Source organism: Pseudophryne corroboree (genome assembly GCF_028390025.1).
Source record: "Pseudophryne corroboree isolate aPseCor3 chromosome 3 unlocalized genomic scaffold, aPseCor3.hap2 SUPER_3_unloc_12, whole genome shotgun sequence".
Classification (NCBI taxonomy): Eukaryota; Metazoa; Chordata; class Amphibia; order Anura; family Myobatrachidae; genus Pseudophryne; species Pseudophryne corroboree.
Genome location: NW_026967500.1, coordinates 2,582,286 through 2,870,643, shown reverse-complemented (window position 1 = coordinate 2,870,643; position 288,358 = coordinate 2,582,286). Strand labels below are relative to the sequence as shown.

The following is a 288,358-nucleotide window of genomic DNA, read 5'->3' as shown; positions in this document are numbered from 1 at the left end:
GTAGTTTTTCACATTTTTTTTATCTTCTTAAAATTACTTTTTGGGTCATGCTTTTGCATTGGTGTGCCTCCAGAGTGTGCAGGAATGATTTTTGGCTAGTTTGGGCTGATTTTAGTGTGTGTCGGTATCAATGCGGTCGACATGTGGTGTCGGTTGTTTGCCAAACATGTTTTTTCCCTCCTATTTTAGCACTGGTGTACCTCTAGAGTGTGCAGGGATGCTTTTTGGCTAGTTTGGGGTGTTTTGGAGCAAGTTTGTGTCTTACATGTGGTCGACATGTGGTGTTGGTTGTTTGCCAAACATGTTTTTTCCCTCCTATTTTAGCACTGGTGTACCTCTAGAGTGTGCAGGGATGCTTTTTGGCTAGTTTGGGGTGTTTTGGAGCAAGTTTGTGTCTTACATGTGGTCGACATGTGGTGTCGGTTGTTTGCCAAACATGTTTTTTCCCTCCTATTTTAGCACTGGTGTACCTCTAGAGTGTGCAGGGATGCTTTTTGGCTAGTTTGGGGTGTTTTGGATCAAGTTTGTGTCTTACATGTGGTCGACATGTGGTGTCGGTTGTTTGCCAAACATGTTTTTTCCCTCCTATTTTAGCACTGGTGTGCCTCCAGAGTGTGCAGGGATGCTTTTTGGCTAGTTTGGGGTGATTTTCAGCCAGTTTGTGTGTGTCAGCCATATTGTGTGTCAGCCATTTTGTGTGTGTCAGCCATTTTGTGTGTGTCAGCCATGGTTAATTTCCAGTATGTGCAGGGATGCTTGAACGGGTTTTTTTTTTAAATTTATTTATTTTTTTTGTTTTTTTTGTTTTGTGTTTGGTCCTGCTTGAGAACTGGGGTCCCAGCAGCATGACATGTGATTGCATGTAATTATGTAATGTGTGTTAAATTTGTAAATATATACAGGTTGAGTATCCCTTATCCAAAATGCTTGGGACCAGAGGCATTTTGGATATCGGATTTTTCCGTATTTTGGAATAACTGCATACCATAATGAGATATCATGGCAATGGGACCTAAATCTAAGCACATAATGCATTTATGTTTTATATGCACCTTATACACACAGCCTGAAGGTAATTTTAGCCAATATTTTTTATAACTTTGTGCATTAAACAAAGTGTGTCTACATTCACACAATTCATTTATGTTTCATATACACCTTATATACACAGTCTGAAGGTCATTTAATACAATATTTTTAATAAATGTGTGTATTAAACAAAGTTTGTGTACATTGAGCCATCAGAAAACAAAGGTTTCACTATCTCACTCTCGCTCAAAATAGTCCGTATTTCGGAATATTCCGTATTTCGGATATTTGGATATGGGATACTCAACCTGTATTTATATTTTTTTTTGTTCTTTTTAAACAGAGATGTCCAGGGACAAGCGGACCCAATCCCCCCCTTCCCCCACCCACTCAGAACTATCCCTGCGTAACAACGAGGAGTGGGAGCCGACCCAGGAGGAGGATACGACCGACCAGGCATGCAGTGACCAGCCGCGGTCGTCAAGGGCCCATGAGAAGTCTAAGAAAAAGCCTAGTAGAAAGGTACTGACAACACCTGCAGACACAAATAGAATCCAACTTGACACACCCTAGTTTGCGCACTGCCATGCACACCTACAGGTATATGTGCGCAATGCCAGGAATACTGACACTCACAGGTACATACCGATCTTATTAAATGCATGTTTTTTTTAAAATCCCTAAAGGCAAGAAGCCAGCCAGAGGAGCAGTCGGAGGAGGAAGCCTCTGGTGAAGATGCAGGACAGAAAAGGCTGCGTGGACCCAGATACACTGAAGCGGAAAACTGTACCCTAGCCTAGTGGATGGCGTCGACAGGTCCTACGACATTCTGTATGGACCAAGGGCACAGAGCACAGCAGCTAGGACAAAGCGAAGCATCTGGGATGCCATCGCGAGCCAAGTCACTGCAGTATCTGGAAACCGCCGGAGCACCAGAAACTACATGAAGCGGTACAGTGATTGCCGCAGACAGACCAAAAAGAAGATGGGGATTCAGCGCCGACATGAGACAGCTACAGGAGGTGGCCCGGCTCTCAATATGAAGTGTCTACCCTGGGAGAACGTTATTAGAAGGCGCATGAACCCTGCCATGGTCGAAGGAGTTCGCGGAGGTGTGGACTCCAGCCATCCGATGGCTTTCCCGAGGAGGAAGAACCGCCCAGATGACGGAAGAAGGCGGGAGACAAGCAGTCCAAAAGGAGGCCTGATGGTAAGAATACATTCACATGAGCTGTACTAACGAAAAAATTTTTTGTATTTGCTAATGTGATTTTTTTTTTCAGACAGGCCTGCCCAGAGGACATCACCTGTGCGCAGGACATCGCCAGCGTGCGGACCAACACCTGTGCAGCAGGCATCGACAGAAACGCGCAGACTGTCACCTGCGCAGCAAGCATCAGGAGCACGCAGATCGTCACCTGTGCGCCACAGATCGTCATCGCGCAGTTTGTCACCTGTGCACCAGACGACATCAGCGTGCAGACTATCACCTGTGCGCTAGACATCAGCGCACAGAACTTCACCTGTGCACCAGACACCGTCGGCGACCACACCACAAGATGGGCGCCAAACTACAGCTCCTGTGCGCAGGCCATCACCAGATCGTCGTCTCTCCAGGAGCTCTGGGACTGTGACTGAAGAGCCACAAGACACTACCCTTGTGGACCCATCACCCGATCTGTTTGAGTCTACAGGGTTAATGGACAAGACTTTTCTTGGGCAGTTTTGTATAGTTTATTAACTTAATTTTTTTTTCTTTTGCAAACAGTGGTGCCACAGACCAGCAGCGGACTAGCTTCGGGGATTGGTTCCTACTACAGGCCGGATCTCCTCCTACAGGAGTCGTCAGAGGATGACGAGGTGCAAGTGCAGCAGCCTGCAGTTGCTACATCCCTGTGTGAGTAAATATAGAATTGTGAGCCTTCAAACAAATGTATGATGAATGTGTATAATATTTTCTAATTTTCCTTTCAGCTGCCCAAATGCAAGTGGTGGCAGACGTCCAGGAAGGGCAGAATCCCTCAAATGTTCAGAGGGTTCACACCCTGGCATCCGAGATTACTTCCCGCCAGGATACTTACACAAATGTTGTTGGAAGCAGACTGGACGCCATTGAGAGGACAATGGATAAGATGTTAAACAGTCTGCTTGAAATGCAGAAGGCTCATGCCGACAGCACGGCCACAATACTACAGGCCAGAATAGACAATCATAGGGAGACGATGGACATCCTTCACATTCTGGCCCAATCTATGAACCGGCTCGTGGAGAACACATCATGCCTGGCATACAGCAATAACAACATGTCTGAGAGCCATCGACAATCCTCATCCAGCCAACAGCTCATCGCAACAACACTGCAGATGATCTATGATAAGCTCCCAGAACCAGCTCATCAACACGCTGGTGATCCACTATTTCCGCCATCACAAGCCACAAGGACGCCTCATTCCCTTCCTCCACTACCATCCCGGTATAGACAGTCACAGATGTACCAGGGATATACAGGGATGTACCCCACCCACCAGATGCCTCCACCACCGGCCGCAACATCTACAGCCGCACGGGCACAGAGGCCCAGTCAACACACTACCCAGCCTCCCAGGACATCGACGTCCCATCAGGAGGAAGCAGAGGATCCGGACAGACTTCCACCATAAGCCAGGTCGTATTGTTTTATTTACTATATATGTTTTTCATGTATCCCTTTCTTCCCCTCCCATTAGTTTTTTTTCTTCTTACTATTGTTTTATCTGTGTTGGGCTTCCCCACCCATGACCGGGTACTACCAAGAAGCTTTGTGTAGGCATACATGCGCGGGCATGTATGCGGGCGCGTGTGGTAACGGATGAAAGCTCCTTGTGGCTACATGTGTGATGGGCCAAAGAGCTATTCTGATACCACTTTTTTACCCAAAAAATCCTTTTTGTAATGGTGTACAATAGGCTTTCACTGTGTGAATTTACTATTCACTAGTGTGTGTTTTTGGCTTATTCATAGGATTGGGTGGAAAATTGAAGTGGACGGCATAAGTTCGTGTTGTGCGTACCAAGGTGAGTAGAGCCATGTTTCAATGTATATATTCAAGAAACTTTGGACCTCCAGCCTTTGTGGAACCATACAGCCCAGCAATGGATCATGCTGGGCTGTGTGGTTCCACAAATGTTAGCGTGTCAAAGTGCTGACCACTGACACCACTATTCCACTTTGGACCGCCAGCCTTTGTGGAACCACACAGTCCAGCAATGGATCATGCTGGGCTGTGTGGTTCCACAAATGTTAGTGTGTCAAAGTGCTGACCACTGACACCACTATTCCACTTTGGACCGCCAGCCTTTGTGGAACTGCACAGCCCAGCAATGGGTCATGCTGGGCTGTGTGGTTCCACAAATGTTCTTGGGAAAGAAATTAACATGACTTTAGTGTCTTTACTTAATATAGTTTTCTTTTCCCCACAGATATCTATCTACACAAGAAAAGAATGTAAAGAAGAACAAACTACTTTTTTGTTTTATTAACTTTCAATTTTTATTTAAAAAATAAAATACAATTTTTCTTCAATAAATTTTTAAAAATAGAAGTTTTCTGTGGTTTTTATTAAAATTATTTGATATGCAGTTGAATTGTACACAAGTAGGTCGCCCATGGAACATCAGGAGAAATGGCGTGTCTCTTCACATCCACGCCACTTGGGAAGGATACACCGCAAGACTCGTGGAAGAGAACAGTATGAGGTTCCAGCTATTGGTAAAGTGTCACCCTGGTACTGAAAAGAAGAGGTACAATCAACACGACACAAGCAGGTTACAGTGGGCCCAAATGCAACCCTCCGGCACTTGCGTAACTATACATCCAAACATTCCCTGACAAGCATTGGTGTATCAGGGAATGATTGGATGTGCAGTTTTGCAAATGCCGGAGGGCTGCACTTTGGGCATGCCGGGGTGACTTGGACAAAAGGGAGTTTTGGGCAATACATCTCACCTGAGGGGGGTTGTCTGCTACATGGCGGAGGGTCAGGTCCACATCACAAGTAGGTCGCCCATGGTAGAGTTGGATAAAAGGGTCCAATATTTGCGGAAACCCAACAGGAGAAAACGGGGTAACGAGTCGTCAACTGGACTAAACTTTAAAAACAGGCCTGGGAAGGTACATCAACAGGACGTAAAACTGTGAAATACATGAAAAATATATATTTTTTTGAATATTACAATGTCTGTTTACACGATAATACAAATGTTATAAGTATACTCACAGGCAACAGAAAAAAAGTTTTGGATCACTGTCCGCCGGGAATCATCTCCTTCGTCCATACCCACTGGTAGAGCAGAAGAACAGTTCCCGCATCGGAAAGCTCTGCAACAAAGAGTCACCGGCAAATGGTTTGCAATACATATGTTGTGTAAAATACAACATGCATTTACCATGCCGCAAACCTTTGCCGGGTGACCTCACCGCTAACCGTAAAGTTCCCACCATTGAATATAATGGAGAGGCTTTGTGATGCGCTGTCTGACAGCTCAGAAGCGCAGCAAATCAGCAGGACATTGTGCTCGCTGATTGGCTTTAGAGACCTTTCAGTGACAGCAGTCACGAAGGGGTCTCTCTGCATTCGGGGAAAGGGGTCCCATGTGTAAACATGGGTCCCCTTTCAGTCTGCTAGTCCGGGTTTGTCGTGTTATTTTTTTGCCAAGTACGTGGATTTATCTCTGGACACTGGATCAGGTGAGTGTAATTTTTTTCACAGGTACCCTGGATCGACGGCGGGTCAACATAGGTAAGTATGTGTGTGTTGGCAGTTGTGTAATAAAGTTTTACTATCAAGGTGTGTGTCTCCTGTTTTTATTTGGGTATTTTTTTTCCAGTAGAACTACAGGTACCAGCAGGCCCGTTTTTCTCCCACATGCTGGTACTTGTGGTTCTCCAAGTACCAGCTTGCGGGGGATGCTTGCTGGGACTTGTAGTACTACTGGAAAAAACAATATTCTTTCCAATTTCTCAAGGCTATCAGCCTCCCATCTGCAGCCCTTGGATGGGGGGGACAGCCTCGGGCTTCACCCCTGGCCCTTGGGTGGTTGTGGCGGGGGACCCTTGATTGAAGGGGTCCCCACTCCCCCAGGGTACCCCGGCCAGGGGTGACTAGTTGGATATTTAATGCCACGGCCGCAGGGCACTGTATAAAAGTGACCCCCGGCTGTGGCATTATCTGTCCAGCTAGTGGAGCCCGATGCTGGTGTTAAAAAGACGGGGGACCCCTACTCTTTTTGTCCCCGTATTTTGTGCACCAGCACCAGGCGCAGAGCCCGGTGCAGGTTTTAAAAATACGGGGGATCCCCTGTCCAATTTTCCCCCGGATTTTTAGAACCAGGACCAGCTCGAAGAGCCCGAGGCTGGTTATGCTTTGGAGGGGGGACCCCACGCCATTTTTTTTTTCATTTTACCATTCCATCTAAAAATATATAAATAAATATTATTTTAAAAAATATATAAATAATACTTGTGCCTCAAAAACAGACAAACCAAGTACCTAATCCCTTCTAATATAAATAGATATGCTATTACCCAAAAAAAAAAAACACCAAAAAAAACATGTTTTAATTTTTTTTTATTAGTTTCACCCACAAAAGTGTGGCGGATTGAAAATGACGAATTTACTGTCTAAAATCACTGTTGTCGAATTTCCAAACTTGAATTGAATATACTTTTGTCAAATTGCAGCATTTGTACTATTGCAGAAAAGTCGAATTTGACAAAAGTCGAATTTCAAAAAGTCGAATTTTGAATGTCCGTTTTTTTGACGGAAAGTACTGTATTGCATTGACGATTTTTTTTTTGGGGGGGCGAAAAAGTCCCAAAATTTGACAATTTCGGGAATTCAACCGCAATTGCATATACCCCATAAAGTACCGTGGTGCAAAAATCATTCAGTTCTTGTGAAAGTTCTGTGCACTCAACATCTAATGCGGAGATGAATGAGATATCCAATGATCACTATCGGTGATAGAGACTGGCGTCCCGTATCTCTACAGTGGCTACAAGTCTGTGTAGTTTTGAGCGCTACCGTTGCGGCCATTCATCTCAGACGGTGAGACTCGGGCATTGTTCAGGATGAACACAGGGGCTCCGGGCTGAATCCGCTCTGGCTGCCGTGCCTGCATCCTTGGTTGGTCTTATTCCAGACTTCCCTGGGAGCTTGTGTCCTACACCTGGCTCGTCATTGCCTGGGGAGGGAATGTCCTGGTTCAGGCTCTGCAGAACCTTTTGCCGGACACCCCCCCCCCTCACTTGCAGAGACTCACCTTTTGTTCTCCTTTGGATGCCACCCATCTGTCCTTTCCGCTTGAGATGTTCCTTGCTGTCCTGGTACCATTTTTATGCACCTGGCACCAGGGCTTCTTGGGCGTATCAGTGTCCTTAATATCTGTTCTTCTGGGTGACTTTGTGTCTGTATCCCCAACGTGTTTCAGCTTGCTGGCCTTTCTCTGGGAGTCTGTGTGAGTCATTGATCTCTGGCATAAGTGAGGTTAAGTAGCCATCTTGTGGGTGGGAGAATTTATTGTTGGTAGTTCATACTTAGATTGTGATTGGTTTTTCTAGGTGTCAATCAATGGTTCAAACTGTTTGCTACTAGATGTCACATGTTATACATAAATCCCTGGTGTTCTTGCAGTCTGGGTTGAACATTGCATGTGACTATGTAACAGAAGACTATATTATGTTCCTCCAATAAATGTGAATTGAATAAAATAGTCTCATCTTGTGCCTGTATTCTGTATAAATGTATTATTCCTATCAGAAAGGTGTTACCTGGTTGTTATAAATATATTTACTTGCATACTAGTGGGCTTAGAGAGAGTGTTTGATCCCAGGATGTAAATATATTATCTTCATATACAAATTATGGATCGTACTTCATTGTCCTGGTTGAGGCCTTTGGGTGTTCGAGTCACCATGTGGATTATCATAAGCAGTTCCTCCCTGTTGATGGTGTATATGTAGTCACCCTCTCCAGTGGCAAACGCAGGATTTGCAAGGGGGGGTTTCCAGAACTGGGCGGAGCCACTCACGGGGTTGGGGACTGAGGTGACCCAGCATATGCTGGGTCCGTAAAACTAGTGTGTCTGTGTGTGTGTATATATATATATATATATATATACATACATATATCTACACATATATATATATATATATATATATACATACACACACACATACATATACATGGGTGGTCTTCAGTATGCCGGTGGTCGGGCTCCCGGCGACCAGCATACCGGCGCCGGGAGCCTGACCGCCGGCATACCGACACTTATTCTCCCTCGTGGGGGTCCACGACCCCCTTGGAGGGAGAATAGAATAGTGTAGCGCGTAGCGTGCCACCGTGCCCATAGCTCATTTGCGCTCGCCACACTGTCGGTAAGCCGACGGCCGGCCTCCCGGCGCAGGTATGCTGGTCGCCGGGAGATCGTAGTGAACCCATATACACATATACATAGCATATTAAACATGCATACATATATATATATATATATATCACTGACTGTGATCACCTGACTGTAAATTCCTCACATCAACTAAAAATGTCTATGTATAAGATTGTTAAATTGTTTTATTGAATTTTTAGATATTTGTACCTAGGACAAACTTTTAGGTTATAAATACCTTTCGTTTGTGTATGAATAAAATTTTTTTTATAATATTGTTATTCTGAAGGCTGATTGGCTCCCACAAGATTCTTTTCCCTATTCCATATCTATTTTTGATACCTTATCTGACAGAGGGTATTTCTTGGTGGTTTGAGACTAGTGGTACAGCGCATAAAAAAGGGTTACCTTCTGTTTTGTTATATATATATATATATATATATATACACACACATACAGTACACATATATACACATGTATATATATGTATATATGTATATCATGTGTGTTTATATGTATGTATGTATGTATGTGTATATATGTATGCACATGGATATATATGTACTATAATTAAAATAAAGTAAACTTTTATTGCACTTGCAAGTGCCACCAGGAAGACAGCAGGCTGCAGAGGATGCTAGACAGTTATTAATAATACTCATGCAGGGGGTTTCTGGGTACTCGGAAACCCCCCCTGGGTGCGCTACTGCTCTCTCAACTTTTTCTTAACCTTCTTCAGCCCTGTGACCTTGAGTAGTGTGGGATCTGATTCATGATGTTCTTTGTAATGTAAGGAGGGTGGATGTTCTTCTGAACCTTTTTTTTATATTCCGTATGTGTTCATTTATTCTCATTTTGAGTGGCTGTATAGTCCTTCCTACGTATTGTTGCGGACAGGGACATTCTAACATATATATGATGCCCTTGCTGTGGCATGGTAAGTTGTCCTGTGTGTTACATGTTGTGGAATGTGAAACAGACATTACTGTTTGGGTAGGTGTGGTGCTTCTAGCTTTTGTTGTGTTGCAGCCCATGTAGGTCCCATAGTGGTAGAAGTCCCCTTCTTATGTGTTCCGTCTATAGTAGTTTGTGTTTTGGTGGTACGTGGCTGTGTACCAGCTTCTTCTTAATGTCTGGTGCTTTCAGGAACACTACTTTTAGTTTTGGAGGTATGATATCTGCTAGTGTGTCATCTTGAAGTATCGGCAAGTGTTTATCTTTTTAATCTGATTTGCTTGTTTTGTGTATTGTGTTATGAAAAGGATCTCTTCTTTGTCTGTTTTCTGTTCTGGTCTCTTTTTGTATTGTAGGGGGGGAGGTCTATCATTTCCCTTACCCATGGTATATGCTGTCTGTACCTTTTCTGTATCGTACTGTTTCTCTCTAAATTTTATACTTAGTTCTTGTCCTTGTGTCTCATAATCGCTGACTCGGGAGCAGTTCCTCCTGAGTCTTTTGAATTGGCCTACTGGGATACTGTTCAACCAGTTTGGGTGGTGGCAGATGGAGGTTAGCATGAAGGTATTGACGTCCACTGGTTTGTTGAACGTGTTAGTATGTATTTCGTTATCTGTGATGAATATGTAAATATGTCATTAGTACCAGTGTTGGTTTCTTGACCTCATTGTCCCAGACTTCTGATCATTGTGATCTATGCACTTATGTTCCTTCTAAAAGCACTGTTGAGAAATCTGCACTTTATCTGCTAAAAAGGCTCTTGTTCTCGTGATAGAGTCAATGAGTCCAGACCAGAATTGGTGATTTTCTTCTATTTTTTTTATATATAGGTTTTTTTGTAAAAAAAAAAAAATGTCTTGTTTAATTAATGGTTGTTAATGCAAACGTCATTTTGTGTAAGATGTTTGTAAAAATCAGAGGGTCAGCGAGACGTTATGGAGCCAATGTATAATTTACTATTTGCTGCTAATTCCCCCAAAACAACCGTACCTCCCAAATGTAAGTAGAAGGGACTGCAGCAGGTATCTCCCATACCTTCATACATGGACGTTTCCAGGCAAGGGTCAGGTAAGTTTATTTATTTTTTTCAAATACAACAACCCTAATTCACCTACAAGTGAAAAAAACATTTGAACAGACATCATTTATTTAAAACCAACAAATAATAACACAGAAAGAGACCCCCCCTCCCAGTAATATCATACCACCATTCAAATGCGCTGTCAAAATCAGACATAGCCAAAATCACACCAGAAATCTTTTGCTTTTAAACTGCTTTATTTCATATCTTTAATACACATATTTTATCTATATTTTAAACTTAAAAAATACTTTACTCAGCACAACAGCCTATGGGGGTCATTCAGACCCAGCCGCAATAGCGGCTTGCAGCAGTTTGCTGGTGGTGACAAAATGCACATGCGCAGCGGCAGCCTGGACACACATTTCGGCGGCATCCCTGAGGGAGAACGCGGGCGGGCCAGGACCATTTTCCAGAGGCTGTGTAATGTAACATCTGCATTTTTCTGATTAACCCCCTATAAGCTTCATATCTCATCTTTTCCAAGTTACTACAAATGATGAGATCGGTAGCAGCACTACTTTCAGGAGTATTACACAGAACACACATAAAGGCTGACACAGCAAATAACAGTAACATATACAAGGGATTAATTAGAAATAAGGAAGCATAATCATCAATAAGTCTAATTAACAACTGGTTCTGTGCGGTACCCATACACCTCTTTACTGTCTCCAGCAGCCCCTGGTACTGCACTGCGGCCATCCACCCTGTCTCCCACCCCACTACTGCCACCCACCCTGTCTCTCCCCACTGCTGTCACCCACCCTGTCTCCTCCCAGTACTGCCACCGCCATCTCCCCCTACTACTGCCATCCACCCTGTCTCCCCCACTACTGCCACCTGCCCTGTCTCTCCCCACTACTGCATCTCACACTGTCCCCCCAACCTCTTTCCCCCACTACTGCCACCGCCCTGTCTCCTTCCACTACTGCCACCACCCTGTCTCCCCCCACTGCCCCCAGCCGCCTCCTTCCACTACTGCCACCCACCCTGTCTCCCCGCACTACTGCCACCACCCTGTCTCCCCCCACTACTGCATCTCACACTGTCCCCCCAACCTCTTTCCCCCACTACTGCCACCGCCCTGTCTCCTTCCACTACTGCCACCACCCTGTCTCCCCCCACTGCCCCCAGCCGCCTCCTTCCACTACTGCCACCCACCCTGTCTCCCCGCACTACTGCCACCACCCTGTCTCTTTACACTACTGCCACCGCCCTGACTCTCCCCACTGCCACCCACCTGTCTCCCGACATCCAAGCACTAGTTGGGGATTTATGGTACTATGAACAGTCCTTAATCTGCAGATGGAAGTAACCAGAGCAGTAAGGAGGCAGAAGCTGCTTCTGGTACATGGACCCTGGTCATGTAGGGCTGGGGGAGTAAGATTCTGTAATAGGGGCCTACAGTAAGTCAGTAAGGAGGCAGAAGCTGCTTCTGGTACATGGACCCTGGTCATGTAGGGCTGGGGGAGTAAGTAAGATTCTGTAATAGGGGCCTACAGTAAGTCAGTAAGGAGGCAGAAGCTGCTTCTGGTACATGGACCCTGGTCATGTAGGGCTGGGAGAGTCAGTAAGATTATGTAATAGGGGCCTACAGTAAGTCAGTAAGGAGGCAGAAGCTGCTTCTGGTACATGGACCCTGGTCATGTAGGGCTGGGAGAGTCAGTAAGATTATGTAATAGGGGCCTACAGTAAGTCAGTAAGGAGGCAGCTTCTGGTACATGGACCATGGTCATGTAGGGCTGGGAGAGTCAGTAAGATTATGTAATAGGGGCCTACAGTAAGTCAGTAAGGAGGCAGAAGCTGTTTCTGGTACATGGACCCTGGTCATGTAGGGCTGGGAGAGTCAGTAAGATTATGTAATAGGGGCCTACAGTAAGTCAGTAAGGAGGCAGAAGCTGCATCTGGTACATGGACCCTGGTCATGTAGGGCTGGGAGAGTCAGTAAGATTATGTAATAGGGGCCTACAGTAAGTCAGTAGAGGCAGAAGCTGCTTCTGGTACATGGACCCTGGTCATGTAGGGCTGGGAGAGTCAGTAAGATTATGTAATAGGGGCCTACAGTAAGTCAGTAAGGAGGCAGAAGCTGCTTCTGGTACATGGACCCTGGTCATGTAGGGCTGGGAGAGTCAGTAAGATTATGTAATAGGGGCCTACAGTAAGTCAGTAAGGAGGCAGAGCTGCTTCTGGTACATGGACCCTGGTCATGTAGGGCTGGGAGAGTCAGTAAGATTCTGTAATAGGGGCCTACAGTAAGTCAGTAAAGAGGCAGAAGCTGCTTCTGGTACATGGACCCTGGTCATGTAGGGCTGGGAGAGTCAGTAAGATTATGTAATAGGGGCCTACAGTAAGTCAGTAAGGAGGCAGAGCTGCTTCTGGTACATGGACCCTGGTCATGTAGGGCTGGGAGAGTCAGTAAGATTCTGTAATAGGGGCCTACAGTAAGTCAGTAAGGAGGCAGAAGCTGCTTCTGGTACATGGACCCTGGTCACGTAGGGCTGGGAGAGTCAGTAAGATTATGTAATAGGGGCCTACAGTAAATCAGTAAGGAGGCAGAAGCTGCTTCTGGTACATGGACTCTGGTCATGTAGGGCTGGGAGAGTCAGTAAGATTCTGTAATAGTGGCCTACAGTAAGTCAGTAAGGAGGCAGAAGCTGCTTCTGGTACATGGACCCTGGTCATGTAGGGCTGGGAGTCAGTAAGATTATGTAATAGGGGCCTACAGTAAGTCAGTAAGGAGGCAGAGCTGCTTCTGGTACATGGACCCTGGTTATGTAGGGCTGGGAGAGTCAGTAAGATTCTGTAATAGGGGCCTACAGTAAGTCAGTAAGGAGGCAGAAGCTGCTTCTGGTACATGGACCCTGGTCACGTAGGGCTGGGAGAGTCAGTAAGATTATGTAATAGGGGCCTACAGTAAATCAGTAAGGAGGCAGAAGCTGCTTCTGGTACATGGACCCTGGTCATGTAGGGCTGGGAGAGTCAGTAAGATTCTGTAATAGGGGCCTACAGTAAGTCAGTAAGGAGGCAGAAGCTGCTTCTGGTACATGAACCCTGGTCATGTAGGGCTGGGAGAGTCAGTAAGATTCTGTAATAGGGGCCTACAGTAAGTCAGTAAGGAGGCAGAAGCTGCTTCTGGTACATGGACCCTGGTCACGTAGGGCTGGGAGAGTCAGTAAGATTATGTAATAGGGGCCTACAGTAAATCAGTAAGGAGGCAGAAGCTGCTTCTGGTACATGGACCCTGGCCATGTAGGGCTGGGAGAGTCAGTAAGATTCTGTAATAGGGGCCTACAGTAAGTCAGTAAGGAGGCAGAAGCTGCTTCTGGTACATGGACCCTGGTCATGTAGGGCTGGGAGAGTCAGTAAGATTCTGTAATAGGGGCCTACAGTAAGTCAGTAAGGAGGCAGAAGCTTCTTCTGGTACATGGACCCTGGTCATGTAGGGCTGGGAGAGTCAGTAAGATTGTGTAATGGGGGCCTACAGTAAGTCAGTAAAGAGGCAGAAGCTGCTTCTGGTACATGGACCCTGGTCATGTAGGGCTGGGAGAGTCAGTAAGATTGTGTAATGGGGGCCTACAGTAAGTCAGTAAGGAGGCAGAAGCTGCTTCTGGTACATGGACCCTGGTCATGTAGGGCTGGGAGAGTCAGTAAGATTATGTAATAGGGGCCTACAGTAAGTCAGTAAGGAGGCAGAAGCTGCTTCTGGTACATGGACCCTGGTCATGTAGGGCTGGGAGAGTCAGTAAGATTATGTAATAGCTGCCTACAGTAAGTCAGTAAGGAGGCAGAAGCTGCTTCTGGTACATGGACCCTGGTCATGTAGGGCTGGGAGAGTCAGTAAGATTCTGTAATAGGGGCCTACAGTAAGTCAGTAAGGAGGCAGAAGCTGCTTCTGGTATATGGACCCTGGTCATGTAGGGCTGGGAGAGTCGGTAAGATTGTGTAATAGGGGCCTACAGTAAGTCAGTAAGGAGGCAGAAGCTGCTTCTGGTACATGGACCCTGGTCATGTAGGGCTGGGAGAGTCGGTAAGATTGTGTAATAGGGGCCTACAGTAAGTCAGTAAGGAGGCAGAAGCTGCTTCTGGTACATGGACCCTGGTCATGTATTGCTGGGAGAGTCAGTAAGATTGTGTAATAGGGGCCTACAGTAAGTCAGTAAGGAGGCAGAAGCTGCTTCTGGTACATGGACCCTGGTCATGTAGGGCTGGGAGAGTCAGTAAGATTATGTAATAGGGGCCTACAGTAAGTCAGTAAGGAGGCAGAAGCTGCTTCTGGTACATAGACCCTGGTCATGTGGGGCTGGGAGAGTCAGTAAGATCATGTAATAGGTGCCTACAGTAAGGAGGCAGAAGCTGCTTCTGGTACATGGACCCTGGTCATGTAGGGCTGGGAGAGTCAGTAAGATTCTGTAATAGGGGTCTACAGTAAGTCAATAAGGAGGCAGAAGCTGCTTCTGGTACATGGACCCTGGTCATGTGGGGCTAGGAGAGTCAGTAAGATTCTGTAATAGGGGCCTACAGTAAGTCAGTAAGGAGGCAGAAGCTGCTTCTGGTACATGGACCCTGGTCATGTAGGGCTGGGAGAGTCAGTAAGATTCTGTAATAGGGGCCTACAGTAAGTCAGTAAGGAGGCAGAAGCTGCTTCTGGTACATGGACCCTGGTCATGTAGGGCTGGGAGAGTCAGTAAGATTGTGTAATAGGGGCCTACAGTAAGTCAGTAAGGAGGCAGAAGCTGCTTCTGGTACATGGACCCTGGTCATGTAGGGCTGGGAGAGTCGGTAAGATTGTGTAATAGGGGCCTACAGTAAGGAGGCAGAAGCTGCTTCTGGTACATGGACCCTGGTCATGTAGGGCTGGGAGAGTCAGTCAGATTCTGTAATAGGGGTCTACAGTAAGTCAGTAAGGAGGCAGAAGCTGCTTCTGGTACATGGACCCTGGTCATGTAGGGCTGGGAGTCAGAAAGATTCTGTAATAGGGGCCTACAGTAAGTCAGTAAGGATAGCATATGCTGCTAATTAGCAATCCTTTTTCTATCGTGCAGGGGCCGCCCATCGCAGGGCAAGGCCGCCTAACATGCTGACGCCTCCACCCTTGAAGCAGAAATTGCGATCGCTTCACAATTTCTGCTTCATCTTAGAAATTAGTGAAGCATCCTGCCAGCTTAGCTGTACCTGCACGATACCTACCGCATTCTTCTCGATTGCAATGGCTGTGTGTGATGCCACCGTGATCACATCTATTTTGTCTGCTTATTTTCTCGCCGCACCCCACTTGCAATGCTCTATCTTCTCACTGGAAATGGAGCATTGCCCTCACCCCGTGACCGCCTCTGCCTGATTAACAAGTAATCGCATTGTCTGCAGCCCCCACGTAGAGAATGCAGGTGCATGTGCAGGACGGGCGCTGCGCATGCGTCCGCAACTTGTTCTCAATAATTCCTTTTGGATCACATACTGCAATCCAACCTAAATTTGGCCCAGAGTCACCATTTTACAGGCAGCCGGAGAAGGGAGTAGAGAATGGGTGTTATGTGGCAGGAACGGGCTGGTTAGGTAACAGCCTGGCTGCTGCATTCTGTACAAGCTACAACCGGTGCAACTCTATTGCTGGGAGACCCAGGTAGAGGCCATTGCAGTAGTCTATGCGTGATGATACAAATACATGTATGACTGTAGGTAGATCTTCTAAGGGAATTAAGTGCTGGAGTCTGGCTATGTTCCTCAGATGAGGATCTGATTGTGGCTGATACCTGGTGTCTAAATGTCACTCCACCATCCAGGACACCAAGATTCTGCACAGGATCAGCATTTTGTAACTCGGAACCCACAAGTGTAAGTCTGGTTGGAAACAAAGTTGAGCTGTAGCCCTGCCCTTTGTTGGTGAGCTTCTACTATATGGACCTGTTTCACCAGGACTTATTTACAGCCAACTGGCATCACCCACACCTGGAGCTCAGCTACACAATGATTTAGGATTGGTACTGGATTCTCAGTACCCGGAGCAAGAGACAGGTCATCTGCATAGCAGTGGTAGATGAGGACATGATGTCTGATTATTATACCCAGTGGTAGCATGTATATTGCAAAAATCATAGGAGATAGGATAAGAACCTTAAAGAACAACGCATGGCAATTAGTATACTCCAGAAGACTAAAATGGTTCCTCACCTGAGTGATGTCCATTGCGTGCAACAAGAGCGGATTTATTTCTCGGGACCATGGAAGTGGCTTCTCACTTGTGTGACTTCGCTGATGTGTAACAAGATGTGATTTGTGGGCAAAGGTTTTCCCGCACTCAGAGCAAGAAAATGGCCTCTCACCTGTGTGACTTCTGTGATGTCTAGCAAGTTGTGATTTCTGTGCAAAACATTTCCCGCATTCAGAGCAAGAAAATGGCTTCTCACCTGTGTGACTTCTCTTATGTATAACAAGATCTGATTTGTGTGCAAAATATTTCCCACACTCGGAACATGGAAATGGCCTCTCACCTGTGTGACTTCTCTGATGTATAACAAGTTGTGATTTCCGGATAAAACATTTCCCGCACTCAGAGCAAGAAAATGGCTTCTCACCTGTGTGACTTCTGTGATGCATAACAAGATCTGATTTGCGTGCAAAACATTTCCCACACTCAGAACATGGAAATGGCTTCTCACCTGTGTGACTTCTCTGATGTGTAACAAGTTTTGATTTCTGGATGAAACATTTCTCGCACTTAGAGCAAGAAAATGGCTTCTCACCTGTGTGACTTCTATAATGTATAACAAGAACTGATTTGTGTGCAAAACATTTCCCACACTCAGGACATGGAAATGACTTCTCACCTGTGTGACTTCGCTGATGTGCAACAAGTTGTGATTTCCAGGTAAAACATTTTCCACACTCAGAACATGGAAATGGCCTCTCCCCTGTCCTACCTGTCTGGTGGGTAATAAGCTTTGTGTTCTGTGTAAAACATTTGGCATCTATAAAACAGAGAAACACCGTATCTACTGTCAGAGCTGTAACAGATGCACCAATATCAAAGTGAATAGGAGAACATTTCCCAGGATCAGGGGGATCAGCTGATAGAGCTGGATGTATAATTGGGGTAATGGGGTTATCTCCTGGAGAATCTGGTCTACTGTCATTATCTTTTGTGTCACAATCCGGGGATAACATTAGATGTCCTTCTGAGATATTCCTGCTTGTGTGTCCATCTGCTGGAAATAAAATACATTATGGAAATGTGACATTTTCTGTAACAATATTAATCTTGTAAACAATAGGAGAATACGACTCTCTGGGACACTTAATTGTAATGTGTGTGTATAATAAAACATTACTTTTAATGAAGGCTTTATAATATTGTGTCTCAGACTATCATTGTGTCCACCCTCCTGAGAACACTCACAATAACAAATGTGATATTATAACAAGACTTAGATATATCTCTCTCTTGTACTGGTAACTAACCATGAAGTATAAATTGAGATGTAGTCACTCGCCAAGTCCTATGTCAGCACCAATGTAAAACAATGGATGGGGAACATATCGTATGAATTGGAGATTCTAGATGAACAATAATATCAGTCATATGAGCTGATGGATCAGAGAAATGTCTCCTAACGTTACTCCTGGAAGCATTAGTAAGGTAGCATTCCTTTATGTGTGTGCTCATACGCTGGTAAGCGTGTACATGTGTTACTCACCCTTATATAAGGTATATTGCTACAGCAGAGTAGGTGTGGAACAAGGTACTTTACATGCAATACACCATATAATACACTGCAATCATCATCATCTGCTAGGTTATAATCCACTCTTACACCCCATCATCAGTGTCTTACCTCTATTCTCTCAATAGCAATAAGGATGCTGTGTGCACGGTAAGTATGATACAGAGAAAAACATATCAGAATCTATACAGCTGCCGCCATACTTCTGCTTCTCATACGTGTGCTACTGGCAGCAGTGAACATCTGAGTGAGAGTGCAGGGAACACAGCAGAGTCTGATGAGAAAGAGATTGGATCTGCCTTTGCAGGGATGTACCACATCTGTCACCCCTGTTAGTATATAAAATAATACATAAGGGGAGCGTGGTCCATCCAGACGTGCTTTCTGGAGCTCTCCTCACTAAGTGGCTTTTTATCTACCCTACATGATAACTCTCAGCCGCTGCTGGGACCAAGACCCAATCTATTAAGTCCCCCGCTCCTATTGCCCTAAAGCCACGCGCTCTGCTCACTTTGGACACTGTTCAAATTCTGGGGCTAAGTGTGCCCAGTCTTTTCTGCACCCTCCGGACACCTGACTTGGAGGCGCTTTTGTCTCAGGAGGGAGCAAATGCTCTCTCGCAACTGCTGGGGACAGAACGGGCTGCCCACAGTCACCGGAGCCTAGCGGTGATATTAGGAAGTGACATGGATGCCATTTTGGATCCTGGTGCCCGGCCATCGCATGCTTTGCCTTCAATAAGGTTTAAAATCGATATAAGCTGCTACCTGACGGCTGGACTGGGGTCACTACACTAAATTGAGGTATTTGCCTGGAGGTGAAAATACCTTCTATTTATATGGCACCACTATAATCTACTTCCTCTCAGTCTACATGCAGAGCCCAGTATCGTCTGAGTACAGCTCATTACACTCTGATTACAACTCACAGTATATTATTTTGTGGATTTATCCACTGAATATATTTTGCCATTTGTGTCTCTCTGTGCTAAGTACTTCACGTCTGTGATCACGCTGACCTCTAGTGGAATTTCTCGGTCATTACTGTGTTATTTGACTTGCATTACATCATGTTTATGTGAAACTTTGGCTCGGATTACCCCGTCACCCCGACTAAGAATGTCATTTTGAACGGATTCATCTTGATGTAACCTCCTGACAGCGTACTACTGCTCCTTTTATTTACAGATCTTTGTATTTTCCTATCTCTAAGAGGTCAGTCTCTTTGTAGCCGGCTTACCATGCCTCCAAAAAAGGTTAAAAGGCACCAAATCGGCCTCACCTGTCCATCTCTTTGGTACCTTGAATTCAGGTGGTCCTTCTGAGACCACTACATCATCCTCTGCTTCTTCTTGCACAACCCAGCTGTAATGGCTGAAGATGTCTTAAGACACTCTAGATCAGAGATGGGCCATTATTTCAGCTGAGGGGCCGCTTAACACTTCCAGCGAATATTCGAGGCCCATACACAAAAAGAGTCCCCTTTTTACACATTACAGCAGACAGCATGCCCTTTTTACACATTACGGCAGACCTTGCTCCCATTTTTAAACATTACGGCAGATAGCGTGCCCTTTTTTACACAATACGGCAAACAGAAAAGAAAATAAGAATTTACTTACCGATAATTCTATTTCTCGTAGTCCGTAGTGGATGCTGGGGACTCCGTCAGGACCATGGGGATTAGCGGCTCCGCAGGAGACAGGGCACAAAAGTAAAAGCTTTAGGACTAGGTGGTGTGCACTGGCTCCTCCCCCTATGACCCTCCTCCAAGCCTCAGTTAGGATACTGTGCCCGGACGAGCGTACACAATAAGGAAGGATTCTGAATCCCGGGTAAGACTCATACCAGCCACACCAATCACACTGTACAACCTGTGATCTGAACCCAGTTAGCAGCATGATAATAGAGGAGCCTCTGAAAAGATGGCTCACAACAATAATAACCTGATTTTTGTAACAATAACTATGTACAAGTATTGCAGACAATCCGCACTTGGGATGGGCGCCCAGCATCCACTACGGACTACGAGAAATAGAATTATCGGTAAGTAAATTCTTATTTTCTCTGACGTCCTAAGTGGATGCTGGGGACTCCGTCAGCACCATGGGGATTATACCAAAGCTCCCAAACGGGCGGGAGAGTGCGGATGACTCTGCAGCACCGAATGAGAGAACTCCAGGTCCTCCTCAGCCAGGGTATCAAATTTGTAGAATTTTGCAAACGTGTTTGCCCCTGACCAAGTAGCAGCTCGGCAAAGTTGTAAAGCCGAGACCCCTCGGGCAGCCGCCCAAGATGAGCCCACCTTCCTTGTGGAATGGGCATTTACAGATTTTGGCTGTGGCAGGCCTGCCACAGAATGTGCAAGCTGAATTGTACTACAAATCCAACGAGCAATCGTCTGCTTAGAAGCAGGAGCACCCAGCTTGTTGGGTGCATACAGGATAAACAGCGAGTCAGATTTCCTGACTCCAGCCGTCCTGGAAACATATATTTTCATGGCCCTGACAACGTCTAGCAACTTGGAGTCCTCCAAGTCCCTAGTAGCCGCAGGCACCACAATAGGTTGGTTCAGGTGAAACGCTGACACCACCTTAGGGAGAAACTGGGGACGAGTCCTCAGTTCTGCCCTGTCCGAATGGAAAATCAGATATGGGCTTTTGTGAGACAAAGCCGCCAATTCTGACACTCGCCTGGCCGAGGCCAGGGCCAACAACATGGTCACTTTCCATGTGAGATATTTCAAATCCACAGATTTGAGCGGTTCAAACCAATGTGATTTGAGGAATCCCAGAACTACGTTGAGATCCCACGGTGCCACTGGAGGCACAAAAGGGGGTTGTATATGCAGTACTCCCTTGACAATGTCTGGACTTCAGGAACTGAAGCCAATTTTTTCTGGAAGAAAATCGACAGGGCCGAAATTTGAACCTCAATGGACCCCAATTTGAGGCCCATAGACACTCCTGTTTGCAGGAAATGCAGGAATCGACCGTGTTGAAATTCCTCCGTGGGGGCCTTCCTGGCCTCACACCACGCAACATATTTTCGCCAAATGCGGTGATAATGTTGTGCGGTCACCTCCTTCCTGGCTTTGACCAGGGTAGGTATGACCTCTTCCGGAATGCCTTTTTCCCTTAGGATCCGGTGTTCAACCGCCATGCCGTCAAACGCAGCCGCGGTAAATCTTGGAACAGACAGGGTCCTGGCTGAAGCAAGTCCCTTCTTAGCGGCAGAGGCCCTGGGTCCTCTGTGAGCATCTCTTGAAGTTCCGGGTACCAAGTCCTCCTTGGCCAATCCGGAGCCACGAGTATAGTTCTTACTCCTCTCCGTCTTCTAATTCTCAGTACCTTGGGTATGAGAGGAAGAGGAGGGAACACATACATTGACTGGTACACCCACGGTGTTACCAGAGCGTCCACAGCTATTGCCTGAGGGTCCCTTGACCTGGCGCAATACCTGTCCATTTTTTTGTTGAGGCGGGACGCCATCATGTCCACCTTTGGTTTTTCCCAATGGTTCACAATCATGTGGAAGACTTCCGTGTGAAGTCCCCACTCTCCCGGGTGGAGATCGCCTGCTGAGGAAGTCTGCTTCCCAGTTGTCCACTCCCGGAATGAACACTGCTGACAGTGCTATCACATGATTTTCCGCTCAGCGAAGAATCCTTGCAGCTTCTGCCATTGCCCTCCTGCTTCTTATACCGCCCTGTCTGTTTACGTGGGCGACTGCCGTGATGTTGTCCGACTGGATCAGCACCGGTTGACCCTGAAGCAGAGGTCTTGCTAGGCTTAGAGCATTGTAAATTGCCCTTAGCTCCAGTATATTTATGTGAAGTGAAGTCTCCAGACTGGACCACACTCCCTGGAAATTTCTTCCCTGTGTGACTGCTCCCCAGCCCCTCAGGCTGGCATCCGTGGTCACAAGGACCCAGTCCTGAATGCCGAATCTGCGGCCCTCTAATAGATGAGCACTCTGCAGCCACCACAGAAGAGACACCCTTGTCCTTGGAGACAGGGTTATCCGCTGATGCATCTGAAGATGCGATCCGGACCATTTGTCCAGCAGATCCCACTGAAAAGTTCTTGCGTGAAATCTGCCGAATGGAATCGCTTCTTAGGAAGCCACCATTTTTCCCAGGACCCTTGTGCAATGATGCACTGACACTTTTCCTGGTTTTAGGAGGTTCCTGACTAGCTCGGATAACTCCCTGGCTTTCTCCTCCAGGAGAAACACCTTTTTCTGGACTGTGCCCAGAATCATCCCTAGGAACAGCAGACGTGTCGTCGGGATCAGCTGCGATTTTGGAATATTTAGAATCCACCCGTGCTGTTGTAGCAGTACCCGAGATAGTGCTACTCTGACCTCCAACTGTTCCTTGGACTTTGCCCTTATCAGGAGATCGTCCAAGTAAGGGATAATTAAGACGCCTTTTCTTCGAAGAAGAATCATCATTTCGGCCATTACCGTGGTAAAGACCCGGGGTGCCGAGGACAATCCAAACGGCAGCGTCTAAAACTGATGACAGTTCTGTACCCCGAACCTGAGGTACCCTTGGTGAGAAGGGCAATTTGGGACATGAAGGTAAGCATCCTTGATGTCCAGGGACACCATATAGTGCCCCTCTTCCAGGTTCGCTATCACTGCTCTGAGTGACTCCATCTTGAATTTGAACCTTTGTATGTAAGTGTTCAAAGATTTTAGATTTAGAATAGGTCTCACCGAGCCGTCTGGCTTCGGTACCACAAATAGTGTGGAATAATACCCCTTCCCTTGTTGAAGGAGGGGTACTTTGATTATCACCTGCTGGGAATACAGCTTGTGAATTGCTTCCAATACTGCCTCCCTGTCGGAGGGAGACGTTGGTAACGCAGACTTCAGGAACCTGCGAGGGGGAGACGTCTCGAATTCCAATCTGTACCCCTGGGAAACTACCTGTAAGATCCAGGGGTCCACTTGCGAGTGAGCCCACTGCGCGCTGAAACTCTTGAGACGACCCCCCGCCGCACCTGGGTCCGCTTGTAAGGCCCCAGCGTCATGCTGAGGACTTGGCAATAGCTGTGGAGGGCTTCTGTTGCTGGGAAGGGGCTGCCTGCTGCAGTCTTTTTCCCTTTCCTCTACCCCGGGGTAGATATGACTGGCCTTTTGCCCGCTTGCCCTTATAGGGACGAAGGGACTGAGGCTGAAAAGACGGTGTCTTTTTCTGCTGAGAGGTGACTTGGGGTAAAAAGGTGGATTTCCAGCTGTTGCCGTGGTCACCAGGTCCGATAGACCGACCCCAATTAACTCCTCCCCTTTATACGGCAATACTTCCATGTGCCGTTTGGAATCCACATCACCTGACCACTGTCGTGTCCATAAACATTTTCTAACAGAAATGGACATCGCACTTACTCTTGATGCCAGGGTGCAAATATCCCTCTGTGCATCTCGCATATATAGAAATGCATCCTTTAAATGCTCTATAGTCAATAAAATACTGTCCCTGTCAAGGGTATCAATATTTTCAGTCAGGGAATCCGACCAAGCCACTCCAGCACTGCACATCCAGGCTGAGGTGATTGCTGGTCGCAGTATAATACCAGTATGTGTGTATATACTTTTTAGGATATTTTCCAGCTTCCTATCAGCTGGCTCCTTGAGGCGGCCGTATCTGGAGACGGTAACGCCACCTGTTTTGATAAGCGTGTGAGCTCTTATCCACCCTGGGGGGTGTTTCCCAACGCGCCCTAACTTCTGGCGGGAAAGGGTATAATGCCAATAATTTCTTAGATATTAGCAATTTTTTTATCGGGGGAAACCCACGTATCATCACACACTTCATTTAATTCATCTGATTCAGGAAAAACTACGGGTATTTTTTTCACACCCCACATAATACCCTTTTTTGTGGTACTTGTAGTATCAGAAATATGCAAAGCCTCCTTCATTGCCGTAATCATGTAACGTGTGGCCCTACTGGAAAATATTGTATCTCCACCGTCGACACTGGAGTCAGTGTCCGTGTCTGTGTCGACCGACTGAGGTAATGGGCGCTTTAGAGCCCCTGACGGTGTTTGAGACGCCTGGACAGGCACTAACTGATTTGCCGGCTGTCTCATGTCGTCAACAGTTTTTTGTAAAGTGCTGACACTATTACGTAATTCCTTAAATAAGACCATCCAGTCAGGTGTCGACTCCCTAGGGGGTGACATCACTAATACAGGCAATTACTCCGCCTCCACACCATTTTCCTCCTCATAGAGTCTATGAGGAAGCTTTAATTAGAAGCGAAACGCGTTAGTGAAGGTGCCCTGTGTGACCCAGTGGACATTACATTCAGTTCCACATTGATGTGCAACGCTGCTCGAGATTGATAAACGGGAGGACGCTATATGCGGCGGCTTGAAGACGGGAGCAAAACCATCCTATCAGCGCCTGCAGTGCGCAGAGCTCCGGGAGCCGGACCAACCTCTTTCTCTCTAAGCGATCCAAGGTGAGTGCACGAGAGCCAGATACAGTGGGAGACGAAGTACGCCACTCACGGACTGTGGCAGACGGGAGCTTTCTTCTACAGGTGCTTGCTGTGCACCAAGCCCCGGGTGATATACAAATTTCCTCCATGTTATCTGGATAACTTTTCCACATGTGAAAGAACCATTCATATTTATGCTTAATTGGTTCAACTTACTTTTTTTTGGTATATACCTAAATAACTTTCTATGAGCACATCTAATGGGACTGTCCTATTCTAAGAACAAAAATAAGGACATTGTCAACCTATGATTATTGAATCAGCCATATGTGGTCACAGGTAGCTATATGATCCACCTCCTATGCTCAATTAGTAGGTCTAGCATTTAGCTTTTCTATGTGTATGCGCATACTAACTAACTCATGTTTTATGATTATGTCTAGTTAACCTATACATGATTGATTTTATAGACATTAAAATTATCTTATAATTATTTTATTGTGTGGATTCATGTCATGTTGCCTCTAAATTAAATAGCGCAAGGGGTTATTCAGTTTGTTTTTGGTATACCTGGTTTTAATCAGGTGAGATTGTGTTGGTCATATCCACAGGCCATTATACCCTGTTTGTGGCTATCTAGATTATATGAGTTGCGAGAGCAAGTTCAGATTTTTGTGTGGATTGGGTGTGAGTTTAGATATAGACACCCATCCGCAATTGTTGTCATTTAACCATTATTAGTAGCGCCTGACACTAGTATTAGTATTATCAGTGAGATTGGCACTTGTACAGAGTAAGATGAAAGAGATTGTTGCGTCTCACAAAGATCTGATTTCAGCACATGACACCCTTCAGGAAGACATGGGCCAATATTTACTAAGAATTCGAGTTTGTCCGATTTTTTTTTTTTTTTTCCTAAGTCCCAATCCGGGAATTTACTAAGCACCAATCTCGGCAGTGTTTGGACTATTCGTAATGGTTTGATTTACAAAGTTCCGAAATACGAATGAATAGACCATCGGTCAAACACGGCTGTTATTTCAAACAATACGGGCATTCACTATTCATTCGTATTTTGGTGTTAGTTTCTGAGTGCTCAAGTGTGGGTCTATTTTTTTTTCGATTCGTTAAAAAAAGCAGCAAAAAAAATAGACCTGCTTTTTCCAGTCGAGTTTGGATAACCATGCACGGATCAGTGAGATCTGTGCATGGTTATCTATGGGAAAGGGTCTGTTTAGTGTAAAAACTGAAAAAAAAATTGCGTGGGGTCCCCCCTCCTAAGCATAACCAGCCTCGGGCTCTTTGAGCCAGTCCTGGTTGAAAAAATATGGGGAAAAAAATGACAGGGGTTCCCCCATATTTAATCAACCAGCACCGGGCTCTGCGCCTGGTCCTGGTTCCAAAAATACGGGGGACAAAAAGCGTAGGGGTCCCCCGTATTTTTTAAACAAGCATCAGGCTCCACTAGCCAGGTACATAATGCCACAGCCGGGGGACACTTTTATACTGGTCCCTGTGGCCCTGGCATTACATACCCAACTAATCACCCCTGGCCCCGGTACCCTGGAGGAGTGGGAACCCCTTAAATCAAGGGGTTCCCCCTCCAGCCACCCAAGGGCCAGGGGTGAAGCCCGAGGCTGTCCCCCCCATCCAAGGGCGGCGGATGGGGGGCTGATAGTCTTTTGAAAAAATAAGAATTTACTCACCGGTAATTCTATTTCTCGTAGTCCGTAGTGGATGCTGGGGACTCCGTAAAGACCATGGGGAATAGACGGGCTCCGCAGGAGACTGGGCACTCTAAAGAAAGACTTAGGACTATCTGGTGTGCACTGGCCCCTCCCCCTATGACCCTCCTCCAAGCCTCAGTTAGGACACTGTGCCCGGAAGAGCTGACACACTTAGGAAGGATTTTGAATCCCGGGTAAGACTCATACCAGCCACACCAATCACACCATATAACTCGTGATAGGAACCTCGGTTAACAGTATGATAACATAGGAGCCTCTGAATAGATGGCTCGCAACAACAACCCGAGTTGTGGTTCAATAACTATTTACAAGTATTGCAGACAATCCGCACTTGGGATGGGCACCCAGCATCCACTACGGACTACGAGAAATAGAATTAAAGGTGAGTAAATTCTTATTTTCTCTGATGTCCTAGTGGATGCTGGGGACTCCGTAAGGACCATGGGGACTATACCAAAGCTCCCAAACGGGCGGGAGAGTGCGGATGACTCTGCAGCACCGAATGAGAGAACTCCAGGTCCTCCTCAGCCAGGGTATCAAATTTATAAAATTTAGCAAACGTGTTTGCCCCCGACCAAGTAGCAGCTCGGCAAAGTTGTAAAGCCGAGACCCCTCGGGCAGCCGCCTAAGATGAGCCCACCTTCCTTGTGGAATGGGCTTTAACAAATTTAGGCTGCGGTAATCCCACCGCAGAATGCGCCAGCTGAATAGTGCTACAAATCCAGCGCGCGATAGTCTGCTTAGAAACAGGTGCACCCAGCTTGTTGGGTGCATAGAGAATAAACAGCGAGTCAGTTTTCCTGACTCCAGCCGTCCTGGAAACATAAATTTTCAGGGCCCTGACTACGTCCAGTAACTTGGAATCCTCCAAGTCCCTAGTAGCCGCAGGCACCACAATAGGTTGATTCAAGTGAAAAGCTGATACCACCTTCGGGAGAAACTGAGGACGAGTCTTCAACTCTGCCCTATCCATATGGAAAATCAGATAAGGGCTTTTACAGGACAAAGCCGTCAATTCTGACACACGTCTGGCCGAAGTCAGAGCCAACAGCATAACCACTTTCCACGTGAGATATTTCAAATCCACAGTCTTAAGTGGCTCAAACCAATGTGATTTCAGGAACTCCAAATCCACATTGAGATCCCAAGGTGCCACTGGGGGCACAAAAGGAGACTGAATATGCAGAACTCCCTTGACAAAAGTCTGAACTCCAGGCAGTGAAGCCAGTTCTTTCTGGAAGAAAATCGACAGGGCCGAGATCTGGACCTTAATGGACCCCAATTTGAGGCCCAACGTCACACCTGCTTGCAGGAAATGCAGAAATCGACCCAGTTGAAATTCCTCCGTTGGGGCCTTCTTGGCCTCACACCAAGCAACATACTTCCGCCAAATGCGGTGATAATGTTTTGCGGTGACATCCTTCCTGGCTTTGATCAGGGTAGGGATGACTTCCTCCGGAATGCCCTTTTCCTTTAGGATCCGGTGTTCAACCGCCATGCCGTCAAACGTAGCCGCGGTAAGTCTTGGAACAGACAGGGTCCCTGCTGCAGCAGGTCTTGTCTGAGCGGCAGAGGCCAAGGGTCCTCTGCAAGCATCTCTTGAAGTTCCGGGTACCAAGCTCTTCTTGGCCAATCCGGAACCACGAGTATAGTTTTCACTCCTCGCCTTCTTATTATTCTCAGTACCTTGGGTATGAGAGGCAGAGGAGGAAACACATAAACCGACTGGTACACCCATGGTGTCACTAGAGCGTCCACAGCGATCGCCTGAGGGTCCCTTGACCTGGCGCAATATCTTTTTAGCTTTTTGTTGAGGCGGGACGCCATCATGTCCACCTGTGGTCTTTCCCAACGGTTTACCAGCATTTGGAAGACTTCTGGATGAAGTCCCCATTCTCCCGGGTGGAGGTCGTGCCTGCTGAGGAAGTCTGCTTCCCAGTTGTCCACTCCCGGAATGAACACTGCTGTCAGTGCTAACACATGATTCTCTGCCCATCGGAGAATCCTTGTGGCTTCTGCCATAGCCATCCTGCTTCTCGTGCCGCCCTGTCTGTTTACATGGGCGACCGCCGTGATGTTGTCTGATTGGATCAGTACCGGCTGGTTCTGAAGCAGGGGCCTGGCTTGGCTTAGGGCATTGTAAATGGCCCTTAGCTCCAGAATATTTATGTGAAGCGAAATTTCCTGATTTGACCACAGTCCTTGGAAATTTCTTCCCTGTGTGACTGCACCCCAGCCCCGAAGGCTGGCATCCGTGGTCACCAGGACCCAGTCCTGTATTCTGAATCTGCGGCCCTCTAGTAGATGAGCCCTCTGCAGCCACCACAGCAGCGGCACCCTTGTTCATGCCTACAGGGTTATCCGCTGATGCATCTGGAGATGGGACCCGGACCATTTGTCCCACTGGAAAGTCCTTGCGTGGAACCTTCCGAATGGAATTGCTTCGTATGAAGCTACCATTTTTCCCAGGACTCATGTGCATTGATGTATCGACACCTGTCCCGGTTTTAGGATGTCTCTGACTAGAGATGACAACTCCTCGGCTTTTTCCACTGGAAGAAACACTCTTTTCTGGTCTGTGTCCAGAATCATTCCCAGGAACAGAAGACGTGTCGTCGGGACCAGCTGTGACTTTGGAATATTGAGAATCCAGCCGTGCTGTTGTAGCACTTCCTGAGACAGTGCTACCCCCACTACCAACTGTTCCTTGGACCTCGCCTTTATCAGGAGATTGTCCAAGCACGGGATAATTCAAACTCCCTTCTTGCGAAGGAGTATCATCATTTCGGCCATTACCTTGGTAAAGACCCTCAGTGCCGTGGATAACCCAAACGGCAGCGTCTGGAACTGATAGTGACAGTCCTGTACCACAAATCTGAGGTACTCCTGGTGAGGAGGGTAAATGGGGACATGCAGGTACGTGTCCTTGATGTCCAGGGAGACCATGTAATCCCCCTCGTCCAGGCTCGCAATAACCGCCCTGAGCGATTCCATCTTGAACGTGAACCTTTTTATATAAGTGTTCAAGGATTTTAAATTTAAGATGGGTCTCACCGAACCGTCCGTTTTCGGTACTACAAACATTTTGGAATAGTAACCCTTTCCTTGCTGAAGGAGGGGTACCTTGACAATCACTTGCTGTGAATACAGTTTTTGAATAGCCACCAACACCGCCTCCCTGGCAGAGGGAGTTGCCGGTAAGGCAGATTTTAGGAAACGGCGGGGGGGGGGGGGGGGGGGGAGACGTCTCGAATTCCAGCCTGTACCCCTGAGATACTACTTGAAGGACCCAGGGATCCACTTGTGAGAGAGCCCACTGAGCGCTGAAATTTCTGAGACGGGCCCCCACCGTACCCGGGTCCGCCTGAGCAGCCCCAGCGTCATGATGTGGACTTACCGGATGCGGGGGAGGACTTCTGCTCTTGGGAACTAGCTGTGTGCTGAAGCTTTTTTCCTCTACCTTTGCCTCTCGGCAGAAAGGATGAGCCTCTAGCCCTCTTGCTTTTCGGGGGCCGAAAGGACTTTACCTGATAATACGGTGCTTTCTTTTGCTGTGGGGTAGCCTGTGGCAAAAAGGTCGATTTCCCAGCAGTAGCTGTGGACACGAGGTCCGAAATACCCTCCCCAAATAGTTCCACCCCCTTATAGGGCAAAACTTCCATGTGCCGTTTCGAGTCGGCATCGCCAGACCATTGCCGAGTCCATAACCCCCTTCTGGCGGCAATGGACCTAGCGCTTATTTTTGATGCCAGCCGGCAAATATCCCTCTGTGCATCACGCATGTATAAGACCATGTCTTTTATATGCTCTATTTTCAGCAAAATATTGTCCCTATCTATAGTTATTTTCCGACAGGAAATCTGCCCACGCAGCGGGAGCACTGCACATCCATGCCGAAGCAACGGCTGGTCGCAATATAATGCCCTAGTGTGTGACTATATCTTATAGGGTAATCTCCTGCTTTCTATCAGCAGGTTCCTTCAGGGCGGCCGTATCCGGAGACGGTAGTGCCACCTTTTCTGATAAGCGTGTAAGCGCTGTATCTACCCTATGGGGTGTTTCCCCGCGTGACCTATCCTCTGGCGGGAAAGGGTACGCTGCCAATAACCGTTTTAGAAATTATCAATTTCTTACCGGGGGAAGACCACTCTTCCTCACACACCTCATTTAATTTCTCAGATGCAGGAAAAACTACTAATAGTTTTCTCTCACCCAACACAATACCCTTTTATGTGGTACCTGGGGTATAATCATAAATGTGTAATACATTTTTCATTGCCTCAATCCTGTAACGGGTGGACCTATTTGGAGGGTACACCAGTCTCATCGACGTCGACACTGGAGTCAGTATCCGTGTCGACATCTGTGTCTGTTATCTGAGGTAGCGGGCGATTTTAGAGCCCCCCATGACATCTGAGACGCTGGAACAGGCACAAGCTGAGTAGCCGGCTGTTCTGTGTCGTCTACCTTTTATGTAAGGAGTTGACACTTTCACGTAATCCTTCCATAAGTTCAACCACACCGGTGTCGACCCCGCAGGGGGTGACAACCTATTTACAGGCATTCGCTCCGCCTCCACCTCATTATCCTCCACATACCTGTCGACACAGCCGTACCGACACACAGCACACACACAGGGAATGCTCTGATAGAGGACAGGACCCCACAAAGCCCTTTGGGGAGACAGAGGGAGAGTATGCCAGCACACACCAGGGCGCTATATATCACAGGGATAGCACCTATAAAAAAGTGTTTTCCCTTATAGCTGCCTATATATATTGTATACTGCGCCTAAATTGTGCCCCCCTCTCTTTTTAACCCTTTCTGAAGTGTAATAACTGCAGGGGAGAGCCAGGGAGCTTCCCTCCAACGGAGCTGTGAGGGAAAAATGGCGCCAGTGTGCTGAGGGAGATAGCTCCGCCCCTTTTTCGTGGACTTTTCTCCCGCATTTTTATGGATTCTGGCAGGGGTTAATGTACATCCATATAGCCCTGGGGGTTATATGTGATGTATTTTTGACAGCCACGGTGTTAATATTGCTGCTCAGGGGGGCCCCAGCGCCCTGCACCCATCAGTGACCGCAGTGTGAGGTGTGCATGAGGAGCAATGGCGCACAGCTGCAGTGCTGTGCGCTACCTTGATGAAGACTGATGTCTTCTGCCGCCGATTTTCCGGACCTCTTCTTGCTTCTGGCTCTGTAAGGGGGCCGGCGGCGCGGCTCTGGGACCGGACTCCGAGGCTGGGCCTGTGTTCGATCCCTCTGGAGCTAATGGTGTCCAGTAGCCTAAGAAGCCCAAGCTGGCTGCAAGCAGGCAGGTTCGCTTCTTCTCCCCATAGTCCCTCGATGCAGTGAGCCTGATGCCAGCAGGTCTCACTGAAAATAAAAAACCTAAAACTAACTTTTATCTAAGAAGCTCAGGAGAGCCCCCTAGATTGCAACCTGCTCGGTCGGGCACAAAAATCTAACTGAGGCTTGGAGGAGGGTCATAGGGGGAGGAGCCAGTGCACACCAGGTAGTCCTAAAGCTTTCTTTTTGTGCCCAGTCTCCTGCGGAGCCGCTATTCCCCATGGTCCTTACGGAGTTCCAAGCATCCACTAGGACGTCAGAGAAAAGTGTTTATTACTCACCTGTGCTGATATCTGTAGGGATTTCCTCCTCCTTACACTGCTGATCACCCCTCACATACGTCTCTTCTTCTCCCTCTATATCTTCTGCCTTTATATCAGTCACATACGTCTCTTCTTCTCCCTCTATATCTTCTGCCTTTATATCAGTCACATACGTCTCTTCTTCTCCCTCTATATCTTCTGCCTTCATATCAGTCACATACGTCTCTTCTTCTCCCTCTATATCTTCTGTTTTAATATCAGACAGACGTTCTATCTAACAACAAAACAAAACACTATAATGACATTTGCAAACAGTCAGATTAAACTGAGGTGAAACAGTATAATATCAGTGTATAAGACCCACACAGCTCCTCTACAGATCATATAGTGACAGACACTTTGGTATATTGGCGAGACCCTAAATCCCACCTACCTGATCCTCCTGTGGGATCCTGTTATTCTCCTCTGTACAATCCCGGGAATACAGAGGACGGGGACATCTCTCTGGGGTATCTCTGTTACTGGGCCCATCTGTAGGAGACACACAGTGACTGAGTACAGTGTATATATGTGATTATCAGATGATGTGTGTATATAGGGGGCCCCCATACCTGCTCTCCCCTGTACAATACATGACAGTCTCCTCTTACCCAGTGATGTGAGGGGGCCGGTGATTCTCCATCATCACGTCCTTGTACAGACCCATGTGTTCCTCTATATACTCCCACAACTGCATGGAGACATAGACAGTGACATCCTGACACCTTATAGGAACCTGACACACACAATGATACAGTCATCACCCAGACACATTCCCTGGTGTTACTGTATAATGTCCAATACCCAGCAGTCACCTCTCCAGTCATTACCCGGACACGTCCCCTGGTGTTACTGTATAATGCCCCTTTCCCAGCAGTCACCTCTCCAGTCATCACCCAGACACGTTCCCTGGTGTTACTGTATAATGTTCCATTCCCAGCAGTTACCTCTTCAGTCATCACACAGACACGTCCCCTAGTTTTACTGTATAATGTCCCATTCCCAGCAGCCACCTCTCCAGTCACCACCCAGACACATCTCCCGGTGTTACTGTATAATGCGGGTTACTGTATAATGCCCCATTCCCAGCAGTCACCTCCCCAGTTATGTCCCTGTTTTAATACTGAAGATAAAAGTGATGTCACTGTGACATTTCCCAGATCCCTTCACCTCCCCAGTCATGTTCCTGTATTATTACTATAGATATAAGTGATGTCACTGTGACATTCCCAGATCTCCTCACCTCCCCAGTCATGTCCCGGTATTATTACTATAGATATAAGTGATGTCACTGTGACATTCCCAGATCCCCCTCACCTCCCCAGTCATGTCCCTGTATTATTACTATAGATATAAGTGATGTCACTGTGACATTCCCAGATCCCCCTCACCTCCCCTGTCATGTCCCTGTATTATTACTAGATATAAGTGATGTCACTGTGACATTCCCAGATCCCCCTCACCTCCCCAGTCATGTGCCTGTATTATTACTATAGATATAAGTAATGTCACTGTGATGCTCCCAGATCCCTTCACCTCTCCAGTCATGTCCCTGTATCATTACTATAGATATGTGATGTCACAGTGATACTCCCAGATCCCCTCACCTCCCCAGTTATGTCATTGTAATGATACGATCATACTGTAAATCTTGGACACTAATGTTTCAACAATAAATGTATATAAAGTATTTATAAGAAACAATAATGGTGAATTGTATCTGTTAAAAAAAAAACTATTTAGTAGTATCCTTTATTTATATGGTGCCATAAGGGATCCGCAGCGCCCCTAAACAGTACATAAACAAATGAGCAAAAAAAAAACCCACTTACAGTTTGAGACAATATAGGACAAATACAAGGTATATACAGAAATCCCGGGGTTAGGTGCCATCAAAGGGAGGATGGAGTATAAGATAGTGTAAGTAAGAGAAGGCAAGGCACATGATGGAGAAGGCCCTGCTCTTGTGAGCTTACAATCTAAAAGGTGAAGGGCTAACAGACCATGGTGACATAGAAGGGGTAGACTGTGAGCGTGGACAAGAGGGTTTGGAGGACAGTTGGCTGGGGTTGGTGAAGAAGTGGGTTTTGAGAGCCCAATTGAAGTTTTGTAGAGAGGTGGAGAGTCAGATGGGGAGATGTAGAGAATTCCAGAGAAAGAGAGCAGCACGTGAGAAATCTTGTAGGTAGGAGTGGGAGGAGGTAATCAGTTGGCAGGAGAGGCCTCTGTATAAAAATTTTGGTACCTACCGGTAGATCCTTTTCTCGTAGTCCATAGAGGATGCTGGGGTCCACATTAGTACCATGGGCTATAGACGGGTCCACCATGAGCCATTGGCACTTTAAGAGTTTGAGAGTGTGGGCTGGCTCCTCCCTCTTTGCTCATCCTACCAGACTCAGTGTAGAAACTGTTCCCAAGGAGACGACATACTTCGAGAGAAGGATATTACACAGATAGTGGTGAGCTTCATACCAGCTCACACATACAAGGCACGACAAGTCAACTAGCTTGAACTACTCAGCAACAGCTGAAACATTACTTACCAAGTAACAATGCAGTACTCAACTAAAATTAAGTTGTACTGAACCAAATAACATTTGCAGGAAAACAAAGCGCTGGGCTGGCGGACTCCCAGCATCCTCTACGGACTACGAGAAAAAGATTTACGGTTAGGTACCAAAATCCTATTTTCTCTTACATCCCAGAGGATGCTGGGGTCCACATTAGTATAATGGGGATGTACCAAAAGCTCCCAGAACGGGAGGGAGAGTGCGGAGACTCCTGCATAACTGATTGACTGAACTTCAGATCATCAGCGGCCAAAGTATCGAACTTGTAAAACTTTGCAAACATGTTCGACCCTGACCAAGTTGCTGCTCGGCAAAGTTGCACTGCGGAGACACCCCGGGCAGCCGCCCAGGAACACCCCACCTTACGAATAGAGTGGGCCTTAACAGATTTTGGACATGGCAGTCCTGCCGTAGAATAAGCGTGCTGGATAGTGAACCTGATCCAGCGAGAAATCGTCTGCTTAGAAGCAGGACACCCAATCTTCTTGGGATCATATAGGACAAACAAAGAGTCCGACTTTCTGTGATGAGACGTTCTCTTCACATAAATCTTCACAGCCCTTATGACATCCAAAGACTTTGAAGTAATTGAGGAGTCCGTAGCCACTGGCACCACACTAGGATGGTTGATATGAAATGCCGACACAACCTTTGGAAGAAACTGCCAACGAGTCCGGAGCTCAGCTCGATCTTCGTGGAAGATCAAGTAAGGGCTTTTACAGGACAAAGCCCCCTTCTCGGACACACGTCTAGCAGAAGCTGAGGCCAACAAAGTGACTGCCTTCCATGTAAGAAATTTGACCTCTACCTCCTGTAGAGGTTCGAACCAATCTGACTGGAGGAGCTGCAACACCACGTTAAGGTCCCAAGGCGCCGTAGGCAGTACAAAGGGAGGTTGGATATGCAGAACTCCCTTCAAAAAGGTCTGAACCTCAGGGAGGGCAGCCAATTGTTTCTGAAAGAAAATGGATAGGGCTGAAATCTGTACCTTCACAGATCCCAACCTCAGACCCATATCCACTCCTGCTTGCAGGAAGAGTAGGAAACGTCCCAGTTGAAACTCCACCGTAGGAAACTTCTTGGACTCACACCAAGAGACATATTTCTTCCAAATACAATGGTAATGTTTAGACGTTACTCCTTTCCTAGCCTGTATGAGGGTAGGAATAACCTTCTTCGGAATGCCCTTCCGAGCAAGAATCAAGTGCTCAACTTCCATGCCGTCAAACGTAGCTGCGGTAAATCTTGATAGGCGAACGGCCCCTGCTGCAGCAGGTCCTCCCGAAGAGGAAGAGGCCTCGGCTCTTATTGCAGTAGATTCAGAAGGGCTGCGTACCAAGCACTTCTTGGCCAGTTTGGGGCAATGAGGATCGCTTGAACCCTTGTTCTCCTTATGAGCTTTAGGATTCTTGGGATGAGTGGGAGTGGTGGAAACACGTACACTGACTGGAACACCCACGGAGATACCAGGGCGTCCACTGCCTGTGTGTCCCTCGACCTGGAACAATAACACAGAAGCTTCTTGTTGAGACGAGAGGCCATCATGTCTATTTGGGGTAAACCCCAAAGATCTGTTATTTCCTTTGACACCTCCGGATGGAGTCCCCACTCTCCTGGATGGAGAGCGTGTCTGCTCAGGAAGTCTGCTTCCCAGTTGTCTACCCCCAGAATGAAGATGGCTGACAGCGCTAACGCATGTTTTTCTGTCCAGAGAAGTATTTTTGACACCTCTGACATTGACGCTCTGCTCTTCGTTCCGCCTTGTCGGTTTCTGTAAGCCACTGTTGTTACGTTGTCCGACTGCACTTGAATGGCGTGATTTCTTAGAAGAGGGGCCGCCTGAAGAAGACCGTTGTAGACGGCTCTGAGTTCCAGGATGTTGATGGTCGGGCCGGCTTCCAGACTTGACCACCGTCCTTGGAAGGTTACTCATTGAGTGACTGCTCCCCAGCTCCGAAGACTCGCATCCGTGGTTAGAAGGACCCAGTCCTCAATCCCGTACCTGCGGCCCTCTAGAAGGTGAGGCAAGTGGAGCCACCATAGGAGTGAAATCCTTGCCTTTGGTGACAGACAAAATCTCTGGTGTATGTGGAGAAGAGATCCCGACCATTTGTCTAGGAGATCCAGTTGGAAAGTCTGAGCGTGGAACCTCCCGAACTGGAGAGCCTCGTAAGAGGCCACCATCTTTCCCAATGGGCAAATGCACTGATGAACCGACACCCGGGATGGCTTCAGGACCTCCCGGACCATAGTTTGTATCACCAATGCCTTTTCCTGTGGCAGAAACACCTTTTGCACTTCCATGCCCAGGATCATTCCCAGAAATGATAACCTCTGGGTTGGTTCCAAATGTGACTTTGGAATGGTTCAGGATCCAACCATGACTCTCGAGGAGGCATGTTGTAAGAACAATGGATTGCACCAGCTTCTCCTTGGACAATGCCTTTATCAGCAGATCGTCCAGATATGGAATGATGTTCACACCCCGTTTGCGGAGGAGAATCATAATTTCTGCCATCACCGTGGTAAACACCCTTGGTGCCGTGGGGAGGCCGAATGGCAGGGCCTGGAAGTGGAAATGACAGTCCAGCAATTATATCCAGAGATACCAGGAACTCCCCCTCTTCCAGTCCTGATATCACCGCCCTGAGAGACTCCATCTTGAACTTGAACTCCTTTAGAAAGGGGTTTAATGATTTTAAGTTCAGAATGGGCCTGACCGAACCATCCGGTTTTGGTACCATGAAAAGGTTCAAATAGTAACCTTTGTTCTGCATGTGAGGTGGTACTGGTACAATGACCTGTGCCTCCACCAGTTTTTGGACAGCGTTCTGTAGTACAGTGCTGTCTGCCAACACAGTTGGCATACCTTATTTGAAAAAATGGGAGACTTTGAAATTCCAGCCTGTATCCCTGGGATACAATATCTATCACCCAGGGATCCAGGCCGGACGATACCCAGACGTGACTAAAGTGTCTGAGTTTGGCTCCCACTGGCCCCATATCCAGGCCGCGCGGTCCACCGTCATGCAGAGAACTTTGGCGTACCTGAAGCAGGCTTTTGCTCCTGGGAACCTGCAGCTGCAGGTTTCTTGGACTTAACTCGACCTCCCCTAAAGAAGGAATTGGACGTTCTGTTAGGCCGAAAGGACTGCGTTGCAGGTGAAGAGAAGGACTTCTACGGAGCAGGTGCTGCTGAGGGAAGAAACGGAGACTTACCCGCTGTAGCAGTGGATTTCCACGCATCTAGTGCTTCCCCAAAGAAAGCCTGACCTGTATAGGGTAGGGACTCCACACTTTTCCTGGATTCCGCGTCGGCCGACCACTGGTGCAGCCACAGTCCCGACGAGCTGAAACAGACATGGAAGATATTCCCACAGCCATGGAACCCAGGTCTTTCATGGATTCTACCATAAAACCTGCTGAATCATGTATGTTGCGTAAAATAAGATTTTAAACCTACAGATAAATCTATTTCTCCTAGTCCGTAGAGGATGCTGGGGACTCCGTAAGGACCATGGGGTATAGACGGGCTCCGCAGGAGATAGGGCACCTAAAAAGAACTTTTACTCTGGGTGTGCACTGGCTCCTCCCTCTATGCCCCTCCTCCAGACCTCAGTTAGAGAACTGTGCCCAGAGGAGATGGACAATACAAGGCAGGATTTAGAAATCCAAGGGCAAGATTCATACCAGCCCACACCAATCATACCATGTAACCTGGATCATAAATAACCAACCGTATGAACAATAACAGCAACTGTCCAAGACCGATTCCAACTGTAACAGAACCCTTATGTAAGCAACAACTATGTACAAGTCTTGCAGAGTTTCCGCACTGGGACGGGCGCCCAGCATCCTCTACTGACTAGGAGAAATAGATTTACCGGTAGGTTTAAAATCTTATTTTCTCTTAAGTCCTAGAGGATGTTGGGGACTCCGTAAGGACCATGGGGTTTATACCAAAGCATCCAATCGGGCGGGAGAGTGCGTATGACTCTGCAGCACCGACTGAGCAAACGCTAGGTCTCCATCAGCCAGGGTATTGTAGAATTTAGCAAAAGTGTTTGACCCCGACCAAGTCGCCGCTCGGCAAAGCTGTAATGCCGAGACGCCTCGGGCAGCCGCCCAAGAAGAACCCACCTTCCTAGTGGAATGGGCCTAAACCGAATTTGGTACCGGCAATCCAGCCATAGAATGAGCCTGCTGAATCGTATTACAGATCCAGCGAGCAATAGTCTGCTTCGAAGCAGGTGCACCAATCTTATTAGCAGCATACAGGACAAACAGAGCCTCTGTTTTCCTAATTGTAGCCGTCCTGGCTACATAAATCTTTAAGGCCCGGACTACGTCCAGGGATCTGGAATCCTCCAGGTCACCTGTAGCCACAGGCACCACAATAGGTTGATTCATATGGAATGAAGAAACCACTTTAGGCAAAAATTGCGGACGTGTCCTCAATTCAGCTCGATCCACATGAAAAATCAAGTATGGGCTCTTGTGTGACAAAGCCGCCAATTCTGACACTCGCCATGCTGATGCTAAGGCCAACAACATGACCACCTTCCAGGTAAGAAATTTTAACTCAACCTTGTTAAGCGGTTCAAACCAGTGTGATTTTAGGAACTGCAACACCACGTTCAGGTCCCATGGTGCCACTGGAGGCACAAAAGGGGGCTGGATGTGCGGCACTCCCTTTACAAACCTCTGGACTTCTGGAAGAGAAGCTAATTCCTTCTGAAAGAAAATCGAGAGGGCCGAAATCTGTACCTTAACAGAGCCTAATTTTAGGCCCATATCCACTCCTGTCTGTAGGAAGTGGAGAAAACGACCCAGATGAAAATCTTCCATAGGTGCATTCTTGGTCTCACACCAAGACACATACTTTCGCCAGATACGGTGATAATGTTTTCCCGTCACCTCCTTCCTAGCCTTTATTAAAGTAGGGATGACCTCTCGGTAAGTCTTGAAAAACACAGGGCCCCTGTTACAACAGGTCTTCCCTCAGAGGAAGAGGCCAGGGATCTCCTGTGTCTCTTGTAGATCCGAGTACCAGGCCCTTCGAGGCCAGTCTGGGACAACGAGTATCGTCTGTACTCTTCTTCGTCTTATGATCCTCAACACTTTTGTGATGAGAGGAAGAGGAGGAAACACGTAGACCGATTTGAACACCCACGGTGTTACCAGAGCATCTACTGCTACTGCCTGAGGGTCCCGAGACCAGGCACAATACCTCCGAAGCTTTTTGTTGAGGCGTGATGCTATCATGTCTATTTGAGGAGTTCCCCAAAGACGCGTTACGTCTGCAAAGACTTCTTGATGAAGTCCCCACTCTCCTGGATGGAGATCGTGTCTGCTGAGGAAGTCTGCTTCCCAGTTGTCCACTCCCGGAATGAAGACAGCCGACAGAGCACTTACGTGATTTTCCGCCCAGCAAAGAATCCTGGTGGCATCCGCCATCGCGACTCTGCTTCTTGTCCCGCCTTGGCGGTTCACATGAGCCACTGCTGTGACATTGTCTGATTGAATCAGAACCGGCAGGTTTCGAAGAACTCTCCGCTTGTCGAAGGCCATTGTTAATGGCCCTGAGTTCCAACACATTGATGTGTAGACAGGACTCCTGGTCTGACCACAGTTCCTGAAAATGTCTTCCTTGTGTGACTGCTCCCCATCCTCGGAGGCTCGCGTCCGTGGTAACCAAGATCCAATGCTGAATTCCAAACCTGCGACCCTCCAGCAGGTGAATACTTTGCAACCACCACAGGAGAGACACCCTGGCCCCTGGGGACAGAGTTTTTTTCCGATGTAAGTGCAGATGGGACCCGGACCACTTGTCCAGAAGGTCCTATTGAAAAGTCCTTGCATGGAACCTTCCGAAGGGAATGGCCTCGTAGGCCGTCACCATTTTTCCCAGAACTCGAGTGCATTGGTGAACTGACACCCTTTTCGTTTGTAGCAGGTCTCTGACCATGTTCTGGATGTCCTGGGCTTTCTCCAGTGGGAGAAAGATCTTAATTTGTTCCGTATCCAGTATCATACCTAGGAACGTTAGCCGAGTTGTCGGAATCAACTGTGACTTCGGTAGATTTAGAATCCAACCGTGTTGCTGGAGCACTCTCAGAGAGAGCGCCACGCTGCTCAGCAATTTCTCTCTGGATCTCGCTTTTATTAGGAGATCGTCCAAGTATGTGATAATTGTGACTCCATGCTTGCGCAGGACCACCATCATTTCCGCCATTATCTTGGTGAAAATCCTCGGGGCCGTTGAAAGACCAAACGGCAACATCTGAAATTGGTAATGACAATCCTGTACAGCGAATCTCAGGTATTCCTGATGGGGGGAATATATGGGGACATGAAGGTACGCATCCTTTATGTCCAGAGACACCATAAACTCCCCCTCCTCCATATTGGCTATTATCGCTCTGAGTGATTCCATTTTGAATTTGAATCTTTGTATGTACAGGTTTAGGGATTTCAGATTCAAAATAGGTCTGACCGAACAGTCCGGTTTCGGGACCACAAATAGGGTTGAGTAGTAACCTCTTCCCTGCTGGTTCAGGGGAACCCTGATTATTACTTGCTGTAGACACAGCGTTTGAATTGCAGCTAACACTACATCCCGTTCCGATGTGGAAGCTGGTAGGGCCGATTTGAAAAATCGGCGCGGGGGCACCTCCTCGAATTCCAGTTTGTAACCCTGGGAAACTATTTCCAACACCCAAGGATTCAGGCCTGAGCTGACCCAAGCCTGGCTGAAAAGTCGAAGATGTGCCCCCACTGGTGCGGACTCCTTCAGGGGAGCCCCAGCGTCATGCTGTGGGCTTTGGAGTAGCCGGGGAGGACTTTTGTTCCTGGGCACCTGCCGAAACAGATGCTCTTCTGCCTCTGCCCTTACCTCTGGCGAGGAAGGAGGATCCCCGACCTCTTCTGGACTTGTGCGACCGAAATGACTGCATCTGATAGGGTGGTACTTTCTTTTGCTGTTGGGGAATAAATGGTAAAAAGTTTGATTTACCTGCTGTAGCTGTGGAAACCAGGTCCGTCAGCCCATCCCCAAACAATACATCTCCCTTATAGGGTAGAACTTCCATATGTTTTTTGGAATCTGCATCACCCGTCCATTGGCGAGTCCATAAGGATCTTCTCGCAGAGATAGACATCGCATTGGCCCTAGAAGCCAGCAAACCAATGTCCCTTTGAGCATCCCTCATAAATAAGACTGCGTCTTTAATATGGGCTAGAGTTAAGAATATAGTATCCTTATCCATCTTATCAAAATAAGCTGTCAGCTCATCTGTCCAAGCTGAAATCGCGCTACACACCCATGCCGACGCAATTGTCGGTCTAAGGACTGCTCCAGTATGAGAATAAATACAATTTAAGGTAGTCTATTGCCTGCGATCTGCAGGGTCCCCAAGGGCAGCTGTGTCAGGAGACGGTAGCGCCACTTTCTTGGACAAGCACGTCAGGGCCTTGTCCACAGTGGGAGGTGATTCCCAACGCTCCCTGTCCTGTTTAGGGAAGGGGTATGCCATATAAATTCTTTTGGGTATCTGCGGTCTCTTTTACGGAATTTCCCAAGCCTTTTCAAAGAAATCATTTAGTTCATGAGATGTGGGAAAATTAATAATCTGTTTCTTTCCCTTAAACATGTGCACCCTTGTGTCGGGGACCGAAGGTTCATCCTCAATATGCAACACATCCCTTATTGCCACAATTATACACTGAATGCTTTGTCACCCTAGGGTGCAATTTCACTTCGTCATAGTCGACACTGGAATCAGAACCCGTGTCGGTAGTAGTGTCTAGTGTTAAGGGACGCTTTTGAGACCCCGACGGGCCCTGTGAGTCGGTCCAATCTGAGGATTGACCCCCTGATGTCCCCCCTAATTCAGCCTTATCAAGCCTCTTATGTAAGGATGCCACACTTGCATTCAACATATGCCACATGTCCATCCATTCCTGAGTCGGCACAACCGACTGGGACACACCACTCATTTGCTCCACCTCCTCCTTGGAAAAGCCTTCCGCTTCAGACATGTCGACACCACGTACCGACACCCCACACACACAGGGATTAACCTATAAGGGTACAAAACCACAAAGGAGAGACAGAGAGAGTTTGCCAGCACACACCCAGCGCTTAATAACCATGGAAAGATATGACCAGATAGCGTTTTTATATATAAAATGACCAGATTCCCACTCACTGCGCTCAAAATGCCCCCCTCCTCTTTTTTCCAGCCTGAATGTTCAGCAGGGGAGAGACCAGGGAGCCAGCGTTTTCCTCATGCAGCCTCTGTGGAGAAAATGGCGCTGGTTAGTGCTGGGGATCAAGCTCCACCCACCCGACGGCGGGCTTCGGTCCCGGTGATTTTTTTAATAGAAAATGGCGGGGGATCGTAGAATTACTGCCCAGCAGCCTAATCTACCTTGTCAGTGCCCAAATGTGAGGATTATTGCTGCCCAGGGCGCCCCCCCCCCCCTGCGCCCTGCACCCTTCAGTGCTGCTCTGTGTGTGTGTGAATGGGAGCAATGGCGCGCAGCGGTACCTCATGAAGATCTGATGGCTTCTGCCGCCTATGATGTCTTCTGCCTTCTCATACTCACCTGGCTTCTATCTTCCAGCATCTGTGAGGAGGACGGCGGCGCGGCTCCGGGACGAACCCCAGGTGAGACCTGTGTTCCGACTCCATCTGGAGCTAATAGTGTCCAGTAGCCTTAGAAGCAGAGCCCAACCATTAAGCCAGCCCTGCTTCTCTCTCCTCAGTCCCACGATGCAGGGAGCCTGTTGCCAACAGGACTCCCTGAAAATAAAAAACCTAAAATATTCTTTTTCAACAGAAAACTCTGGAGAGCTCTCTGCAGTACACCCCTTCTCCTCTGGGCACAAGACCTAACTGAGGTCTGGAGGAGGGGCATAGAGGGAGGAGCCAGTGCACACCCAAAGTCAAAGTTATTTTTAGGTGCCCTATCTCCTGCGGAGCCCATCTATGCCCCATGGTCCTTACGGAGTCCCCAGCATCCTCTAGGACTTAAGAGAAATATAAAGCAACGTCATCCCTTTCCATCGTATCCAAATCCTCAAGTAAGGTAGCCGACCACTTCACTATAGCCTTTGCAATCCATGCACTAGCAATAGTGGGACATAATATGGTCCCTGAAGCAGTGCACATTGATTTAAGCGTGTTATCAATCTTCCTATCTGCCGGCTCCTTCAAGGCGGTAGATCCCGGAACAGGTAAAACCACCTTCTTTGAGAGTCTAGACACAGATGCTTCAATAATTGGCGGCTTTTCCCATTTTTTTCCTATCCTCCTCAGGGAAAGGAAACGCCACCTGTACCCTCTTAGGGACCTGGAATTTTTTCTCAGGGTTTTCCCATGTTTTTTTAAATATAGCATTCAGCTCCTTTGATGCAGGGAAGGTTAGCGAGGCTTTTTTATTGTCAGTGAAAAAAGCCTCCTCAACCTGCCCAAGTGTGGTATCATTAACAGTCAACACATCCCTGACAGCCTCTATCAACAATTGTGGACCCCTGCAACACATCCCCATCACAGTCTGTGGTGTCAGAATCGGTATCCGTGTCGTCTTGTGTGACATGCACAAGCGCACGCTTATGGGGGTGTATAGCGGGGCGTCCTGAGGTACCAGAACAGGGCCATACTGCCATAGAGCTCTGTAATACCTGGGTTGCAGATTCAGTACTTGATTGAAGGGGTCCCCACTCCCCCAGGGTACCTCGGCCAGGGGTGACTAGTTGGATATTTAATGCCACGGCCGCAGGGCACTGTATAAAAGTGACCCCCGGCTGTGGCATTATCTGTCCAGCTAGTGGAGCCCGATGCTGGTGTAAAAAATACGGGGGATCCCCTTTCCAATTTTCCCTCGCATTTTTAGAACCAAGACCGGCTCGAAGAGCCAGAGGCTGGTTATGCTTTGGAGGGGGGACCCCACTAGAGATGTGCACCGGAAATTTTTCGGGTTTTGTGTTTTGGGTTCGGTTCCGCGGCCGTGTTTTGGGTTCGAACCCGAACCCAATTTTTTTTTGTCGGATTCGGGTGTGTTTTGGATTCGGGTGTTTTTTTTCAAAAAACCCTAAAAAACAGCTTAAATCATAGAATTTGGGGTCATTTTGATCCCATAGTATTATTAACCTCAATAACCATAATTTACACTCATTTTCAGTCTATTCTGAATACCTCACACCTCACAATATTATTTTTAGTCCTAAAATTTGCACCGAGGTCGCTGGATGACTAAGCTCAGCGACCCAAGTGGCCGACACAAACACCTGGCCCATCTAGGAGTGGCACTGCAGTGTCACGCAGGATGGCCCTTCCAAAAAACACTCCCCAAACAGCACATGACGCAAAGAAAAAAAGAGGCGCAATGAGGTAGCTGTGTGACTAAGCTCAGCGACCCAAGTGGCCGACACAAACACCTGGCCCATCTAGGAGTGGCACTGCAGTGTCACGCAGGATGGCCCTTACAAAAAACACTCCGCAAACAGCACATGACGCAAAGAAAAAAAGAGGCGCAATGAGGTAGCTGTGTGACTAAGCTCAGCGACCCAAGTGGCCGACACAAACACCTGGCCCATCTAGGAGTGGCACTGCAGTGTCACGCAGGATGGCCCTTCCAAAAAATACTCCCCAAACAGCACATGACGCAAAGAAAAATTATAGAAAAAAGAGGTGCAAGATGGAATTGTCCTTGGGCCCTCCCACCCACCCTTATGTTGTATAAACATGACATGCACACTTTAACCAACCCATCATTTCAGTGACTGGGTCTGCCACACGACTGTGACTGAAATGACGGGTTGGTTTGGACCCCCACCAAAAAAGAAGCAATTAATCTCTCCTTGCACAAACTGGCTCTACAGAGGCAAGATGTCCACCTCATCATCATCCACCGATTCATCACCGTGTACATCCCCCTCCTCACAGATTATCAATTCGTCCCCACTGGAATCCACCATCACAGCTCCCTGTGTACTTTCTGGAGGCAATTACTGCTGGTGAATGTCTCTACGGAGGAATTGATTATAATTCATTTTAATGAACATCATCTTCTCCACATTTTCTGGAAGTAACCTCGTACGCCGATTGCTGACAAGGTGAGCGGCGGCACTAAACACTCTTTCGGAGTACACACTTGTGGGAGGGCAACTTAGATAGAATAAAGCCAGTTTGTGCAAGGGCCTCCAAATTGCCTCTTTTTCCTGCCAGTATACGTACGGACTGTCTGACGTGCCTACTTGGATGCGGTCACTCATATAATCCTCCACCATTCTTTCAATGGTGAGAGAATCATATGCAGTGACAGTAGACGACATGTCAGTAATCGTTGGCAGGTCCTTCAGTCCGGACCAGATGTCAGCATCAGCAGTCGCTTCAGACTGCCCTGCATCACCGCCAGCGGGTGGGCTCGGAATTCGTAGCCTTTTCCTCGCACCCCCAGTTGCGGGAGAAAGTGAAGGAGGAGATGTTGACAGGTCGCGTTCCGCTTGACTTGACAATTTTCTCACCAGCAGTTCTTTGAACCCCTGCAGACTTGTGTCTGCCGGAAAGATGGATCCAACGTAGGTTTTAAATCTAGGATCGAGCACGGTGGCCAAAATGTAGTGCTCTGATTTCAACAGATTGACCACCCGTGAATCCTGGTTAAGCGAATGAAGGGCTCCATCCACAAGTCCCACATGCCTAGCGGAATCGCTCTGTCTTAGCTCCTCCTTCAATGTCTCCAGCTTCTTCTGCAAAAGCCGGATGAGGGGAATGACCTGACTCAGGCTGGCAGTGTCTGAACTGACTTCACGTGTGGCAAGTTCAAAAGGTTGCAGAACCTTGCACAACGTTGAAATCATTCTCCACTGCGCTTGAGACAGGTGCATTCCACCTCCTATATTGTGGTCAGATGTATAGGCTTGAATGGCCTTTTGCTGCTCCTCCATCCTCTGAAGCATATAGAGGGTTGAATTCCACCTCGTTACAACTTCTTGCTTCAGATGATGGCAGGGCAGGTTCAGGCGTTTTTGGTGTTGCTCCAGTCTTCTGTACGTGGTGCCTGTACGCCGAAAGTGTCCCGCAATTCTTCTGGCCACCGACAGCATCTCTTGCACGCCCCTGTCGTTTTTTAAATAATTCTGCACCACCAAATTCAAGGTATGTGCAAAACATGGGACGTGCTGGAATTTGCCCAGATATAATGCACGCACAATATTGCTGGCGTTGTCCGATGCCACAAATCCACAGGAGAGTCCAATTGGGGTAAGCCATTCTGCGATGATCTTCCTCAGTTGCCGTAAGAGGTTTTCAGCTGTGTGCGTATTCTGGAAAGCGGTGATACAAAGCGTAGCCTGCCTAGGAAAGAGTTGGCGTTTGCGAGATGCTGCTACTGGTGCCACCGCTGCTGTTCTTGCGGCGGGAGTCAATACATCTACCAAGTGGGCTGTCACAGTCATATAGTCCTGAGTCTGCCCTGCTCCACTTGTCCACATGTCCGTGGTTAAGTGGACATTGGGTACAACTGCATTTTTTAGGACACTGGTGAGTCTTTTTCTGAGGTCTGTGTACATTTTCGGTATCGCCTGCCTAGAGAAATGGAACCTAGGTGGTATTTGGTACCGGGGACACAGTACCTCAATCAAGTCTATAGTTGGCTCTGAAGTAACTATGGATACCGGAACCACGTTTCTCACCGCCCAGGATGCCAAGGCCTCAGTTATCTGCTTTGCAGCAGGATGACTGCTGTGATATTTCATCTTCCTCGCAAAGGACTGTTGGACAGTCAATTGCTTAGTGGAAGTAGTAAAAGTGGTCTTACGACTTCCCCTCTGGGATGACCATCGACTCCCAGCAGCAACAACAGCAGCGCAAGCAGCAGTAGGCGTTACACGCAAGGATGCATCGGAGGAATCCCAGGCAGGAGAGGACTCGTCAGAATTGCCAGTGACATGACCTGCAGGACTATTGGCATTCCTGGGGAAGGAGGAAATTGACACTGAGGGAGTTGGTGGGGTGGTTTGCGTGAGCTTGGTTACAAGAGGAAGGGATTTACTGGTCAGTGGACTGCTTCCGCTGTCGCCCAAAGTTTTTGAACTTGTCACTGACTTATGATGAATGCGCTGCAGGTGACGTATAAGGGAGGATGTTCCGAGGTGGTTAATGTCCTTACCCCTACTTATTACAGCTTGACAAAGGCAACACACGGCTTGACACCTGTTGTCCGCATTTCTGTTGAAATACTTACACACCGAAGAGCTGATTTTTTTGGGTATTTTCACCAGGCATGTCAATGGCCATATTCCTCCCACGGACAACAGGTGTCTCCCCGGGTGCCTGACTTAAACAAACCACCTCACCATCAGAATCCTCCTTGTCAATTTCCTCCCCAGAGCCAGCAACACCCATATCCTCCTCATCCTGGTGTACTTCAACACTGACATCTTCAATCTGACTATCAGGAACTGGACTGCGGGTGCTCCTTCCAGCACTTGCAGGGGGCGTGCAAATAGTGGAAGGTGCATGCTCTTCATGTCCAGTGTTGGGAAGGTCAGGCATCGCAACCGACACAATTGGACTCTCCTTGTGGATTTGTGATTTCGAAGAGCGCACAGTTCTTTGCTGTGCTTTTGCCAGCTTAAGTCTTTTCATTTTTCTAGCGAGAGGCTGAGTGCTTCCATCCTCATGTGAAGCTGAACCACTAGCCATGAACATAGGCCAGGGCCTCAGCCGTTCCTTGCCACTCCGTGTGGTAAATGGCATATTGGCAAGTTTACGCTTCTCCTCCGACGATTTTTGAGTCCTTTTTTTACTGATCTTTTGTGTTTTGGATTTTACATGCTCTGTACTATGACATTGGGCATCGGCCTTGGCAGACGACGTTGATGGAATTTCATCGTCTCGGCCATGACTAGTGGCAGCAGCTTCAGCACGAGGTGGAAGTGGATCTTGATCTTTCCCTATTTTTGGAACCTCAACATTTCTGTTCTCCATATTTTAATAGGCACAACTAAAAGGCACCTCAGGTAAACAATGGAGATGGATGGATACTAGTATACTTATGGATGACGAGTGACTGACGACACAGAGGTAGCTACAGCCGTGGACTACCGTACTGCGTCTGCTAGTATAGAGATGTTAATTAATGATATAAAAAAAATATATATATAACTACTGTAGGTATATATAATATAATGACGGACCTGGTGGACACTGTCAGCAGACTCCTAAACTACTAGTATGAAAAAGATAGAAAAAAAACCCCCACCACAGGTAGGTATACAATTATGGACGAGTGACGACACAGAGGTAGGTACAGCCGTGGCCTACCGTACTGCGTCTGCTAGTATAGATAATATACTAAATATATTACTACTGTAGGTATATAATATAATGACGGACCTGGTGGACACTGTCAGCAGACTCCTAAATTACTAGTATGAAGATAGAAAAAAAAAAACCACCACAGGTAGGTATACAATTATGGATGAGTGACGACACAGAGGTAGGTACAGCCGTGGCCTACCGTACTGCGTCTGCTAGTATAGATAATATACTAAATATATTACTACTGTAGGTATATAATATAATGACGGACCTGGTGGACACTGTCAGCAGACTCCTAAACTACTAGTATGAAGAAGATAGAAAAAAAACCCCACCACAGGTAGGTAGGTAGGTATACAATTATGGACGAGCACTGACGACACAGAGATAGCCACAGCCGTGGACTACCGTACTGCGTCTGCTAGTATAGATAATTTACTAAATATATTACTACTGTAGGTATATAATATAATGACGGACCTGGTGGACACTGTCAGCAGACTCCTAAACTACTAGTATGAAGAAGATAGAAAAACAAACAAACCACCACAGGTAGGTAGGTATACAATTATGGACGAGCACTGACGACACAGAGGTAGATACAGCCGTGGCCTACCGTACTGCGTCTGCTAGTATAGATAATATACTAAATATATTACTACTGTAGGTATATAATATAATGACGGACCTGGTGGACACTGTCAGCAGACTCCTAAACTACTAGTATGAAGAAGATAGAAAAAAAAACCCCACCACAGGTAGGTAGGTATACAATTATGGACGAGCACTGACGACACAGAGATAGCCACAGCCGTGGACTACCGTACTGCGTCTGCTAATATAGAGAAGATAAAGATGATAGAGATGAAAAAAAATATATAACACTACTGTAGGTAAATATTTATATAATATAATGAATGACGGACCTGCTGGACACTGTCAGCAGAATGCGTTTATAGAATAAAAAAAAAAAAAACACCACAGGAGTGTTTAACTTTTTCAGGCAGACAATATACTGGTGGTCACTGGCAGCAAAAGTGTGCACTGTACTCCTGCTATAACTGCTCCCCAGTCTCCCCCACAATTAAGCTGTGTGAGCAGTGAGCACTCAGCACAGTCAGATATACATAGATGATATATCATGCAGCACACTGAGGCTGAGCACAGATGTCAGGTCTCTGGGTTTGTCTGTCCCCGGCGGGGGCGCTAGTGGGTCAGTGTTGGTGCGATGTACAAAGCGGGGAGGCAATATGACAGTCCGGTGCATAAGCGCTGATGTTTATTACACAGGGATCACAGAGTAGATGGCATAGCAGTGAATGACAAACTGAACCCAGGCAATAAAGTAACAGTGATTGGTAATTGAATCCAAAACAACTGAAAAGTCTCTTGCAACAGAAATATATAGTGACTTGATGCTGAATGTGAATGAAATAAACAGAACTCCGGTAAAACTTGTAAAACACACAGTTACTGTATAACAAAGTCCTTATGGCCACACTAGGCCCAAGCAGGAGACAGTCTCTATGCAATGAGGTGATATAACTTGCAGAGATGCACAGATGGTATGCAATTAGCAGTGCACAGGTAGTAATGAATGTAACACCTGAGGAGAGTCTCTTACTGCTTGATGAGCTGGTAACTGGCTGTGGATGAAGTCTGAAGAAAACAGGAGAGCTGTAGCAAGATGAGATGACAGGAGGTAACCACGGGGAATCGCTGGAAACAGGAACACAGGAGTCCGGAGAAAAAGGCACACCGTATGTGACTCGTTGTCTGAGGCAATGTGAGTGAGCCACGGACTGGAGTTATACCCATGGCTCTGCAGTGATTGGTCACTGAACTCTGGGTGGAGACAGTGCTGGATTGCACACCCGGATCAGCTGAGTGCAGGAGTCATGGCAACGACCTCACAGGCAGGACGCCGGCACACAGCAGAATGCACATAGGACCAGACTCAGGGGTACTCAGCAGGGCGGAAGATGACGCTTGCGGTCCATACACACATGCAGCCGCAACTGGGGCCATGACCTCCGGAGGCCCGCACACCAGCGCGCTGGTAGGTGAGACGTAGCAGAGCGCCAATTCCTGACAGTACCCCCTCCTTTATGGGTGGGCACCGAACACCCACGAGGCTTGGCAGGGAAGAGTCTGTGGAAGGCTTGGACCAACCGTGGAGCATGGACATCCGTGGCGTTAACCCAACTTCTCTCTTCAGGACCATATCCAGACCAGTCAATCAGGTATTGCAAATGACCATAACGATGTCGAGAGTCTAAGATCTTTTCCACCTCGTATTCCACGCCCCGATGAGTTTGTACTTTTGGAGCTGCTGGAAGCGTTCTCTGGAAACGATTGAGAATTAGTGGTCTGAGGAGAGAAATATGGAATGAGTTGGGAACTTTCAAAAAAGCAGGCAGTTTTAACTTATAAGCCACTGGATTAATAACACTTTCCACCGGGAATGGCCCAATAAACCGTGGAGCAAATTTCATTGATGAAACTCTGAGACGGAGATTTCGGGTAGATAACCAGACTTTGTCGCCCGGTTTTAAACTAGGAACTGCTCGTCTCTTTCACTCAGCAAACATTTTATACCGTTGAGAAACCTTTTTAAGAGATAAATGAATCTTCTTCCAAATTTGAGCGAACCGCTGAAGAGCAGAAGCAGCCGCAGGGACATCTATGACGGGTAACTCTTGGAAATCAGGTACTCTAGGATGCTGTCCATAAACTGCGAAAAAAGGAGTTGTATCTGTAGAAGTATGATAACGGAAATTATGAGCAAACTCTGCCCAGGGCAATAATTCTACCCAGTCATCCTGTGAAGAAGAGATATACAGTCTCAAATAGGTCTCAAGCTCTTGATTTACCCTCTCTGTCTGCCCATTTGTTTGAGGGTGATAGGCCGTAGAGAATTTTAGTTTTACTTGTAGCGCAGAACACAGAGCCCTCCAGAACTTGGCCACAAACTGTACACCTCGGTCAGATATAATTTCTGTTGGAAGTCCATGTAACCTAAATATTTCGTGACAAAACAACTGTGCCAATTTTGGAGCAGAGGGTAACTCCATGAGTGGAATGAAATGCGCCATTTTTGAAAACCTATCGACTACTACCCAGACGGTGTCATACCCTTTGGATGGAGGGAGATCTGAAATAAAATCCATCGATAAGTGAGACCAAGGGCGCCTGGGAATGGAATTGGGTAACAATTGGCCTGCGGGAGCCTGACGAGAAACTTTATGCTGAGCACATTTGGGACATGAAGCTATAAATTCTTGAATATCTTGAATATCTATTTTCATTCGAGGCCACCAATACGTTTGGGACAGGAACTTGAAAGTCTTGAGAACCCCAGGGTGACCATTAAATTTGGACGTATGAGCCCAGGACAGGATATTTGAACGAAGCTCTGGAGAGACAAACATCTTGCCTGGAGGTGGAACTTGCGACACCCCTGTAGCTGCGAAAACCACAGGATTTAATACTGGTCGAGCAGCCTGTTCTGAAGATTCCTCATTTGAGCTCATAGAGCGAGACAAAGCATCTGCTTTAACGTTTTGTGAGCCGGGCCTAAACATTAACTTAAAGTCAAAACGGGAAAAGAATAGGGCCCACCTTGCTTGCCGAGGATTCAGGCACTGCGCAGCTTTCAGGTAAAGAAGGTTCTTGTGATCCGTGTAGATGGTAATAGGGAATCTCGTACCCTCCAGCAGATACCTCCATTCTTCAAGAGCCAATTTGATTGCCAACAGCTCCTGGTCACCGATGGTATAGTTAATTTCAGCGGGTGAGAACCTACGAGAGAAAAACCCACAGGGGTGAGTCTTACCATCATCGCCCACCTGGGACAGGACTGCGCCCACGCCAACCGTTGAGGAATCTACTTCCAGGATGAAGGCCTTATTGACATCCGGCTGTTGTAACACAGGAGCTGAAATAAAAGCTTGTTTTATTTTATGAAAAGCAGACAGTGCAGCGTCAGACCATTGGGAAGGATTCCCCCCTTTCCGGGTAAGGCAGGTGATTGGAGCTATTAACGTGGAGAAGCCTTTAATAAACTTTCTGTAGTAATTAGCAAAGCCTATGAAACGTTGAACTGACTTGAGAGTTGTTGGAAGAGCCCAGCTCTCTATAGCTTCCAGTTTAGCTGGGTCCATTTGAAGGTCTGTTCCGGAAATAATGTATCCCAAGAAAGATATTGAAGAAACTTCAAATGTGCATTTGGACAGCTTGCCATACAGATGATTCTGTCGAAGACGTCGAAGAACCTCTTTTACTTGTTGGCGATGAGAAACGAAATCACGAGAGAATATCAAGATGTCATCGAGGTAAACTACCACACATTTATACAGGAGATCTCTGAATACTTCATTGACAAAGTTTTGAAACACGGCCGGGGCGTTACTCAAGCCGAAGGGCATCACTAGATATTCATAGTGGCCGTCACGAGTATTGAAGGCGGTTTTCCACTCATCACCACTTCGAATCCTGATAAGATTATAAGCCCCGCGAAGATCCAGTTTCGTGAAGATGGACGCACCTCTAACTCTGTCGAACAACTCTGTGATGAGAGGTAACGGGTAGCTATTTTTAATCGTGATGTCATTCAAACCCCGATAATCGATACAGGGACGAAGTCCTCCATCTTTCTTCTTGACGAAGAAGAATCCAGCACCAGCTGGGGAAGAGGATGGACGGATGAACCCTTTCTGTAAATTTTCTTTAATGTATACACTCATTGCTTGGGTCTCTGGAACTGAAAGAGGGTATGTACGCCCTCTAGGCGGCTTGCTCCCTGGAACCAAATCAATGGGACAATCCCACTCTCGATGGGGAGGCAAGACATCCGCTGCTTTCTCACTGAAGACGTCAGTGAATTCCTGATAGGCCTCCGGAAGGCCAGACTGAGACTTTACACTTGAAGACTTGATTGGAAGTACTTGAGCCAGACATGACTGATGACAAGGGGAACTCCATGCTGTTAACTGTAACGTAGACCAGTCAAATTGCGGATTGTGCAATTGAAGCCAAGGCATACCCAGTACGATCTCATAGCCAGCTTTAGGTATAACCAGGAACTCAATAAGCTCGGAATGCAGGAAGCCTACTCCCAGAACCACTGGCTTGGTTTGCTGAATGATGGAACCTTCAGGAATACGGCTTCCATCCACGGCAGTGAGATATACTGGACGACACAGTTTAGACACCTGGAAATGAAGTCTATCCACTGCAGCTTGTGTGATAAAATTCCCAGCAGCACCACAATCCACTAAGGCGGACAGAGACTGGAGTCCATCTGGCATTTCCAAAGTGACAGGTAATGTAAGGTCTTGAAAAGAAGGAGCTTTATTCAAGGTCCCTAACTTGACTCCTCCTCTGGCGTTTCCCGACCGAGCAGGACAGGAACCAATCAGATGACCAGCAGCAGCACAATAGAGACACAGTCTTTCCTTTAATCTTCTGGACCGCTCCTCAGGTGTTAAACGAAACTTGTTTACCTGCATGGGTTCATCAGCAATAATAGGTAGAGACTGTACAGGAGGCATAGCTTGGTGCTTGCGAAGATCACCTCGAGAGCGTTCACAGGCTCGCTTGCGTAAACGTAGATCCAACTTGACGCATAGGGAAATTAGAGCTTCCAGTTGCTCTGGTAAGTCCCGGGTAGTCAACTCATCCTTTATGCGGTCAGAGAGACCATGCCAGAAGGCGGCAACCAATGCCTGGTTGTTCCACTTCACCTCTGATGCCAATGTCTGGAACTGGATAACGTACTGACCCACAGTACGTGTTCCCTGGCGGATCTGAAGGAGGTCTGAAGAAGCAGAGGTCGTACGCCCAGGAATGTGGCAACAAACTCTGTATAGTTGTTCAACAAAGCATCTGCTCGCTCCCACAGCGGAGAGACCCAGTTCAGGGCAGAGCCTGCTAACAGAGAAACAATATAAGCAACCTTTGTTCTAGGTGTTGGAAAGTTCTGTGGTTGCAATTCAAAATGAACCTCGCATTGATTCAAAAATCCACGACACATCTTAGCATTACCATCAAATTTACTTGGAGTAGGTAGATGGATGCAAGACATTGGAACAGGAGCAACTGGAGAGCAAGAAACTGTGGAACTAGGAACAGGAGCAGAAACTGATGAGGACACTGAAGAAACTGAAGTTGGAAATGACTGTTGCAGAGTATCTAGACGAGAAGACATTTCTTGCAGAAATTGTATAATCTGCTGCTGCGCAGCCTCTTGACCATCTAGTCGTGACACTAAGCCTTGGAGTGTCCCTGACCCCACACTCTGACCACCGTCCGGGTCCATGGGCCTCAGACAAACTGTCAGGTCTCTGGGTTTGTCTGTCCCCGGCGGGGGCGCTAGTGGGTCAGTGTTGGTGCGATGTACAAAGCGGGGAGGCAATATGACAGTCTGGTGCATAAGCGCTGATGTTTATTACACAGGGATCACAGAGTAGATGGCATAGCAGTGAATGACAAACTGAACCCAGGCAATAAAGTAACAGTGATTGGTAATTGAATCCAAAACAACTGAAAAGTCTCTTGCAACAGAAAATAAGAATTTACTTACCGATAATTCTATTTCTCGGAGTCCGTAGTGGATGCTGGGGTTCCTGAAAGGACCATGGGGAATAGCGGCTCCGCAGGAGACAGGGCACAAAAGTAAAGCTTTTACAGGTCAGGTGGTGTGTACTGGCTCCTCCCCCCATGACCCTCCTCCAGACTCCAGTTAGGTACTGTGCCCGGACGAGCGTACACAATAAGGGAGGATTTTGAATCCCGGGTAAGACTCATACCAGCCACACCAATCACACCGTACAACTTGTGATCTAAACCCAGTTAACCGTATGATAACAGAGGAGCCTCTGAAAGATGGCTTCCTAAACAATAACCCGAATTAGTTAACAATAACTATGTACAAGTATTGCAGATAATCCGCACTTGGGATGGGCGCCCAGCATCCACTACGGACTCCGAGAAATAGAATTATCGGTAAGTAAATTCTTATTTTCTCTATCGTCCTAAGTGGATGCTGGGGTTCCTGAAAGGACCATGGGGATTATACCAAAGCTCCCAAACGGGCGGGAGAGTGCGGATGACTCTGCAGCACCGAATGAGAGAACTCCAGGTCCTCCTTTGCCAGGGTATCAAATTTGTAAAATTTTACAAACGTGTTCTCCCCTGACCACGTAGCTGCTCGGCAGAGTTGTAATGCCGAGACCCCTCGGGCAGCCGCCCAAGATGAGCCCACCTTCCTTGTGGAATGGGCCTTAACAGATTTAGGCTGTGGCAGGCCTGCCACAGAATGTACAAGTTGAATTTTGTTACAAATCCAACGAGCAATCGACTGCTTAGAAGCAGGTGCACCCAACTTGTTGGGTGCATACAGTATAAACAGCGAGTCAGATTTTCTGACTCCAGCCGTCCTTTAAATGTATATTTTTAAGGCTCTGACAACGTCCAACAACTTGGAGTCCTTCAAGTCGTCTGTAGCCGCAGGCACTACAATAGGCTGGTTCAGGTGAAACGCTGATACCACCTTAGGGAGAAAATGCGGACGCGTCCGCAGCTCTGCCCTATGTCGAATGGAAAATTAAATAAGGGCTTTTATAAGATAAAGCCGCCAGTTCAGATACTCTCCCGGCCGAAGCCAGGGCCAGTAACCTAGTCACTTTCCATGTGAGATATTTCAAATCCACATTCTTTAGTGGTTCAAACCAATTGGATTTGAGGAAATCTAAAACTACATTTAGATCCCACGGTGCCACCTTAGGCACCACAGGAGGCTGTATATGCAGTACTCCTTTGATAAAAATCTGGACCTCAGGGACTGAGGCCAATTCTTTTTGGAAGAATATTGATAGGGCCGAAATTTGAACCTTAATAGATCCCAATTTGAGACCCATAGACAATCCTGATTGCAGGAAATGTAGGAAACGACCCAGTTGAAATTCCTCCCTCGGAGCACTCCGCTGCTCGCACCACGCAACATATTTTCGCCAAATACGGTGATAATGCTTCGCGGTGACTTCCTTCCTTGCCTTTATCAAGGTAGGAATGACTTCTTCTGGAATGCCTTTTCCTTTTAGGATCTGGCATTCAAACGCCATGCCGTCAAACGCAGCCGCGGTAAGTCTTGAAAAAGACAAGTACCCTGCTGAAGCAGGTCCCTTCTCAGAAGTAGAGGCCACGGATCGTCCGTGACCATCTCTTGAAGTTCCGGGTACCAAGTCCTTCTTGGCCAATCCGGAGCCACTAGTCTTACTCCTCTTTGCCGTATAATCCTCAATACCTTTGGTATGAGAGGCAGAGGAGGAAACACATATACCGACTGGTACACCCAAGGTGTTACCAGCGCGTCCACAGCTATTGCCTGCGGATCTCTTGACCTGGCGCAATACCTGTCCAGTGTTTTGTTGAGGCGAGACGCCATCATGTCCACCATTGGTTTTACCCAACGGTTTAATAGCATGTGGAAAACTTCTGGATGAAGTCCCCACTCTCCCGGGTGAAGGTCGTGTCTGCTGAGGAAGTCTGCTTCCCAGTTGTCCACGCCCGGGATGAATACTGCTGACAGTGCTATCACGTGATTCTCCGCCCAGCGAAGGATCCTGGCAGCTTCTGCCATTGCCCTCCTGCTTCTTGTGCCGCCCTGTCTGTTTACATGGGCGACTGTCGTGATGTTGTCCGACTGGATCAACACCGGTCTTCCTTGAAGCAGAGGTTCCGCCTGGCTTAGAGCATTGTAGATTGCTCTTAGTTCCAGAATGCTTATGTGAAGAGACTTTTTCAGGCTCGACCACACTCCCTGGAAATTTCTTCCCTGTGTGACTGCTCCCCAGCCTCTCAGGCTGGCATCCGTGGTCACCAGGATCCAATCCTGTATGCCGAATCTGCGGCCCTCCAATAGATGAGCCTCCTGCAACCACCACAGAAGGGATACCCTTGTCCTCGGCGACAGGGTTATCCGCAGGTGCATCTGAAGATGCGACCCTGACCATTTGTCCAACAGATCCCTTTGCATGGAATCTGCCGAAAGGGATTGCTTCGTAAGAAGCTACCATTTTTTTCCCAGGACTCTTGTGCATTGATGTACAGACACCTTTCCTGGTTTTAGGAGGTTCCTGACCAGGTCAGATAACTCCTTGGCTTTTTCCTCGGGAAGAAAAACCTTTTTCTGAACTGTGTCCAGAATCATCCCCAGGAACAGCAGACGAGTTGTCGGCATTAATTGGGATTTTGGAATATTCAGAATCCATCCGTGCTGCTTTAGCACCTCTTGAGATAGTGCTAAACCCATCTCTAGCTGTTCTCTGGACCTTGCCCTTATTAGGAGATCGTCCAAGTATGGGATAATTAATACGCCTTTTCTTCGAAGAAGAAATATTATCTCGGCCATTACCTTTGTAAAGACCCGAGGTGCCGTGGACAAACCAAACGGCAGCGTCTGAAACTGATAGTGACAGTTTTGTACAACGAACCTGAGGTACCCCTGGTGTGAGGGGTAAATTGGAACGTGGAGATACGCATCCTTGATGTCCAAGGATACCATAAAGTCCCCTTCTTCCAGGTTCGCTATCACTGCTCTGAGTGACTCCATCTTGAACTTGAACTTCTTTATGTACAGGTTCAAGGACTTCAGATTTAGAATAGGCCTTACCGAACCATCCGGCTTCGGTACCACAAATAGAGTGGAATAATACCCCTTCCCTTGTTGTAGAAGAGGTACCTTGACTATCACCTGCTGCGAATACAGCTTGTGAAAGGCTTCCAAAACCGTCTCCCTTTCGGAGGGGGACGTTGGTAAAGCAGACTTCAGGAAACGGCGAGGTGGCTCTGTCTCTAATTCCAACCCGTACCCCTGAGATATTATCTGCAGGATCCAGGGATTTACCTGCGAGTGAGCCCACTGCGCGCTGTAATTCTTGAGACGACCGCCTACCGCCCCCGAGTCCACTTGCGAAGCCCCAGCGTCATGCTGAGGCTTTTGTAGAAGCCGGGGAGGGCTTCTGTTCCTGGGAAGGAGCTGCCTGTTGCTGTCTCTTCCCTCGTCCTCTGCCTCGTGGCAGATATGAATAGCCCTTTGCTCTCTTATTTTTAAAGGAACGAAAGGGCTGCGGTTGAAAAGTCGGTGCCTTTTTCTGTTGGGGAGTGACTTGAGGTAGAAAAGTGGATTTCCCGGCCGTAGCCGTGGCCACCAAATCCGATAGACCGACCCCCAATAACCCCTCTACGCATCGCCTGTCCACTGTCGTGTCCATAAAGCTCTTCTGGCCGAAATGGACATAGCACTTACCCGTGATGCCAGTGTGCAGATATCTCTCTGTGCATCACGCATATAAAGAAATGCATCCTTTATTTGTTCTAACGACAGTAAAATATTGTCCCTGTCCAGGGTATCAATATTTTCGATCAGGGACTCTGACCAAACTACCCCAGCACTGCACATCCAGGCAGTCGCAATAGCTGGTCGTAGTATAACACCTGCATGTGTGTATATACCTTTTTGGATATTTTCCATCCTCCTATCTGATGGATCTTTAAGTGTGGCCGTCTCAGGAGAGGGTAACGCCACTTGTTTTGATAAGCGTGTTAGCGCTTTGTCCACCCTAGGAAGGTGTTTCCCAGCGCTCCCTAACCTCTGGCGGGAAAGGGTATAAAGCCAATAACTTCTTGGAAATTAGCAGTTTTTTATCGGGGGCACCCCACGCTTCATCACACACGTCATTTAATTCTTCTGATTCGGGAAAAACTACTGGTAGTTTTTTCACACCCCACATAATACCCTGTTTAGTGGTACCTGTAGTATCAGCTAAATGTAACATCTCCTTTATTGCCAAAATCATATAACGTGTGGCCCTTCTGGAAAATACGGTTGATTCGTCACCTTCACCACCGGAATCAGTGCCTGTGTCTGGGTCTGTGTCGACCGACTGAGGCAAAGGGCGTTTTACAGCCCCTGACGGTGTTTGAGGCGCCTGGACAGGCACTAATTGAGTGTCCGGCCGCCTCATGTCGGCAAACGACTGCTTAATCGAGTTGACGCTATCCCGTAATTCCACAAATAAAGGCATCCATTCTGGTGTCGACCCCCTAGGAGGTGACATCCTCATATTTGGCAATTGCTCCGCCTCCACACCAATAACGTCCTCATACATGTCGACACACACGTACCGACACACAGCAGACACACAGGGAATGCTCTATACGAAGACAGGACCCACTAGCCCTTTGGGGAGACAGAGGGAGAGTCTGCCAGCACACACCAAAAAACGCTATATATGACAGGGATAGCCTTATGATTAAGTGCTCCCTTATAGCTGCTTTTATATTAATATATTGCCATTTATTATGCCCCCCCTCTCTGTTATACCCTGTTTCTGTAGTGCAGTGCAGGGGAGAGACCTGGGAGCCTTCCTGACCAGCGGAGCTGTGACAGAAAATGGCGCCGTGTGCTGAGGAGATAGGCCCCGCCCCTTTTTCGGCGGGCTCGTCTCCCGCTATTTAGTACATTTAGGCAGGGGTAAATATCTCCATATAGCCTCTGGGGCTATATGTGAGGTATTTTTAGCCTTTTTAAAGGTTTTCATTTGCCTCCCAGGGCGCCCCCCCCCAGCGCCCTGCACCCTCAGTGACTGCCGTGTGAAGTGTGCTGAGAGGAAAATGGCGCACAGCTGCAGTGCTGTGCGCTACCTTTAGAAGACTGCAGGAGTCTTCAGCCGCCGATTCTGGACCTCTTCTTGCTTCAGCATCTGTGAGGGGGCCGGCGGCGTGGCTCCGGTGACCATCCAGGCTGTACCTGTGATCGTCCCTCTGGAGCTTCATGTCCAGTAGCCAAGAAGCCAATCCATCCTGCACGCAGGTGAGTTCACTTCTTCTCCCCTCTGTCCCTCGTTGCAGTGATCCTGTTGCCAGCAGGAATCACTGTAAAATAAAAAACCTAAGCTAAACTCTCTAAGCAGCTCTTTATGAGAGCCACCTAGAATTGCACCCTTCTCGGCCGGGCACAAAAATCTAACTGGAGTCTGGAGGAGGGTCATGGGGGGAGGAGCCAGTACACACCACCTGACCTGTAAAAGCTTTACTTTTGTGCCCTGTCTCCTGCGGAGCCGCTATTCCCCATGGTCCTTTCAGGAACCCCAGCATCCACTTAGGACGATAGAGAAATATATAGTGACTTGATGCTGAATGTGAATGAAATAAACAGAACTCCGGTAAAACTTGAAAACACACAGTTACTGTATAACAAAGTCCTTATGGCCACACTAGGCCCAAGCAGGAGACAGTCTCTATGCAAAGAGGTGATATAACTTGCAGAGATGCACAGATGGTATGCAATTAGCAGTGCACAGGTAGTAATGAATGTAACACCTGAGGAGAGTCTCTTACTGCTGGATGAGCTGGTAACTGGCTGTGGATGAAGTCTGAAGAAAACAGGAGAGCTGAAGTGAGATGAGATGACAGGAGGTAACCACGGGGAATCGCTGGAAACAGGAACACAGGAGTCCGAAGAACAAGGCACACCGTATGTGACTCGTTGTCTGAGGCAATGTGAGTGAGCCACGGACTGGGAGTTATACCCATGGCTCTGCAGTGATTGGTCACTGAACTCTGGGTGGAGACACAGTGCTGGATTGCAAACCCGGATCAGCTGAGTGCAGGAGTCATGGCAACGACCTCACATGCAGGACGCCGGCACACAGCAGAATGCACATAGGACCAGACTCAGGGGTACTCAGCAGGGCGGAAGATGACGCTTGCAGTCCATACACACATGCAGCCGCAACTGGGGCCATGACCTCCGGAGGCCCGCACACCAGCGCGCTGGTAGGTGAGACGTAGCAGAGCGCCGATTCCTGACAACAGATATGGTATGTATCGTTTTTTTCAGGCAGAGAACGGATTATAATAAAACTGGTGGTCACTATCAGCAAAACTCTGTAAAAGCACTGTACTGAGTACTCCTAACAACTGCTCCCCAAAATTAGTAGTAAATCAAATGTCACTCGTCTCTATCTTCTAATCTAAACGGAGAGGACGCCAGCCACGTCCTCTCGCTATCAATCTCAATGCATGTGTGAAAATGGCGGCGACACGCGGCTCCTTATATAGAATCCGAGTCTCGCAAGAATCCGACAGCGGGATGATGATGTTCGGGCGCGCTCGGGTTAACCGAGCAAGGCGGGAGGATCCGAGTCTGCTCGGACCCGTGCAAAAAAGGCTGAAGTTCGGGCGGGTTCGGATTCCGAGGAACCGAACCCGCTCATCTCTAGACCCCACGCCATTTTTTTTCCGGGTTTTTACGGTTTTTCCCCGGTTTTTTTAAAATAGCGGCAAAATCCGACAAATCAGCCGTTTTTCGCACGCGGGACTGTCGAATCCGTTTTCCATTGAATATGGCGAATTTCGGCAACCACTTGCCGAAATTGGAAGGTCGAATTGTGTCGAATTTAAAAACGGTGATAATTTGCCGCGATTCGCCGCTAATTGCATATACCCCTATGTGTGTATACCGGCTCCTACATGTGTGTATAGCGCCCCCTATGTGTCTATAGCGCCCCCCTGTGTGTGTATACCGCCCCCTATGTGTGTATACCGCCCCCTATGTGTGTATACCGCCCCCCCATGTGTGTATAACGCCCCCCTTATGTGTGTATACCACCCCTTGCATGTGTGTATAGCGCCACCCATGTGTGTATACTGCCCCGTGTGTGTATACCGCCCCCTATGTGTGTTTAGCGTCCCCTATGTGTATATACTGACCCCTATGTGTATAGCGCCCCCTATGTGTGTATACCGCCCACCCCTGTGTGTATAGCATCCCCTATGTGTGTATACCACCCCCCTATGTGTGTATACCACCCCCCTATGTGTGTATACCGCCCCCTATGTGTGTATACCGCCCCACTATGTGTGTATACCACCCCCTATGTGTGTATAGCGTCCCCTATGTGTGTATACCGCCCCCCCCCTATGTGTGTATACTGCCCCCTGTGTGTATACCGCCCCCTATGTATGTTTAGCGTCCCCTATGTGTGTATACCACCCCCTATGTGTGTATATACTGTCCCCTATGTGTATAGCGCCCCCTATGTGTGTATACCACCCCCTATGTGTGTATACCACCCCCCTGTGTGTATACCGCCCCACTGTGTGTATACCGCCCCACTGTGTGTATACCGCCCCCTATGTGTGTATACCACCCCCTACATGTGTGTATAGCGCCCCCTTTTTGTGTATACCGCACCCTACATGTGTGTATAGCGCCCCCTATGTGTCTATAGCGCCCCCCTGTGTGTGTATACCACCCCCTATGTGTGTATACCGCCCCCTATGTGTGTATACCGTCCCCCTATGTGTGTATACCACCCCCCTATGTGTGTATACCACCCCCCCTATGTGTGTATAGCGCCCCCCTTATGTGTGTATACCACCCCCTACATGTGTGTATAGCGCCCCCATGTGTGTATACTGCACCCTGTATGTATACCGCCCCGTATGTGTGTTTAGCGTCCCCTAAGTGTGTATACCGCCCCTATGTGTGTATATCCTGTCCCCTATGTGTATAGCGCCCCCTATGTGTGTATACCGCCCCCCCTGTGTGTATAGCATCCCCTATGTGTGTATACAGCCCCACTATGTGTGTAAACCGCCCCCTATGTGTGTATAGCACCCACTATGTGTGTATACTGCCCCGTGTGTATAGCGCCCCCTATGTGTGTATACCGCCCCCTATGTGTGTATAACGCCCCCTATGTGTGTATAGTGCTCCCTATGTGTGTGTACCGCCCCCTATGTGTGTGTACCGCCCCCTATGTGTGTATAGCGCTCCCTATGTGTCTATAGCGCCCCCCTGTGTGTGTATACCGCCCCCTATGTGTGTATACCGCCCCCTATGTGTGTATACCGTCCCCCTATGTGTGTATACCGCCCCCCCCTATGTGTGTATACCGTGCCCCCCTATTTGTGTATAACGCACCACTTATGAGTGTATACCACCCCCTACATGTGTGTATAGCGCCCCACATGTGTGTATACTGCCCCATGTATGTGTATACCGCCCCCTATGTGTGTTTAGCGTCCCCTATGTGTGAATACCGCCCCCTATGTGTGTATATACTGACCCCTATATGTATAGCGCACCCTATGTGTGTATAGCGCACCCTATGTGTGTATACCGCCCCCCCCCTATGTGTGTATACCGCCCCCCCTATGTGTATAGCACCCCCCTATGTGTGTATACCACCCCGCTGTGTGTATACCGCCCCACTATGTGTGTATACCGCCCCCTATGTGTGTATACCGCCCCCTATGTGTGTATACCGCCCCCCATGTGTGTATACTGCCCCCTGTGTGTATACCGCCCCCTATGTATGTTTAGTGTCCCCTATGTGTGTATACCACCCCCTATGTGTGTATATGCTGTCCCCTATGTGTATAGCGCCCCCTATGTGTGTATACCACCCCCCTATGTGTGTATACCACCCCCCTGTGTGTATACCGCCCCCTATGTGTGTATACCGCCCCACTATGTGTGTATACCGCCCCCTATGTCTGTATACCGCCCCCTGTGTGTGTATACCACCCCCTACATGTGTGTATAGCGCCCCCTTTTTGTGTATACTGCCCCCTACATGTATCTATAGCGCCCCCCTGTGTGTATAGCGCCCCCTATGTGTGTATACCGCCCCCTGTGTGTATACCGTCCCCCTATGTGTGTATACCGCCCCTCTATGTGTGTATACCACCCCCCTATGTGTGTATAGCGCCCCCCTTATGTGTGTATACCACCCCCTACATGTGTGTATAGCGCCCTCATGTGTGTATACTGCCCCCTGTATGTATACCGCCCCGTATGTGTGTTTAGCGTCCCCTATGTGTGTATACCGCCCCTATGTGTGTATATACTGTCCCCTATGTGTATAGCGCCCCCCCTGTGAGTATAGCATCCCCTATGTGTGTATACCACCCCTCTGTGTGTATACCGCCCCCTATGTGTGTATACAGCCCCACTATGTGTGTAAACCGCCCCCTATGTGTGTATAGCGCCCACTATGTGTGTATACTGCCCCCTGTGTGCATAGCGCCCCCTATGTGTGTATACCGCCCCTATGTGTGTATACCGCCCCCTATGTGTGTATAGCGCTCCCTATGTGTGTGTACCGCCCCCTATGTGTGTGTACCACCCCCTATGTGTGTATAGCGTTCCCTATGTGTCTATAGCGTCCCCCTGTGTGTGTATACCGCCCCCTATGTGTGTATACCCCCCATGTGTGTATACCGTCCCCCCCATGTGTGTATAACGCCCCCCTTATGTGTGTATACCACCCCCTACATGTGTGTATAGTGCCCCCTATGTGTGTATACTGCCCCGTGTGTGTATACCGCGCCCTATGTGTGTATACCGCCCCCTATGTGTGTATATACTGACCCCTATGTGTATAGTGCCCCCTATGTGTGTATACCGCCCCCCTATGTGTGTATACCGCCCCCCTATGTGTGTATACCGCCCCCCTATGTGTGTATAGCACCCCCTAGTGTTCACTCTAGGCTGTTTTAGCAGGGCGCCGCGCCCTGCCCGTTTTTTAACAGGCAAAACCCGCCCTGCCCTTTTGCGGCGCCCTGCTAAAACAGCCGCCCGCTCCCTGCCCTCCCGGCGTGTATAGATGCCGTGCGCATGCGCGCGGCATCCATTTACGCATTGGGAGAGGGCTGGGGGAAGCCCAGCACCGACGGAGGTGCTGGGCACGCCCCCAACAGTGACGTCGCCGGCCACAGACGCTCTCTATAGTAGCGTCTGTGGGCCGCACCGCCCCCTAAAATGACGGAGGCGTGACCACGCCCCCTAATTTGCGTAGCCACGTCCCCATTTCGGGCGCGCGCGTGTGTATAGCGCCCCCCCATGTGTGTATACTGCCCCCTGTGTGTATACTGCCCCCTATGTATATTTAGCGTCCCCTATGTGTGTACACCACCCCCTATGTGTGTAGCGCCCCCTATGTGTGTATACCACCCCCCCTATGTGTGTATACCACCCCCGTGTGTATACCGCCCCCTGTGTATGTATACCGCCCCACTATGTGTGTATACCACCCCCTACATGTGTGTATAGCGCCCCCTTTTTGTGTATACTGCCCCCTACATGTGTGTATAGCGCCCCCTATGTGTCTATAGCGCCCCCTGTGTGTGTATACCGCCCCCTATGTGTGTATACCGCCCCCTATGTGTGTATACCGTCCCCCTATGTGTGTATACCGCCCCCCTATGTGTGTATACCGCCCCGTGTGTGTATACAGCCCCACTATGTGTGTATACCGCCCCCTATGTGTGTATACCACCCCCTACATGTGTGTATAGCGCCCCCTTTTTGTGTATACTGCCCCCTACATGTGTGTATAGCGCCCCATATGTGTCTATAGTGCCCCCCTATGTGTGTATACCGCCCCCTATGTGTGTATACCGCCCCCTATGTGTGTATACCGTCCCCCTATGTGTGTATACCGCACCCCTATGTGTGTATACCGCCCCCCTATGTGTGTATAGCGCCCCCTTATGTGTGTATACCACCCCCTACATATGTGTATAGCGCCCCCATGTGTGTATACTGCCCCCTGTATGTATACCGCCCCCTATGTGTGTTTAGCGTCCCCTATGTGTGTATACCGCCCCTATGTGTGTATATACTGTCCCCTATGTGTATAGCGCCCCCTATGTGTATAACGCCCCCCCTGTGTGTATAGCATCCTCTATGTGTGTATACCACCCCCCTGTGTTTATACCGCCCCCTATGTGTGTATACAGCCCCACTATGTGTGTAAACCGCCCCCTATGTGTGTATAGCGCCCCTCATATGTGTGTATACCGCCCCCCCCCTATGTGTGTATAACGCCCCCCTTATGTGTGTATACCACCCCCTACATGTGTGCATAGCGCCCCCCATGTGTGTATACTGCCCCCTGTGTGTGTATACCGCGCCCTATGTGTGTTTAGCGTCCCCTATGTGTGTATACCACCCCCCCGTGTGTATAGCGCACCCCATGTGTGTATATCGCACCCCCATGTGTGTATACCGCCCCCCTATGTGTGTATACCACCCCCCTGTGTGTATACCACCCCCTGTGTGTATACCGCACCCTATGTGTGTATACCGCCCCACTATGTGTGTATACCGCCCCCTATGTGTGTATAGCGTCCCCTATGTGTGTATACCGCCCCCCTATGTGTGTATACTGCCCCCTGTGTGTATACCGCCCCCTATGTATGTTTAGCATCCCCTATGTGTGTATACCACCCCCTATGTGTGTATATACTGTCCCCTATGTGTATAGCGCCCCCTGTGTGTATACCACCCCCCTATGTGTGTATACCACCCCCCTGTGTGTATACCGCCCCACTATGTGTGTATACCGCCCCCTATGTGTGTATACCACCCCTACATGTGTGTATGGCGCCCCCTTTTTGTGTATACTGCCCCCTACATGTGTGTATAGCGCCCCCTACATGTGTGTATAGCGCCCCCTATGTGTCTATAGCGCCCCCCTGTGTGTGTATACCGCCCCCTATGTGTGTATACCGCCCCCCCCCTATGTGTGTATAACGCCCCCCTTATGTGTGTATACCACCCCCTACATGTGTGTATACTGCCCCCTGTGTGTGTATACCGCGCCCTATGTGTGTTTAGTGTCTCCTATGTGTGTATACCGCCCCCTATGTGTGTATATACTGACCCCTATGTGTATAGCGCCCCCTATGTGTGTATACCGCCCCCAATGTGTGTATAGCACCCCCCTGTGTGTGTATACCACCCCCCTGTGTGTATACCGCCCCCTATGTGTGTATACCGCCCCCTATGTGTGTATACCACCCCCTATGTGTGTATACCACCCCCTACATGTGTGTATAGCGCCCCCTTTTTGTGTATACTGCCCCCTACATGTGTGTATAGCGCCCCCTATGTGTCTATAGCGCCCCCCTATGTGTGTATACCACCCCCTATGTGTTTATACCGTCCCCTATGTGTGTATACCGCCCCCCTATGTGTGTATACCGCCCCCTGTGTGTGTATACAGCTCCACTATGTGTGTATACCGCCCCCTATATGTGTATACCACCCCCTACATGTGTGTATAGCGCCCCCTATGTGTCTATAGCGCCCCCCTGTGTGTGTATACCGCCCCCTATGTGTGTATACCGCCCCCTATGTGTGTATACCGCCCCCCCTATGTGTGTATACCGCCCCCTATGTGTGTATACCACCCCCCTATGTGTGTATAGCACCCCCCCATATGTGTGTATACCACCCCCTACATGTGTGTATACTGCCCCCTGTATGTATACCGCCCCCTATGTGTGTTTAGCGTCCCCTATGTGTGTATACCGCCCCTATGTGTGTATATACTGTCCCCTATGTGTATAGCGCCCCCTATGTGTGTATACCGCCCCCCCCCTGTGTGTATAGCATCCCCCATGTGTGTATACCACCCCCTGTGTGTATACCGCCCCCTATGTGTGTATACAGCCCCACTATGTGTGTAAACCGCCCCCTATGTGTGTATAGCGCCCCCCCTATGTGTGTATAACGCCCCCCTTATGTGTGTATACCACCCCCTACATGTGTGTATACCGCCCCCCCTATGTGTGTATACTGCCCCCTATGTATATTTAGCGTCCCCTATGTGTGTATACCACCCCCTATGTGTGTATATACTGTCCCCTATGTGTATAGCGCCCCCTATGTGTGTATACCACCCCCCTATGTGTGTATACCACCCCCCTGTGTGTATACCGCCCCCTGTGTGTGTATACCGCCCCACTATGTGTGTATACCGCCCCCTATGTGTGTATACCACCCCCTATGTGTGTATACCACCCCCTACATGTGTATAGCGCCCCCTTTTTGTGTATACTGCCCCCTACATGTGTGTATAGCGCCCCCTATGTGTCTATAGCCCCCTCCTGTGTGTGTATACCACCCCCTATGTGTTTATACCGTCCCCTATGTGTGTATACCGCCCCCCTGTGTGTATACCGCCCCCTGTGTGTGTATACAGCCCCACTATGTGTGTATACCGCCCCCTATATGTGTATACCACCCCCTACATGTCTGTATAGCACCCCCTTTTTGTGTATACTGCCCCCTACATGTGTGTATAGCGCCCCCTATGTGTCTATAGCGCCCCCGTGTGTGTATACCGCCCCCTATGTGTGTATACCGCCCCCTATGTGTGTATACCGCCCCCCTATGTGTGTATACCGCCCCCTATGTGTGTATACCACCCCCCTATGTGTGTATAGCAACCCTCCATATGTGTGTATACCACCCCCTACATGTGTGTATACTGCCCCCTGTATGTATACCGCCCCCTATGTGTGTTTAGCGTCCCCTATGTGTGTATACCGCCCCTATGTGTGTATATACTGTCCCCTATGTGTATAGCGCCCCCTGTGTGTGTATACCGCCCCCCCGTGTGTATAGCATCCCCCATGTGTGTATACCACCCCCCTGTGTGTATACCGCCCCCTATGTGTGTATACAGCCCCACTATGTGTGTAAACCGCCCCCTATGTGTGTATAGCGCCCCACCATGTGTGTATAACGCCCCCCTTATGTGTGTATACCACCCCCTACATGTGTGTATAGCGCCCCCCATGTGTGTATACTGCCCCCTGTATGTGTATACCGCGCCCTATTTGTGTTTAGCGTCCCCTATGTGTGTATACCGCCCCCTATGTGTGTATATACTGACCCCTATGTGTATAGCGCCCTCTATGTGTGTATACCGCCCCCCCATGTGTGTATACCGCCCCCCTATGTGTGTATAGCACCCCCCTATGTGTGTATACCACCCCCCTGTGTGTATACCGCCCCCTATGTGTGTATACCGCCCCCTATCTGTGTATACCACCCCCCCTATGTGTGTATACCACCCCCCCTATGTGTGTATACTGCCCCCCGTGTGTATACCGCCCCCTATGTATGTTTAGCTTCCCCTATGTGTGTATACCACCCCCTATGTGTGTATATACTGTCCCCTATGTGTATAGCGCCCCCTATGTGTGTATACCGCCCCCTATGTGTGTATACCGCCCCCTGTGTGTGTATACAGCCCCACTATGTGTGTATACCGCCCCCTATGTGTGTATACCACCCCCTACATGTGTGCATAGCACCCCCTTTTTGTGTATACTGCCCCCTACATGTGTGTATAGCGCCCCCTATGTGTCTATAGCGCCCCCCTGTGTGTGTATACCACCCCCTATGTGTGTATACCGCCCCCTATGTGTGTATACCACCCCCCCTATGTGTGTATAGCACCCCCCTTATGTGTGTATACCACCCCCTACATGTGTGTATACCGCCCCCATGTGTGTATACTGCCCCCTGTATGTATACCGCCCCCTATGTATGTTTAGCGTCCCCTATGTGTGTATACCGCCCCTATGTGTGTATATACTGTCCCCTATGTGTATAGCGCTCCCTATGTGTGTATACCGCCCCCTATGTGTGTATACAGCCCCACTATGTGTGTATACCGCCCCTATGTGTGTATATACTGTCCCCTATGTGTATAGCGCCCCCTTTGTGTGTATACCTCCCCCCCTGTGTGTATAGCATCCCCTATGTGTGTATACCACCCCCCTGTGTGTATACCGCCCCCTATGTGTGTATACAGCCCCACTATATGTGTAAACCGCCCCCTATGTGTGTATAGTGCCCCCCCTATGTGTGTATACCGCCCCCCTATGTGTGTATAACGCCCCCCTTATGTGTGTATACCACCCCCTACATGTGTGTATAGCGCCCCCCATGTGTGTATACTGCCCCCTGTGTGTGCATACCGCGCCCTATGTGTGTTTAGCGTCCCCTATTTGTGTATACCGCCCCCCCCTATGTGTGTATAGCACCCCCCTATGTGTGTATACCACCCCCTGTGTGTATACCGCCCCACTATGTGTGTATACCGCCCCCTATGTGTGTATACCACCCCCTATGTGTGTATAGTGCCCCCCCTATGTGTGTATAGCGCCCCCCCTATGTGTGTATACCACCCCCTACATGTGTGTATACCGCCCCACTATGTGTGTATACCGCCCCCTACATGTGTGTATACCGCCCCACTATGTGTGTATACCGCCCCCTATGTGTGTATACCACCCCCTATGTGTGTATAGTGCCCCCCCTATGTGTGTATAGCGCCCCCCTTATGTGTGTATACCACCCCCTACATGTGTGTATACCGCCCCCTATGTGTGTATAGCGTCCCCTATGTGTGTATACCACCCCCCTATGTGTGTATACCACCCCCTAAGTGTAACAACCTTGTATGAGCAGTGACATCAGTGTGTGCAGTGCTGTGTGTGTGTATGACACGGGTAATATACTCTCCATGCACCACACACTGCAGCACATACACCCTGCCCGGCAGCAGAGGGGGCGGCGGCCATTACCTGGAGGAGGAGGCGGCAGCAGAGGAGACCGGGGGCGGAGCTTTGTGTACAGGAAGGGGCGGGGCACTGTTTCCGGGTCACCTGCTGCATAGTGCATGGGATTATGGGTAGGGACAGCGGCAGTCAGTCAGCACCGCCCACACTCCCGCTCATATGCCGTAGCCACCCGTCACTCATCATCCAGCCCCGCCCACTATACCCGCCATTGGTCGGCACATCCCGTCATTCATCGTGACGTCATTAGAAGGGAGTGGGGGCGGGGCAGCGAACCATGAGCGGGAGAAAGGTGACTGAGTGATTGGACGCTGCGACCAATAGCTAGAGACAGGGGCGGGGCTGGCTGAGTGATGGGATGCTGCAGCCTATGAGAGAGTGGGCGGGGCTGGTGGATGATCCCGTGCGATGAGTTAAACGCTGACCCCGGAATATTGTCCCTGGTAACATCTCCTGTCTCTTCCCCCTGCCTCCCATACTCCCCCTCACCTGCTGCCCCCTGCCTGCCTCCCATACCCCCCTCCCCTGCTACCCCCTGCCTCCCATACCCCCCTCCCCTGCTACCCCCTGCCTCCCACCCATATGCCCCTGCCTCCCATACCCCCCTCCCCGCCTCCCATACCCCCCTCCCCTGCTACCCCCTGCCTGCCTCCCATACCCCCCTCCCCTGCTACCCCCTGCCTGCCTCCCATATGCCCCTGCCTCCCATACCCCCCTCCCCTGTTGCCCCCTGCCTGCCTCCCATACCCCCCTCCCCTGCTACCCCCTGCCAGCCTCCCATACCCCCCTCCGCTGCTGCCCCACATACCCCCCTCCCCTGCTGCCCCCTGCCCCCATACCCCCCTCCCCTGCTGCCCCCTGCCTCCCATATCCCCCGCCCCTGCCTCCCATACCCCCCTCCCCTGCTGCCCCCTGCCTCCCATACCCACCTCCCCTGATGCTCCGGCCTCCCATACCACCCTCTCCTGCTACCCCGGCTTCCCATACCCCCCTTTCTCTAACGTCCTAGTGGATGCTGGGACTCCGTCAGGACCATGGGGAATAGCGGGCTCCGCAGGAGACAGGGCACATCTAAATAAAGCTTTTAGGATCACATGGTGCGTACTGGCTCCTCCCCCTATGACCCTCCTCCAAGCCTCAGTTAGGTTTTTGTGCCCGTCCGAGAAGGGTGCAATCTAGGTGGCTCTCCTAAAGAGCTGCTTAGACAAAGTTTTTTTAGGTTTAAATCTCAGTGAGTCCTGCTGGCAACAGGATCACTGCATCGAGGGACTTAGGGGAGAGATTTCCAACTCACCTGCGTGCAGGATGGATTGGAGTCTTAGGCTACTGGACACTTAGCTCCAGAGGGAGTCGGAACACAGGTCATCCTGGGGTTCGTCCCGGAGCCGCGCCGCCGACCCCCCTTACAGATGCTGAAGATCGGAGGTCCGGAAAGCAGGCGGCAGAAGACTCCTCAGTCTTCATGAAGGTAGCGCACAGCACTGCAGCTGTGCGCCATTGTTGCTACACTTCTCACTGTTCAGTCACGGAGGGTGCAGGGCGCTGCTGGGGGCGCCCTGGGCAGCAATATTAAATACCTTTAGTGGCGAAAAATACATCACATATAGCCATTAAGGCTATATGTATGTATTTAACCCAGGCCAGTTTTCTTAAAACCCGGGAGAAAAGCCCGCCGAAAAGGGGGCGGAGCTTATTCTCCTCAGCACTCAGCGCCATTTTCCTGCTCAGCTCCGCTGGTGAGGAAGGCTCCCAGGACTCTCCCCTGCACTGCACTACAGAAACAGGGTAACAAAGAGAAGGGGGGCATAATTTGGCGATATTTATATATTAAAAGCGCTTATAACAAAAACAACACCTTCTAGGGTTGTTTATATACATTTATAGCGCTTTTGGTGTGTGCTGGCAAACTCTCCCTCTGTCTCCCCAAAGGGCTAAGAGGGTCCTGTCTTCGATTAGAGCATTCCCTGTGTGGCTGCTGTGTGTCGGTACGTGTGTGTCGACATGTATGAGGACGATGTTGGTGTGGAGGCAGAGCAATTGCCGGTAATGGTGATGTCACCCCCTAGGGAGTCGACACCGGAATGGATGGCTTTAGTTATGGAATTACGTGATAATGTTAGCACATTACAAAAGTCAGTTGACGAAATGAGACGGCCGGAAAACCAGTTAGTACCGGCTCAGGCGTCTCAGACACCGTCAGGGGCTGTAAAACGTCCCTTACCTCAGTCAGTCGACACGGGTACCGACACAGATGAATCTAGTGTCGACGGTGAAGAAACAAACGTATTTTCCAATAGGGCCACACGTTATATGATCACGGCAATGAAGGAGGCTTTGCAGATCTCTGATACTGCTGGTACCTCAAAAAGGGGTATTATGTGGGGGGTGAAAAAACTACCTGTAGCTTTTCCAGAATCAGAGGAATTGAATGACGTGTGTGATGAAGCGTGGGTTAACCCAGATAGAAAACTGCTAATTTCCAAGAAGTTATTGGCATTATACCCTTTCCCACCAGAGGTTAGGGCGCGCTGGGAAACACCCCCTAGGGTGGATAAGGCGCTCACACGTTTATCAAAGCAAGTGGCGTTGCCGTCTCCTGATACGGCCGCCCTCAAGGATCCAGCAGATAGGAGGCTGGAAACTACACTGAAGAGTATATACACACATACTGGTGTTATACTGCGACCGGCAATAGCCTCAGCCTGGATGTGCAGTGCTGGGGTAGTGTGGTTGGATTCCCTGACTGAAAATATTGATACCCTGGATAGGGACAGTATTTTATTGACTCTAGAACAATTAAAGGATGCGTTTCTTTATATGCGAGATGCTCAGAGGGATATTTGTACTCTAGCATCAAGAGTAAGTGCGATGTCCATATCTGCCAGAAGAAGTTTATGGACGCGACAGTGGTCAGGTGATGCGGATTCCAAAAGGCATATGGAAGTATTGCCATATAAAGGAGAGGAATTATTTGGGGTCGGTCTTTCGGACCTGGTGGCCACGGCAACTGCCGGCAAATCCACTTTTTTACCTCAGACCCCCTCCCAACAGAAAAAGACACCGTCTTTTCAGCCGCAGTCCTTTCGCTCCTATAAAAACAAGCGAGCAAAAGGACAGTCTTATCTGCCGCGAGGCAGAGGAAAGGGTAAGAGAGGGCAGCAAGCAGCCCCTGCCCAGGACCAGAAGCCCGCCCCGGGTTCTACAAAGCCATCAGCATGACGCTGGGGCTTTACAAGCGGACTCAGGAGCGGTGGGGGGTCGACTCAAGATTTTCAGCAATCAGTGGGCTCGCTCACAGGTGGACCCGTGGATCCTGCAGATAGCATCTCAGGGTTACATGTTGGAGTTCGAAAGGTCTCCCCCTCGCCGGTTCCTAAAGTCTGCTTTACCAACGTCTCCCTCAGAAAGGACGTCGGTATTGGAAGCCATTCACAAGCTGTATTCTCAGCAGGTGATAGTCAAGGTACCCCTCCTACAACAGGGAAAGGGGTATTATTCCACACTATTTGTGGTACCGAAGCCGGACGGTTCGGTAAGACCTATTCTAAACCTAAAATCCTTGAACCTGTACATACAGAAATTCAAGTTCAAGATGGAGTCACTCAGAGCAGTGATAGCGAATCTGGAAGAAGGGGACTTCATGGTGTCCCTGGACATAAAAGATGCTTATCTGCATGTCCCAATTTACCCCTCACACCAAGGGTATCTCAGGTTCGTGATACAAGACTGTCATTATCAGTTTCAAACGCTGCCGTTTGGTTTGTCCACGGCTCCTCGGGTCTTTACCAAGGTAATGACCGAAATGATGGTTCTTCTACGAAGAAAAGGCGTATTAATTATCCCTTACTTGGACGATCTCCTGATAAGGGCAAAGTCCAGAGAACAGCTGGAAGTCGGTGTAGCACTAACCCAGGTAGTGCTTCAGCAACACGGGTGGATTCTGAATCTTCCAAAATCTCAATTGACCCCGACAACACGTCTGCTGTTCCTGGGAATGATTCTGGACACGGTTCAGAAAAAGGTGTTTCTCCCGGAGGAGAAAGCAAGGGAGTTATCCGAACTTGTCAGGAACCTCCTAAAACCAGGAACTGTGTCAGTACATCAATGCACAAGAGTCCTGGGAAAGATGGTGGCTTCTTACGAAGCAATTCCATTCGGCAGATTCCATGCACGAACATTTCAGTGGGATCTGCTGGACAAATGGTCCGGATCGCATCTGCACATGCATCAGCGGATAACACTGTCACCAAGAACAAGGTTGTCTCTCCTGTGGTGGTTGCAGAGTGCCCATCTGTTAGAGGGCCGCAGATTCGGCATACAGGACTGGGTCCTGGTGACTACGGATGCCAGCCTACGAGGCTGGGGAGCAGTCACACAGGGAAGAAACTTCCAGGGCGTGTGGTCAAACCTGGAGACGTCCCTTCACATAAATATACTGGAGCTAAGAGCGATCTACAATGCTCTAAGCCTGGCAAAACCGCTGCTTCAGGGTCAGCCGGTGTTGATCCAGTCGGACAACATCACGGCAGTCGCCCACGTAAACCGACAAGGCGGCACGAGAAGCAGAAGAGCAATGACAGAAGCTGCAAGGATTCTGCACTGGGCGGAAAATCATGTCATAGCACTGTCAGCAGTGTTCATCCCGGGAGTGGACAACTGGGAAGCAGACTTCCTCAGCAGACACGACCTTCACCCGGGAGAGTGGGGACTTCATCCAGAAGTCTTCCACATGATTGTGAACCGTTGGGAAAAACCAAAGGTGGACATGATGGCGTCTCGCCTCAACAAAAAATTGGACAGATATTGCGCCAGGTCAAGAGACCCTCAGGCAATAGCTGTGGACGCTCTGGTAACACCGTGGGTGTACCAGTCAGTGTATGTGTTCCCTCCTCTGCCTCTCATACCAAAGGTACTGAGAATTATACGGAAAAGGGGAGTAAGAACAATACTAGTGGCTCCGGACTGGCCAAGAAGAACTTGGTATCCGGAACTTCAAGAGATGCTCACGGAGGATCCGTGGCCTCTACCTCTAAGAAGGGATCTGCTTCAGCAGGGACCTTGTATGTTCCAAGACTTACCGCGTCTGCGTTTGACGGCATGGCGGTTGAAAGCCGGATTCTAAAAGAAAAGGGCATTCCAGAGGAAGTTATTCCTACCTTGATTAAGGCTAGAAAGGAAGTGACTGTACAACATTATCACCGCATTTGGCGGAAATATGTTGCGTGGTGTGAGGCCAAGAAGGCCCCAACGGAAGAATTTCAATTGGGTCGATTCTTACATTTCCTGCAAGCAGGATTGTCTATGGGCCTAAAATTGGGGTCCATTAAAGTTCAAATTTCGGCCTTATCAATCTTCTTCCAGAAGGAATTGGCGTCAGTGCCTGAAGTACAAACTTTTGTCAAAGGTGTACTACATATACAACCCCCAATGGTGCCTCCAGTGGCACCGTGGGATTTGAACGTAGTTTTGAATTTTCTCAAATCTCATTGGTTTGAGCCTCTAAAATCGGTAGATTTAAAATACCTTACATGGAAGGTAACCATGCTATTGGCCCTGGCTTCAGCCAGGAGAGTTTCAGAGTTGGCGGCTTTATCGTACAAAAGCCCATATCTGATTTTCCATTCGGACAGGGCAGAACTGCGGACACGTCCTCATTTTCTCCCTAAGGTGGTTTCGGCTTTTCACTTGAACCAGCCTATTGTGGTGCCTGCGGCTACTAGCGACTTGGAGGACTCCAAGTTACTGGACGTTGTCAGAGCATTAAAAATATATATTTCAAGGACAGCTGAAGTCAGAAAATCTGACTCGTTGTTTATATTGTATGCACCCAACAAGATGGGTGCTCCTGCGTCTAAACAGACGATTGCACGTTGGATCTGTAGCACAATCCAACTTGCACATTCTGTGGCAGGCCTGCCACAGCCTAAATCTGTAAAGGCCCACTCCACAAGGAAAGTGGGCTCATCTTGGGCGGCTGCCCGAGGGGTCTCGGCATTACAACTTTGCCGAGCAGCTACGTGGTCAGGGGAGAACACGTTTGTAAAATTTTACAAATTTGATACTCTGGCTAAGGAGGACCTGGAGTTCTCTCATTCGGTGCTGCAGAGTCATCCGCACTCTCCCGCCCGTTTGGGAGCTTTGGTATAATCCCCATGGTCCTGACGGAGTCCCAGCATCCACTAGGACGTTAGAGAAAATAAGAATTTACCTACCGATAATTCTATTTCTCATAGTCCGTAGTGGATGCTGGGCGCCCATCCCAAGTGCGGATTGTCTGCAATGCTTGTACATAGTTATTGTTACAAAAATCGGGTTATTACTATTGTTGTGAGCCATCTTTTCAGAGGCTACTTCGTTTTTTGTTATCATACTGTTAACTGGGTTCAGATCACAAGTTGTACGGTGTGATTGGTGTGGCTGGTATGAGTCTTACCCGGGATTCAAGATCCTTCCTTATTGTGTACGCTCGTCCGGGCACAGTACCTAACTGAGGCTTGGAGGAGGGTCATAGGGGGAGGAGCCAGTACGCACCATGTGATCCTAAAAGCTTTATTTAGATGTGCCCTGTCTCCTGCGGAGCCCGCTATTCCCCATGGTCCTGACGGAGTCCCAGCATCCACTACGGACTATGAGAAATAGAATTATCGGTAAGTAAATTCTTATTTTCCTTCTGCCCCCTGCCTCCCATACCCCCCTCCCCTGCTGCCTCCCATACCCTCCTCCCCTGCCTACCATACCCCCCTGCCCTGCTGCCCCCTGCCTCCCATACCCCCCTCTCCTGCTGCCCCCTGCTTCCCATACCCCCCTCCCCTGCTGCCCCCTGCCTCACATACCCCCCTCCCCTGCTGCTCCCTGCATGCCATACCCCCCTCCCCTGCTGCTCCGGCCACCCATACCCCCCTCTCCTGCTACCCCGGCCTCACATACCCCCCTTTCCTTCTGCCCCCTGCCTCCCATACCCCCTTCCCCTGCTGCTCCGGCATCCCATACCCCACTCCCCTGCTGCCCCCTGCCTGCTTCCCATGCCTCCTCTCCTGCTGCTCCCTGCCTCCCATACCCCCCTCTCCTTCTGCTCCCTGCCTCCCATACCCCCCTCCCCTGCTGCCCCCTGCCTGCCTCCCATACCCCCCTCCCCTGCTGCTCCGGCCTCCCATACCGTCCTGCGCTACTGCTCCCTGTTGTCCCAGCCTCCCATACCCCCTCCCCTGCTGCCCCCAACCTGCCATTCCCCTCTCCCCTGCTGCCCCCTGCCTCCCATACCCCCCTCCTGCTCCTGCCTGCCTCCCATACTTCCCTCCCCTGCTGCTGCCCCCTGCCTCCCATACCACCCTCTCCTGCTGCCCCGGCCTCCCATATCCCCCTTTCCTGCTGCTCCCTGCCTCCCATACCCCCCTCTCCTGCTGCCCCCTGCCTCCCATACCCCCTCTCCTGCTGCCCCCTGCCTCCCATACCCCCTCTCCTGCTGCTCCCTGCCTCCCATACCCCCTCCCCTGCTGCTCCCTGCCTCCTACACCCCCTCTACTGCTGCTCCCTGCCTCCCATACCCCCCTCCCCTGCTGCCCCCTGCCTGCCTCCCATACCCGCCTCCCCTGCTGCTCCAGCCTCCCATACCGCCCTGCCGCTCCCTGTTGCCCCAGCCTCCCATACTTGCCTCCCCTGCTGCTGCCCCCTGCCACCCATACCACCCTCTCCTGCTGCCCCGGCCTCTCATACCCCCCTCCCCTGCTGCTCCCTATACCCCCCTGCCCTGCTGCCCCCTATACTGCCTCTTGCCTCCCATACCCCTTTCTCCTGCTGCCCCTGCCTGCCTCCCATACCCACCTCCCCTGCTGCCCCCTATACCCCCTGCCCTGCTGCTTCAAGCCTGCCATACCCCCCTCCCCTGCTGCCCTCTGCCTCCCATACCACCCAATCCTGCTGCCCCGGCCTCTCATACCTCCCTCCCCTGCTGCTCCCTATACCCTGCTGCCCCCTATACCGCACTGCCCCTTGCCTCCCATACCCCTTTCTCCTGCTGCCCCTGCCTGCCTCCCATACCCTGCTGCCCCTTGACTGCCTCCCATACCCACCTCTCCTGCTGCCCCCTGCCTGCTTCCCATACCCTTATCTCCTGCTGATCCCTACCTCCCATACCCCCCGCCCCTGCTGCCCCCTATACCCCCTGCCCTGCTGCTTCCTGCCTCCCATACCCCCCTCTCCTGCTGCCCCCTGCCTCCCATACCCCCTCTCCTGCTGCCCCCTGCCTCCCATACCCCCTCTCCTGCTGCTCCCTGCCTCCCATACCCCCTCCCCTGCTGCTCCCTGCCTCCTACACCCCCTCTACTGGTGCTCCCTGCCTCCCATACCCCCCTCCCCTGCTGCCCCCTGCCTGCCTCCCATACCCGCCTCCCCTGCTGCTCCAGCCTCCCATACCGCCCTGCCGTTCCCTGTTGCCCCAGCCTCCCATACTTCCCTCCCCTGCTGCTGCCCCCTGCCACCCATACCACCCTCTCCTGCTGCCCCGGCCTCTCATACCCCCCTCCCCTGCTGCTCCCTATACCCCCCTGCCCTGCTGCCCCCTATACTGCCTCTTGCCTCCCATACCCCTTTCTCCTGCTGCCCCTGCCTGCCTCCCATACCCACCTCCCCTGCTGCCCCCTATACCCCCTGCCCTGCTGCTTCAAGCCTGCCATACCCCCCTCCCCTGCTGCCCTCTGCCTCCCATACCACCCAATCCTGCTGCCCCGGCCTCTCATACCTCCCTCCCCTGCTGCTCCCTATACCCTGCTGCCCCCTATACCGCACTGCCCCTTGCCTCCCATACCCCTTTCTCCTGCTGCCCCTGCCTGCCTCCCATACCCTGCTGCCCCTTGACTGCCTCCCATACCCACCTCTCCTGCTGCCCCCTGCCTGCTTCCCATACCCTTATCTCCTGCTGATCCCTACCTCCCATACCCCCCGCCCCTGCTGCCCCCTATACCCCCTGCCCTGCTGCTTCCTGCCGCCCATACCCCCCTCCCCTGCTGCCCTCTGCCTCCCATACCACCCTCTCCTGCTGCCACGGCCTCCCATACCCCCCTCCCCTGCTGCCCCATGCCTTCCTGTTTGTCACCTTCTGGGGTAAGAGGGGCGTATCCATGTCTGTGTGTGTAATTACCAAAGATATAAGTGATGTCACTGTGACTGCTGGGAATGGGGCATTGCTCAGTAACACCAGGGGATGTGTCTGGGTGATGACTGGAGAGGTGACTGCTGGGAATGGGGCATTATTCAGTAACACCAGGGGATGTGTCTGGGTGATGACTGGAGAGGTGACTGCTGGGAATGGGGCATTATTCAGTAACACCAGGGGATGTGTCTGGGTGATGACTGGAGAAGTGACTGCTGGGAATGGGGCATTATTCAGTAACACCAGGGGATGTGTCTGGGTGATGACTGGAGAGGTGACTGCTGGGAATGGGGCATTATTCAGTAACACCAGGGGATGTGTCTGGGTGATGACTGGAGAGGTGACTGCTGGGAATGGGGCATTATACAGTAACACCAGGGGAAGTGTCTGGGTGATGACAGGAGAGGTGACTGCTGGGAATGGGGTATTATACAGTAACACCAGGGGATGTGTCTGGGTGATGACTGGAGAGGTGACTGCTGGGAATGGTACATTATACAGTAACACCAGGGGATGTGTCTGGGTGATGACTGGAGAGGTGACTGCTGGGAATGGTACATTATACAGTAACACCAGGGGATGTGTCTGTGTGATGACTGGAGAGGTGACTGCTGGGAATGGGACATTATACAGTAACACCAGGGGATGTGTCTGGGTGATGACTGGAGAGGTGACTGCTGGGAATGGGACATTATACAGTAACACCAGGTGATGTGTCTGGGTGATGACTGGAGAGGTGACTGCTGGGAATGGGACATTATACAGTAACACCAGGTGATGTGTCTGGGTGATGACTGGAGAGGTAACTGCTTGGAATGGGGCATTATACAGTAACACCCGGGGATGTGTCTGGGTGATGACTGGAGAGGTGACTGCTGGGAATGGGACATTATACAGTAACACCGGGGGATGTGTCTGGGTGATGACTGGATAGGTGACTGCTGGGAATGGGACATTATACAGTAACACCAGGGGATGTGTCTGGGTGATGACTGGAGAGGTGACTTCTTGGAATGGGACATTATACAGTAACACCAGGGGATGTGTCTGGGTGATGAGTGGAGAGATGACTGCTGGGAATGGGGCATTTCTCTGACGTCCTAAGTGGATGCTGGGACTCCGTCAGGACCAGGGGGATTAGCGGCTCCGCAGGAGACAGGGCACAAAAGTAAAGCTTTAGGATCAGGTGGTGTGCACTGGCTCCTCCCCCTATGACCCTCCTCCAAGCCTCAGTTAGGTTTTTGTGCCCGTCCGAGCAGGGTGCAATCTAGGTGGCTCTCTTAAAGAGCTGCTTAGAAAAAGTTATTAGGTTTTTTATTTTCAGTGAGTCCTGCTGGCAACAGGCTCACTGCAACGAGGGACTTAGGTGAGAAGAAGTGAACTCACCTGCGTGCAGGATGGATTGGCTTCTTAGGCTACTGGACACCATTAGCTCCAGAGGGATCGAACACAGGCCCAGCCATGGAGTCCGGTCCCGGAGCCGCGCCGCCGACCCCCTTGCAGATGCCGAAGAGTGAAGAGGTCCAGAAACCGGCGGCAGAAGACTTCTCAGTCTTCATGAGGTAGCGCACAGCACTGCAGCTGTGCGCCATTGTTGTCAGCACACTTCACACCAGCGGTCACTGAGGGTGCAGGGCGCTGGGGGGGGGGGGGGGGGCGCCCTGGGCAGCAATGAAAATACCTTTGTTCTGGCTAAAAATACATCACATATAGCCCTTGGGGCTATATGGATGTATTTAACCCCTGCCAGGTCTCACAAACTCCGGGAGAAGAGCCCGCCGAAATAGGGGGCGGGGCCTATTCTCCTCAGCACACAGCGCCATTTTCCTGCTCAGCTCCGCTGTGAGGAAGGCTCCCAGGACTCTCCCCTGCACTGCACTACAGAAACAGGGTAAAACAGAGAGGGGGGGGCACTTTTTTGGCGATATTAATATATTTAAGCTGCTATAAGGGATACAACACTTCTGTAGGGTTGTTCCTATATATTTATAGCGCTTGGGTGTGTGCTGGCAAACTCTCCCTCTGTCTCCCCAAAGGGCTAGTGGGGTCCTGTCTTCGATAGAGCATTCCCTGTGTGTCTGCTGTGTGTCGGTACGTGTGTGTCGACATGTATGAGGACGATGTTGGTGTGGAGGCAGAGCAATTGCCGGTAATGGTGATGTCACCCCCCAGGGAGTCGACACCGGAATGGATGGCTTTGTTTATGGAATTACGTGATAATGTCAGCACGTTACAAAAATCAGTTGACGACATGAGACGGCCGGCAAACCAGTTAGTACCTGTACAGGCGTCTCAGACACCGTCAGGGGCTGTAAATCGCCCTTTACCTCAGTCGGTCGACACAGACCCAGACACGGACACTGAATCTAGTGTCGACGGTGAAGAAACAAACGTATTTTCCAGTAGGGCCACACGTTATATGATCACGGCAATGAAGGAGGCTTTACATATCTCTGATACTGCAAGTACCACAAAAAGGGGTATTATGTGGGGTGTGAAAAAACTACCTGTAGTTTTCCTGAATCAGAGGAATTGAATGATGTATGTGATGAAGCGTGGGTTAACCCAGATAGAAAATTGCTAATTTCAAAACAGTTATTGGCATTATACCCTTTCCCGCCAGAGGTTAGGGCGCGCTGGGAAACACCCCCTAGGGTGGATAAGGCGCTCACACGCTTATCAAAACAAGTGGCGTTACCGTCTCCTGATACGGCCGCCCTCAAGGATCCAGCTGATAGGAGGCTGGAAACTACCCTAAAAAGTATATACACACATACTGGTGTTATACTGCGACCAGCCATCGCCTCAGCATGGATGTGCAGTGCTGGGGTGGTCTGGTCGGATTCCCTGACTGAAAATATTGATACCCTGGATAGGGACAGTATTTTATTGACTATAGAGCAATTAAAGGATGCTTTTCTTTATATGCGAGATGCTCAGAGGGATATTTGCACTCTGGCATCGAGAGTAAGTGCGATGTCCATATCTGCCAGAAGAAGTTTATGGACGCGACAGTGGTCAGGTGATGCGGATTCCAAACGGCATATGGAAGTATTGCCGTATAAAGGGGAGGAATTATTTGGGGTCGGTCTATCGGATTTGGTGGCCACGGCAACAGCCGGGAAATCCACCTTTTTACCTCAGGTCTCCTCCCAACAGAAAAAGACACCGTCTTTTCAGCCGCAGTCCTTTCGGTCCTATAAGAACAAGCGGGCAAAAGGACAGTCATATCTGCCCCGAGGCAAAGGAAAGGGTAAGAGAGTGCAGCAAGCAGCTCCTTCCCAGGAACAGAAGCCCTCCCCGGGTTCTGCAAAGCCCTCAGCATGACGCTGGGGCTTTACAAGCGGACTCAGGCACGGTGGGGGGTCTACTCAAGAATTTCAGCGCGCAGTGGGCTTACTCACAGGTGGACCCCTGGATCCTGCAGGTAGTATCTCAGGGTTACAGGTTGGAATTCGAGAAGTCTCCCCCTCGCCGGTTCCTAAAGTCTGCTTTGCCAACGTCTCCCTCAGACAGGGTGACGGTATTGGAAGCCATTCACAAGCTGTATTCTCAGCAGGTGATAGTCAAGGTACCCCTCCTACAACAGGGAAAGGGGTATTATTCCACACTATTTGTGGTACCGAAGCCGGACGGCTCGGTAAGACCTATTCTAAATCTGAAATCTTTGAACCTGTACATACAAAAATTCAAGTTCAAGATGGAGTCACTCAGAGCAGTGATAGCGAATCTGGAAGAAGGGGACTTTATGGTGTCCCTGGACATAAAGGATGCTTACCTGCATGTCCCAATTTGCCCTTCACATCAAGGGTACCTCAGGTTCGTGGTGCAAAACTGTCATTATCAGTTTCAGACGCTGCCGTTTGGATTGTCCACGGCACCTCGGGTCTTTACCAAGGTAATGGCCGAAATGATGATTCTTCTGCGAAGAAGAGGCGTCTTAATTATCCCTTACTTGGACGATCTCCTGATAAGGGCAAGGTCCAGAGAACAGCTGGAGGACAGTGTAGCACTAACCCAAGTAGTGCTGCAACAGCACGGGTGGATTCTGAATTTTCCAAAATCTCAATTGACCCCGACGACACGTCTGCTGTTCCTGGGAATGATTCTGGACACGGTTCAGAAAAAGGTGTTTCTTCCGGAGGAGAAAGCCAGGGAGTTATCCGAACTTGTCAGGAACCTCCTAAAACCAGGAAAAGTGTCTGTGCATCAATGCACAAGAGTCCTGGGAAAGATGGTGGCTTCTTACGAAGCGATTCCATTCGGCAGATTCCACGCACAAACTTTTCAGTGGGATCTGCTGGACAAATGGTCCGGATCGCATCTGCAGATGCATCAGCGGATAACCCTGTCGCCACGGACAAGGGTGTCTCTTCTGTGGTGGTTGCAGAGTGCTCATCTGTTAGAGGGGCGCAGATTCGGCATACAGGATTGGGTCCTGGTGACAACGGATGCCAGTCTGAGAGGCTGGGGAGCAGTCACACAGGGAAGAAACTTCCAGGGTGTGTGGTCAACCCTGGAGATGTCTCTTCACATAAATATACTGGAGCTAAGAGCGATTTACAGTGCTCTAAGCCTGGCAAAACCCCTGCTTCAGGGTCAGCCGGTGTTGATCCAGTCGGACAACATCACGGCAGTCGCCCACGTAAACAGACAGGGCGGCACAAGAAGCAGGAGGGCAATGGCAGAAGCTGCAAGGATTCTTCCCTGGGCGGAAGATCATGTAATAGCACTGTCAGCAGTGTTCATTCCGGGAGTGGACAACTGGGAAGCAGACTTCCTCAGCAGACACGATCTACACCCGGGAGAGTGGGGACTTCATCCAGAAGTCTTCCACACGATTGTGAACCGTTGGGAAAAACCAAAGGTGGATATGATGGCGTCCCGCCTCAACAAAAAACTGGACAGGTATTGCGCCAGGTCAAGAGACCCTCAGGCAATAGCTGTGGACGCTCTGGTGACACCGTGGGTGTACCAGTCAGTGTATGTGTTTCCGCCTCTGCCTCTCATACCAAAGGTACTGAGAATTATACGGCAAAGGGGAGTAAGAACAATACTAGTGGCTCCAGATTGGCCAAGAAGGACTTGGTACCCGGAGCTTCAAGAGATGCTCACGGAAGAGCCGTGGCCTCTACCTCTAAGAAGGGATCTGCTTCAGCAGGGACCCTGTCTATTCCAAGACTTACCGCGGTTGCGTTTGACGGCATGGCGGTTGAACGCCGGATCCTAAGGGAAAAAGGCATTCCAGAGGAAGTCATTCCTACTCTAATTAAGGCCAGGAAGGAAGTGACCGCACAACATTATCACCGCATTTGGAGGAAATATGTTGCGTGGTGTGAGGCCAGAAAGGCCCCGATGGAGGAATTTCAACTGGGTCGATTCCTGAATTTCCTGCAAACAGGATTGTCTATGGGCCTCAAATTGGGGTCCATTAAGGTTCAAATTTCGGCCCTGTCGATTTTCTTCCAGAAAGAATTGGCTTCAGTTCCTGAAGTCCAGACGTTTGTCAAAGGAGTACTACATATACAGCCCCCGGTGGTACCTCCAGTGGCACCGTGGGATCTCAATGTAGTTTTGGATTTTCTCAAATCCCATTGGTTTGAGCCGCTCAAATCGGTGGATTTGAAATATCTTACATGGAAAGTAACCATGTTACTGGCTCTGGCTTCAGCCAGGAGAGTATCAGAATTGGCGGCTTTGTCGTACAAAAGCCCATATCTGATTTTCCATTCGGACAGGGCAGAACTGCGGACGCGTCCTCAATTTCTCCCTAAGGTGGTTTCAGCATTTCATTTGAACCAGCCTATTGTGGTGCCTGCGGCTACTAGCGATTTGGAGGACTCCAAGTTGCTAGACGTTGTCAGAGCCCTAAAAATATATATTTCAAGGACGGCTGGAGTCAGAAAATCTGACTCGCTGTTTATACTGTATGCACCCAACAAGCTGGGTGCTCCTGCTTCTAAGCAGACGATTGCTCGTTGGATTTGTAGCACTATTCAACTTGCACATTCTGTGGCAGGCCTGCCACAGCCTAAATCTGTAAATGCCCACTCCACCAGGAAGGTGGGCTCATCTTGGGCGGCTGCCCGAGGGGTCTCGGCGTTACAACTTTGCCGAGCAGCTACGTGGTCAGGGGAGAACACGTTTGTAAAATTCTACAAATTTGATACTCTGGCTAAGGAGGACCTGGAGTTCTCTCATTCGGTGCTGCAGAGTCATCCGCACTCTCCCGCCCGTTTGGGAGCTTTGGTATAATCCCCATGGTCCTGACGGAGTCCCAGCATCCACTTAGGACGTCAGAGAAAATAAGAATTTACTCACCGGTAATTCTATTTCTCGTAGTCCGTAGTGGATGCTGGGCGCCCATCCCAAGTGCGGATTGTCTGCAATACTTGTACATAGTTATTGTTACAAAAATCGTGTTGTTATTGTTGGAAGCCGTCTTTTCAGAGGCTCCTCTGTTATCATGCTGTTAACTGGGTTCAGATCACAGGTTATATGGTGTGATTGGTGTGGCTGGTATGAGTCTTACCCGGGATTCAAAATCCTTCCTTATTGTGTACGCTCGTCCGGGCACAGTATCCTAACTGAGGCTTGGAGGAGGGTCATAGGGGGAGGAGCCAGTACACACCACCTGATCCTAAAGCTTTACTTTTGTGCCCTGTCTCCTGCGGAGCCGCTAATCCCCCTGGTCCTGACGGAGTCCCAGCATCCACTACGGACTACGAGAAATAGAATTACCGGTGAGTAAATTCTTATTTTTACAGTAACACCAGTGGATATGTCTGGGTGGTGACTAGAGAGCTGACTGCTGGGAATGGGACATTATACAGTAACACCAGGGGATGTGTCTGGGTGATGACTGGAGAGGTGAGTGCTGGGAATGGGACATTATACAGTAACACCAGGGGACGTGTCTGGGTGATGACTGGAGAGGTGACTGCTGGGAATGGGACATTATACAGTAACACCGGGGGATGTGTCTTGGTGATGACTGGAGAGGTGACTGCTGGGAATGGGACATTATACAGTAACACCGGGGGATGTGTCTTGGTGATGACTGGAGAGGTGACTGCTGGGAATGGGGCATTATACAGTAACACCAGGGGATGTGTCTGGGTGATGACTGGAGAGGTGACTGCTGGGAATGGGACATTAAACAGTAACACCAGGGGATGTGTCTGGGTGATGACTGGAGAGATGACTGCTGGGAATGGGGCATTATACAGTAACACCGGGGGATGTGTCTGGGTGATGACTGGAGAGGTGACTGCTGGGAATGGGGCATTATTCAGTAACACCAGGGGATGTGTCTGGGTGATGACTGTAGAGGTGACTGCTGGGAATGGGACATTATACAGTAACACCGGGGGATGTGTCTTGGTGATGACTGGAGAGGTGACTGCTGGGAATGGGGCATTATACAGTAACACCAGGGGACGTGTCTGGGTGATGACTGGAGAGGTGACTGCTGGGAATGGGGTATTATTCAGTAACACCGGGGGACGTGTCTGGGTGGTGACTGGAGAGCTGACTGCTGGGAATGGGACATTATACAGTAACACCAGGGGATGTGTCTGGGTGATGACTGGAGAGGTGAGTGCTGGGAATGGGACATTATACAGTAACACCAGGGGACGTGTCTGGGTGATGACTGGAGAGGTGACTGCTGGGAATGGGACATTATACAGTAACACCGGGGGATGTGTCTTGGTGATGACTGGAGAGGTGACTGCTGGGAATGGGACATTATACAGTAACACCGGGGGATGTGTCTTGGTGATGACTGGAGAGGTGACTGCTGGGAATGGGGCATTATACAGTAACACCAGGGGATGTGTCTGGGTGATGACTGGAGAGGTGACTGCTGGGAATGGGACATTAAACAGTAACACCAGGGGATGTGTCTGGGTGATGACTGGAGAGATGACTGCTGGGAATGGGGCATTATACAGTAACACCGGGGGATGTGTCTGGGTGATGACTGGAGAGGTGACTGCTGGGAATGGGGCATTATTCAGTAACACCAGGGGATGTGTCTGGGTGATGACTGTAGAGGTGACTGCTGGGAATGGGACATTATACAGTAACACCGGGGGATGTGTCTTGGTGATGACTGGAGAGGTGACTGCTGGGAATGGGGCATTATACAGTAACACCAGGGGACGTGTCTGGGTGATGACTGGAGAGGTGACTGCTGGGAATGGGGCATTATACAGTAACACCAGTGGATATGTCTGGGTGATGACTGGAGAGGTGACTGCTGGGAATGGGACATTATACAGTAATACCGGGGGATGTGTCTGGGTGATGACTGGAAAGGTGACTGCTGGGAATGGGACATTATACAGTAACACCAGCGGATATTTCTGGGTGATGACTGGAGAGGCGACTGCTGGGAATGGGGCATTATACAGTAATACCGGGGGATGTGTCTGGGTGATGACTGGAAAGGTGACCACTGGGAATGGGACATTATACAGTAACACCAGTGGATATGTCTGGGTGGTGACTGGAGAGGTGACTGCTGGGAATGGGACATTATACAGTAACACCAGGGGTCGTGTCTGGGTGATGACTGGAGAGGTGACTGCTGAGAATGGGACATTATACAGTAATACCGGGGGATGTGTCTTGGTGATGACTGGAGAGGTGACTGCTGGGAATGGGCATTATACAGTAACACCAGGGGTCGTGTCTGGGTGATGACTGGAGAGGTGACTGCTGGGAATGGGACATTATACAGTAACACCAGGGGACGTGTCTGGGTGATGACTGGAGAGGTGACTGCTGGAAATGGGACATTATACAGTAACACCAGGGGATGTGTCCGGGTGATGACTGGAGAGGTGACTGCTGGGAATGGGACATTGTACAGTAACACCAGGAGATGTGTCTGGGTGATTACTATATCACTGTGTGTGTCAGGTTCCTATAAGGTGTCAGGATGTCACTGTCTATATCTCCATGCAGGACGGGGAGTATATAGAGGAACACAGGGGTCTGTACAAGGACGTGATGATGGAGAATCACCGGCCCCTCACATCACTGGGTAAGAGGAGACTGTCATGTATTGTACAGGGGAGAGCAGGTATGGGGGCCCCTACATACACGCATCATCTGATAATCACATATATATACACTGTACTCAGTCACTGTGTGTCTCCTACAGATGGGCCCAGTAACAGAGATACCCCAGAGAGATGTCTCCGTCCTCTGTATTCCCAGGATTGTACAGAGGAGAATCACAGGATCCCACAGGAGGATCAGGTAGGTGGGATTTAGGGTCTCACCAATATACCAAAGTGACTGTCACTATATGATCTGTAGAGGAGCTGTGTGTCTTATACACTGATATTATACTGTTTCACCTCAGTTTAATCTGACTGTATGCAAATGTCATTATAGTGTTTTTTTTTCTTTTTAGGTAGAACGTCTGTCTGATATAAAGGCAGAAGATATAGAGGGAGAAGAAGAGACGTATGTGACTGATATAAAGACAGCAGATATAGAGGGAGAAGAAGAGACGTATGTGACTGATATAAAGGCAGAAGATATAGCGGGAGAAGAAGAGACGTATGTGACTGATATAAAGGCAGAAGATATAGAGGGAGAAGAAGAGACGTATGTGACTGATATGAAGGCAGAAGATACAGAGGGAGAAGAAGAGACGTATATGACTGATATAAAGGCAGAAGATATAGAGGGAGAAGAAGAGACGTATGTGACTGATATAAAGGCAGAAGATATAGAGGGAGAAGAAGAGACGTATGTGACTGATATAAAGGCAGAAGATATAGCGGGAGAAGAAGTGACGTATGTGACTGATATAAAGGCAGAAGATATAGAGGGAGAAGAAGAGACGTATGTGACTGATATGAAGGCAGAAGATACAGAGGGAGAAGAAGAGACGTATATGACTGATATAAAGGCAGAAGATGTAGAGGGAGAAGAAGAGACGTATGTGACTGATAGAAAGGCAGAAGATATAGAGGGAGAAGAAGAGACGCATGTGACGGGTGATCAGCAATGTAAGGAGGAGGAACTCAGCACAGGTGAGTAATAACCACTTTTCTCTGACGTCCTAGTGGATGCTGGGTACTCCGTAAAGACCATGGGGAATAGACGGGCTCCGCAGGAGACTGGGCACTCTTAAAAGAAAGATTAGGTACTATATCTGGTGTGCACTGGCTCCTCCCTCTATGCCCCTCCTCCAGACCTCAGTTAGAATCTGTGCCCGGCCAGAGCTGGATGCAACCTAGGGGCTCTCCTGAGCTTCCTAGAAAAGAAAGTTTCTCTAATGTCCCAGTGGATGCTGGGGACTCCGTAAGGACCATGGGGAATAGCGGCTCCGCAGGAGACTGGGCACATCTAAAGAAAGATTTAGGACTATCTGGTGTGCACTGGCTCCTCCCCCTATGACCCTCCTCCAGACCTCAGTTAGATTTCTGTGCCCGGCCGAGCTGGATGCACACTAGGGGCTCTCCTGAGCTCCTAGAAAGAAAGTATAGTTTAGGTTTTTTATTTTACAGTGAGACCTGCTGGCAACAGGCTCACTGCAACGAGGGACTAAGGGGAGAAGAAGCGAACCTACCTAACTGGTGGTAGCTTGGGCTTCTTAGGCTACTGGACACCATTGGCTCCAGAGGGAACGCACACAGGACCCTACCTCGTCGTCCGGTCCCGGAGCCGCGCCGTCGTCCCCCTTACAGAGCCAGAAGCAAGAAGTGTCCGGAAAATCGGCGGCTGAAGACTTCTGTCTTCTCCAAGGTAGCGCACAGCACTGCAGCTGTGCGCTATTGCTCCTCATGCACACCACACACTCCGGTCACTGATGGGTGCAGGGCGCTGGGTGGGGGGGCGCCCTGAGCAGCAATATTAACACCTTGGCTGGCAAAACTGACTCCATATATAGCCCCAGAGGCTATATAGGTGTAAATTACCCCTGCCAGAGTTACACAAACAGCGGGAGAAAGCCCGCCGAAAATGGGGCTGAGCCATCTCCCTCAGCACACTGGCGCCATTTTCCCTCACAGCTCCGCTGGAAGGATCGCTCCCTGGCTCTCCCCTGCAGTCCTGCACTACAGAAAGGGTAAAAAAGAGAGGGGGGGCCAATAAATTTATTTGCAGTAATACAAGCAGCTATAAGGGAAAACACTCTGTATAGTGATATCCCTCTGTTATATAGCGCTCTGGTGTGTGCTGGCATACTCTCCCTCTGTCTCCCCAAAGGGCTTTGTGGGGTCCTGTCCTCTGTCAGAGCATTCCCTGTGTGTGTGCTGTGTGTCGGTACTGCTGTGTCGACATGTATGATGAGGAAAATGATGTGGAGGCAGAGCAAATGCCTGTGAATGTGATGTCACCCCCTGCGGGGTCGACACCTGTGTGGATGGACTTATGGAAGGAATTACGTGACAGTGTCAGCTCCTTACATAAAAGGTTTGACGACATAGGACAGCCGGCTACTCAGCTTGTGCCTGTCCAAGCGTCTCCAATGTCATCAGGGGCTCTAAAACGCCCGCTACCTCAGATGGCAGACACAGATGTTGACACGGATACAGAGTGTCGACGACTATGAGACTAGTGTACCTTCCAATAGGACCACCCGTTACATGATTGAGGCAATGAAGAATGTATTGCACATTTCTGATAATACCCCAGGTACCACAAAAAAGGTATTATGTTTGGTGAGAAAAAACTACCTGTAGTTTTTCCTGCATCTGAGGAATTAAATGAAGTGTGTGAGGAAGCGTGGACTTCCCCCGATAAGAAATTGATAATTTCTAAACCGTTATTGGCAGCGTACCCTTTCCCGCCAGAGGATAGGTCACGTTGGGAAATACCCCCTAGGGTAGATAAAGCGCTTACACTTTTATCAAAAAAGGTGGCACTACCGTCTCCGGATACGGCCGCCCTGAAGGAACCTGCTGATAGAAAGCAGGAGGCTACCCTAAAGGCTATATATACACACACGGGCATTATATTGCGACCAGCGATTGCATCGGCATGGATGTGCAGTGCTGCAGCTACGTGGTCAGATTCCCTGTCGGATAATATTGATACTATGGATAGGGACAATATTTTGCTGACGATAGAGCATATAAAAGACGCCGTCTTATACATGCGCGATGCACAGAGGGATATTTGCCGGCTGGCATCAAAAATAAGCGCAATGTCCATCGCCGCCAGAAGGGGGTTATGGACTTGGCAGTGGTCAGGTGATGCCGATTCAAAAAGACACATGGAAGTGTTGCCTTATAGAGGGGTACAGGCTGGAATTCGAGACGTCTCCCCTCCGCCGTTTCCTAAAATCTGCCTTACCAGCAACTCCCTCTGCCAGGGAGACAGTGTTGGTGGCTATCCAAAAACTATTTTCACAACAAGTGATTGTCAAGGTACCCCTCCTTCAACAAGGAAAGGGTTACTATTCCACAATGTTTGTGGTACCGAAACCGGACGGTTCGGTGAGACCCATCTTAAATTTAAAATCCTTGAACACATATATCAAAAGATTCAAGTTCAAGATGGAATCGCTCAGGGCGGTTATTGCAAGCCTGGACAAGGGGGATTACATGGTCTCCCTGGACATCAAGGATGCCTACCTGCATGTCCCCATTTACCCTCCTCACCAGGAGTACCTCAGGTTTGTGGTACAGGACTGTCACTATCAGTTCCAGACGCTGCCTTTTGGGTTATCCACGGCACCGAGGGTCTTTACCAAGGTAATGGCCGAAATGATGATACTCCTTCGGAAGAAGGGGGTTTTAATTATCCCGTACTTGGACGATCTCCTGATAAAGGCGAGGTCCAAGGAGCAGTTGTTAGTGGGTGTAGCACTTTCTCGGGAAGTGCTGCAGCAGCACGGCTGGATTCTCAATATCCCAAAGTCACAGCTGGTCCCGACGACACGTCTTCTGTTCCTGGGAATGATTCTGGACACAGACCAGAAAAAAGTGTTTCTTCCAGTGGAAAAAGCCGAGGAGTTGTCATCTCCAGTCAGAAACCTCCTAAAACTGGGACAGGTGTCGGTACATCAATGCACGCGAGTCCTGGGAAAAATTCGGAAGGTTCCATGCAAGAATTTTCCAGTGGGACCTGTTGGACAAATGGTCCGGGTCGCATCTCCAGATGCAGCAGCGGATAACCCTGTCAGCAAGGACCAGGGTGTCACTACTGTGGTGGCTGCAGAGGGCTCATCTTCTAGAGGGCCGCAGATTCGGAATACAGGACTGGGTCCTGGTGACCACGGATGCCAGCCTTCGGGGCTGGGGAGCGGTCACACGAGGAAGAAATTTCCAGGGACTGTGGTCAAATCAGGAGATTTCACTTCACATAAATATTCTGGAGCTAAGAGCCATTTACAATGCCCTAAGCCAAGCAAGACCCCTGCTTCAAAGCCAGCCGGTACTGATCCAATCGGACAACATCACGGCGGTCGCCCATGTAAACAGACAGGGCGGCACAAGAAGCAGGAGGACAATGGCAGAAGCCACAAGGATTCTCCGATGGGCGGAAAATCACGTGTTAGCACTGGCAGCAGTGTTCATTCCGGGAGTGGTGATAATGTCGATTTGATTACCTTATAATATTCACTATATATGGGTAAGAGACTAAGTACGCAATTGGCGTATGAGGTACCGTAAGGGTACGCACTTAGCGTAGCAGACGCTTAGCCGTGGTCGAGACGCACGAGCGGCACGTTCGCTCACGGCTTAATGCGTAGAGTCAAGCACGCTATAGGCTGCAGACTAACGTAATGATACGCTACCAGCGTAGCGGACGCTCGAGACCACGAGGAGATCACGAGCTGCGCAGACGCTCACAAGATGACAATCAGTAAACCTTGAATGTAACACACAGAAAAGATACTCTTATGCTGTAAACCTTGTACTGAAACACTGTAGCAATATAACGCTGCTTAACCTTAATAATACCAAAGCTGTTTGAGCGATCGGGACGCTCCTATTACCCTCTGCAAATGTAATGAACACACGAAACCTTGCTAAGGTTCCAACACCTTTACTAACAAGCTTTTAGTTATATCGAAAAGAGAAACAGTTAACAAGTCATACACTACAAACTAACGTATAATTCTAACAGGATATCTAGACAGAAATATACGCAATAGTAAACAATCGCAAATACAAATACTTAGACTAAGTATGAATGGCTAACATTACACGGGTAACAAAGTGGCCACAGAGAAACATACCATACGGGGAACACTCGCAGGCGCAACCGGAATCCAGTCCTCCAATTATCAGCGATAACTGTTGAAGAGAGAGTACTGGCCGGTCTGGGGACAGTGACCCTTATATACACAACATACAGTGTACTTCAAAGGGCCCTACAACCTTATTGTTCATTGGACACAGGAATGTCTCTCTGCACTATAACAAAAGGTCATAGGTGGATTTGAACAGGTGGGCTGTGACTATTTCAAACAGCTCAGGTGGGAGGGAATCTCCGGATTCCCGCCGCATGGATAATGAACTGCAAATATAGGAAATGTCCAGAAATTACTAATGGCCATAACTATACGCAGGAGCGTTTAATCTATACCTAACCAACACCGGATTGTTGCTATTAAAATACTCTTCGGTTAGGTACCAGACACCACTGTTCAACCTTAGACAGACCCTTTGTATCACGAAAAGAGGGATTCCCATGTCCATGAGCAAGTCACTTTAACCAAACTTACAGTTATTACTAAGGGGAACATTACCTATAAAACCTGCTATATGGATTTATTAAGGAGCGATTGAGTCGCTCGCTAGACGCACACAAACTCTACCGTAAGTGCACATACCATGCGCTCAAGCGCACGCCCGTAGAGGCGCCGTCACGCATTTGCGAGTATGTGCACGCACGCCAGTGAAAGTGCATGTGCAGCGGGCAAGCGCATGAGGTGAATATATGGCAACGTGCAGCGTGATATTTTTCTGACTTTGACAGTCCACCCTTTGGCAGTCACCAATAGCTGCCACTTCCTAAAACAGTTCAAAAGGAGAAAAATATGTCATATGTAATACATTTCTATGATTGGGTAAGGGAGAAGAGAAGAAGGTGGGAAAAAGGTATGACCTAGTGAGATAGTAGAAGCATGTGTGTATGAGTCCATGTTTGAGGGGTCATGTATCATCGTGCCGTACGTGTTTTAAATCAAGCTTCGAGGTATTGTGAAGTATACATTTGAATTCCTTCTTATCCCGTATTAAGGGTCTGTGGATGGGCTGTCAAACTTTACCGAGCTCTCTTCGGCTTTTGGTTGTAACAAAATGGGGGAGCACATTTTAGTTGATACATGAATGGGGGGGATATGTGAGTGCTGATATCTGTGCCTATATTCCCTATCGACTATATGTGTCATTACCTGAAGGTTGTAGAAATGAAGATAAGAAGCAATTATGGTAAATGCAGTCATAAACTATGTGAGTTTAATATACATTTGCCGATTGAGGTCTTGTCTTGTGTCTTGTCTCGATGTACATGTTGACTGTAGTCTCCCGATGCTTTTGCTATAATTGCTTGAGCAAAAATCTTTCTCAATGTTCATAGACTTAAAATCTTTGAAGTGTTGAGCTATCGTAAAATTTAAAGTCACTAGGGATATTGGGGGTCTATGGCATTGTCCATCAGTGGTCTGTATAAAAGGTTGTCAAATTCCTCTTCCAAGCGGATGTCTTTGTACCTTGGAGGAAAACAAAGGAGAAACGGGTGAAAGAAACGGACCGTGGAATCACATTTTCATCACAACATTGTCTCTATCGTTGGGTCATAAATCAAATTAGTCGTTGTTATTACAGTATCTTCACTTCTTAAACTCATCACTCGGGCACTACGTTTACACTTTGTTAAAACCCGAACGCATCTAAATATCAGACCGACCAATATGATGACACCCAGAATACACAAAAGAAATTTCCCTACATCCATGATAATACCTTGGGCCCATTCTCCTAAACCAGAGAACCAATTTCGTGGGTTCAACCATGACACCCAACTGGTCAGCTCATTACCCACAGCAGCAAGGGTGAGATTGTGTTTCCTTCGGAACTCCCATTTTAATTGCAAGATGTCATCCATCTTTTGGTCTATGACCTCGACCGGGTCCTCAGTGCTGTTTGTAATATACGTGCAACACTTTATTCCATATTGAGTCGCTAGGGTAACACAATACGCGCCTGTCACAGCTGTGAGATAATTGAGAATCATCCTATGCTGAACCAGTTCTGTTTTGTAGGCTTGTAACTCTCTCCCAGTATACCTGAATGTGTCATCATACATTTCGGTGATATTGTCTGATAAATTTGCAAGCGCAGATATATATCTATAATTCAACACTCCTCTGGCGGTACGAGTGATATCTAACGCGAGTAGGACTTGAATCCCGGTGGTTTCATGGATCAGGTCAGAGGCCGGATGCTCTGTTCTTTCTATCAGGTGCCGTTTAACGATGTGCTCGTAATGAGTGTGAGTATAAGGAGCTTGGGCACCACGGTGAATATCTTTCATTTTAGTGTGGGATACAGTCATTATGTCAAAGTCAGAAAAATGTCTCTATGCACGTTGCCATATTTGCACCGCACACTGGTCCGCGCTGCGCATGCGTACGCTCTCCCGTGAAGGCGCATACCCGCAATAGCGTGCACTCGCAGGCGCGGTATGCGTATTTACGGTAGAGTTTATGTAGTCGTAGCGTGCGACTCATTCGTTACATATTTTCACAATTAATGTAGTTTGTAGATCATGATCCCTTTGATAGATTCTGAAAGTTTGGTTAATATAGAATGTCCCTGAGCTGAGGAATCCCTCTTTGCATCGTACGAAGGGTCTAACAGGAATCATACAGCAGTGTTTGGTACCCATCGGAAGAGTATTTAATTAGCAATATTCCGGTGTTGGTTTGGAGCGTATTAATCGCTCGTGCGAATAGTTATGGACATAAGAAGTTTATGTCCATTTCTATTATTTACACATACTCAGGTATGCGGCGGGAAACCCAGTTTCCCACCCACCTGAGCTGTTGGAAATCGTCACAGCCCACCTGTATGAATCACCCTATGACCTTTTGTTATGATGCAGGGCCGAATTCCTTCGGCCAATGGACAATGGGATTGTAGGACCATGAGATTGCATTGTGTGTGGGGCATAAATAGGCAGGCCGACCACATCCAGCTCTCACTCTCTCATCAACGGTTATCTGCTGATAGCCGGGAGCTGGATATCGAGGCGCAGGCGATCATACCCTTTGTGCGTAAGTTTTCTCTCCGTAATCATTGTCTTACTGTGAGCCAATTTCTCTCATCTCTCCCCGTCTCTCTCTCTCTCCTCTTTTCTCTTATATCTCTCATAGTATTATAGTATTGTATTGTATTGCATTTAGGTCAGTGTAGTATTGTCTTTTTGTATTTATTGTTTAGTTCTGTGGTTAGGAAGTCTTTGTTATAGTGGAGTGTATCATTTGTACTGTTATCCCCTTTTTACAAATATATTAGATATAATACAGTTAATAGGCTTTGGAACCTAAACCAGTATCTGTGTATTTTCTATAGTGTTAAGTGTTCACTTGAGCGTCGGTGACGCTCAAGCAGCTTTGTAGTTAGTCAGGTTACACAAGGTTGCACTTACACCCTGTATTCACATTAAGTTATTCTGTGTATTTCATTAGTATAAGGTTTAAACATTAAGGTATAGCGTTGTGAGCGTCTGCGCCGCTGGTGACCTCCTCGTGGTCTCGAGCGTATGCTACGCCATAGCGAATCATTACTCTAGTCATAACCAATAACGGGTCCTGTGATCACTGGCCGTGAGCGAACGTGACGCTTGAGCGTCTCGCCTACGGCGGAGAGATCGTTACGCAAATAGCGTACCCTTACGGTACTTCTTAAGCAAACAGCGTACAGTGGCCCTCATTCCGAGTTGTTCGCTCGGAGATTTTCATCGCATCGCAGTGAGAATTCTCTTAGTGCGCATGCGCAATGTTCGCACTGCGACTGCGCCAAGTAACTTTACTATGATGAAAGTAAGTTTACTCACGGCATTTTCATCGCTCCGACGTTCGCATTGTGATTGACAGGAAATGGGTTTTACTGGGCGGATGCACGGCGTTTTAGGGGCGTGTGGCTGGAAACGCTACCGTTTCCGGAAAAAACGCAGGAGTGGCCGGAGAAACGGTGGGAGTGCCTGGGCGAACGCTGGGTGTGTTTATGACGTCAGCCAGGAACGAAAAGCACTGAACTGATCGCACAGGCAGAGTAAGTCTGAAGCTACTCAGAAACTGCTAACTCGTTTGTAATCGCAATATTGCGCGTACGTCGGTCGCAATTTTAAGAAGCTAAGATTCACTCCCAGTAGGCGGCGGCTTAGCGTGTGTAACTCTGCTACATTCGCCTTGCGAGCGAACAACTCGGAATGAGGGCCAGTGTTCTTAGACTTCATAAAGGGTTGTTTATACGACAAAGGAATTTAGCATTGTCAATTGGGGACTCGTCCTATCCTTCTCATATCTGCACTAGGTAGATCAGCAGACACTATCCCCCAGCAAAGGGTGGGAGGTTGTCTCCCAGTGCTGACGGGATAAGCGTCTGCTTCGCTTAGATAAAGAGTGCTGAAGGAATCCGGGAACCGGAAGTAAGAACAAAACGCTTGTGTCTTTTAAAACTGTTTTATTTCTCTTCTGTCTTGCGTATACACGCACGCATACAGATATATCTGCATTTCTTTTTCATTTTCGTATATCACTATTCCTGTTTGCCAAATTTTTATAGTTGATAGAAAGTGCTAAAAGAGATTTGCTGTTATTTCATAGTAGAGGTAATAGTTAAAGTATAGAACAACACACGATCTGCCTGGGAGATAAGGCAGTCAGTGTGGATTGCGGTAGATGATCAGGGATCATTTACATTGATAAAAGTATATATTGTGTTACGGTGGATCTTTGCATTGCGTACACGTGTCGCTAACAAAGACTAGCGTACGCAATCCAAAAGGCAGACGCACGCAGCGTACATTACGCAACGTAGCGTCCGGTTACACTCACGTAGCTCAAGTCACGAAAAAGGTGAATTAGCGCAAAGCGATAATTAGCGCAAAGGCGATAAGTAACGCACAGCGGTAGATAACGCAATGCGGTAAATAACGCAAATCTATTTTTGGAAAAATCTGAAATTTAGTTTAACAGATCCTACTCCTAATTGGTAACACTGTTGGACTGAAGACAATTTCTGCGCAGAAATAGATATAGAAACAAAGTGTACATGTGTTGAGTGAGTGTGGTTTTGTATACATAAGTTTATACAACTTTAAGGTGGAACCAAAAGGAAAGCCGGGTACTCGTCAAGGGACATACGTGTAAGTGACATATACGGTGGCTAGGGAGGCATCCCTGGTTAAATAATATTTGAGCATTAGAGTATAGCGGACCATAAGGTAACAAGACCAGGAGGTCATAAGGTAACAAGACCAGGAGGTCATAAGGTAACAAGACCAGGAGGTCGTAAGGTAAAAGGTCCGCTATAAAAGTCCAGTGGCACAACGCCTGGGGTGTTGGTGCAGAACCCATATAGGCCATACAAGCTCTTGCTGAAGGAATCGCGGCCGGAAACATCGATTCCATTGATCTTTCAGTACATAACAAGTAGTGCTTGTGTACTGAACGATTGGACCGCACGTAATTGTGTGCAGTAGTTAGTAATCTGACCTAATACCATTAGAGTAAAGTGGTCACAAACGCTATTTGTACATTCTGACGTGATTTGTGTAATTTTTTATTTTTAAAGGGAAGTTCGCTGGTCACTCAGGAACTATCTAACAACCCCAACTTTACTGGAAAGAGTAAGTGTCCTTCGGGTAACCCTCATATGTTCCAGTAAACAAAAGGTTCACAGGGGCCCTGGGTTGGGTACCGCAGCTCTGGTTACAGTGATTGCAGTACTGGCCAACGTGGGCGAGAAGTAAGTGGGGTACTTGATAAACCACCACCGCCGGCCTGCCCAGGACATCTTGGTTTGTTTGTAAGGGTTCGCTGAAAACCTTGAGATAAAGATCCAAGGAGGAATAAGCAACACCTGCAGATTATGGGGGCCATTTGTTCAGGTAGGGGGCGATCAACCTCGGTTCGGGTTGATTCAGGGAACCGGCCAGTCGGGTCGGCACGATATGTGATGTGTGAGAAATATGGAAATCACGCTGAAATTTTATGTGATGAATGGGAGAGAATGACTGTACAAGACAGGGACAAATTCCCAAGAATAGGTAGCTCCAGTCCAGAAGTGTTACAAAATTTAAGGAGGAGGATATGTCCCATTGAACCAACAAAGGGACGAAGTAAACATTATGATTATTTGCAGTTAGGGCAACAGGAAGGTGAATTACAAAGAGATTCAATTGACTTTTCTGAGAGGAGAGATAATGGCATCGGGGGAGGAGTTGATTGCGGAGAGAAAAGCACAAGGTTGAACAATAAAAACGCTCTCAGCAACTGTAGTATAGATTATAAGAATAAGTGTAATAACTGTAACAATGATTATTGTAATACTGTTGAATGTACAACTATTAACCTGTGCAAGTTGCACCCCATGTCAAACTTCCCTAAGGAATACAAACAAGAAAGTGAACCCAGAACGATGTCAGCACCTCTTCCAGCAACCATCACAAAAGCCATCCAGGTGGACGCGACCAAATTGGTAAAGGCAATAATCGAACCCCCTAACGGAGGGTCAGGTGAGGTCGTGTCCACAGGTACGTACAATGTTTCATATCACGCACAAACAGATGTACCCCAAAATGTAAGACCAACACCAGATGATGTAACTGAGCTCGATCTGGCCAGGGTGATCTCAGTCCCCAATGGGAAGACTGACGATCAGGGAATCATTCCCGTCAAGGACAGTGCAATGCGCTGTCTCTGGTCCCGGACCGAATTGAGATCAATTATGTCTGAATTTCCTGATCCTAGGAAAAATCTAGCCAAATGTCAAAGGTTTATTAAAGAACTAGGAAACGCCACAGAACCCACCAACAAAGAATGGCGGACAGTGCTGAGGGCATGTTTGCCCTCCAGGGTTGACCCTGAAAAATTCATTGCTGATTGTAAATTAAACACGGAGGTACCTTGTATGGAGGAACATAATCAGGAATGTATTAGGCAGATTAACCGACAGTTAGGAATATATTTCCCAGCTGCTGTCAAGTGGAATGACATTTTTTCCATAAGGCAAAACGAAAGGGAAAATGTTTCTAATTATTTCAATCGAGCACTGCAAATAATGGCTAGAAACACTGGGATCGCAGACATCAAGACAAATGCACAACATAAAGGAATAGCGGTTAAGGTATTGATGAATGGTTTAAAAGATGAATTAAAAACAAGGGTACAGACCACCAACCCAAACTGGAGAGATATCTCGGTGACCGCACTAAGAGAGGCCGTCATCAATCATGATCAGAATATCACCAGATACAGAGAGTCACAAAGAGATAAGTTAATGGCAGCAAATATACAGGCCCAAACCACAAGACCACCCCAACAAAAGACAAAAACAGAATTGGGCGCTGATATTTGAATTAAACGCTAGCTGCACATTCCTGGGGCCTGGTTTGTAAGCCTCCAATTAATTTAAAACAAGAAAAAACAATCTGGAACAGCGCTTGGCATTTAATAAAAACTTTTTTTATTTTATTGTCTATAAAATTAAATAAAAAATAAAAGATAATAAATCAAAAATAATAATATATATATGAAATTGCGGGAATTATGCAATTATACAGTTACCGGCCGGATTTCTTATAATATACATTCAATCCATAAAACAATTAATATGTATATAATACACAACTGTTGCACACAGCAAGAAATTTTAAAATAATTATATATTTAGGCACAACAGAATAAACTCCACTAATAGGAATGACTTTTTATGTTGACAGATATAACTTAGCAGGCGTCCCTGCGCTGTATAGTGCCACTTGTATTATCCGTTTAATTTGTTTGGACAAAACTTGTATAATTTATCCTTCCTTTAAGAAGCAAAAATGAAGCAACAGTCTCTGTGTGGAATATACGGCAATTCTGATGTAAAACTGTCCATGTATCAGCACAGCGGCATGATAAGAAAACTGTTATATGAACGTGGTAATTTGAGACTCCCTTTAACACCAGATAACGCACCAACCTCTATATAATGATGTTGTATAGCTCAGATGAAGGAGAGTCCTCCTTATTCCCCCTTAGCACTGGGGTCCGGAAAACCGGGTACTGAGATGTGCGGTGTTTAAGAGGCAGTCAGCGTCTCCTGGAGTGAATGAATAAGCCGGCCGGCTGTAGCTCACTTGTCATCACATACGCGTTTCTCCGCCTTCATGTAACCTCGGCGGCTTCCTCAGTGTGTATAATCACCCCAACAAAAGCCCCACACCCCTGCGAGAAATCCAGATATGGAAGTCTGTTACAATTGTCATAAAAAGGGACACTTTGCAAGAGATTGTAGATCAAGAGAAAGACAACACCATAATCATAAAATCCAAGGAATCAGGGAAGTACAGGGGAAACGATTGATGATGATGAGCATCCGAGCGTTTGAGGAGGCATCAAATCAACCAAAACCTCAGGTCATTGACACGTGGAGGAAACCCAGGATTTGTTATCATTGTAGGAGAGAAGGGCATTATGCCAGCAACTGTAATAACCCACATAAAGTTAGACCCCCTAGACCAAGAAATGAGCAAAATTACAACACACACACCATTATAATCAGAGATCCGACAGGAAGAACTCAGGCCCACACTCATGGTATGTAGTCAGGAAAGGTGAACATTAGGAATGGAGGCAAGCCTGAGGTAACGGTTAATAAGGTGGGAGGTCATTCACTGAAGACACAGGAATGACCAGGTGAAAAGTTGTAAATGTATTTGTGAAAAATGTTTTCCTCTCTCTCTCTATCCCCATCTCTGACGAGTAGTGGTAAGAATTCACACATTGCATATCCACTTGGTCCTTGCAGAAGTCTACCAAACCCCAGCATGACCTCCGCCACAATGTATTTCTGGCCAGATACAGACAGTGGAGTAATGCAGGTGCTGGTGGGGAGGGACTGCTCAAGGAGACCAGTAGACACATAGATATGACAGCCTAATAAATCTGACAATGTTTTTTTCTAATGCTAACAATGTTTTCTTAATGTTGACAATGTTTAAAAATGCTTTGTTTCTCTTTTTTTATTTGTGGTTATTGTCGAGTTATGTAATGTATATATGCACATGAATTGTTCTCTATCTCTTTTGTTTTTTTTTGTCTCTCTCTTCCCACTCATGTTTCCATGGTTTAAAGATGCTATGTCACCCCTCAGTTGGACCAATGGTAATGCCAGATTTTTGCTCCTTACAGAAAAGATCGTCGGTTGGGAAGGAACATTGCATCACCAGAATGTTCAGAGACAGCACCTTTGAGAGGACAGCAGAACAAGAAGAACAACAAGACGAGAGAACTTATTATCGTAACAAGTTCTCTCCCCCTCAAACTGTTTTCTTATACCCCCATTACAAATTTCTTCTTTTCTCCTCCTGTAAGATGGACTTGCCCCAAGAGACTGTGATATGGATTTTCCCGTTAACCATGATGTTGACCAGAGCAGTCTGTTTCGGTGAGAGTACCAGTGAGGTCGAGAAAGGATCCAGAAAGGTCCTGATGACTGAGACGGAGGTGTAAATTTCCAATAGCAACCCAATCACCAAGCAAAGGCGAGTACCGGGCACGATCTAACAACCATGTTATCTGTAAACGTTTTCTTTGAAGGATTGTTAGTTCAAAAAGAAAAACTGTATCTGTAGGCTCTGTGACAATGGTTGAAGCTGGATGCATAAAGAAATGCCAATCCAGTCTTAATATGGACCAGCATCCATTGAGTGACTATCACTCTTTAGTGGGTAACGTGTTAAACCAAACAGATTGTTGGGTATGCTCTCAAGTACCTCAGGGTCATAGTAAATCAGGGCTAGGACCATTTCCTTTAACGGTAGGGGAGGTACTTGAGCTAAAGGGTGGGAGACCGGTGGACCGGAGGTTTAACATCTCCAGCCCTCCTAGTTTGAAGCTCCACCAATACCATGTGGATAGGTCCCTATTATGTTTTAACATCTCCAATCCCAGAAAACCGGGAAATTGGGAAGTGTCATGGAGCAACCTTACCATGACCTTTTCACACAGAGCAGATAGAATGCCTACAGATACAGAGCTCGTACGCCATATAGCCAGTAGAGGAAAATCTTTTCGGTATCGATATACCTTAGGAAATAGGATTACTAGAGTTGGAGAGGTATCACCAGGATACTGTGCACATATCGTACAAACTGATACGTGCCTTAAGCAGATGGAAGAATTAGGGTCAGGAGATTTCACCTGGAAGGTTTGTAACATGGTCATGTCCTTCTCCGTCCCTTATGTTCTCCCCGATGATGCATATTTCATATGCGGGAGAAAGGCGTACAAGTGGCTTGCCCCAAACTCTGAAGGATTGTGTTATATTGGAAAAGTATTGCCTGAAGTGATGACTGTTACACATGACAAAATGAAGGACATACACCGTGGTGCCCAAGCTCCTTATACTCACACTCATTACGAGCACCGAGTTAAAAGACAACTGTCAGAAAGGTTAGAGCATCCGGCCTCTGATCTTATCCATGAATCCACCGGGATTCAGGTTCTGGTAGCGTTAGATTTCACTCGCACCGCTCGAGGTGTGATGAGGTGTGATACATTTCCGCACTCGCCAATTTGTTAGATAATATCACTGAAATGTATGATGACACGTTTAGATACACTGGAAGAGAACTTCAAGCCTACAAAACAGAACTAGTTCAGCATAGGATGGTTCTTAATTATCTTACAGCAGTAACAGGCGGATATTGTGTTACATTGGCAACACAGTACGGCATAAAGTGTTGCACGTATATCACAAATAGCACCGAGGACCCGGTAGAGGTCATAGACCAAAAGATGGACGATATTCTCCAATTGAAGTGGGAATTTCGTCGAAAACACAATCTCACCCTTGCTGCTGTAGGTAATGAGCTGACTGGTTGGGTGTCATGGTTGAACCCGCGAAATTGGTTCTCCGGTTTAGGAGACTGGGCTCAAGGAGTCATAATGGATGTTGGAAAGTTTCTACTATGTATCTTGGGTGTCATTATATCGATTGGATTGATATTTAGATGCGGGCAGGCTTTAATGAGGTGCAAACAAAGTACAAGAGTGATGAGCTTGAGGAGCGAGGAAACTGTAATTAACCTGGATTTGATTTATGACCCAATGATAGAAACCAGAATGTGATGAAAATGCGATTATACGGTCCGTTTCTTTCACCTGTTTTTCTGCTTTTCTCCAAGATACAAAGACCCCCTTGGACGAGGAAGTTGACGAGACGCTATACAGACAACAGACAAGCACCAAAGAAGAAGATTTGACAACTTTAAATATGGACACTTGATGAACTTTGCCATGGATCCCCAGTTTCCCTAGTATTTTTAAACTCACGCTAGCCCAACATTTTTTGTAAATCTGATGGCACTGACAAAGCTTGTTGCTCATGCCTAAGGAGCAAAACAGCGCAAAGAAGACGACTCTCAACAGATACCGAACACAACTTCAACAACAGATGTACATTTCCCTGACATAGAATATCATTGCATTTTTCGTAAGTGTTCTTTATCTTCATCTCTACAACCCTCAGGTAACGACACACATAGACGATAGGGAATACAGGCACAGATATCAGCAACCACATACCTCCCCCATTCATGTATCATCAACTAAAATGTGCATCCCCATTTTGTTACAACCACAGCCGAAATGAGCTCGGTAGAGTTTGACAGCCCACCCACAGACCTGTACCACAGGATAAGAAGGAATTCAAATGTATACTTCGCAATACCTCGAAGCTTGATTTACCACACGTACGGCACGATGATACATGACCCTCCAAACATGGACTCATACACACATGCTTCTACTTTCTCACTAGGTCATACCCTTTTCACACCTACTCCTCTCTTCTTCCTTACCCCACCATGGAAATCAATTAACCCCTGACTTACATTTTTCTCCTTAAATATTTTAGAAGGTGGCAGTTATTATTGACTGCCAAAGGGTGGACTGTCAAAGTCAGAAAAATGTCTCTATGCACGTTGCCATATTTGCACCGCACACTGGTCCGCGCTGCGCATGCGTACGCTCTCCCGTGAAGGCGCATACCCGCAATAGCGTGCACTCGCAGGCGCGGTATGCGTATTTACGGTAGAGTTTATGTAGTCGTAGCGTGCGACTCATTCGTTACATATTTTCACAATTAATGTAGTTTGTAGATCATGATCCCTTTGATAGATTCTGAAAGTTTGGTTAATATAGAATGTCCCTGAGCTGAGGAATCCCTCTTTGCATCGTACGAAGGGTCTAACAGGAATCATACAGCAGTGTTTGGTACCCATCGGAAGAGTATTTAATTAGCAATATTCCGGTGTTGGTTTGGAGCGTATTAATCGCTCGTGCGAATAGTTATGGACATAAGAAGTTTATGTCCATTTCTATTATTTACACATACTCAGGTATGCGGCGGGAAACCCAGTTTCCCACCCACCTGAGCTGTTGGAAATCGTCACAGCCCACCTGTATGAATCACCCTATGACCTTTTGTTATGATGCAGGGCCGAATTCCTTCGGCCAATGGACAATGGGATTGTAGGACCATGAGATTGCATTGTGTGTGGGGCATAAATAGGCAGGCCGACCACATCCAGCTCTCACTCTCTCATCAACGGTTATCTGCTGATAGCCGGGAGCTGGATATCGAGGCGCAGGCGATCATACCCTTTGTGCGTAAGTTTTCTCTCCGTAATCATTGTCTTACTGTGAGCCAATTTCTCTCATCTCTCCCCGTCTCTCTCTCTCTCCTCTTTTCTCTTATATCTCTCATAGTATTATAGTATTGTATTGTATTGCATTTAGGTCAGTGTAGTATTGTCTTTTTGTATTTATTGTTTAGTTCTGTGGTTAGGAAGTCTTTGTTATAGTGGAGTGTATCATTTGTACTGTTATCCCCTTTTTACAAATATATTAGATATAATACAGTTAATAGGCTTTGGAACCTAAACCAGTATCTGTGTATTTTCTATAGTGTTAAGTGTTCACTTGAGCGTCGGTGACGCTCAAGCAGCTTTGTAGTTAGTCAGGTTACACAAGGTTGCACTTACACCCTGTATTCACATTAAGTTATTCTGTGTATTTCATTAGTATAAGGTTTAAACATTAAGGTATAGCGTTGTGAGCGTCTGCGCCGCTGGTGACCTCCTCGTGGTCTCGAGCGTATGCTACGCCATAGCGAATCATTACTCTAGTCATAACCAATAACGGGTCCTGTGATCACTGGCCGTGAGCGAACGTGACGCTTGAGCGTCTCGCCTACGGCGGAGAGATCGTTACGCAAATAGCGTACCCTTACGGTACTTCTTAAGCAAACAGCGTACAGTGTTCTTAGACTTCATAAAGGGTTGTTTATACGACAAAGGAATTTAGCATTGTCAATTACCTCAGGCAGTACTTTTCCAATATAACATAACCCTTCTGAGTTTGGGGCAAGCCACTTATACGCCTTCCTCCCGCATATGAAATATGCATCATCGGGGAGAACATATGGGACGGAGTGTGACATAACCATGTTACAAATTTTTCAAGTGAAATCTCCTAACCCTAATTCTCCCATCTGTTTAGTACATGTATCTGTTTGTACGACATGTGCACAGTATCCTGGTGATACTTCTCCAACTCGCATGGTTCTACTTCCTAAAGTGTACCTATACCGGAAGAATCTTCCATGGTCGGCTATCTGGCGTATAAGCTCTGTGTCTACGGGCAATCTGTCGGCTCTATGTGAGAATGTCATGGTTTGATTACTCCATGACACTTCCCAATTTCCCGGCTTTCGGGGATTGGAAATGTTAAAGCACACTAAGGACCTATCCACATGATATTGGTGGAGCTTCAAACTAGGAGGACTAGAGATATTAAACCTCTTGTCCACCGGCCTCCCACCACTTAGCTCAAGTACCTCTCCTACCGTTAAAGGGAATGGTACTAGTCCTGATTTGCTATGGCCTTGAGGTACTTGAGAGCATACCCAACAATCTGTCTGATTTAATACTTTACCCACTAAGGAGTGATAGTCACTCAATGGATGCCGGTCCATGTGGATATTAAAACTGGACTGACATTTCTTGATGCACCCATCCTCAACTACGTTATCACAATGCCTACAGATGCAGTTTTCTTCAGCTAACAATCCTTCACAATTCCTTTTATTGTCAATGCTATCAGATCGTTTTCTGATACTCGCCTTTACTCAGTGATTATGTTGTTCTTGGAAAACTACGCCTCCATCCTGGTTATCAGAACCCATTCCAGATCCTTTCTCGACTTCCATGGTACTCTCACCGAAACAGACTGCTCTGGTCAACATCATGGTTAACAGGAAAATACGTGTCACAGTCTCTTGGGGCAAGTCCATCTTAGAGGAGTAAAAGGAGAAAATAAGAAGGGGGAAGGGAAATATGAGGGAGGTGGAAACTGGAGAAAATAACAAATGGGAAAAAGAAATCTGGCTCGACAAGCTTCTGGTCTTATTATCCTCAACGCTCAGGTGTCATCTCAATCTTCCCTGAACAGACACTCTAGTGATACAACCTCTACCGTCTGTTCTTTGTCACGGGACCTCTCTGGATCCGCAACCTTTTTACAATGAGACGTATGGACCCAAGTCTCTCTCTCGGCAACCTTCAAAGCAGTTGTGCTGGTCAATAAGACTTGATATGGTCCTTCCCATCTGTCAATAAGGCAACCTGAGCGTAGAAAATTCCGTATCATTACATAATCCCCAGGTTCAATGTCATGACAAATACTGTCCGGCAAATCAGGAATCACCAACTTTAGATTATCATTCTGATTCCTCAATTGCTTACTCATTTTAACCAAGTACTTTACGGTTACTTCATTGTTACATTTCAAATCATCCTGGGGGTTAATCATAACATGGGGTTGTCGACCAAACAGAATTTCAAAAGGAGACAGATTAAGAAAGGACCTGGGAGTGGTTCTGATGCTGTATAATACAATTGGCAAAGCTTCAGGCCACAGCAGTCCTGTTTCAGTCATTACCTTGCTCAATTTATTTTTAATAGTGCTGTTAACTCTTTCCACCTTTGCGCTCGCCTGGGGGCGATACGGAGTATGCAGCTTACTATTAATTCCCATTAACTTACACATTGTTTAAAAGACTTTACCTGTAAAGTGGGAACCCCTATCACTTTCAATTATTCTAGGGATACCGTACCTACACACAAATTCCTGCACAATTTTCTTTGCAGTAAATACAGCGGTATTTGTGGCCGCGGGAAATGCTTCGACCCAATTTGAGAACACATCAATACAGACCAAAACATACTTTAAATTTCTACAAGGTGGCAATTGTATGAAATCAATTTGTATTACCTGGAAAGGGCCATCTGTTGGAGGGATATGGGATGGCTCTGTCGGTATTGCCTTTCCGATATTCTTCCTCAAGCAGGTAAAGCATGTCATCGCTCTTTTACCCGCATGGGAAGAAAATCTTGGGGCGCACCAATAAGCTCTTACTAGCTTACACATCTCTTCTTTGAACTAATACACAAAGAGAAAAAAATGGGGTTGTACTATTAGGTGCACAAGAATAAAATGTAACTTTTATTAATTCATTTAATTAAGAAAACGATATTTCGGGCGGTATGCGAAAAAATATATGGTTAAAATTGGAATAGAAGTCCAACATTAGTGCTCTAAGATTGAAAAGTGGTAAGAATTAAAAAGTGTGAGTCCGCTCCTGTGACTGCACTGACATTCTAGTAGGGTATATTTTTTGTAGGCAATTTATCAATAATATCTATTGTATACTCCTAGTAGAAAGAACACAGTTTGAATATATTTCAAAGTACCCGTGATTTGATAACCCACTGTAAAGTGAATTCACTGTATCCTGAAGGTACAGATAACTGCCGGGAATGCTGTTGTTCACATCTGTGATTGGTGTCCACAGAATGATCTGAACACAGAGTGCACTTCACAATGATAGAGAACTGCTCTTAATAGATGTATATAGGAACATTGACACCTCAATATGGGAATATTTTCTGCACTATGTTTTACAGTCATGTATAATATGCATGTAATGTCACCATTGGGTATCAAAGAGCCATATCAGCTGGACCTGACTTTGGGCTTTGCCGACACTGGCCCTGCAATGCCGCTATATCTCTGTATAGATTACAGCAATTTATCAAAGGCTATTTGGATATGAACGTTAATGCTGCAGCGATCTGTGAGCCAATCATCTATCATCCGATTGACACAGTGATCACATGCTCATTGTACAATGCATGTCTCCTACCATGCACCTTCGATCAGGTGTGGGAAAGCCTATTACTAATACAGGTGGCAACGCTGCATCTACATTAAGACTAATCGACCCCAGTATGGGTAGATGTTGCCTTGTGAGTGTTTCTCCTTGGACCCTAGGTCCCTATTATAAATGCTAGTAGGGATAATATTGACAATGATACTGTGCTACACTTAACACTCTTTGATATTTATAATGTGTTTAACAGTGTGAGAATTCTAGACACAGGGCCCACCTAACTTGTAAAAGGATGCTCTTATTTTCATATATATAGAGGGACACCGACACCCCACTGATGCTGTATTGCCTGTACAATGATTGTAAATCCTGTGCAGATATTTGATATTGTGCCAATCTGTGAGCTAATCAGCTGTCATACAATTAGCACAAAGTTCCCATGCTCATTGTGCCGGACATGTCTCCATTTCTAATCCCTCACTCAAATGTGGAAACTTATATCTAATATGGATAGCGGCGCTGCAACAGTGTTAAAACTAATCAGCGTTTGTCCGATTAGCGGGTATTCCCGAATACACTGTGCATAGCCTTTGGATAAACATGCAGTTGCTATATATAATACAGATATCTGAGTTGCTATTGATAGTGGGTATCTCCACTGCATCGGCTTTTGATCGGCATTTGTCCGATCCACGGGAGTTTCCGTGTTCGCCGTGCAGTGCTCTATTACCACAGGTACATATAGTAAATTCTATCGGTCAGTGCAAGGACATTGGAGCGGACCACAATGCCGATGCGCGCATTTCGCAACAAGCTTTTTCGAGGCTGAACCCGAATGTCTCTACTGACAGGAAATTTATCCTATGAATAAGCCAATCGCTTGCAGTCCTGTGGTCACCTGACCACCTCAGCTGGAATAATTATTACAATGGTAGTTAATTATCTCTTGTTAGGTTTTCAATTAACCTTAAGTAACATTTTACTGAGGGTTGATAATTCTAATCAGTCACAGTGGCGTCTCAACTACCTCTGAAATACTGAGTTTAACCCTCTTTCGTTCGTGTTACTGGGGAGTGATTTATGCTATACTGCTCATGCAATGCCTATTCATGATCATTTCTCGATGGTATAGGACATATATTACGTGACATTCCTGATTATATTAGGTCCGTATTCTTAGCTGTATAAAAATCCCGTTAGGGTTTAACAGCTGATGTCAGACTCCTGTTGTCTTTTAATTCTATATGTTATACTATGTCTGCCACACTCGCCCCTGCAGCATGTGAACGTGGTTGTTGGAAATTGTTCTTGTATGTGTACTGTTCCTCTATTATACTATCTATTTTAAATATATGGAATAATGCTAACACCCTGTCCGTTTTTATTGACATGATGTAGGCAGAGAAAAACTGAATAGATGACTGGTGTTAGTGATGGGCTGTGCGCTGAAATGATAAGGTGCCGCTACTGAGTGCCATTATGTGAATAAAAATAAATATGCAACGAAAAAAAAAAAAAAACCCTTGTGACCAAAACACTGTGCAAATAAACGGACCTCTGATATTCATACGTGATGCATTCTACATCTCTCTTAAACTAAACATATATATAGTGATATGAGAAATGAAAATTAATAAAGTGAACTAAGTAATCAAAATATTGAAATGGCTTGTGAATACACATGGTGAAAAATAAGTGAAGAAATATTGGTGTTAAATAAGTGGAAGATGACGTCATTCTGCTATTTTTTTCTATACATTATAAAATTAATATGTCAAATTGCACATTAATAGTGCTGTTGTGAAAAAGGAAAGACAAAGAACCAAGTACATGAAACTATGGAAAATATAAATGGATTTACTGGGAATAATACCTAATAAGATTCCATGTGTGCTATACTAAATTTTGGACCTCTAAAATGTATATATATTGGCTAACAATCTGCATATGATGGCAGATATGAGATAAGAGGTTACACAGAATCATGCATAACTGTATTCGAAATGGATGCATGGAGAAATTGATTATAACTAATGTCATGTAAATATAACAGTACATTGCCTTGGAATACTCTACCTCCTCAACTAAATAGATGACTGGTGTTAGTGATGGGCTGTGCGCTGAAATGATAAGGTGCCGCTACTGAGTGCTGTTATGTGAATAAAAATAAATGTGCAACGAAAAAAACCCTTGTGACCAAAACACTGTGCAAATAAAAAACGGACCTCTGATATTCATACGTGATGCATTCTACATCTCTCTTAAACTAAACATATATATAGTGATATGAGAAATGAAAATTAATGAAGTGAACTAAGTAATCAAAATATTGAAATGGCTTGTGAATACACATGGTGAAAAATGAGTGAAGAAATATTAGTGTTAAATAAGTGGAAGATGACGTCATTCTACTATTATTTTCTATACATTATAAAATTAATATGTCAAATTGCACATTAATAGTGCTGTTGTGAAAAAGGAAAAACAAAGGACCAAGTACATGAGACTATGGAAAATATAAATGGATTTACTGGGAATAATACCTAATAAGATTCCATGTGTGCTATACTAAATTTTGGACCTCTAAAATGTATATATATTGACTAACAATCTGCATATGATAGCAGATATGAGATAAGAGGTTACACAGAATCATGCATAACTGTATTCGAAATGGATGCATGGAGAAATTGATTATAACTAATGTCATGTAAATATAACAGTACGTTGCCTTGGAATAATCTACCTCCTCTGTGTTATATGTATTTGATGCTGCAAAATTCCGTGCATATATATTACAAATTACACATGCATGTAGGGGCCTTATGGGTTTAAACAAGTGATCTAGTATGATTTGAAATATTCAGGATTTTTATGTCACATAAAATCCTAAGAGCTATGGTCATCATCGATTATCGCCATAATCTATTGCTATTATAGGGCCATGGGCAACATAAAACTTCTCAGTATATACTGAATTGTAGTAAGATGGTGAGACTTCTAACCGACTGATTCTGATTTCATTGAATAGGCAGAAAGAAAGGGAGGACAGACTTAATGCACTCTACTGCAGGAAATTATGTTCACAATATATTCATAAGAAAGGACTGTAACTATTGGTTTCATTGAGACCAAAGGGATGTAAAGTATTCATGAGGAATATCGACTTAGTTTCAGTTTTCAAAAGTTCTGAGTCAAGATCACCGCCGCGTATTCCCAATCTGATATGTTTCATCCCAAAGGCTCTGAGTCCTCTGGGGTCACTATCATGATATTGTTGGAAATGCCTTGCCACAGGTGAAATTATTCTGAAATTGCTGCGGTCCCTGTCAACATTACGTATATTGCCCACATGTTCTAGTAATCTGACTTTTAAGGGTCTAGTTGTTTTCCCAATATAGGCTTTTTTACAGGGACACTCCAGGTGATAAATAGTACCCACTGTTGTACATGTAATAAGGCTTGGTATGGTCCATTTTTTATTAAATTTGTCCGTATAATGTTTTACAGGGACCATGAACTTACAGGCCTTGCAACGGCCACAGCACATAGAACCCTGCGTAATTGCCTTCACATCTGTCTTTGACATGTGGCTGTGGACTAACTTGTCCCTCACATTGGGCGACCTCCGCCAGCTGCACTTGAATTTGGCTGGTAAGATTTTATTGAGATCATTGTCTGTTTTCAACACTTGCCAGTGTTTCTGTAAGATGGAGTTTATATTACGCCATTGGGCATTGAAAGTGCCGATGAATCTAATCGGTTCTTCAATCTGAGACCGCATCTTGGGTTTGAGAAGAGATTCCCTTGGGTGCTGTTCTATCTGTCTAATAGCACGTTTTATGGTCCTCCCACTGTATCCCCTATCTTTAAATCTCTTGCTCTGCTCCCATTTCCTATTCTCAAAAGTTTGATCCTCGGAGCAGTTTCTCTTAATTCGCAAGAGTTCACCCTTAGGGATGGCCTGGATGGTAGGGGGAAAATGTGAACTTTGGGCATGCAGGATGCTATTGGTGGCAGTTTTCTTCCTAAAGTTGTCTGTAGAGAGGGTACCTTCCTCATCCAATCTTATAGTTAAATCTAGGAAGTTGATCTGTTCCTGACTCATTTCACACGTCAATTTTAGATTTAAATCATTGGTATTGAGGAGTGAGATAAAGTGTTTTAAATCCCGGGATTGGCCCTCCCATAGGAAAAAGATGTCATCAATGTATCTACAGTATAAAAGGATGTTATCTGTATACTTCTCCATTGACTCATGGAATACAAATTCCCTCTCCCACCACCCCAGGTAGAGGTTGGCATATGTGGGGGCACATGCCGTCCCCATTGCCGTTCCTCTAACCTGGAGGTAGTGGGATTCATTGCAGACAAAGTAATTCCTGGTCAGAACAAATTTCAGTAAACTGATAATGAAGTTATTGAAGTCGCAATGTGCCTCCATATCTAAAAAGAATTTTGATGCTTGGATGCCCTGTGCATGCTGTATGCTGGTGTACAGACTTTCCACGTCACACGACACCAGCCATACTCCTGGGTTGACTCGCAGGTTAGCTAATTTGTTCAGGACATCCATAGTATCTCTTAGATAAGATGGCAAAGTTACAACATGTTTCCTGAGAAATTGGTCAATGAAGATACTCGCTTTCTCAGTGAGACTGCCCTTTCCAGACACAATAGGTCTGCCTGGAGGTTTGTTCTCATTTTTGTGAACCTTGGGGAGGAGATATAGTGTAGGCGTCTTGGGGCTGCTAACCTGTAAGAATTCAAAATCTTTCTTCAGAATCGTACCACTCCCAAAGGCATCCGAGATCAGCTTGTTATATTCCCTCTGGAATTGCTGTGTGGGGCTAAAGATTAATTTTTTGTAGCAGTTGTTGTCATTGAGTTGTTTTTCCAATTCCTCAATATATAACTCCCTTGGCCATAACACTATATTTCCTCCCTTGTCTGATGGCTTTATTATGACATCCTGCCACTCTGAAAGCTCCTGCAATGCTGTTCTCTCCTCCTTTGTAATGTTGTCTGGATGATGTCTATTATGCTGATACAGAGAATCCAAGTCTCTAGATACCAGCTTTTGGAAAACCTGTACCTGTGGACATATCTTCCCATCAGGATAAAAGATGGATTTTTTCTTAATTTTATCCTTATCAAAAGGTGTGGGTCGAATTCGGTCAATTCTACTGTCCTGATCTAGGTCTTCTAATATTTCCAGTGCTGTCTGATCGTCAGGACCTAATTCAAAGGGGATATCGTGGGGGATGGGGTTGGAGTTGAGACTGGGGTTACAAAAGAACTTTTTTAGAAGGAGTTTCCGTAGAAAGAGATTAAGGTCCTTCTCACATTCAAATCTATCAAAATTATATGCAGGTGAGAATGAGAGGCCTTTACTGAGTATGGACTGCTGATGTTCTGTCAATTGTCTGTCTGTAAGATTGATAATTCTAAGGGAGTCCGAGGTATCTGCATTATTTGTGACCTTGGGTTCACTTACTTTCTGTACTTCCTTCTTTCCCTCGGTTCCTCTCTCCAATCTAGTGTGTCCCTTTTTCTTCTTCCCCCCTTGGCCCCTCCTGATTTTTCTCCTTCTTTCCCAACATCGTCCCAAACGTCCCTGGGGGATTTGCCTAAAAGATCCCTTCTTTGGAACCTGTTAGTACTTTTGGCACTCTCTCCCTCAGAGGAATCTAGTTCTGATGTGGAATAATTCAAGGATTGTGCACTTCTGATTCGACTGTTTTTAGCAGTGAAATTGTTCCATCTAAACACCCTATTAAGTGAATAATCAGATTTGTCTCTTTGATACTTTCTTCTTTTTCTCTCAATAATCTCATTTTCATATTCTTCTATTTCTTTTTTATATTTCTCATACCGTTGCTGAAATGCGTCTAATGATTCAAAACTTTTTAGTTTTTCACCAAGCTGTACTATTTCCTGATTGAGTTGATTGAGAATAATTTCATCATGCTTCATAAGGATTTTAATTAAATCCCTTGAGCATTGGGTTAGTACTTTTTCCCATTCTGTCTTTAACTCATTATTAGCTAATTCATAGGCAGGGAATAGTTTAGGTCTCAAACCTCTAGGGATGAGATGATTTTTGAGATAATTTTCAAAAGTAGATCTATTCCACCCTGTTTTGCTCTGCTTCATCAAAGCCAATTTCAGGGAGAATAGATCATCAGTCCAATTTGAAGTACCACTGTCTAATCTGTCAATGTCTCCTCCAAACATTGTTTCCATGTCGCTCTTCAATTTATCACGCCTGCTTTCTAGATCTCTAGATAGACTGAAGGTGGACATCCTGTCGGTAGATATTCGAGTTATACGAGAAATGATAATTTAAATGTCTCAATGTACTCAATATATACTGCACATACAAAATATTGATGAGGTGCTAGATTATCGGAAACTGATTACTCAGTATAGATAGATCCAATAACAAAAAAACAAAAAAAAACAAAAAAACAAAAAAACAAAAAAACAAAAAAAAAAAACACAAAGAGAAATCTGCACTCTCAGAATTATCTATAGAAATGTCTCAAGAGGACCCCAATTATTGTATCTGAAAAAATCCTACATTCTCATGTCGGGGGTGCTACCTAGGACAACCATCGATCACAACTAATACACAAAGAGAAAAAAATGGGGTTGTACTATTAGGTGCACAAGAATAAAATGTAACTTTTATTAATTCATTTAATTAAGAAAACGATATTTCGGGCGGTATGCGAAAAAATATATGGTTAAAATTGGAATAGAAGTCCAACATTAGTGCTCTAAGATTGAAAAGTGGTAAGAATTAAAAAGTGTGAGTCCGCTCCTGTGACTGCACTGACATTCTAGTAGGGTATATTTTTTGTAGGCAATTTATCAATAATATCTATTGTATACTCCTAGTAGAAAGAACACAGTTTGAATATATTTCAAAGTACCCGTGATTTGATAACCCACTGTAAAGTGAATTCACTGTATCCTGAAGGTACAGATAACTGCCGGGAATGCTGTTGTTCACATCTGTGATTGGTGTCCACAGAATGATCTGAACACAGAGTGCACTTCACAATGATAGAGAACTGCTCTTAATAGATGTATATAGGAACATTGACACCTCAATATGGGAATATTTTCTGCACTATGTTTTACAGTCATGTATAATATGCATGTAATGTCACCATTGGGTATCAAAGAGCCATATCAGCTGGACCTGACTTTGGGCTTTGCCGACACTGGCCCTGCAATGCCGCTATATCTCTGTATAGATTACAGCAATTTATCAAAGGCTATTTGGATATGAACGTTAATGCTGCAGCGATCTGTGAGCCAATCATCTATCATCCGATTGACACAGTGATCACATGCTCATTGTACAATGCATGTCTCCTACCATGCACCTTCGATCAGGTGTGGGAAAGCCTATTACTAATACAGGTGGCAACGCTGCATCTACATTAAGACTAATCGACCCCAGTATGGGTAGATGTTGCCTTGTGAGTGTTTCTCCTTGGACCCTAGGTCCCTATTATAAATGCTAGTAGGGATAATATTGACAATGATACTGTGCTACACTTAACACTCTTTGATATTTATAATGTGTTTAACAGTGTGAGAATTCTAGACACAGGGCCCACCTAACTTGTAAAAGGATGCTCTTATTTTCATATATATAGAGGGACACCGACACCCCACTGATGCTGTATTGCCTGTACAATGATTGTAAATCCTGTGCAGATATTTGATATTGTGCCAATCTGTGAGCTAATCAGCTGTCATACAATTAGCACAAAGTTCCCATGCTCATTGTGCCGGACATGTCTCCATTTCTAATCCCTCACTCAAATGTGGAAACTTATATCTAATATGGATAGCGGCGCTGCAACAGTGTTAAAACTAATCAGCGTTTGTCCGATTAGCGGGTATTCCCGAATACACTGTGCATAGCCTTTGGATAAACATGCAGTTGCTATATATAATACAGATATCTGAGTTGCTATTGATAGTGGGTATCTCCACTGCATCGGCTTTTGATCGGCATTTGTCCGATCCACGGGAGTTTCCGTGTTCGCCGTGCAGTGCTCTATTACCACAGGTACATATAGTAAATTCTATCGGTCAGTGCAAGGACATTGGAGCGGACCACAATGCCGATGCGCGCATTTCGCAACAAGCTTTTTCGAGGCTGAACCCGAATGTCTCTACTGACAGGAAATTTATCCTATGAATAAGCCAATCGCTTGCAGTCCTGTGGTCACCTGACCACCTCAGCTGGAATAATTATTACAATGGTAGTTAATTATCTCTTGTTAGGTTTTCAATTAACCTTAAGTAACATTTTACTGAGGGTTGATAATTCTAATCAGTCACAGTGGCGTCTCAACTACCTCTGAAATACTGAGTTTAACCCTCTTTCGTTCGTGTTACTGGGGAGTGATTTATGCTATACTGCTCATGCAATGCCTATTCATGATCATTTCTCGATGGTATAGGACATATATTACGTGACATTCCTGATTATATTAGGTCCGTATTCTTAGCTGTATAAAAATCCCGTTAGGGTTTAACAGCTGATGTCAGACTCCTGTTGTCTTTTAATTCTATATGTTATACTATGTCTGCCACACTCGCCCCTGCAGCATGTGAACGTGGTTGTTGGAAATTGTTCTTGTATGTGTACTGTTCCTCTATTATACTATCTATTTTAAATATATGGAATAATGCTAACACCCTGTCCGTTTTTATTGACATGATGTAGGCAGAGAAAAACTGAATAGATGACTGGTGTTAGTGATGGGCTGTGCGCTGAAATGATAAGGTGCCGCTACTGAGTGCCATTATGTGAATAAAAATAAATATGCAACGAAAAAAAAAAAAACCCTTGTGACCAAAACACTGTGCAAATAAACGGACCTCTGATATTCATACGTGATGCATTCTACATCTCTCTTAAACTAAACATATATATAGTGATATGAGAAATGAAAATTAATAAAGTGAACTAAGTAATCAAAATATTGAAATGGCTTGTGAATACACATGGTGAAAAATAAGTGAAGAAATATTGGTGTTAAATAAGTGGAAGATGACGTCATTCTGCTATTTTTTTCTATACATTATAAAATTAATATGTCAAATTGCACATTAATAGTGCTGTTGTGAAAAAGGAAAGACAAAGAACCAAGTACATGAAACTATGGAAAATATAAATGGATTTACTGGGAATAATACCTAATAAGATTCCATGTGTGCTATACTAAATTTTGGACCTCTAAAATGTATATATATTGGCTAACAATCTGCATATGATGGCAGATATGAGATAAGAGGTTACACAGAATCATGCATAACTGTATTCGAAATGGATGCATGGAGAAATTGATTATAACTAATGTCATGTAAATATAACAGTACATTGCCTTGGAATACTCTACCTCCTCAACTAAATAGATGACTGGTGTTAGTGATGGGCTGTGCGCTGAAATGATAAGGTGCCGCTACTGAGTGCTGTTATGTGAATAAAAATAAATGTGCAACGAAAAAAACCCTTGTGACCAAAACACTGTGCAAATAAAAAACGGACCTCTGATATTCATACGTGATGCATTCTACATCTCTCTTAAACTAAACATATATATAGTGATATGAGAAATGAAAATTAATGAAGTGAACTAAGTAATCAAAATATTGAAATGGCTTGTGAATACACATGGTGAAAAATGAGTGAAGAAATATTAGTGTTAAATAAGTGGAAGATGACGTCATTCTACTATTATTTTCTATACATTATAAAATTAATATGTCAAATTGCACATTAATAGTGCTGTTGTGAAAAAGGAAAAACAAAGGACCAAGTACATGAGACTATGGAAAATATAAATGGATTTACTGGGAATAATACCTAATAAGATTCCATGTGTGCTATACTAAATTTTGGACCTCTAAAATGTATATATATTGACTAACAATCTGCATATGATAGCAGATATGAGATAAGAGGTTACACAGAATCATGCATAACTGTATTCGAAATGGATGCATGGAGAAATTGATTATAACTAATGTCATGTAAATATAACAGTACGTTGCCTTGGAATAATCTACCTCCTCTGTGTTATATGTATTTGATGCTGCAAAATTCCGTGCATATATATTACAAATTACACATGCATGTAGGGGCCTTATGGGTTTAAACAAGTGATCTAGTATGATTTGAAATATTCAGGATTTTTATGTCACATAAAATCCTAAGAGCTATGGTCATCATCGATTATCGCCATAATCTATTGCTATTATAGGGCCATGGGCAACATAAAACTTCTCAGTATATACTGAATTGTAGTAAGATGGTGAGACTTCTAACCGACTGATTCTGATTTCATTGAATAGGCAGAAAGAAAGGGAGGACAGACTTAATGCACTCTACTGCAGGAAATTATGTTCACAATATATTCATAAGAAAGGACTGTAACTATTGGTTTCATTGAGACCAAAGGGATGTAAAGTATTCATGAGGAATATCGACTTAGTTTCAGTTTTCAAAAGTTCTGAGTCAAGATCACCGCCGCGTATTCCCAATCTGATATGTTTCATCCCAAAGGCTCTGAGTCCTCTGGGGTCACTATCATGATATTGTTGGAAATGCCTTGCCACAGGTGAAATTATTCTGAAATTGCTGCGGTCCCTGTCAACATTACGTATATTGCCCACATGTTCTAGTAATCTGACTTTTAAGGGTCTAGTTGTTTTCCCAATATAGGCTTTTTTACAGGGACTCTCCAGGTGATAAATAGTACCCACTGTTGTACATGTAATAAGGCTTGGTATGGTCCATTTTTTATTAAATTTGTCCGTATAATGTTTTACAGGGACCATGAACTTACAGGCCTTGCAACGGCCACAGCACATAGAACCCTGCGTAATTGCCTTCACATCTGTCTTTGACATGTGGCTGTGGACTAACTTGTCCCTCACATTGGGCGACCTCCGCCAGCTGCACTTGACTTTGGCTGGTAAGATTTTATTGAGATCATTGTCTGTTTTCAACACTTGCCAGTGTTTCTGTAAGATGGAGTTTATATTACGCCATTGGGCATTGAAAGTGCCGATGAATCTAATCGGTTCTTCAATCTGAGACCGCATCTTGGGTTTGAGAAGAGATTCCCTTGGGTGCTGTTCTATCTGTCTAATAGCACGTTTTATGGTCCTCCCACTGTATCCCCTATCTTTAAATCTCTTGCTCTGCTCCCATTTCCTATTCTCAAAAGTTTGATCCTCGGAGCAGTTTCTCTTAATTCGCAAGAGTTCACCCTTAGGGATGGCCTGGATGGTAGGGGGAAAATGTGAACTTTGGGCATGCAGGATGCTATTGGTGGCAGTTTTCTTCCTAAAGTTGTCTGTAGAGAGGGTACCTTCCTCATCCAATCTTATAGTTAAATCTAGGAAGTTGATCTGTTCCTGACTCATTTCACACGTCAATTTTAGATTTAAATCATTGGTATTGAGGAGTGAGATAAAGTGTTTTAAATCCCGGGATTGGCCCTCCCATAGGAAAAAGATGTCATCAATGTATCTACAGTATAAAAGGATGTTATCTGTATACTTCTCCATTGACTCATGGAATACAAATTCCCTCTCCCACCACCCCAGGTAGAGGTTGGCATATGTGGGGGCACATGCCGTCCCCATTGCCGTTCCTCTAACCTGGAGGTAGTGGGATTCATTGCAGACAAAGTAATTCCTGGTCAGAACAAATTTCAGTAAACTGATAATGAAGTTATTGAAGTCGCAATGTGCCTCCATATCTAAAAAGAATTTTGATGCTTGGATGCCCTGTGCATGCTGTATGCTGGTGTACAGACTTTCCACGTCACACGACACCAGCCATACTCCTGGGTTGACTCGCAGGTTAGCTAATTTGTTCAGGACATCCATAGTATCTCTTAGATAAGATGGCAAAGTTACAACATGTTTCCTGAGAAATTGGTCAATGAAGATACTCGCTTTCTCAGTGAGACTGCCCTTTCCAGACACAATAGGTCTGCCTGGAGGTTTGTTCTCATTTTTGTGAACCTTGGGGAGGAGATATAGTGTAGGCGTCTTGGGGCTGCTAACCTGTAAGAATTCAAAATCTTTCTTCAGAATCGTACCACTCCCAAAGGCATCCGAGATCAGCTTGTTATATTCCCTCTGGAATTGCTGTGTGGGGCTAAAGATTAATTTTTTGTAGCAGTTGTCATTGAGTTGTTTTTCCAATTCCTCAATATATAACTCCCTTGGCCATAACACTATATTTCCTCCCTTGTCTGATGGCTTTATTATGACATCCTGCCACTCTGAAAGCTCCTGCAATGCTGTTCTCTCCTCCTTTGTAATGTTGTCTGGATGATGTCTATTATGCTGATACAGAGAATCCAAGTCTCTAGATACCAGCTTTTGGAAAACCTGTACCTGTGGACATATCTTCCCATCAGGATAAAAGATGGATTTTTTCTTAATTTTATCCTTATCAAAAGGTGTGGGTCGAATTCGGTCAATTCTACTGTCCTGATCTAGGTCTTCTAATATTTCCAGTGCTGTCTGATCGTCAGGACCTAATTCAAAGGGGATATCGTGCCCAGATGAGTCAGCCCGTGTGCTGCTTCCGCTAGAATTGGAAGGTATGCTCTGGGTGCCACTGGTTTACCTTGTCCATCTGTCCTGAGGACTCCAGGCCATATCCTTTTGACCTCCAAACTGCCTTTTCCTGTGGGGAACACAAATTTTGCATTTCACACAATTTCTGTGTGTTTACAGTATTAAATACCATCAGTTGTGTGATGTCTGTCTGGGGGTACCGGCTGCTAATTTAGCAGCTTCGTCTGCTCGGCTGTTACCAAGTCATACCGGGTCTTGGCTATACGTGTAAGCTTTACACTTGATAACAGCCACTCTGTTGGGTTCCTGTATCGCTGTTAGAAGTCTTCTGATGTGGGTTGCATGCGCTACGGGTGTGCCAGCTGCCGTCATGAAATTTCTGAGGCGCCATAGGGCTCCGAAATCATGGACTACTCCGAAAGCGTACCTAGAATCTGTGTAAATATTGGCTGACTTGCCCTTAGCCAATTCACATGCTCTGGTTAGGGCAACCAGTTCAGCAACTTGTGCTGAGTGAGGTGGGCCTAGCGGTTCTGCTTCTATGGTACCTTGGTCATCTACGACTGCGTATCCAGTACACAAGTCTCCCGAGTCCGTCTGTCTGTGACAACTACCGTCAGTGTAGAAGGTAAAATCTAAATTTTCCAGTGGGTTGTCACTGATGTCAGGCCTTGCCGTGAAATTTTGGGTCAAATATTCCATACAATCATGCATGTCATCCCCTGTATTAAATCCTCCTTCACCATCACTCTCATCCTCCACCCTTTGTGCCTGTCCAGGCACACCTGGGAGATACGTTGCAGGATTTAATGCGCTGCATCTCTTTATGGTAATGTTTACGGGGCCATCAATGCCAATTCCCATCTTGTAAACCGCGCTGATGAGACGTGTCTGGTTTGGGCAGAATTCAGCAAAGCTGACACTGCATGGGGCGTATGGATTGTGAGGTTGTGTCCTAGCACTACATCTTCGCTTTTCGTAACTAGCAATGCTATCGCTGCAACACTTCGCAAGCATGTGGGGAGGGATCGCGCTACCGTATCTAGCTGAGCACTGTAGTAAGCTACCGGCCTGCTGGCATCACCATGCTTTTGGGTTAGGACACCTGCTGCGCACCCAGCACTCTCTGTTCCGTACAGCTCAAAGGGTTTCCCATAGTCTAGCATACCCAATGCCAGTGCCTGCGTTAGGCACTGTTTAAGTCTCTCAAATGCCATCTCAGATTCGTCTGTGTGCGAAATCCGATCAGGTTTATTTGATGAAACCATCTCCTGCAATGGCAAGGCCAGTATGGAAAAACCTGGGATCCAGTTACGGCAATACCCACACATTCCTAAAAACGTTCTAATCTGTTGCTGGGTTTGTGGCAGGGTCATGTCACGAATTGCTTGAATTCTATCAGCGGTGAGGTGTCTCAGTCCTTGTGTCAGACAGTGTCCCAAATACTTCACCCGGGCCTGGCATAGTTGTAATTTGTCCTTGGAAACCTTGTGTCCTGTGTCTGAAAGATGAAACAGGAGCTGTTTCGTATCTCTCAGGGATGCTTCCAGTGAATCTGAACACAGTAGTAAATCGTCCACATACTGTATCAATATTGATCCACTCTCTGGTTGGAAAGACTGTAAACAATCATGCAAAGCCTGTGAGAAGATACTTGGACTGTCTATGAAACCTTGTGGTAATCGAGTCCATGTATATTGAACTCCTCTGTATGTAAATGCAAATAAGTATTGACTGTCAGGGTGCAGAGGTACCGAGAAGAAAGCGGAGCAGAGGTCAATCACAGTGAAAAATTTGGCAGTGGGAGGGATTTGCATTAGGATAACAGCTGGATTTGGCACTACGGGGAATTGACTCTCAACTATTTTGTTGACCCCTCTTAGATCCTGTACTAATCTGTAACCCCTCCCCCCACTCTTTTTTTAACAGGGAAGATGGGGCTATTGGCAGTGCTGGAAGTCCTTATCAGAATGCCCTGTTGTAGCAAGCGCTCTATTACAGGGTAAACTCCTAGCTCCACCTCTGGCTTCAGAGGGTACTGTGGGATTTTTGGAGCTATCCTACCATCTTTTACTTGCACAGCTACTGGGGCTACATTTGCCATCAATCCAGTGTCTTGTCCGTCCTTGGTCCAAAGTGACTCCGGTATCTGGGACGTCATTTCTTCTATCTTGGACGGACACCTATTTACAATAACAGTGTGTGACATTAATCTTGTTGGGGAGTCTAACATATCTTGCACTTCCTGAGCGTGGTTTTCGGGTATGTCCAAGAACACACCTTCAGGAGTACAATATATGACGCATCCCATTTTGCACAGTAAATCTCTCCCTAAGAGATTAGTCGGAGCCGATGCAGCCAGCAGAAAAGAATGCTTGGTATGCAAAGGCCCTATCGTAACCTCTGTTGGTTTGCTTAAAGGGTATTGTCGCACTACTCCTGTTACTCCCATGGCTGGAATTGTTTTACCAGTGGTTCTCATGCCCACGGTCGAATTTATCACTGACTTGGCCGCCCCCGTATCTACAAGGAAATTTAGAGATTTACCAGCTACATCAATTGTAACCTCGGGTTCACTTCCAAGGCTCGCAATCAATTTCACTGGCTGCAGATTACAGGTGTGACCACACCCCTATGGTGCGTGGTGACCTCCCTGCATTGCAGCGGCAGCTATTACCTGTGACGGGGGTAAATGGGTATTATCAGAGACTTGCCAGTCTCTTTTTGGGGGATACCTTCTGGTTTCCCCTGCGCGTGGCTCATAACTCCGTCTCTGCGGTCCTTGATCCCAATTTCGTATGTCATTTCGTTGTCTAGGGTTTTTTATGTGCATTATGTGAGTTATTTGTACAGTTACGTGCAAAATGTCCTTCCCTGTAACAATTGTAACATTTTACCACATGCGGCTTACCACCAGAGGTCTGTGATCGGGACTGAGGCGGCCTTGTTGTAAGGGCCTGGATACTTATTGCCATCAGTCTATCACTCTGTGACTCCCTGCGTCTTGTGATGTTCCTGTCGTGCCCAACAGCAGTCTCTCTTAAGGCGGCCACCGACATACCTCTCCAGTTAGGTTGAGTAGTTTGTACTCTACTCCTTAATACCTCCTTTAAACCGTCCATCAAGACGGACACCGCTACCTCTCTATGGTGTATATTTGCCTCAATGTCCACGATCCCAGTATATTTAGCCATTTCCTCTAATGCCCTGTGGAAATAGTCAGGGGCAGTTTCCCCTTCCATTTGTTTAAAGGAGATAATTTTGTTCCATTTTACTACAGCTGGGAAGTATATTCCCAACTGCAGATTGATTCTGGTTACATTATCTTGATTATATTCGTCCGTAAGGGGTACCTCCTCATCTAATTTACAGTCGGCTATAAACTTTACAGGGTCAATACTAGAGGGCAGACATGCCCGCAGTAGTGTCCGCCAATCTTTGTTGTTGGGTTCAGTGGAGTTACCTAGGTCCTTAATGAACCTCTGACATGCGGCTAAATCTTTTCTGGGATCAGGAAATTCAGACAAAATTGTTCTTAATTCTGCTCGGGACCAGGGACAGTGCATAGCAATATTCCTAATGGGTGTGGCTCCATTTGTGTCAGTCTTACCATTGGGGACCGCTATTACTCTAACAGGGTTAAGATTAATTACTTCACTCTGGTTTGATTCTACAGCGTGTGGTGCAATAGTTTCAGCATATTGTACAGTTCCGTACTTACCTGTAGATACAACCTCACCTGTCCCTGAGCTATGGGCTTTTGATGCCACTCTTACTGGTTGGGCGGTGCCCACTGGAGTATCGCTTATGGTGGCCGCTAGAGAGAGAGCTGAAATCGTAGTGGGCTCATCTTCTTGGTCGTATTCCTGGGGGAAGTTTAACATAGGATACAACTTGCATGGGTTAGCGTTAGTATCAACATTTGCATTAACTTTTATCTTAATCTTATCACTAATACATTGATTAAGTGCACCCTTATCGTACACCCGCATGTCATTCTCTGTAGCCCTTTTGTCCCCTACTATATATGGTGGTGGTGCCGTTGCTATTAGATTTCTACCAGGATTTGGAATTGCTTTCTGAGCTAATTCCTGTTGTATTTCACTTTCCTGTTGCCATATCTGTAAACAATCATAATGTCTAATTCTCTGCTTTGCAGATTTTATTAGACCTATCCTTTTTCTTAGATTCTGCAATACATCAGGGTTCAGACTGCCTACCCGGGGAAACTGTTCCCCATCATCCTCTGTCATTCGTTCCCATTCTTTGCATAATACCTGTGTGTGTGATCCGTATTTTTCACACATTATATACCGTGCGGACCCTTTGGGCCAGCAACTACCAATGTGAACCCTTGTTGGACGTCCCTTCTTTGAACAACTGGCCCCCATCGTTTGCAGGTATTGCTGTCTTAGCTAATTCTTACAAACAGACCAACTTGCCCTCGGTAAGGCGACGGTGAAAGTTCAACTAGTGCCTTCACTCGCTTCCGTCCTGTAACCTCTATTTACTGGGGCGCGTGGGAGTATGCTACCCTCCCCAGTAAGTATTGGTTGTTAGAGATTTCCTGAGTGAACAGCGAAACTCCCTTAAAATAACAAACACCTACACAAATCACGTTAGAATGTACAAATAGCGTTTATGATCCCACAGTAAATTGTTAATGGGTATCAAGGTAACAAACTAATGCACACAATTACGTGCGGTACAGTCGCACTGCGTATAAGTAGCTTAATATTTATACGCTTTACGACCAACGGAATCGGTTGTTTAGGCTGCGAAACCTTAAGCCGGAGCTTTAACTTGACTATATGGGTGCTACGCCAAACCCCCGGGGCTGCGCTTAAATACCTTGCAGTCCTTTTGTCTGTGGAAACTACTTGCTCCTTTACCTTATACAATGTTAACGCGGGCGAGCCAGTCCCACGCCACCAAGTGTCCACTCACCTGATGTGGTCTCCGACGGGATCCCGATTTGTGGGTTCACAAAAATAATACCTTAAGTTCCACACTCACTCCTACTCACTCATATACACACTGATTTTTCTGTACAGAAATTCCTTTCATACAGCTAGGGGTCTAATCCCTGGGTTTTGCAGTAGAAAAAGGTTTTCTTTTAACTAATACTTTTTGGAAAAACTGAACAACCGTGTGCTATTATCAGGTGGCTGTACTATACCGCCCGCCCTAAACAAGGTTATTGTGTAATTTGAGTCTCAGTGGGCGTATCTGTACGCTCCGTTGCGTAAAACACGCCGCGTGCGTATGCCTTTGCATCACGTACGTGATTTTGCACGTTGTCCGAGACACGTATGCCCAAAGTGCAGATATGCCCACAGCGACACAATTAACACGCTTCTATCAATGTAAACGATATTCAGCTATAATCGCTTACCGTACACCACACAGTATTTGCTATGCTGTGTGCGTGTCCTTTACAATTATTCCCTTAAAAATTATCCTATTTAATCTCAACTAAATAGCACCAGATTTCCTCAGCACGTGTCTAATAATCAGTTCTAATGGCAACAAGAAAGTGAGCTGCACCAATGTAGATGTGTGCGTGCATGCGTGTGTGCGTATGCAAAAACAGAGATAAACCGTTTTAAAAGATAATAGCGTATTGTTCTTACCTCCGGTTCCGGATTCCACCCCAGCACTCCTACAGCGTAGCGTAACAGACGCTTATCTAGTCAGCACCACTGTATCCCTCACCACCAATACGGATACGAAAGGATACTGCCTTCCCGCCCTTTGCTGACAGATAAAGTCTGGTTACAGTAGTGCGGATATGTGGAGGACAGACGAGGCCCCAATTGATGATGTCGATTTGATTACCTTATAATATTCACTATATATGGGTAAGAGACTAAGTACGCAATTGGCGTATGAGGTACCGTAAGGGTACGCACTTAGCGTAGCAGACGCTTAGCCGTGGTCGAGACGCACGAGCGGCACGTTCACTCACGGCTTAATGCGTAGAGTCAAGCACGCTATAGGCTGCCCGATAACGTAATGATACGCTACCAGCGTAGCGGACGCTCGAGACCACGAGGAGATCACGAGCGGCGCAGACGCTCACAAGATGACAATCAGTAAACCTTGAATGTAACACACAGGATACTCTTATGCTGTAAACCTTGTACTGAAACACTGTAACGATATAACGCTGCTTAACCTTAATAATACCAAAGCTGTTTGAGCGATCGAGACGCTCCTATTACCCTCTGCAAATGTAATGAACACACGAAACCTTGCTAAGGTTCCAACACCTTTACTAACAAGCTTTTAGTTATATCTAAAAGAGAAACAGTTAACAAGTCATACACTACAAACTAATGTATAATTCTAACAGGATATCTAAACAGAAATATACGCAATAGTAAACAATCGCAAATACAAATACTTAGACTAAGTATGAATGGCTAACATTGGCCCTCATTCCGAGTCGTTCGCTCGGTATTTTTCATCGCATCGCAGTGATATTCCGCTTATTACGCATGCGCAATATTCGCACTGCGACTGCGCCAAGTAATTTAACAATGAAGATAGTTTTTTTACTCACGGCTTTTTCATCGCTCCGGTGATCGTAGTGTGATTGACAGGAAATGGGTGTTACTGGGCGGAAACACGACGTTTTAGGGGCGTGTGGATGAAAACGCTACCGTTTCCGGAAAAAACGCAGGAGTGGCCGGAGAAACGGGGGAGTGTCTCGGCGAACGCTGGGTGTGTTTGTGACGTCAAACCAGGAACGACAAGCACTGAACTGATCGCAGATGCCGAGTAAGTGTGGAGCAACTCTGAAACTGCAAAGAAGTTTGTAATCGCAATATTGCGATTACATCGGTCGCAATTTTAAGATGCTAAGATTCACTCCCAGTAGGCGGCGGCTTAGCGTGTGCAACTCTGCTAAATTCGCCTTGCGACCGATCAACTCGGAATGAGGGCCATTACACGGGTAACAAAGTGGCCACAGAGAAACATACCATACGGGGAACACTCGCAGGCGCAACCGGAATCCAGTCCTTTAATTATCAGAGATAAATGTTGAAGAGAGAGTACTGGCCGGTCTGGGGACAGTGACCCTTATATACACAACATACAGTACACTACAAAGGGCCCTACTATCTTATTGTTCATTGGACACAGGAATGTCTCTCTGCACTATAACAAAAGGTCATAGGTGGATTTGAACAGGTGGGTTGTGACTATTTCAAACAGCTCAGGTGGGAGGTAATCTCCGGATTCCCGCCGCATGGATTATGAACTGCTAATATAGGAAATGTCCAGAAACTACTAATGGCCATAACTATACGCAGGAGCGTTTAATCTATACCTAACCAACACCGGATTGTTGCTATTAAAATACTCTTCGGTTAGGTACCAGACACCACTGTTCAACCTTAGACAGACCCTTTGTATCACGAAAAGAGGGATTCCCATGTCCATGAGCAAGTCACTTTAACCAAACTTACAGTTATTACTAAGGGGAACATTACCTATAAAACCTGCTATATGGATTTATTAAGGAGCGATTGAGTCGCTCGCTAGACGCACACAAACTCTACCGTAAGTGCACATACCATGCGCTCAAGCGCACGCCCTTAGAGGCGCCGTCACGCATTTGCGAGTATGTGCACGCACGCCAGTGAAAGTGCATGTGCAGCGGGCAAGCGCATGAGGTGAATATATGGCAACGTGCAGCGTGATATTTTTCTGACTTTGACAGTGGACAACTGGGAAGCAGACTTCCTCAGCAGGCACGACCTCCACCCGGGAGAATGGGGACTTCATCCAGAAGTCTTCCAAATGCTGGTAAACCGTTGGGAAAGACCACAGGTGGACATGATGGCGTCCCGCCTCAACAAAAAGCTAAAAAGATATTGCGCCAGGTCAAGGGACCCTCGGCGATCGCTGTGGACGCTCTAGTAAACCGTGGGTGTACCAGTCGGTTTATGTGTTTCCTCCTCTGCCTCTCATTCCCAAGGTACTGAGAATAATAAGAAGGGGAGGAGTGAAAACTATACTTGTGGTTCCGGATTGGCCAAGAAGGGCTTGGTACCCGGAACTTTAAGAGATGCTTTCAGAGGACCCTTGGCCTCTACCGCTAAGGCGGGACCTGCTGCAGCAGGGGCCCTGCCTGTTCCAAGACTTACCGCGGCTGCGTTTGACGGCATCGCGGTTGAACACCGGATCCTGAAGGAAAAAGGCATTCCGGAGGAAGTCATTCCTACCCTGATCAAAGCCAGGAAGGATGTCACTGCAAAACATTATCACTGCATTTGGCGGAAATATGTTGCTTGGTGTGAGGCCAGGAAGGCCCCAACGGAGGAATTTCAACTGGGTCGATTCCTGCATTTCCTGCAAGCAGGGGTGACGTTGGGCCTCAAATTGGGGTCCATTAAGGTCCAGATTTCGGCTCTGTCGATTTTCTTCCAAAAAGAACTGGCTTCACTGCCTGAAGTTCAGACATTTGTCAAGGGAGTTCTGCATATTCAGCCTCCTTTTGTGCCCCAGTGGTACCTTGGGATCTCAATGTGGTTTTGGAGTTCCTGAAATCACATTGGTTTGAGCCACTTAAAACTGTGGATTTGAAATATCTCACGTGGAAAGTGGTCATGCTGTTGGCCCTGGCTTCGGTCAGACGTGTGTCAGAATTGGCGCTTTGGCTTGTAAAAGCCCTTATCTGATTTTCCATATGGACAGGGCAGAGTTGAGGACTCGTCCTCAGTTTCTTCCGAAGGTGGTATCAGCTTTTCACTTGAACCAACCTATTGTGGTGCCTGCGGCTACTAGGGACTTGGAGGATTCCAAGTTACTGGACGTAGTCAGGGCCCTGAAAATTTATATTTCCAGGACTAGTGTCAGGAAAACTGACTCGCTGTTTATCCTGTATGCACCTAACAAGCTGGGTGCTCCTGCTTCTAAGCAGACTATTGCGCGCTGGATTTGTAGCACTATTCAGCTTGCGCATTCTGCAGTGGGACTACCGCTACCTAAATCTGTAAAAGCCCATTCCACAAGGAAGGTGGGCTCATCTTGGGCGGCTGCCCGAGGGGTCTCGGCTTTACAACTTTGCCGAGCTGCTACTTGGTCAGGGGCAAACACGTTTGCTAAATTCTACAAATTTGATACCCTGGCTGAGGAGGACCTTGAGTTCTCTCATTCGGTGCTGCAGAGTCATCCGCACTCTCCCGCCCGTTTGGGAGCTTTGGTATAATCCCCATGGTCCTTACGGAGTCCCCAGCATCCACTAGGATGTCAGAGAAAATAAGAATTTACTCACCGGTAATTCTTTTTCTCGTAGTCCGTAGTGGATGCTGGGCGCCCATCCCAAGTGCGGATTGTTTGCAATACTTGTAAATAGTTATTGTTAACTAATCGGGTTATTGTTGGGAGCCATCTGTTCAGAGGCTCCATTGTTATCATACTGTTAACTGGGTTATTATCACGAGTTGTACGGTGTGATTGGTGTGGCTGGTATGAGTCTTACCCGGGATTCAAAATCCTTCCTTATTGTGTCAGCTCTTCCGGGCACAGTATCTTAACTGAGGTCTGGAGGAGGGTCATAGGAGGAGGAGCCAGTGCACACCAGATAGTCCTAAATCTTTCTTTAGATGTGCCCAGTCTCCTGTGGAGCCGCTATTCCCCATGGTCCTTACGGAGTCCCCAGCATCCACTACGGACTACGAGAAATAGAATTACCGGTGAGTAAATTCTTATTATTTGTTAGGTTTTTTATTTTCAGTGAGATCTGCTGGCAACAGACTCACTGATACGTTGGACTGAGGGGAGAGAAGCGAACCTACCTGCTTGCAGCTAGCTTGGGCTTCTTAGGCTACTGGACACCATTAGCTCCAGAGGGATCGAACACAGGCCCCGACCTCGGTCGTCCGTTCCCGGAGCCGCGCCGCCGTCCCCCTTGCAGAGCCAGAAGACTGAAGAGAAAGTTGAAAATCGGCTGCTGAAGACTTCTGTCTTCATTAAGGTAGCGCACAGCACTGCAGCTGTGCGCCATTGCTCCCACAGCACACCACACACTCCGGTCACTGATGGGTGCAGGGCGCTGTGGGGGGGGGGGGGGGGGGGGCGCCCTGGGCAGCAATTAGATTACCTTATTGGCAAAAAAACACATAATACAGTCTAATAAACTGTATATGTGCAATAACCCCGGCCAAATATATATTTAAAAATGCGGGAGAAGCCCGCCGCTGAAGGGACGGGCTATCTCCCTCAGCACACCAGCGCCATTTTCTCTTCACAGCTCCGCTGGAAGGACGCTCCCCAGGTTCTCCCCTGCAGTTTCCAGACTTCAAGGGTTAAAAAGAGGGGGGTGGGGGGCACATAAATTTAGGCGCAAACTGTGTTAATAGCAGCTATAGGGTAAAAATCACTCAGTATAGTGTACATCCCTGTATTATATAGTGCTGTGGTGTGTGCTGGCATACTCTCTCTGTCTCTCCAAAGGGCCTTGTGGGGGAACTGTCCTCAAATAGAACATCCCCTGTGTGTGTGGTGTGTCGGTACGCATGTGTCGACATGTCTGAGGTAAAAGGCTCCTCCAAGGAGGTGATAGCGGATATGTGTGTGAGAGGGTGTCTCCGTCGACAACGCCGACACCTGTTCGGATATGTGTAAGTGCTAAGGTGAATTCATTGCACAAAAGGTTAGGGAACAGACAGGAAATCTACCTGTGTCTGTCCCTATGTCACAGAGACCTTCAGAGTCTCACAATGCTCACTATCCAAAATAACAAACACTGGTATCAACACGGAGTTTAACTCCACTGTCGATTACGATAATGCAAAGTTACAGCCAAGATGGCTAAAAGGTTTTCAATATATGATTATTGTAATAAAACATAATTTGCATATCACTGATGACTCATCTGTCCCTGACACGAGAGTACACATGTTAAGGGGAAGAAAGCTGAGGTAAATTTCCTTTCTCTCATGAGGAAAAGAGCGGGAATCTCCAGACAAGAGACGGCAGCTTCCCACAAGAGAATTCTCAGGCTGTATCCTTTCCCCACTAGGGACAGGATGTGTTGAGAATCTTCCCCCAGGGTGTCCTGTTTGCACAGACGGTAGCACTTGCTATTCTCAGGGATCCTGCAGATAGCGTGCACTTTCTAGTATACTACCCAGACCGGCGATTGTGTCGGCATGGGTTTATAGCGCTGTGGCAGCGTGGACAGGTACCTTATCAGCAGAGATTGAGACCCTAATAAAAATATATTAAAGATGCTGTCTTAAGTGATAGATATATAATTGTAAAGCATGCCCAAAGAGACATGAGTATACTGGGTCCTAGAGTCAAAGCTATGTCGATCTCTGCTTGACGTGTCCTGTAGAATATGCATTGGACAGATGATGCCGACTTAAGAGGCATATGGAAGGCTGAGGATTGTGTGGAGAAGGGTTCTCGGGCCTGGTCTCCACAGCTATAGCGGGTAATTCTGCTAGTTTGCCTTATATTACTGCACAGCCTAAGAAAGCACGACATTATTAAATGCAGCCTTTCGAATAAAGAAACAAGAAAGTCTGACGTGCATCCTTTCTTGTCAGAGCCGGGGACAGAGGAAAGAAGCTGCACAACACAGCTAGTTCCCAGGAACAGAAGTCCTCCCCGGCCTCTACAAAAATCCACCAATGTCGCTGGGGCTCCACAGGCGGAGCTAGGCCCGGTGGGGACACGCCTTCGTAAGTTCAGCCACAAGTGGGTTCACTCCCTGTTAGATCCCTGGGCAATAGATATTGTGTCTCAGGGATACAAGCTGGACTGTGAAAAGATGCCCCCTCACCGACGGCCCTGTGGGCTTCCCCCCCAAGAGAGGGAGCCAGTGTTAACTGCAATTCACAAATTGTATTTTTAACAGGTGGTGGTCAAGGGTCCCCTTCTTCAACAAGAGGGTGTTATTATTCGACCATGTTGTAATCCCGAAACCAGATGGTTCGGTCAGACCCATATTGAATTTAAAAATCCCTGAATATATACCTGAGAAGGTTCAAGTTCAAGATGGAATCGCTCAGAGCGGTCAGTGCAAGCCTAAAAAGGGGAGAATTTATCGTGAATCGGGACATAAGGGATGCATACCTTCATGTCCCCATTTATCCACCTCATTAGGCGTACCTCAGAATTGCGGTACGGGATTGGCGTTGCCAATTTCTGATGTTGCCGTTTGGTCTCTCCACGGCCCGAGAATATTCACCAAGGTAATGGCGGATATGATTGTGCTCCTGCGGAAGCAAGGTGTCACTATTATCACGTACTTGGACGATGATCTCATAAAAGCGAGATCAAGAGAGAAGTTGCTGAACAGCGTCTCACTTTCTCTGAAAGTGTAACGGCAACACGGCTGGATTCTATATATTCCAAAGTCGCAGTTGGTTCCTACAGCTCATCTGCCTCTCCTAGGCACGATCCTAGACACAGACCAGAAAGGGGTTTATCTCCCGATAGAGAGAGTTCAGGAGCTCATGACACTGGTCAGGAATCTATTAAAACCAAAACAGGTGTCAGTGCATCACTGCACTCGAGTCCTGGGAAGGATGGTGGCATCATACGAGGCCATTCCGTTAGGAAGGTTCCATGCGAGGACCTTCCAATGGGACCTACTGGACAAGTGGTCCGCATCACCTCTTCAGATGCATCAGTTAATCACCCTATCCCCCAGGGCCAGGGTGTCTCTCCTGTGGTGGCTGCAGAGTGCTCACCTTCTCGAGTGCCGCAGATTCGGCACTCAGGACTGGGTCCTAGTGACCACAGATGCAAGGCTCCGAGGGTGGGGGGGCAGTTACACAGGGAAGAAATTTCCAAGGTCTGTGGTCAAGTCAACAGACTTGCCTTCACATCAATATCCTGGAACTAAGGGCTATATACAACGCCTTAAGTCAAGTGGAGATCCTGCTTCGCGACCAACCGGTTCTGATCCAGTCAGACCGCAGGGGTTCATGTAAACCGCCAAGGCGGAACAAGGAGCAGGGTGGCGAGGGTAGAAGCCACCAGAATTCTTCGCGGGGCGGAGAATCACGTAAGAGCACTGTCAGCAGTGTTCATTCCGGGAGTGGACAACTGGGAAGCAGACTTCCTCAGCAGGCACGACATCCACCCGGGAGAGTGGGGACTTCATCCAGAAGTCTTCACACGGATTGTAAATCGTTGGGAACGGCCACAGGTGGACATGAGATATTGCGCCAGGTCAAGGGACCCTCGGGCGATAGCTGTGGACGCGCTAGTGACAACGTGGGTGTACCAGTCTTTTGTGTGTTCCCTCCTCTTCCTCTCATACCCAGGATACTGAGGATGATAAGATAGAGAGGAGTAAGAACTACAGGAGGTGATCTCAGAGGACCCATGGCCTCTGCCTCTCAGACAGGACCTGTTACAGCAGGGGCCCTGTCTGTTCCAAGACTTACCGCGGCGGCATGGTGGTTGAACGCCGGATCCTAACGGAAAAGGGCATTCCAGATGAAGTGATTCCTACGCTGATAAAAGCTAGGAATGATGTGACAGCAAAACATTATCACCGCATAGGGCGGAAATATGTTGCTTGGTGTGAGGCCAGGAAGGCCCCAACAGAGGAATTCCAGCTGGGTCGATTTCTGCACCTCCTACAGTCAGGAGTGACTATGGGCCTAAAATTAGGGTCCATAAAGGTCCAGATTTCGGCCCTATCTATTTTCTTTCAAAAAAGAACTGGCTTCACTGCCTGAAGTTCAGACGTTTGTTAAGGGAGTGCTGCATATTCAGCCCCCTTTTGTGCTTCCAGTGGCACCTTGGGATCTCAACGTTGTGTTGGATTTCCTGAAATCCCATTGGCTTGAACCACTTAAAACCATGGAGTTGTAGTATCTCACCTGGAAGGTGGTCATGCTGTTGGCCTTGGCTTCAGCTAGGCGTGTGTCAGAATTGGCGGCTTTGTCATGTAAATGCCCATATCTGATTTTCCATATGCACAGGGCAGAATTGAGGACTCGTCCCCAATTTCTCCCAAAGGTGGTATCAGCGTTTAATTTGAACCAACCTATTGTGGTGCCTGCGGCTACTAGGGACTTGGAGGATTCCAAGTTGCTGGACGTAGTCCGGGCCCTGAAAATATACGTTTCCAGGACGGCTAGAGTCAGAAAGACTGACTCGCTGTTTATCCTGCATGCACCCAACAAGCTGGGTGCTCCTGCTTCAAAGCAGACTATTGCTCGCTGGATCTGTAACACGATTCAGCTTGCACATTCTGCGGCTGGACTGCCGCATCCGTGGGCTCTTCTTGGGCGGCTGCCCGAGGGGTCTCGGCTTTACAACTTTGCCGAGCAGCTACTTGGTCAGGGGCAAACACGTTTGCTAAATTCTTTTTTTTTGAAAATTCTACAAGTTTGATACCCTGGCTGAGGAGGACCTTGAGTTTGCTCATTCGGTGCTGCAGAGTCATCCGCACTCTCCCGCCCTTTTGGGAGCTTTGGTATAATCCCCATGGTCCTGACGGAGTTCCCAGCATCCTCTAGGACGTCAGAGAAAATAAGAATTTACTCACCGGTAATTCTATTTCTCGTAGTCCGTAGTGGATGCTGGGAGCCCGTCCCAAGTGCGGATTGTCTGCAATACGTGTATATAGTTAATTGCTTAACTAAAGGGTTATTGTTGTGAGCCATCTGTTACATGAGGCTCAGTTGTTATTCATACTGTTAACTGGGTATAGTTATCACAAGTTGTACGGTGTGATTGGTGTGGCTGGTATGAGTCTTACCCTGGATTCCAAATCCTTTCCTAGTAATGTCAGCTCTTCCGGGCACAGTTTCCCTAACTGAGGTCTGGAGGAGGGGCATAGAGGGAGGAGCCAGTGCACACCAGGTATAGTACTAATCTTTCTTTTAAGAGTGCCCAGTCTCCTGCGGAGCCCGTCTATTCCCCATGGTCCTTACGGAGTACCCAGCATCCACTACGGATTACGAGAAATAGAATTACCGGTGAGTAAATTCTTATTTTCTCTTACGTCCTAGAGGATGCTGGGGTCCATTTTAGTGCCATGGGGTATAGACTGTCCCGCAGGAGCCTTTGGCACTTTAAGACTTTTCAACTAGTGTGAACTGGCTCCTCCCTCTATGTCCCTCCTCCAGATCTCCGTTTAGAAAATGTGCCCAGGAGACTGGACGCACTCTAGTAGAGCTCTACAGAGCTTTGCTAGTAAAGACTTTGTTAGGTATTTTATTTTATAGGGAACCTGCTGGCAACAGCTTCCCTGCTTCGTGGGACTTAGGGGGGGAAGTAGGAACCAACTTCTCAATTAGTTTAATGGTTCTAGTCTCCGCTGACAGGACACCATTAGCTCCTGAGGGAACTGAACACGGCTCACCCATGGCTCGCGGTTCACTCCCACAGCACTGCCCCCACCCCTTGACAGAGACAGAAGACGGGTGAGTATTCGCCGGAGTCCGGCAGAGCGGTCCTCCGGTCATCGGGGCGGCTAATTAAGGTACCAGCGCGGCGGGACGCAGCATGCCATGTCTCTCACCGGGTGCAGAGGACGCGAGTGGTGTGGAGGGCACGCGCTCTGAGTGACATGTTACCTCTCTGCTGGCTTAAATACTGTATACACACACACACACACACACACACACACACACACACTCGTGGGAACACCCGGGGAGGTCAGTAAAATAATTCCCCTGCCTCAGGGGAAACGCTCCATTTCAGGGGGCGGAGCTTCTCCTCAGGCTGCTTCATCTCACTCACTCAGCGCCATTTTCTCCCTGCAGACGCTGCTCAGAGGATCCACGCCGCGCTTCTCTGGAAATACAAGTACACTGTTCAGGGAAGGAGCTTATGATTATTAATAATATAAATCAGCGTTGTGAGGGTGTTTCACACATTTCTAATGGGGGGGGGGGGGGGGGGAGAGAGAGTCCTCTCCGGAGGAACCTATTATGGATGCACAAGTGGGTACTGTAATGGCTCTTCCATCCCAGAAGGAGCCAGAGTGGGTGAAAAGATTGCAGAGTAATATTTCTATGTTGGCACAAAACTTTTCTGACTCTGAACAGCAGACTATTTATTGGAGACAGTCTGTAGAGGATGCCCTGTTTAATGATCCTTCAGGGTCATATACAAAAGTCCCCCCAGGCTCCCAGAAACGGTCCCTTGCACAGATTATGAAGGGAGACACTGACACGGATTCCGACACGGATGCTGACACAGGGGATTTAAGGGGGGTAGATCACAAGATGGCTAAAAGCATACAATGTATGATTGTTGCTATTAAAGAGGTGTTAGAGTTTCCTGATAGTACACCTACACCTATGGAAAAGGATATAAAAACAAAAGAATCAGCAGCGCAAAATATCAGCGGAAAAAACATAGAAGAAATAGGAGAGCCGATGTATATAGAGTAGATTTATTAACCATGGATAAAGATAGCTAAGTTGTGACAATAAAACATTAAAAATATTTTAAAAAGCACACCTTAACTCAGTATATCCAATTCAATAGACACCAGCTGTGTCAGTTCTCTAAATAAAGGTCCACATGAAATATGGAGTCCAGTGATATTTAGAGCAATAAGTGGTGATAGCCGCAAAGCTGGATGCTGGAAGCACAGTGAATAATCAGTTGGATGAATGTCCCATATCATCAAATTGCGGCCTGCCCAATGCTCATTTTTTTCCTGCTGATTACGTTTATCTTTTTGCACATGTGTCAGATTTTGACAGCTGTTGCTGTTACGTTATACATGCTGGTTGGCATGAGTTATGTTAAAGGCCATGTTAGCCGTCAGTTTTTTTGTGTATGGTGTGAGCTGGTGTGAATCCCGCCACAAGTTTAATAGTAATTCTTCGCTCGAAAATGTCCGTCTCCTCGGGCACAGTTCCTATACTATGGTCTGGAGGAGGGGCATAGAGGGAGGAGCCAGTTCACACTGTTAAAATGTCTTGAAGTGCCGAAGGCTCCTGCGGAACAGTCTATACCCCATGGTACTAAAATGGACCCCAGCATCCTCTACGGACTACGAGAAAAGGATTTCCCGGTAGGTAATTAAAATCCTATTTTCTCTTATGTCCTAGAGGATGCTGGGGTCCATATTAGTACCATGGGGCATAGACGGGCCCACCAGGAGCCACCAGCACCCCAAGAGTCCAACAGTGTGGGCTGGCTTCTCCCTCCACTCCCCCCACACCAGGCCCAGTTTAGACAATGTGCCCAGAGGAGCCGGTCACAGCTAGGGGAGCTCTACTGAGCTTCTTTAGTAAAAGTTTTTTTAGAGGTGTTTTTTTTTTTTTTTACAGGGATGATGCTGGCAACAGCCTCCCTGCATCGAGGGACTGAGGGGGGAGTAGTGTCCGCCCTGCGGGGTCTGAGCCACTATCTCCTCTGACTATACACTGAGCTCCAGGTGGGTTTGATCGCTCCCCGCCACTGGGGAACGTTCACCCCGGCAGCATGCCGCCACCCCCTTGCAGAGCTGAAGAGTGGCGAGTGAGTCATCGGCCCCTGGCAAGCGGGGAGCTGATGTGAAGATGGCGGCAACAGGGTAGGAGCGCAGTACTAACTGTGCTCCGTGGCTCAGCAGCCCTGTGAGGGGCGCCCTGAGCCAGCGCCTACACCCTATATTGACCACACAGCCTGTCGGGGTCCCTGGATCTCAGCCAGCACCAAAAATCCTCAGGCCAGTATAATCTTCAAGAGCGGGAAGACAGCGCCATTACGGGGGCGGAGCTTCTCCTCAGAGCGGACCCAGCAGCCTTCAGCGCCATTTTCCTGTCTGCATCCATGCTGCCTGTGAAGAGCAACTCCAGCTATCTGTACGGTAGAAGGGAGGCTGTATATAGGCAGGGTCACATATTAAGGGACACAGTGGTTTGGGGTCTCCTTATACCTGTGAAGTGCTGTGTGTGGTTGGGCTCCAATCTCTGTGTATCTGCCGTCTCTGCCATTCTTGGTGGGGGGACGGGACTCTGTCTACCTTTTTCTCTGTGTGTATGTGGGGTGTGCAAGCAAACATGTCCAGAGACTCTGTCTCCTATGTTGCAGAGGATATATCTTCTCAAGAAAATCCCATCCCATGTAATCAGGATTGCACTGTTGTAGCGCAGATCTAGGGAGTCTGAGTGGTAACCTCTCTTAGGGGGACTATTTCTCAGATTTCTGAAAGGGTTGCTAGGACTGAAACTGCAACTCAGGTATTACAGTCCTCAATGGCTGTATGGCTCGGTCCTGTTCCCTCTGGGTCCCCTGCGGTACATTCTCACAAACGTGATCTTGCCCACATTACGCAGGGTGACACGGATACCGACTCTGACATGGCAGACGGTGATGGGGATGTGTCAAGGGGGGCGGCATCACTTGCTAAGGGGGTGCAGTTGATGATTGAGGCCATGCAGGATGTGTTGAATATTGCTGGCACAACCCCTGCGCAAGCTGAGGAGGCCTTTTTCACAGATAGTAAGAAAGCCCCGCTCACTTTTCCTGCATCTAAGGAATTTAATGCTATATTTGAAAAATCCTGGGAAAACCCGTAGAAAAAAATCCAGATCCCTAAAAGGGTCCTGGTTGCTTTTCCCTTCCTGGAGGATCATAGAAAAAAATGGGAGACCCCGCCTATAGTGGACGCGTCTGTCTCCAGGCTGTCAAAGCAGGTGGTCTTACCTGTCCCGGGATCCACCGCGTTGAAAGACCTGGCAGATCGCAAGGTAGATGCTGCACTCAAATTCATTTACACGGCTACGGGGGTGATCCTGCGGCCCACTATTGCCTGTGCATGGATTTCAAAAGCAATAGCAAAGTGGTCAATCACTCTGCAGGAGGACTTGACTACGATGGATAAAGGTGACGTTGATTTGTTTTTACGTAACATACAGGATTCTGCAGGGTTCCTGGTAGAATCCAAGAAGGATCTGGGTTCCATGGCTGTGGGTATCTCTGCCATGTCTATCTCTGCTCGCAGGGGTCTCTGGCTGCGCCAATGGTCTGCGGACGCAGAATCCAGGAAAAGTGTGGAGAGTCTACCCTATACAGGACAGGCTCTTTGTGGGGAGGCGCTGGATGCGTGGATTGCCACAGCTACCGCGGGTAAGTCTCCTTTTCTTCCCTCAGCTACACCGGCTACGAAAAAACCTTTTACTCCCAACACGTCACAGTCCTTTCGGCCCGCTAGGACTAGAAAGAACAAACCCACTCACACCTTCTTTAGAGGTGGTCGAGCCAAATCCAAGAAACCTGCACCCGCAGGTTCCCAGGACCAGAAGCCTGCTTCTGGTGCCTCAAAATCTGCAGCATGACAGTGGACCGCTCAGCCTGGAGGTCGGTCAGGTGGGAGCGAGACTCAGCCACGTCTGGATGTCGTCCAGCCTTGATCCCTGGGTCCTGGATATTGTGTCCTGGGTGTTTCCAACTCTTCCACCTCACCGATTCTTCAAGTCAGGCTTGCCGGCTTTGCCGGCAGACAGGGAAATCCTTCTGGAAGCCATAAAAAAATTGGTAATGCCAGAAGTCATTGTTCCAGTTCCACCTCATCAGCTGGACAAGGGTTACTATTCAAACCTTTTTGTGGTACCGAAACCGGAGGGTTCGATCAGGCCAATCTTGAACTTGAAATCATTAAACCCTTATCTAAGAGAGTTCAAGTTCGAAATGGAGCCTCTTAGAGCTGTGATCTCAGGTCTGGCGGAAGGGGAGTTCCTGGTGTCCCTGGACATCAAGGATGCGTACCTCCACATTCCGATTTGGTCGCCGCATCAGGCTTATCTCAGGTTTGCACTGTTAGACGATCACTATCAGTTTCAAGCACTGCCATTCGGTCTCCACGGCACCGAGGGTCTTCACCAAGGTGAAGGCAAAGATGATGGTTCTCTGCAAGCAGGGGGTGAACATAATTCCATATATGGATGACCTGCTGATCAAGGCATCGTCCAGAGAGAAGTTGTTAAGGTCCATTGCTCTCACGACGCACCTGCTCAGGGAGCACGGTTGGATCCTGAACCTTCCAAAGTCTCATCTGGAGCTGACAAGGAGGCTGTCTTTCCTGGGGATGATCCTCGACACGGAGGTGCAGAGGATGTTTGTCCCAGTGGAGAAAGCGTTGGTGATACAGTCAATGGTCCGGATGTCTTGAAGCCTACCCGGGTATCGGGTCATCAGTGCATCCGCCTTCTGGGGAAGATGGTTGCCTCCTACGAGGCTCTGCAGTACGGAAGGTTTTTTGCTTGGTCCTTTTAACTGGATCTCCTGGACCAGTGGTCAGGATCTCACCTACTCATGCACCAGAGGATACGTCTGTCGCAGAAAGCAAGGATTTAACTCCTCTGGTGGCTGCAACTGCCTCAACGTCTGGAGGGCCGAAGGTTCGGGGTTCAGGACTGGATCCATCTAACCACGGATGCAAGTCTCAGAGGCTGGGGAGCAGTCGCTCAAGGGGAAACCTTCCAAGGAAGGTGGTCAAGACAGGAATCCCTTCTTCCAATAAACATCCTGGAGCTAAGAGCCGTGTACAACGGCCTTCTTCAAGCAGCACACCTTCTACAGGATCGGGCTGTTCAGGTGTAGTCGGACAACGTGATCACCGTGGCCTACATAATCCGACAAGGCAAAACGAAGAGCAAGGCTGCAATGTCAGAGGTGACAAGAATCCTCCTCTTGGCAGAAAGACGCGGTGGCGATGTTGGCAATCTTCATTCCTAGGAGTGGACAACTGGGACGCAGACTTCCTCAGCAGACACAATCTCCATCCAGGGGAATGGGGCCTCCACCCGGAGATGTTCGAGGAGGTAACCGGTTGGTGGGGGGTTCCCCACATAGACATGATGGCCTCCCACCTCAACAAGAAGCTGCGGAGGTAGTGTTCCAGGTCGAGAGACGCACAAGCAGTGTCGGTGGAGGCACTAATAACACCGTGGGTGTTCCCGTCAGTGTGTGTGTTCCCTCCACTTCCTCTCATTCCAAGAGTTCTACAGCTTGTAAGAAGAACAAAGGTTCTGGCAATCCTCATTGCTCCAGACTGGCCAAGGAGAGCTTGGTACGCAGATCTGCTGGATCTACTGCTGGAAGATCCAAGGCCTCTGCCTCTTCGGGAGGATCTTCTAATACAGGGGCCGTTTGCTTATCAGGACTTACCATGGCTACGTTTGATGGCATGGCGGTTGAGCGCTAGATCTTAGCTCGGAAGGGTATTCTAAGCGCAGCTATTCCTACCCTGATACAGGCTAGGAAAGGGATAACGTCTAAACATTACCATCACATTTGAAAAAAATGTGTCTTGGTGTGAATCCATGAAGTTTCCTGCGGTGGAGTTTCAACTTGGACGGTTTCTCTTATTCCTGCAAGCAGGACTGGATATGGGCCTGAGATTGGGATCCCTCAAGGTCCAGATTTCGGCTTTATCAATTTTCTTCCAGAAACAATTGGCGCCCCTCCCTGAGGTTCAGACCTTTTTGAAAGGGGTTCTGCACATCCAGCCTCCCTTTGTGGCGCCGATGGCACCCTGGGATTTGGACGTGGTGTTGCATTTCCTGCAGTCAGAATGGTTTGAGCCTCTACAGGAGGATGAGGTCAAGTTTCTCACGTGGAAGGCTGTCACTTTGTTGGCCTTAGCTTCTGCGCGGCGTGTGTCGGAATTGGGGGCTTTGTCCTGTAAAAGTCCCTATTTGGTCTTCCATGAAGATAGGGCGGAACTCAGGACATGTCAACAGTTCCTTCCTAAGGTTTTGTCGGGTTTTCATATCAACCAACCTATTTTGGTGCCAGTGGCTACTGTCTTCTCAATTGCTTCAAAGGCCTTGGATGTTGTGAGGGCTTTGAAGATCTATGTGAAGAGGACTGCTCGACACAGAAAATCGGACTCTGTTTGTCCTGTATAATCCCAATAAAATTGGGTGTCCTGCTTCTAAGCAGACGTTTCTCGCTGGATCAGGTTCACTATCCAGCATGCATATTCTACAGCAAGATTGCCGTGTCCAAAATCTGTTAAGGCCCACTCTACTCGTAAGGTTGGTTCTTCCTGGGCAACTATCCGGGGTGTCTCAGCTTTGCAGCTTTGCCGAGCAGCTACTTGGTCTGGGTCGAACACGTTTCCTAAGTTTTACAAGTTCGATACTTTGGCCTCTGATGACCTCAAGTTTGGTCAAGCAGTTCTCCCGCCTGTTCTGGGAGCTTTGGTACATCCCCATGGTACTAATATGGACCCCAGCATCCTCTAGGACGTAAGAGAAAATAGGATTTTAATTACCTGAACGATAAAACCTTTTCTCGTAGTCCATAGAGGATGCTGGGCGCCCGCCCTGTGCTCATTTTCCTGCATTGGTTTTATAGTTCAGTACTGCCTGGTTCTGTGTTCTTTACTGTTGTGTGAGCTGGTATAAATCTCGCCACTATCTGTGTATTTCCTTCTCTCGAAGTATGTCGTCTCCTCGGGCACAGTTTCTAGACTGAGTCTGGTAGGAGGGGCATAGAGGGTGGAGCCAGCCCACACAATTAAACTCTTAAAGTGCCAATGGCCCTGGTGAACCCGTCTATACCCCATGGTTCTAATATGGACCCCAGCATCCTCTACGGCCTACGAGAAAAAAAATTACCAGTAGGTAACAAAAATCCTATTTCTCTAAACTACAACAATGAAAACCTGCAAATAACAAGTTGTACTCAGTTACAGTAATAGCAAGAATAAATTGGAATACTCGGCTCTTATCTCAGATGTTTCATGATCTGTCCTAGATGATGGTCATCGATTAAGTAGTTTAAATAATATAGTTCAGTTGCCCTCAAGGTCCCTTTTTAATAACTCTGTCTGAATGTATTAAACTGAGGTGGTTTATAGAAGTCTATATCTGCTGCAGACAGACCTAGCATCAATCAGAACTAGCCTGCTATGTGTAAGTCTCTAGGCTTTATACCCTACAAGGATACGCTAAGATTGTCTTTCCAGATATTACATTCAGGGTGTGTGATGCTGGGTGCAGTAGTCCTTCAGTAGAACATCATTTATCTTATCCTGGACAACTGTCTACTTTCACCTACTTATGAATACAATAACTCAAACATCTTACTAGACAGTTTCCATCTGAGATGCTGATAATAGGAAGATATATTTATTATAATCAGCCAGCCTAAAACCTGTGTATATTTTTCCCACTCACTATGTCCTTCACACTCGGTCAAAGGTCAAATTCAGCTAATAAAGGGAGCATGAGGAAGCTGAGGAACGGGTGGCATTACTGGTCTGTTTATCAGTAGTGGAAGATCTATCAAGATGAGGGTCTGGAGAAGAGTAACATCTCCCATAAGGAGAAGTGCAATTTCTTGTAGCTTTTAAAAAAAAAATATGTAAGAAATCGGGGCTGTCTGGCATGAGGGGCATAGAGAGAAGTGAGGGGGACATATTTATTATGAATCTTCCCAACTAGAATCCAATATCCACCAGTGCAATCCACCCACTTGCTGTACAGGTGAAAGGGGCAGGATCTATTAGAAAGGATGGCTACACCACAGGAGATATAGCATGTTGGGTAGTTATTGGTAAACTGAGGGGGAGAGTGCAATGGAACATGTGAGTCCTGAATGGCTACCACCGCCGCCTTCTGGTCAGCTAAATATTTTATTGCAAGACGTCTCTTATGAGGAGAATTGAGACCTTTTAAATTAAGTCTTAAAAATGTCACCGTGATAGAGAGAGATCAGATCATGGTATGAAACATCTAGGATTATCTGTGTAAAGTCCAATAGTGTTATGATTCTAATACTCAGGTCTGGGGTGATCTTATATGAAGGGACCTGAATACCAGAACGTAATGCTGGGAATGGGGAAAGGAATGGGAATAGCCCCTGGCACCCTATCTCTGTTGTCTCGCCCGTGCTGTCAGTATACTCTTGCGAGACTATGGTTTCTTGGGCCCATGGCAGCCACGTTTGAAGGGCGGATTACGTCTGCCTAACTCCGATGCCCCCCTCAGGTCTTAATGAGAGACAAAGAGTGAACCGATACAGGGTGATAACAAGGGGCCCTCTAACTAAACAACAAGGCCAGGGGCTACTAACAAACCTAAAACTAAAGTATGCGCGGATTACCGCCAGGGAAAAGAACAACCAAAATACTCCACTTGTCCACTCTCCTACACGGCACCGCCGAGTACCGGAGAGGACTGTGGAAGCGGATACCTCCGCAAATGTTCCAAAACCAGAAAACAATATGAAGCGGCCAAGGCCGCAGCACGCGGCAGAGCTGCCACTCCCGAAACCAAACGAGATTCTCTATAGACTGTCACAGGTAACTGAGGACCAGGATGAGATGACAAACACCAAGACTCAGGAACTCAGAGGACTGGAACGACCGGGCACAGCAGCCCAGGAACAGATGTTCACCAAACATGAGCAGCATGCAGGACACTATCACCGGCGTCTGTGTGAGATCCTGAGAAGGCATTTAGCAGGGAATACTCCAATCAGAGTACGGAACCTGATTACAATAAATGTCGTGCAGCTGCCTTGCTGCACGACCAGAGAAACATGTGTGCACACTAATTAATTAACCCAGCAACGGGGAACGCAATCCACCTGTGGCGTCCCCGTTGCTAAGGTCCCGGCGGCTCTGGCGCGCACGGCGTTGCTAGGGTCCCGGTGGCTCAGCACGCACGGCGTCCCTAGTTGCTAGGTGCCGGGCAATGCGGCGCCTAACAAATAGAGTCTGTAGGGCATGTGCATACTTCAAACTATCAAATAACAGGAACAAAAATGGGAGATGAACAGAAATAGCGTCCATAAAGGAGCTAGAGATTCCGTCACTAGGGTACCTTGACAGAAAGGTAGAAAAAGGTGGGGTCCGGGCCTAAAAGGGAAACCCACCGACTACCCCAAGTAGCCATACGAGAGTGCAAAATATAGTCATCGTAGCAACAATTGTAGAAAGAAGTATCAAATATACTGTAGCATAACATAGTACTATTCTTATTCTCAATATAACCAAAGGAGGTAAAGTTCAGGAACCCCTTCTGTTATCCAATTTTGTTACTACCAACACAGTTATAAGTGCAACAGGATGTTAGATGAATCAGTCATGCTTTGCCTAAACACCCAAACATTCTAGAAAGGTATAACGAAACGTAACACTGGAAAGAATATCAGACCATATAGCAATTAAATAGCACAGGAAATAAAGAGAAACAGACACATTTTAAACCCATAACAAGAACAAATAAATCTGGCCCAAAAATAGATCCATGCCCAGTAACTTAGTCCCAGTTGCCACATGTTACATTAGGAAACAAACTCTGAGTGTCTGCAACAGTCTTACTCCTTTATCATATCACTTCAAGACGTAAAAAACTCCTCCGGGATTGGTTTAGGTAAAGTGTCATGAAGGACTGCCAACAGGAATGATCCACTTTTTCAGAATAGCAGGGCCATTCTCGGGTGAAGGTATCACTGTGAAGGCGCCGTTTCGCATTACAATAAGCTTAGTAGTAAAGCCCCATTTGTATTGTACATTTCCTTGGGTGGAATAGACGCCTTTTGGCCAGCGTTGCAGGAGAAATATCCAGAAATATCTGCAGATTATCCAGGCACTCACCGGTGGATGAGGAAGGCAAAGCAGCCTGTAGAATGCGTTCTTTAATATGAAAAAAAGTGTACCCTGAGCAGAGTGTCCCTCGGTGCTTGGATAGGGGCCTGTTTGGACTTTGGGAGTCTATGGATCCTATCAATAAGAAGGTCCGCGGCAGAAGCCTTCGGTGGAAGTTTCTGAAAAGAGTACCGTGGCATAATCATAAAGCTCAGCATTTGTAGCAGAATCCGGAACGCCCATTATTCTGATATTATTTCTCCTAGACCTGTCTTCTAAATCAATGACTTTATCACAAATAGACCGGGTTTTCCTGAAGGGTGTCGTGCTGAAATCAGATCTTTGTGCGACGCATCAATCTCTTTTATCTTAGTCTGTACGAGTGCCAATCTCGGACCTCTGATATCGGACCTCAAAGCTTGAATTAGAGTTAAGTTCTGAGGTTATTTCAGTCCTTAAATGTAGATAACAGAATGTATAGAACATAGAGTAACAGGACCATCTTAAGTGTCTTAAGACGTCTTCAGCCATTACAGCTGGTCTGTGCGTCTGACAACAAGAAGCAGATGATATAGCGATCTCAGAAATACCACCTGAATTTGAGGTACCAAAGGGATGGACAGGGGAGGCCGATTTTGGTACCTTTTAACCTTTTTAGAGGCATGGTAAGCCGGCTCCAAAAAGACTGACCTCTCAGAGATAGGAAAATACAAACCATGTAGAATTAAAAGGAGCAGTAGTAAGCTGTCAGGAGGTTACATCAAGATGACTCCGTTCAAAATGACATTCTTAGTCGGGGTGATGGGGGTATCCAAACCAAAATTTCAAGTAACAACATGATGTAATACAACTCAAATAACACCGTAATGAGCGAGAAATTCCACTAGAGGTCAGCGTGATCACAGACGTGAAGTACTCGGCACAGTGAGACACAAATGGCAAAATATATTCAGTGAATAAATCCACAAAATAATATACTGTGAGGCTGTAATCAGAGTGTAATGAGCTGTACTCAGACGATACTTGTTACTGGGCTCTGCATGTAGACTGAGAGGAAGTAGATTATAGTGGTGCCATATAAATAGAAGGTAGTTTCACCTCCAGGCAAATGCTTCAATTTAGTGTAGTGACCCCGGTCCAGCCGTCAGGACACTTATTTAGCAGCTTATATCAATTTTAAACCTTACTGAAGGCAAAGCATGCAATGGCTGGGTACCAGGATCCAAAATGTCACTTCCCAATATCACCACCGGGCTCCGGTGACTGTGGGCAGCCAGTTCTGTCCCCAGCAGTAGCGGGAGCTGCGCACCCGTGCTATCTGGAGAGCAAGTACTCCCGCCTGAGGCAAAAGCTCCTCCAAGTCAGGTGTCTGGAGCATGCAGGAAAGACTGGACACACTTAGCCTTTGAATACAGCCCGTGACTTCAGCTGTGTCACTAGGCTGCGGCAGTGAACGGTGCCCGGAGTGAGCGGCTTTAGGGCAGGAGGAGTGGTGGACTTAATAGATTGGGTCTTGGTCCCAGCGGCCTCTGAGTTATCAGGTAGGGTAGATAAGAAGCCACTTAGTGAGGAGAGCTCCAGAAAGCACGTCTGGATAGTCCACGCCCCTCTTATTTATTATTTTATATACTAACATGGGTGACAGGTGTGGTACATCCCTGCAAAGGCAGATCCAATCTCTCATCAGACTCTGCTGTCTTCCCTGCACTCTCACTCAGATGTTCACTGCTGCCAGTAGCACACGTATGAGAAGCAGAAGTATGGCAGCAGCTGTATAGATTCTGAAATGTAATTCTCTGTATCATACTTACCGTACAAACATCATCCTTATTACTTAGTTCTCAGGAAGGTGGACACAATGATAGTCTGAGACACAATATTATAAAGCCTTCATTCAAAGTTTTGATTTAATATTTACACACATTTACAATTAAGTGTCCAGGAGAGTTGTCTTCTTCTATTGTTTACAATATTAATATTGTTACAGAAAATGTCACAGTTCCATAATGTATTTTATTTCCAGCAGATGGACACACAAGCAGGAATAGCTCAGAAAGACATCTAATGTTCTCTCCGGATTGTGAAATAAAAGATAATGACAGTAGACAGGATTCTCCAGGAGATAATCCCATTACCCCAGTTATACATCCAGCTCTATCAGCTGATCCCTCTGATCCTGGGAAATGTTCTCCTGATCACTCTGATATTGGTGCATCTGGTACAGCTCTGAGAGTAGATACAGTGTTTCCCTGTTCTACAGATGCCAAATGTTTTACACAGAATACAAAGCTTATTACCCATCAGACAAGTAAGGCAGGGGAGAGACCACTGACATGTTCTGAGTGTGGGAAATGTTTTGCACACACAACAGATCTTGTTAGACATAACAGAAGTCACACAGGTGAGAAGCAATTTTCTTGCTCTGAGTGTGGGAAATATTTTACACGGAAATCACAACTTGTTACACATCAGCGAAGTCACACAGGTGAGAAGCCATTTCCATGTTCTGAGTGTGGGAAATGTTATACCTACAAATGGCATCTTGTTAGACATCAGAGAAGTCACACAGGTGAGAGGCCATTTCCATGTTCTGAGTGTGGGAAATGTTTTGCATGGAAATCACAACTTGTTACCCATCAACAAATTCACACAGGTGAGAATCTGTTTTCTTGCTCTGAGTGTATGAAATGTTTTACTCGGAAATCAGATCTTATTACACATCAGCGAAGTCACACTGGTGAGAAGCCATTTCCATGTTCTGAGTGTAGGAAATGTTTTACACGGAAATCAGATCTTGTTAAACATCAGAGAAGTCACACAGGTGAGAAGCCATTTTCTTGTTCAGAATGTGGGAAATGTTTTGCACAGAAATCACATCTTGTTAAACATCAGAGAAGTCACACAGGTGAGAAGCCATTTCCATGTTCTGAATGTGGGAAATGTTTTGCACAGAAATCACATCTTGTTAAACATCAGAGAAGTCACACAGGTGAGAAGCCATTTCCATGTTCTGAGTGTGGGAAATGTTTTGGAGAGAAATCAGATCTTGTTATACATCAGAGAATTCACACCGGTGAGAATCTATTTTCTTGCTCTGAGTGTGGGAAATGTTTTACATGGAAATCAGATCTTATTACACATCAGCGAAGTCACACAGGTGAGAGGCCATTTCCATGTTCTGAGTGTGGCAAATGTTTTGCACACAAATCAGTTCTTGTTATACATCACAGAAGTCACACAGGTGAGAAGCCATTTCCATGTTCTGAGTGTGGGAAATGTTTTGCACAGAAATCAGATCTTATTACACATCAGAGAAGTCACACAGGTGAGAAGCCATTTCCATGTTTGGAGTGTGGTAAATGTTTTGCACACAAATCAGATCTCGTTAGACATCAGCGAAGTCACACAGGTGAGAGGCCATTCCCATACTCTGAGAAATAAGCTCTTGTACACAATAGACATCACTAAGGTGAGAACCCATTTTAATCTTCTGGAGTCTACATGTCATTGCCATGTTTTGTTCCTCAAGATTCTGTATAATTTTGCAATATACATGCTACAGCAGGGTGAAATAATCAGATGTTGTGCCCTCATCTACCACTGCTATGCCGATGACCTGTCTTTTGCTTTGGGTATTGAGGTATTGAGTACCAATCCTAAATGTCTAGCTGAGCTCCAGGTCTGGGTGATGCCAGTTGGCTGTGACTCGGTCCTACTGAAACAGGTCCTTCTGATAGAAGCTCACCAACAAAGGGCAAGTCCACAGCTCAGCTTTGCAAATCAACCAGTTGTACGCTTGGGGGTTCAGAGTAACAAAATGCTGATCCTGTGCAGAATCTTGGTATCCTGGATGGCGGAGTGACACTTAGGGGGTATTCAGTTGTTTGAAAAGTCAGGTGTCTGTTTTTTCCTATCTAATAGACAGGAAAAAACAGACCCCTCCCAACCGACTTTCCACCCTTAGACATCAAATATCAGCCACAATCAGATCCTTCTCTGAGGAACATAGCCAGATTCCAGCACTTATTTCCCTCAGAAGATCTACCTACAGTCATACATGTACTTGTAGGATCATGCATAGACTACTGCAATGTCCTCTACCTGGGTCTCCCAGCAAAAGAATTGCACCACTTGTAACTTGTACAGAATGCAGCAGCCAGTCTGATACCTAACTAGCCCATTCCTGCCACATAACACCCATTCTCTGCTTCCTGCACCATCTGCCTGTAAAATGGTGACTATTACATAATCTGCTTACTGGCTCTCCCAGGCCTACATGATCAGGGTCCAAGGTACCAGAAGCGGCGCCCTGTTTGGTTCCATCTGCAGATGAAGGACTGTTACCAGCAGTATCATAATTCCCCAAGCAGTGCTGAGATGTCGGGCGAGACAGGGTAGGTGGCACCTTTGCAGTTGTGAGGGCTGCCGGAGCAGTGTCTACATAGGTAATATTGTCTCCAATCAGCGCTGAGGTGTCAGGGGAGACAGGGCAGGTGGCAGTAGTGGGGGGAGACAGGACGGGTGGCCGCAGAGCAGTACCAGGGGCTGCTGGAGACAGTAAAGAGGTGTATGGGTTCCGTACAGAATCAGTTGATAATTGGACTTAATGATTATGCTTCCTTATTTCTAATTAATCCCTTGTATGTGTTACTGTTATTTGCTGTGACAGCCTTTATGTGTGTTCTGTGTAATAATCCTGAAAGTAGTGCTGCTACCGATGTCATATCATTTGTAGTAACTTGGAAAAGATGAGATATGAGGTGCACCCTGGAAGCTTATATGGGGTTAATCAGATATGAACGCAGATGTGACGTCACGCAACCCCCCAGAAAATGGTCCTGGCCAGCCTCATTTACCCCTCAGGGATGTGGCCACAATGTGTGTGTCTGCTTGGCTGCTGCGCATGTGCATTTTGCCACCACCAGCAAACTGCTGCGGGCCGCTATTGCGGCTGGGTCTGAATGACCCCCATAGGCTTGTAGCTCCTGAGATGTATGTTTTACTTACCTGCAAAACTGAAACATAACCTGAATTATTTCTCTGCTTTAAAGGATATTTCTCTTGCGTCCTAGAGGATGCTGGGGTTCCTTTTAGTACCATGGGTTATAGATGGGTCCACTATGAGCCATGGTCACTTTAAGCATTTAATAGTTTGAGCTGGCTCCTCCCTCTATGCCCCTCCTACCAGACTCAGTTTAGTTAATGTGCCCGGAGGAGCCGGTCACAGGTAGGGGAGCTCCTAGGAGTTTTCTTAGTTTTATTGTTTTCTAGAGAGTTATTTTACAGGAGGCTGTTTGGAAACAGTCTGCCGGCTTCGTGGGACTTAGGGGGGAGAATGGACCAACTTAATACAGAGGTACTGGCTCCATTACTCCGCTGACAGGACACTGAGCTCCTGAGGGAAATGTCCGCAAGCCCCTCCACGGCGACCGCACACTCCCGCAGCACGCCGCCACCCTTAACAGCCAGAAGACATGAAGAGTGGTGAGTACAGCATCGGCGTCCCGGTTAGCAGGTCTCTGGCGGGTATGGCGGCACAAGGGTGGGAGCACAGCTCTGGTTGCAGGCTGCGCTCCAGGAAGGCTCAGCAACATATTTTACCTGTATGTCAGCGCTATTAGGGGCATTCTGGGCCAGCAAGACTACCCTACACTGGTCTGACGGGATATATCCCACTGTCAGACATGATACCACAAGGCCAGTATAAAAAAAAGTGCGGGAAGACGCGTGTCATTACATGGGGCGGGGCTTCCACTCAGAGCAGATCCAGCAGTTCACCAGCGCCATTTTCTCCCTGCAGATCTCACTACAGCAGGGCTGGCCAAACCAGTCCTCGAGATCTACCAACAGTTCACATTTTCCAGACCACCTAGCTGGTGCGCAGGTGTAGTCATTTTTAATTAAGATGTGCTGCATTCACTCCTGACAATTATACAGATCTCCAGGAGGCCTGGAAAACATGAACTGTTGGTAGATCTCGAGGACCGGTTTGGCCAGCCCTGCACTACAGGATGCTGACAGGGAAGCGCTGCCCCTCCAGACAACTCCAGCATACCTCTGCGGTACCAGGGGGTTATAGAGGGGGGAGTGTAATTAAATGGTACTAGCTGCCCTATTAAAGGTAGCTGGTCAGCGCCGGGCTTTTATCATACTCTGACTCTGAAGGTGCTCTGGGGGAAACTGACATTTTCATGTGTGTGTGTGCGCATATATCTCACATTACCATGGCAAGGGACTGGGGATCATTCCGAGTTGATCGCTCGCTAGCTAGTTTTAGCAGCTGTTGAAACGCTATGCCTCCGCCCACTGAGGAGTGTATTTTAGCTTAGCAGAAGTGCGAATGCATGTGCAGCCGAGCTCTGCAAAAACAGTTTGTGCAGTTTCAGAGTAGCTCTGAACCTATTCAGCGCATGTGATCACTTCAGCCTATTCGTTCTGGATTTGACGTCATACACCCGCCCAGCGAACGCCCAGCCATGCCTGCGTTTTTTCAGACATGCCTGCGTTTTTTGCAAACACTCCCTGAAAACGGTCAGTTGACACCCAGTAATGCCCCCTTCCAGTCAATCTTCTAGCGGCCGCCAGTGCGAAGAAAAACTTTGAAAAACCTGAGCACAACCGCAAAGGGCTTTGTACCAGTACGTCGCATGTGCGCAATGCGGGGCATACGCATGCGCAAGAATGCAGTTTTTCACCTGATTGATGCGCTGCGAAAATTGTCAGTGAGCGATCAACTTGGAATGACCCCCTGTGTGTCTTGTACTGCAGAGTGTTATCTCCAGGGGAGTCCCTGCTGTGTACTCAAATCAGTACACCTTCTCAGGCTTCTGGGTCTGAACCCGTTTGGGTGGACTCCATAAGGGGTATGATATCAAATATCTCTACCAGATTATCCCATACTGAGAGACGCAGGTTTTTGAGAAAATCTGTGCATGATCTGATGATTAGGGATTCAGCCCCCACAACTGCGCCTCTCACCCCACCCACGTATCCACAAAAGCGTACACTGGCCCAGATAATGCATGCTGACACTGATACCGACGCCTCAGATACAGGGGATGGTGAGGTGGATCTGGGTGGATGATGCAGCTCCTGCCCGAGGGGTACAAGCTATGATTGCGGGCATTAGGGATATTTTGCAGATAACCGAGAAGGTTCCTGTTCAGGAAGAGGAATCTTATTTTAATGTAAAAAAGAAATCCTCGGTTACCTTCCCTGCATCAAAGGCGTTAAACTCCCTATTTGAAGGAACCTGGGAAAACCCAGAGAAAAAATTCCAAATCCCTAAAAGGCTGCTAATTTCTTTCCCTCAGGAGTAGGAAGAAGTGGGAAAACCCACCTATTGTGGATGCCTCTGTGTCTAGATTGTCAAAAAAGGTTGTTTTACCTGTCCCTGGTACAGCCTCCTTAAAGGATCTGGCTGACCGCAAGATTGAGACTACGCTCAAATCACTATACACTGCTACAGGAGTGGCTCAGAGACCCACTATTGCTTGTGCGTGGATTTCTAGGGCCATAGTAAAGTGGTCAGGCACCTTACTAGATGATTTAGATTCCATGAATAGGAGTGACATTGACATGTTTTTACATCACATACAGGATTCTGCAGGCTTCATGGTGGAGGCCATGAAAGAAATTGGCCTGCTAAATGCAAGGGCCACAACTATGGCAGTTTCGGCATGCAGGGGACTGGCTTCGCCAATGGACTGTGGACACATAATCCAAGAAACGTGTGTAGATCCTGCCCTTCACAGGTGAGGCCCTGTTTGGGGACACACTGGATATGTGAATATCCAAGGCAGCTGCAGGTAAGTCGACATAGGTTAAAAGATTTCAGTCACATCTGGGCGACATCATGCCTAGACCCCTGGGTAAAAGATATTATTGACCAGGGGTATAGACTGGAGTTTCAAGAACTCCCACCTCACAGATTCATCAAATCAGGCTTACCAGCTTCTCAGGAAGACAGTACAATCCTGCAGAAGGCTATTAAAAAATTGGTACAAACACAAGTCATTGTTCCAGTTCCACCACAACTACAGAACAGTGGTTATTACTCCAATCTGTTTGTGGTACCGAAACCGGACGGTTCGTTAAGACCGATATTGAACCTAAAATCCTTGAACCCTTACTTGTGGGTATTCAAATTCAAGATGGAGTCTCTGAGAGCGGTAATCTCAGGTCTGGAGGAGAGGGAATTCCTAATATCCCTTGATATCAAGGATGCACATCTTCACATTCCGATCTGGCCGCCTCACCAGACTTATCGAAGGTTTGCACTACAGGACTGTCACTATCAGTTCCAGGCACTGCCATTTGGCCTCTACAGCACCGAGGGTGTTCACCAAGGTCATGGCAGAGCTGATGCTCCTCCGCAAGCAGGGAGTGAACATAATTACATATCTGGATGATTTACTGATAAAAGCATCTTCCAGGGAGTGGTTATTGCAGAGTACTACTCTCTCAACTCATCTACTTCAGGATCATGGATGGATTCTGAACCTTCCAAAATCACATTTGGAGCCGACAATGAGACTTCCCTTCTTGGGGATGATACTCGACATGGAAGTTCAGAGGGTGTTTCTTCCATTGGAAAAAGCGTTGGTGATCCAGTCAATGGTCCGGGATGTCCTGAATCCAGCCCGGGTATCGGTTCATTAGTGCATTTGCCTTCTGGGGAAGATGGTAGCCTCCTATGAGTCACTGCAGTACGGAAGATTCCATGCAAGATTCTTCCAGCTGGATCTCCTGGACAAGTGGTCCAGATCAAATCTTCACATGCACCAGCAGATACGCCTGTCGCCAAAAGCCACTTCTCCGGTGGCTGCAGACTTCTCACCTGATCAAAGGCCGCAGGTTCGGGATTCAAAATTGGATTCTTCTACCCACAGATGCAAGTCTTAGAGGTTGGGGAGCAGTCACCCAGGGGGAAAACTTCTAAGGAAAGTGGTCAAGACAGGAAGCCATCCTTCCAATAAACATTCTGGAACTAAGGGCCGTATACAATGCCCTTCTACAAGCGGCACATCTTCTGCGAGATCAAGCCATTCAGGTTCAGTCAGACAATGTAACGGCGGTGTCCTACATAAACAGACAGGGTGGAAAGAAGAGCAGAGCTGCACTGTCAGAGGTAGCAATAATTATTCTCTAGGCAGAAAGACATGCATTGGCGCTGTCAGCAATCTTCATTCCGGGAGTGGACTACTGGGAAGCAGACTTTCTCAGCAGACACGATCTCCATCCAGGAGAGTGGGACTTCCACCCGGAGGTCTTCGCGGAGGTAACAAGCAGGTGGGGAGTACCTCAGATAGACATGATGGCCTCTCGTCTCAACAAGAAGCTCAATAAAGGTCCACATTTCAGCCTTGTCCATTTTCTTCCAGAAACAATTGGCTGTTCTCCCTTAGGCTCAGACATAAGGGGTTCTGCACATCCAACCGCCCTTTGTGTTTCCTACGGCACCTTGGGATCTTAATGTGGTGTTACAGTTCCTGCAATCAGATTGGTTTGAGCCTTTACAGGAGGTAGACGTAAAGTTTCTTACGTGAAAGGTTGTCACACTGTTGGCCTTGGCATCAGCAAGACGTGTGTCAGAATTGGGGGCATTGTCGCACAAAAGCCCCTACTTGGTTTTTATGAGGATAGAGCTGAGCTCAGAACGTGTCAGAGGTTTCTTCCTAAGGTCATGCCTGCATTTCATATCAACCAACCTATTGTGGTGCCAGTGGCTACTGACACCTCAGCTTCTTCAAAGTCATTGGATGTTGTGAGAGCTTTGAAGATATATGTGAAGCGGACAGCTCGTCACAGGAAATCGGACGCGCTGTTTGTCCTTTATGATCCCAATAAGATTGGGTGTCCTGCTTCTAAGCAGACAATTGCTCACTGGATCAGGTGTACTATCCAGCATGCTTATTCCATGGCAGGATTGCCGGTTCCAAGATCTGTATAGGCCCACTCTACTCATTCAGTTCTTCGTTTCTTCCTGGGCAGCTGCCCAGGGTGTCTCGGCTCTACAGGTTTTCCGAGCAGCTACTTGGTCAGGTTCAAACACGTTTGCTAAGTTCTACAAGTTCGATTCTTTGACCAAACGTTAGGTCCTCAGGCCAATCAGTTCTGCTGGACCCTCAGCATTCTCCCTCCCATACAGGGAGCTTTGGTACATCCCCATGGTACTAAATGGAACCCCAGTATCCTCTAGGACGTAAAAGAAAATAGGATTTTATTTACCTACCGGTAAATCCTTTTCACGTAGTCTGTAGAGCAGTGTTTCCCAACCACGGTCCTCAAGGCATACTAACAGTCCTGGTTTTAGTGATATCCAGGCTTGAACACAGGTGACTTAATTAGCTCAGTTATTTTAATTTCTCTAACGTCCTAGAGGATGCTGGGGACTCCGTAAGGACCATGGGGAATAGACGGGCTCCGCAGGAGATAGGGCACTTTAAGAAAGACTTTGGATACTGGGTGTGCACTGGCTCCTTCCTCTATGCCCCTCCTCCAGTTTTACACTGTGCCCAGAGGAGAATGGGTGCACTGCAGGGAGCTCTCCTGAGCTTCCTGCTTAGAAAGCATTTTTGTTAGGATTTTTTCTCTTTTTCAGGGAGCACTGCTGGCAACAGGCTCCCTGCATCGAGGGACTGGGGAGAGAGGAGCAGACCTACTTAAATGATAGGCTCTGCTTCCTTGGCTACTGGACAGCATTAGCTCCAGAGGGGGTGAACACAGGTTCGTCCTGGGCGTTCACTCCCAGAGCCGTGCCGCTGTTCTCTTTACAGAGCAGAAGAAACGAAGACAGAAGACATCTCAGGCGGCAGAAGCCTTCGGTGCTTCACAGAGGTAACGCACAGCACTGCAGCTGTGCGTCATTGCTCCATACACCTCACACACTCCGGTCACTGTAAGGGTGCAGGGCGCAGGGGGGGCGCCCTGGGCAGCAATATAACACCTCTCCTATGGCAAAAAGTATATATACATGTACAGGTGGGCACTGTACATGTATATAAAAGAGCCCCCGCCATTTTTTCATAAGTTTGAGCGGGACTGAAGCCCGCCGCCGAGGGGGCGGGGCTTCTCCCTCAGCACTCACCAGCGCCATTTTCTCTCCACAGCACCGCTGAGAGGAAGCTCCCCAGACTCTCCCCTGCTTTACACACGGTGAAAGGGGGTTTGAAAGTAGAGGGGGGGCACATTATTGGCGTTCTATACATTTCACAGCGCTACTGGGAAAAACATTCTGTGTTTGTCTCCAGGGGTATATTGCGCTGGGGTGTGTGCTGGCATACTCTCTCTCTGTCTCTCCAAAGGGCCTAAGGGGGAACCTGTCTTCAGAAAAGAGATTCCCTGTGTGTGTGAAGTGTGTCGGTATGTGTGTGTCGACATGTTTGATGCAGAAGGCTCATCTAAAGAGGAGGGGGAGAGCATGATTGTCAGGTCGCCGTCGTCAACGCCGACACCGGACTGGGTGGATATGTGGAATGTCTTGAATGCAAATGTAAATTTACTGCATAAAAGATTAGACAAGGCTGAAGCTAGGGATCAGTCAGGTAGCCAGTCCATACCTGTCCCTGTGGCACCTGGTCCTTCGGGTTCTCAAAAACGCACCATATCCCAGATCACTGACACAGATACTGACTCTGGTGTCGACTATGAGGATGCAAAATTACAGCCAAAGGTGGCGAAAGGTATTCGTTACATGATTATGGCCATTAAAGAGGTTTTGCATATCACTGAGGAACCCCCTGTCCCTGACACAAGGGTACACATGTATAAAGGGAAAAAGTCTGAAGTCACCTTTCTGTCCTCATTTGAACTAAGCGACTTGTGCGAAAAGGCTTGGGAATTTCCAGATAGGAGACTACAAGTTCCCAAAAGGATTCTTATGGCGTATCCCTTTCCACAAAAGGACAGGATACGATGGGAATCTTCGCCGGAGGTAGACAAGGCACTGACACGCTTATCCAAGAAGGTGGCAGTGCCTTCTCAGGATACAGCTTCCCTCAAGGATCCTGCTGATCGTAAGCAGGAGGTTACCATGAAGCACATTTACACACATTCCGGTACTATCGTTAGACCGGCCATGGCATCGGCCTGGGTTTGTAGTGCTGTCGCAGCATGGACAGATTCCTTATCAACGGAACCTGACACCCTAGATAAGGATACCATTCTAATGACCCTAGAGCATATCAAAGATGCTGCTTTATATATGAGGGATGCTCAAAGAGACATTTGTTTACTAAGCTCCAGAATAAATGCTATGTCTATTTCTGCTAGGCGACTCTTGTGGACCCGACAGTGGATGGGGGATGCCGATTCAAAGCGGCATATGGAGTCGTTGCCTTACAAGGGGGAGGAGTTGTTTGGAGAAGGCCTCTCGGACCTTGTCTCTACTGCTACGGCCGGTAAATCGAATTTCTTACATTATGTCCCCCCGCAGCATACTAAAAAGGCACCTCATTATCAAATGCAGTCCTATCATTACAATAAAAGCAAGAAGGTACTGGGATCGTCCTTCCTTGCCAGAGGAAAAGGCAAGGGAAAAAAGCTGCATGCAGCTAGTTCCCAGGAGCAGAAGTCCTCCCCTACATCTGCAAAGTCCACTGCATGACGCTGGGGCTGCCCGGGTGGAGTCAGCTCAAGTGGGGGCACGTCTTCGATTTTTCAACCAGGTCTGGGTTCACTCAGGTGGATCCCTGGGCTATAGAGATTGTTCCTCAGGGATACAGGCTGGAATTCGAAGACTTGCCTCCTCGACGGCTTTTCAAATCGGCTCTGCCAGCTTCCCCGTCAGAGAGGGAGTTAGTGTTGACTGCAATTCAAAAATTGTATCTTCAACAGGTGATAGTCAAAGTTCCTCTTCTCCAGCAAGGAAAGGGGTATTACTCAACCCTGTTTGTGGTCCCGAAACCGGACGGCTCGGTCAGGCCCATTTTGAATCTAAAATCCCTGAACTTGTACTTGAAAAAGTTCAAGTTCAAGATGGAATCGCTCAGAGCGGTCATCGCCAGCCTGGAGGGGGGGGATTGGATGGTGTCCCTGGACATAAAGGATGCATACCTTCATGTTCCGATGTTCCCTCCTCACCAGGCGTTCCTGAGATTTGCAGTACAGGACTGTCATTACCAATTTCAGACGTTGCCGTTTGGGCTTTCCACAGCCCCGAGAATTCCCTGGTCAGGAACCTATTAAAGCTAAAAAAGGTTTCAGTGCATCACTGCACGCGTGTCCTGGGGAAGATGGTGGCATCATACGAGGCCATCCCCTTCGGAGGGTTCCATGCGAGGACCTTTCAATGGGATCTACTGGACAAATGGTCCGGGTCCCATTTACAAATGCAACAAAGGATCATTCTGTCTTCCAGAGCCAGAGTATCTCTCCTGTGGTGGTTGCACAGTGCTCACCTCCTAGAAGGCCGCATGTTCGGAATTCAGGACTTGATCCCGGTGACCACAGACGCAAGCCTCCGAGGTTGGGGAGCAGTCACACTGGGAAGAAATTTCCAAGGTCTCTGGTCAAATCTAGAGACTTGTCTCCACATCAACGTCCTGGAGTTGAGGGCCAAATACAACGCCCTACGCCAAGCGGCGGCATTGCTTTGGAACAAACCGGTTCTGATTCAGTCGGACAATATCACAGCAGTGGCTCATGTAAACCGCCAAGGCGGCACAAGGAGCAGAGTGGCCATGGCAGAAACGACCAGGATTCTTCGCTGGGCGGAAGGCCATGTAAGCGCCCTAGCAGCAGTATTCATCCAAGGGGTGGACAACTGGGAAGCGGACTTCCTCAGCAGACACGACTTGCATTCGGGAGAGTGGGGACTTCATCCAGAAGTCTTCGCACAGATCGTGGGTCGGTGGGGACTGGCTCAGATAGACATGATGGCGTCCCGTCTCAACAAAAAGCTAAAGCGGTATTGCGCCAGGTCAAGAGACCCTAAGGCGGTAGCGGTGGACGCTCTAGTGACACCTTGGGTGTTCAGGTCGGTCTATGTGTTCCCTCCTCTGCCTCTCATACACAAGGTGTTGAGAATAATAAGACTAAGCAGAGTCAGAACAATCCTCATTGTTCCAGATTGGCCACGAAGGACTTGGTATCCAGATCTGCAAGAGTTGCTCACAGAAGATCCGTGGCCACTTCCTCTAAGACAGGACCTGCTGCAGCAGGGGCCCTGTCTGTTCCAAGACTTACCGCGGCTGCGTTTTGACGGCATGGCGGTTGAACGCCGAATCCTAGCGGAAAAAGGTATTCCGGAGGAGGTCATTCCTACGCTAATAAAGGCTAGGAAGGACGTGACATTGAAACATTATCACCGTATATGGCGAAAATATGTTTCTTGGTGTGAGGCCAGGGCTGCTCCTACGGAGGAGTTCCATTTGGGTCGTCTGCTTCACTTCCTGCAAACAGGAGTGGATTTGGGCCAAATTTCGACCTTGTCCATTTTCTTTCAAAAAGAATTGGCTTCTCTTCCTGAAGTACAGACATTCGTGAAGGGGGTGTTGCATATTCATCCTCCTTTTGTACCTCCGGTGGCGCCGTGGGATCTTTCTGTGGTATTAAGTTTCCTCAGGTCACCTTGGTTTGAGCCACTCAAAACAGTGGAGTTGAAATATCTCACTTAGAAAGTGGTCATGTTATGGCCTTGGCTTCGGCAAGGCGTGTTTCGGAATTGGCAGCTTTATCACATAAAAGCCCCTACCTGGTTTTTCACGTGGATAAGGCAGAGTTGAGGACGCGTCCTCAGTTTCTGCCAAAAGTGGTCTCATCTTTTCATATGAACCAACCTATTGTCGTGCCTGTGGCTACACGGGACTTGGAGGAGTCCCTGGATGTGGTCAGGGCTTTGAAGATTTATGTGACCAGAACAGCTAGGATCAGGAAGACTGAAGCTCTGTTTGTTCTGTATGCAGCCAACAAAGTTGGCGCTCCTGCTTCAAAGCAGACTATTGCTCGCTGGATCTGTAACAGGATTCAGCAGGCGCATTCTACGGCAGGATTGCCATTGCCTAAATCGGTTAGGGCCCATTCCACTAGGAAGGTGGGCTCTTCTTGGGCGGCTGCCCGAGGGGGTCTCGGCACTACAACTATGCCGAGCTGCTACTTGGTCGGGGTCAAACACCTTTGCAAAGTTCTATAAGTTTGATACTCTGGCTGAGAAGGACCTCCTGTTTGCTCAATCGGTGCTGCACTCTCCCGCCCGTTTGGAAGCTTTGGTATAATCCCCATGGTCCTTACGGAGTCCCCAGCATCCTCTAGGACGTTAGAGAAAATAAGATTTTACTTACCGGTAAATCTATTTCTCGTAGTCCGTAGAGGATGCTGGGCGCCCGTCCCAAGTGCGGACTTCTTCTGCAAGACTTGTATATAGTTATTACTTACATAAGGGTTATGTTATAGTCTCATTGGTTTGAACCAAGACTATGTTGTTGTTCATGCTGTTAACTGGGTTGTTGTCACAGGTTATACGGTATGATTGGTGTGGCTGGTATGAATATTGCACTTGGATTAACTAAAATCCTTTCCTCGTACTGTCCGTCTCCTCTGGGCACAGTTTCCCTAACTGAGGTCTGGAGGAGGGGCATAGAGGGAGGAGCCAGTGCACACCCAGAATCCAAAGTCTTTCTTAAAGTGCCCTATCTCCTGCGGAGCCCGTCTATTCCCCATGGTCCTTACGGAGTCCCCAGCATTCTCTACGGACTACGAGAAATAGATTTACCGGTAAGTAAAATCTTATTTTAACCATCTGTGCTGAAGCCTGAATATCACTAAAACCTGCACTGTTGGTGTGCCTTGAGGGCCGCGGTTGGGAATGCCTGCTGTAGAGGATGCTGGGCGCCCGCCAAGTGCTTCGTATTCCTGCATAGTTACGTGGTTAAGTATTGGTTCAGCTGTTGCTGTTCATGTTTCATGATTTGTTGGCATGGTTTTCCTTTGGTTATGTGTGTGCTGGTTCAAATCTCACCACTGTCTGTGTATATCCTTCTCGAAGTATGTCCGTCTCCTTGGGCAGAGTTTCTAGACTGAGTCTGGTAGGAGGGGCATAGAGGGAGGAGCCAGCCCACACTATTAAACTCTTAAAGTGCCCATAGCTCCTAGTGGACCCGTCTATACCCCATGGTACTAAATAGAACCCCAGTATCCTCTACGGACTACGAGAAAAGGATTTACCGGTACGTAATTAAAATCTTATTTTTATCCATGTTCTGCAGAGTAAAGTATTTCAGTTTAAAATATGGAGAAAAATCTGTGTATTAAAGATATGAAATAAAGTCGTTTAAAAACAAAAGTTTTCCGTTGAGTCTTTTTATGTGTCTGTGTATTATCTTATTTCCAGATAATTGTCGCTATGGTGACAGAAACAATTTCCTGTTACTGTGTCATTGTATTGTTACTTTTGTGTCCACATAATATCAGTGTTGCTGTGTATAAATACCCCGTCTGGTGTGTAAAGGTGGGTACACACACTGCCATTGTGACTGTGCGATTCCCCTTGAACTGGCCGGAGCCCAGAACCACCAATAGTGACTGTATGTACTTGTGATTGTGGCTATGTGTGATTGTGACAGCTCATGTGAACAGTGGGTGATATTACGGGGGGGAGGGTCTCTTTCTGTGTAACTAGATAGTGGCAGACATTTTATATCAGTGCGTTTATGTGGAGTGGGGGCAGTGGCCTGGCAGGAAGCTGAAATTATATCATGTGACTTCCTCTGGTTTCCATATTCCGCAGCCCTTGGATGGGGGGGACAGCCTCGGGCTTCACCCCTGGCCCTTGGGTGGCTGGAGGGTGGACCCCTTGATTGATGGGGTCCCCACTCCTCCAGGGTACCCCGGCCAGGGGTGACTAGTTGGGGATTTTATGCCACGGCCGCAGGTACCGATATAAAAGTGTCCCCCGGCTGTGGCATTATCTCTCCAGCTAGTGGAGCCCGGCACTGGTGTTAAAAATACGGGGGACCCCTACGTCTTTTGTCCCCCATATTTTTTGCACCAGGACCGGACGCAGAGCCCGGTGCTGGTTGTAAAAATACTGGGGATCCCCTGTCAATTTCCCCCCCGTATTTTTACAACCAGGACCGACTCAAAGAGCCTGAGGCTGGTTATGCTTAGGAGGGGGACCCCACGCATTTTTTTTCTTGATTTTAACCAATTCCCACCCCTTCCCACTGAAAACCATGCTCTCTCTATTTTAATCAGTTAAAAAATATATTATTTAAAAAAATCTATAAATAATACTTGTGTCTTCTAATAGACAAACCAAGCACATAATCCCTTCTAATATAAATAGATATGCTATTAGCAATAAAAAAAACACAAAAAAACATGTTTTTAATTTTTTTTATTAGATTCCGCCAGCAAAGTGAGGCGGAATGAAACTGACGAAATTACTGTCGAAAAGCACTGTTGTCGAATAGACATTCTTCAATTGAATATACTTTTGTCTAAAAGCCACATTTTTACCATTGCAGACATGTCGAATTTGACAACTGTCGAATTTCAAAAAGTCGAATCTGAAACGTCCGTTTTTTGGCGAAAAGTACTGTATTGCATTGTCAATTTTTTTTTGTGTTAAAAATGCCCCGTTTTTCGACATTTGCGGCAATTCGACCGCAATTGCATATACCCCAATGTATTTTTTTTAAATATATTACATTACAATGAGTCACCGCTATTTTGTTAACACAGCTGTACAATGCAGAACAAATACAGTATGTGGTTCTCTAAAAACAAATACGACGGTGTGTATTATAGATGGATGATAACTAGTTGAACAATGCAGTGCATTTTTGTATTAAAAATATTTACAAATTGATTAAAATAATCATAATATAATAGATAATATAATCATAATATATCAAAATATAAGAGATATACCCTATTCAAACACAATCAGCAAAATAATATGTACAGCGTAGAAAACACATCACAACACCCATAAAAAGAGATACACATTCAACCTCCCACTGTGCTACAATCCTCTAAAAACAATTACTGCTGTACGTATTACAGAGAACACCCGTAACTTGTAGAACAATAATATAAAGCACTTGATGACCGCATTTATTCATAATATTAATAATAGCGAGGCGCACACATATGTATCATTTTAAATCCCATAGTATGACACAGATTTATCCAATCGTGAATACAAAAACTTAACACTGGTATTTTAGGGCATGGTTTATCTGTTCCATTCCAGTCCAGATAAACAGACATAATGGGGGTAATTCTGAGATGATCGCAGCAGCAAATTTGTTAGCAATTGGGCAAAACCATGTGCACTGCAGGGGGGCAGATATAACATGTGCAGAGAGAGTTAGATATGGGGGGTTATTTTATTTCTGTGCAAGGTAAATACTGGCTGCTTTATTTTTACACTGCAAATTAGATTGCAGATTGGTTTTGCCCAACTGCTAACAAAAATCCTGCTGCGATCAACTTGGAATTACCCCCACTGTAAGAGAGGGCACTCGATCCATCACAGAAAAACGCTTACTTTTTATTCTCACCCATATTGGGCATTCAAGAAATGAACAAGTCACGGTGGCTCAGCATGGGTTATCAAAAAACATCATACCCAACCAATGTGGCATCCATAATGCCTACACAGTACTTCCATAAATATACTTTAGGACAAAGAGGGTTCAGAAGGTAACTTCTCAGTCCGTCGACCTCGGTCACCGAATGACCGTTGAAGACAATTGCATCATGTCATTGCCCCTTCTTAGTGTGGAGCCACCTGAGTGAACAACCACAACACATCATCTAAATACCCATACAAATCACAACTACTTACAGGTGAATCGGCTGTCCGCCCTGCTCCCCCCAGCGTGCGTTCCACCCCTCTGCGCATGCCTCACCATTCAGGTAGTGCACTCTAGTTCAGCATATCTCATCCGCGTTCCACCGGGCTATATACTTCCTGGTTTTGCATCTCAGATGCCGCTGCGTCACTTCCGGTGATGAGCGCTGGGCACACCCAGACCAGTAGTTTGTCCAAATCATCTCCATGGATACAGGGCGCCGTGAGCGTCAGACTACTGCCCGCACATCACTGCCCCGACTTCCATCATGTATTATAGCAGCAATATAATATGCCCACGTGGAATATATATAAACTAATTATTTCTCTGACGTCCTAGTGGATGCTGGGAACTCCGTAAGGACCATGGGGAATAGCGGCTCCGCAGGAGACTGGGCACAAAAAGTAAAAGCTTTAGACTAGCTGATGTGCACTGGCTCCTCCCCCTATGACCCTCCTCCAAGCCCCAGTTAGATTTTTGTGCCCGAACGAGAAGGGTGCAAGCTAGGTGGCTCTCCTGAGCTGCTTAGAAGTAAAAGTTTAAATAGGTTTTTTATTTTCAGTGAGTCCTGCTGGCAACAGGCTCACTGCATCGTGGGACTAAGGGGAGAAGAAGCGAACTCACCTGCGTGCAGAGTGGATTGGGCTTCTTGGCTACTGGACATTAGCTCCAGAGGGATCGATCACAGGCCCAGCCATGGATGGGTCCCGGAGCCGCGCCGCCGGCCCCCTTACAGAGCCAGAAGAGCGAAGAGGTCCGGAGAAAGCGGCGGCAGAAGACGTTCCGGTCTTCAAATAAGGTAGCGCACAGCACTGCAGCTGTGCGCCATTGCTCTCAGCACACTTCACACTCCGGTCACTGAGGGTGCCGGGCGCTGGGGGGGAGCGCCCTGAGACGCAATAAAAACGATATAAAAACCTTATATGGCTAAAAATAATGCATCACATATAGCTCCTGGGCTATATGGATGCATTTATCCCCTGCCAGTTTCCTGAAAAAAGCGGGAGAAAAGGCCGCCGTGAAGGGGGCGGAGCCTTTCTCCTCAGCACACAAGCGCCATTTTCTTTCACAGCTTCGCTGGAAGGACGGCTCCATGACTCTCCCCTGCAGTCCTGCACTACAGAAACAGGGTAAAACAGAGAGGGGGGCACTATTGGCAGCTATATATAAATACAGCAGCTATAACAGGGAGTAACACTTATATAAGGTTATCCCTGTATATATATAGCGCTCTGGTGTGTGCTGGCAAACTCTCCCTCTGTCTCCCCAAAGGGCTAGTGGGGTCCTGTCCTCTATCAGAGCATTCCCTGTGTGTGTGCTGGGTGTCGGTACGATTGTGTCGACATGTATGAGGAGGAAAATGATGTGGAAGCAGAGCAATTGCCTGTGTTAGTGATGTCACCCCCTAGGGAGTCGACACCTGACTGGATGGTAGTAATTAAAGAATTACGTGACAATGTCAGCACTTTGCAAAAAACTGTTGACGACATGAGACAGCCGACAAATCAATTAGTGCCTGTTCAGGCGTCTCAGACACCGTCAGGGGCGCTAAAACGCCCGTTACCTCAGATGGTCGACACAGACCCTGACACGGATACTGAATCCTGTGTCGACGGTGACGAGACAAACGTAATGTCCAGTAGGGCCACACGTTACATGATCACGGCAATGAAGGAGGCATTGTACATTTCTGACACTACAAGTACCACAAAAAAGGGTATTATGTGGGGTGTGAAAAAACTACCAGTGGTTTTTCCTGAGTCAGATGAATTAAATGAGGTGTGTGATAAAGCGTGGGTTTCCCCCGATAAAAAACTGCTGATTTCTAATAAATTATTGGCACTATACCCTTTCCCGCCAGAGGTTAGGGCACGTTGGGAAACACCCCCTAGGGTAGATAAGGCGCTCACACGCTTATCAAAACAAGTGGCGTTACCGTCTCCTGATACGGCCGCTCTCAAGGAACCAGCTGATAGAAGGCTGGAAAATATCTTAAAAGGTATATACACACATGCCGGTGTTATACTGCGACCAGCGATCGCCTCAGCCTGGATGTGCAGCGCTGGAGTGGCTTGGTCGGATTCCCTGACTGAAAATATTAATACCCTGGATAGGGACAGTATATTATTAACTATAGAGCATTACTATATATGCGAGATGCACAGAGGGATATTTGTACCCTGGCATCTAGAGTAAAGTGCGATGTCCATTTCTGCCAGAAGAACGTTATGGACGCGACAGTGGTCAGGTGATGCGGATTCCAAACGACATATGGAAGTATTGCCGTATAAAGGGGAGGAGTTATTTGGGGTCGGTCTATCGGACGTGGTGGCCACAGCAACGGCTGGAAAATCCACCTTTTTACCCCAGGTCACCTCTCATCAGAAAAAGACACCGTCTTTTCAAACCCAGTCCTTTCGTCCCTATAAGGGCAAGAGGAAAAAAGGCCGCTCGTTCCTGCCCCGGGGCAGAGGAAGGGGAAAAAGACTGCACCATGCAGCCTCTTCCCAGGAGCAGAAGCCCTCCCCCGCTTCTGCCAAGTCCTCAGCATGACGCTGGGGCTCTGCAAGCAGACTCGGGCACGGTGGGGGGCCGTCTCAAGAATTTCAGCGCGCAGTGGGCTCACTCGCAAGTGGACCCCTGGATCCTGCAGGTAGTATCACAGGGGTACAAATTGGAATTCGAGACGTCTCCCCCTCGCCGGTTCCTGAAGTCTGCTCTACCAACGTCTCCCTCCGACAGGGAGGCAGTATTGGAAGCTATTCACAAGCTGTATTCCCAGCAGGTGATAATCAAGGTACCCCTCCTACAACAGGGAAAGGGGTATTATTCCACGCTGTTTGTGGTACCGAAGCCGGACGGCTCGGTGAGACCAATTTTAAATCTAAAATCTTTGAACACTTACATAAAAAGGTTCAAATTCAAGATGGAGTCACTCAGAGCAGTGATAGCGAACCTGGAAGAAGGGGACTATACCATGTCCCAATCTACCCTTCTCACCAAGGGTACCTCAGGTTTGTGATACAAAACTGTCATTATCAGTTTCAGACGCTGCCGTTTGGATTGTCCACGGCACCATGGGTCTTTACCAAGGTAATGGCCGAAATGATGACTCTTCTTCGAAGAAAAGGCGTATTATTATCCCTTACTTGGACGATCTCCTGATAAGGGCAAGGTCCAGGGAACAGTTAGAGGTCAGAGTAGCACTATCTCAGGTAGTGCTACGTCGGCACGGGTGGATTCTAAATATTCCAAAATCACAGCTGATTCCGACAACACGTCTACTGTTCCTAGGGATGATTCTGGACACAGTCCAGAAAAAGGTGTTTCTCCCGGAGGAGAAGGCCAGGGAGTTATCCGAGCTAGTCAGGAACCTCCTAAAAACCAGGACAAGTGTCAGTGCATCAGTGCACGAGAGTCCTGGGAAAAATGGTGGCTTCTTACGAAGCGATTCCATTCGGAAGATTCCATGCAAGAACTTTTCAGTGGGATCTGCTGGACAAATGGTCCGGATCGCATCTTCAGATGCATCAGCGGATAACCCTATCTCCAAGGACAAGGGTATCTCTCCTGTGGTGGTTACAGAAGGCTCATCTTCTAGAGGGCCGCAGATTCGGCATTCAGGATTGGATGCTGGTAACCACGGATGCCAGCCTGAGAGGCTGGGGAGCAGTCACACAGGGAAGAAATTTCCAGGGCTTGTGGTCAAGCATGGAAACGTCTCTTCACATAAATATCCTAGAGCTAAGGGCCATTTACAATGCCCTAAGTCAAGCAAGGCCTCTGCTTCAGGGTCAACCGGTATTGATCCAGTCGGACAACATCACGGCTGTCGCCCACGTAAACAGACAGGGCGGCACAAGAAGCAGGAGGGCAATGGCAGAAGCTGCAAGGATTCTCCGCTGGGCGGAAAATCATGTGATAGCACTGTCAGCAGTGTTCATTCCGGGAGTGGACAACTGGGAAGCAGACTTCCTCAGCAACAAGAAACTGGACAGATATTGCGCCAGGTCAAGGGACCCTCAGGCAATAGCGGTGGAGTGTTCCAGTCGGTATATGTGTTCCCTCCTCTTCCTCTCATACCAAAAGTACTGAGAATCATAAGAAGGAGAGGAGTAAGAACGATACTCGTGGCTCCGGATTGACCAAGAAGAACTTGGTACCCGGAGCTGCAAGAGATGCTCACGGAGGACCCGTGGTCTCTACCTCTAAGGAAGGACCTGCTCCAGCAGGGACCTTGTCTGTTCCAAGACTTACCGCGGCTGCGTTTGACGGCATGGCGGTTGAACGCCGGATCCTGAAGGAAAAAGGCATTCCAGATGAAGTCATCCCTACCCTGATCAAGGCCAGGAAGGATGTAACTGCAAAACATTATCATCGCATTTGGCGAAAATATGTTGCGTGGTGCGAAGCCAAGAAGGCCCCTACGGAGGAATTTCAACTGGGTCGTTTCCTACATTTCCTGCAAGCAGGATTGTCTATGGGCCTAAAATTAGGATCCATTAAGGTTCAAATTTCGGCCCTGTCGATCTTCTTCCAGAAAGAACTGGCTTCAGTGCCTGAAGTTCAGACGTTTGTCAAAGGGGTACTGCATATACAGCCTCCTTTTGTGCCTCCAGTGGCACCTTGGGATCTCAATATAGTTTTAGGGTTCCTAAAATCACATTGGTTTGAACCACTTGCCACAGTGGATTTGAAATATCTCACATGGAAAGTGGTAATGCTGTTGGCCCTGGCTTCAGCCAGGCGCGTATCAGAATTGGCGGCTTTATCCTATAAAAGCCCTTACCTGATATTTCATTCGGATAGGGCGGAATTGAGGACTCGTCCTCAATTTCTCCCTAAGGTGGTTTCAGCTTTTCACATGAATCAACCTATTGTGGTACCTGTGGCTACTAGGGACTTGGAGGACTCCAAGTTGCTGGACGTAGTCAGGGCCCTGAAAATATATGTTTCCAGGATGGCTGGAGTCAGAAAATCTGACTCGCTGTGTATACTGTATGCACCCAACAAGCTGGGTTCTCCTGCTTCTAAGCAGACGATTGCTCGTTGGATTTGTAGTACAATTCAACTTGCACATTCTGTGGCAGGCCTGCCACAGCCAAAATCTGTAAAAGCCCATTCCACAAGGAAGGGGGCTCATCTTGGGCGGCTGCCCGAGGGGTCTCGGCTTTACAACTTTGCCGTGCAGCTACTTGGTCAGGGGCAAACACGTTTGCTAAATTCTACAAATTTGATACCCTGGCTGAGGAGGACCTGGAGTTCTCTCATTCGGTGCTGCAGAGTCATCCGCACTCTCCCGCCCGTTTGGGAGCTTTGGTATAATCCCCATGGTCCTTACGGAGTTCCCAGCATCCACTAGGACGTCAGAGAAAATAAGAATTTACTTACCGATAATTCTATTTCTCGTAGTCCGTAGTGGATGCTGGGCGCCCATCCCAAGTGCGGATTGTCTGCAATACTTGTATATAGTTATTGTTACAAAAAAATTGGGTTGTTTATTGTTGTGAGCCATCTTTTCAGAGGCTCCTACGGTTATCATACTGTTAACTGGGTTCAGATCACGAGTTGTACGGTGTGATTGGTGTGGCTGGTATGAGTCTTACCCGGGATTCAAGATCCTTCCTTATTATGTACGCTCGTCCGGGCACAGTATCTTAACTGAGGCTTGGAGGAGGGTCATAGGGGGAGGAGCCAGTGCACATCAGCTAGTCTAAAGCTTTTACTTTTTGTGCCCAGTCTCCTGCGGAGCCGCTATTCCCCATGGTCCTTACGGAGTTCCCAGCATCCACTACGGACTACGAGAAATAGAATTATCGGTAAGTAAATTCTTATTTTTTCAATTATTGATATTCATATTGAGGATCCATCTCGGAGTGTTATTCACCACAATCTAGTGCAGCACAGTCAAGGGACACAACAACAACGGGGTTGCTGAGGACCACCCATGCCAGTATCAACTGAAGTTGTATTGCCTCAAGTTAATATCCAATATCAAAGTACATAAATATAAAAAAGTGCAAGTTGTAGTCATTTCCAAGTGATTGGTCTGGCGCTGATTATGATTATTAATACTAGGATTTTTATTAGATCTGAAGTAGTGAACTAATTACTCTACTAGTTGGGCTTTAAGCATGGGATTAAGGAGGACCTTATCATATAAGCGCCACGAGGGCTGGCGAGCGGAAACTAGACGCTCAGTAACATCCACCGTAATTGGGCCATGGTCAGACCAAGTGCTGGGGTGTATGGAGGTATCCAGTATGCATTGGGCTAGTTCGGTACTCAAAAAGATCATGTCTAGCCTAGTATATATGTCATATATAGGTGTAATCTCTGGCAGTGGGTTCCTTCACTCTCCAAGCGTCAGAAGAGCAATTGCACTTCACCAGGCTTAATAAATCTGCCTCTGAGTGTGCCTGTAGCTGCTGTGTGGTCTCCATTTCGTGTATCCCACCTCTGTACCCTGGGGGGCTAGGTGCGTCAGGGTCCATTCGTTATATAGTGCTCCACAGCAAATATGATTTCTGGTATTTATTCTGTGTTTTCAGTCACCTTATATACTTAAATCCTCTGTTGTGCTCGTATTTACTAACGCATAACTCAGGTGGTTATTTGCTGATATTATATTTGTCTGGCTATATTACGTCCTAGGGCTACATTTATAATAATGTCTGCCACAGAGGATGGGAAATCCACGGACACTCCTGCATCATGCAGCGCTAGAGCCATGTATTTACCTGAGGGGGAATGTTAAATTGATGGTTCAGGCACTTGGTGCCATACGCCCTCCAGTCAACCCGCAACTGTTGTGGCCAATCAGGAACCACCGTGGGCAGCATTCTCAAGTATGCTGAATACACTAATGGCACGTCTTGCGCCCCCTGTGTGACCTCCTATGTCATTGCAGCCACATATTGTCCCTGTAGTTCAGATACCCTGTCTACCCAATTGCAACAATTAAATCAATCTCTGGTGTCAAAGTCAAAAATATTACATAGAGAGAACATACAAACTACACACATTTAAGTCGCTATACTTGCAAATATGCGCAGCGAGCACAGCAATATATGGTAACACACGCATTTGCTCGGACATGGCACGGAGATGGATTCAGCGCTTGTTTCATACAGTACATGGTTATAATAATGTCGGGCACCAGACATCATGGAGATTTAGAATTGGCTGATGAATTGATGTCATGAATGTGTATTATTTGAACAGAACCAGATGCGCCCGTCGTGTTTGGTATTGAAGCAAGCAGATTGATGTGTGGGTTAATTTGATACTTGTTGTGAAGTTGTGGGACATTGCAGCGGATAGATATGATTATATGTATAAAAGCTAAGATCACTTTGTTAGAACAATGAATGATCAAGCCAACCCTTTTGCCAGTTTTCAGGGCTGAACCTGATCAGCATATACAAAGAGAATAGTGACTCAATCATGAAGGAGAGAGAGAGACCCCTCCCCCAGGAACAGACACAGGAGGATAGTTCCTGTCTGGGGGGGTCGGGGGCAGTTGCTTGTGAACTCAGAGAACAGATGTAATGTAGCTACACTCAGAACAAAGCTCTCAGAAGCATGGCTGGATCATCACCAGGCACCAAAGGCTAAGTATCATAATCTCAATATCACATAGCTGATTGGCATAGAATAGTTTAAATATGTGTTTGAGGTTGTTGTGAAGTGATTGTTATAGAGTGGTTGGTTTGGAGATACAAATGGCTTAAGGTTAATGAGGCTTGCGCAGTTGTGTGATTGTTGGGTGTTTGTGCTGAATACTCTATGAAATCTGTAATGAATTGGAACAGTAGACAATCTGTAGCATAGTATTCCTGGTATACATTTATGGTTGGTGATTTATAACAGATTATAGTAGGTTTACATGATGCATCCTGCTGAAGGCTTGAAGTCAAAGCATACTTCCTTTGTTACTGTAGTCATGTGCTTGTAGCAATGGCAGGCTGATATGTGTGGTTACATTGTGATCTGGTCTTGTGATGATTCATATAGCATAGCCAGCATACCATATGCTCTGGTTATTGAGATACTGAGTTTGTTTGGAATGTGAAATTAAATAAGATGGTTCTAGGAAGTTGGATTGGAATGTGAAATTAAATAAGATGGTTCTAGGAAGTTGGATTGGAATGTGGAATAAGATTAGTTGGTTTGAGTAAAATGGCTGCTGCTGGGTGTTTTCCCCTCCCCCATTCAACCATGTGTTGCAGTCCTTGGAATCATGGGAGGTTTCCCAAAATGGAGTCTAGCTTCCATCCCATGCGGTATTCAGCATTGACTAACTGCACAGCGATTGTCTCTCACATGTGTAGTTTTATCTGCAACCATATTGTCTCTTATTTAATGTTATAAGCCATTCTCTCTATCCTTCCCCTTTTAAAAGTAATTGTGTCTTTATTGTATTTTATGTGCAGTAACTTGGTTAGATATTCTATGTTATTTTGGTAGTGTATAGCTTGTATTGTATTATTCTTTTTGAACGTTCATTCTCTCACTAAAGGTGTTAGAAACTTAGACCGGTATTTGATTGGTTATTATAAATGCATAAAGGTTTCTCAGAGCGTCATAGTCGCACATACAGCTTTTAAGCTAACAAGGTTACACTGCATTACATCTACACATTGTCACTGCACAAATGTTTACAGTATAAGTACATTCCTTAAGGTATAGTTAAGGGAGTACCCTTGCGGTACTTTTTGCGCCAATTGCGTACTGTGTTCTTTAACCTTTAACGTGTTTTTAATAGGACAAATATTATAGACATTGTCAATTGGCGGCTCGTCGGTCCTTCACATATCTATACTAGGTAATTCTAGCAGACATTATCCATCAGCAAAGGGCGGGAGGTTATATTCCTCGTAGTGCTGTCTGGATAAGCGTCTGTTTCGCTTAGTAAAGGGTGCTGAAGTAATCCGGAACTGGAAGGTAGGAACAGTACGTTATTGTCTTTGAAAATCTGTTTGTTTGTTTTTTTTATTTCTATTTGGTGCCAACTACACACGCAGATTGGATGGTTTGTCTGTTTAAATAGGTTTAAAATTATTTTTAATCGCTCTGCATAGCATGATAACTTTAGGAGTTTGAATGATGACTTTCTGTGTGACCAGAAGCAGCATGGTCTGTCCACCATTTTGTGTGACCCTCATGGAGGTGAAAGGGGGAGGAGCAGCGGCCATTTTGGGAAGGTCAATTTTTTTTTCTCCCCTAAGCGGCTGATTTTCAGTTGACTCAGGAAATAATCAGCCATCCATTGTCAAACAGAAATCATCATTTAATTAGTTTTTTTAATGCATTTATTTAATCTATATCATAGTCAATCATAAGTAATAGTGATTGGTACTTATATGTAATATCTATATGCGTGTGCTTACATTAATGTATGTTATTAGATTAAATTTAGAATTGCATGTTCATTTGTGTAATTTTCACATCTCACCTTCCTGGTTGCCATTTCATAATTGATAACGTGCTGAGAAAGATTTGTTGCTATTGGTAGTTAAAGAGTAAAAATGATACATTAAGGAGTAATACTTAAAAGAGTAATTGTAAAAACAAGCACACAGCATAGAAGATACTGTGTGGGGTTTGGTAAGCGTTTATATAGTGAAATATTGCTTACATTTATAGTAAGGCGATACAGAAGCCACAAGACAATAGCACACATTTGTTCAGTTTCCAAAATTTAGTTTAAATACCTTACTTTACTGTAGTGCCTCTGGGGAGAGCTATCAGATTACGGGAAATGATTTTTCTGATCAGAAAACTATAGAATGATAGTGGGTTGAAAACGGTATGAGTGTATTGAACTCCTCTTGGTGAAATCTTGGTGAAGTAAATCTTGGTGAAGTAAATCTTGGTGAAGTAAGTCTTGGTGAATCACGGTCAAGGTGAATACGTGATGAGCACGGTCTAAGTGAAAACGTGCGACGGAGTGTGATAAAGTTTTCGTGGTATTACGCTCTGGCTGTTTTGGAGCACAGTAGGGAGACTCCAATGATCCTACCATTTATGGGCAACAAGTGTCTATAAGTGGTACGATTGGACCGCACGGTTGTATGTGTGACCAATAACGCAACGTGATATGAGGTAGTATATCCATGCGTAAATCTTGCCCTCATACGTGTTGTAGGGAGCACATGCAAGCGTGATTTGTGTAAAGAAGGGAATTTTCACTGGTCTCTCAGGAAAATCTCTAGAGATAGGGCCTGTAACGGTTACACGTGTCTGCTAAAAGGGGCGGATTCGTTGTACTCGGAGCAGAAGAAGCTGGTGGAAGAGCTTGGGTAACTTCCACCATAGACTTCTGTGTTTGGTGCATTTTAGGAAGTTTTTCTGTGTTAAAAAGGTCCACAATGGCAGCCAAGTGCACAACACAGGGACGTTTAGCAGTCAGAGTTCAGGCTGCTGAGGCTTGCAGACCCCGAGGGTCTGCTCGGTTAGTAATGTGGGGGAAGTATGGTCCCCACACTGAGACCTTTTGTGATGAATGGACACGAATGACTGTGGGGGATAAAGCACCATTTCCTGGGATAGGTAGTTTTGACTCAGAGGTACTGCACAATTTAAGGCGAAGGATAGGTCTCATTAAATCAGTAAAGAGACGGATCAAACATTATGATTGTTTAAAATTATGGCAACAGGAAAGTGAAATGCAAACAAATTTAACTTACATATCTGACCCTCATCTTGGGAAGAGAGACATGGCAATGGAGAGGATTATGGTTGCAGAGAAATGGCACAATGTTGTACGATAAAAATGCACTTAGTAACTGTATTAAGAATGAAAGTAACAAATGTAATAATGTTTATAAAAATGAAAGTGTAAAAATCACAAATGTTAACCTGTGCAAGTCGCACCCCATGTTAAACTTCCCTCAGGAATACCAGCAAGAAAGTGAGCCCAGCACGATATCGGCGCCTCTTCCAGCAGCCAGCCTACAAGACATCCAGGTGGACGCGACCAAATCGGTAAAGGCAATAATCAAACCCCCTAACGGAGGGTCAGGTGAGGTCGTGTCCACAGGTACGTACAATGTTTTATATCACGCGCAAACAAATGTACCCTATATTGTAAGACCAACACAAGGTGATGTAATTGAATTTAGTCCTGTCAGGGTGATCACAGTCCCCAATGGGAAGACTGACGATCAGGGAATCATTCCCGTCAAGGACAGTGCAATGCGCCGTCCCTGGTCCCGGACAGAATTGAGACCAATCATGTCTGATTTCCCAGATCCTAGGAAAGATCTAAGTGTATGATCAAAGATTCACAGAAGGTATATCAACGCCCTAGACAACGACATAATCATGGTATCCAAGGAATCAGGGAGGTACAGGGAAAGCGGTTGATGGTGATGAGCATCCAAGCGTTTGAGGAGGCATCAAATCAATCAAGACCCCATTTCACTGACACTTGGAGGAAGCCCAGGGTTTGTGATCTTTGCAAAAGAGAAGGGCATTATGCCAGTAACTGCAACAGCCCACATAAAGTCAGACACCCTAGACATGAATATGAGCATGAATATGACACACCAAACTATAAAAGGTGATCATTAGGACTGATGGTAAGCCTGAGGTAACAGTTAATAAATTGGGAGGTCATTCCCTGAAGACACAGGAATGACCGGGTGAAACGTTGTAAAGGTATCTGTGAAATGTTTCTTTTCTCTCCCCATCTCTGACGATTATTGATAGGACTCAAACATTGCATATCTGCTTGGTCTTTGCAGAAGTCTACCAAACCCCAGCATGACCTATCCGCATCAATGTATCCTGGCCAGATACAGAGTATGGAGGTGCTGGTGGGAGGGACTATGCAAGGATACCATTGGACATGTAGATATGACAGCCTGATGATCTGACAATGTTTTAAAATGTTTGAAAAATGTTTTTTTTCCTGTTGTTGTTTATTGATGTGTTATGTTATATATATATATATATATATATATATATGAATTGTTCTCTCTCTCTTTTTTTTTTTTTTTTTGTTTTCTCTCTTCTCACTCATGTTTTCATGTTTTAAAGATGGTATGTCACACATCAGTTAGACAAATGGTAATGCAAGATTTTTTGCTCCTTACAGAAAGTTCGCTGGTTTGGAAGGAATATTGCATCACCGGAATGTTCGTTTGGAAGACTGAGAGACAGCACCTTAAGAACAACAAGACTAGAGAACTAATTATTGTAACAAGTTTCTCTCCCCCTCAAACTGTTTTCCTATACCCCCATTACAAATTTCTCCTTTTCTCCTCCTGTAAGATGGACTCGCCCCAAGAGACTGTGATCCGTGTTTTCATGTTGACCCTGATGTTGACCAGAGCAGTCTGTTTCGGTGAGAGTACCAGTGAGGTCGAGAAAGGATCCAGAAAGGTTCTGATGACTGAGACGGAGGTGTAAATTTCCAATAGCAACACAATCACCAAGCAAAGGCGAGTACCGGAAACGATCTAGCAGCCATGTTATTTGTAAACATTGTGAAGGATTGTTAGCTGAGAAAAGAACTGTATCTGTAGACACTGTGATAGTTGAGGATGGGTGCATTAAGAAATGCCAATCCAGTTTTAATATCCACATGGACCGGCATCCATTGAGTGACTATCACTCCTTAGTGGGTAGTGTGTTAAATAAGACAGATTGTTGGGTATGCTCTCAAGTACCTCAAGGTCATAGCAAATCAGGGCTAGTACCATTTCCTTTAACGGTAGGGGAGGTACTTGAGCTAAAGGGTGGGAGACCGGTGGACAGGAGGTTTAATATCTCCAGTCCTCCTAGCTTGAAGCTCCACCAATATCATGTGGATAAGTCCCTAATATGTTTTAACACTCCCAATCCCCGAAAGCCGGGAAATTGGGAAGTGTCATGGAGTAACCAAACCATGACCTTTTCATATAGAGCAGATAGAATGCCCACAGATACAGAACTTATACACCACATAGCCAGTAGAGGAAAATCTTTCCGATATAGGTATACCCTAGGAAGTAGGATTACGAGAGTTGGAGAGGTATCACCAGGATACTGTGCACATATCATACAAACTGATACGTGTACTAAACAGATGGGAGAATTAGGGTTAGGAGATTCCACATGGAAGATGTGTAATATGGTAATGTCCTACTCCGTCCCATATGTCCTCCCCGATGATGCATATTTCATATGCGGGAGGAAGGCGTATAAAGTGGCTTGCCCCAAACTCTGAAGGATTGTGTTATATTGGAAAAGTACTACCTGAGGTAATGAGTCTAAGGAGTGAGGAAATTGTAATTCCAATGGATTTGATCTATGACCCAACGGTAGAGACAATGATGTGATGAAAATGCGATTATACGGTCCGTTTCTTTCACCTGTTTTTCCGTTTTCTCCAAGGTAAAAAGACCCACTTGGACGAGGAATTTGATGATCCAGTATACAGACAACTGATGGATTAAAGAAGAAGTTTTGACAACCTTATACACAGATATTTGATGAACTATGCCATAGACCCCCAGTTTCCCTAGAAATTTTACATTTACGCTAGCCCAACACTTTTGTAAGTCTATGGACATTGACAAAGCTTTTTGCCCACACCATTTTGGCAAAAGCACAAAGAAGACTGCATTCAACAGACACCGAACAAGACTTCAACCGACAAATGTTCATTAACCTGACATAGAATACCACTGCATTTACCATAAGTGTTCTTTATCTTCATCTCTACAACCCTCAGGTAATGACACACATAGTCGATAGGGAATACAGGCACAGATATCAGCAATCACATATCCCCCCCATTCATGTATCATCAACTAAAATGTGCTCCCCATTTTGTTACAACCACAGCCGAAAAGAGCTCGGTAAAGTTTGACAGCCCATCCACAGACCCGTACCGCGGGATAAGAAGGAATTCAAATGTATACTTCGCAATACCTCGAAGCTTGATTTAAAACACGTACGGCACGATGATACATGACCCCCCAAACATGGATTCATACACACATGCTTCTGCTATCTCACTAGGTCATACCTTTTTCCCACCTTCTTCTCTCCTCCCTTACCCAATCATAGAAATGTATTTACATATGACATATATTTTTCTCTTTTTGAAATGTTTTAGGAAGTGGCAGTTATTGGTGACTGCCAAAGGGTGGACTGTCAAAGTCAAAAATATTACATAGAGAGAACATACAAACTACACACATTTAAGTCGCTATACTTGCAAATATGCGCAGCGAGCACAGCAATATATGGTAACACACGCATTTGCTCGGACATGGCACGGAGATGGATTCGGCGCTTGTTTCATACAGTACATGGTTATAATAATGTCGGGCACCAGACATCATGGAGATTTAGAATTGGCTGATGAATTGATGTCATGAATGTGTATTATTTGAACAGAACCAGATGCGCCCGTCGTGTTTGGTATTGAAGCAAGCAGATTGATGTGTGGGTTAATTTGATACTTGTTGTGAAGTTGTGGGACATTGCAGCGGATAGATATGATTATATGTATAAAAGCTAAGATCACTTTGTTAGAACAATGAATGATCAAGCCAACCCTTTTGCCAGTTTTCAGGGCTGAACCTGATCAGCATATACAAAGAGAATAGTGACTCAATCATGAAGGAGAGAGAGAGACCCCTCCCCCAGGAACAGACACAGGAGGATAGTTCCTGTCTGGGGGGGTCGGGGGCAGTTGCTTGTGAACTCAGAGAACAGATGTAATGTAGCTACACTCAGAACAAAGCTCTCAGAAGCATGGCTGGATCATCACCAGGCACCAAAGGCTAAGTATCATAATCTCAATATCACATAGCTGATTGGCATAGAATAGTTTAAATATGTGTTTGAGGTTGTTGTGAAGTGATTGTTATAGAGTGGTTGGTTTGGAGATACAAATGGCTTAAGGTTAATGAGGCTTGCGCAGTTGTGTGATTGTTGGGTGTTTGTGCTGAATACTCTATGAAATCTGTAATGAATTGGAACAGTAGACAATCTGTAGCATAGTATTCCTGGTATACATTTATGGTTGGTGATTTATAACAGATTATAGTAGGTTTACATGATGCATCCTGCTGAAGGTTTGAAGTCAAAGCATACTTCCTTTGTTACTGTAGTCATGTGCTTGTAGCAATGGCAGGCTGATATGTGTGGTTACATTGTGATCTGGTCTTGTGATGATTCATATAGCATAGCCAGCATACCATATGCTCTGGTTATTGAGATACTGAGTTTGTTTGGAATGTGAAATTAAATAAGATGGTTCTAGGAAGTTGGATTGGAATGTGAAATTAAATAAGATGGTTCTAGGAAGTTGGATTGGAATGTGGAATAAGATTAGTTGGTTTGAGTAAAATGGCTGCTGCTGGGTGTTTTCCCCTCCCCCTTTCAACCATGTGTTGCAGTCCTTGGAATCATGGGAGGTTTCCCAAAATGGAGTCTAGCTTCCATCCCATGCGGTATTCAGCATTGACTAACTGCACAGCGATTCTCTCTCACATGTGTAGTTTTATCTGCAACCATATTGTCTCTTATTTAATGTTATAAGCCATTCTCTCTCTCCTTCCCCCTTTAAAAGTAATTGTGTCTTTATTGTATTTTATGTGCAGTAACTTGGTTAGATATTCTATGTTATTTTGGTAGTGTATAGCTTGTATTGTATTATTCTTTTTGAACGTTCATTCTCTCACTAAAGGCGTTAGAACCTTAGACCGGTATTTGATTGGTTATTATAAATGCATAAAGGTTTCTCAGAGCGTCATAGTCGCACATACAGCTTTTAAGCTAACAAGGTTACACTGCATTACATCTACACATTGTCACTGCACAAATGTTTACAGTATAAGTACATTCCTTAAGGTATAGTTAAGGGAGTACCCTTGCGGTACTTTTTGCGCCAATTGCGTACTGTGTTCTTTAACCTTTAACGCGTTTTTAATAGGACAAATATTATAGACATTGTCACTGGTTAGACAAAAGCCTGCTCCACGCCCTACAGGGGCCACCTAAGCGGGCAATTTCCTCCTCACAATCCACAAATATTTCAGATAATTCTGATGAAGATGGGTAATGTACGGATCTATCAGACACCGATACAGTTGCTTCTGATGAGGATTCTACAACTCAGATTGATGTTTCTGATCTAGTGGAGGCTATCAAGCTGATTTCCCAAATAGATGATGAGATTGAGCCCACTACTGTGTCTAAGAAACCTGATAAGTTCAAACATCAGAAGGTTGCTAAAGCAGTCTTACCACATTCTAACCATTTAATTGAAATACGTCAGGAACCCTGGTCATCTCCAGGTAAGAAATGTTCCCTGTCCAAGAAGATGCTAGCTCGTTATCCTATCCCTGCAGAGTTGAGTAAAAAGTGGGAAACTCCACCGCTGGTGGACTCTCATGTTGCCCGTCTTGTGGTATCATCTACTCTGCCGGTCACCACCATCACCTCACTAAAGGAACAGACGGATAAGCGTGTGGAGTGTTGCCTGAAATCTATTTACACTCTTACTGGTGCTGTACATAGACCCACTATGGCAGTCTCCTGGGCCGCGAAAGGAATTGAAGCATGGGTTCAGGCAATTGAGGAGGAGCTACCTCAGGATTTTTCTGACACTGCCAGACAATACCTGACTTATATCACCAAAGCCTCCCACTATATACAGGAGGCGGCCTCTGAGGCAAGTGTAATGGCCGCCACAGCGTCTACTACGTCTTTGGCTCACTGAATTTTGTGGTTAAGGTACTGGAAGGTGGACCTGGATTCCAAAAAGACTTTGGAGGTTCTCCCTTTTAAGGGAGACATCCTATTTGGGGAGGATCTAAACAAGATTGTCACTGACTTGGTGTCTGCTAAGACTACGTGTATCCCAAGTACTAATCCTTCTGCTCTGAAGGCTAAGAGAACCATTTTTCGCTCCTTTTGACTTACAGGGAAAGCGAAGGGTCAGACGTACATGAGGCAGGCTTGTGCTTCCAAGAGCACTAAGCCCAAACCTAAACAATCCTGGGCCACCCGTCAGCCTGCTTACAAGCAAGATAAGCCTGCTGCATGATGGGGAAGGGCTCCCCCTGGGGGACCCCAGGGTGGGAGGCCGACTTCTGCAGTTCGCCCAGGTCTGGTTAAAGACCACTTTGGACTCCTGGGTGCAGGAAGCTGTCTCTCATGGGTAAGCAATCTCTTTCCAGAGACGTTCCCCTCACCAGTTCTGCTCAACGGTTATCCCTTCGGATCCGCTGAAAGCGCAAGCTCTACACTTTGTTGTGCAATCCCTCCTGGATACAGGAGTGGTAGTACTGTTACCTCTGCCACAGAGAGGCAAGGGCTACTATTCGACCCTGTTTCTCGTTCCAAAGCCAAATGGGTCCTTCCGGCCTATACTCAACCTCAAATCTTTGAACAAATGTGTGAGAGTATCCAAATACCGGATGGAAATGTTGTGCTCTGTTATACTGGCCATGGAACCCAAAGACTATATGGTATCCCTGGACATACAGGATGCTTATCTGCACATACCTATTGCCATATCACATCAGCAATATCTGCAGTTTGCTATTGGCAACCTACATTACCAATTCCAGGCTCTGCCGTTTGGACTGATCACAGCTTCTTGGATCTTCACCAAGGTAATGGCCATGATGACGGCTCATCTCCGCCATCAGGGAGTCAGGATCCTACCGTATCTGGACAATTAACTGATCCTGGTGAACTCCCAAAATGTTCTCCTCAGTCATCTGGAACTGACGGTCCAATTCCTACAAGCCCATGGTTGGCTCATCAACTGGAAAAAGTCCTCTCTGGTCCCTGCTTGGAGCATGGTGCACCTGGGAGATCTACTGCACACACACAGAGATTGTTTCTGTCTCCAGAGAAAGTCCTGAAACTCCAGGACAAAATCAGATACTTCCTCTCTCACCCAGGAGTGTCGATACACTCGGCGATATAAGTACTAGGCCTCATGGTGTCGGCTTTCGACATGGTGGAGTACGCTCAATTTCATTCACGCCCTCTACAGAGGTTAAGCCTCTCCAAGTGGTATGGCCAGCCTCACGGGTCAGGTCTCACATGATCTCCTTGACTCCGGAGGTCAGTCTGTCACTGAGCTGGTGGTTACAGGACCGACAGCTGAGCTGGGCCCGCCTTTTCTGGATCTCCAACTGGGTCCTGCTGAAAATGGATGCCAGTCTGAGAGGTTGGGGCACTGTGTTGGAGCAACACTCTCTCCAGAGTCAGTGGACCAAGGAGGAATCTCTCCTCCCCATAAACATTCTAGAATTAAGGGTAGTGCGTTAACACTTGCCCTGCCTCTGGTACAGAACAGGCCTGTTCAGGTACAGTTGGACAACGCCACCATGGTGGCATACAGAAATCATTAAGTTGGTACTCGAAGCCGCATGGCAATGCTGGAAGTATCAAAAATCCTCCACTGGGCGGAACGCCATCATCCAGCAATATCAGCAGTGTTCATTCCCAGAGTCCTCAACAGGGAAGCGGATTTCCTCAGTTGTCAGGATGTTCATGCTGGAGAGTGGAGTCTTCATCCAGAGGTCTTTCAACTCCTAGTAGACAAGTGGGGCCTACAAGATGTGGACCTGATGGCGTCTTGACACAATCACAAGGTTTCGGTCTTCAGATCAAGGGATCCTCAAGCAGCGCTTGTGGACGCACTGGCAATTCCATGGAACTTTCAGCTGCCATACGTGTTCCCTCCAGTGTCACTCCTGCCCAGGGTACTATGGAAGTTCAAGCAAGAAAATAGGATTTTAATTACCTACCGGTATATTCTTTTCTCGCAGTCCGTAGAGGTTGCTGGGGTCCACATTAGTACCATAGGGTAAAGACGGGTCCACTAGGAGCCACTGGCACTTTAACAATTTAATAGTGGCTCCTCCCTTTATTTCCCTCCTACCAGACTCAGGCTAGAAACTGTGCCCAAGGAGACGGACAACTTCGAGGATATTACACAGATAGTGGCGAGATTCACACCAGCTCACACAAACAAGGCAAATCCAAGCTAACTAGCCTGAAAACTCAGCAACAGCTTAAACATTACTGAACCCAGTAAAAAAAATGCAGTACTTAACTAGTAACAAAGCAGTACTGAACCAAGTAACCACTGCAGGATAACGAAGCGCTGGGTGGGCGCCCAGCATCCTCTTCGGACTACTAGAAAAGGATTTACCGGTAGGTAATTAAAATCCTATTTTCTCTTACGTCCTAGAGGATGCTCGGGTCCACATTAGTACCATGGGAATGTACCAAAGCTCCCAGAATGGGAGGGAGAGCGCGAAGGCTCCAGCAGAACTGATTGACCAAACTTGAGGTCCTCAGAGGCCAAAGTATTGATCTTGTAGAACTTAGCAAATGTGTTTGACCCCGACCAAGTAGCAGCACGGCAAAGCTGCAAAGCCATGACACCCCGGGCAGCCGCCCAGGAAGAACCCACGTTATGAGCAGAGTGGGCCTTAACAGATTTTGGGAACGGCAATCCTGCCGTAGAATATGCATGCGAGATAGTGAACCTAATCCAGCGAGAAATCGTCTTCTTAGAAGCAGGACACCTAATTTTCTTGGGATCATAAAGGACAAACAGAGAGTCCGATTTTCTGTGACGAGCAGTCCTCTTCACATAGATCTTCAAAGCCTGCACAACATCCAAGGACTTTGAAGCAATTGAGGAGTCCGTAGCCACTGGCACCACAATAGGTTGTTTGATATGAAAAGCCGACACAACGTTAGGAAGGAACTGTTGACGTGTCCTGAGCTCCACTCTATCTTCATGGAAGATTAAGTAGGGGCTTTTACAGGACAAAGCCCCCAATTCTGACACACTACGCGCAGAAGCCAAGGCCAACAATGTGACAGCCTTCCACTTGAGAAACTTGACCTCAGCCTCCTATAAAGGGTCAAACCAATCCGATTGCAGGAAATGCAACACCACGTCAAGATCCCAGGGTGCCGTTGGTACCACAAAGGGAGGCTGGATATGCAGAACCCCTTTCAAAAAGGTCTGAACCTCAGGAAGGGCAGCCAATTTTTTTCTGGAAGAAAATGGATAAAGTCGAAATCTGGACCTTTATGGATCCCAACCGCAGGCCCATATCCACACCTGCTTGCAGGAAGAGGAGAAACCATCCAAGTTGAAACTCCACCGCAGGAAATTTCTTGTATTCACACCAAGACACATACCTTTTCCAAATTCGATGGTAATGTTTAGACGTTACTCCTTTCCTAGCCTGTATCAGGGTAGGAATAACCTCGTTCGGAATACCCTTCCGAGCTAAAATCTGCCGCTCAACCTGCATGCCGTCAAACGTAGCCGTGGTAAGTCTTGATAAGTGAACGGCCTCTGTTGCAGAAGATCCTCCCGAAGAGGACTTTTTCAGTAGTAGATCCAGCAGATCCGCGTAACAAGCCCTCCTTTTCCAGTCCGGAGCAATGAGGATCGCCTGAACTCTTGTTCTTCTTACAAGCTTTAGAATTCTTGGAATGAGTGGAAGTGGAGGGAACACATACGCTGTCTTGAACACCCACGGCGTTACCAGGGCATCCACCGCCACTGCCTGTGGGTCTCTCGAACTGGAACAGTACCTCCGAAGTTTCTTGTTGAGACGCGAGGCCATCATATCTATTTAAAGCACACCACAACGACTGGTCACCTCTGTGAACACCTCCGGATGGAGGCCCCCTACACCTGGATGGAGATCGTGCCTGCTGAGGAAGTCTGCTTCTCTGTTGTCCACTCCCAGAATGAAGATCGCTGACAGCGCCACTGCGTGCCTTTCTGCCCAGAGGAAGATTCTTGTCACCTCTGACATTGCAGCTCTGCTCTTCGTTCCGCCCTGTTGGTTTATGTAGGCCACTGTCATTTACATTGTCCGACTGTACCTGAATGGCCTGATCTTGCAGAAGTGGTGCTGCTTGTAAAAGACCATTGTACACGGCTCTTAGTTCTAGGATGTTTATTGGAAGAAGGGATTCCTGACTTGACCACCTTCCTTGGAAGGTTTCCCCTTGGGTGACTGCGCCCCAACCCCTGAGACTTGTATCCATGGTTAGAAGGATCCAGTTCTGAACCTCAAACCTGCGGCCCTCCAGAAGGTGAGGCAGTTGCAGACACCAGAGGAGTGAAATCCTTGCTTTCGGCGAAAGACGTATCCTCTGGTGCATGTGTAGGTGAGATCCCGACCACTTGTCTAGGAAATCCAGTTGGAATGACCGAGCATGAAATCTTCCATACTGTAGAGCCTCGTAAGAGGCAACTATCTTCCCCAGAAGGTGCATGCACTAATAAACTGATACCCTGGCAGGCTTCATGACATCCCAGACCATTGACTGTATCACCAACGCTTTCTCCACTGGTAGAAACACCATTTGCACTTCCGTGTCGAGGATCATCCCCAGGAAAGACAATCTCCTTGTCAGCTCCAAATGTGACTTTGGAAGGTTCAGGATCCAACCGTGTTCCCTGAGCAAATGAGTCGTGAGAGTAATGGACTGTAACAACTTCTCCCTGGACGATGCCTTTATCAACAGATCATCCAGATATGAAATTATGTTCACTCCCTGTCTGCGGAGAACCATCTTCTCTGCTATCACCTTGGTGAAGACCCTCGGTGCTATGAAGAAATGGTTTCTTCATAGAAGGCGGAGCTGAGCGAAGAAAAGGGGACTTACCCGCGGTTGCCGTGGAAATCCATGCATCCAACACTTCCACAAATAGAGCCTGACCTGTGTAGGGTAGGTTCTCCACACTTCTCCTGGATTCCGCGTCGGCAGACCATTGGCGTAGCCAGAGCCCCCCGCGAGCTGAGACAGACATGGAAGATAACCTTGCATTCAGCGTACCCAGATCCTTCATGGATTCCACCATGAACCCCGCAGAATCCTGTATGTTGCGTAAAAACAGTTCACTTCTATCCATTGTATCTAAGCCCTCTAGTACCATGCCTGAACACTTTACTATAGCTTTAGAGATCCATGCACAGGCAATAGTAGGCCTTAATGCCCCCTGAAGCAGTGTATATGGATTTGAGCGTAGTGTCAATCTTATGATCAGCCGGTTCTTTCAATGCAGTAGAACCCGGGACAGGTAAAACCACCTTTTTTGACAGTCTGGAAACAGAGGCGTCAACTTTGGGTGGGGTCTCCAAACTTTTCCTATCCTCTTCAGGGAAGGGAAAAGCAACCAGTACCCTTTTGGGGATCTGGAATTTCTTCTCCGGGTTTTCCCAGGATTTAACTTTGGACACAGGGAAGTTGTAATGGCCTCAATCATCAGCTGCACCCCCTTTGCAAGGGATGCCGCCCCCCTCAGCACATCCCATCACTGTCTGCTGTGTCAGAGTCGGTATCTGTGTCATCTTGCATAATCTGGGCAAGCGCACGTTTCTTTGGGTATACGCTAGGGAATTTAGAAGGGATGTAAATGGAACCGGACCAAACTGCCATAGACTCCTTTAGTTTCAGTCTCAGTATGGTCTTCCCTTGTAGAGATCTGAGAGATCATTCCCTTAATAGAAGTCAGCCATTCTGGCTCAGAAACAGGAATCTGAGACAATACATTATATTCCTGGGTACATGGAATGGACTCCTCTGTAGAAGCATCCTCTGCAGCATAAGATATGCCGGACATGGGTCAGTGAGCAAGCATACACCCACACTCACACAGTAAAAATGTCAGACACAGTTCCCCCCCAAAATCGTTCAGAGAAGCACAGAGGTTGGAGCCAGCGCTTATTTAGACAGTATATCCCACCTGGCGCTGACTGTGTACCCTTCATAGACTACACAGCAATACACAGCCTCCCCCCCTTCTGCAACCCCTTGGTACTGCACAGGATAGCTGGAGTCGTGTGGAGGGACTGTCAGCGTCTCTGGAGCTACATCTGCAGGGAGAAAAATGGCGCTAAACGCTGCTGGGTCCACTCTGAGGAGAAGCTCCGTCCCCTGGAAATGATGCCTCTTCCCGCACTTTCAAAGGATTATACTGGCCTGAGGATTCTGCTAGCAGCGTTACCAAGGTCCCTGATAGCCTTGATGACCAATGAGGGTATCTGCGCTGGATCAAGGCGCCCCTCAGTGCCACACTGTGTACCACTGAGCTCTCCGGAGTGGTTAGTACTGCGCTCCTACGCTGTAGCCGCCATTCACATCAGCTCCCCTCCTGTCCAGGGAGCTGGTGACTCACTCGCCACTGGAAACTTCTGGCTCCATTAGGGGGTGGCGGCATGCTGCGGGAGTGAGCGGTTGTCTCGGGCGGCTAACGATCATCACCCTTAGGAGCTCAGTGTCCTGTCAATAGAGATAGTGGCCATTAACCTCTCAGGGTTGGACACTACTGCCCCCCTAAGTCCCACAAAGCAGGGAGGCTGTTGCCAGCAGCCTCCCTGTGCCTAACACTAAGAAGAAAAAAAACTAGAAAAATTCCTATGGAGCTCCCCTAGCTGTGACCGGCTCCTCCGGGCACATTTTCTAAACTGAGTCTGGTAGGAGAGGCATAGAGGGAGGAGCCAGCCTACACTATTAAACTCTTAAAGTGCCAGTGGCTCCTAGTGGACCTGTCTATACCCCATGGTACTAATATGGACCCCAGCATCCTCTAGGATGCAAGAGAAAATAAGATTTTAAATACCTACCGGTAAATCCTTTTCTCGTAGTCCATGAGGGATATTGGGGACAGGCAACAACAAGCCAGGTGCAGGACGCAAGCTCCCGGGGAAGTCTGGAACAAGACCAACCGAGGACGCAGGCACGGTAGACAGAGCGGAGTCAGCCCGGAGCCCCTGTGTTCATCCTGAACAATGTCCGAGTCCCACCGTCTGAGACAAACGGTCGCAACGGTAGCGCTGAAGACTACACAGACTTGTAGCCACTGTAGAAACACGGGTCTCTGGTCTCTAGCACCGATAGTGATCATTGGATATCTCATTCATCTCCGCATTAGATGCTGAGTGCACGGAATTTTCTCATGAACTGAGTGATTTTTGCACCACGGTACTTTATATATTTGATTCATACAATATTGATTTCTGCATTAATGCACTGTATATGTATGCATACTCCATCTCATATAATATAAGTAAAGGTTCCAGAACCGGTTCAGGATATTGCATTTCATTGGCAGATGTCAATCATTACACAACAAAGGCTTTAACAAGCCAGACTACCGGCATCAGACACCGAGGGGCGATAGCGCAGGGAGGATAAACCAACCTTATCCCAAGTATTTATAAAGGGGAGTGGACATCCCCTATAACTGCAGCACACCCAGTTCACATTAACTCAGTGCGCAGACCTTTCCATCCCTTCACATGTGAGATAACGCCTCCTGTCAGGTGCTGTCTCCCAAATGTGCCCCCACCCACCTACCAACATCACCAACCCATGCAATATGCGACGGGAAACCCCCAACAGATGAGCTGTTTTCTGCCGGGACCCACACAGCCCGGGGTGGGCTGTGTGTGTCCCGGCAGAAAACAGCTCATTCCAGTGCGTCGTCCAGTGGTACGTACTTTAGCTGTGTACACACGGTGCGATATTTCTTTCGATTTTCACCATATAGTCAAAATCATAAGAAAATATAGTGCATATCGCACCGTGTGTATAGTCCTTGTGGTGCCGATGCGCGGGATCAGCATCGCAAGGAATAATAGACTGTGCAGGCAGCCCAACATTGACTATATTTGTGCGCGCCATATGTACACAGTCTTAGACATGCTGAGTACACAGTCCTCTGTACTGGACGGTTCTCGATTTTTTAATTAATAGTTCGTTTTTTTCAAACAGGATTTTCAGTTGTGTTTAAAAAAAATTGTTGCTGCCCTTACCCTAGTCTCTTGCTCCTAGTGATCTGTATTGAGGTCATTAGTACCACAGCGTTGGTTTCTTGACCTCATTGTCCCGGACTTCTGATCATTGTGATCTATGCACTTCTTGTGTTCCTTCTAAAAGCACTGTTCAGAAATCTGCCCTTTATCTTCTCTCCCCCATGTATGGTGGCAGCACTGATATTCTGTGGGATACGCCTGGTTCCTCTACTGCAGGGCTGGCCAAACCGGTCCTCGAGATCTACCAACAGTTCATGTTTTCCAGGCCTCCTGGAGATCTGTAGAATTGTCAGTTAGGAATGAATGCAGCACATCTTAATTAGTAATGACTACACCTGTGCACCAGCTAGGTGGTCTGGAAAATGTGTACTGTTGGTAGATCTCGAGGACTGGTTTGGCCAGCCCTGCTCTACTGGTTACTGTTGGCATAGTCCTTGCTAAAAAGTCTCTTGTTCTCCTGATAGAGTCAATGAGTCCAGACAAGAATTGGTGAATTTCTTTAATTTTTTGTATCTAAAGATTTTTTTTTTAAATTGTGTTGTGTTTTTCTAGCCTAATTAATAGTTGTTAATGCAAATGTCATTTTGTGTAACATATTTTTGCAAAAATCAGAATGTCAGCGAGACGTTATGGAGCCAATGTATCAGTTCATATTTGCTGCTAATTCCCCCAAAACAACCGTACTTCCCAAATGTAAGTAGGAGGGACTTCAGCAGGTATCTCCCATACCTTCATACATGGACCTTTCCAGGAAAGGGTCAGGTAAGTTATTTTTTTAAATACAAAAAAACCTAATTCACCTATAAGTAAAATAAACAACATTTGAACAGACATAATTTATTTAAAACCAACAAATGATAAAACTATTTACACAGAGAGACCCCTCCATCCCCCGTAATATCATCCAACTATTTAGATGAGCTGTTAAAATCGGACACAGCCAAAATCACACCGGAAATCTTTTGTTTTTTAACGATTTTATTTCATATCTTTAATACACATATTGTTGTCTATATTTTAAACTTAAAAACTACTTTACCCCCTGCACAACAGCCTATGGGGGTCATTCATAGTGGCCCGCATCACAGTTTGCCACGGGTGGCAAAATGCACAGTGACTGCGCGGACACACACATTGCGGTTCCATCCCCGAGGGATTAATTAGAAATAAGGAAGCATAATAATTAACTCTAATTATCAACTGGTTCTGTGTGGGACCCATACACCTCTTTACTACCTCCAGCAGCCCCTGGTACTGCACTGCGGCGTTCCACCCTGTGTCCCCCAACTACAGCCACCTACCCTGTCTCCTCCTACTACTGTCATCCACCTTGTCTCTCCCCCACTACTGCCACCCGCCCTATCTCCCACCCACCCTGTCTCCCCCCACTACTGCCACCTACCCTGTCTCCCCCCACTACTGCCAACTGCCCTGTCTCCCCCCACTACTGCCACCTGCGCTGTCTCCCCCCACTACTGCCACCCGCGCTGTCTCCCCCCACTACTGCCACCCGCGCTGTCTCCCCTCACTACTGCCCTGTCTCCCCACACTGCCGACCGCCCTGTCTCCCCCCACTACTGCCACCACCAATACTGCCAGCCACCCTTTCTCCACTATTGACAGCAACTGGCATCACCAACACCTGGAGCTCAGCAACCATTTAGGATTGGTACTGGGTTCTCAGTACCCAGAGCAAGAGACAGGTCATCTGCATAGCAGTGGTAGATGAGGAAATGACAGCTGATTATATCAAAAGAAATTGATGCGGCTATTGTGCCGATTTAAATTCCTGTTACCAATCAATAAATTCTGGCTGAATGAAGATGCAACACTTTAAGATGAACAATCAATATCTTAATTTTTACATTTTTTGTTTTCCACATAAAAAATTATTTTCAACACAATGGTCACACACATATATATACAGGTTGAGTATCCCTTATCCAAAATGCTTGGGACCAGAGGTATTTTGGATATGGGATTTTTCCGTATTTTGGAATAATTGCATATTATAATGAGATATTATGGTGATGGGACCTAAATCTAAGCACAAAATGCATTTATGTTTCATATACACCTTATACACAGCCTGTAGGTAATTTTAGACAATATTTTTCATAACTTTGTGCATGAAACAAAGTGTGTGTACATTCACACAAATCATTTATGTTTCATATACTCCTTACACACACAGCCTGAAGGTCATTTAATACAATATTTTTAATAAATTTGTGTATTAAACAAAGTGTGAGTACATTGAGCAACAGAAAACAAAGGTTTCACTATCTCGCTCTCACTCAAAAAAGTCCGTATTTCGGAATATTTGGATATGGGATACTCAACCTGTATATAAAAACAAGTAAATAGAATCACATGTAGAAGCACCCAATGTAAAAGTACCGTATATCTAATGAATTATGTTTAAGCAAGACTCTTTGAGAAAGCACCCTGAGGTGCGAAACCGGTTGAGGTTTATTCCTATCATCCAGCTCAGTCTGAGGACGTCCAGAGGCATCCACACCTATACTATTAGAGGCAAGTGACCCCTCCAGCATGAGACGTGGACCACCAAAAGGGAATCATCCCCTCTGCATTCCAGCAGCACCGCCTATGGTAAGACTACACTGGCTGCCGCAAACTAAATAAGTGACGGGCCCGTCCTATAGCAGAGGAACAGAGCCGCTACTCAAACACCTCCGGCTCAGGAGAGAGAGAGCCGGGAGGTGATCACATCCAGACAGGATACATGCAATTCATCAGATATACTGCACTTTTCCATTGGCTGCTTCTAAATGTCATTCTATTTGCTTTTTATATTTACGTGTGACCATTGTGTTTACAATAATTTTTTATGTGGAAAACAAAAATGGAGATATTAATTTTTCACCTTAAAGTGTTGCATCTCCATCCAGCTAGAATGTATCACTTGGTAACAGTAATGTAAATCAGCGCAATAGCCCCATTCATTTCTTTTGCATACATGGGAAGCTAGAGATCCGCTGAATTGGACCTTTGAGCTGCTACGTTGAAAATCAGTGTTCACACAGACACGACTGGGCTAATTGCTGCTACTAAAATAATCTAGAGATATAGTCATTTTTATGTATTAATATTAGCGCCTGAAAATTCCTTTTTAGTCTGTTTCACCCTGCGGCAGCATGTATATTGCAAAAAGCATAGGAGATAGGATAAGAACCTTGAAGAACAACACATGGCAGTGATAAGTATACTCCAGAAGATTAAAATGGTTTCTCACCTGAGTGATATCTATTGTGTGCAACAAGAGCTGATTTATTTCTCAGAGTATGGAAATGGCCTCTCACGTGTGTAACTTCTCTCATGTGTAACAAGATGTGATTTGTGTGCAAAACATTTCCCACACTCAGAACATGGAAATGGCTTCTCACCTGTGTGACTTCGCTGATGTGTAACAAGATGTGATTTGTGTGTAATACATTTTCCCCACTCAGAGCATAACATGAGAGAAGTCACATGTGTGACTTCTCATGTATAACAAGAGATGATTTGTATGGAAAACATTTCCCACACTCAGAACATGGAAATGAGTTCTCACTTGTGTGGCTTCTCTCATGTTTAATAAGAACTGATTTGTGTGCAAAACATTTCCCACACTCAGAACATAGAAATGGTTTCTCACCTGTGTGACTTCGCTGATGTCTAACAAGTTGTGATTTCTGTGTAAAACATTTCCCACACTCAAAGCAAGAAAATGGCTTCTCACCTGTATGACTTCTCTCATGTTTAATAAGATCTGATTTGAGTGCAAAACATTTCCCACACTCAGAACATGGAAATGGCTTCTCACCTGTGTAAGTTCGCTGATGTGTAGTAAGATCTGGTTTCCGTGCAAAACATTTCGCACACTCAGAGCAAGAAAATGGCTTCTCACCTGTGTGACCTCTCTGATGTATAACAAGATGTGAATTACTTACAAAACATTTACCACACTCAGAGCAAGAAAATGGATTCTCACCTGTGTGACTTCTCTGATGTGTAAGAAGATGTGATTTCCGTGCAAAACCTTTCTCACACTCAGAACATGGAAATGGCCTCTCACCTGTGTGACTTCTCTTATGTATAACAAGATATGAGTTGCATGTAAAACATTTCCCACACTCAGAACATGAAAATGGATTCTCACCTGTGTGACTTCACTGATGTGTAACAAGTTGTGATTTCCGGGCAAAACATTTCCCGCACTCAGAGCAAGAAAATGGCTTCTCACCTGTGTGACTTCTCTGATGTCTAAGAAGATCTGATTTGAATGCAAAACATTTCCCACACTCAGAACATGAAAATGGCTTCACACCTGTGTGATTTCTCTGATGTGTAATAAGACCTGATTTATATGCAAAACATTTCCCACACTCAGAACATGAAAATGGCTTCACACCTGTGTGATTTCTCTGATGTGTAATAAGACCTGATTTGTCTGTAAAACATTTCCCACACTCAGAACATATCAGTGACCTCTCACCTGCCTTAGCTGGATGATGGGTAATAATCTTTGTGTTCTGTGTAACATATTTGGCATCTATAGAACACGGAAACTCTGTATTTACTCTCAGAGCTGTAACAGATGCACCAATATCAGAGTGATCAGGAGAACATTTCCAAGGATCAGGGGGACCAGCTGATAGAGCTGGATGTATAATTGGGGTAATGGGGTTATCTCCTGGAGAATCCTGTCTACTGTCATTATCTTTTATGTCACAATCCGGGGATAACATTAGATGTCCTTCTGAGATATTCCTGCTTGTGTGTCCATCTGCTGGAAATAAAATACATTATGGAAATGTGACATTTTCTGTAACAATATTAATATTGTAAACAATAGGAGAAGACGACTTTCTGGGACACTTAATTGTAAATGTGTCTGTATAATAAAACATAACTTTTAATAAAGGCTTTATAATATTGTGTCTCAGAGTATCATTGTGTCCACCCTCCTGAGAACACTCACAATAACAAATGTAATATTATAATAAGACTTAGATATATCTCTCTCTTGTACTGGTAACTAACCATGAAGTATAAATGGAGATGTAGTCACTCGCCAAATCCTATGTCAGCACCAATGTAAAACAATGGATGGGGAACATATCGTATGAATTGGAGATTCTAGATGAACAATAACATCAGTCATATGAGCTGATGGATCAGAGAAATGTCTCCTAACGGTACTCCTGGAAGCATTGCTAAGGTAGCATTCCTTTATGTGTGCGCTCATACGCTGGTAAGCCTGTACATGTGTTACTCACCCTTATATAAAGGTATATTGCTACAGCAGAGTAGGTGTGGAACAAGGTACTTTACATGCAATACACCACATGATACACTGCAATCATCATCATCATCATCTGCTAGGTTATAATCCACTTTTACACCTCAATCATCAGTGTTTTACCTCTATTCTCTCAATAGTAATAAGGATGATGTGTGTACGGTAATGCCACACAAACCCAAAGAAGATAAGTGCGTTGTGGTGGGTGCCCCGTGGAACCCAGTGTACCTCGCAGAAAGAGATTTAACCATAGGAAGTCTACCATAAATCTCCTTTTCTGCAGCAAGGTACACTGTGTTCTACAGGGAAACATTGGGGATGTCCTAAAGCAGTTCCTCAAGGGAGGGGACACACCTTAGCTGGCATGAGAACCTGGCGTCCAAAAACGGAAGGGAGGCGGAAGTATCAAACGCATAGAACCTAAGAAACATGTTCACTGAGAATCATGTAGCCGCCTTGCACAATTGTTCTGTGGACGCGCCACGGCGAGCTGCCCAAGAGGGTCCAACAGACAAAGTAGAATGGGCTTTAGTAGCAGCAGGACCTGGAAGTCCAACCTGCACATAAGCTTGTGCAATCACCATTCTAATCCATCTGCCAAAGTTTGCTTATTCGCAGGCCAGCCACGTTTGTGGAAACCAAACAGTACAAAAACGGAATCTGACCTCCTGATAGAGGCAGTCCTTTCCACATAAATACAGAGAGCCCTTACCACATCCAAAGAACGGTCTTTGGAAGACAAATCTGAAGAGATAAAGGCTGGAACCACAATCTCTTGGTTAAGGTCAAAAGATAACACCACCTTAGGCAAATAACCTGGTCTAGTTTGGAGAACTGCCCGGTCACTGTGAAAAATCAAATAGGCACTATGTCCTGTCGTCCACCCTAAGACCGATACCCTTCTTGCAGAGGCAATAGCCAGCAAAAACAGGACCTTGGCCGTGAGCTATTTAAGGTCCGTCAACTCAAAAGGTTCAAATGGAGACTCTTGCAGGACCTTTAGTACAACAGTCAAATCCCATGGAGCCACAGGAGGAACATGGGGAAGCTGTCTTCTAAGTACGCCCTGAGTGAAAATATAAAAGTTAGGTATGATGCAATTTTCCTCTGAAACCATACCGAAAAGGCAGAGATGTGACCCTTGAGGGTGGCCAGACAAAGACCTAGGTCAAGGCCTCGTTGCAGAATAGCCAGGATTCTGGACGTTCTGAATTGACATGTCTCATAATTCTTGTCAGCACACCAGGTGAAGTAAGAATTCCAGACTCTGCAATAAATCTGGGCAGATGCCGGTTTAAAGGCTTTCAGCATAGTCTGAATAACTGCCTCGGAAAATCATTTGGCCCTCAGTAGTGAAGCTTCAAAAGCCACGCCGTCAAAGCCAGTCTAGCCAGGTCTGGGGCCCTGTAGGACAAGGTCCAGACACTGCGGAAGTAGAAGGGGTCTCTCTGTTGAGAGACCCTGCTTGTCTGAGAACCAATACCTTCGAGGCTACGCTGGAGCGACTAGAAGTAGTATTCCTCCTTCTTGTTTGAACCTCCGTAGTATCCTGGACAGGAGTGACACCAGAGGGAACACATAGGGCAGCCGAAAGTTCCATGGAATAGCCAGTGCATCCATGAATGCTGATTGAGGATCCATGGTACTTGATCCGAAAATCGGTACCTTGTGATTGTGTCGAGATACCATGAGGTCTACGTCCAGTAGGCACCATCTGTCCACTAGGAGTTGAAAGACTTCCGGATGAAGATTCCACACACCGGCATGTACGTCCTGGCGACTGGGGAATTCTGCTTCCCAGTTTTGGACACCTGGAATGAACACTGCCGATATGGCTCGCAGATGGCGTTCCGCCCATCAAAGCATTTTTGGCACTTCTATCATTGCCATGTGGCTTTGAGTGCCGCCTTGATGGTTTATGTATACCACCGTGGTGGCGTTATCTGACCCTACTTGAACAGGCCTGTTCTGTACCAGAGACAGGGCGAGAGATAGTGCATTGAACACCGCCTTCAACACCAGAATATTTATTTGGAGGAGTTATTCCTCCTTGGTCCAGCAACCCTGAAACGAGTGTTGCTCCAACACCGCACACCATCCTCTCAGACTGGAATCTGTTGTCAGCATAACACAGTTGGAGATCCAGAAGGGACAGCCCTTGCTTAATCGCTGATCCGGTAGCCACCAGGTCAGCGACAAACGAACCTCCGGAGTTAACGCAATCATCTGAGATCTGATCCGATGAGGTCGGGCGTCCCATTTGGAAAGGATTAACTTCTCTAGTGGGCGGGAATGAAATTGAGCGTACTCTACCATGTCGAATGCCATCGCCATCAGGTCAAGTACTTACATTGCCGAGTGTATCAACACTCCGGGGCGATGACGAAAGCATTATACTGTCCTGAAGCTTCAAGACCTATTCTGTAGACAGAAACCGCCATTGACTGTGTGTATCCAGAAGTGCCCCTAGGTGCACCATGCTCTGAGCTGGGACCCGCAAGGATTTCTTCCAGTTGATGAGCCTCTTGTGGGCTTGTAGGAAGCCTACCATTAGTTGCAGATGACTGAGGAGGACATTGTGGGTGCCAGGATCAGCAGGTCGTCCTGATACGGCAGGATCCTGACTCCCTGGCGACGGAGAGGTGCCGTCATTACGGCCATGACCTTGGTGAAGATCTGAGGAGCCATAGCAAGTCCAAATGGCAGAGCCTTGAACTGATACTGTAGGTTGCCAATAGCAAACCGCAGAAACTGCTGGTGTGACCTGGCAATAGGTATATGCAGGTATGCATCCTCCGGGTTCCATAGCCAGTACAATTGAGCGCAGTGTTTCCACATGAAATCTGGGCACTCTCACAAACTTGTTCAGAGATTTGAGGTTGAGTATAAGCCGGAATGACCCATTTGGTTTTGGAACTAGAAACAGGGTGGAATAATAACCTCTACCTCTCTGGTGCTGAGGTATTGGCACGACCACTCCTGCACTCGGGAGAGAACTGACACTTGTTTGAAAAGCTTGCGCCTTTAACGGATCCCATGCGTCTGAAGTGGTCTTAAACCAGACCTGGGTGAACTGTAGAAGTCTGACTCCCACCCTAGTATCCCCCAGGGGGAGTCCCGCCTCATCATGCAGCAGGCTTGTCGTGTTCTGAAGCAGGCTGACGGGCATCCCAGGATTGTTTTGCCTTGGGCTTTGTGGTTTTGTGAGCACAAGATTGTCTCGGGTATGCCTGAACTTTTGCTTTCCCTTGAGGATGAAAGTGCAGAAGGATTAGTATTTGGGAGAAAAGCAGTCTTAGCAGCTGCTAATTCAGACACAATTTTATTCAGGTCTTCACCAAACAAAATGTCCGCAGTGAAGGAGTACCTCCAAGGTCTTTTTGGAGTCTATGTCCACCTTCCATGACCTCAACCACAGAATATGGGGACCCAGAACAGACGTAGTCGATGCCTTGGCTGCCAGTACTCCTGAATGTAACAGACGGCGGTGGTAATGTGAGACAGGTATTGTCTGGCAGTGTCAGATATATCCTCAGGCAGCTCTTCCTCTTATTGAAGATGTACAGTTCCGCACCAACTAAATACATAAATACATATAATTAGAAATATTCAAAAACCAATATAATCACTGTTGATTGCTGAATTCACAGAAGTAAATTATTGGTGGTGCTCCCAAATATTTTTTTGTAGATCAAGCTACAGATTATTAGAAGAAAAAGACAAAAAAAGACCCTTTTGGGAGCACTCTTAGAAATCAATTATGGAAAAAGAATAACTTAAAATACTGAATTTTTTTGTTCTGGTGAGTCCTTTAAAACTTAACGTTTATTCTGTTTTCTAAACTAAAATACTGACCATAGGTCTAATTATTACAATCTTGATTTACCTGGTGATTTAGAAGGATCAAGATAGTGGTGAAAATATAATTCAGGATGCTCAATCCTAGAATATTATATATTATGTTTTAATAGACCAAATATGTGTCGCGTCTGGAGAATTCAAGTATTCTTACATGTATAGTGTACATTAATCACACATGTTATTCAAAAATTATATTATTTTACTTCAATTCACACAAAGGAACTGAATTTCCTAAAATAACAAAAAGGTCTCCAATTATGGTGGTAACGATCAGGATTCAAATAACTGGAATCTAGAAAGTTCTATGCACCGTCTCCTTATAAATGTAGGGTATTAGATCTCACTCAATTTCACTTCATTTCAAGTCAAGTCAATGCAGAGTTTGTTGGAGCTCAAGAGTCCTGTATATTGGAATAAATTCTTGAAGCTATTAGCTAGTATAGGTATATACCATTATGTAGAAGAAAAAGAGATATAAAGAAGGGAAAAACTCGCTACTACTCTCTGTTGTGACCGCGAATTGTACGCTGAAGGGGACAGAATGACCCTAATCCGTACCGCAGTCAGTCAGATGAGAGAGTGAGAACGTGAGAAATGGTTTGGGGACTGAGTCTCTACTCAAACTCATCCACAGACTGTCTCAAGTATTGCGTCTCTTTCTCATTGCGAGAAAATGTAGAAATATTTGACATCATTTCTTTAATGGATTCCAGCCACGCTGGTTCAGCCCCACTATTCTGGGAAGGTGCACTGCCCTGAGTACACGGTAATGAGCCCCCTGGGGAAGAGGAACACTCAGCCGTACATGAAACACACTCTTTACCTGACATAATATAAATGTGACAGCAGACACACACACACACACACACACACACACACACACACACACACACACACACACACACACACGAACAGGTTAAAGCATACTTAACCCACAAAGAGCCCTTCCAGGGAGACACAGATAAGATGGAGCCAGCATACAGCGCCCTTATAACTAATGCCAAGCTTAGCCGGGTTGCAGACTAAGTAGCTAGATTAGGGACTAATAATCGTCGTCCCCCCCCCCTGCTATGACCCCCTGGTGCTGCTGAGGTAATCCGGAGTCTCTCTGGAGGAGCTGCACGTCCCTTTCTAGTCAGCGTCTGTGTCCACTGCAGAGGGAAAATGGGGCTGGTGAGCTGCTGGATCCTCTCATAGTGAAGCCCCGCCCCCTCTATGGCGAGCAGTCTTCCCGCTTTTTTTATACTGGCTAAGGTATTTTAGGGCTTAAAGTCAGAGCTGTTTTAAGTTTGTGTTTGCCAGTGTGGGTACTGTGTACAGTGTACTGAGACTCGGTTCATACGCTCATGAGCGGTGCATCCGCACTGTGTACCGAGTCTGGAGACACAATCCGCCCCGGTTAGAAGCCGTGCGTCTCCATACCCTCGTGCTGCCATAATGCAGCACGCCGCCACCCCTAACAGAGCCACAAGACTGAAGAGTGGTGAGTACTAAGCTGGCGTCCCAGTTAGCGGGTCGCCGGCTTAGTACTCACCACTCTTCAGTCTTCTGGCTCTGTTAGGGGTGGCGGCGTGCTGCGGGAATGAACGCTTGCCGTGGCGGGGCTTACGATCAGTTCCCTAAGGAGCTCAGTGTCCTGTCAGCGGGGAACAAGACCAGATGTTGGGCCGTTGCCCCCTAAGTCCCACGAAGCAGGCAGGCTGGTGCCAACCAGTCCTGCCTCAAAATAACAAACAGATAAAGTAAATGCAGAAAACTCTTCAGGAGCATAAGCATGACCGGCTCCTCCGGGCACATTTTCTAAACTTAGTCTGGTAGGAGGGGCATATAGGGAGGAGCCAGCACACACAGTCAAACTTGTTAAAGTGCCCATGGCTCCTAGTGGACCCATCTATACTCCATGGTACTGAATGGACCCCAGTATCCTCTAGGACATAAGAGAAATATATTGGGATGTCCCAAAGCAAATTTAGTGGAGGGGACGCTCCTGACTGGACAGGAGAATCCTTCGCCCGAATGCAGCGTCCTGAGAGGCAAAGGTATCAAAGGTATAATGTCTAATGAATGTGTTGATGGAAGACCATGTGGCTGCCTTACATATCTGTTCAGCTGAGGCACCACGGCGTGCGGCCCAAGATGGACCTACAGTACCTTACGAGTAGAATGAGCAGAGACATTAGCCAGAATAGGGAGATCAGCACGAGAGTAAGCTTCCGAGACAGTCATTCGATGCCACCTCACCAGCGTTTGCTTGTCCACAGGCCATCCTCTTTTGTAGAATCCATAGAGCACAAAGAGTATCTGTCTTTCTGCTGGCCCTGATATGATCCACGTAGATCCTTAAAGCCCAGACTAAATCCAATGATGCATCTCCCACTGGAAGATCTGGTCCTTGGGAAGCCGGCGCTACAATTTCTTCGTTAAGATGGAACTTAGACCACACCATAGGAAGATAACCAGATTTGGTTCTGAGAACCGCTCTGTCTTGGTGAAAGATCAGAAAAGGAGGGCGACATAACAATGCCCCTAAATCTGACTCTCTCCTGGCTGAGGCAAGAGCTAGCAAAAAGAGAGCCTTAGCTGTCAACCATTTAAGATCCACTTGCTTCAGTGGTTCAAATGGAGCAACTTGAAGCACCTTTAGGACTATATCTAGATCCCAAGGAGCTGTAGGAGGAACAAAAGGCGGTTGGATGTGAAGCACTCCCTGGACAAGAGTGCTAACACCCTGCAGGTTGGCAATTTTCTTTTGAAACCAAACCGTTAATACTGACACGTGTACTCTCAAGGAGGCCACACGGAGACCTTTATCCATTCCTGCTTGAAGGAATGCTAAGACCCTAGAAACTCTATAAGACCTGGGGTCCAGCTTCTTGGCACTGCACCATTGGATATATGCTTGCCACACACAGTAATAAATACAAGCAGAAGATGGTTTCCTTGCTCTAAGCACTGTGTGAATTACATATTGAGAAAATCCTCTAGCTTTAAGGATGTACGTCTCAAGAGCCACGCAGTCAAAGAGAGCCAATCCAGAGGCTTGTGATAACAAGGACCCTGCGACAGTAGATCTGGACGTTGATGCAGTAGCTATGGAGTGTCCACTGACAGCCTCTGTAGATCTCTGTACTGGTGCCTTCTGGGCCATGCCTGAGCAATTAGAATCACGGTGACCTTCCCTTGTTTGACCTTCCGAATCACCCTGGGTAACACACAGGCTAGCTGAAAGTCCCATCTTACAGAGCATCCACGAAGATCGCTTTGGGATCCTTTGTTCTTGACCCATATGCGGGTACTATGAAATTCTGCCGAGAGGCAATGAGGTCTATCTCCGGCAGCCCCCACTTGTCTACCAGACTCTGGAAGACCTCGGGGTGTTAAGCCCATTCGCTTGCATGAATGGCGTGTCGACTGAGAAAACCTGCTTCACAGTTTAGGACTCCTGGAAGAAATACTGCAGACAATGCTGGATGATGAAGTTCTGCCCTTCTTAATGTGTGGCTTAACTCCTTCATTGCGCAATCCTCCTTGATGATTGAGGTATGCTACTGCCGTCGCATTGTCCGAATGAATTTGAACAGATTTCCCCTGAAGAATGTCCTATGCCTGAGTGAGTGCCATATATACGGCCCAAAGTTCCAATATATTTATCGGCAGGCAACTTTCTTCCTTGGTCCACAGCCCTTGGAAGCAACCAATTTCTGACACTGCTCCCCAGCCCTGAAGACAGGCATCCGTTGTCAGAACCTCCCAATCTGAGATCCAATAGGATCTCCCTTTGTCCAGATGGGATGTCTGTAGCCACCGGGCTAATGACCTCCATACTCCCAGAGGAAGAATCATAGGGGTACATTTACTAACATTCGTAATTCTCCCTATTTGGTGGGAGATTAATCACGAATGACATCGAAAGTGTAAAACTGCAACTTTTTGAATTTTTTACGGCTAATTTACTAAGTTGTCGTATTCTGCATTTTCGTTTTTTCCAATGTCGATGTCATTTGTTTTTTTCCCCCAGTGTTTTACGGGAGTGAATCGCAAAACAATGCCGACTTTAACACAATGAATCACGGCCGGATCTGTGAGATCCATGCTGGGGTTCATTGTGCATCTTTTTTTTTTAAATAAAATAGTTTAAAATTAAAAAAAAATTGCGTGGGGTCCCCCCTCCTAAGCATAACCAGTCTCGGGCTCTTTGAGCCGGTCCTGGTTGAAAAAATATGGGGAAAAAATTGACAGGGGTTCCCCCATATTTAATCAACCAGAACCGGGCTCTGCGCCTGATCCTGGTTCCAAAAATACGGGGGGACAAAAAGCGTAGGGGTCCCCCGTATTTTTGAAACCAGCACCGGGTTCCACTAGCTGGACAGATAATGCCACAGCCGGGGGTCACTTTTATACAGTGCCCTGCGGCCGCGGCATTAAATACCCAACTAGTCACCCCTGGCCGGGGTACCCTGGGGGAGTGGGGACCCCTTCAATCAAGGGGTCCCCCCCCAGCCACCCAAGGGCCAGGGGTGAAGCCCAAGGCTGTCCCCCCCATCCAAGGGCTGCGGATGGGGGGCTGATAGCCTTTGGTAAAAGTGTTTGATATAGTTTTTAGTAGCAGTACTACAAGGCCCAGCAAGCCTCCCCCGCAAGCTGGTACTTGGAGAACCACAAGTACCAGCATGTGGCGGAAAAACAGGCCCGCTGGTACCTGTAGTACTACTACTACTAAAAAAAATACCCCAATAAAGACATAACACACACACCTTGAAAGTATAACTTTAATACATACATGCACACCACCATATACACATACTTACCTATGTTCCCACGCAGGTCGGTCCTCTTCTCCATGTAGAATCCATGGTGTACCTGTTGAAAAAATTATACTCACAAAATCCATGGTAGAAGGCTCCTCTGCTGGTAATCCATTTGTAATCCATGTACTTGTTAAAATAAAAAAAACGGATACCCGACCACGAACTGAAAGGGGCCCCATATTTTCACATGGGACCCCTTTCCCCGAATGCCTGGAACCCCCTCTGACTTAAGTCCAAGAAGGTTCCATCAGCCAATCATGGAGCGCCACGTTTGGCACCCTCCTGATTGGCTGTGTGCTCCTGTACTGTATGACAGGCGGCACACGGCAGTGTTACAATGTAGCGCCTATGCGATTGAAGGGGTCCCCACTCCCTTGATTGAAGCGGTCCCCACTCCCCCAGGGTACCCCGGCCAGGGGTGACTAGTTGGGTATTTAATGCCACGGCCGCAGGGCACTGTATAAAAGTGACCCCCGGCTGTGGCATTATCTGTCCAGCTAGTGGAGCCCAGTGCTGGTTTCAAAAATACGGGGGACCCCTACGCTTTTTGTCCCCCGTATTTTTGGAACCAGGACCAGGCGCAGAGCCCGGTGCTGGTTGATTAAATATGGGGGAACCCCTGTCACTTTTTTCCCCATATTTTTTCAACCAGGACCGGCTCAAAGAGCCCGAGGCTGGTTATGCTTAGGAGGGGGACCCCACGCAATTCTTTTTAAATAAAATTAACACTTTCCCACCCCTTCCCACTGATATACATGCACGGATCTCATGGATCCTTGCATGCCTATCCAATCACGGTTACATAAAAGCAGGTCTGTTTTTTTTTTAGCACTTTACTACGATTTGTAATTTTTCACGGCAGTGTTTGGTTATTTTGTGATTTGCACTTTTTAGTAAATTACCGAGTTCTACCAATTTGCTGGCGTATTTGACCGATGGTGTATTCATTCGTATTTTTTTTGCAGGACTTCCAAAAAAGTACGAATGCCCTCATCAATGCCGTGATTTGAGTTTAGTAAATTCCCGAGATGACACTTTGAAGAAAAAACGGCATCTCGGTCAAAATCGGGACCTTAGTAAATATACCCCCCAGTCTGAGTTTTTATTGTCTGATGTAACCCATTACATTTGGAAAGGATCAGACGTTGAAGAGGCCTCTAGTGGAATTGAGCATACACTACCATGTCGAATGTCGACACCATATATCCCATCACACGCATAGCTGTGTGAATTGATGCCCTTTGACTGTGTAGCAGCTCCTTAATCCTCGACTGTATTGTGGATATTTTGTTCAGAGGTAAAATTACTCTTGAAAGACTGAAATCCAATACAGCCCCCAAGTGCGTCATCCGTTGTGACGGAACCAGGGACGACGTTGCTCAATTTATGAGCAACCGTGTCTCTGTAAACAAGCTATTGTCTGTTGCAGATGACAATGAAGCAATTCCTGAGATTGCACCAGAATTAATAAATCGTCGAGGGATTGAAAAATCCTTATCCCCTGTAGACGGAGATAAGCCGCCATTACCACCATATTTTTGGTGAACACTCTCGGCCATTCCAAATGGTAGGGCCTGAAACTGAAAGTGTTGCTGGAGGATAGCAAACCTGAGATAGAACTGATAGGACTGTGCTATAGGAACATGCAGGTAAGCATCCGGAATATCCAAGGATAACATAAAATCCTCCAGCTCCTTGGCCATAATAATGAACCAAACGTAAAGTCTCCATATGAAATGGAGGCACCCAATGTACTTGTTCAGCACCTTGAGATTGAGTATGGGCCGGAACGACCCATTTGGCTTCTGAACTAGAAACAATTTTGAATAGAAACCTTGTCCTTCTTGAGCAGGAGGAACTGGGATTATCCCTCCTGACTGAAGCAACCTCTGAACTGCCTCTTGTAAGGCCCTGGCCTTTGTTTCTACTGAAGACGGGCTGGTACAAAAGAACCTTTGTGGAGAGTGTTTCTTGAAGGCAAACGCATAACCGTGAGATACCGCTTCTTGTACCCAGGCATCTGTGGTGGACTGCTGCCAGATCTGTGCAAAATGATGAAGTCTGCCTCCCACCCTGGGCTCCTTCTGGGAGCCCAGTGCTTTTAAGTCTTTGCAGACTTGTCTGAATGGGACGGTTTTCCGTAACCTTTTCCTTTCGCCTTTCCTTGGGTCCGAAAGAACCGAAAAATTAGGTTTAGACTTGTAAGTAGAAGGAAACTTCACTTTCTTAAGAGTCTTCTTCCGACTCCAAAATTCTTTACCAAAAAGAATATCTCCAGTAAAGGGCAACAGAACCTTCTTGGACTCTGAGCCCGCCTTCCATGTACGTAGCCAGACTGCTCTCCGAGCTGTTACTGCTGAGGCTTATGCTTGAGAGGCAATAGTATCCATGTCCAAGGCTGCTTCTTCCATAAACATAGCCGTCTGTTTAATATGTGCAATATGGGATTTTTGCTCTCTAGATGCCAATGAGAGATCATCCTCCAATGCATCAGCCCAAGCTGCCACTGCTATTGCCATCCAGGCTGAAGCCATGGCTGGTCTTACAATTGCCCCAGACAAGGAGAATGTTTTTTTTAAAAACGTCTATTTTTCAGTAACATAATTTAATGATGTTGAAGGCAGAGGTAATGTAGATTTTCGCACCAATCTAATGACGTGCATATCTACTTTGGGAGCCACCTCCCTTTTTAAACAGTCCCCAGCTGAAGGAGGATAATGAGAATTCCATTTCTTTGGAATTCTAAACTTCTTACTGGGTGTGACCCAAGCCTCTTGCATAATCTCCGCCAGCTGTTCTGACCCCAGAAACTCAGTTCTGACTGTTTTGGGATGTTTAAACACAGGAGCTTTGGATTTTAACAAATGCTCTGTTGCCTCCACTAAGGGTAGAATGGCTTTCACAGCACTAATTAGCTCAGGTATAACCACTGAGCTGGGACCTTCATCCTCGTCTCTGTATGCAGACTGTGAAAATGTAGTTTCATGTTACCTTCCACATGCCTTTCAGACAGTTTTTCTTGAAAGACTGCAGATTCCTGGACTGGATGTGATAAAACCCAGGGGGAATGTTGCATGTAAGAGTTAATAGGGTAACCTATCCCTGGTATACGAGCTGGCATTATCCGCTCAGTAATACTGGATAATGTCTGTGCAAAAGAAGCCCATCGGGGTTCAATTTGAACCTGTGCCTGCCTTATGATCCCTGTGGCCTAGCGCTGGTGCACCCGAGGTGGCAGCCACATCAGTAGCCTCCATCCCGAAAACAGTGCGTCTGTATCTCACGTCTCCTCCGTTAGGCAGAATTAACGCCTTACTTTCTTCCCGTGCTCCGGCCACAGCCTGGTAACGTCAGCTGGACTTGCTAGTACATCCTACACAGACGACCGCCAGAACAGCACTGTACCCGTGGGTAAGCGTTGTCGTGACCCAGCAAGTAGTTGTTGAAGCGACTCTTTCTAAGGTGGGGTGTAAGACGCTTTTTAGAAAACTCGCTCAAAAAAACCTAAGACTACAAAAATAAATTAAACAAGCTTATGACTGTCAAAATCAGCAGCCTAAAGATCGTGGTCCGGCTCCTGTCTCACCAACAAAAAAACTGAATTGTCCGAGTCAGGAGACTGGCCTGTTGCATTCTGGGAGGCCGAAAGCTTTTGATCATTGGTGCCAATCCGCTGACGATACCTCATATCCCAATGTATATCCTGTGGATACTACTGTGGACCCTGCAGGAGAAAACATAGGTACCACACAGTGACATGATGTGAGGGGGAGAAAAGGAGAATAATAGAGGCTGATGGCTCCTGATATATTAGATACACCAGAGAGTGTGGGGAGGAGACTGGTCAGATCTCCGGGCTGGTAACACACAGTGACATGATGTGAGGGGAGAGCAGGAGTATAATAGGGGTTGATGGCTCCTGATGTATGAGATACACCAGAGAGTGCGGGGAGAAGACTGGTTAGATCTCTGGGCTGGTAACACACAGTGACATGATGTGAGGGGGAGAGCAGGAGTATAATAGGGGCTGATGGCTCCTGATGTATGAGATACACCAGAGAGTGTGGGGAGGAGACTGGTCAGATCTCTGGGCTGGTAACAGACAGTGACATGATGTGAGGGGGAGAGCAGGAGTATAATAGGGGCTGATGGCTCCTGATGTATGAGATACACCAGAGAGTGTGGGGAGGAGACTGGTCAGATCTCTGGGCTGGTAACACACACTGACATGATGTGAGGGGGAGAGCAGGAGTATAATAGGGGATGATGGCTCCTGATGTATGAGATACACCAGAGAGTGTGGGGAGGAGACTGGTCAGATCTCTGGGCAGGTAACACACAGTGACATGATGTGAGGGGGAGAGCAGGAGTATAATAGGGGATGATGGCTCCTGATGTATGAGATACACCAGAGAGTGTGGGGAGGAGACTGGTCAGATCTCTGGGCTGGTAACACACAGTGACATGATGTGAGGGGGAGAGCAGGAGTATAATAGGGGCTGATGGCTCCTGACTTCCCCACTGGAAAAAATAAGAGTTTACTCACCGGTAATTCTATTTCTCGTAGTCCGTATTGGATGCTGGGGACTCCGTAAGGACCATGGGGAATAGACGGGCTCCGCAGGAGACTGGGCACTCTAAGAAAGATTTAGGACTACCTGGTGTGCACTGGCTCCTCCCCCTATGACCCTCCTCCAAGCCTCAGTTAGGACACTGTGCCCGGAAGAGCTGACACAATAAGGAAGGATTTTGAATCCCGGGTAAGACTCATACCAGCCACACCAATCACACCATATAACTCGTGATAGGAACCCCGGTTAACAGTATGATAACAATGGAGCCTCTGAACAGATGGCTCGCAATAACAACCCGATTTGTGTAACAAAAACTATGTACAAGTATTGCAGACATTCCGCACTTGGGATGGGCGCCCAGCATCCACTACGGACTACGAGAAATAGGATTACCGGTGAGTAAATTCTTATTTTCTCTGACGTCCTAGTGGATGCTGGGGACTCCGTAAGGACCATGGGGATTATACCAAAGCTCCCAAACGGGCGGGAGAGTGCGGATGACTCTGCAGCACCGAGTGAGAGAACTCCAGGTCCTCCTCAGCCAGCTGAATAGTGCTACAAATCCAGCGTGCGATAGTCTGCTTAGAAGCAGGTGCACCTAACTTGTTGGGTGCATAGAGAATAAACAGCGAGTCAGTTTTTCTGACTCCAGCTGTCCTGGAAACATAAAGTTTCAGGGCCCTGACTACGTCCAGTAACTTGGAATCCTCCAAGTCCCTTGTAGCCGCAGGCACCACAATAGGTTGGTTCAAGTGAAAAGCTGAGACCACCTTCGGGAGAAACTGAGGACGAGTCCTCAACTCTGCCCTATCCATATGGAAAATCAGAAAGGGGCTTTTACAGGACAAAGCCGCCAATTCTGACAAACGTCTGGCAGAAGCCAGAGCCAACAACATAACCACTTTCCACGTGAGATATTTTAAATCCACAGTCTTAAGTGGCTCAAACCAATGTGATTTTAGAAACTCCAAAACCACATTGAGATCCCAAGGTGCCACTGGGGGCACAAAAGGAGGCTGAATATGCAGAACTCCCTTGACAAGGGTCTGAACTTCAGGCAGTGAAGCCAGTTCTTTCTGGAAGAAAATCGACAGGGCCGAGATCTGGACTTTAATAGACCCCAATTTGAGGCCCAAAGTCACACCTCCTTGCAGGAAATGTAGGAATCGACCCAGCTGAAATTCCTCCGTTGGGGCCTTCTTGGCCTCACACCAAGCAACATATTTCCGCCTTGCGAAAGAGAATCATCATTTCGGCCATTACCTTGGTAAAGACCCTCGGTGCCGTGGACAACCCAAACGGCAGCGTCTGGAACCGATAGTGACAGTCCTGTACCACAAATCTGAGGTACTCCTGGTGAAAAGGGTAAATGGGGACATGCAGGTATGCATCCTTGATGTCCAGGGAGACCATGTAATCCCCCTCGTCCAGGCTCGCAATAACCGCCCTGAGCGATTCCATCTTGAACTTGAACCTTTTGATATAAGTGTTCAAGGATTTTAGATTTAAGATGGGTCTCACCGAACAGTCCGGTTTCGGTACCACAAACATTGTGGAATAGTAACCCTTTCCTTGCTGAAGGAGGGGTACCTTGACAATCACTTGTTGTGAATACAGTTTTTGAATAGCCACCAACACTGCCTCCCTGGCAGAGGAAGTTGCCGGTAAGGCAGATTTTAGGAAACGGCGGGGGGGAGACGTCTCGAATCCAGCCTGTACCCCGAAGTACTACCTGAAGGACCCAGGGATCCACCTGTGAGAGAGCCCACTGTGCGCTGAAATTTCTGAGACGGGCCCCACCGTACCCGGGTCCGCCTGAGCAGCCCCAGCGTCATGCTGTGGACTTACCGGACGCAGGGGAGGACTTCTGCTCTTGGGAACTAGCTGTGTGTTGCAGCTTTTTTCCTCTACCTCTGCCTCTCGGCAGAAAGGATGAGCCTCTAGCCCTCTTGCCTTTTTGGGGCCGAAAGGACTGTACCTGATAATACGGTGCTTTCTTTTGCTGTGGGGTAGCCTGTGGCAAAAAGGTCGATTTCCCAGCAGTAGCTGTGGACACGAGGTCCGAAAGACCATCCCCAAACAGTTTCACCCCCTTATAGGGTAAAACCTCCATGTGCCGCTTTGAGTCGGCATCGCCAGACCATTGCCGAGTCCATAACCCTCTTCTGGCGGCAATGGACATAGCGCTTATTCTTGATGCCAGCCGGCAAATATCCCTCTGTGCATCACGCATGTATAAGACTGCATCTTTTATATGCTCAATCGTCAGCAAAATATTGTCCCTATCCATGTTATCAATATTATCCGACAGGGAATCTGACCAAGCCGCAGCAGCACTGCACATCCAAGCTGATGCAATCGCTGGTCGCAATATAATGCCCGTGTGTGTGTATATAGCTTTTAGGGTAGCTTCCTGCTTTCTATCAGCAGGTTCCTTCAGGGTGGCCGTATCCGGAGACGGTAGTGCCACCTTCTTTGATAAGCGTGTCAGCGCTTTATCTACCCTAGGGGGTGTTTCCCAACGTGACCTATCCTCTAGCGGAAAAGGGTACGCTGCCAATAACCGTTTTGAAATTATCAATTTCTTATCTGGGGAAGTCCACGCTTCCTCACACACCTCATTTAATTCTTCAGATGCAGGAAAAACTACTGGTAGTTTTTTCTCACCAAACATAATACCCTTTTTTGTGGTACCTGGGGTATTATCAGAAATGTGTAAAACATTTTTCATTGCCTCAATCATGTAACGGGTGGACCTATTGGAGGGTACACTAGTCTCATCATCGTCGACACTGGAGTCGGTATCCGTGTCGACGTCTGTATCTGTCACCTGAGGTAGCGGGCGTTTTAAAGCCCCTGATGACATTTGAGACGCTGGAACAGGCACAAGCTGAGTAGCCGGCTGTCCTATGTCGTCAAACCTTTTGTGCAAGGAGTTGACACTTTCACACAATTCCTTCCATAAGTCCAACCACACAGGTGTCGATCCCTCAGGGGGTGACATCACATTCACAGGCATTTGCTCCACCTCCACATCATTTTCCTCCTCATACATGTCGACACAGCAGTACCGACACCCAGCAGACACACAGGGAATGCTCTTACAGAGGACAGGACCCCACAAAGCCCTTTGGGGAGACAGAGGGAGAGTATGCCAGCACACACCAGAGCGCTATATATCACAGGGACCACCTTCTTGCTTCTCGCTCTGTAAGGGGGACGGCGGCGCGGCTCCAGGAACGGACAACGAGGTCGGGTCCTGTGTTCGATCCCTCTGGAGCTAATGGTGTCCAGTAGCCTAAGAAGCCCAAGCTACCACCACTTAGGTAGGTTCGCTTCTTCTCCCCTTAGTCCCTCGATGCAGTGAGCCTGTTGCCAGCAGGTCTCACTGAAAATAAAAAAACCTAACAAACACTTTCTTCCTAGGAGCTCAGTAGAGCCCCTATTGTGCATCCAGCTCGGCCGGGCACAGAAATCTAACTGAGGCTTGGAGGAGGGTCATAGGGGGAGGAGCCAGTGCACACCAGGTAGTCCTAAATCTTTCTTAGAGTGCCCAGTCTCCTGCGGAGCCCGTCTATTACCCATGGTCCTTACGGAGTCCCCAGCATCCACTAGGACGTCAGAGAAATAAATATTCAGCATTAGTTTGTACTGACAGAGGAGGGTGTAGTATAAGAGATTGCTGTAGTGACTGAGGAAGGAGAATATGTGACTCTTTTCTGTAATAAGTGTTTATTACTCACCTGTGCTGATATCTGTAGGGATTTCCTCCTCCTTACACTGCTGATCACCCCTCACATACGTCTCTTCTTCTCCCTCTATATCTTCTGCCTTCATATCAGTCACATACGTCTCTTCTTCTCCCTCTGTATCTTCTGCCTTTATATCAGTCACATACGTCTCTTCTTCTCCCTCTATATCTTCTGCCTTCATATCAGTCACATACGTCTCTTCTTCTCCCTCTGTATCTTCTGCCTTTATATCAGTCACATACGTCTCTTCTTCTCCCTCTATATCTTCTGCCTTTATACCAGTCACATACGTCTCTTCTTCTCCCTCTGTATCTTCTGCCTTTATATCAGTCACATACGTCTCTTCTTTTCCCTCTTTATCTTCTGCCTTTATATCAGTCACATACGTCTCTTCTTCTCCCTCTATATCTTCTGCCTTTATATCAGTCACATACGTCTCTTCTTCTCCCTCTATATCTTCTGTCTTTATATCAGTCACATACGTCTCTTCTTCTCTCTCTATATCTTCCGCCTTTATATCAGTCACATACGTCTCTTCTTCTCCCTCTGTATCTTCTGCCTTCATATCAGTCACATACGTATCTTCTTCTCCCTCTATATCTTCTCCCTTTATATCAGTCACATACGTATCTTCTTCTCCCTCTATATCTTCTGCCTTCATATCAGTCACATACGTCTCTTCTTCTCCCTCTATATCTTCTGCCTTTATATCAGTCACATACGTCTCTTCTTCTCCCTCTGTATCTTCTGCCTTTATATCAGTCACATACGTCTCTTCTTCTCCCTCTAAATCTTCTGCCTTTATATCAGTCACATACGTCTCTTCTTCTCCCTCTATATCTTCTGCCTTTATATCAGACAGATGTTCTACCTAAAAAAACACCAAAAAACAAACAAACAACACTATAATGACATTTGCATACAGTCTAATTAAACTGAAGTGAAACAGTATAATATCAGTGCATAAGACACACAGCTCCTCTACAGATCATATAGTGTGACAGTCACTTTGGTATATGGGTGAGACCCTAAATCCCACCTACCTGATCCTCCTGTGGGGTCCTGTGATTCTCCTCTGTACAGTCCTGGGAATACAGAGGACGGGGACATCTCTCTGGGGTATCTCTGTTACTGGGCCCATCTGTAGGAGACACACAGTGACTGAGTACAGTGTATATATGTGATTATCAGAAGATGTGTGTATATAGGGGCCCCCATACCTGCTCTCCCCTGTACAATACATGACAGTCTCCTCTTACCCAGTGATGTGAGGGGCCGGTGATTCTCCATCATCACGTCCTTGTACAGACCCCTGTGTTCCTCTATATACTCCCCCTCCTGCATGGAGACATAGACAGTAACATCCTGACACCTTATAGGAACCTGAAACACACAGTGATACAGTCATCACCCAGGCATGTCTCCTAGTGTTACTGTATAATATCCCATTCCCAGCAGTCACCTCTCCAGTCATCACTCAGACACATCCCCTGGTGTTACTGTATAATGTCCCATTCCCAGCAGTCACCTGTGCAGTCATCACCTAGACACATCCCCTGGTGTTACTGTATAATGTCCCATTCCCAGCAGTCACCTCTCCAGTCATCACTCAGACACATCCCCTGGTGTTACTGTATAATGTCCCATTCCCAGCAGTCACCTGTGCAGTCATCACCCAGACACATCCCCTGGTGTTACTGTATAATGTCCCATTCCCAGCAGCCACCTCCCAAGTAATCACCCATACACATTCCCTGGTGGTACTGTATAATGCCCCATTCCCAGCAGTCACTTCTCCAGTCATCACCCAGACACGTTCCCTGGTGTTACTGTATAGTGCCCCATTCCCTGCAGTCACCTCTCCAGTCACCACCCAGACACACCCCCTGGTGTTACTGTATAATGTCCCATTCCCAAAAGTCACTACTCCAGTCATCACTCAGACACATCCCCTGGTGTTACTGTATAATGTCCCATTCCCAGCAGTCACCTGTGCAGTCATCACCCAGACACGTCCCTTGGTGCTACTGTATAATGCCCCATTCCCAGCAGTCACCTCTCCAGTCATCCCCCAGACACGGCCCCCGGTGTTACTGTATAATGCCCCATTCCCAGCAGTCACCTCCCAAGTCATCACCCATACACATTCCCTGGTGGTACTGTATAATGCCCCATTCCCAGCAGTCACTTCTCCAGTCATCACCCAGACACATCCCCTGGTGTTACTGTATAATGTCCCATTCCCAGCAGTCACTTCTCCAGTCATCACCCAGACACATCCCCTGGTGTTACTGTATAATGTCCCATTCCCAGCAGTCACCTCTCCAGTCATCACCCAGACACATCCCCTGGTGTTACTGTATAATGTCCCATTCCCAGCAGTCACCTCTCCAGTCATCACCCAGACACATCCCCTGGTGGTACTGTATAGTGCCCCATTCCCTGCAGTCACCTCTCCAGTCATCACCCAGACACATCCCCCGGTGTTACTGTATAATGCCCCATTCCCAAAAGTCACTACTCCAGTCATCACTCAGACACATCCCCTGGTGTTACTGTATAATGTCCCATTCCCAGCAGTCACCTCTCCAGTCATCACCCAGACACGTCCCCTGGTGTTACTGTATAATGCCCCATTCCCAGCAGTCACCTCTCCAGTCAGCAGCTGAATGATCTTGTTGGTGAATTCCAGGATCTGCTGGTCACTGTGTCTCTCATGTATCAGTGAGTGAGGTGGAGGCACCGTGATGGGGCCGTGGGTCCTGCTTAGTCCACCTGACATTCGAGGATGGCTGTTGGGTGTCTCACACTCACCAGATGTCTTCTTCACTACTGTGTAACCCTGCAAAATGGGGGAGACATCAATATCACTGTAAATACTCCCATATCCCCTCACCTCCCCAGTCACGACCCTGTATTATTACTATTGATATAAGTTATGTCACTGTGACACTCCCAGATCCCCTCACCTCCCCAGTCATGTCCCTGTATTATTACTATAGATATAACTGATGACACTGTGACACTCCCAGATCCCCTCACCTCCCCAGTCCTGTCCATGTATTATTACTATAGATATAAGTGATGTCACTGTGACACTCCCAGATCCCCTCACCTCCCCAGTCAGGTCCCTGTATTATTACTATGGGTATAAGTAACATCTCTGTGACACACAAAGTTCCCCTCACCTCCCCAGTCATGTCATTGTAATTATACGATCATACTGTAATTCTTGGATACTAATGTTTCAACAATAAATGGATACAAAGTATTTAGAAGTAACAATAATGGTGAATTGTATCTGTTAAAGAAAACAATTTAGTATTATCCTTTATTTATATGGTGCCATAAGGGATCTGCAGTGCCCATTACACAGTACATAAACAAATGAGCAAAAATAAAAAAACACTTAAGAGTTTGAGACAATACAGGACAAATACAAGGTATATACAGAAAACTGGGGTTAGGTGCCATCAAAAGGAGTGTGGAGTATAAGATAGTGTAAGTAAGAGTAGGCAAGGCACATGATGGAGAAGAACCTGCTCTTACGAGCTTACAATCTAAACAGTGAAGGGCTAACACACCAGGGTGACATAGAAGGGGAAGACTGTGGGCGTGGACAAGAGGGTTAAGGGGACAGTTGGCTGGGGTTGGTGAAGACGTGGGTCTTGAGAGCCCAATTGCAGTTTTGTAGAAAGGTGGAGAGTGGGATGGGGAGAGGTAGAGAATTCCAGAGACAGGGAGCAGCACGTGAGAAATCTTGTAGGTAGGAGTGGGAGGAGGTAATCAGTTGGCAGGAGAGGCGGCGTGCATTAGCGGAGAGAAGAGGATGGATGCGAGTGTACAGAGAGATGAGGTCAGAGATGCAAGAGGGAGAAGAGTGGGTGAGGGCTTTCAATGTGAGAAGCTTGAATTGTATTCTGAATGTGAAGGGGAGCTAGTGAAGGTCCTGCATGAGAGGGGAGGTGGATGTGGTACGTTTGGTGAGGAAGATGAGATGGGCGGCAGCACTGAGGATAGATTGGAGTGGGTAGAGGCGTATGTCAGAGTTGCCAGAAAGGAGATTACAGTAGCCCAATCTGGAGATGACCAGTGAGTGTATGAGAGTCTTACTAGTATTCTGGGTGAGAAAGGATGTGATCCTGGAAATGTTTTTGAGATGGAAAATAGGTTTATAATTACCTATCGGTAAATCCTTTTCTCGTAGTCCGTAGAGGATGCTGGGGTCCACATTAGTACTATGGGGCATAGACGGGTCCACCAGGAGCCACGAGCACTTTAAAAGTTTAATAGTATGGGCTGGCTCTTCTCTCTATACCCCTCCTACCAGACTCAGGTGGTCATTCCGAGTTGTTCGCTCATTATTTTTCTTTCGCAACGGAGCGATTAGTCGCTAATGCGCATGCGCAATGTCCGCAGTGCGACTGCGCCAAGTAAATTTGCTATGCAGTTAGGTATTTTACTCACGGCATTACGAGGTTTTTTCTTCGTTCTGGTGATCGTAATGTGATTGACAGGAAGTGGGTGTTTCTGGGCGGAAACTGATCGTTTTATGGGTGAGTGCGAAAAAAACGCTGCCGTTCCTGGGAAAAACGCGGGAGTGTCTGGAGAAACGGGGGAGTGTCTGGAAGAACGCTGGGTGTGTTTGTGACGTCAAACCAGGAACGACAAGCACTAAACTGATCGCAGATGCTGAGTAATACCCCTTTTCCACTAACGAGCAAGGGTCGCAGCCGGGAGCCTGACACGGGAGCTGCCCCCTGCTGCGACCCATGCTTGGTCCCTTTCCCATTAGCAGTCACAACCCGGCAAATGCCGGGTTGGTGACGCTTCTAGTGACACGGCAGGGGCGGCGCAGGGAGATCACATGATCTCCCAGCGCCGCCTTCCCTATGCACTGTGAACGGGAGCCGTGTCACCTCGACACGGCTCCCGTTCACACTAGACAGCTAGCCGGGTTGAACACGTGTTCAACCCGGCTAGCAACCAGGGTAGGATTCCCGGATCACTTGATCCGGGTTTACCCTTTTCCACTTGCAAAAACCACGGGTAAATGCGCCCCCCCCCCCCGTGCATTTACCCGTGTTTTTTGAGCTAGTGGAAAAGGGGTATCAGTGTGGAGCTACTCAGAAACTGCTAAGAAGTGTCTATTCGTATTTTGCTAATCTTTCGTTCGCAATTTTACTATGCTAAGATTCACTCCCAGTAGGCGGCGGCTTAGCGTGTGCAAAGCTGCCAAAAGCAGCTTGCGAGCGAACAACTCGGAATGAGGGTCTCAGTCTAGAAACTGTGCCCGAGAAGACGGACAACTTCGAGAGAAGTATTTTACACAGATAGTGGCGAGATTCACACCAGCTCACACCTACAAGGCAAACCAAGCTAACCAGCCTGAAAACTCAGCAACGGCTGAACAATATTACTTAGCCAAGTAAGAAAACCAGTACTTAACCAAGAAAAAAGCAGTACTGAACTAAACAATCCCTGCAGGATCACGAAGCACTGGGCGGGCGCCCAGCATCCTCTACGGACTACGAGAAAAGGATTTACCGGTAGCTAATTAAAATCCTATTTTCTCTTCCGTCCAAGAGCTCGGCAAAGCTGTAAAGCCGAAACACCCCGGGCAGCCGCTCAGGAAGAACCCACCTTATGAGTAGAGTGGGCCTTAACAGATTAAGGAAACAGCAATCCTGCCGTAGAATAAACATACTGGATAGTGAATCTGATCCAGCGAGAAATCGTCTGCTTAGAAGCAGGACACCCAATCTTACTGGGAGCATGTAGGACAAACAAAGAGTCCGGTTTTCTGTGACGAGAAGTTCTCTTCACATAAATCTTCAAAGCCCTCACAACATCCAAGGACTTTGAGGTAATTGAGGAGTCAGTAGCCACTGGCACCACAATAGGTTGGTTAATATGAAAAGCCGACACAACCTTATCAAGAAACTGCTGACACGTCCGGAGCTTCATAGAAAATTAAGTATGGGCTCTTGTAAGACAAGGCTCCCAGTTCAGACACACACCTAGCAGATGCCAATGCCAACAGTGTGATCACCTTCCAAGTGAGAGAGGCTTGAACCAATCTGATTGCAGGAACTGCAACACCATGTTAATATCCCAATGTGCTGTAGGAGGCACAAAGGGAGGCTGGATGTGAAGGACCCCTTTCAATAAAGTCTGAACCTCAGGGAGGGAAGCCAATTGTTTCTGGAAGAAAATGGACAAGGCCGAAATCTGGACCTTTATGGAGCCCAAATGCAGGCCCACATCCACCCCTGCTTGCAGGAATTGGAGAAACCGCCCAATTTGAAACTACACTGTAGGAAACTTATTGGATTCACACCAAGACACATACTTTTTCCAAATGCGATGGTAATATTTAGACGTTACTCCTTTCCTAGCCGTTCAGAATGCCTTTTCGAGCTAAGATCAGGCGGTCAACCTCCATGCCGTCATACGTAGCCGCGGTAAGTCTTGATAAGCGAATGGCCCCTGTTGTATAAGGTCCTCTCGAAGAGGAAGAGGCCTCGGATCTTCCAGCAGTAACTCCAGAAGATCCGCATACCAAACTCGTTTTGGCCAGTCTGGAGTAATGAGAATCACCTGAACTCTTGTTCTTTTTATAACTTTTTAAAACTTTGGGATGATTGGAAGTGGAGGAAACACATACCCTGACTGGAAGATCCACTGAGTTACCGATGCGTCCACCGCCACTGCCTGTGGGTCTCTTGACCTGGAACAGTATCTGCAAAGCTTTTTGTTGAGGCGGGAGGCCATTACGTCTATTTGAGGGATGACCCAAAGTCTTGTCACTTCTGCGAACACCTCGGGGTGGACTCCCCACTCTCCTGGATGGAGATTGTGCCTGCTGAGGAAGTCCGCTTCCCAGTTGTCCACTCCCGGAATAAAGATTGCTGACCGCACCATCGCGTGCCTTTCTGCCCAGAGGAGGATCTTTGATACCTCTGTCATTGCAGCTCTGCTCTTCGTTCCGCCTTGTCTGACTGCACCTGAATGGCCTGATCTTGCAGAAGATGTGCCGCTTGTAGAAGACCGTTGTACACGGCCCTTAGTTCCAGAATGTTTATCGGAAGGACGGATTCCAGACTTGACCACCTTCCTTGGAAGTATTCCCCTTGGTTGATTGCGCCCCAGCCTCTGAGACTTGCATTTGTGGTTAGAAGGATCCAGCTCTGAATCCCGAACCTGTGGCCCTCGAGAAGGTGAGGCATATGCAGCCACCAGAGGAGTGAAATCCTGGCTTTCGGTGACAAATTCTCTGGTGCATGTGTAGGTGAGATCCTAACCACTTGTCCAGGAGATCCAGTTGGAAGGACCGTGCATGATATCTTTCATACTGTAGAGCCTCGTAGGAGGCCACCATCTTCCCCAGAAGGTAAATGCACTGATTAACCAATACCCGGCCAGGATTCAAGACCTCCCGGACCATTTTCTGTATCACCCACGCATTACTCCACCGGTAGAAATACCCTCTGCACTTCTGTGTCGAGGATCATCCCTAGGAAAGACAATCTCCTTGTTGGCCCCAAATGTGACTTTGGAAGATTCAGGAACCACCTATGATCCCTGAGTAGTCGAGTTGTAAGAACAATGGACTCTAACAATTTATCCCTGGACGACGCTTTCATCAGCAGATCGTCCAGATATGGAATTATGTTCACTCCCTGCTTGCGGAGGAGGTGCATCATCTCTGCCATTACCATGGAGAACAACCTCGGTGCCGTGGGTAGGCCGAATGGCAGCGCCTGGAACGGATAGTGACAGTCCAACAGAGCACTTCTGAGATACGCCTGGTGTGGTGGCCAAATTGGAATGTGAAGGTACGCATCCTTGATATCCCGTGATACCAGGAATTCCCCCTCCTCTAGACTGGAGATCACTGCCCTCAGAGATTCCATCTTGAACTTGAATTCCCTCAAATAAGGATTTAACGATTTGAGGTTCAATACTGGTCTGACCAAACCGTCCAGTTTCGGTACCATGAATAGGTTGGAGTAAAAACCCTTGTTTACCAGATGACGTGGAACTGGAACAATGACATTTGCCTTTTCCAATTTTTGATGGGCTTCCTGCAGGATAGCCCTTTCTGTCAGCAAATCTGGTAAGCCCAATTTGAAGAATCTGTGAGGTGGGAGATCTTGAAACTCCAGTCTGTACCCCTGGGATAAAATATCTTGCACCCAGAGGTCCAAGCCTGACGACACCCAGACCTGACTGAAATTTCGCAGACAAGCTCCCACCTGTCCGATCTCCAGGCTGGGAGGTCCACCGTCATGCTGAGGATTTTGAGGAAACAGAAGCCGGCTTCTGTTCCTGGGAACCTGTCGGTGCAGGTTTTCTGGATTTTCCCCGAACATTTCTGAAGAAGGTGGAAGAGGCTTTGGACTTCTTAACCTTTGCGGTCTGAAAGGACTGCATCGTAGAGGTAGAAAAGGACTTCTTTGACGTCGGAGTGGCTGAGGGAAGGAAGGTTAACTTACTCGCGGTTGCCGTGGAGATCCACGCATCCAAAGCCTCCCCAAATAGAGCCTGACCTGTGAAGGGTAGGTTCTCCACACTCTTCTTGGATTCCGCATCCACAGACCATTGGCACAGCCAGAATACCGTGCCGAAACAGCCATGGAAGACGTCTGTGCATTCAGATCACCAAGGTCCTTCATGGCCTCCACCATGAAACCTGCAGAATCCTGTATGCAACGTAAAAACATTTCAATGTAATTTTTGTCCATAGTATCTAAATCCTCTAGTAAAGTGCCTGACCACTTTACTATGGCTTTAGAAATCAATGCACAAGCGATAGTGGGCCTTAGTGCCACTCCTGACGCAGTGTATATGGATTTGAGCATAGTCTCAATCTTGTGGTCTGCCGGCTCTTACAAAGCGGTAGACCCGGGGACAGGTAAAACCCCCTTTTTAGGCAATCTAGATACAGAAGCATCTACTATAGGGGGGGTTTCCCACTTTTTCCTATCCTCTTCAGGAAAAGGAAAGGCAACAAGAACCCTCTTTGGGATCTGGAATCTTTTGTCCGGGTTTTCCCAGGATTTCTCAAATAATGTGTTTAATTCCTTAAACATAGGGAAGGTAAGGGAGACTTTCTTATTGACAGTAAAAATAAGAATTTACTTACCGATAATTCTATTTCTCGTAGTCCGTAGTGGATGCTGGGAACTCCGTAAGGACCATGGGGAATAGCGGCTCCGCAGGAGACTGGGCACAAAAGTAAAGCTTTAGGACTACCTGGTGTGCACTGGCTCCTCCCCCTATGACCCTCCTCCAAGCCTCAGTTAGGATACTGTGCCCGGACAAGCGTACACAATAAGGAAGGATTTATGAATCCCGGGTAAGACTCATACCAGCCACACCAATCACACCGTACAACTTGTGATCTGAACCCAGTTAACAGCATGATAACAGAGGAGCCTCTGGATAGATGGCTCAAAACAACAATAACCCGATTTAGTTAACAATAACTATGTACAAGAATTGCAGACAATCCGCACTTGGGATGGGCGCCCAGCATCCACTACGGACTACGAGAAATAGAATTATCGGTAAGTAAATTCTTATTTTCTCTGACGTCCTAGTGGATGCTGGGAACTCCGTAAGGACCATGGGGATTATACCAAAGCTCCCAAACGGGCGGGAGAGTGCGGATGACTCTGCAGCACCGAATGAGAGAACTCCAGGTCCTCCTCAGCCAGGGTATCAAATTTGTAGAATTTAGCAAACGTTTGCCCCTGACCAAGTAGCTGCTCGGCAAAGTTGTAAAGCCGAGACCCCTCGGGCAGCCGCCCAAGATGAGCCCACCTACCTTGTGGAATGGGCTTTTACAGATTTTGGCTGTGGCAGGCCTGCCACAGAATGTGCAAGCTGAATTGTATTACAAATCCAACGAGCAATAGTCTGCTTAGAAGCAGGAGCACCCAGCTTGTTGGGTGCATACAGGATAAACAGCGAGTCAGATTTTCTGACTCCAGCCGTCCTGGAAACATATTTTCAGGGCCCTGACTACGTCCAACAACTTGGAGTCCTCCAAGTCACTAGTAGCCGCAGGTACCACAATAGGTTGGTTCAGATGAAACGCTGAAACCACCTTAGGGAGTAAATGAGGACGAGTCCTCAATTCCGCCCTGTCTGAATGGAAGATCAGATAAGGGCTTTTACAGGATAAAGCCGCCAATTCTGACACGCGCCTGGCCGAGGCCAGGGCCAACAGCATGACCACTTTCCATGCGAGATATTTTAACTCCACAGATTCAAGTGGTTCAAACCAATGTGACTTTAGGAACCCCAAAACTACATTGAGATCCCAAGGTGCCACTGGAGGCACAAAAGGAGGCTGTATATGCAGTACCCCTTTTACAAACGTCTGAACTTCAGGAACTGAAGCTAGTTCTTTCTGGAAGAAAATTGACAGGGCCGAAATTTGAACCTTAATGGACCCCAATTTTAGGCCCATATACACTCCTGTTTGCAGGAAATGCAGGAATCGACCTAGTTGAAATTCCTCCATCGGGGCCTTACTGTCCTCGCACCACGCAACATATTTTCGCCAAATGCGGTGATAATGCTTTGCGGTTACATTCTTCCTGGCTTTGATCAGGGTAGGGATGACTTCATCCGGAATGCTTTTTTCCTTCAGGATCCGGCGTTCAACCGCCCTGCCGCCAAACGCAGGTGCGGTAAGTCTTGGAATAGACTGGGTCCTTGCTGGAGCAGGTCCCTTCTTAGAGGTAGAGGCCACGGGTCCTCCGTGAGCATCTCTTGAAATTCCGGTTACCAAGTCCTTCTTGGCCAATCCGGAGCCACGAGTATAGTTCTTACTCCCCTCCATCTTATAATTCTCAGTACTTTTGGTATGAGAGGAAGAGGAGGGAACACATACACTGACTGGTACACCCATGGTGTTACCAGAGCGTCCACAGCTTTTGCCTGAGGGTCCCTTGACCTGGCGCAATACCTGTCCAATTTTTTGTTTAGGCGGGACGCCATCCTGTCCACCTTTGGTTTTTCCCAATGGTTTACAATCATGTGGAAGACTTCTGGGTGAAGTCCCCACTCTCCCGGGTGGAGGTCGTGCCTGCTGAGGAAGTCTGCTTCCCAGTTGTCCACGCCCGGAATGAACACTGCTGACAATGCTATCACATGATTTTCCGCCCAGCGAAAAATCCTTGCAGCTTCTGCCATTGCCCTCCTGCTTCTTGTGCCGCCCTGTCTGTTTTCGTGGGCGACTGCCGTGATGTTGTCCGACTGGATCAGCACCGGCTGACCTTGAAGCAGAGGTCTTGCTTGGCTTAGGGCATTGTAAATGGCCCTTAGCTCCAAGATATTTATGTGAAGTGATGTCTCCAGGCTTGACCACAAGCCCTGGAAATTTCTTCCCTGTGTGACTGCTCCCCAGCCTCGCAGGCTGGCATCCGTGGTCACCAGGACCCAGTCCTGAATGCCGAATCTGCGGCCCTCTAGAAGATGAGCACTCTGCAACCACCACAGGAGAAACACCCTTGTCTTTGGTTACAGGGTTATCCGCTGATGCATCTGAAGATGCGATCCGGACCATTTGTCCAGCAGGTCCCACTGGAAAGTTCTTGCGTGGAATCTGCCGAATGGAATTGCTTCGTAGGAAGCCACCATTTTTCCCAGGACCCTTGTGCACTGATGCACTGACACTTGGCCTGGTTTTAGGAGGTTTCTGACTAGTTCAGATAACTCCCTGGCTTTCTCCTCCGGGAGAAACACCTTTTTCTGGACTGTGTCCAGGATCATCCCTAGGAATAGAAGACGTGTCGTCGGGATCAGCTGCGATTTTGGAATATTGAGAATCCAACCGTGCTGCCGCAACACTACTTGAAATAGTGCTACCCCGACTACCAACTGTTCCCTGGATCTTGCCCTTATCAGGAGATCGTCCAAGTAAGGGATAATTAAAACTCCCTTCCTTCGAAGGAGTATCATCATTTCGGCCATTACTTTGGTAAAGACCCGGGGTGCCGTGGACAAACCAAACGGCAGCGTCTGAAACTGATAGTGACAGTTCTGTACCACAAACCTGAGGTACCCTTGGTGAGAAGGGTAAATTGGGACATGGAGATAAGCATCCTTGATGTCCAGAGACACCATATAATCCCCTTCTTCCAGGTTTGCAATCACCGCTCTGAGTGACTCCATCTTGAATTTGAACCTTTGTATGTAAGTGTTCAAGGATTTCAGATTTAAAATAGGTCTCCCGAGCCGTCCGGCTTCGGTACCACAAACAGCGTGGAATAAAACCCCTTTCCCTGTTGTAGGAGGGGTACCTTGATTATCACCTGCTGGGAATACAGCTTGTGAATGGCTTCCAATACCGCCTCCCTGTCGGAGGGAGACGTCGGTAAAGCAGACTTTAGGAAACGGCGAAGGGGAGACGTCTCGAATTCCAATTTGTACCCCTGAGATACCACCTGAAGGATCCAGGGGTCCACCTGTGAGTGACCCACTGCACGCTGACATTTTTGAGACGGGCCCCCACCGTGCCTGAGTCCGCTTGTAAAGCCCCAGCGTCATGCTGAGGACTTGGCAGAAACGGGAGAGGGCTTCTGTTCCTGGGAACTGGCTGTTTGCTGCAGCCTTTTTCCTCTCCCTCTGCCATGGGGCAGAAATGAGGAGCCTTTTGCCCGCTTGCCCTTATGGGGCCGAAAGGACTGCGCCTGATAATACGGCGTCTTCTTATGTTGAGAGGCTACCTGGGGTAAAAATGTGGATTTCCCAGCCGTTGCCGTGGCCACCAGGTCTGTTAGACCTACCCCAAATAACTCCTCCCTTTTATAAGGCAATACTTCCATATGCCTTTTGGAATCAGCATCACCTGACCACTGTCTTGTCCATAACCCTCTTCTGGCAGAAATGGACAGCGCACTTACTCTTGATGCCAGTCGGCAAATATCCCTCTGTGCATCACGCATATATAGAAATGCATATTTTAAATGCTCTATAGTCAGTAATATACTATCCCGATCTAGGGTATCAATATTGTCAGTCAGGGAAACCGACCAAGCCACCCCAGCACTGCACATCCAGGCTGAGGTGATTGCTGGTCGCAGTATCACACCCGTGTGAGTGTATATACATTTTAGGATATTTTCCTGCTTTCTGTCAGCAGGTTCCTTAAGGGCGGCCGTATCCGGGGACGGTAGTGCCACCTGTTTAGACAAGCGTGTGAGCGCTTTATCCACCCTAGGGGGTGTTTCCCAACGTGCCCTATCCTCTGGCGGGAAGGGGTATGATGCTAATAACTTTTTAGGAATTATCAGTTTTTTATCGGGGGGAACCCACGCATCATCACACACTTCATTAAATTCCTCAGATGCAGGAAAAACTACAGGCAGTTTTTTCTCACCCAACATAATACCCTTTTTAGTGGTACTTGTATTATCAGAAATATGTAAAACATTTTCCACAGCCTCAATCATGTAACGTGTGGCCCTACTGGAAGTCACATTCGTCTCTTAATCGTCGACACTGGAGTCAGTATCCGTGTCGGCGTCTGTATCTGCCATCTGCGGTAACTGGCGTTTTAGAGCCCCTGATTGCTTTTGAGACACCTGGACAGGCACAGGCTGAGTAACCGGCTGTCTCATGTCATCAATCTTTTGTAAAGAGCTGACACTGTCACGTAATTCCTTCCATAAGCTCAGCCACTCAGGTGTCGACTCCCTAGGGGGTGACATCTCCATTACAGGCAATTGCTCCGCCTCCACACCAATTTCCTCCTCATACATGTCGACACAATCGTACCGACACACAGCACACACACAGGGAATGCTCTGATAGAGGACAGGACCCCACTGGCCCTTTGGGGAGACAGAGGGAGAGTATGCCAGCACACACCAGAGCGCTATATATATACAGGGATAACCTTATAGAAGTGTTTTTCCCCTTATAGCTGCTGTTTTATTAATACTGCGCCTAATTAGTGCCCCCCTCTCTTTTTTAACCCCTTTCTGTAGTGTAGTAACTGCAGGGGAGAGCCAGGGAGCTTCCCTCCAACGGAGCTGTGAGAGAAAATGGCGCCAGTGTGCTGAGGAGATAGGCTCCGCCCCTTTTTTGCAGACTTTTCTCCCGCATTTTTATGGATTCTTGCTGTGGGGGAACGTAAGGCAAAAAGAAGACTTACCCGCGGTAGCTGTGGAAACCAGGTCCGCGAAGCCCTCCCCAAATTAAACTTCACCTTTGTAAGACAAAGCCTCCATATGTCTCTTTGAATCAGCATCACCTGTCCATTGACGGGTCCATAATGACCTTCTAGCAGAAACTGCCATGGCATTAGCTCTTGAACCCAACAGCCCAATATCTCTCGCAGCCTCTCTCATATATAACGTTGCGTCCTTGATGTGACCTAAGGTCAACAAAATACTATTTTTATCTAGGGTGTCAATGTCAGATGACAAGTTATCTGCCCATGCTGCAATTGCGCTACCCACCCATGCCGACGCTACTGCAGGTCTGAGCAGGGCTTCCGTAGTCGCATAAATTGATTTTAAGGTAGTTTCCTGCCTGCGATCCGCAGGATCCCTTAGGGTCGCCGTGTCCGGAGATGGTAGGGCCACCTTCTTGGACAAGCGCGTTAAGGCCTTGTCCACCATGGGCGAGGATTCCCACCATAACGTGTCCTGGGAGGGGAAAGGATACGCCATAATAATTCTCTTCGGAACCTGCAGTCTCTTGTCTGGAGTTTCCCAAACCTTTCCAAATAAAGCGTTCAGCTCATGAGATGGGGGACACGTTACCTCAGGTTTCTTTTCCTTAAACATCCATACCCCTGTGTCAGGGACAGAGGGGTCATCTGTGATATGTAATACATCTTTTATTGCAATAATCATATATTGAATACTCTTGGCCACTCTTGGGTGCAACCTCGCATCAACATAGTCGACACTGGAGTCGGAATATGTGTCGGTATTAGTGTCTCCTATCTGGGAAAAGGGACGTTTATGGGACCCTGAAGGGTCTTGTGACACAGTCAAAGCCATGGAGTGACTCCCTGCTTTGTCCAATCTCTTATGTAATAAAGTCACATTAGCATTTAACACATTCCACATGTCCAACCAATCAGGTGTCAGCTGTGCCGACGGAGACACCACCACCATCTGCTCTGCATCCTCCCTAGACGAGCTTTCCGCTTCAGACATGTCGACACACACGTACTGACACCCCCACACACACTGGGATATATGAATATGGGGACAGCCCCCCAATAAGGCCCTTTGGAGAGACAGAGAGAGAGTATGCCAGCACACACCCAGTGCCACTAGACACTGAAAACACAGTCCCAGCCTATACAGCGCTTTTTATATAAATATATATGATTTTCACCAAATAAATGTGCCCCCCCTCGTTTTTTGTCCCCTGTTACTTGGTTCAGCAGGGGAGAGTCTGGGAGCAGCTTCTCTGCAGCATGCTGTGGTGAAAATGGTGCTGGTTAGTGCTGGAGGATCAAGCCCCGCCCCCTTGACGGCGGGCTTCGGTCCCGCTAATTTTTTTTATACTGGCGGGGTTTTATAATATACTGCCTCCACAGTATCTAACAATGTTGCCAGTGTTATGGGAGGTAATTATTGCTGCCCAGGGCGCCCCCCCCCCCCTGCGCCCTGCACCCTTGCTGTGCTTGTGTGTGTGTGGAAGAAATGGCGCGCTGCGCGGTACATCTCTGAAGAACTAAAGTCTTCTGACGCCTTTGCTGTCTTCTTACTTCATATACTTACCCGGCTTCTATCTTCCGGCTCTCCGAGGAGGACGGCGGCGCGGCTCCGGGACGAACAGCGAGGACGACACCTGTGTTCCAACCCTCTGGAGCTAATGGTGTCCAGTAGCCTAAGAAGCAGAGCCTATCATTTAAGTAGGTCTGCTTCTCTCCCCTCAGACCCACGATGCAGGGAGTCTGTTGCCAGCAGTGCTCCCTAAAAATAAAAAAACCTAACAAAATTCTTTTAAGAGAAACTCAGTAGAGCTCCCCTGCAGTGCACCCAGTCTCCTCTGGGCACAGGATCTAACTGAGGTCTGGAGGAGGGGCATAGAGGGAGGAGCCAGTTCACACCCATCTAAAGTCTTAGAGTGCCCATGTCTCCTGCGGAGCCTGTCTATACCCCATGGTCCTTACGGAGTCCCCAGCATCCTCTAGGACGTAAGAGAAAAACCCTTGACCTTGTTGGTGTACTGGAACCTGAACCAAAACTGCTGAATGTACGAGAGACTGAATAGCGGTCTGCAGACCTGCTCACTTGTCTGCTGACACAGGCAGGCCTGTCTCGAAAAACCGCATCGGTGGTAGACAGTCAAACTCATTGAAACCTTTTAAAACAAAACTGCGGATCCACCCATCAGTGATGTCTGAAACCACGCAAAGGCAAACTTCTGAAGGTGTGCTCCCACAACTGAAGAGCCTAGATGGGCTGAAAGCCCGTCATGCCACTGGCTTGAGTCCTGACGACGGTTAGTGGTTTGTTGAAAACCACGACCCTCTGCATGGTTGGCAGGTAAACAGATTCCCCCCCTCATTTACTGAGAATTCCATTTCTCCAATTCATGACCAGATAACATCAGTAGAAGGCGACGCCTCTATTCCTCGTTTTGACTCTGCCTCGGCCTGTCAAGAACATAACCACAGCGGCTATCGGACCGCAAGCCGAGAACAAACTTGTCTGACATCCAACTAAGCCGTACCTAAATACTCAACCAATTCACAAATGTGATCGATAAGAAATATAAGCTGGTCTGAGGAAAAACCCTGTTGTAAGCCTAACCTGAGCTGTTTCGCCCATGCAACTACAGCCTTGTTAACCCAAACTCCAACTCAAACAGGTGTAAGCATCACCCCTGTTGCTGTATACATGGACTTTAGCATGGCCTCCAGCTTACTCTCCGAGGGGTCTTTAAGCGTAGCTGCACCTAGGACTGGAATAGTTAATTTTAGTGAAAGTTTAGAAACTGAAGACTCCACCGATGGCGATTTAGTTGTCATAGCCTGTGGGAAAAGATATTTAGACAGAAATCGCGTTGTCCCAGAAAAGTGTTTAACTGGATTTAGCCATGCTTCTATTAAATGCTATGAATAAGAAAAACACACAGTCGCTCATAGTCTACTAGCAATAAAACCTCCATAGGCGTGCACAGCACATTTTATTAGGGGGTGCACCATTGGAGGGGTGTGTCTAGCACCGCCTTTTGGGCGTGTCTAGCACCATCTATTGATGGTCAATGCAATATAAAATATCCACCTTTGTACCAATCCTAATAAAGCAGATGCATTGTCAGATGTTGTGGTGTGCACCAAACAAACACCCCTGATGGCACTCACTGCAATTACACTGCTCCTCCTCAGCCTGGTCTGGCTCCCCCTCTCTTTCCCCTGCAAGCTGCAGCAGCTTACTTACAAGTCAGCCACTCACTGTCACAGACTAGTACTGCTGCTGCTGGAAAAACGAGTGACGTGTCAGTTCTGCTGCTGACCGTCTGCCAGTATTGAATTTGTCTTCCTAAGAGGAACGCTGGCTGCATGCTGATCCTCATCAGTGGCTGGCTTTGGCATAGCATAGAAGGAAAGAGGTGGGTGTGTGGCGGGTGGGCGTGCGAGTAGCATGACGTCATCACGTCACATATTGCTGTTTTTTTCATGGAAATGGAGCCGGGAGTTTGAAAGCCGGTGGCAGTGGCACCCTTGATTAACCCAGGTGTCCGGTCAGTAATGCAGTCCTGACAGGGTGCAGCGCAGAGGGGACAGTAATCAGCCTGCTTGGCGATCACTGCATTAGGCATGTGAGATTGGGGTGCTGGACATTAGGGGGTGCCTGTGCGCACCAGGCACCCCCCCTGCGCACGCCTATGAAACCTCATATGTTTCAGTGCAACCTAGCAGCTGGCGTACCGCTCTAATGAGATCATCATAGCTCGGGCTATTAGTGACCTCACTATCTGACTCCTGACCCAATGCTGAGATATCAGATGTGGCATTGAACCATCAGAATGTAATTATGAGACAAATGATGACCATTCTTAGAAACTGAATTATACATGGACTTTGTAACCCAGCAAAGTTCTAGAAACATCCTGAGCCCACACTGGCTGCTCACACGGTATTATCCGTGAATCAGACTTAGCCGCCTCACGGTCTTTTCGTGCAGCGGACAACTCTGACTGCAAATCAGGCATTCTCACAGTTATCACAGACAAGCTGCTGTTTCTCATATTGTCATGCAGACAGACAGACAATAATACAGTGAGACAACGTCCGCACAACTCAGTGAAAATAACTGTAGCGTCTATAATACCAGGTGCACCGCACTGTGTCATAGAGGAAATCTATGATGGTCACTGTGCCACCTACTAACACCCCTGCCCCCTCCAGTGGCCGTGTGTTGTAGGACTGACATATTGCTGTAGGAAGAAGCAGGAAGTAGGTGTGTCACCTGTGTGTGAAAAGGGCGTCCCAGCATGTGCATCTGACTATAACCTATGTACCCCCAAAAGCACTCATAACCTAGGCTTAATAGCATGTTATGTCCCTTATAGCCCTGGCCACCATCCCTTATATTTAGGGGAACCGCTGAACTAGGGACCGCCATGACCTCCCCAAATGCTTAAAGCAGTGAGCCGCGCCTAGCTTCTTCCACCCATACCCCTCACATTGTATACCAAGCGCCGGCTCTGAGTGGCGGTGCCCTGCAGCAGCAGCTATCCACCGTGGTCTATGCGCTTGTGGAAGCTGGAGAGCGGGTAGATGTGTGACATGACGGGCGTCCAGCGGCGGCAGTGTGATCTGTCCGCTTCTGCGAGCCGCACTGCCAGGAGCCGCTTCTCTGGAGCCAAGAGGTGTAGCCTGACAGGTGCCCAGTGGCAGCATTATTTAACCGCTGCTGGAAGCCGCTTCCCAGTTGTCTAGAGGGGCAGATTGTAGAGGCCAGAGGCAGCGCTGTTTGGAGCTGCACTGCTGGGTGCCGGGGGAACGGGCAGGTGTGGAGCGACACAGGCGCCCAGTGGCAGTATGTGTCTGACCGCTGGTGGGATCCAGGAAGCGGGGGAGTTTGAGCCAGTAAAGCTATACCTTAGTAAGCAGCTCGTTCCCCGCACATGGAGTGAGAATAGTTAGAAAAATTTAAAGTAAACCCTGGAATGACTCCAGGATGCGACCTTCCCTGGTGAAGGCACAAAAAACACTGAGGCATCTTGGGATTATGGAGGTGGGAAGAAAATTACACATTTAAATATTTCAATGTTCCTATCCCTGCTATCGTACCGTCCATATCCCAAGAGTACTACAGTGCCCCCTAGTGAATGAAAAAGAAATAAGTAATGTCACTGTGACACTCCCAGATCCCCTCACCTCCCCAGTCATATCCCTGTATTATTACTATAGACATAAGTGATGTCACTGTGACGCTCCCAGATCCTCTCACCTCCCACTCACGTCCCTGTATTATTACTATAGATATAAGGGATGTTACTGTGACGCTCCCAGATGCCCCTCACCTCCCCAGTCATGTCCCTGTATTATTACTACAGATATAAGTGACATCACTGTGACACCCCCAGATCCCCTCACCTCCCCAGTCATGTCCCTGTATTATTATTATAATAGATATAAGTGATGTCACTGTTCCTCTCCCAGATCCCCTCACATCCCCACTCATGTCCCTGTATTATTACTATAGATATGTGATGTCACTGTAACACTCCCAGACCCCCTCACCCCCCAGTCATGTCCCTGTAGTATTATTATTATAATTATTATTGAAGATATAAGTGATGTCACTATGATGCTCCCAGATTCCCTCATCTCCCCAGTCATGTCCCTGTATTATTACCATAGATATAAGTGGTGTCACTGTAATGCTCCCAGATCCCCTCACCTCCCCAGTCATGTCCCTGTATTATTAGTAGAGATATAAGTGGTGTCACTGTGACGCTCCAAGATCCCCTCACCTCTCCAGTCATATCCCTGTATTATTACTAGAGATATGTCATGTCACTGTGACGCTGAGATCCATTCACCTCCCTAGTCATGTCCCTGTATTAATACTATAGATATAAGTGATGTCACTGTGACATTTCCAGATCCCCATACATCCACAGTCATGTCCCTGTATTATTTCTAAAGCTTTAAGTGATATCACTGTGACATTCCCAGTTCCTCTCACCTTCCAATTCATGTCCCTGTATAATTACTATAGATATAAGTGACATCACTGTGACGCTCCCAGATCCCCATCACCTCCCCAGTCATGCCCCTGTATTATCACTATAGTTGTAAGTGATGTAAATTTGATGCTCCCAGATCCCCCTCACCCCCCAGTCATGTCCCTGTATTATTACTATAGATATAAGTGATGTCACTCTGACACTCCCAGACCCCCTCATCTCCACAGTCATGTCACTGTATTATTACTATAGATGTAAGTGACGTCACTGTGACATTCTCAGATTTCCTCACCTCCTCGGTTATGTCCCTGTATTATTACTATAGATATAAGTGATGTTACTGTAACGCTCCCAGATCTCTTCACCTCCCCAGTCATGTCCCTGTATTATTACTATAGATACAAGTGATGTCACTGTGACGATCCCAGATCCCCTCACCTCCCCAGTCATGTCCCTGTATTATTACTATAGATACAAGTGAAGTCACTGTAACGCTCCCAGATCCCTTCACCTCCCCAGTCATGTCCCTGTATTATTACTATAGATACAAGTGATGTCACTGTGACGATCCCATATCCTCTCACCTTCCACTCACGTCCCTATATTATTATAGAGATAAGTGATGTCACTGTAACACTCCCAGACCCCCTCACCTCCCAAGTCATGTCCCTGTATTATTACTATAGACATAAGTGATGTCACTGTGACGCTCCCAGATCCCCCTCACCTCCCCAGTCATGTCCCTGTATTATTACTATAGATAAGTGATGTCACTGTGACATTACCAGATCCCCTCACCTTCCCAGTCCTGTCCCTGTATTACTAAAGATATTAGTGATGTCATTGTAACACTACTAGATCCTCTCACCTCCCCAGTCATGTCCCTGTATTATTACTATAGATATGAGATGTAACTGTAACACTCCCAGACCCCCTCACCCATGTCCCTATATTATTATTATAATTAAAGATATAAGTGATGTCACTATGATGCTCCGAGATCTCCTCATCTCCCCAGTCATGTCCCTGTATTATTATTATAGATGTACTGTTAGTGGTGTCACTGTGACGCTCCCAGATTCTCTCATCTCCCCAGTCAGATTCCTGTATTATAACTAGAGATATGTGACGTCACTGTGATGCTCTCATATCGCCTCACCTCCCCAATAATGTCCCCCTATAATTACTATAGATATAAGTGATGTCACTGTGACGCTCCCAGATACCCTCACGTCCCCAATCATGTCCCTGTATTATTACTATAGATAAGTGACATCACTGTGACGCTCCCACATCCACATCACCTCCCCAGTCATGTCCCTGTATTATCACTATAGTTATACGTGATGTAAATGTGACGCTACCAGATTTCCCTCACCTCGTCATGTCCCCGTATTATTACTATAGATGTAAGTGATGTCACTGTGACATTCCCAGATGCCCTCACCTTCCCAGTCAAGTCCCTGTATTATTACTATAGATTTAAGTGATGTCACTGTGACATTCCCAGATCTCCTCACTTCCCCAGTCATGTCCCTGTATTATTATTATAGATGTAAGTGATGTCACTGTGACATTCCCAGATGCCCTCACCTTTCCAGTCATGTCCCTGTATTATTACTATTGATATAAGTGATGTCACTGTGAAGCTCCCAGACCCCCTCACCTCCCTATTCATGTCCCTGTATTATTACTATAGATATAAGTGATATCACTGTGACATCACCACCAATATATTATACTAATAATAACAGGACACCACAACCTGCTCCCAGATCCCCTCACCTCCACAGTCATGTCCCTATATTATTACTATAGATATAAGTGATGTCACTGTGACTCTCACAGATTTCCTCACCTCTCCATTCATGACCTTGTATTATTACTAGAGTTACAAGTGATGTCACAGTGACAGTCCCAGACCCCATCACCTCCCCAGTCATGTCCCTGTATTATTACTATAGATATAAGTGATGTCACTGTGACACTCCCAGACCCCATCACCTCCCCAGTAATGTCCCTGTATTATTACTGTAGATATAAGTGAAATCACTGTGTCATTCCATCATCCCCTAACCAGTCATGTCCCTGTATTATTACTATAGATATAAGTGATGTCACTGTGACATCACCACCAATATATTATACTAATAATAACAGGACACCACAACCTGCTTCCCCTGTATAATAATAATGACAGGACACCACAGGCTGCTGCCCCTGTATAATAATAATAATAATAATAATAATAAGTGGACACCACTAGCTACTCTTTCTTTATAATATTAATAATACGACAACAAAGGCTAGTCCTCCTGTATAATAATAAAAATAACAGGACACCACAGGCCGCTTCCCTGTATAATAATAATAACAACAACAACAACAAATGCCCACCACAGGCTACTACCCCTGTATAATAATAATAATGCTTCCCGTGTATAATAATAACAGGACACCACAGGCTGCTCCTCCTGTATAATAACAGGACACCACAGGCTGCTCCTACTGTATAATAACAGGACACCACAGGCTGCTCCCCCTGTATAAAAATAATAACTGAACACCACAGGCTGCTCCCTCTGTATAATAATAACAGGGCACCACAGGCTGCTCCTCCTGTATAATAATAATTATAACAGGACACAACAGGCTGATCCTCCTGTATAATAATAATAATAACAACAGGACACAACAGGCTGCTCCCCCTGTAGAGTAGGATGCCACAAGTTGCTCCTCCTGTCTATTATGACAAGACAGGATGCTACCCCTGTATATTATTGCAACACAGGCTGCTCCTCCTGTATACTATGACAACACAAGATGTTACCCCTGTGTATTATGACTACTACCCCTGTATACTATGACAGCACATAATGCTACCCCTGTATACTATGACAGCACAGGCCGCTCCCTCTGTATATTATGACAACACACGCTGCTTCTTTTGTATACTATGACAACACAGGCCGCTCCCGCTGTACAGCACAATGCCACAGGACACAACACCTGTAATGTCCCGTGTACAGAATTACGGTAACGGTGGGGTCTGCGCCACATGTACTACGATAATGGCGGGGTCTTGCGCCACTTGTATTATGGTAACCGCGGGGTCTTGTGCCACCTGTATTACGGTAACGGAGGGGTCTGCGCCACCTGTATTACGGTAACGACGGGGTCTGCGCCACCTGTATTACTGTAACGGCGGGATCCGCGTCACCTGTAATATGGTAACGGCGGGGTCTGTGCCACTTGTATCACTGTAATGGCGTGGTCCGCGCCACCTGTATCACGGTGACGGCGGGGTCCGCGCCAGGTGTATCACGGTAATGGCGGGGTACGCACCACCTGTGTCACGGTAATGGCGGGGTCCGCGCCACCTGTGTCACGGTAACGGCGGGGCCTGCGCCATCTGTATTACGGTAACGGCGGGGTCTGCGCCACCTGTATTACGGTAACGGCGGGGTGTGCGCCACCTGCATTACGGTAACGGCGGGGTGTGCGCCACCTGTATTACGGTAACGGTGGGGTCTGCGCCACCTGTGTTACAGTAATAGGACACTAGAGTGTCAGCCACCTGTACAGGGATAATGCAGCACCAGAGGCTGCTCCAGCTGCACTATAACAAGGCACCAGAGGCTGCTCCCCCTGTAGTACAGAACCTGACACCAGAGCTGCTCAGCCTATAGAATAATAATAATAATATCATTACCTGCTGCCAGACACAGCAATGGCTGCTCTCTGCTCCTGCTGCCTTGTGGGAATGATAGAAGGAAGGCGGAGCTCAGACCTGACGTCACTACAGGGCCAGGGATTCTATTGCTGCTGCACCTGCTGCCGGACTGGTCTACAAGAAAATGGCCGCCGGCCTCTTGCACTGAGGACATGTTTGGCAATATCCATCACAGAGGGCGGTGCTGTGGGCGCGGTGTAGGAGGGGAGGAGCCAGTCACCAGGAAGCAGCCTGTGCCAATAATTTCCAACGTCCGGCCTGTGCGTTTCACCTAACTTCCGGCCTGTGCGTTCCACATGCAGGAAGTGAGTTCTCATCGATTTCTGCAGCCTCCCAGTGTCCGTGGAGATCAGGTAATGGCGTCTTATTATACAGGAGGGAGCAGCCTGTGGTGTCCTGATATTATTATTATACAGGAGGGAGCAGCCTGTGGTGTCCTGTTATTATCTTTTATACAGGGGGAGCAGCCTGTGGTGTCCTGTTATTGTTTTTATACAGGGGGAGCAGGCTGTGGTGCACATACTGATGTCACTGGTGATACAAGGTTGTTACACATAGGGGCCGGTATACACACATGGGGGGCGGTATATACACATACGGGCCGGTATACACACCTGGGGGGCGGTATATACACATAGGGGGCGGTATATACACATGGGGGGCAGTACACACACATAGGGGGTTATATACACACATAGGGGGTGGTATATACACAAGGGGCGCGGTATATACACATGGGGGGATGATATGCACACATAGGGGGCAGTATACACAGGGGGCGGCATACACACATAGGGGGCGGTATACACACATAGGGAGATGGTATACACACATAGGGGGCGGTATACACACATAGGGGGCGGTATACACACATAGGGGAATGGTATACACACATAGAAGGTCGGTATACACACAGGGGGGCGGTATATACACATAGGAGGTCGGTATACACACAGGGGGGCGGTATATACACATAGTGGGCGGTATACACACATAGTGGGCGGTATACACACATAGGGGGAACGGTATACACACATAGGGGGGCGGTATACACACATAGTGGGGCGGTATACACACATAGGGGGCGGTATTAACACAGGTGGGCGGTGTACACACATAGGGGGGCGGTATACACACATAGGGGGGTGGTATACACACAGGGGGGGCGGTATATACACATAGAAGGTCAGTATACACACATAGGAGGTCGGTATATACACATAGGGGAAACGGTATACACACATAGGGGGGCGGTATACACACATAGGGGGCGGTATTTACACATAGGTGGGCGGTGTACACACATAGGTGGGCGGTGTACACACATAGGGGGGCGGTGTACACACATAGGGGGGCGGTGTACACACATGGGGGGAGGTGTACACACATGGGGGAGACAGTATACACACAGTATACCCCCCTCACCTGCCGCCCCCTGCCTGTCCCCTTCTATCCCCCCTCACCTGCCGCCCCCTGCCTGTCCCCTTCTATCCCCCCTCACCTGCCTCCCCCTGCCTGTCCCCTTCTATCCCCCTCACCTGCCGCCCCCCTGCCTGTCCACTTCTATCCCCCTCACCTTCCGCCCCCTGCCTGTCCTCTTCTATCTTCCTCACCTGCCGCCCCTTGCCTGTCCCCTTCTATCCCCCTCACCTGCCATCCCCTGCCTGTCCCCTTCTATCCCCCTCACCTGCCGTCCCCTGCCTGTCCCCTTCTATCCCCCTCACCTGCCGCCCCCTGCCGGTCCCCTTCTATCCCCCTCACCTGCCGCCCCTGCCTGTCCCCTTCTATCCCCCTCATCTGCCGCCCCCTACATGTCCCCTTCTATCCCCCTCACCTGCTGCCCCCTGCCTGTCCCCTTCTATCCCCCTCACCTGCTGCCCCCTGCCTGTCCCCTTCTATCCCCCTCACCTGCCGCCCCCTGCCTGTCCCCTTCTATCCCCCTCACCTGCTGCCCCCTGCCTGTCCCTCTCTATCCCCCTCACCTGCCGCCCCCTGCCTATCCCCTTCTATCCTCCTCACCTGCCGCCCCCTTCCTCTCCCCTTTGTCAAAGTCGAAAAATATCATAATGCATATGCCTTGTACTAACCCCATGCACATGCCCGCTGCTCGTGCACTCAGTCCGCCGTGCATGCACATATCCGCAATTTGCGTAGGATCGCTCCGGCGATCATGCGCATGATATGGGTATTTAAGGCGGAGTTTGTGAGCGCGTAGTGGGTTATTAGAACATTACATATTTAACCCAAATAGTGCATTTTGTACCCATAGTTCCCTTTTACCATGTCAGCGAGTATTACTAGAGTAAACAGTTCCTGGACAGAGATTTGCCTTTGCATGATAGGAAGGGTCAGATAAAGGTTGGAAGGTGATGTCTAGTATCCAGCTGTAGGGTATTTTGAGGGTAACATTCCGGTGTTAATTAGAGAAAGATCGCTTGCTCCTGCGTATAGTTATGTACAAAAGTAAATTATGAACATTAACTGTATTTACTGTAAATTACACATGCGGCTGGAATCCAGAGGATACCCCCACAAGAGCAGTTGGGGAAAGATATCGCCCACCTTTTCAAATCCACCTATGACCTTTTCTGTAATGAGGAGACACATCTCTGTGTCCAATGAACAATGAGATTACAGTGACCATTGTATTGTGTATGCATGTTGTGTATAAAAGGACCATTGTTGCCTGGCCGGAGAGAAGACTCTAAACGCTATCTGTATGACCAGCAGAGGACTGAGCCGGGTTGCGCTTGCGAAACATTCTCACGTAGCCATTATTCTGTTTAGATTTACTTGTTAGCCTGTAGTGTATAAATTGTATTGTTTTTATCTTTTGGAATCAATCCACTGTGGCCTTAGAACCCGGTGGTTTCAACTACAAATCAGTGTTGTGTTTTCACTTTCCTGCATGGGCTTTAAAGTAGATTTATCTGTATAAGGTGTATAGCATTGATAAGGTGTACGCACTGCGGGTTCTTTGTATCGCCAGCGCTACTTAAGGTTTAAAGGTATAACATCATTGCAGTACTTTACTGTTAAGGGTTTAAAGTGTAAGCATATCATTACATTATATAATTAACAAGGTATAAAGGTTATCCATTGTGTGTGCGCACGCTGAGCGTACTCCGTACACTCAGCGCGGCATGTGTACGTCAAGTACGCACCACGTGCGGCACTCTGTACGCAAATAGCGTACAAAGTGCGTAGCACGTGCACGTAGTCTAGCGGCCATAGCGGCTCAACGGTAATAGTGTATTTAGAGGTATAGCTTTGCGGTCTAAGATAATACCGACATTATCACCTTCTATCCCCCTCACCTGCCGCCCCCTGCCTGTCCCCTTCTATCCCCCTCACCTGATGTGATACTGCAACCCTGGCACTCCACATGCATTCCTACTGTCCACTTTACATCAAGAACCTCATCTCCTCCCAGTCCTCAAACCCCGGCGCCCCTTTTCCACTGTCAACTCGCTCCTCGCCCCCCCCCCCCCCCGCCTCAGTTCCCCCCCCACCCCCTCACTCTCTGCTCTTGACTTCGCCACCTACTTCCCATCCAGAATTGACTCCCTATGGCAGGATATCACATCCCACCAGACCCTGAGCAACCCCCTCTTCCATTTCCTGACTCCCCCCCCCTCTCCTTACCTCCTACCAACTCTGACATCTCTCTTCTCTGTATCTAGTGTGGAAGTCATGGCCCTCAGCCGTTCCTCACCCCCTCCACCTCCCCATTTGATCCTATCACCTCCCACCTCCTCCGCTACCTCTCTTCTTCTGCCTGTTCCCATCTTGCCCATCTCATTCTCTCCCTCTCATCAGACACTGTCCCCTCTGCCTTTAAGCATGCTCTTGTTTCCCCTATTCTTATAAACCCTACCCTTGATACAACCAATCTCTCCAACTATCGACCATCTCTCTCCTCCTAACTCCTTGAGCATATAGTCTACAACCGCCTTTCTTTCCTCACACTCACTGCTTGACCCATTCCAGCCTGGCTTCCGTCCTCTCCACTCCACTCCACTCCACTGATACTGCCCTCGCTAAAGTCTGCAAAGACCTCCATGCTGCCAAATCCAGTGGTCACTACTCTCTGCTTATTCTCCTTCATCTCTCTGCTGCATTGGACACTGTGGACCACCCTCTCCTGCAACTACTTTTCTCTAGCATCCATAAGGGATATTGGAGACAGAATTAGTACCATGGGGTATAGACGTGTCCAAAGGAGCAAGTGCACTTTAAAAATTCTTCCACTGGTTGTGCTGGCTCCTCCCCTCTATGCCCCTCCTACAGCTTACTTTAGATAAAGTGCCCTCAGGAGAGGATGCCACTCTGCAACTCCAGAGTTTTTCTCAATTTTTATTTTTAACTTTTAATGATTTCGGTATGCTGTTTGGGCAACAGTATACCTGCACCGTGGGAGTTAGGGGGGGGACGGTCACTGGCCTCCTGAGGTGCAGAGCCGCTTCCCCGCTGCAGTACCACCGTCCTGAGGGGCTGTTTTTTCAGCGGGACATGGCGCCTTGGCTGTCGCAGCCGTAGCATTCCGCACACCCCTAACAGATGCCTGAAGGTGATCGTCGGTGGTGAGTACCAACCGGGGGCCCCGCTAGGGGGGTTCCCCAGTCAAATGTGTGGCTGAAACTCCTAGGGGGGACCCGCTATAGCCCCTGCGTGAGACTGGCTAAACACAGGTGAAACAAGCATTTATGTGAGGTTGTACATACATAAGGAGACATGGCCAGTATAAATATACAGCAGTAGCTCCGGCGCCATGGCGGGGGGCGGAGCTACATTAGAGCGGGCTCAGCAGCATATTGACGCCTTCCTCTGCATGAGCTGCAGCAGCCTCCACAGCTCTTCCAGAACTGCCCCTGTATACACTGGTACCGGGTATAGGGGGGGAGAGCCGCTATCATTGTGCACAATAATCCCCTGTGGGGTTTTATAAAGAATCTCACTGTGGTTACACAGATGTAACAACCGCTGACAGCCTCACTGGGGCCGGTCACCATTGGGTGCGCTGGAGTCCTCTCTTCTCTGTCTCCTCTCACATGCAATAGGGCAGGCTTGTCATATATCATATCAGGTTGTATTGTGTGTGTATATTGTACTGCTTTCTACTACACTATGGTAAAACAGAAGTCTTGCAGTGTGTGTAATGCCAGGTTCTCTCCTAGCACATCCAGCTCAATATCATGTGAGCAGTGTAGTCAGTCATCTCATGCTGATACTAATGTGGGGGAGAATGCAGAGCCCCCTGGTTGGGGGCTATAAAACTATGATGTCTGATATATCATCTCAGCTCACTGCAACTGCAAACAAGACACAAGAACTGCAACAAGCAGTGGCTAGCCTTACTGCTAAGCGTCCCTCCCTGCCTGCTTCACAGAAACCTGCTCTACCTGCACTCCTATCATATGATACTGATGATGATGTAAAGGATGATGGGGACCCCATAAGTGGGGGGATCCCACCCCAATTCAGGGTATTGAACCCCTCATATTGGCTATTAGGGAGGTGTTAAAGCTCCCCCTGGGGGATGCAAGTACTCAGCAGTCATTTCTCTTCCCTCAAAAGGAGCCAAAAATTGGATGATTTATTTAAACTAGCCTGTAAGAATAACAGATATAAAATATCAAGTGACAAAAAGGTTTCTGAATACCTTCCCCTCTGCCCCTGATGGCAGAAAATTCTAGGAAGAATCCCCAGCCATAGATGTCTCAGTCTCTCGCCTTTCTAAAAAGGCAGTGCTCCCTGCTCCAGGCTCCCTTGCGGTGAAGGACCCTGCAGATAGAAAAACAGAGACCACTCTAAAATCTATTTACGTTGCTGCAGGCGTAGCGCAATGGGCAGTCATTGCAGGTTGCTGGATGACACATGCATACCACTCCTGGGCTAGTCAAATAAAGGAAGGTCTCTCGGGTGATATGACCTTAGTCGACACTGTTGCCTTACTGACTCACATTCAGGAAACGGCAAGAGTCCTCTGTGGCTCCTTAAAAGAGATTGGCACTGTTAATTCTGGAACCACGGCTATGGCTGTGTCTGCGCGCAGAGCCTTATGGTTACGTCAGTGGATTGTTGATGCTGACTCAAAACGTAATGTGGAATCTCTTCCCTTCACAGGTGAATGGCTATTTGGAGGTGACCTGGACACCTTGATTTTGAAGGCTACGGCCGGGAAATCCACATTTCTCCATTCGGGGGGCCCTCCTGCTAGACGTTCCTATCTGGGACCATCTACTCAGTCCTTTCGGTCCTCCAGATTTCGATCCAGAGCCGGAGGAGCCTCCAACGCAATGAGAGGCTCCATGGGAAAACCTATAAAACCAACAGTTGCTGGGTCTCAGAACCAGAAAACCAGTTCTGCTCCCGCAAACACTTCAGCATGACGGTGCACACCCACCCAGAGGAGATCTCGTGGTGGGAGCTCAGTTACGTCACTTCAGCCACATCTGGGACGGTTCTTGCCAGGATGTTTGGGTTAGGGACCTTATCTCTCAGGGCTACAAGCCGGAGTTCAAAGGTACACCTCCCCGACGATTTTTCAAATCAGGCTTACCAGTTTTGGAAAGTATGCGTGGTACTCTACTACTGGTCATAAAGAAGTTGGTACAGTCCCAGGTCATCCACTGTTGCAACAAGGTCAGGGTTACTACTCCAGTCTGTTTGAAGTACCAAAACCATATGGGTCTGTGAGATCCTTTCTGAATCTGAAGTCTTTAAATCCATACCCGAAGGTTTTCAAATTCAAGATGGAATCTCTGAGGGCAGTGATTGCAGGCTTGGAACCACAGGAGTTCCTAGTATCCCTGGATATCAAGGATGCTTATCTACATATCCCAATTTAGCCACCTCATCAGGCCTTTCTGAGGTTTTCCCATTCTGAACGATCACTACCAATTTTAGGTATTACCCTTCGTATTGTCTACAGCTCCAAGTGTGTTCGTATTGTCTACAGCTCCAAGTGTGTTCACGAAGGTGATGGTGGAAATGATGTTTCCACTCAGGGTCCAGAGGGTCAATGTGATCCCATACCTGGACGATCTGATAAAATAAAGATCAAGGGAGCTTCTATTACTCCACATAGAAAGGTTAGTGGACAAGTGGAATAGCCTCCCATCAGACGTGGTAGAGGCTAAGACAGTAGAGCAATTTAAACATGCATGGGATAGACATAAGGATATCCTTACAAAGAAATAATGATCAAATAAGGTTAGAGATAAAAATAATGTAAAAAAAAAAAAAGGGGGCAGACTAGATGGGCCAAGTGGTTCTTATCTGCCGACAAATTCTATGTTTCTATAGATCGCACTATCCAACTCCTGTCTCACGACGGGTGGATCCTGAATCTACAGAAGTCCCACCTGGAACAGTCTCCGCGGCTCCTGTTTCTGGGCATGCTACTGGATACTGTAGCACAGAAAGTATTCCTCCAAGTGGACAAGGCGAGAACACTCCAAGAAATGGTACGCATGGTCTTCAGACCTGCTCGAGTCTCTGTCCATCTTTGCATAACATTGTTGGGAAAGATGGTGGCCTCCTACGAGGCGATACAGTACGGAAGGTTCCATGCTAGACCCTTCCAATTAGACATCCTGAACAAATGGTCCGGTTCCCATCTTCAGATGCACCGGATAATTCGGCTGTCACCCCAGGCCAGGATTTCACTCCTGTGGTGGACACAGTCTTCCAACCTCTTGGAAGGCGGGAACTTCAGGATTCAGGACTGGATCCTCCTCTACAACAGATGCGAGTCTACGAGGATGGGGAGCTGTCATCCAAGAGGCGCAGTTCCAGGGCAGGTGGTCTGCACAGGAGGCCCTGCTTCCAATCAACATTCTGGAACTTCGGGCTATCCACAACGTCTCTGCTTCAGGCATCTCCTCTACTAAGGCATCGAGCGATTCAGGTGCAGTCGCACAATGCCATGGCGGTGGCGTACATCAATCGACAAAGAGGGACAAAAAGCAGGGCCTGCATACGAGAAGTGTCAAGAATACTCCTCTGGGCAGAAAAACATGCAAGAGCGCTGTCTGCAACCTTCATTCCGGGAGTGGACAACTGGGAGGCGGACCTCCTAAGCCGCCACGACCTCCACCCGGGGGATGGGGACTACACCCTCGGGTGTTCCAACTGATCATCGACAGGTGGGGTTGCCCACAGATCGACTTGATGGCCTCTTATCTCAACAAGAAGTTTTGCTGCTATTGCTCACGAACCAGGGACCCTCAGGCGAACACAGTGGATGCGCTGACTTCGCTTTGGCCTTACCAGCTGGTCTACCTGTTTCCTCCGATTTCTCTGATCCCAAGGGTGCTCAAGTGGATCAGACATCAAAGAGTAGAAGCAATATTGATTGCCCTGGATTGGCCCCGAAGGGCGTGTAACACGGCTCTTCTGGACATGTCCGTACAGGACCCTTGGCCTCTACCACTAAGAAGGGATCTTCTTCAACAAGGACCGTTCGTCTACCCGGACTTACGGCGGCTTCGTTTGACGGCATGGAAGTTGAGCGGAACATCCTAGCTCACAAAGGGCTTTCCAAAAAGGTCATTGGCTTACGTCTGGGATTCATTAAGGTCCAGATTTCAGTTCTTTCCATCTTCTTCCAGAAGAAGTTGTCTCTCTAGCCGGAAGTTCAGACCTTCTTGCAAGGGGTGCTTCATATACAACCTCCCTTTGTGCCCCCTACGGCACCTTGGAATCTATATGTTAGGTTATGTTTTCTACAGTCCTCCTGGTTCGAACCTCTGATGATGGTAGAGGATAAATACTTCTTGTGGAAGACGGTGATGTTACTGGCCCTGGCTTCTGCTAGGCATGTCTCAGAATTGGGGGCCTTGTTGTGCAAAAGTCCATACTTGGTCTTTTATGAGAACAGAGCGGAGCTCAGGACTCGACAGCAGTTCCTGCCGAAGGTGGTCTCCGCATTTCACTTGAATCAACCTATTGTGATTCTGTCAAGTTCTGGCACTGCTTGTATTCCAGATGCATTGGATGCTGTACGAGCCTTGCAAGTCTATGTCAAAAGGACGGATCGCATCAGGAAGACGGATTCCTTGATCGTGCTGTATGATGCACGTAAAAAAGGTTGCCCTGCTTCAAAGAAGTCCATTGCTCGTTGGATTAAGCTTACTATCCAACAGGCTTATGTGTCGGCAGCCTTACTGGTTCCACAGTCTCTGATGGCCCACTCTACTAGATCGTGGTTTCTTCCTGAGCGGCTGCCCGTGGAGTCTCGGCCCTTCAACTATGCCGAGCTGCTACCTGGTTGGGGACTAACACCTTTGTGAAGTTCTACAAATTTGATACCCTGACCAAAGAGGATAACCAGTTTGGGCAGGCGGTGCTGCAGTTGTCTCAGCACGTTTTTGCCAGTTCTGGAAGCTTTGGGACATCCCCATCATACTAATTCTGTCCCCAATATCCCTTATGAATGCTAGACAAAATAGGATTTTATATACCTACTGGTAAATCCTTTTCTCGTAGTCCATAAGGGATATTGGGCGCCCGCCTCTGTGCGGTGACTTTCTGCAGGTTCTCTGTTATGTGTTACCTGTTCATCTGTTGCTGTTAATGTTGCCAGACTTTGCTGGCTGAGCTTATGTTAATGTTACCAGACCTTGCTGGCTTAGTTTTGTATTGGTGTGCTGGTGTTTATATCTCACCACACCTGTTGTTGTTTTTATGTTCCTTCTCTCAAGTATGTAATTCTCCTTCGGCACTGTTTTACCTATAACTGAGCTGTAGGAGGAGGCATAGAGGGGAGGAGCCAGCACACCCAGTGAAGAATTTAAAGTGCACTTGCTCCTTTGGACCCGTCTATACCCCATCGTACTAATTCTGTCCCCAATATCCCTTATGGACTACGAGAAAAGGATTTACCGGCAGGTATAGTAAAATCCTATTTACTCCCTTGCGTGATACTGCCCTCTCCTGGCTGTCCTCCTACGTTTCTGACGGTTCCTTCTGTCTCCCTCCCCCCACTTCCTCTTGCATTCAGTTTCTCCCAAGGTTCTGTTCTGGACCTCTCCTTTTCTCGCTACACATCCTCTTTAGGTGATCTCTTTAGCTCTTCACTTACAATATCATCTCTACGCTAATGATACTCAAATCTACCTTTCCTCCCCGGACCTCTCCCCAGCTGTCCTCATATCTCCAACTGTCACTCTGCTATCTCTTCCTGAATGTCCCAGCGCTTTCTTAAACTTATGTCTAACGCTGAGCTGATCATCTTCCCTCCCTCCCGCATAACTTCTCCCACAATTTACTTATCTATTGATGACACTGCTATCTCCTCTAGCCCCCAAGTGCGCTATCTTGGAGTAATCCTTCCCTCCTCCCTCTCCTTCACACCACACATTCAGCACCTCTCACAGTACTGCCATTTCCATCTCAAAAGCATTTTCAGGCTCAGACACTTTCTAACCCAGAATGCTACTAAGACCCTCATCCACTCACTGGTCATCTCCAGATTGGACTACTGTAATCTCCTTTCTGGCATCTCTGACATACGCCTCTCTCCACTCCAATCTATCCTCAGTGCTGCTGCATATCTCATCTTCCTCACCAAATGTACTACATCCACCTCCCCTCTCATGCAGGACCTTCACTAGCTCCCCTTCCCCTTCAGAATACAATTCAAGCTTCTCGCATTCAAAGCCCTCACCCACTCTACTTCCTCTTGCATCTCTGACCTCATCTCTCCTACACTCCCACGCCGCCTCTCCTGCCAACTGATTACCTCCACCCAGTCCTACCTATTTTGCACGTGCTCTCCCCATCTCACTCTCCACCTCTCTACAAAACTTCAAATGGGCTCTCAAGGCCCACTTCTTCACCAACCCCAGCCAATTGTCCTCCTAACCCTCTTATCCGCGCCCAGTCTTCAGCTTCTATGTCACCCTGGTCTGTTAGCCCTATCTATAGTAATAATACAGGGACATGACTGGGGAGGTGAGGGGATCTGGGAGTGTCACAGTGACATCACATATCTATAGTAATAATACAGGGACATGACTGGGGAGGTGAAGGTATCTGGCAGTATTTACAGTGATATTGATGCCTCCCCCATTTCGCAGGGTTACACAATAGTGAAGAAGACATCTGGTGAGTGTGAGACACCCAGCAGCCATCCCCATGTGTCAGGAGGACTAAGCAGAACCCAGAGCCCCATCACTGTGCCTGCACCTCACTCACTGATACATGACAGGCACAGTGACCAGAAGATCCTGGAACTCACCAACAAGATCATTCAGCTACTGACTGGAGAGGTGACTGCTGGGAATGGGACATTATACAGTAACACCAGGGGATGTGTCTGGGTGATGACTGGAGAGGTGACTGCTGGGAATGGGACATTATACAGTAACACCAGGGGATGTGTCTGGGTGATGACTGGAGAGGTGACTGCTGGGAATGGGACATTATACAGTAACACCAGGGGATGTGTCTGGGTGATGACTGTATCACTGTGTGTGTCAGGTTCGTATAAAGTGTCAGGATGTCACTGTCTATGTCTCCATGCAGGAGAGGGAGTATATAGAGGAACACAGGGGTCTGTACAAGGACGTGATGATGGAGAATCACCGGCCCCTCACATCACTGGGTAAGAGGAGTCTGTCATGTATTGTACAGGGGAGAGCAGGTATGGGGGTCCCTATATACACACATCATCTGATAATCACATATATACACTGTACTCAGTCACTATGTGTCTCCTACAGATGGGCCCAGTAACAGAGATACCCCAGAGAGATGTCCCCGTCCTCTGTATTCCCAGGACTGTACAGAGGAGAATCACAGGATCCCACAGGAGGATCAGGTAGGTGGGATTTATGGTCTCCCCAATATACCAAAGTGACTGTCACTATATGATCTGTAGAGGAGCTGTGTGTGTCTTATACACTGATATTATACTGTTTCACCTCAGTCTAATCTGACTGTATGCAAATGTCATTATAGTGTTTTTTGTTATTTTTAGGTAGAACGTCTGTCTGATTATAAAATAAAAGATATAGAGGGAGAAGAAGAGACGTATGTGACTGATATAAAGGCAGAAGATATAGAGGGAGAAGAAGAGACGTATGTGACTGATATAAAGGCAGAAGATATAGAGGGAGAAGAAGAGACGCATGTGACTGATATAAAGACAGAAGATACAGAGGGAGAAGAAGAGACGTATGTGACTGATATAAAGGCAGAAGATATAGAGGGAGAAGAAGAGACGTATGTGACTGATATAAAGGCAGAAGATACAGAGGGAGAAGAAGAGACGTATGTGACTGATATAAAGGCAGAAGATATAGAGGGAGAAGAAGAGACGTATGTGACTGATATAAAGGCAGAAGATACAGATGGAGAAGAAGAGACGTATGTGACTGATATAAAGGTAGAAGATATAGAGGAAGAAGAAGAGACGTATGTGACTGATAAAAAGGCAGAAGATATAGAGGGAGAAGAAGAGACGTATGTGACTGATATAATGGCAGAAGATACAGAGGGAGAAGAAGAGACGTATGTGACTGATATAAAGGCAGAAGATACAGAGGGAGAAAAAGAGACATATGTGACTGATATAAAGGCAGAAGATACAGAGGGAGAAGAAGAGACGTGTGTGAGGGGTTTTCAGCAGTGTAAGGAGGAGGAGATCCCTACAGATATCAGCACAGGTGAGTAATAATCACTTATTACAGAAAAGAGTCACATATTCTCCTTGCTCAGTCACTACAGCAGTCTCTTATCCTGCACCCTCCTCTGTCAGTACAAACTAATGAGGAATATGTATTTTCCCAGTGGGGAAGTCAGGAGCCATCAGCCCCCATTATACTCCTGCTCTCTCCGTCACATCATGTCACTGTGTGTTACCAGCCCAGATATCTGACCAGTCTCCTCTGCACACTTTTTGCTGTATCTCTTACATCAGGAGGCATCAGCCCCTATTATAATCCTGCTCTCCCCGTCACATCATGTCACTGTGTGTCACCAGCCCAGAGATCTGACCAGTCTCCTCCCCACACTCTCTGGTGTGTCTCATACATCAGGAGCCATCAGCCCCTATTATACTCCTGCTCTCCCCCCTCACATCATGTCACTGTGTGTTACCAGCCCAGAGATCTGACCAGTCTCCTCCCCACACTCTCTGGTTTATCTTATACATCAGGAGCCATCAGCCCCTATTATACTCCTACTCTCCCCCTCACATCATGTCACTGTGTGTTACCAGCCCAGAGATCTGACCAGTCTCCTCCGCACACTCTCTGGTGTATCTCATACATCAGGAGCCATCAGCCCCTATTATACTCCTGCTCTCCTCCTCACGTCATGTCACTGTGTGTTACCAGCCCAGAGATCTGACCAGTCTCCTCCCCACACTCTCTGGTGTGTCTCATACATCAGGAGCCATCAGCCCCTATTATACTCCTGCTCTCCCCCCTCACATCATGTGACTGTGTGTTACCAGCCCAGAGATCTGACTAGTCTCCTCCCCACACTCTCTGGTGTATCTCATACATCAGGAGGCATCAGCCCCTATTATACTCCTGCTCTCCCCCTCACATCATGTCACTGTGTGTTACCAGCCCAGAGTTCTGACCAGTCTCCTCCCCACACTCTCTGGTTTATCTTATACATCAGGAGCCATCAGCCCCTATTATACTCCTACTCTCCCCCTCACATCATGTCACTGTGTGTTACCAGCCCAGAGATCTGACCAGTCTCCTCCGCACACTCTCTGGTGTATCTCATACATCAGGAGCCATCAGCCCCTATTATACTCCTGCTCTCCCCTCACATCATGTCACTGTGTGTCACCAGCCCAGAGATCAGACCAGTCTCCTCCACACAGTCTCTGGTGTATCTCATACATCAGGAGCCATCAGCCCCTATTATAATCCTGCTTTCCCCCTCACATCATGTCACTGTGTATTATCAGGCCAGAGATCTGACCAGTCTCCTCCCCACACTCTCTGGTGTATCTCATACATCAGGAGGCATCAGCCCCTATTATACTCCTGCTCTCCCCCTCACATCATGTCACTGTGTGTTACCAGCCCAGAGTTCTGACCAGTCTCCTCCCCACACTCTCTGGTTTATCTTATACATCAGGAGCCATCAGCCCCTATTATACTCCTACTCTCCCCCTCACATCATGTCACTGTGTGTTACCAGCCCAGAGATCTGACCAGTCTCCTCCGCACACTCTCTGGTGTATCTCATACATCAGGAGCCATCAGCCCCTATTATACTCCTGCTCTCCCCTCACATCATGTCACTGTGTGTCACCAGCCCAGAGATCTGACCAGCCTCCTCCACACAGTCTCTGGTGTATCTCATACATCAGGAGCCATCAGCCCCTATTATACTCCTGCTCTCCCCCCTCACATCATGTCACTGTGTGTTACCAGCCCAGAGATCTGACCAGTCTCCTCCCCACACTCTCTGGTGTATCTCATACATCAGGAGGCATCAGCCCCTATTATACTCCTGCTCTCCCCCTCACATCATGTCACTGTGTGTTACCAGCCCAGAGTTCTGACCAGTCTCCTCCCCACACTCTCTGGTTTATCTCATACATCAGGAGCCATCAGCCCCTATTATACTCCTACTCTCCCCCTCACATCATGTCACTGTGTGTTACCAGCCCAGAGATCTGACCAGTCTCCTCCGCACACTCTCTGGTGTATCTCATACATCAGGAGCCATCAGCCCCTATTATACTCCTGCTCTCCCCTCACATCATGTCACTGTGTGTCACCAGCCCAGAGATCTGACCAGTCTCCTCCACACAGTCTCTGGTGTATGGTGTATCTCATACATCAGGAGCCATCAGCCCCTATTATACTCCTGCTCTCCTCCTCACGTCATGTCACTGTGTGTTACCAGCCCAGAGATCTGACCAGTCTCCTCCCCACACTTTCTGGTGTGTCTCATACATCAGGAGCCATCAGCCCCTATTATACTCCTGCTCTCCCCTCACATCATGTCACTGTGTGTTACCAGCCCAGAGATCTGACCAGTCTCCTCCCCACACTCTCTGGTGTATCTCATACATCAGGAGCCATCAGCCCCTATTATACTCCTGCTCTCCCCCTCACATCATGTCACTGTGTGTTACCAGCCCAGAGATCTGACCAGTTTCCTCCCCACACTCTCTGGTGTATCTCATACATCAGGAGCCATCAGCCCCTATTATACTCCTGCTCTCCCCCTCACATCATGTCACTGTGTGTTACCAGCCCAGAGATCTGACCAGTCTCCTCCACACAGTCTCTGGTGTATCTCATACATCAGGAGCCATCAGCCCCTATTATACTCCTGCTCTCCTCCTCACGTCATGTCACTGTGTGTTACCAGCCCAGAGATCTGACCAGTCTCCCCCCACACTCTCTGGTGTATCTCATACATCAGGAGTCATCAGCCCCTATTATACTCCTGCTCTCCCCCTCATATCACATCACTGTGTGTCACCAGCCCAGAGATCTGACCAGTCTCCTCCCCACACTCTCTGGTGTGTCTCATACATCAGGAGCCATCAGCCCCTATTATACTCCTGCTCTCCCCCTCACATCATGTCACTGTGTGTTACCAGCCCAGAGATCTGACCAGTCTCCTCCCCACACTCTCTGGTGTATCTCATACATCAGGAGCCATCAGCCCCTATTATACCCCTGCTCTCCCCCCTCACATCATGTCACTGTGTGTTACCAGCCCAGAGATCTGACCAGTCTCCTCCCCACACTCTCTGGTGTATCTCATACATCAGGAGCCATCAGCCCCTATTTTACTCTTGCTCCCCCCTCACATCATGTCACTGTGTGTTACCAGCCCAGAGATCTGACCAGTCTCCTCCCCACACTCTCTGCTGTATCTCATACATCAGGAGGCATCAGCCTCTATTATACTCCTGCTCTCCCCCTCACATCATGTCACTGTGTGTTACCAGCCCAGAGATCTGACCAGTCTCCTCCCCACACTCTCTGGTGTATCTCATACATCAGCAGCCATCAGCCCCTATTATACTCCTGCTCTCCTCACATCATGTCACTGTGTGTTACCAGCCCAGAGATCTGACCAGTCTCCTCCCCACACTCTCTGGTGTATCTCATACATCAGCAGCCATCAGCCCCTATTATACTCCTGCTCTCCTCACATCATGTCACAGTGTGTTACCAGCCCAGAGATCTGACCAGTCTCCTCCCCACACTCTCTGGTGTATCTCATACATCAGGAGGCATCAGCCTCTATTATACTCCTGCTCTCCCCCTCACATCATGTCACTGTGTTACCAGCCCAGAGATCTGACCAGTCTCCTCCCCACACTCTCTGGTGTTTCTCATACATCAGGAGCCATCAGCCCCTATTATACTCCTGCTCTCCCCCTCACATCATGTCACTGTGTGTCACCAGCCCAGAGATCTGACCAGTCTCCTCCCCACACTCTCTGGTGTATCTCATACATCAGGAGCCATCAGCCCCTATTATACTCTTGCTCCCCCCTCACATTATGCCACTGTGTGTCACCAGCAGCCATACTGTGTGCTAGCAGTACATCTGCCTATGGTATTACATGCCCTGAGATTGTCACTATTAGCACACGAAGTCTGTATATAAACCACTTTTCTCTTACGTCATAGAAGATGCTGGGGTCCATATTAGTACCATGGGGCATAGACGGGCCCACCAGAAGCCACCGGCACCCCAAGAGTCCAACAGTGTGGGCTGGCTCCTCCCTCTATGCCCCCCCACCAGACCTTGTTTAGAAAATGTGCCCAGAGAAACCGGTCACAGCTAGGGGAGATCTACTGAGCTTCTTTAGTAAAATTTATTTTAGAGTTTGTTTTTTTATAGGGAGGCTGCTGGCAACAGCCTCCCTGCATCGAGGGACTGAGGGGGGAGCAGTGTCCGCCCTGCGGGGTCTGAGCCACTATCTCCGCTGACTGGACACTGAGCTCCAGAGGGGATAGATTGCTGCCAGCCGCAGGGGAACGCCCGCCCCAGCAGCATACCGCCAACCCCTTGCAGAGCTGAAGAGTCATCGGCCCCTGGCAAGCGTGGAGCCAATGTGAAGATGGCGGCAACAGGGTAGGGAGCGCAGTAATAACTGCGCTCCGGGGCTCTGCGGCACTTGGTGCGGAGCTGTGTGGGACGCCCTGAGCCGACGCCTACACCCTATACTGGCCACACAGCCTGTCGGGGTCCCTGGAACTCAGCCAGCACCAAAAATCCTTAGGCCAGTATAATCTTCAAGAGCGGGAAGACAGCACCATTACGGGGGCGGAGCTTCTCCTCAGAGCGGACCCAGCAGCGTTCAGCGCCATTTTCCTGTCTGCATCCATGCTGCATGTGAAGAGCAGTCCCTCCAGATCAACTCCAGCTATCTGTATGGTAAAAGGGCTGTATATAGACAGGGTCACCTATTAATGGACACAGTCAGCGCTGGTTTGGGGTCTCCCTATACCTGTAATAGCGCTGTGTGTGGATTGGCTCCAATCTCTGTGTCTCTCTGCCATTCTTGGGGGGGGGGGGGGAGACTCTGTCTGCCCTGTACCCTGTGTGTATGTGGGGTGTACAAGCAAACATGTCTAGAGACTCTGTCTCATATGCTGCAGAGGATTTATCTTCTCAGGAAGATCCCATCCCATGTAATCAGGATTGCACTGTTGTAGCGCAGATCCCAGCTAGGGAACCGGAGTGGTTATCCTCTCTTAGGGGGACTATTTCTCAGATTTCTGAAAGGGTTGCTAGGACTGAAACTGCAACTCAGGTATTACAGTCCTCTATGGCTGTATGACCCGGTCCTGTTCCCTCGGGGTCCCCTGCGGTACCTTCTCACAAACGTGATCTTGCCCACATTACGCAGGATGACACGGATACCGATTCTGACACTGCAGATGGTGATGGGGATGTGTTGAGGGGGGCGGCATCACTTGCTAAGGGGGTGCAGTTGATGATTGAGGCCATGAGAGATGTGTTGAATATTGCTGACACAACCCCTGAGCAAGTTGAGGAGGCCTTTTCTCATACGTCCTAGAGGATGCTGGGGTCCCCTTTAGTACCATGGGGTATAGACGGTTCCGCAGGAGCCATGGGTACTTTAAGACTTTTCAAGGGTGTGAACTGGCTCCTCCCTCTATGCCCCTCCTTCAGACCTCAGTTTAGAAAATGTGCCCAGGCAGACTGGATGCACCACAGGGGAGCTCTACTGAGTTTCTCTGAAAAGACTTACGTTAGGTTTTTATTTTCAGGGAGGACTGCTGGCAACAGTCTCCCTGCTTCGTGGGACTGAGCGGGCAGAAGTAGGAACCAACTTCCTGAAGAGTTTCATGGCTCTGCTTCTGGCTGACAGGACACCATTAGCTCCTGAAGGCAACTGAATGCTAGCTACGGCTATGTGCTCACTCCCACAGCCCGCCGTCACCCCCCTCACAGAGCCAGAAGACAGGTGAGTGTAAGAAGAAAAAGGATCTTCAACCATCGTGACGGCTAACAGGTACTGCGCAGTGGGCGGGAACGCTGCGCGCCATGCTACCATTCACACACAGGCACTGCATGGCGCGCGGGGGGAGGGGGGGCGTGCCCTGGGCAACATGAATCCTAATCAAAACTAATAAGCGGACATAAGTTGCTGAGGCACAGTACCACCCCCGCCAGTATAAAAATTAGAATTGGAATCTCTGAGGAGAAACGCGCCATTACAGGGGGCGGGGCTTCCCCCTCTGTCAGCCAGCACACTGCTCAGCGCCATTTTCTCTCCTAGCAAGCTGCAGAGAAGAACGCTGGTCCTCCTGCACTTCTGACCCAAATATCAGGGTGCAAAACAGGGGGGGGGGGCACAGTGTAATTTGGTGCCTTATTGTGAATTTATCATTATAAAAGTGCTACAGGTCTGTGGACATTTTGTGTTACACAGGGTTATTATCACTAGTGCTGGGTTGTGAACTGGCAAATCCTATCTGTGTCCTTCTGACAGATTTTACTGTGGGTCTGTCCCCATTAACCCCCGGAGTGTCTGTGGTGTGGTTGTACACGTGTGTGACATGTCTGAGGCAGGGAGCTCTCCCCTGAGGGAGCCATTTTAGGGACACAGAGTTGTAATGTGGTGGCGCTGCCGGCACACCACGAGCCTGAATGGGTGAAATAATTACGTGATAGTGTGAATCATATCAGTAAGAGATTGGATAAGTCTGAGTCTCATGCAGAATACTGGAGAAAATCAGTGGAAGATGTGATTTTTCATAGTTCTGCCTTCTCATCCACAGGAAACCATTTGCACAAATAGTAAAAACTGATACCGACACAGAATCTGATTCCTGTGTCGACACTAGTGATTCCAGGGGAATAGAACCTAAATTGGCAAAAAGCATTTAATACATGATTGTTGCTATAAAGGAGGTCTTGAAAGTTACGGAAGCCCCTCCTTTACCTCCAGGAGAAGGCTTATTTTTATAAGGAAAATAAATTAAATGTAACTTTCCCTCCTCACGAACAAAATACTCTTTTTGAGGGAGTTTGGCCAAACCCTGAAAAGAAGTTTCTTTTTCATCCACTAGGGGTCACTGGAGTATTCTTGGGAGATGGACGGCTTTAGCAAGAACTGCACTGAATATTTAAATTTAAAACTATCCTCCCCTCCATATCCCAGAGTACCTCAGTGTTTTTACTGTGCTCAAGCACTAACAGAGATTGAGTGGAGCTCCCACACTTATTTTGAATATTTTATTTTTTATTTTTACTACACTTTATTCACATCCCTTCCCCCCTTCCAAAAGGCGTGGGTCCGGGATAGTGGAAGCTGCTTCAAGCAGCTACTGGCGTGTCGGTCCTCACTAAAAGAGCACCCTCACAGCCAAGAGCAGACATCCTGCAGGAAGCTGGACGGAGCTTACAGAAGAAGCTCCGTCATAGCCCCTCACCACAGGAGTTCAGGTATGCTGGGAACGGTCAACTCACGCTGCCGCCCCGCTGTGTGGGGAACATTGTTTAGTGCGCGCCAGTGCCCCTGCTAGTTGCCGCCCGCCGCCGCTCAAAGCCGCTCACAGTTCCACACGCTGTGCACAGCGCCGGCCGCAGATCCGCCCGGCACCCGCTCCCGCTGGAAGTCCACCGCCGCGTCCCGCCGCTATACGGGCTCATTGGCTCCCTGCAAGATCTTCGGTTCACGGCGGTACTCGGAGTACAGGGGGGGGGGGGAGGAGTCTTTTCACAGCAGCGCGGCTGCAAAGGGGGGGAGAGAGTATGTTTACATGGAAAGACAAGGCTGCAGGGGTTGTGGTATAATTACATTGGCCTTTAAGCCTATATTAACAGGGTTGCTTTTTAATGCAGTTGGTTACAGGTTGTAGACTTTAAATGTGTGTTATAACCTGACCTGTGATTATTAGTGTAAGCATGGCATGGGGGCCATTTTAACCATGCTTCTTGTTCTTCCTGTTTCTCTCTCAGTTTGGAAGATCCTGTCCTACAACACTACTCCACCGGAGGCGCAGGGGTGTTAGTGGGAATTTGTGATCAGATTTCATATAATACTGGCCACGTACACTGCACTTGCCCAGATATATATATATATATAGACACACCTTAGTACTATTTTACTGAGTCGTGCAAGTTGTCTGTCTTTGTATATTGTATGGTCTGTCTGCATAATGAGTAAAGCACCAGCAAAAACTAAAAAGCAATTTCACTGCAATGTCTGTAAGAGTGTGTTACCGGATGGATCTACCACATGTACAGTATGTTTTGTGATTTCAGCTACGAATACGATTTCCGCTCCGGTTTCAAAGCCGGTTTCATTTACGAACCCTCGATGGGCTATGCTAACAGATGTCATGGCTGGGTTGCAATCAGAATTGGCCGCCGCTTGACAAGTGCAGGAAGCGGCAAGATCTGAGTCTAGGTTGAGACCGCCAGAACTACTGGAGGGGTCTCAGCCTTGCCAAAGGTCCAAGTCCATTTTGGGTAGAAGGGAAAAATTTAATTTGTCTTATGATTTACCAGTTTCTGCTATGTTGCATTCTGATGATTCTATTCCTGACCTCACTGCGCAAGATGAAAGTGAGGAGGGCGAAGTAGACTAGCAGTCAGATAGTGAAGATTTTGACAGCCCAGACATTGATAATCTCATCAGAGCGGTACGTCAGTCTCTGAAGTTTACAGAAACTGAGGAGCCTCTGACAAATGATGAAGTCGTCTTTACTAAACGACAGAGATCTCCAATGTGTTTTTCTGTTTCGGAATCTCTAAATAAGATGTTAGTAGAAACACGAAAGAATCCGGATAAACGGTTTTCTACACCTCGCAGATTTAAGTCCAGTTACCCGTTTTCAGAGTCTGTGACATCTACATGGGAGAATTCGCCATTGGTGGATTCGTCTGTGTCAATACTTATGAAGAAATTAACCATACCAGTACCAACTGCTACTACGCTTAAAGACCCTTCAGACCGTAAAATAGAAGCTATGCTAAAATCCATGTATATAGCAGCAGGAGTGTTGCTTAGACCTGGGTTGGTTGGCATTTGGGTAACTAAGGCGCTAATGGTATGGATAACAGAACTCGAGTTTGCCCTACATGACGATCACCTTATACTTCTCGCTGATCAAATCGGTGAAGCTGCTGAGTATCTATGTACAGCTTCTACTGACATCTGTCAGCTCACTTCATGCCTTTCAACGTCGCTAGTTACAGCACGACGAGCACTCTGGCTGCGTTCTTGGCAAGCAGAGGCAGAGGTCAAAAGAGGTATAGTGGCGTTACCTTATGGTGGTGAGAAGTTGTTTGGTCCTAAATTGGACAAATGGATTTCTGAGGCCACGGGAGGAAAGTCTGTTTTCCTACCATTGCCTCCAACGGTACCTAGACGGAAATACTCTGGCCCGGCGTTCAAATCCTTTAGACCTCAGCCCTTTCGAGGCCGAGGTAAAGGAACAGCCACGCCTGGTAGACGAGCACGTGGTTTCCAACAAACCAACACCAGTCATCAGGACGCTAAGGTCACCGACAAGCCAGTGGCATGACGGGCTCCCAGCCCATCTCGGATCTCCAGTTGTGGGAGCACGCCTTCAGACGTTCCATTTGGCGTGGTTCCAGACATCCACAGATGGGTGGATCCGCAATTTAGTGTTAAAAGGTTACAAAATAGAGTTCGACTGTCTCCCGCCACTGCGGTTTTTCAAGACAGGACTGCCTCTGTTGGACGACAAGAGGGCGGTTCTGCAAATTGCCATTCAGTCCCTTCTGGATTCAGCAATTTTGATTCCGGTCCCTGTACAACAACAAGGTCAGGGTTATTATTCCAGTCTGTTTGTGGTACCAAAGCCGGATGGCTCCGTCAGGCCAATATTGAACTTAAAGGGTTTCAATCAGTACGTCACTCACTACAGATTCAAGATGGAATCTCTGCGGTCAGTAATTGCAGGTTTAGAGCCACAGAAATTAATGATTGCACTAGATCTCAAGGATGCGTACTTACACATTCCGATTTGGCCACCTCATCAGAGGTTCTTGCGTTTTGCAATACGGCAGAACCATTACCAGTTTCAGGCTCTACCATTTGGCCTCTCGTCAGCTCCTCGGGTATTCACCAAAGTGATGTCTGTGATGATAGATCCCTGGGAGTGATAATAGTTCCGTACTTGGACGATCTGCTCATCAAAGCTCCGTCTCAACAGATGCTCCTCCAACATGCGTTGCTAACGTACAATGTACTAGTTCAGCACGGTTGGATTGTCCGCTTCAAGAAATCACATCTAATTCCGTCTCAACTACTTCAATTCTTAGGTATGATTCTCGATACGGTAAATCAAAGAATTAACCAGAACAGAAAGTACAGATTATTCGTCATCTGGTACAATTAGTGCTCAAGCCACGCACAGTCTCGGCACATTTGTGCATTCGCCTCTTAGGCACAATGGTGGCGGCTTTCGAAGCGCTTCAGTTCGGAAGATTTCACTCACATCCTTTTCAACTGGATGTGCTCGCACAGTGGTCGGGCTCGCATCTGCAGATTCACCACAAGGTGAGGTTGTCGCCACGGGCCAGGGTATCTCTACTCCGGTGGCTCAAAGTACACAATCTAACTGCAGGGAAACGGTTCGGTGCCTGGAATTGGATAATTCTAACGACGGACGCGAGTCTCAGAAGTTGGGGAGCTGTAGTTCAAAATTGTCAGCTCCAGGGTCTCTGGGCGGCTCACGAAAGATTGCGGTCTATAAATGTCCTGGAACTCAGGGCAATTTACAATGCACTACGACAAGCAGTGCACATGCTCTGGTCTCACTGTCCAGGTGCAGTCAGACAACGCGACGGCGGTCGCGTACATCAACAAACGAGGAACGAGAAGCCGCATGGCAATGCGGGAAGTAGCTTGAATCCTCAATTGGGCCAAGCATCACCAAGTGATCTTGTCGGCAGTGTTCATTCCGGGAGTGGACAACTGGGAGGCGGATTATCTCAGCCGTCGGGATTTTCATCCAGGAGAATGGGCAATAAATCCAGAAGTGTTTCACATGTTGGTCCAGAGGTGGGGTTACCCTCAGGTGTACCTGATGGCATCTCGCCACAATCACCAAACGCCCCAGTATGTGTCCAGAACGCGAGATCCAAAGGCAGTGGCGGTGGATGCTCTCACACTCGCGTGGCCGTACAGCCTCGTGTATCTGTTTCCACCGTTTCCGCTGCTCCCTCTGTTGCTAAAACGGATCAAAAGAGAGTCCGCCACAGTCATACTAGTGGCGCCTCATTGGCCTCGGAGAGTTTGGTTCTCGGATCTCCGCGGACTACTCGCAGACAATTCTTGGCCGCTCCCACTACGTTCCGGACCTGCTACAACAGGGTCCGTTCCTTTACCCCGATTTAGCGCGGCTGCGTTTGACGGGGTGGCTGTTGAGACCGCCCTCTTAAGAAGAGAGGGCATTCCAGAATCGGTTATACCAACCATGTTACATGCTAGGAAGCCAGTTACGGTAGCTCATTATTACAGAATTTGGCGAGCCTATATAGGTTGGTGTGAAACTCGGAAGTTTCCGATATTATCTTTCAAGTAATCCCGTCTTTTGTTATTTCTACAGACGGGGTTAGATGGAGGACTGCGTTTATCTACACTAAAGGTGCAGGTATCTGCTTTGTCAATTTACTTTCAAAGACGATTGGCTCTATTGCCGTCTGTACACACCTCTCTGCAAGGTGTCCTCAGAGTACAGCCTCCATTCATTCCACCTACAGCGCCATGGGACTTGAATCTGGTTTTAGATTTTTTTACAGTCTTCATATTTTGAACCCTTACAACAAGTGGATATTAAGTTTCTCACTTGGAAAACTATTTTTCTCCTAGCCTTAGATTCGGCAAGGCGTGTTTCAGATTTGGGTGCCTTGTCATGCAAGCCACCGTATTTGGTGTTTCATGATGACAGAGCGGAACTTCGGACGAATCCCGCTTTCTTGCCAAAGGTAGTGTCATCTTTTCACATCAATCAACCAATAGTAGTTCCTGTGTTAACAGAAGATTCTGGAACTTTGGATGTGGTACGCGCACTACGCGTTTATGTATCCCGAACGTCTACAGTTCGTAAGACGGATACGGACGCCCACCCAGAGCAGTTTTACCTGGTTTGTGGTAAATTCAGAGGATCTTATGGTAACACATTCTCACCGACTGGTTCAAAGTTTAAAGTTCTATTGGTTGTGGTGTCAACTGTTTAGTTGTCAGTAACGTAATATGTCAACTTTATTGTTGTCCGTTATGTTATATGTAATTCTCCATTGTCAACCTTTCTATCGCTCCTGTTTGGCTCAGTAAAAAACACTGAGGTACTCTGGGATATGGAGTGGAGGAGAGTTCTAAATGTAAATATTCAGTGCCCTGTTCTTGCTAAAGCCGTCCATATCCCAAGAGTACTCCAGTGCCCCCTATGGATTCAAAGAAAAGGATTTACCTGGTAAGTACCAAAATCCTATTATTACTGCACAGCCTATGTCACCTCTAGTAATCCCACATGATCTCAGTGTTACCTAAATGTATGCACAGGCGATGTTATATTACTGCACAGCCCATGTCACCTCTAGTAATCCCACATGATCTCAGTGTTACCTAAATGTATGCACAGGCGATGTTATATTACTGCACAGCCAATGTCACCTCTAGTAATCCCACATGGTCTCAGTGTTACCTAAATGTATGCACAGGCGATGTTATATTACTGCACAGCCCATGTCACCTCTAGTAATCCCACATGGTCTCAGTGTTACCTAAATGTATGCACAGGCAATGTTATATTACTACACAGCCCATGTCACCTCTAGTAATCCCACATGATCTCTCAGTGTTACCTAAATGTATGCACAGGTGATGTTATATTACTGCACAGCCCATGTCACCTCTAGTAATCCCACATGATCTCTCAGTATTAACTAAATGTATGCACAGGCGATGTTATATTACACAGCCCATGTCACCTCTAGTAATCCCACATGATCTCAGTGTTACCTAAATGTATGCACAGGCAATGTTATATTACTGCACAGCCCATGTCACCTCTAGTAATCCCACATGATCTCAGTGTTACCTATATGTATGCACAGGCGATGTTATATTACTGCACAGCCCATGTCACCTCTAGTAATCCCACATGATCTCAGTGTTACCTAAATGTATGCACAGGCAATGTTATATTACTGCACAGCCCATGTCACCTCTAGTAATCCCACATGATCTCAGTGTTACCTATATGTATGCACAGGCGATGTTATATTACTGCACAGCCCATGTCACCTCTAGTAATCCCACATGATCTCAGTGTTACCTAAATGTATGCACAGGCGATGTTATATTACTGCACAGCCCATGTCACCTCTAGTAATCCCACATGATCTCAGTGTTACCTAAATGTATGCACAGGCGATGTTATATTACTGCACAGCCCATGTCACCTCTAGTAATCCCACATGATCTCAGTGTTACCTAAATGTATGCACAGGCGATGTTATATTACTGCACAGCCCATGTCACCTCTAGTAATCCCACATGATCTCAGTGTTACCTAAATGTATGCACAGGCAATGTTATATTACTGCACAGCCCATGTCACCTCTAGTAATCCCACATGATCTCAGTGTTACCTAAATGTATGCACAGGCAATGTTATATTACTGCACAGCCCATGTCACCTCTAGTAATCCCACATGATCTCAGTGTTACCTAAATGTATGCACAGGCAATGTTATATTACTGCACAGCCCATGTCACCTCTAGTAATCCCACGTGATCTCAGTGTTACCTAAATGTATGCACAGGCAATGTTATATTACTACACAGCCCATGTCACCTCTAGTAATCCCACATGATCTCAGTGTTACCTAAATGTATGCACAGGCGATGTTATATTACTGCACAGCCCATGTCACCTCTAGTAATCCCACATGATCTCTCAGTGTTACCTACATGTATGCACAGGCGATGTTATATTACTGCACAGCCCATGTCACCTCTAGTAATCCCACATGATCTCAGTGTTACCTAAATGTATGCACAGGCAATGTTATATTACTGCACAGCCCATGTCACCTCTAGTAATCCCACATGATCTCAGTGTTACCTAAATGTATGCACAGGCAATGTTATATTACTGCACAGCCCATGTCACCTCTAGTAATCCCACATGATCTCAGTGTTACCTAAATGTATGCACAGGCAATGTTATATTACTGCACAGCCCATGTCACCTCTAGTAATCCCACATGATCTCTCAGTGTTACCTAAATGTATGCACAGGCAATGTTATATTACTGCACAGCCCATGTCACCTCTAGTAATCCCACATGATCTCAGTGATACCTAAATGTATGCACAGGTGATATTATATTACTGCACAGCCCATGTCACCTCTAGTAATCCCACATGATATCAGTGTTACCTAAATGTATGCACAGGTGATGTTATATTACTGCACAGCCCATGTCACCTCTAGTAATCCCACATGTTCTCCCAGTGTTACCTAAATGTATGCACAGGCGATGTTATATTACTGCACAGCCCATGTCACCTCTAGTAATCCCACATGATATCAGTGTTACCTAAATGTATGCACAGGTGATGTTATATTACTGCACAGCCCATGTCACCTCTAGTAATCCCACATGTTCTCCCAGTGTTACCTAAATGTATGCACAGGCGATGTTATATTACTGCACAGCCCATGTCACCTCTAGTAATCCCACATGATATCAGTGTTACCTAAATGTATGCACAGGTGATGTTATATTACTGCACAGCCCATGTCACCTCTAGTAATCCCACATGTTCTCCCAGTGTTACCTAAATGTATGCACAGGCGATGTTATATTACTGCACAGCCCATGTCACCTTTAGTAATACCACATGATCTCTGTGTTACCTAAATGTATGCACAGGCGATGTTATATTACTGCACAGCCCATGTCACCTCTAGTAATCCCACATGATATCAGTGTTACCTAAATGTATGCACAGGCAATGTTATATTACTGCACAGCCCATGTCACCTCTAGTAATACCACATGATCTCTCAGTGTTACCTAAATGTATGCACAGGCGATGTTATATTACTGCACAGCCCATGTCACCTCTAGTAATCCCACATGATCTCTCAGTGTTACCTAAATGTATTCTCAGGTGATGTTATATTACTGCACAGCCCATGTCACCTCTAGTAATCCCACATGTTCTCTCAGTGTTACCTAAATGTATTCTCAGGTGATGTTATATTACTGCACAGCCCATGTCACCTCTAGTAATACCACATGATCTCTCATTGTTACCTATATGTATGCACAGGTGATGTTATATTACTGCACAGCCCATGTCACCTCTAGTAATCCCACAGGATCTCTCAGTGTTACCTAAATGTATGCACAGGCGATGTTATATTACTGCACAGCCCATGTCACCTCTAGTAATCCCACATGTTCTCCCAGTGTTACCTAAATGTATGCACAGGCGATGTTATATTACTGCACAGCCCATGTCACCTTTAGTAATACCACATGATCTCTGTGTTACCTAAATGTATGCACAGGCGATGTTATATTACTGCACAGCCCATGTCACCTCTAGTAATCCCACATGATATCAGTGTTACCTAAATGTATGCACAGGTGATGTTATATTACTGCACAGCCCATGTCACCTCTAGTAATCCCACATGTTCTCCCAGTGTTACCTAAATGTATGCACAGGCGATGTTATATTACTGCACAGCCCATGTCACCTTTAGTAATACCACATGATCTCAGTGTTACCTAAATGTATGCACAGGCGATGTTATATTACTGCACAGCCCATGTCACCTCTAGTAATCCCACATGATCTCTCAGTGTTACCTAAATGTATGCACAGGCGATGTTATATTACTGCACAGCCCGTGTCACCTCTAGTAATCCCACATGATCTCAGTGTTACCTAAATGTATGCACAGGCGATGTTATATTACTGCACAGCCCATGTCGCCTCTAGTAATCCCACATGGTTTCAGTGTTACCTAAATGTATGCACAGGCGATGTTATATTACTGCACAGCCCATGTCGCCTCTAGTAATCCCACATGGTTTCAGTGTTACCTAAATGTATGCACAGGCGATGTTATATTACTGCACAGCCCATGTCACCTCTAGTAATCCCACATGTTCTCCCAGTGTTACCTAAATGTATGCACAGGCAATGTTATATTACTGCACAGCCCATGTCACCTCTAGTAACCCCACATGATCTCTCAGTGTTACCTAAATGTATGCACAGGCGATGTTATATTACTACACAGCCCATGTCACCTCTAGTAATCCCACATGATCTCAGTGTTACCTAAATGTATGCACAGGCAATGTTATATTACTGCACAGCCCATGTCACCTCTAGTAATCCCACATGATCTCAGTGTTACCTAAATGTATGCACAGGCAATGTTATATTACTGCACAGCCCATGTCACCTCTAGTAATCCCACATGATATCAGTGTTACCTAAATGTATGCACAGGCGATGTTATATTACTGCACAGTCCATGTCACCTCTAGTAATCCCACATGATCTCTCAGTGTTACCTACATGTATGCACAGGCGATGTTATATTACTGCACAGCCCATGTCACCTCTAGTAATCCCACATGATCTCTCAGTGTTACCTAAATGTATGCACAGGCGATGTTATATTATTACACAGCCCATGTCACCTCTAGTAATCCCACATGATCTCAGTGTTACCTAAATGTATGCACAGGCAATGTTATATTACTGCACAGCCTATGTCACCTCTAGTAATCCCACATGATATCAGTGTTACCTAAATGTATGCACAGGCGATGTTATATTACTGCACAGCCCATGTCACCTCTAGTAATCCCACATGATCTCTCAGTGTTACCTACATGTATGCACAGGCGATGTTATATTACTGCACAGCCCATGTCACCTCTAGTAATCCCACATGATCTCTCAGTGTTACCTAAATGTATGCACAGGCGATGTTATATTACTGCACAGCCCATGTCACCTCTAGTAATCCCACATGATCTCAGTGTTACCTAAATGTATTCTCAGGCGATGTTATATTACTGCACAGCCCATGTCACCTCTAGTAATCCCACATGTTCTCTCAGTGTTACCTAAATGTATTCTCAGGTGATGTTATATTACTGCACAGCCCATGTCACCTCTAGTAATACCACATGATCTCTCAGTGTTACCTATATGTATGCACAGGCGATGTTATATTACTGCACAGCCCATGTCACCTCTAGTAATCCCACAGGATCTCTCAGTGTTACCTAAATGTATGCACAGGCGATGTTATATTACTGCACAGCCCATGTCATCTCTAGTAATCCCACATGATCTCAGTGTTACCTAAAATATATGCACAGGTGATGTTATATTACTGCACAGCCCATGTCATCTCTAGTAATCCCACATGATCTCAGTGTTACCTAAATATATGCACAGGCGATGTTATATTACTGCACAGCCCATGTCACCTCTAGTAATACCACATGATCTCTCAGTGTTACCTAAATGTATGCACAGGCGATGTTATATTACTGCACAGCCCATGTCACCTCTAGTAATCCCACATGATCTCTCAGTGTTACCTAAATGTAAGCACAGGCGATGTTATATTACTGCACAGCCCATGTCACCTCTAGTAATACCACATGATCTCTCAGTGTTACCTAAATGTATTCTCAGGTGATGTTATATTACTGCACAGCCCATGTCACCTCTAGTAATCCCACATGTTCTCTCAGTGTTACCTAAATGTATTCTCAGGTGATGTTATATTACTGCACAGCCCATGTCACCTCTAGTAATACCACATGATCTCTCATTGTTACCTATATGTATGCACAGGTGATGTTATATTACTGCACAGCCCATGTCACCTCTAGTAATCCCACAGGATCTCTCAGTGTTACCTAAATGTATGCACAGGCGATGTTATATTACTGCACAGCCCATGTCACCTCTAGTAATCCCACATGATCTCTCAGTGTTACCTACATGTATGCACAGGCGATGTTATATTACTGCACAGCCCATGTCACCTCTAGTAATCCCACATGATCTCTCAGTGTTACCTAAATGTATTCTCAGGTGATGTTATATTACTGCACAGCCCATGTCACCTCTAGTAATCCCACATGTTCTCTCAGTGTTACCTAAATGTATTCTCAGGTGATGTTATATTACTGCACAGCCCATGTCACCTCTAGTAATACCACATGATCTCTCATTGTTACCTATATGTATGCACAGGTGATGTTATATTACTGCACAGCCCATGTCACCTCTAGTAATCCCACAGGATCTCTCAGTGTTACCTAAATGTATGCACAGGCGATGTTATATTACTGCACAGCCCATGTCATCTCTAGTAATCCCACATGATCTCAGTGTTACCTAAAATATATGCACAGGTGATGTTATATTACTGCACAGCCCATGTCATCTCTAGTAATCCCACATGATCTCAGTGTTACCTAAATATATGCACAGGCGATGTTATATTACTGCACAGCCCATGTCACCTCTAGTAATACCACATGATCTCTCAGTGTTACCTAAATGTATACACAGGTGATGTTATATTACTGCACAGCCCATGTCACCTCTAGTAATCCCACATGATCTCAGTGTTACCTAAATGTATGCACAGGCGATGTTATATTACTGCACAGCCCATGTCACCTCTAGTAATACCACATGATCTCTCAGTGTTACCTAAATGTATTCTCAGGTGATGTTATATTACTGCACAGCCCATGTCACCTCTAGTAATCCCACATGTTCTCTCAGTGTTACCTAAATGTATTCTCAGGTGATGTTATATTACTGCACAGCCCATGTCACCTCTAGTAATACCACATGATCTCTCATTGTTACCTATATGTATGCACAGGTGATGTTATATTACTGCACAGCCCATGTCACCTCTAGTAATCCCACAGGATCTCTCAGTGTTACCTAAATGTATGCACAGGCGATGTTATATTACTGCACAGCCCATGTCACCTCTAGTAATCCCACATGATCTCTCAGTGTTACCTACATGTATGCACAGGCGATGTTATATTACTGCACAGCCCATGTCACCTCTAGTAATCCCACATGATCTCTCAGTGTTACCTAAATGTATGCACAGGCGATGTTATATTACTGCACAGCCCATGTCACCTCTAGTAATCCCACATGATCTCAGTGTTACCTAAATGTATTCTCAGGCGATGTTATATTACTGCACAGCCCATGTCACCTCTAGTAATCCCACATGTTCTCTCAGTGTTACCTAAATGTATTCTCAGGTGATGTTATATTACTGCACAGCCCATGTCACCTCTAGTAATACCACATGATCTCTCAGTGTTACCTATATGTATGCACAGGCGATGTTATATTACTGCACAGCCCATGTCACCTCTAGTAATCCCACAGGATCTCTCAGTGTTACCTAAATGTATGCACAGGCGATGTTATATTACTGCACAGCCCATGTCATCTCTAGTAATCCCACATGATCTCAGTGTTACCTAAAATATATGCACAGGTGATGTTATATTACTGCACAGCCCATGTCATCTCTAGTAATCCCACATGATCTCAGTGTTACCTAAATATATGCACAGGCGATGTTATATTACTGCACAGCCCATGTCACCTCTAGTAATACCACATGATCTCTCAGTGTTACCTAAATGTATGCACAGGCGATGTTATATTACTGCACAGCCCATGTCACCTCTAGTAATCCCACATGATCTCTCAGTGTTACCTAAATGTATGCACAGGCGATGTTATATTACTGCACAGCCCATGTCACCTCTAGTAATACCACATGATCTCTCAGTGTTACCTAAATGTATTCTCAGGTGATGTTATATTACTGCACAGCCCATGTCACCTCTAGTAATCCCACATGTTCTCTCAGTGTTACCTAAATGTATTCTCAGGTGATGTTATATTACTGCACAGCCCATGTCACCTCTAGTAATACCACATGATCTCTCATTGTTACCTATATGTATGCACAGGTGATGTTATATTACTGCACAGCCCATGTCACCTCTAGTAATCCCACAGGATCTCTCAGTGTTACCTAAATGTATGCACAGGCGATGTTATATTACTGCACAGCCCATGTCATCTCTAGTAATCCCACATGATCTCAGTGTTACCTAAAATATATGCACAGGTGATGTTATATTACTGCACAGCCCATGTCATCTCTAGTAATCCCACATGATCTCAGTGTTACCTAAATATATGCACAGGCGATGTTATATTACTGCACAGCCCATGTCACCTCTAGTAATACCACATGATCTCTCAGTGTTACCTAAATGTATACACAGGTGATGTTATATTACTGCACAGCCCATGTCACCTCTAGTAATCCCACATGATCTCAGTGTTACCTAAATGTATGCACAGGCGATGTTATATTACTGCACAGCCCATGTCACCTCTAGTAATACCACATGATCTCTCAGTGTTACCTAAATGTATGCACAGGCGATGTTATATTACTGCACAGCCCATGTCACCTCTAGTAATCCCACATGATCTCTCAGTGTTACCTAAATGTATGCACAGGCGATGTTATATTACTGCACAGCCCATGTCACCTCTAGTAATACCACATGATCTCTCAGTGTTACCTAAATGTATTCTCAGGTGATGTTATATTACTGCACAGCCCATGTCACCTCTAGTAATCCCACATGTTCTCTCAGTGTTACCTAAATGTATTCTCAGGTGATGTTATATTACTGCACAGCCCATGTCACCTCTAGTAATACCACATGATCTCTCATTGTTACCTATATGTATGCACAGGTGATGTTATATTACTGCACAGCCCATGTCACCTCTAGTAATCCCACAGGATCTCTCAGTGTTACCTAAATGTATGCACAGGCGATGTTATATTACTGCACAGCCCATGTCATCTCTAGTAATCCCACATGATCTCAGTGTTACCTAAAATATATGCACAGGTGATGTTATATTACTGCACAGCCCATGTCATCTCTAGTAATCCCACATGATCTCAGTGTTACCTAAATATATGCACAGGCGATGTTATATTACTGCACAGCCCATGTCACCTCTAGTAATACCACATGATCTCTCAGTGTTACCTAAATGTATGCACAGGCGATGTTATATTACTGCACAGCCCATGTCACCTCTAGTAATCCCACATGATCTCTCAGTGTTACCTAAATGTATGCACAGGCGATGTTATATTACTGCACAGCCCATGTCACCTCTAGTAATACCACATGATCTCTCAGTGTTACCTAAATGTATTCTCAGGTGATGTTATATTACTGCACAGCCCATGTCACCTCTAGTAATCCCACATGTTCTCTCAGTGTTACCTAAATGTATTCTCAGGTGATGTTATATTACTGCACAGCCCATGTCACCTCTAGTAATACCACATGATCTCTCATTGTTACCTATATGTATGCACAGGTGATGTTATATTACTGCACAGCCCATGTCACCTCTAGTAATCCCACAGGATCTCTCAGTGTTACCTAAATGTATGCACAGGCGATGTTATATTACTGCACAGCCCATGTCATCTCTAGTAATCCCACATGATCTCAGTGTTACCTAAAATATATGCACAGGTGATGTTATATTACTGCACAGCCCATGTCACCACTAGTAATCCCACATGATCTAAGTGTTACCTAAATGTATGCACAGGCGATGTTATATTACTGCACAGCCCATGTCACCTCTAGTAATCCCACATGATCTCTCAGTGTTACCTAAATGTATGCACAGGCGATGTTATATTACTGCACAGCCCATGTCACCTCTAGTAATCCCACATGTTCTCCCAGTGTTACCTAAATGTATGCACAGGCAATGTTATATTACTGCACAGCCCATGTCACCTCTAGTAACCCCACATGATCTCTCAGTGTTACCTAAATATATGCACAGGCGATGTTATATTACTACACAGCCCATGTCACCTCTAGTAATCCCACATGATCTCAATGTTACCTAAATGTATGCACAGGCAATGTTATATTACTGCACAGCCCATGTCACCTCTGGTAATCCCACATGATCTCAGTGTTACCTAAATGTATGCACAGGCAATGTTATATTACTGCACAGCCCATGTCACCTCTAGTAATCCCACATGATATCAGTGTTACCTAAATGTATGCACAGGCGATGTTATATTACTGCACAGTCCATGTCACCTCTAGTAATCCCACATGATCTCTCAGTGTTACCTACATGTATGCACAGGCGATGTTATATTACTGCACAGCCCATGTCACCTCTAGTAATCCCACATGATCTCTCAGTGTTACCTAAATGTATGCACAGGCGATGTTATATTATTACACAGCCCATGTCACCTCTAGTAATCCCACATGATCTCAGTGTTACCTAAATGTATGCAGATGCAATGTTATATTACTGCACAGCCCATGTCACCTCTAGTAATCCCACATGATATCAGTGTTACCTAAATGTATGCACAGGCGATGTTATATTACTGCACAGCCCATGTCACCTCTAGTAATCCCACATGATCTCTCAGTGTTACCTACATGTATGCACAGGCGATGTTATATTACTGCACAGCCCATGTCACCTCTAGTAATCCCACATGATCTCTCAGCGTTACCTAAATGTATGCACAGGCGATGTTATATTACTGCACAGCCCATGTCACCTCTAGTAATCCCACATGTTCTCTCAGTGTTACCTAAATGTATTCTCAGGTGATGTTATATTACTGCACAGCCCATGTCACCTCTAGTAATACCACATGATCTCTCAGTGTTACCTATATGTATGCACAGGCGATGTTATATTACTGCACAGCCCATGTCACCTCTAGTAATCCCACAGGATCTCTCAGTGTTACCTAAATGTATGCACAGGCGATGTTATATTACTGCACAGCCCATGTCATCTCTAGTAATCCCACATGATCTCAGTGTTACCTAAAATATATGCACAGGTGATGTTATATTACTGCACAGCCCATGTCATCTCTAGTAATCCCACATGATCTCAGTGTTACCTAAATATATGCACAGGCGATGTTATATTACTGCACAGCCCATGTCACCTCTAGTAATCCCACATGATCTCTCAGTGTTACCTAAATGTATGCACAGGCGATGTTATATTACTGCACAGCCCATGTCACCTCTAGTAATCCCACATGATCTCTCAGTGTTACCTAAATGTATGCACAGGCGATGTTATATTACTGCACAGCCCATGTCACCTCTAGTAATACCACATGATCTCTCAGTGTTACCTAAATGTATTTTCAGGTGATGTTATATTACTGCACAGCCCATGTCACCTCTAGTAATCCCACATGTTCTCTCAGTGTTACCTAAATGTATTCTCAGGTGATGTTATATTACTGCACAGCCCATGTCACCTCTAGTAATACCACATGTTCTCTCATTGTTACCTATATGTATGCACAGGTGATGTTATATTACTGCACAGCCCATGTCACCTCTAGTAATCCCACAGGATCTCTCAGTGTTACCTAAATGTATGCACAGGCGATGTTATATTACTGCACAGCCCATGTCACCTCTAGTAATCCCACATGATCTCTCAGTGTTACCTACATGTATGCACAGGCGATGTTATATTACTGCACAGCCCATGTCACCTCTAGTAATCCCACAGGATCTCTCAGTGTTACCTAAATGTATGCACAGGCGATGTTATATTACTGCACAGCCCATGTCATCTCTAGTAATCCCACATGATCTCTCAGTGTTACCTAAATGTATGCACAGGCGATGTTATATTATTACACAGCCCATGTCACCTCTAGTAATCCCACATGATCTCAGTGTTACCTAAATGTATGCACAGGCAATGTTATATTACTGCACAGCCCATGTCACCTCTAGTAATCCCACATGATATCAGTGTTACCTAAATGTATGCACAGGCGATGTTATATTACTGCACAGCCCATGTCACCTCTAGTAATCCCACATGATCTCTCAGTGTTACCTACATGTATGCACAGGCGATGTTATATTACTGCACAGCCCATGTCACCTCTAGTAATCCCACATGATCTCTCAGCGTTACCTAAATGTATGCACAGGCGATGTTATATTACTGCACAGCCCATGTCACCTCTATTAATCCCACATGATCTCAGTGTTACCTAAATGTATTCTCAGGCGATGTTATATTACTGCACAGCCCATGTCACCTCTAGTAATCCCACATGTTCTCTCAGTGTTACCTAAATGTATTCTCAGGTGATGTTATATTACTGCACAGCCCATGTCACCTCTAGTAATACCACATGATCTCTCAGTGTTACCTATATGTATGCACAGGCGATGTTATATTACTGCACAGCCCATGTCACCTCTAGTAATCCCACAGGATCTCTCAGTGTTACCTAAATGTATGCACAGGCGATGTTATATTACTGCACAGCCCATGTCATCTCTAGTAATCCCACATGATCTCAGTGTTACCTAAAATATATGCACAGGTGATGTTATATTACTGCACAGCCCATGTCATCTCTAGTAATCCCACATGATCTCAGTGTTACCTAAATATATGCACAGGCGATGTTATATTACTGCACAGCCCATGTCACCTCTAGTAATCCCACATGATCTCTCAGTGTTACCTAAATGTATGCACAGGCGATGTTATATTACTGCACAGCCCATGTCACCTCTAGTAATCCCACATGATCTCTCAGTGTTACCTAAATGTATGCACAGGCGATGTTATATTACTGCACAGCCCATGTCACCTCTAGTAATACCACATGATCTCTCAGTGTTACCTAAATGTATTTTCAGGTGATGTTATATTACTGCACAGCCCATGTCACCTCTAGTAATACCACATGTTCTCTCATTGTTACCTATATGCATGCACAGGTGATGTTATATTACTGCACAGCCCATGTCACCTCTAGTAATCCCACAGGATCTCTCAGTGTTACCTAAATGTATGCACAGGCGATGTTATATTACTGCACAGCCCATGTCACCTCTAGTAATCCCACATGATCTCTCAGTGTTACCTACATGTATGCACAGGCGATGTTATATTACTGCACAGCCCATGTCACCTCTAGTAATCCCACATGATCTCTCAGTGTTACCTAAATGTATGCACAGGCGATGTTATATTACTGCACAGCCCATGTCACCTCTAGTAATCCCACATGATCTCAGTGTTACCTAAATGTATTCTCAGGCGATGTTATATTACTGCACAGCCCATGTCACCTCTAGTAATCCCACATGTTCTCTCAGTGTTACCTAAATGTATTCTCAGGTGATGTTATATTACTGCACAGCCCATGTCACCTCTAGTAATACCACATGATCTCTCAGTGTTACCTATATGTATGCACAGGCGATGTTATATTACTGCACACCCCATGTCACCTCTAGTAATCCCACAGGATCTCTCAGTGTTACCTAAATGTATGCACAGGCGATGTTATATTACTGCACAGCCCATGTCATCTCTAGTAATCCCACATGATCTCAGTGTTACCTAAAATATATGCACAGGTGATGTTATATTACTGCACAGCCCATGACATCTCTAGTAATCCCACATGATCTCAGTGTTACCTAAATATATGCACAGGCGATGTTATATTACTGCACAGCCCATGTCACCTCTAGTAATACCACATGATCTCTCAGTGTTACCTAAATGTATGCACAGGCGATGTTATATTACTGCACAGCCCATGTCACCTCTAGTAATCCCACATGATCTCTCAGTGTTACCTAAATGTATGCACAGGCGATGTTATATTACTGCACAGCCCATGTCACCTCTAGTAATACCACATGATCTCTCAGTGTTACCTAAATGTATGCACAGGCGATGTTATATTACTGCACAGCCCATGTCACCTCTAGTAATCCCACATGATCTCTCAGTGTTACCTAAATGTATGCACAGGCGATGTTATATTACTGCACAGCCCATGTCACCTCTAGTAATCCCACATGTTCTCTCAGTGTTACCTAAATGTATTCTCAGGTGATGTTATATTACTGCACAGCCCATGTCACCTCTAGTAATACCACATGATCTCTCATTGTTACCTATATGTATGCACAGGTGATGTTATATTACTGCACAGCCCATGTCACCTCTAGTAATCCCACAGGATCTCTCAGTGTTACCTAAATGTATGCACAGGCGATGTTATATTACTGCACAGCCCATGTCATCTCTAGTAATCCCACATGATCTCAGTGTTACCTAAAATATATGCACAGGTGATGTTATATTACTGCACAGCCCATGTCATCTCTAGTAATCCCACATGATCTCAGTGTTACCTAAATATATGCACAGGCGATGTTATATTACTGCACAGCCCATGTCACCTCTAGTAATACCACATGATCTCTCAGTGTTACCTAAATGTATGCACAGGCGATGTTATATTACTGCACAGCCCATGTCACCTCTAGTAATCCCACATGATCTCTCAGTGTTACCTAAATGTATGCACAGGCGATGTTATATTACTGCACAGCCCATGTCACCTCTAGTAATACCACATGATCTCTCAGTGTTACCTAAATGTATTCTCAGGTGATGTTATATTACTGCACAGCCCATGTCACCTCTAGTAATCCCACATGTTCTCTCAGTGTTACCTAAATGTATTCTCAGGTGATGTTATATTACTGCACAGCCCATGTCACCTCTAGTAATACCAAATGATCTCTCATTGTTACCTATATGTATGCACAGGTGATGTTATATTACTGCACAGCCCATGTCACCTCTAGTAATCCCACAGGATCTCTCAGTGTTACCTAAATGTATGCACAGGCGATGTTATATTACTGCACAGCCCATGTCATCTCTAGTAATCCCACATGATCTCAGTGTTACCTAAAATATATGCACAGGTGATGTTATATTACTGCACAGCCCATGTCACCTCTAGTAATCCCACATGATCTCAGTGTTACCTAAATGTATGCACAGGCGATGTTATATTACTGCACAGCCCATGTCACCTCTAGTAATCCCACATGATCTCTCAGTGTTACCTAAATGTATGCACAGGCGATGTTATATTACTGCACAGCCCATGTCACCTCTAGTAATCCCACATGATCTCTCAGTGTTACCTAAATGTATGCATAGGCGATGTTATATTACTGCACAGCCCATGTCACCTCTAGTAATACCACATGATCTCTCAGTGTTACCTAAATGTATGCACAGGCGATGTTATATTACTGCACAGCCCATGTCATCTCTAGTAATCCCACATGATCTCAGTGTTACCTAAATATATGCACAGGTGATGTTATATTACTGCACAGCCCATGTCACCTCTAGTAATCCCACATGATCTCAGTGTTACCTAAATGTATGCACAGGCGATGTTATATTACTGCACAGCCCATGTCACCTCTAGTAATCCCACATGATCTCAGTGTTACCTAAATGTATGCACAGGCGATGTTATATTACTGCACAGCCCATGTCATCTCTAGTAATCCCACATGATCTCTGTGTTACCTAAATGTATGCACAGGCGATGTTATATTACTGCACAGCCCATGTCACCTCTAGTAATCCCACATGATCTCTGTGTTACCTAAATGTATGCACAGGCGATGTTATATTACTGCACAGCCCATGTCACCTCTAGTAATCCCACATGATCTCTCAGTGTTACCTAAATGTATGCACAGGCGATGTTATATTACTGCACAGCCCATGTCACCTCTAGTAATCACACATGATCTCAGTGTTACCTAAATGTATGCACGGGCAATGTTATATTACTGCACAGCCCATGTCACCTCAAGTAATCCCACTTGATCTCAGTGTTACCTACATGTATGCACAGGCGATGTTATATTACTACACAGCCCATGTCACCTCTAGTAATCGCACATGAACTCAGTGTTACCTAAATGTATGCACAGGCAATGTTATATTACTGCACAGCCCATGTCATTTCTAGTAATCCCACATGATCTCTCAGTGTTACCTACATGTATGCACAGGCGATGTTATATTACTGCACAGCCCATGTCACCTCAAGTAATCCCACTTGATCTCAGTGTTACCTACATGTATGCACAGGCGATGTTATATTACTACACAGCCCATGTCACCTCTAGTAATCGCACATGATCTCAGTGTTACCTAAATGTATGCACAGGCGATGTTATATTACTGCACAGCCCATGTCACCTCTAGTAATACCACATGATCTCTCAGTGTTACCTAAATGTATGCACAGGCGATATTATATTACTGCACAGCCCATGTCACCTCTAGTAATCCCACATGATCTCTCAGTGTTACCTAAATGTATGCACAGGCGATGTTATATTACTGCACAGCCCATGTCACCTCTAGTAATACCACATGATCTCTCAGTGTTACCTAAATGTATGCACAGGGAATGTTATATTACTGCACAGCCCATGTCACCTCTAGTAATCCCACATGATCTCTCAGTGTTACCTAAATGTATGCACAGGCGATGTTATATTACTGCACAGCCCATGTCACCTCTAGTAATACCACATGATCTCTCAGTGTTACCTAAATGTATGCACAGGGAATGTTATATTACTGCACAGCCCATGTCACCTCTAGTAATCCCACATGATCTCTCAGTGTTACCTAAATGTATGCACAGGCGATGTTATATTACTGCACAGCCCATGTCACCTCTAGTAATACCACATGATCTCTCAGTGTTACCTAAATGTATTCTTAGGTGATGTTATATTACTGCACAGCCCATGTCACCTCTAGTAATCCCACATGTTCTCTCAGTGTTACCTAAATGTATTCTCAGGTGATGTTATATTACTGCACAGCCCATGTCACCTCTAGTAATACCACATGATCTCTCATTGTTACCTATATGTATGCACAGGTGATGTTATATTACTGCACAGCCCATGTCACCTCTAGTAATCCCACAGGATCTCTCAGTGTTACCTAAATGTATGCACAGGCGATGTTATATTACTGCACAGCCCATGTCATCTCTAGTAATCCCACATGATCTCAGTGTTACCTAAAATATATGCACAGGTGATGTTATATTACTGCACAGCCCATGTCATCTCTAGTAATCCCACATGATCTCAGTGTTACCTAAATATATGCACAGGCGATGTTATATTACTGCACAGCCCATGTCACCTCTAGTAATACCACATGATCTCTCAGTGTTACCTAAATGTATGCACAGGCGATGTTATATTACTGCACAGCCCATGTCACCTCTAGTAATCCCACATGATCTCTCAGTGTTACCTAAATGTATGCACAGGCGATGTTATATTACTGCACAGCCCATGTCACCTCTAGTAATACCACATGATCTCTCAGTGTTACCTAAATGTATTCTCAGGTGATGTTATATTACTGCACAGCCCATGTCACCTCTAGTAATCCCACATGTTCTCTCAGTGTTACCTAAATGTATTCTCAGGTGATGTTATATTACTGCACAGCCCATGTCACCTCTAGTAATACCAAATGATCTCTCATTGTTACCTATATGTATGCACAGGTGATGTTATATTACTGCACAGCCCATGTCACCTCTAGTAATCCCACAGGATCTCTCAGTGTTACCTAAATGTATGCACAGGCGATGTTATATTACTGCACAGCCCATGTCATCTCTAGTAATCCCACATGATCTCAGTGTTACCTAAAATATATGCACAGGTGATGTTATATTACTGCACAGCCCATGTCACCTCTAGTAATCCCACATGATCTCAGTGTTACCTAAATGTATGCACAGGCGATGTTATATTACTGCACAGCCCATGTCACCTCTAGTAATCCCACATGATCTCTCAGTGTTACCTAAATGTATGCACAGGCGATGTTATATTACTGCACAGCCCATGTCACCTCTAGTAATCCCACATGATCTCTCAGTGTTACCTAAATGTATGCACAGGCGATGTTATATTACTGCACAGCCCATGTCACCTCTAGTAATACCACATGATCTCTCAGTGTTACCTAAATGTATGCACAGGCGATGTTATATTACTGCACAGCCCATGTCATCTCTAGTAATCCCACATGATCTCAGTGTTACCTAAATATATGCACAGGTGATGTTATATTACTGCACAGCCCATGTCACCTCTAGTAATCCCACATGATCTCAGTGTTACCTAAATGTATGCACAGGCGATGTTATATTACTGCACAGCCCATGTCACCTCTAGTAATCCCACATGTTCTCTCAGTGTTACCTAAATGTATGCACAGGCGATGTTATATTACTGCACAGCCCATGTCATCTCTAGTAATCCCACATGATCTCTGTGTTACCTAAATGTATGCACAGGCGATGTTATATTACTGCACAGCCCATGTCACCTCTAGTAATCCCACATGATCTCTCAGTGTTACCTAAATGTATGCACAGGCGATGTTATATTACTGCACAGCCCATGTCACCTCTAGTAATCACACATGATCTCAGTGTTACCTAAATGTATGCACAGGCAATGTTATATTACTGCACAGCCCATGTCACCTCAAGTAATCCCACTTGATCTCAGTGTTACCTACATGTATGCACAGGCGATGTTATATTACTACACAGCCCATGTCACCTCTAGTAATCGCACATGATCTCAGTGTTACCTAAATGTATGCACAGGCAATGTTATATTACTGCACAGCCCATGTCATTTCTAGTAATCCCACATAATCTCTCAGTGTTACCTACATGTATGCACAGGCGATGTTATATTACTGCACAGCACATGTCACCTCTAGTAATACCACATGATCTCAGTGTTACCTAAATGTATGCACAGGCAATGTTATATTACTGCACAGCCCATGTCACCTCAAGTAATCCCACTTGATCTCAGTGTTACCTACATGTATGCACAGGCGATGTTATATTACTACACAGCCCATGTCACCTCTAGTAATCGCACATGATCTCAGTGTTACCTAAATGTATGCACAGGCGATGTTATATTACTGCACAGCCCATGTCACCTCTAGTAATCCCACATGATCTCTCAGTGTTACCTACATGTATGCACAGGCGATGTTATATTACTGCACAGCACATGTCACCTCTAGTAATCCCACATGATCTCTCAGTGTTACCTAAATGTATGCACAGGCGATGTTATATTACTGCACAGCCCATGTCACCTCTAGTAATACCACATGATCTCAGTGTTACCTAAATGTATGCACAGGCGATGTTATATTACTGCACAGCCCATGTCACCTCTAGTAATCCCACATGATCTCAGTGTTACCTAAATGTAAGCACAGGCGATGTTATATTACTGCACAGCCCATGTCACCTCTAGTAATTCCACATGATCTCTCAGTGTTACCTAAATGTATGCACAGGCGATGTTATATTACTGCACAGCCCATGTCACCTCTAGTAATACCACATGATCTCAGTGTTACCTAAATGTATGCACAGGCAATGTTATATTACTGCACAGCCCATGTCACCTCTAGTAATCCCACATGATCTCAGTGTTCCCTAAATGTATTCTCAGGTGATGTTATATTACTGCACAGCCCATGTCACCTCTAGTAATCCCACATGTTCTCTCAGTGTTACCTAAATGTATTCTCAGGTGATGTTATATTACTGCACAGCCCATGTCACCTCTAGTAATACCACATGATCTCTCAGTGTTACCTAAATGTATGCACAGGTGATGTTATATTACTGCACAGCCCATGTCACCTCTAGTAATCCCACAGGATCTCTCAGTGTTAGCGAAATGTATGCACAGGCGATGTTATATTACTGCACAGCCCATGTCACCTTTAGTAATCCCACATGTTCTCTCAGTGTTACCTAAATGTATGCACAGGCGATGTTATATTACTGCACAGCCCATGTCATCTCTAGTAATCCCACATGATCTCTGTGTTACCTAAATGTATGCACAGGCGATGTTATATTACTGCACAGCCCATGTCACCTCTAGTAATTCCACATGATCTCTCAGTGTTACCTAAATGTATGCACAGGCGATGTTATATTACTGCACAGCCCATGTCACCTCTAGTAATACCACATGATCTCAGTGTTACCTAAATGTATGCACAGGCAATGTTATATTACTGCACAGCCCATGTCACCTCTAGTAATCCCACATGATCTCAGTGTTACCTAAATGTATTCTCAGGTGATGTTATATTACTGCACAGCCCATGTCACCTCTAGTAATCCCACATGTTCTCTCAGTGTTACCTAAATGTATTCTCAGGTGATGTTATATTACTGCACAGCCCATGTCACCTCTAGTAATACCACATGATCTCTCAGTGTTACCTAAATGTATGCACAGGTGATGTTATATTACTGCACAGCCCATGTCACCTCTAGTAATCCCACAGGATCTCTCAGTGTTAGCTAAATGTATGCACAGGCGATGTTATATTACTGCACAGCCCATGTCACCTCTAGTAATCCCACATGTTCTCTCAGTGTTACCTAAATGTATGCACAGGCGATGTTATATTACTGCACAGCCCATGTCATCTCTAGTAATCCCACATGATCTCTGTGTTACCTAAATGTATGCACAGGCGATGTTATATTACTGCACAGCCCATGTCACCTCTAGTAATCCCACATGATCTCAGTGTTACCTAAATGTATGCACAGGCAATGTTATATTACTGCACAGCCCATGTCACCTCTAGTAATACCACATGTTCTCTCAGTGTTACCTAAATGTATGCACAGGCGATGTTATATTACTGCACAGCCCATGTCACCTCTAGTAATCCCACATGATCTCAGTGTTACCTAAATGTATGCACAGGCGATGTTATATTACTGCACAGCCCATGTCACCTCTAGTAATCCCACATGTTCTCTCAGTGTTACCTAAATGTATGCACAGGCGATGTTATATTACTGCACAGCCCATGTCACCTCTAGTAATCCCACATGTTCTCTCAGTGTTACCTAAATGTATGCACAGGCGATGTTATATTACTGCACAGCCCATGTCATCCCTAGTAATCCCACATGATCTCTGTGTTACCTAAATGTATGCACAGGCGATGTTATATTACTGCACAGCCCATGTCACCTCTAGTAATCTCACATGATCTCTCAGTGTTACTTAAATGTATGCACAGGCGATGTTATATTACTGCACAGCCCATGTCACCTCTAGTAATCCCACGTGATCTCTCAGTGTTACCTAAATGTATGCACAGGCGATGTTATATTACTGCACTGCCCATGTCACCTCTAGTAATCCCACATGATCTCAATGTTACCTAAATGTATGCACAGGTGATGTTATATTACTGCACAGCCCATGTCACCTCTAGTAATCCCACGTGATCTCTCAGTGTTACCTAAATGTATGCACAGGCGATGTTATATTACTGCACTGCCCATGTCACCTCTAGTAATCCCACATGATCTCTCAGTGTTACCTAAATGTATGCACTGGCGATGTTATATTACTGCACAGTCCATGTCACCTCTAGTAATCCCACATGATCTCTGTGTTACCTAAATGTATGCACAGGTGATGTTATATTACTGCACAGCCTATGTCACCTCTAGTAATACCACATGATCTCTCAGTGTTAGTAACACTCCTGTCCAAGCTTCCTAGTATTATTTTATAGATAAACATAAAAGCAATGCCAGAAATACAGTACTGGTTACAATGTCTGTTACAGAATTATATATTGTACCATGTAACACCCTGGGTCTTGTCTACTCATTTTATAGTAATTTTCCAGTTTTGATCATAATCTTTACAAGATTTTAATTGGTTTATGAAAATTCACATTTCCAAAATGTATTTTATTTCCAGCAGATGGACACACAAGCAGGAATATCTCAGAAGGACATCTCATGTTATCCCCGGATTGTGACATAAAAGATAATGACAGTAGACAGGATTCTCCGGGAGATAATCCCATTACCCCAATTATACATCCAGCTCTATCAGCTGGTCCCTCTGATCCTGGGGAATGTTCTCCTGATCACTCTGATATTTGTGCATCTGTTCCAGCTCTGAGAGTAGATACAGTGTTTCCCTGTTCTATAGATGCCAAATGTTTTACACAGAACACAAAGCGTATTACCCATCAGCCAGCTAAGGCAGGTGAGAGGCAATTTCCATGTTCTGAGTGTGTGAAATGTTTTGCACGGAAATCATTTCTTGTTATACATGAGAGAAGTCACACCGGAGAGAAGCTATTTTCATGTTCTGAGTGTGGGAAATGTTTTACATCCAAATCAAATTTTGTCATACATCAGAAAACTCACATAGGTGAGAGTCCATTTACATGTTCTGAGTGTGGGAAATGTTTTACACGGAAATTACATCTTGTTCAACATGAGAGAAGTCACACTGGAGAGAAGCCATTTTCATGTTCTGAGTGTGGAAAATGTTTTGCACTGAAATCAAATCTTATCAGACATGAGAGAAGTCACACCGGAGAGAAGCCATTATCATGTTCTGAGTGTGGGAAATGTTTTGCACTGAAATCAACTCTTATTAGACATGAGAGAAGTCACACCGGAGAGAAGCCATTTACATGTTCTGAGTGTGGGAAATGTTTTACACGGAAATCATTTCTTGTTATACATGAGAGAAGTCACACCGGAGAGAAGCCATTTTCTTGTTCTGAGTGTGGAAAAGGTTTTTCACACAAGTCATATCTTGTTATACATGAGAGAAGTCACACTGGAGTGAAGCCATTTACATGTTCTGAGTGTGGGAAATGTTTTTCACTGAAATCGAATCTTGTTCAACATGAGAGAAGTCACACCGGAGAGAAGCCATTTTCATGTTCTGAGTGTGGAAAACGTTTTTCACACAAATCATGTCTTGTTACACATGAGAGAAATCACACCGGAGAGGGGCCATTTTCATGTTCTGAGTGTGGGAAATGTTTTGCACAGAAATCAACTCTTGTTAGACATGAGAGAAGTCACACCGGAGAGAAGCCATTTCCATGTTCTGAGTGTGGGAAATGTTTTTCACTGAAATCGAATCTTGTTCAACATGAGAGAAGTCACACTGGAGAGAAGCCATTTTCTTGTTCTGAGTGTGGAAAAGGTTTGTCACAAAAATCATGTCTTGTTCAACATGAGAGAAGTCACACTGGAGAGAAGCCATTTTCTTGTTCTGAGTGTGGAAAACGTTTTTCACACAAATCATGTCTTGTTACACATGAGAGAAATCACACCGGAGAGGGGCCATTTTCATGTTCTGAGTGTGGGAAATGTTTTGCACAGAAATCAACTCTTGTTAGACATGAGAGAAGTCACACCGGAGTGAAGCCATTTACATGTTCTGAGTGTGGGAAATGTTTTTTACTGAAATCGAATCTTGTTCAACATGAGAGAAGTCACACTGGAGAGAAGCCATTTTCTTGTTCTGAGTGTGGAAAAGGTTTTTCACACAAGTCATATCTTGTTCAACATGAGAGAAGTCACACTGGAGAGAAGGCATTTTCATGTTCTGAGTGTGGGAAATGTTTTCTACGGAAATCACATCTTGTTAGACATGAGAGAAGTCACACAGGTGAGAGGCCATTTTCATGTTCTGAGTGTGGGAAAGGGTTTATACGGAAATCACATCTTGTTACACATGAGAGACGTCACACAGGTGAGAGGCCATTTTCATGTTCTGAGTGTGGGAAAGGTTTTATACAGAAATCACATCTTGTTCAACATGAGAGAACTCACAGAGGTGTGAAGCCATTTGCATGCTCTGAGTGATTAATAAATCAGCTCTTGTTGGACACAGTAGACATCACACAGCTGGGGAACCATTTTAATCTTCTGGAGTATACTCATCTTCACCATTTCCCTGCATTGTTCCTTCAGGTTTTATCCTATGTCCTGTGTTTTGTTTTTTTTACAATATACATGCTGCTACTGGGTGAAATAATAAGACGTCATGTCCTCCTTTACCTCTACTATGCAGATAACCTGTCTTTGCTCCAGGTACTGAAAACAATACGAATACTAAATGTCTAGCTGAGCTCCAGGTGTGGGTGATGCCAGTTGGCTGTGACTCAGTCCTAGCGAAACAGGTCCATATGCTAATACACGCCGACTCGCCTGTCTTCTGATTACTTCCTCCCACTCCTATCCAAGATTTTTCACGTGCTGCTCCCTTTCTCTGGAATTCCCTACCTCTCCCCCTCAGACTGTTACCAGCAGTACCAAGAATCTGCCGTATTTCATTTGTGGTTGATCTGTTAGCTATGCAGCCCTGACCATGGAACCTGCTGCCTCGCACAGTCCAAGAGACCTCCACCCTGGAGACCACAAACAGACTGATGACTGTTACTCACATGTTTCATTAATGTTCCTTCACTTCCTAAATATACATCCCACATGCTGAGGTCTTTATTCTGTTCTACTTATTGTGTATCTTGTGCTCTGTGTAAATGTGAATGTAAAGTTCTGTGAGTGCTATTGGGAGGAAAGTGATGTATACGTAACATTATTACTGGTGAGACTGACAGGAGTCAGATCTAGTTACACCATACATTACATATACAGAAGGGGAAATGTATAAGTAACATTATTACTGGTGAGAATGACAGGAGACAGATCTAGTTACACCATACATTACATATACAGAAGGGGAAATGTATAAGTAACATTATTACTGGTGAGAGTGACAGGAGTCAGATCTAGTTACACCATACGTTACATATACAGAAGGGGAAATGTATAAGTAACATTATTACTGGTGAGAATAACAGGAGTCAGAT

The 288,358-nt window shown here is 46.8% G+C and overlaps 1 protein-coding gene across 3 annotated transcripts; it reads left to right on the top strand.

The window, feature by feature from the left end:
• The first annotated feature begins 89,546 nt into the window (after positions 1 to 89,546).
• LOC134983311 (zinc finger protein 665-like) lies at positions 89,547 to 287,990 on the top strand. 3 transcript variants are annotated; one of them, XM_063949027.1, is made up of 6 exons: positions 239,289 to 239,366; positions 250,098 to 250,289; positions 250,546 to 250,624; positions 250,743 to 250,844; positions 251,004 to 251,687; positions 285,436 to 287,990. In XM_063949027.1, the coding sequence occupies exons 1-6, from the start codon at positions 239,310 to 239,312 to the stop codon at positions 287,349 to 287,351; spliced, it is 3,030 nt and encodes a 1,009-aa protein (XP_063805097.1). In that variant the 5' UTR covers positions 239,289 to 239,309; the 3' UTR covers positions 287,352 to 287,990. The 3 variants fall into 3 exon arrangements, with proteins under 3 accessions (XP_063805098.1, XP_063805097.1, XP_063805096.1); XM_063949026.1 differs by having other exon boundaries at positions 285,433 to 287,990; XM_063949028.1 differs by lacking the exons at positions 239,289 to 239,366; positions 250,098 to 250,289; positions 250,546 to 250,624; positions 250,743 to 250,844 and adding exons at positions 89,547 to 89,617; positions 89,738 to 89,839 and having other exon boundaries at positions 285,433 to 287,990.
• The last annotated feature ends 368 nt before the right edge of the window (positions 287,991 to 288,358 follow it).

What these genes read in the sequence shown, in the direction of transcription:
- LOC134983311 (XM_063949026.1), top strand. Translation starts at nt 239,310, where the DNA reads ATGCAGGAAGTGAGTTCTCATCGATTTCTGCAGCCTCCCAGTGTCCGT. An exon ending in CCAGTGTCCGTGGAGATCAG is followed by an intron (nt 239,367 to 250,097) that starts GTAATGGCGTCT and finishes CCCATTTCGCAG; the next exon opens with GGTTACACAATAGTGAAGAA. An exon ending in CCGGCCCCTCACATCACTGG is followed by an intron (nt 250,625 to 250,742) that starts GTAAGAGGAGTC and finishes TGTCTCCTACAG; the next exon opens with ATGGGCCCAGTAACAGAGAT.